Source organism: Ursus americanus, chromosome 12 (genome assembly GCF_024610735.1).
Source record: "Ursus americanus isolate L20-20 chromosome 12, mUrsAme1.1.p, whole genome shotgun sequence".
In the NCBI taxonomy this organism is placed as follows: domain Eukaryota; kingdom Metazoa; phylum Chordata; class Mammalia; order Carnivora; family Ursidae; genus Ursus; species Ursus americanus.
The window spans coordinates 39,124,766-39,413,123 of NC_142138.1; the positions used below are offsets into that span (position 1 = coordinate 39,124,766).

General features: G+C 39.3%; 2 protein-coding genes across 3 annotated transcripts; one reads left to right on the forward strand and one right to left on the reverse strand.

The window, feature by feature from the left end:
• Positions 1-2,278: 2,278 nt before the first annotated feature.
• On the reverse strand, positions 2,279-52,544 carry SELENOF (selenoprotein F). Its single transcript, XM_045801857.2, has 5 exons — positions 52,339-52,544; positions 43,227-43,394; positions 22,786-22,849; positions 4,710-4,759; positions 2,279-3,132 (listed from the first exon to the last, which is right to left on the reverse strand). The coding sequence occupies exons 1-5, from the start codon at positions 52,420-52,422 to the stop codon at positions 3,001-3,003; spliced, it is 498 nt and encodes a 165-aa protein (XP_045657813.1). The 5' UTR covers positions 52,423-52,544; the 3' UTR covers positions 2,279-3,000.
• A 471-nt stretch (positions 52,545-53,015) lies between these two features.
• On the forward strand, positions 53,016-219,981 carry HS2ST1 (heparan sulfate 2-O-sulfotransferase 1). Of its 2 annotated transcripts, none has more exons than XM_045801855.2 (7): positions 53,016-53,497; positions 183,866-184,104; positions 193,262-193,347; positions 202,470-202,608; positions 213,219-213,316; positions 214,951-215,108; positions 216,072-219,981. In XM_045801855.2, the coding sequence occupies exons 1-7, from the start codon at positions 53,374-53,376 to the stop codon at positions 216,299-216,301; spliced, it is 1,074 nt and encodes a 357-aa protein (XP_045657811.1). In that variant the 5' UTR covers positions 53,016-53,373; the 3' UTR covers positions 216,302-219,981. The 2 variants fall into 2 exon arrangements, with proteins under 2 accessions (XP_045657811.1, XP_045657812.1); XM_045801856.2 differs by having other exon boundaries at positions 53,019-53,497; positions 216,075-219,981.
• The last annotated feature ends 68,377 nt before the right edge of the window (positions 219,982-288,358 follow it).

Below are 288,358 nucleotides of genomic sequence, written 5' to 3' on the forward strand. Positions count from 1 at the left end.
TCACGGTAGCTCTATGAAGTTGCTGCCAACACTGAACTTACAACAGACCGCTGCTCTCAGGGGACATACACGCTGGGTATTTTTAAAAGGCTAAATCACCAAAAACACAAAAAACTAATAGACTATGAAAGGATATTTGTTTACAGCATGAGAGCTGAAAAAGGTAGTGCCCCCTTGTTTGACTTCAGCTGGGAATGTCTGCACCAAGAGACTCCAATCTTTCTGTGCCCATTCGTCAATGACTTCAAAAGTACCCTGGGTATTATGATTGTGGGGTTACAGATAATTTTAATGAGTAGGTGTATTTGTAAATATGGAATTCACGAATAATAAGGATCAACTGTAGCTTAGCTTAGTCTGTCTACCGATTTTTTTTTTTTTTTTTTTAGGGCTAAACTTCAATCTTTTCATAATGCTGGATAAAATGGCTGTATTTGTAAAAGACGTTTAATGAGTGGCTGACAGGAAAGGACTACTTATAGAGGCTGCACACAATTATTCTTATTTAGAAATGCAGAGGAAATAAAACTAACCATGTCTCATGTTACTGATTTCTGGCAAAGGGGCAGTTTGAAGGTAAGACATGCAGTAAGTCTACTCTGAATTTTTGATCACAAATGCAGGCCTTTCCCAGGGCAAGTCCTCTGTCACCACAGAATGTAGTTAAAAGGCATTTTAATTTTCAAGTAAAAGAAATATTTACCTCGTTGTGCTCATATCTGGAATCTGTACTCCTCCTTCCCGTGTATTTGCTTTCACATATAAGGGAAGGCAAATTTTAATTTCCAAAGTTTTGCAGTATTTGCTTTCACAAGTTTTTTTTTTTTTTTTTTGCATTTTATCTTTAATTTTAGATTAGGTTTTAAGCCTCAAATCCTCTTAAAACAGGAAATGTCAGTTTTTGTTCATAGTTCCTTTTAGAAGAGGCTTTTGCCAAATTCAGGAATTTAGAGATAAATTAACTGTTTTAGGTTATAAGTAACATTTTGGCAGGGGGAACAAATTTATAAATACCAAGCATTACATATCCATATTTGTGAACCAGAAGCAGCTTAATCAAGTTTCAGAACTGGGCTATAAAATGGCACTTTTTGGATCAGAAGTTCTCTCTCCTGGTAATCATTTGTCTTTTTTTTTTTTAAAAAAGAGCTTTTAGCTGTTCTTTGATTGGAATTGGTGAAAAATAGTTGGAACTAATTTGAACCTCCCAATTAAAATAGTAGAGCTTGGTGGGTACACGGTTATTCATCAGCTCAGGAACTTCAAGCTCTAAGATTACTATGGGGTTCTTCAGCCTCTTTTGATCTCTTATAACAACTTGAATATAGTTTTTAAGCGTCTCTTCACTTTTCTTTTTAAACTGATGCCAGCACTCATTTAACTGGCTCTTCCTGCCCAGATAGCAGTCCAATTAGGTTCCCGTGCCAATCCCAGAAGTTTTGAAGTTTCATCCCTTCTGTCCTACTGTTCATCTGCGTGTGGTGGCACCATCTCATGCTACTTCTCCTACTGTCCTGACTGGCTGCACATCCCTCTTGTTCTGAAGTAATAACAGCCATGGGATTTGTGCCACACCGTCCAGGGTGTCGTACTATCAAAACCATGGCTCTCCCCACTACTCTAAATGATCAAAAATAAATAGAACTTAGTCTGTTTGCCAAGACTCTCATAGTATTTTATTTTGATTAACCAACTTGCCTAGGGTTTATTCTCTTCATGGCTTTACAAATATACTTAATTTAAAATATGACATAATACAAAATGCTAGTAATAATAACCAATCTCTTAAAAATATTCCATTAGCATTTCCTGGTAGCGTCTCTAAAGACTTCAAATATCCTTCATTAACATGGCTTAATTCTTAATTTTTTATTTTTAAAGTTTCTAGAATATAAGAATTTACCCTGAGATTAAGCTGACACAAGATTAGACCAATTCGATAAGAGGTTTAAATGACCTAAATTCATTGGATGAATGTTGTTCTTAGTGAACCACCAGACAGAAGGTCAAGCAAGAAAAATCATTTTTAATGGCTCATAAAAATTCTGCATTTTAGGAGCTATTCCTTAAAGGAGATATCAATAAAAAAATGTATTCACAGCTAAAAGCACTTTGAGAAACTGCTAGACAAGTATAAAGCAATGTTACCCACAACAACTTTGAAACACTGTAGCCATTTTAACATTTTGGATGAAATAGGGCTTCTATGAAAAAATAAAAATGCACTAAGAAATGTGATATTTTTAAACATGAGAGGACAAATCAGAAGGATTTCAAATTCTCGATTTTTTTTGAAACTTTATTTATATTTTGGTCTTAAACAAATGATCAGTTTTTGTTTTTCTGTAAGGGTGTGAAGCACAAAAATTTGCTAAATATCAGATCCACACAAATCCTCCTGAAGGTTTTCTGTGTAGTCTTCATTAATGCGAATCTCTGTGAATGTTTCACTCTTACTGTAGATCTTGAATCTGTTTTACAATAACGAAGCATAAAGTTTTAATGCAACACATTCATTATGAACTATAACATTTCTAGTAAAAGGAAAGCTGGGAGAATGAGAAGCAGGCAATCTGTTGAGGCTCCGCGGCTCTTGTTTGCTTTGTAGTTCTGCTGTTGCTTTCAAAGAGCACACGGCACATGCATGAGGCCCAGTAGGCATCTCCGCTATTAACCTCCCTCATCTAAAAATCTGCTGTTCGTAAAACTGGACCAATTATTACACACTATCATTTGCATAATTAGCCAACTCTATTACAAAGCATTTTGGTAGTGGTATCAACAAATGTGGAAGGATGGAAATTTATGAAAACTGGGTTGTGTTAAGCTTGCCAACTCCTTAGATACCATGGGCTGTGCTGCCCCTTCAATTGTTAATGAGATGTTTAATGCCTCACAGAGAGTGATCAAAGGAAGGAAGCAAAACTAGAATATTCTCTAGGTACTGGAGTATTTCATTTGATAAAGTAACAAAAGGATAGGACAAAATTGAAGCAAGATTTATATGCGTTCCAACTTTTCACTCAGGAATTCTTCTACACTGTCTGTGTTCCATTTGAGGATGCTTAATTCTTCAGCAATGTTCCCGTTGTCATCCAAAAGCTTTAATACAGGATCTGAACCACGAACATACTACAAAAAGAAAAGCACATCATTTTTATCTGCTTAGAAGAGCCTTCTCAGCCTCAACCAAAAACCAAATAATTCAATCCAGCTTTATCCAATTTAATAGTAACAAAAAAGGCTTGTAGATAGAACATCATAATAGGTCCTACAGGATTTCAAAAAACTAAATAATTACGTTTACCTCTGAAAAGAAAAATACCTGTTGGTATCAAGATTGTCAATTAATATCCCCACCAATAGGCTAAATAAGAAAAATATTATATCAAGAGATGGAGAAAAAGCATGCCGCCCGCCACGTGCTTCAAGGTGGATGAACCCTGGCAACCTCATGCTAAGTGAAATAAGCCAGCCATGAAAGGACGAATACTGTAGGATTCAACTCCTATGAAGAATCTAAAATAATGAGTCACAGAAACAAAGCAGAAGGGTAGCTGGTCAAAGGGCTGCAAGGTGGGGAGAGGGGGAATTAGTGTTTAATAGGTATAGGGTTTCAGTTTTGGAAGATGAAGAAATTCCAGAGATCCACTGCCCAACAGTGAATATATTTAATAGCACTGAACTGTATGTTTAAAAAGATGGTAAATTTAATATTATGTATTTATCACAATTAAAAACTTAAAAAGTGGGCTAAAGAGCTGAACAGATACCCAAAAGAAGATCCACAGATGGCAAAGAGGCTTATGAAAAGATGCTCAATTAGGGAATTGCAAAATAAAACAATGAGATAATACCATGTACTTCTTCAAATGGCTAAAATGCCAGGCACGGACAGTACTTAGTGCTAGTGAAGATGGGGAACCACAGACACTCTCATAACTGGTGGGAATGCAACACAATACAGCCAATTTAGAAGCCCGATTGGGAATTTCTTACAAAGCTAAACAATCTTACTATATGATCTAGCAATTGTGCTTCTAGGTAATACGTTGAAAACTTATGCCTACACAAAAACGTGTACGGCAGCTTTACTCATAAATGCCCAGAACTGGAAACACTCAAGATGTCCTTCCAAAGGTGAATATAAAAGCCATGGTACAACAGACTATTCATACTATTTAGTGTTAAGAAATGCGCTATCTAGCTATAAGGAAGATATGGGAAGAACCTTAATTGCATATCGCTCAGTCTGAGAAGCCGTACATACTGTATGATTTCAACCATATGACCTTCTGCAAAAGGTAAACTACAGACAGTAAGATCTAGTGGTTGCCAGGGGTTTGGGGGAGGAAGAGGTATGAATAGGTAGCACAGGAGATTTTTAGGGCAAGTAAGATCCCGTAAGGGTGTATACACGGTATTATATACATTTGTCAAACCTAGACTACACAATACAAAAAAATCCTAAAGCAAACTAGGGAATTTAGTTAATGTATCAATATTGGTTCATCAATTGTACCACATAAATACAAGATGTTAATAAGGGAAACTGGGAGGATACGAAGAGGGAGGAGGTAGATATGGGAACAGTGTACTTCTGAATCAATTTTTCTGCATATCTAAAATGACTCTAAGGTATTAAAAAAACTTAAAATATTTTAATTAAAAAAATACTGGAAAAAGGAATTCCATTAAGATCCTCTTACCTTGATTTGTAGTCCTCTGAATAGTTTGGGTTTATCACTCCTGACAAAAGCTTAAGAAAAAAAAATTCCAATTATTCACTTCAAAACTCTAGCTACAAAGATTAATACAAAAAGTACAAATACACTCAATAAAACATTAGATCCTATAGAATAAAACTAAGGAAATTCAAACATAAATAAACGGAAAGGCATATCATACATACTATTCAATGAGAAGAATAAATATTTTAAGATGTTAATTGTTTCAAACGTAATCAAAATCCCAAATCCTAATGGCATTCTGAGGGCTTGGTAGTAAAGCTCTGTGATAAAAGTAAATGTGTAAGAAGTCTGGGTGTTTAGAAAAAGTGAAATATGGGAGGAGAACTTGTTCCATTGTTAATAGATGATGTGATACCGATACCAGAATAGATAAAACAGATTAGGAAATCTTTATAGATTCAAATATCTCCATACATTGTTCAATATGGTAAAACTATCAAATCAGAGAGGGAAGGAGAATATGATTATGTGTGTGCGTCTGGGGGCTGTAGGTGTGAATTTTTTAACACGTTGGAGAAAACTTGTCAAACTATTTGGGGAAAAATAGGATATAGGTACCTGTTTTTCTATCTTGTATCAAAATGAATTCCTGATGGATTTAGATTTTCAATTCAATTCAACAAATACTTATTGCAGACCTATCCGTATGCCAGGCGACAGCGATAAAGCTACACAAAACATGATTCCTGCTCTTACGGAACTTACAGTCTGGTGAGGAAGAAAGATGCTAACCCAGTGATCACACTAATGATTTCAGCTGTGGTTAAGTATCACACGGAAGTTAACATACACAACTTCAATACAGAATACAAACTCCTCTTCCTAACTATGACCATAGAGGAAATGCTTTATTGATATGCCTATACAATAAATGAAAACTTCAGGACAGTTAAACACCACTAGAGACAAAATTAAAAGTAAAAATGATATACTGGGGAAAATCTCTAACAATGTATAAAAGTTCTCATAAATTATTAAATATATGCTAGGTGGACAAATGGACTAAGGACAGGAGCATATAATGTATAAATATACAAATGGTCAAAAAACATTTGAAATAAATGTTCATCCTCCCTAAAAATCAAATGTCAAAACAATGACGTACCCTCAGAGTGCCAAAAGCTAAAAGAATTTTTAAGGTTAGAGGGGGTGGAAAGAGGGATTTTCCTGGGGGTTACTTGAGGGAGAAATATAAATAGAGACGTATTTCCAGAGAGGTATTTAGCAAAATGAACCCAAAGTCTTAAAATGTACATGTTCTTTAAATCTGAAAGTCCCCTGCTGGGCATTTCTTTATTCTGAGGAAATTATATAAGGTCCTGCTAACCACACCTAGAAATTTGGAAAAAATTTAAATGTGTAAGAAGCATAAAACCAGTTAATGGGGTAAAAATCTATTTGTAGTCAAAATGCCTGGATGTTTTTATATATTTTCAGAAGCAGTTTTACTAAGTATAGTAGATTAATTATAGTTTGGAAAATATTCACTCTTCCATTCTCTATCCATTGACTTTCCCACTCCGTTGACCTTGGGCTTGGTCAAAAGTCTTCCATTGGCAGATTCAATATGGTAGAAGTGACAGCATGCCAGTTACAAGTACAAGTTAAGAGATGTCATGATTTCTGTTTTTCCCTTTGTGCTCCTACCATCTTCCATGTTCTATGTAATCATTGGCCATTTAGCCCAAATTCTAGAAGGAGAAGATATGTGAAGCACAACTGATCCCAACCCTTAGCCTGGAGCCATGTCCAGCTAACTTAGCCAAATGTAACTGAACCAGAACTGACCTGTAGACCTGAGAGTAAAATATAAATGTTGATTATTAAAAGCCAAAATAAAAGAAGCTACAGGTTAAATAAATTAATGTGGACCACACCACAGAATGCATCCAATCATTAAAAATTAATCTATTTAGTGACATAGAAGCAAACTCACATATAAAAAGCAAGTTTGAGATCAGTTTGTTTCCTCTGGTTTTTACAAAAAAATACTTTATTTATTCAAAATCTTAAAAAAATTGAGCTAGCAAATACAAAATGCCTGGCACAAATACACATAACCTTTAAAAAATGTTAACTATTATTTCAATAGGGGGTTATATCTGGAGCACAGGGTTTGGGGGAGTTTTATTTAAAAAAAAATTTTTTTTAAAAGATTTTATTTGACAGAGAAAGAGTGAGAGAGAGAGCACAAGCAGGGGGAGCAGCAGAGGGAAAGGGAGAAGCAGGCTGTCCTCTGAGCAGGGAGCCCAATGGGGGCTTGATCCTAGGACTCTGGGATCATGACCTGAGCCGAAGGCAGACACTTTACCAACTGAGCCACCGAGGTACCCCTTGGGGAAGTTTTAAATCAATGTTTTTCCTTTTTTGGATTGTTGATCTAACATTTTACCAATTTTTTAGTAATGATAATATGAAACTGTTCAAGTTAAATTTAGAACACATTTTTCTAAAATACAAGTAGATATTTCATATATATACTTGATAGTTCTTAGATTTTATGGTGACATACATGCTTCTGAGAACTTATTTCTTAAACTTACAATTAACTAGCAATAGCATTATAGACATTTCATTACGAAGGTCTTTATTTAAAGATTAAGAACTTGTTGGAAGAGACGCAGATATCCTATCTACACTTCCCCTACAAAATTTAGTTCAAAATAAAGCTGATTGTTAGTCTATTAGAATTTCTTCTCTATTAACTCCTTCCTTTAGGATTTGATACTCTGCAGCCTCCTGAATCCCCAAAAACAATCTCATGATATCCTGTTGCATTTTATACCATCCTTTCTGCAAATGCTATATGTACACCTGTGCAAAACATGACCTAACACTACGTGTGTTGTCTACTGTGTAAGAAACTTCTCTAGGGGAAAAGAACTGTTCTTATGTCTTTTTTGCATCCATTAATAGAGCCTAGCACATTTAATAATTTTCATTTATTCAAAAGATTTTTAATAGGCTGAAATGAATAAATTAAAATGAGTCACTAATGACTATTTTCATCAGTTCTTTGCTCTGCTAAGCATAGATCTACAATACCTCCTAATGTTGAATGAGGGGAATATCTGTTAAACACCCTGTGGTAGCCACTCACATTTTACAAGCCGTGAATTAATCTTTTAATACTTGAGTGCTTTTATGTACACGTGGCACTAGGATAGGCTATATGAGAGTATAAAACTTGTAGAAAGACTCACAGGAACTTCTTTTCTAGTTTACTTTCTGCTATTTTAAAAATAGCTCAATAACATCAGTTTGAAGATTCCTAAAGAAATCCAGTCATTGTGATGCCTGGTGGCTGTTGGTTAAGCATCTGCTTTTGGCTCAGGTCATGATCCCTGGGTCCTGGGATGGAGTCCCACAATGGGCTCCTTGCTCAGCAGGGAGACTGCTGCTCTCTCTGCTTGCTCTGACAAGTAAATAAATTAAATCTAAAAAAAAAAAAAACCAAAAAAACCAAAACGGTTATTGCATTTCCAGAAAATGTTCTTATGCCAACTAATAAAGGCCGTTTTGTGAGTAGTACTTTAAAGTGATCAAATATACAGAAGTGATTAGAAAAACACATGAAATGTTTCAGCTTTTCATTCTGGATTCTTACCAGCAGGTCATTTGCACAGCTCCCCTGAAGAGGAGCTTAGTTTTGCTCTACGTATTACTGAGAAACTTGTAGAACTCTTCTAATTCAGACTCTTCAGAGGTAGCTATAAACAATATTAAAAAAAAAAAAAACAACAAAAAACTATCCTCCTCATTCCAAAAAGAGGATAAAATTAGGGATGATGAGATAATAGGAAGGATATGTCTTGAGGTTAAAGAAAAATGTCTGAATTAATTTACTTTCAAAATAAGTGAAAATATAAATAAAAAAGATGAAATACTTGGCTAGATGTAATGATATACCTTTGATCACATTACAAGTAGTTAATACAATGCACTCTACTGGTTTTAAGATTTAATTTGATTTTAAGGGCTTATAGAAAGTATGGTTAAGACTTGTGAACTATCACATAAAATTATAAGGAATGACAGATGTTTTTCCGTTGAGAAAAATAACCAGTTGAATCAGAATATGTTCTAAAAAAAAATGTCAAATGAGAATGGCCAACAACAAACAATAGAAATGAATTCTCAACTATGCTCAAGGAAGCTTCTGGGTGCCTAAAAGAGTATCTCTAAAATAAGAAAATTTACTATTGTATACAAACCATCTGGAGTATAGAATTATGAGTCATTTGGGTCTTCCCAACAAGACAATTTAGAAGCACATGAAAACATTCACAGAAGAGCAACTTAACTAACTGAAAGAATCTGAGGAGACTGGAGGTACAACAACGAAGACAAGACAAACTAAAGATACGATTACTTAGTATGGAAAGATAGTCAGAAAAAGAATGTTTGAAGATTATAAATTCATCAGGGATATATTAACCAATGTAAACACAGGCTTTTCACCTAATTCCCATTTGTCGAAAGTGGGGGCACCCTTGAATTAGATAAATTTTGTAAATCCATTCATCCATTCAATAAATACTTGAATCCTTCTTAATGTGAGGAGCAGTGTTAGATAGATTCTGGGTATATTAATGACAAAAAAAAATAATAATGGGCTTTAAGAGTTCCTAATTTGGTAGAGGCAAAAGTCAAGTCAAATAAATACATTATAATATTACGTGGCAACTGTGGAATATAAAAGCTAAAGTGAAAAATTCTAAAGGCCACAAAAAATGTTTGGACTGAGTTTTGAATAGCAGTCTGCCACAAGAACTGAAAGGGGCATAAGTCAGGAGGAACATGCAGTGTATGCGAAGCCTTAGAGGTCAGCATTCAGAGAAATGCAGATAGTTGTGCATGTGAACTACAGGTGTGAACGACAGTCAAGAAAAGCATGTTGTGATGGGTCTTGAATTGTGAAGCTACTGAGTTTGACATTTATTCTGTATGTGATGGGGAACTACAGAGGGCCACAGAAATCAAATCTGTCTACTGGAAAAGGTCTTTTTGGTAGTTGTGTAGAGGACACAACTAAAGTAAGAAAAGGGAACAGAGATACCTAGACCAGATAACAAGTAAGTAATCCTTCTGGAGAAAGATGCCAAAGGCTTGATTAAAATCACAGAGAAGGCCAAAGGAGTAGGATTTGAAAGTTCTTAAGGAGGGGAAGAGATACCATTTGGTGACTAACTGGGTATAAAGTGTGAAATAAAGGTTAGTCACGATTCTTGTGTTTTATGCTTTTGCTTGGTGATATTGCCATTTGTGGAAACAGGAAAAGAAGATGGTATACTTTTATAAGAGAAGAGTATTAATTCAGTTTTTGGATATGTTGGGTTTAAGGCCTCTCTACCAAAAATGTGGGCCACAGCCTGGAGGATTACTAGAAATGCAGAATCTCAGGATCCAGCCCAAATTTACAGAATTTACTCTACATTGAACAAGATTTTCAGATGATTCATATGTACATAGGCTTAAGGTATCTATCAGATCATACAAACGAAAATGTCCGCTTGCAGTCAGAAATATGATTTCTAACAGGTGTGACCTAGAAATATAGATTAGGAGTCATCAGGTAAATACTATAATTGGAACTGAGGGAGTGGGACATTCAAGAGAGTAAGAAAAGAAGAAAATATAAAGATAGACCCTGACTACAACTAACATTTGAAAGGTGGGTGGCAGATGAGATGCGAGGAAAGGATAAGGGAAAGCTTGTTAGATGGAGGAAAAACTAGGAGGTATCAAATTCACAGAAGTGAAGGGAAGAGAGTTTCAAATGCTAGAGTCAAGTAAGATTTAACCACCAGGAGGTAAAATGGTAGAAACAGAAATCAGAATGTCATAGGCAGAAGAACAGCTGGCAGCAAATAAACAAACCCCTGCATATTATGAGAAGACAGGCTGCAGCTATAACTGATATACTGATTTGAGCGGCTTTTATTTTTTTAAAGATGGCAAATAAAGGAGTAAAGAAATGCCTGATGGTTACTGATGGAAATTTATTACCTAAAAAGAGTATGTTACAAAAATAATACCCAACATTTAATATCCTCCGTACTGAAATAGTGCTTGACATACAGTAAAGCATTCAAGTATTCATAGAACTAGTGAATGGTCTACTCTGTATTTGTTGGTGCCACACACAAACTAAGTGATTTAGGTGTGTTATTTAATCCTCAAAACAGTCTTATAAGGTGGGTTTTTACTAATTTCAAACCGCTACCTATTTTATAAATGAGAAAAACTGATGAAGTGAATACTAATGAATGATACTACCTCTAGTAAAACTTTAATGTAGCCTCATAATCCTAGGCATTACTGGCATGAGAAGTTGGTATGAGAAGTGCAATCATAGTTGGTTTGAGAAGTAAGAAGTAAAAACCTATTTGCTATCTAAGTTCTACACTATTTTAAAATTTGTCTACCTTCAAAGGTATATGATCCTAATAAGGAATTGGCAAACTATAGTCTGAGGTCCACAGTTTAGGCTGCTGCTTTAGTAAGTATAGTTTTACTGGCACGAAGCCACACTTATTTAAATATTGTTTATGGCTGCTTCTATACTACAAAAGTAGAGTTCAATAGTTGTAGCATAGACCTTTGCTACCTGTCAAGCTGAAAAATTTTATAATTAGGGAAACTTTTTTTTGAGACACACAAATATGCTTAACATTATAAGACTCATGCTTAAGAAGGAATTGTCATCATTACTTTTCATGCTACTACGAACGATAAAACATTAGGCCCACAGGGCCACTCAGAGTGACTCCTGCCCTGGGGAGGGGAAGAGATAACCCCTCACCCCAGCATGACTGCACTTCATGAAGCTGAGCCTCTTAGCTGGTTGAACAGGGAGGAAGCCCTGTGTGGCTGCAGCTGTGGCAGAGAGGCTAACTGTGGACAGCTAGGATGACTGCTGGCTCCACCTGCCAATGAGCCCCCATCAGCCACAGGTGGGCCTCTCAACAGCACGGGGAGCAAACCCTGCCCCCACAGGAGGCAGAGTGGGTGACTGCAATCAGCTAAGCTGAGGGCAATCACAGCTCAACCATAAAAGGAGGGCACACGCAGTCCACAGAGGGGATAACCCTGGAGCACTTGGTTCTGGTGAAAAGAATGGATTGTGATTCTAGAGCACCAAAGACCACTTCTTCACAAGGTAACTACTTTTTTTATTTTTAAAGATTTTATTTGTCAGAGCACGTGCACACAAACGGGGGGAAGGAGAAGCAGGCTCCCCTGCTGAGTAGGCAGACTGATGCAGGACTCAATCCCAGGACCCTAGGATCATGACCTGAGGCAAAGGCAGATGCTTAAATGAGCCACCCAGGCAGCCCACAAGGAAACTACTTTCAAGACCAAAAGGTATAGCTGACCTAATACACACACACACACACACAAAGACAAAATGAGGAGACAGAGGCATATGTCCCAAATGAAAGAATAGGACGAAAATCACAGTGAAAGAGCTAAATGAAACAGATAAGCAATATGCCTGAAGAAACTTTAATAATCATAAAGCTGCTCAGTGGACTTGAGAAGAGTAGACGAACAGTGACAACTTTAACAAAGAGACAAGATATAAAAAAGAACCAGGAAGAGTTGAAGAATTCAATAACTAAAATGAAAACTACACTAGAAGGAATCAACAGCACATGACCATGCAGAATGGATCAGCAATCTAGAAGACAAGGTAATGGAAAGTAACCAAGCCAAACATCAAAAAGAAAAAAAAATGACAACAGGTTATGGGAAATATGCAATATCATCCAGTGTAACACATTCACATTATAGGGATACCAGAAAGAAAAGAGAAAAACAAGGGGTCAGAAAACTCATTTAAAAAATTATTAAAATATAAAATATTAAATAGTTGAAAACTTCCTTAATCTGGGAAAGGAAACCCTAACAAAATAAACCAAAGGAGGTCCACACCAAGACACATAATAATGAAAATATCAAAGATTAAAGACAAAGGGAGAATCTTAAAAGCAAAGCAAGAGAAAAGTTACTATCAGGGAAACCCCATTTTTCACTAGAAATTTTGATGCCAGAAGGGAATGGCATGATAAATTCAAAGTGCTGAAAGGAAAAAACCTTCAACCAAGAATACTCAGTGAGGTTATCATTAAGAACAGAAGGAGAAAAAAAAGTTTCCCAGAAAAACAAAAGTTAAAGTCATTCATCACCCCTTAACTAGCGTTACAAGAAATGATAAAGGGAATTCTTAAGTAGAAAGAAAAGGCCATAATGAGAAGAAAATTAGGAAAAAGAAAAATTCTCAAAGGTAAAAGCAAACATAGTAAAGGTGGTAGATTAAGCCAATGTGGAGATTAAAACAATAGTAAAATCAATTACATCTACAAAAATTAGTCAAGGGATACACAAAGAGGTAAAATATGAAATCACACATAAAATGTAAGAGGCCATCAATTTTATACAGACTGCTATACACACAGAATGTTATATATGAACCCAGCGATACCCAAAAATAAATCTGTGATACACACAAAAAACAAAAAGGGATCCAAGCACAAGGTTAAAGCCATCAAACCAAAAGAGAACAAAAGACAGAGAACTACAAAAAACCCCACAAAAAACAAAAAGCCCCCAAACCACAAAGCAGTTAACAAAAATGACAATAAGGACACACCCATGAATACTTAATTTAAATGTAAATGGAATATGGGGGCACCTAGCTCAGTGGGTTAAGTGTCTGACTCTTGATTTCAGGATCCTGAGATAGCGCCCTGCTTAAGATTCTCTCTCCCTCTGAGGCTGCCTGCCTGTGCGTGCACCTGGTTCGCTCATTCTCTCTCTCAAAAAAAAAGGTAAATGAACTATAGGCTCCAATCAAAAGACACAGAGTGACTGGGTAAACAACAACAGAGAAGACCCATCTACTATAACTTGTTTACAAGAGATTTGCTTCAGACTTAAAGACACATACAGAGTGAAAAGTGAAGGTATGGATAAAGATATTCCATGCAAATGGAAGAGAGAGAAGAGTTCGTAGGAATACTTTTATCAAAGACTGTAGCAAGAGACAAAGGGCATTACAGAATGATAAAGTGATGACTTTGACAAGAGGATTTCACAATTATAAATATCTCTGCACCCAAAATAGTATCACCTAAATACATAAAGCAGTAATAAAAGTCATAAAGTAAGAAATTAGCAGTAATACAATAGTAGGTGACTTAAACACTCCACTTACAGTGGATGCATATTGTGGACAGAAAATCAACAAGGAAAAAGTTGCTTTGAATGACACATTAGACCAGACAGAACAGATACACACAGAATATTCAATCCAAAAACTGAATACACATTCAAATGCACATGGTACATTCTCCAGGACAGATCCTATCTTAGGTCACAAGTCTAAATAATTGTAAAAGTCTGAAATCATATCATGTATCTTTTCTGACCATAAAGGTATGAAACACGAAGTAAATTACAAGAAAAAACTCAAGCAAAAACATATGAAGTTTAAAAAAACACACTACTAAACACCAATGGGTCAACAACAACAAAAAAATCAAAGAGGAAATAAAAAAATACATGGAGAGAAATAAAACGCACTGGTCCAAAATCTTTGGGACATAGCTAAAGCAGTTCTAAGAGGGAAATTTATTGAGATACAGGCCTACTCAAGAAATAAGAAAAACCTCAAAAAACCTAACCTTACACCTAAAGGAACTAGAAAAAGAACAAAGCCAGTGGAAAGGAGGGGAATAATAAAAGACTAGAGCAGAAATAAATGAAATAGCAACTAAAAAAAAAAAAAACAAAAAAAAAAACACAATAGAAAAGTTCAATGAAACCAAGAGCTGGTTCTCTGAAAAGATAAATAAAATTGATAAGCCTTTAGCTAGACTCATCAAGAAAAAGAGGACTTGGGGTGCCTGGGTGGCTCAGTTGGTTGTCTGCCTTCGGCTTAGGTCATAGTCCTGAGACCGAGCCCCACATCGGCCTCCCTGTTCAGCGGGGAGCCTGTTTCTCCCTCTGCCTGCTGCTCCTCCTACTTGCTCTCTCTCTCTTACTGTTGAATAAATAAAATCTTAAAGTCAAATAAAATCAGAAATAGAGAATAACTGACACTACAGAATAAAATGAATTGTAAGAAAATATTATGAAAAATGAGTAACTTCCCACAACAATCTTCCAAAACAGAATCAGAAAGAAACAGAATATCTGAACTGACCAATCATGTGTAATGAGATTGAATCAATAATTTAAAACCACCCAATGAACAAAATAAAGTCCAGGACCAGATGGATTCACGGGTGAATTCTATCAAACATGTAAGGAAGATGTAACTTATCAAACTATTCCAAAAAATAGAAGAGAAGAGAAAGGAAATCTTCCAAATACACTCTATGAGGCCAGCATACCCTCACGTGAAACACGAAAACTACAGGCCCATATCCCTGATGAACACAGACACAAATATCCTCAACAAAATATTAACATGCAGCAAGACATTAAAAGGATCACTCACCATGATCAAGTGGGATTTGTTCCAAGGATGCAAGAGTGGTTCAATATTCGCAAATCAATGTGATACACATAAATAAGACGAAGGATACAAACCATATGATCATCTCAATGGATGCAGAAAAGGCATCTGACAAAATTCTACCTCTGCTTATGATACAAACTCAAAATGAGGTGGGTTAGGAGGGAATATACCTCAACATAACAAAGGCCATATATGAAAAAGCCACAGCTAACAACACGTTCAATGGTGAAAACTGAAAGCTTTTCTTCTGAGATCAGGAGCAAGACGGCTGCCCACACTTACCACTTCTACTCAACATAGTACTGGAAGTCCTAGCTGCAGCAGAGAAGAAAAAGAAAGGCAACCAAATTTGTAAAGAAGTAAAACTGTTAAATTTGCAGATGACAAGATACTTTATACAGAAAACACAACCCGTATCTATTGCAGCTTTCACCGTCCTCTCAGGGCACGCTGGGCACAGAGAGCTCCAGGACCACCTTGCCCCAAGCCCACTTTGGCTACAGATGTTCTACCAAAATGCCCCCTACAGAGAGTATCCTAGGATGCCCAGGCCCATGCCCCATCTTGAATCAAGCGACCCTATCACAGGGTGCCCTCCACATGGAGAGCCCCAGGACACCCTAGCATGCACAAAACCATTCCTCCAAGTTTAGAAGTAGCTGTTCTGCCTAATTCATAGAAACAAGCACAGAAAGTAAAGTAGACTGGACAGACAGAAGAATATGCTACCAAAGAAAGAGTTAAGACAGAACTGCAGGAAAAGAACTAAATGAAACATAGATGAGCAATGGTCTGATAAAGAATTTAAAAGTAATGATTATAAAGATGCTCAGTGGACTGGAGATAAGAGTGGGATAACTCTTTCAACAAAGAGAAAATACAAAAAAAGAACCAATCAGAGTTGAAGAATACAATAACTGAAATGCAAAATAAACCGGGGGAATCAATAGTAGGTTAGTGGATGCAGAACAATGGATCATCGATCTTGAAGACAGGCTATGGAATGCAACCAAGCTGAACAGCAAAATGAAAAAAAGCATTTTTACAAGTGAGTAGAGAGGTGCCGGGTGGGCTCAGTCTGGATCGTGTGACTTTTGATTTTGGGGTCATGAGTTCAAACCCCATGCTGGGTGTAGAGATTACTTAAATAAATAAAACTTGAAAAAAGAAAAAAAAAAAGATGAGTAGAGGGGCTCAGTTGCTGGAGCTTGCAACTCTTGATGTCAGGATCAGGAGTTTAAGCCCCATGTTGGACATGGAGCCTACTTAATTAAAAAAAAATGAGTAGAGATTAAGGAATCTCTTTGACAATATCAACTGAGCAAGCATTTGCATTTAGGGGTCTCAGGCGGAGAGAAAAAGGGGCAGAAAACTTATCTGAAGAAACAAGAGCTGAAAACTTCCCTAACCTGGGGAAGGAAACAGACATCCAGGTTCAGAAAGCAGAGTTCAAAAGAAGATGAACCTAAGGAGAGCCACACCACTACATAAAATAATTAAAATGTCAAGGGTTTAAGATAAGGGAAAAATTTTAAAGCGGCAAGAAGAGAAGCAAAAAGTTGTATACAAGGGAAACTCCATAAAGCTATCGGCTGCATTTTGAGCAAAAATGCTGCAGGCCAGAAAGCAGTGGCATGATATATTCAAAGTCCTGAAAAGGAAAATGAACCCCCCTGCAACCCCATAACCTACCACCAAGAGTACTCTAAGGTAAGATTATCATTCAGTATTGAAGCAGAGACAAAGAGCTTCCCAGATAAAATTAAAGGACTTCATCACCACTACACCAGCCTTATAAGACATGCTTCCAAACAACCAATGGGGTCAACAAAGAAATCAAAGAGGAAATAAAAATACATGAAGACGAATGAAAATGGAAACGCCAGTGGTTCAAAATCTATGGGCTGCAGCAAAAGCAATTCTAAGAGGGAAATTTATAGCAACACAGGCTGACCTGTAAATAAGGCAAGAAAAATCTCAAACAATCTTACACTTAAACTGAACAAGAATAACAAAACCCGCGGTTAGTCGAAGAAAAAAAAAAAAGTATTAGAGCAGGAATAAAGAGAGACTAAAAATACAGCACAAAAGATCCAACCAAGAGTTGGATCTCTGGAAAGATAATCAAAATTGAGAAAGCTTAGCCATACTCATCAAGAAAAAGAGAGGACTTCAAATCAGAATTGAGAGAAGTAACAACAGAAAGAAACAACAAAGAACAACAAAGAAACAGAAACAACAAAGAAAAACAAAAGATTTTAAGAGAAGACTATGAAAAATTATATGCCAACAAACAGAACAACCTAGAAGAAATGGATAATATTCTAGAAACATATATCTTTCAAAACTGAATCAGGAAAAAAAAACAGAAAACCTGAACAGACGAATTAACTCTTAAAGGAATTGAACTGGTCATCAAAAAACTTCCAACAAACAAGATTCAAGGAGCAGATGGCTTCACAGGTGAATTCTAAAACTATTCCAAAAAAATACAGGAAGAAGAAAACCTTCCAAATACATTCCATTAGGCCAGTATTACCCTGATACCGCAAAAAAGTAAATTATAGGCCAATATCTCTTATTAATATAGATGCAAAAATCCTCAACAAATTATTCAGTCAATCAACAATACATTAAAGGGATCATTCACCACAGTCAAGTGGGGTTTATTTTAGGGATGTAAGGAAGGTTCAATATTCACCTATCAGTCACTTTGATACACTACATTACTGAGAGAAAGGATAAAAACCAAATGATCATCTCAATGGATACAGAAAAAGCCTCTGACAAAATACAACATTATTCATGATAAAAACTCTCAACAAAGTGGGTTTAGAGGGAACACACCTCAGCATAATAAAGGCCACATATAAAAAAAACCCCAAAACCAACATCATACACAATCGTAAAACAGTGAGAGCTTTTCCTCTAAGATCCAAAACAAGACAAGGATGTACACTGCTGTCTTGCCACTTTTATTCCACATACTACTGGAGGTCCTAGTTGTAGCAAGAACAAGAGATAAAAGACATAGAAATTGTTAAGAAGTAAAACTGCCACTATTTGCAGATGAGATATTATATATAGAAAAACCTAAAGACTCCACCAAAAAACTATTAGAATTGATAAGTGACGTCAGTAAAATTTCAGGATATACAATATACAGAAATTGATTATAGTTTTAAACATTAACAATGAAGTAGCAGAAAGAGAAATAAAGAAAACAATCCCATTTACCACTGCACCAAAAAGAATGAAATACTTAGGAATAAACTTAACCAAGGACACGAAAGACCTGTACTCTGGAAAGTATAAAACATTTGTAATAGAAATTGAAGATGACATTTAAAAAAATGGAAAGTCATACCATGCTAATGGACTGGGAGAACTGCTATTGTGAAATGTCCATACTACCCAAAGCAATCTACAGAGTCGACAAAACCCTATCAAAACACCAATAGCATTTTCACTGAACTAGAACAAATCATCCTAAAATCTGTATGGAACCACAGAAGACCCTGAACAGCCAAAGCAATCTTGAGAACAAAGCTGGCTGTATCAAAATCCTAGATTTCAAAATATAAGCTATACTAACCAAGAGTATGGTGCTGGCATAAAAACAGACACATAGATCAATAGACCAGAAGAGAAAGTTAAGAAAAAAAACCCCATGCTTATATGGTCAATTAATCTATAACAAAGGAGGCAAAATATACAATGAAGACAGTCTCTTCAACAAATAGTACTGGGAAAACTAGACAGCTACACATAGAAGAATAAAACTAGGCCACTTTCTTACACCACATAGAAAAATAAACTCAAAATGACTCAAAACCTAAATGGGATACCCGAAACCATTAAAGTCCTAGAAGAACACACAGGAAGCAATCTGTTTGACATCAGTCTTAGCAAGGTGTCTTCTCAGGCAAGGGAAACAAAAGCAAAAATAAACTATTGGGACTATACCAAAACAAAAAGCTTATGTACAGCAAAGGAAACCATCAACAAAATGAGAAGGCAACCTACTGAATGGGAGAAGATATTTGCAAATGATATGTCTGATAAGGAGTTAATATCTAAAATATATAAAGAACTTATATAGAACTCAATACCAAATAAACAATCCGATTATAAACTGGGTAGAGGGCCTAAAAAGACATTTTTACAAAACAACAAACAGATGGCAAACAGACATACGAAATGATGATGAACATCACAAATCATTAGGGAAATGGAAATCAAAATCACAATGATGAATCACCTTATCCTATCAGGATGGTTAGAATCAAAAGGAAATAAAAAGCGATGGTGAGGATGTAGATAAAAAGAAACTCTCATGCACTGCTGGTGAGAATGTAAATTGGTGCAGCCATTGTGAAAACAGCATGGAGGTTCCTCAAAAAATTAAAAACAAATACCATTTTTCCAATAATTTCACTATTGGGTATTTACCCAAAGAAAACAAAAACACTAATATATGTTTACTGCAGTATTATTTGCAATAGCCAAGATAGGGAAGCAACCCAAGTGTCCACTGATAAATGAATGGATAAAGAAGATGTGTATACACACACACACACACACACACACACACACACACACACACACACTGAAATATTACTCAGCCATAAAAATGGATGAGACATTGCCATTGGCACAACACGAATGGACCTGAGGGTATTATGGTAAGTAAAATAAGTCAGAGAAAACAATCATATGATTTCACTTATAAGGGGAATCTAAAAAACAAAACAAATTAATAAATCCATGCAGAAACAGACAATAGAGAATTGATGGTTGCTAGAAGAGGTATGGTGGGGGGATGGGCAAAATGGATGAATGGGAATGGAAGATATGAGTTTCCAGTTACGGAAAGAGTAAGTCATGGGGAAGGTTAATCAATGGTATTGTAATAGCACTGTAATGACAACTCACCCACGGTGAGTATAGCATAAGGTACAGACTTGTCAAATTACTATGTTGTATACCTGAAACTAACATAAAATTCTGTGTCAGCTATATTTTAATTAAAAAAAAAAGTGTGGGATACACAATGGAATATTATTCAGCTGTAGAAAAGAATGAGACCTTTCCATCTGTGACAACATGGATGGATCTAGAGGGATTAAGCTAAGTGAGATAAGCTAGACAGAGACAGACAAATACCATATCATTTCACATATATGTGGAATCTAAAAAAATAAGTGAAATGACTGAAAAACAAACAGATTCTTAAATACATAGAGCCGGTGGTTGCCACAGAGGAAGTGGATGGAGGGGTTGGGTGATTAAGGGGATTAACAGATACCAGCTTCCACTTATAAAATAAATATTAAGTCATAGAGACATTGTACGGCATCACATGATGACTACACACTTAATATGGTTAGCACTGTTAACATATAAATTATCGAATCAGCATACTGTACACGGGAAACACTGTATGTCAATTACACTTCAGTAATTAAAAATATTAAGGATTATAAGAAAGTATTCATACTTATACAACCAAAACATGGAAATTAGAAGAATCTTAGGAGCTGGACCTGGAACTGGTTTTGGAATATAATCTGGGACTTTTTTCCCCACAAACACTGAGTGGTTTAAGTTCAATAAAATGTTTCAAAATTTGGTTCTCTCTTCTGGAATTATTTAACATTAATTTCCTTTTCTGTTTTATGACATGGGTATTTTAAATTAAGTGAATTAAAAAAATTACAATTATTTTAAGATAATGTATAATGAAAGTTATGATAATCCCAGAGGCTACTGGATGTTGATGACAAAGACTGTAATGCAATGATGACATAAAAATTGGCTTGGTATTTGTAATCACTATAAAAATTGACAATTGTCCTTCATGCCCTATTCCAGAATATCTTTAAGATAGTGAGTCTGAAAGGAGGAACATAATAATGGTTATATTAAAATATACCAGCTTCTCATGGACTCAGAAAACATTGGCATTATATATAATTATATCGAATATGGTTATGCATTACAGAAATAATCACTTGCATTTAAAAAAAACCCCTCTGTATTAAATATTTATACACAAAATTAAAATCCATTGTTTTCAAAAAGAAAAGACAGTATGACTACATGTACTCAGAGTATGATAATTTAACTATAAGAAATATACAGAATTAAGTTCCACTACAAGGACTGATAAACTCCACTTAAATTTTTAAAGACTGAACTTCCAACTATAGAAATTATTACCAAAGACATAATAAAATCTGATATCACAAATAAGGCTAATTGTGGTATCAAAGCTACTCCTAACCTCATGAAAATCTAAATCACAAAAGATTATTTATAAAACAAGTCAGTAAATATGAGTAATATAATTAAAAAGCAATTTCTAGGAATAAGGGTGATCAAACTATCATTTAGAGAAGTGATATAAAAACCAAAACCAACTGTGGTACAATTCTGAGTGTGAAGGCAAAAAAAATCAGCATAAGGAATTTTTTCCCTAACAGAAGTAGATATATTCTGTGCTATATTAGAATGTGTTTATTCTGACAAAGAATGTATTTACTTAGATGTGTATCTGCTTTGGGCCTCATATAAACTGTCCCCAAGCCAAACTATTATTCTATTACATTTCTGTGCCAAAAAGAACAATATGTTATTATAAATAATTCTAGGTCAGCAATAAAGGGCATGTGTGAATACAGGTAATTTAAAAGATAGTTAAGTCCAAAAAATTCTCTTGCCATTAAGTAAACAAGGTGAGAAGCCATGAGACAGTCAGCAGAAATAAAAACAAGGTATATAAAACAAGCACTTATGTATTTCAGTTACAAAAAACAAAACAAAATAAAAAAACCACTTCTTTACCTTTATACAGTTTCAGTTTTATAAAACTGATTTTCAAATGACATGCCAGGACAGAATAGAAAAGTGTTAGTTCAAGTCCTTCTGGAGATACAAAGCTCCATTCTTATTTGATGTCAACCAAAAGAATACATTTTCACTATTATCCTTTCATGTATTTATCCTTAAAATTTCCTGTGAGGACGTACATGGATGACTGCCTCTCCTCCACACCTCAAGTCCTACGGTAATTAATTCTCTTAACGATCTGTCGCTTGCACAGGTCTATGCTCACTTACTCCAACTGTTCCTTATAAGCATTTTATATAAATCAATTTACATTTAAGATATATTAGAAGGTATGTTATTTAAAGGGATTACATTTGTATCTGATAAAACAAAGGCTCTTGTATAATTTATACTTAAGGAAAGGAAAGGCTCTCCTAAGAAAATAACTACTTCATCATGTGCTGTATCATATATTATGCTTACTTAAAGTAACCTTGTATTCAACAATTACTATAAAACTCTATCTCCATGAAAACAAAATGTGGAAAAAAAAATACACTGTTGAGAAAGTATAATTCTAAAAATTCTTATTCTTGGGAATATTTAATGAAAGTATTTTTGTAAAATGTTGATTTTAAATTAAAGTGAAAATTTACTAGAGATAATTTTACATACCTTGGACTTGAGGGAACCTCCCCAATTTTCATCCACAAACTTCAAGAATAGCACCTGCATAAAGCTGCAAAAAGAAAAACAAGAATTTAAAAACACTGGTACAGTTTTTAAGATTTTATTTATTTTGGAAAGAGAGAGAGAAAGAGAGACAGCACGAGTGGGGGTGGGAGGGCAGAGAGGGAGGGTGAGAGTCTTCCAAGCAGACTCTGCACTGGGAGCCTCATGCGGGCTCAATCTCACGACTCCGCGATCATGACCTGAGCTGAAATCATGAGTTGGAAGCTTAACCAACTGAGCCACTCAGGCGCCCCCTGTTACAATTTTTAGAATGTAGCTATTTCAGTTAAAATAAATATGACAGTTAAACAGATAAAGAGAATCAAATGTTCAGAGCTGGGAGAACTATGTAGTTCTGACGGTTCTATGGAGTCTGACAGAAGAGGAAATAGAGGCCCATGGACATTAACTGATTGAGGCATTTAAGCCCAACTTGGATAAAGATTGAAGGAGATGTGGAGAATTGACAATGAATTTGAATAGGTAAGATGTCCTCGTAAGTTCTTCACAAAGTTCTAAAGATTTCCTGTAGTTTTTTAGAATGCTAAATTGAACATAGGTTTGTATTCATCTATCCAACATAGATAATTAAGGAGAATTCTTTTCGGTTGGTTACAATTAAGCAATCAATGTTTTAAATTAAAACAAAACCTCAACACCTTTAAAATTTAATTATAGTATATACTATGTTAAGGTATTAGAAAACCAGTAAAATACCATTAGAAAGAACTTTTGTTAAAGATTTATTTATTTGAGAGAGAGCGATTGTGCACACATCTGTGGGGGGGGAGGGAGGGAGCCTGAGGTGGGTGGGGCTCTCACGAACCATGAGATCATGACATCACAACCTGAGCCAAGACCAAGAATGGACACTTAACTGACTGAGGCCCTCAGGAATCCCTCATTAGAAACAACTTAAATGCAAGTATTTTCCCTTAATGAAATTCACTTGAAATGAATTAAATGGTAAATACTGCTTTTCTAGCTATACAGAACCTGCACAATTTCTTTATAGTAAAAGCTTGTTATAAAAAAACTCTAATGCAAAAATTTTATTGCAATGAATTCAGCTGAAATGGATTCGATGGATTCACTTTTTTTTCAGCTGTAGAGCCTGCCCATTCTTTTTGTCGGGACACGGGGACGCTAGGGCTCTAGGAGAAGGCAGGCAATTGTAAAAACATACCATAGCCATTTTATTTCTCGTTAGCTTTTACACTTTACTGTAGGTCTAAGAACTAAAGATGGATTTTACTTTTTAAGTTCTAAAATAGAACTTCTAGGCAGAAGTTAGAAGGAACCCAAATGACTACCGACAAATGAATGGATAAACAAAATGTGGTATATACATATGAAATATTATCTTAAAAAGAGAAAATTAAGACACATGCTATAACATGAGTCTTGCAGATAGTAAGCTAAGTTAAAGCAATTACAAAAGGATAAACACTGTATGATTCCACTTTTATGAGGAACTTAGGGCAGACAGAAAGTAGAATGGTGATTGCCAGGGGCTAGAGGAGGGAAGACTAGGAGCTACTGTATATTGAGAATGGAGTTCCAGTTTCGGAAGATGAGAGAGTTCTAGAGATACATGTACACTTAAAGACAGCTAAAATGGTGAAGTTTATTTTATCTATCTATCTCACCAGAATTAATAAAGTTAAAAAAGTCGTAAGGCCATATTAAAATTTGGTTATTAGATTTAGCTTTTATTTGTAAGCTTGTGATCCCTTGGAAACTCTAGTGGAGATTCCATTACCTTACATAATGGCATTTCTCTACACCACTGTTTCCCAACATTCTCCATATCATGACACGTGGAAAATGGTTAACAACTTCATGGAGCACTGGGGTAAGAGGAGGCTGCTTATAACTGGAGATAACTAGCTTGGTGGGCCCTGTGCTCCCCAGTCCCCTTTTGGCTGTCACAAGGACTGAAGGATTCCGTATCCCAGCAGACTTGTAAGGCATTCATGGAAAGCACGTCTCTGTACCACAAAACAACTGGTTAAAAATACCAGAAACACGTTCTTTAATGAACAGGCAGTCAGATGTGACTTTGTCCAGGAAAACTTTTGTTGATCTCCTATCCTGCAGGCCCTTTCGGCAGGTTTTTTTGTTTTTTTTAAAGATTTTATTTGACAGAGAGAAAGCACATGCATGCACCCTCAAGCTGGGGGAGCGGCAGAGGGAGAGGGCTCTCCGCTAGGCAAGGAGCCCGATGTGGGGCTCGATCCCAGGACCCCAGGATCATGACCTTAGCCGAAGGCAGATGCTTAACTGACTGAGCCACCCAGGCACCACAGAATTCTGTTCTTATAATGTACTATCAATATTCTATAACTTAGCTGTGGAAAGGAAATGTCTTATTTATCATAACTACCCCCAGAACTAGACGCAAAGCTTCTCAATGTATGTGTGTTGAATGGAGAGAATTATTCATTTAACAGAATTAAATACCTTTATTTTCATTACATAACTAAAAATATTTAGGGTTCCTTTGACATACTTGTAGAGTACATTGTGCCTAGTTTCAGTTTAGGGTAAACAAAAAGAAAATTTATCTCAGAGTTGCCTAACACTGTTAATATCAAATTCTAAAAGCATGAAATTAAAAAAAAATTAAATCTGATAGAGCAAGAGCATGCATGCACACACAAGCAGGGGAGCAGCAGGCGGAGGGAGAGGGAGAAGCAGGCTCCCCGCCAAGCAAGGAGCCCCGATGCGGGACTGGATCCCAGGACCCTGGGATCGTGACCTGAGCTGAAGGCAGATACTCAACAGACTGAGCCACCCAGCTTCCCCCAAAAGCAATGATTTGTCATGCTAGTTGGCATTTTACTTATGAATTTGTGGTATTCATAGAATAAGACTGGTTTTTCATGATGAATAAGTAATTTAAATCAACTACAAATTATGATAAAATTTTCAGTGACATAATCATCAACATCTTTGGCATCATACAAATTCACGTAAGAAAATGTGTGCTACTTATAAGAGGAATTGTCTAGGGCATAAAGTATGAAAGGATTTAGAAAGGTTAAACCTGTAATTCCTTTACTTTCCCCCTTAGCATCTGGACTTTTTAAAGTAACATCACTGGCATAGAAAAAATGCTGACCTTCAACATTTGTGGAAAACTACCCAATGAAGGGGAAATCAAAAAGTTATGTAACTTTTATACAGCAAACTTATTTTTTATGTACAAGTTGGTAGGCCTCTTTTTTTGTATTCCTCAAGAAGCTCATTTGTATAGACAATCTCTCTCTAGACAATAGAAGTTCCTTATTCCATTATATGATACTAACCCAAATAATTAAATGGAAACACATGGACACCTTTAGAAAAATATAAAAATGATATGCAAAACTGCATTTTTTCCCTTGGGAGTCCACACCTATTTCCATACAAGTTATGATTAACAGGTTTTCCTAAACTTTCTAAACCATCCTCCTGATGGAAAGCAAAAATATCAAACTATTTCAGCTTCATAACTGATTTACCTTATTAGTAACATGACTTTTCAATCCCCTATTTCCACCTCATTTAAAAATAAGTGGTTTTTAAAACAAAAGTATAATTAACATAGTGTTGTATTAGTTTCAGGTGTTCAATTCTATACATTAGTGCTCATCAAGATAAGTGTACTGTTAATCCCCTTTATCTATTTCAGCCAACCCCCTACCCACCTCCATCCTCTGACAACCACCAGTCTGTTCTCTGTATTTGGGTCTGTTTTTTTTTTCTTTGTTCATTCATTTTCTTTCTTAAATTCCACATGAGTGAAATAATATGGTATTTGTGTTTCTCTAACTTATTTCACTTAGTATTATATCCTCTAGATCCATCCATGTTGGAGTGAGTGGCCAGATTTCATTTTTTATGGTTGAGTAATATTGCACTGTGTGTGCGTGTGCAAGTATGTGTGTGTATACATACACCACATCTTTATCCATTCACCTATCGACGGACACTTGGCTTCCATATCTGGGCTATTGTAGATAATGCTGCAATAAACACAGGGGTGCATATATCTCTTTGAGTTAGTGTTTTCATTTTCTTTGGGTAAACACCCAGTAGTGGAATTACTGGATCATATGGTGATTCTATTTTTAAAGTTTGGAGAAAACTTCATATTGTTTTCCGCAGTGGCTACACCAATTTGCATTCCTACAAACAGTGCATGAGGGTTCCTTTTTCTCCATATATTTGTCAACACTTGTTATTTCCAACAAGAGGGTATAAAAATTGTAAATATCTATGCACCCAACACAGGAGCACCTAAGTCCATAAAGCAATTATTAACATAAAGGAAGAAATTTACAGTAATACAATAGTAAAGGACTTTAACCCTCCACTTACATCAATGTACAGATCATCCAGACAGAAAATCAATGAGGAATCAGTGGCTACAAATGATACATTAGACCACATGGGCCTAACAGATGTATTCAGAACATTCCATCCAAACAGAGAAATATGCTTTTTTTTTAGTTACAGATTTTATTTGAGCGAAAGCATGAGCAAGGGGGAGGGGCAGAGGGAGAAGGAGAGAATTCCAAGCAGATTCCGTGCTAAGTGCTGACCCCTATGTGGGGCTGATTACCATGAACTCAAGATCACTACCTGAGTCAAAATCAAGAGTCAGACGCTTAACCAACTGAGCCATCCAGGAGCCCCTACACATTCTTTTCATGTGCACATGGAGCATTCTCCAGAAAAGATCACGTTAGGCCACAAACAAGTCCAAATGAATTCGAAAAGACTGAAATCATATCACGCATCTTTTCTGACCACAACTGTATGAAAATCACTCAAGAAAAAATCTGGAAAGAACACAAATACATGGAGGCAAATAACATGCTACTAAAAACTAACGGGTCCACTAAGAATCAAAGAAGATATCGAAAGATACATGGAGACAAGTGAAAATGAAAACACAATGATTCAAAATTTTAGGGATATGGCAAAAATTGTTTTAAGAGGGAGGACTACAGCAATATAGGCCTACCTCAAGAAACAAGAAAAATCTCAAACAACCTAACCTTAAACCTAAAGGAGACAGGAAAAGAAGAAACAAAGCCCAAAGACAGTAGGAGGGAGGAAATAATACAGATTAGAGCAGAAATAAATACATGGAGACTAAAAACCCAATAGGACAGATCACTGAAACCAGGAGCTTGTTCTTTGAAAACATGAACAAAATTGATAAAACTTTAGCCAGACTCATTAAAAAAAAAAAGAGAGAGAACTCAAAATCAGAAATGAAGGAGAAGTTAACACCATACACATACAAAGGATTATAGGAGATTATTATGAAAAATTATATGCCAACAAATTGGACAATCACGAAATGGCTAAGTTTCTAGAAACATACAACCTTTCAAAACTGATCAATAAGAAATAGAAAATTTGAACAGACCAATTGCTAGTAATGAACTTGAATCAGTATTCAAAAAACTCCCAACAAACAAGTCCAGGACCAGATGGCTTTACAGATGTATTTTACCAAACATTTAAAGAATTAATACCTATTCCTCTCAAACTATTCCAAAAAATAGAAGAGGAAGGAAACCTTCCAAATTTGTTCAACGAGACTAGCATTACCCTGATACCAAAAACCAGATAAAGACAAAAAAGGAAAACTACAGGCCAATATCTCTGATGACCATGGATGCAAAAATCCTCAAGATATTAGCAAACTGAATCCAACAGTACCTTAAAAAAATTATTCACCATGATCAAGAGGGATGTATTCCAGGAACGCAAAGGTGATTTGATATTCAAAAATCAATGTGATCCGCCACATTCACAAAATGAAGGATAAAAACCAAATTATTTTCTCAATATGCAAAAACAGCATTTGACAAAGTACAACATCCATTTGTGATAAAAACTCTAACAATCAGATTCAGAGGAAACATACCTTAGGCCATGTATAATAATTTTTTCTCCTCTCACACAAATCTGACCAACCTCTTGTTTTAAAATTTTAGGGCTAATAATGAGGTTTTTATATATAGTCAACAGCCAAAAATCTTAATATTGTGGTGTTAACTTTGCTGTAATTAAAGTAAAATCATGTGGCTACAAAATGGTTCCGATTAACAGGTAAGACAAAACAAAACAGGTCTATGCAGTTTCTTACCAGATAACCAGATTACAAAATAGGTTAATTTAGAACATTGAACAAAGGTGACACTTCTTTTTTTTTTTTTAAAGATTTTATTTATTTATTTGACAGAGATAGAGATAGCCAGCGAGAGAGGGAACACAAGCAGGGGGAGTGGGAGAGGAAGAAGCAGGCTCACAGCGGAGGAGCCTGATGTGGGGCTCGATCCCATAACGCCGGGATCACGCCCTGAGCCGAAGGCAGACGCCCAACCGCTATGCCACCCAGGCGCCCCAAAGGTGACACTTCTGAGTTACATAAATTTTCTGAATTAAAAAAAAAAAAAAAGGCATTGCATTTAACTTTTACTGCTTTCATACCACCACCACAAATCTGTAAACTTGCTCCATGTCAGACCAATTAAATTAGGATACTTGGGGATAAGATGCAGTATCAGTACTTTAATTACTATTACTACTTTTAAAGGTACCCAAGTGATTGTAATGAACAGGCAGGGATGAGAATCACTGCCTTGGACTATACTCGAGTATTAATAAGGCAAAAATTGCAAAACGAACAAACAGTACATAGGCTTTTTGCTCAAGAGACTAACCAATTCTAAAAGATAAACCAAGTAAGCATTGACCAGAGCGAGACAAATGCTGTAATATTGTTTACTTCCCTTATGAAACACTGCTTACAAACCACACACTCTTATTTTTGAAATCCTCTTTTATTTAAAGGCAAAACTTGAGCATTAATAAACTGTACTACTATCAGAAAAAATTGAAAAAACTTTGAATATTAAGTAGCAATATGAGGATAATGCTCTAATGTTAGGTGAACAAAGGAAAAATTTTAACTGCTGAAGAGAATTCAGATATGGGGAGTAACTATTTTCTAGGTCTACTGACGGCTTGCCCTTAAATGCAGGGATTTTAAAAATAAGGAAGTACGGCTAGAACACGACAAAAGCAGAGTATTACAGTATTTAGAGCTCTTAAACAAAAACAATTATGCACTCAAATATATAAGTGAGCCATTCTTCCAACCATTAATTGCATCCAGTATACTTTCTTAAAACCCAATTTTATTCCCTTTTATAGTGAAAAAATAAATCACACGGAAGCTATTTTTAGCAAAATTTGGCCAGTTAATTCTTAGGGAAATGTTTTCAACCAAAACTATATGTTTGGTAATCTGCTGATGTCTTAAAATTTTAATTCATTATTCATCATCAAATCATTCCCATGTTTTTTGGGGCGGCTGGGTGGCTCAGTTGGTTAACCGTCTGCCTTCAGCTCAGGTCATGATCTTAGGGTTCTGGGATCTAGTCCTGCGTCAGGCTCCCTGATCAGGCGGTAACCTGGTTCTCCCTCTCCAGCTCCCCCCAACTTGTGTTCCTTCTCTCGCTGTCTCTGTCAAATAAATAAATAAAATCTTTAAAAAAATCATTCCCATATTTTAAGATATTTTTCAAAATGCACAGAGTGCTAGAAGCAGCAAGCCACAACTACACATGGACAATTAGTGCACTAAATTTTTTGAGATCTAGTAGTAAAGATTCTGTCAAGATTTCATTTCAAGTCACTGAAGTAGCAGATGTGTAAGACAGTTGGTTTATCTGTTGACACTTGCATACACTTTGACTAATGGCATTCTTACAAAGGAACAATGAATGAAATATGGAGGATTAGGGAAGTTTAGCTTTCCAATTTTAGCAAATGAAGTTGGTTAATACAATTCTCTAATATTATATCCTTGAGATTACACTATTTTTAGGTGCTTTCTAATGAACTCTGAAAAAACAAAGCAATGACTATGTCTAAGGAAGCTAAGTTTAAAGCTTATTGTACTACACTATTAAAGTGCTATTTATTTTTGTATCTTTAGTTTCTGCCTTGAGATTGAGAAAGGTTCGAAACAAGCAAGGTAACATCTACCTTAATTTAAGTTCTGAGAAAGTAAGAATACACTGGAGGAATCTTTCATTAAGATACGATCACTGTTCCATTAAAAAGCTCATTGAAAATGTATTAAAGTACAATAAAAGGAAACAAAAACCAAGAAATAAAATGTTTCTTTGACATCACCACATTCTAAATTAGACCATTCCAACTATGAAATGTGAGGGAGAACAGAAGGTTTATTCCAATATTGTGATAACAGAATTTGTTCACGTACCTAAAACAAAGAGAATTTCATAACGAAGAGTTAGGACTGTAATGATTAGACTTTCACCTGAAAACAAATACACCCACAGAAACACCCCCCTCCCCATCTAGAGTTACTGGTATGAATAATCCAGGGTCATTACCTGGGAACAATGCATACAATTCTAATATTTAGGAAATATCATAGAATGAAGGGAAATAACCTGACACACCACCACTGTACTTCCTGAGGTCAAAACATCCAAAGAACTGGTAAAAATGACCCCGAGCTTGAATATCTTTTTTTTTCCCCTGAAGATTTTATCTATTTCACGGAGTGAGAGTGAGAGGGAGAGAAAGAGAGAGAGAAATCACAAGTAGGCATAGTGGTAGGCAGAGGGAGAAGCTCCCCACTGAGCAAGGAGCGCGATGCTGGCTCGATCCCAGGACCCTGAGATCATGACCTGAGCCGAAGGGAGACGCTCAACTGACTGAGCCACCCAGGCATCCCGAGCTTGAGTATCTTAGTAAGTAGTTTAAAAATAAAACCAACTAGCCCCTTGGTAATAAGTAAAAATATTTTAGAAAATGGCAAAGTATTTAGTATACAGTACTCAATAAAAATTCAATGCTTTTTGCTCCTAAATGTTTGAAAAATACAACCCATTTTCCTCTTAATTTGAAAAACTGAGATCCAGACAAAATATGGGTCAACACCCAAATACTCAATAGCTTCAAAAACAGACCACAGGGGTGCTATCATATGGCAGCAAAAGCTGCTTTTCAAAAGAGAATTCAATTCTGTTAGTGTTATTACCATACCAATATTGAACATCATTATCTGCCACAAAATGGGCAATTGTGATCATCTTTAAGAAAGGCGCAAATATCTGAAACAAAGCAACTGGCACAAATTACATTATGGTTGCTCTCTATAAAACTAAAGAGGGGAATCACCTAATAAATACTAAGATGCAAAAATAAAGCTATAATAATCCAAAAGCTTAAATATTAAGAGTGTCAATATGAAAGTAGAACAAAAGACACTAGGCTGTTCCACACATTTTTATTTTTTGCCCACTTTTTGACAAGCACACTAATCAATTTTAGAATTCATTACCGTACCCAGATAAGCTTTTAACACTTATTTCTCCAACAAGAAGACTGAAAAGGCAGTTTGTACTTAAGGGGTATGCTTTTATGAAGAGTTATTCTCCTTACTGTCCCTTCTCCCATCCCCCACATTGCATTAAGGGGCTACCTTGTAACTAGTTGAAGTCTACTGTAGCCTTCTTTTGTTGAGACTACCAGTTTCTCAAGTATCTTTACTCACCCCTTCCAATCCAGTAAATTGATAAATCCTGAAGGTTTCATTGGCCAAATCTGTTTCAGATCTGTCCCTTCTCCATTTTTACTACCAATATGTTGGCTTAAGCCCTTCTACCTTGCCTCTGGAAAACGGCAATATAAGTTTTTCTTCCGGCAACAGAAAAATAAAATTAACTGTCCTATCACTATTCTTCACACAGACAACAAAATTCATTGAAATACAAATCTGATGCCAGTTCACTGTTTATATCTTTTAATTTTGTTCCCTGACTACAGGACAGAGTCCAAACTTCTTATCAAAACACAAAGGCCCTACCTTCCTAACCAGCATCATCTCTCATAACCAAGCTATCTTGATTTATCTAACACAGCCATCTTTTTCATGACTTTGCCTTTTCACTAACTTTTTCGTCTGAGAGGACTTTCTCCTAATTATTTTCCAAGTTAGCATATAACAGCAACTTCTGTATAAGCAAGTGGTACTATTTACCTCAACGGTCAAAAGGTTGTATGTCCCTCCTTCTGTGTGCTTTCATAGCACCTGAGTATATTTTGTTTACAGCATACTTCTCACTGAATTTTTAAAAGAAACCAATGCATCTGGAAATAATAAAGAAACTGTACAGAAGGGTATAAAAGAAGTAGTAAACAATTTTCCTCTTGCCTCCCACCTGCCAGTCAATAACTTTTGAACAGTTTTTAGTTCTTCTGTTGATCACTTCCATAGTGATTAACGTGGCTATAAATAGAGTTCTGAATATATCAACTTTACAAAATTTATTGATTCTATCCTCTTTCCAACTTTTATTTCTAATTCTTTTAGTGGTTACCTAACACTGGATATTATGTCTTAGCCTAAAAAAATATCCTGCCAACTGCATTCTATTTCCATGCCTATTTCTTCTACTTGACTCCTTGAGGACAGTGACTATTGTCTTACTTTCACATTCTCGAAGACTACACCAAAAAGAAATATTTAATGTATAAACAAAGTTTATTTTGACTCTGAGGTAGGTATGTCTAGGAAATGTAGTTGCAAGGCAGCCTGGACACAGATCATGAATTACTTTAAGGGTTTATTTCCTTTTTAAATATTGTAATCTGCAAATGTGATAAAATGTTTTAATATGCTTAGATAGAACCTTGATCCTAATCTGTAAATACCTAAAAAAACTGACATTTTTAAATTAAAGATAGATGAAATGTCACATTTAGAGAATACCAAAAATTAAATATTTTCAGTTCAGTTAAATTACACAAAATATTTTAAAATTTCTGTTACATAGATATGATACATATATTTATAACCATATACTAGCTGAATAACTTTAGGTAAGATCTCTATGCCTTAGGCTCAACTATGAAATGGGGATAATAATGGTACTTACCTCAGAGCTGTTGTGAAGATTATATAAATTAATTCAGATAAAGGACGTGGAACAGCACCCTCATATAATAACTTAACAAATGTTAGTGGCCATTATTAAGTAAGTATTTGTGTTGCTATGCAGGAGTCTTAGTGATTCTTTCAGTGAACTAGGACTGCTGCCAAACATTATTCACATCTTTAAAAAAAGCTTCTTAGTGAATAATGTTTTTATATTCTAATTAGAATAATCTGTTGAAGACTTCTATTTGTTTCCTTTGAAGAATCAGTTCATGTATTGATGCTACATACACACTACAAAAGTGAAGCTATTTTAAGCAACTGTGAAATTCCTTTAGTGACTACAATTTCACGCACAGTTAGCTTCACCTCCATTTCATCCTTCTATGTTTTACACACCAGTAGCATCTCTACCAGTAGTAGATAGGCTAAAGCTTAATACATGCCATTTTCTTGAATAATGCTGCTTAAGCTGCCTTCAAAATTACTCTGAAACTGGCTACAGATTTTCCATGTAAATTGAATAGAACTAAATGTTTTGATGTTCTTTTACCTGAATTATGAAATACTATGTGATTTATTTAAAATGTTTGTTTGGGCCTTAAATAAGCCAAACTTGTTAATATATCCTCGAAAAACACCGAGTAATGGGAGTCATTAAAGTCTATGGTATACTGAAAAATAAAGATTTAATAATTTTTTTTTAAAAGATTTTATTTATTTATTTGACAGAGAGAGCGAGAGAGCACAAGCAGGGGGAAGAGCAGAGGGAGAGGGAGAAGCCGCCCCCCTGCTGAGCAGGGAGCCCCGATGCCTGGCTGGATTCCAGGACCCTGGGATCACGATCTGAGCCGAAGACCTGAGCCGAAGACAGACGCTTAAGCATCTGAGCCACACAGGTGCCCCAAGATTTATTAATTTAAAATAAAAACTAGTGATGGAATTGTGTTAACTATAAATTCAAAAGGGACCTTCAAGAAGTCAGTCTGCTGTTTTATATTTAACTCATTCATTTTCTTCCAGTAAGTCTGTGAAGCAGGTATTCACATTTTCAAGAAGAGAGACAAAATAGAATAGAGGTTTAAAAACTTGGGGCTCTAGGGTGCTTGGGTTGGCTCAGTTGGTTACGCATCTGCCTTTGGCTCAGCTCATGATCCCAGGGTCCTGGGATTGAGCCCTGCTTTTGGCTCCCTGCTCAGTGTGTGTGTGTGGGGGGAGCTGCTTCTCCTTCTCCCTCTGCCCATCCCACTTACTGTGCTCTCTCTCAAATAAATAAAATCTTTAAAAAAATAAAATAAAAATAAAAACTTGGGAATCTGGAGCCAAACAGACTTGAGATGAAGCCAGGTTATGGCACCTAATTGCTTGGGTAACTCTGGATAGATAACACCCTCGTTTCCTTTTCTGTAAATATGGATAGTAGTATTACATTATATACAGTTATGAGAATTAAATAATGTAGGAAGACACTTTAGCATATAATCAAGGTACAATAAATACTTAAAGGTGAGCCAGTGTAATTACTACAACAAAACTGAAGATTTCAGGGTAATGTGCTAACTCAAAGTCACAAAACTAGTAGCTAAGATAATAATTTAACTCTCGCACAAAATTTTACAAACACAGAAAAGAGGATAAACTTCTAATAAACTATACATATATTCATATTTCCTCTCTATGGTCTCTGACTTGCTGGGAGTGCATATAAATGTGAAGGAAGGGTATTATACACAGAAAATGGGCATGCTACTATATGCTATGTAAAGTGGGTCAATTAGCAGTAGTCTAACTCCCATTAGGTAATGGAGTGAGAAGTAGAAGGGATCTAACTATATTCTTAAAATTATTTTATGCACTACTTACATCCATTTATTCAAATCTAGTATAATACAATCATTACCAAAGATCAATATTTTTAATTTTTTAATATTATCTTAGTATATTTTTAAGTGAAAATAAAAGCCCCTTATCAAATACCTCACCTGTTGAGCTATTTAACAGAACCAGTAATGGTGTAATTTGGTGATCTGTAGCCTAGGCTTCTACTTGCATTCTGTGAATGAGACCAAGATGTTTCAAAATTCAAATAAAAAAAATCTGTAGAGTTAAAAAAAAATCACTTTTAAGCTTTTCTCTTTCAAAATTTTCTTAAACCTCTGAAATCTGTTATGTATTAGATTCAAAAGATAAGCAGCAGAGGAATGTTAGTAGGAAAAGAATTGTAATTAGTCTAACTTGCTTTTTTCACAAAGTGATCATTTTTATATTACAAACATATAGTTTAATTTACTTTGTTATTTCTGCTTTTAAAGAATATCATTGCTTCCAACTGATTTGTCATCCGAAAAAATCTGAAAACCAATTATACATTTTATTCTAAATTGACATTTTATTCTAAATTGACCACCCAGTTACCCCCTAAACTGACTTTAAAAAAGGGTCTCATTCAATTTCTGGAATAGGTTTGTCCTAAGAAGCAGCTCCACTTTATCAATTTTTTTTTTGAGAGCCAGTGAGCATGTGGGAGGGGGGTGGGGGGGTGGTTGGGAGGGGGTAGAGGGAGAGAGAATTTTAAAGGCTCCATGCCCAGCACGAATCCAATGAGGGGCTCAATCTCACAACCCTAATATCAAGATCTGAGCCGAAATCAAGAGTTGGATGCTTAACTGACCGAGCCACCCAGGCACTCTGGTTTTGAAATTTTTTTTAGTAAAATCCCTTCTCTCCAAATGTAATTTTCATATGCATTTAAAAATGATCAGAATGGTCATATTTTTAAAATTCATTGTCATATTTTTTTATTAAAATATGTCAATCAGGAAGACTCAAAAATTTGAAATCGGGTTATGTCTGGCATAATTAATTTCTGTATTTTGTTCCACATAAATAAGTAGTTGCGAATGGTGAAAAGTTTCCATACTACTAATTCTGTTGTCACATTTCTTCTTATTTTTCTTGATTCACCTAATTCAGAAGCTCGAAAGTGGAGTAACAGAACATTTTTTGTTCCAAATTTTTAAGACTGGCAAGTGTAATACTTCATGTTGTATCTCTTATTTTTTTTAATTCTACTTTGCCAACAGCAATTATTGTTATTCTGAGTCCTCCAAATATTTTGTGCTTTTAATTAGCAAATCAGATACCACCACCAGCCCCAACTATTTACCTAGGATTTATTATACATCAGGGACTATTCTAAGTAGTGTACATATATATTAGCTTGTTTAATCCTCATAACCACCCTATGAGATAGTAACTATTATTATTGCCAATTCATAAATAAGGAAATAGACATGGAGTGATCAAGTAATACGTCCAAGACTGTCAGCTGAGTACAAGACTTTTTTTTTTTTTTTTAAGATTTCTTCATTTAACAGAAAGAGAGCGCAAGCACATTAGTGAGGGGGGAAAGGCACAGGGAGAAGCCGACTCCCCACTGAGCATGGAGCCCAACGTGGGGCTTGATCCCAGGACCATGACTTGCGCCAAAGGAAGTCACTTAACCATTTGAGCCACCGAGGTGCCCCAAGACTTTCTGACCCTAGTTTGGTTCCAGAGCCTGTGCTCTTAACCACTACTCTAAATTTACTCCTGATACAATCAAGACTGAATGAGCAGCAAATTAAGTTGAAATCATTTGTTTATTGGTTCATATTTTTGACTAATTCAGCTAAGTCAATTCTTTTCCTCTCTGAAGGTACTCTGGTTTCATCACTAGCCAAACCTTCAGAATGACAGCTCACAGATAAGGTAGGTATAAATGCGAAAGAAGAGGAAGTACTAAAAACCAACTAAATAATTGATAATTATTTAATTAAATAATTAAATAAAAATATTTCAAAAGGAAAGCAGTGGCACTACAAGGATCTTGATGAACCAAGATCTTAAAGAGAACAGGTGCTAGCTAAGGAAACAGGGGCATACAGTTAAGGAAAAATATAAAAGTCTGATAATAACTATGTCCGGAAGAAGCTGAAATCATTAAGATATGAAAACCTTAAATGAATGAGGAGACAGGAGAAAAGGACCAAGCTGCCTTAATCAAGTTCGAATTCACAGAACTGGAAAAATTATAAAAAAGATGAGAAAAATAACCCATCTATTGAAATACTACATTTAATCTTATAAATCTTAGATAATAGAAGTTAAAATTCTTAATAGAAAAAATATTTGATTTATGCTTATCCCCAGGAAAATCCCAGGAAACCTTTAATCTGATAGTCGTGTACTGTTTGAAAAAATACATATTAAGGTTAACAGTCAGACTGCAATTTCAAAATCTGTGTTAGAAAATTAACTTCTCTTTTTATATTTATTTGGGATGCTTGCAATATCTTTATAAATAAAATATACAAATGAGAGATCTACATTTAGGTGAACAGTTATAATGAAAATGTTATTAATCGATAACTTTCAATATAAAGACAAATCTTATTTTTTATATTCAGCATAAGTGAAATATATGAAAAAAGTCTTTCACAAGTGTCTACAAAGTTCAAGTATATTTTCAACATATATACATATATATTTTTAAATCACCTTTTCTATGTCTACCAGTAGTTGATCAAGTTACTCCCTGGTCTACAAACTTCCACTGGCTCCCACTCCCTCAAGATAAAGTCCAGACCTCCTAGCATGGCTTGTGAGACTCATGATGTCCTGGTTCCTGCTTGTATCTCTGGACTCATCACTTGCCACCCTGTACTCTGGGTCCCAGTCTCCTGTATCCAGAAGATGCCATTTTGATTCCCTTTTCCTCTGCTCACCGGGTACATTTTCTGTCAATTTTCAACTTAGATCTTACCTCTTCCAAGTTTTGTTCCCTTTTCCCCTAGCACACCACACCATTAACTTGCCTGCTTACTGGTCTATCTCCCCTCTAGACTGTAAGCTCCTTGAGGGTAGGGACTGCCCTTCAAATTTTTAAAAAGATTTTAATTAACTAATTTAGAGTGAGCAGGGAGAGGGGGAGAGGCAGAGTAAGGATCTCAAGCCAACTCTGCACTGAGCATGGAGCCCAATGCAGGGCTCGATCTCACAACCCTGAGATCATGAGCCATCCAGGTGCCCAATGCCCTTCAATTTTTGTATCAGCAATGCCTAGGTTGGTGCCTGGTATATAGAAAGGACTTAATAAATGTTTAATGAAAAAAAAAAGATCATCTTTCCCAACTTCTTCTTAGTAAAAACAGCCTCATTCACAGACAAAAACTTATGAAATACTATATGCTAGAGGCCAGGGATTCAGCAAGAAACTGTCCTAGACTTCAAAGACCATAATTTTATGGGAAGAGAAAGAAAAGCAAAACAATAGATACAGTATAGTGAAGGTAAGTGCATATCAAGATATCCTCAGTGCTTTGGGAATACAGAGGTGTAGCTAACATAACCTGGGAGTGCTAGTGGTGGAGAGGTTAAGGGAGTTGAAATGAGGGAAGCCTTAGCTCAAGTCAGTAGACACTTGAGCTAAATCTTTAAAGACAGCTCAAGTAGAAGCTGTTTCCTTTAGTCATTGAGGGGGAATAAAGTAACCTTGCTTGCCTAATACCTGCTCTTTAGTGCTTCATCTCTCTGTACCCCAGTGCAACATTTCACATGGCTGCTGTGGCAGCCAATTGGTCTTACATTATTCTCTACTTAGCTAACAACTGGTTAGTGATCTAACTTGAGCTAGTAACAATCCCTGCCTAAAATATTTAAAGAATAGCCAATGAGGAAGAATTAATCCTTCTCTTGTGGGAAAAGCTAAAAGAACAACACTCAGCAACTGGCAGTTACTATGCTGTCCCACCACAAAGAAAAAGTTAGTCAGTAGTGGGGGGGAAAAAAGGTCCCTTCTCTTCCATCTTAAGAGTCTATATATTAAGCGGAAGTTACTCATGCTAACTGTATAAAATACTAACTGTATAAATATAGCACCATGATTTAAATATTTAAATTTAAATATTTTCTTTCATTAGTTTACATTTTTTCTTCAAACTAAAAATTAGTATGCTCTTTACAATTAAGCCAACATCCTAATATTTATAAATGGTACCTAGATACATAGTTATGAGCAAAACTAGCAGTAAAATAACTTATCAAAAAATATCATTCTAGCTAGTATTTGTGATGCTTACTAGTAGGTCCTTTATGATCAGAATGGATGGGAGAGAATGAGACCCAATAAAACTGATAGAGTACCTACTTACAGAATAAGAGATTTCAAAGATATTTTCTGCTACTTTTTTTTAAAGCAAATTTTATGCTTCTGGCTATCAAAGACTAAATTCAGCCTGTTGAATGAGTAAGCATTACTAAAAGTGATTAGCCTCATCTCTGGAAAAGGCTATAAACCATATGACCAAGCAAGACCCAAAATGAGTGATTCTGGTTACACTTCTTTATTATATATAAATTGCTAAAACATTCCTGTAATTTTCTCTTCTGAAGAATTTACATTCACAATGATCTAAACACACACATACACACACACAGACATGTTAAAGTATTTTTAATGTTTTTAATGTAAGGCACTAGTCTACATATTGCAGATTTTCACTTTTATTAAACTAAGACTAAATTAAACTATGATTTCAAAATTAAGTCTTAACCCAGGGCTGAGACAGAAAAAAATACTGTATATAATGTTACATATGATCATGTACCAACAACCTAGAGAGCAGTACTGGACACATTAAATCAAGTATTACTTCTATACTTCAATGTGGTTTGCATCTAAATGGAGGCTTGTCCAACATGCCATACTTTGTATGTCCAGCAATATTTCTAAGTGTTCCTGACATGTTTTGATTCCACCATTCACTGATTTTGTACAAAGTCTGCTAGCAAATTCTTAACGAGAAATAAGTACATTGTAGAGATGAGGGGCAAGGAGTAAAGAAAAAACAGTGGGTACAGCATAAAGTTATATTAGGATACAGACTCACTTGTATTTATAATTATTTCAGTTTATAATTAGTTAGGTGTATATTAACTGGTAGACTACTTGCTGCTGGGTATTGCTGAACTGTAAGTGCTGAGAAGTGTCAAGATACACACAGAGCTTAATTAAAAGTGAACGGGAATATAATCTGAGAAGTGTGTGATTCAAGATTGGTTCTAGTAAAAGTATCACAAAAATGGTATGCTATGAAGGATTACTGAGAATGGGCAGTAAGTAAAAAAAGCTTTTATATGTATTTGGTTTGCAATTAGGAATATTTGATACCACTTAAAGGACAGAACCCCTCAATTTATCCTAATTACAAGACACTGCGTGTGATAAACATCGTTTATTATAAAACACCCCTTGTTATTCAATTCTTTTAAGTTTGAATAAACTTAAAAGTTTAAGTTTATTCAGGAAATAATTATTGTTGGCTAAGTAGTAGTATGGACCATAGAATAATAGCGTTATGATTAGAGGATGATATACAGATTCAATCCTTTGGCAATTTGTCTCAGACGAATATCTCAAAAAAAAAAAAAAAATCAAAAACAAACCCCAAAAATCAAGAGGGAAGGGTCTTACTAAACAAGTTAAGTCCTACATCTTAAATCTATTTAAAATCAAGTTTTTATTTTATTTTTTTTAAAGATTTTATTTATTTATTTGATAGAGAGCCAGCCAGCAAGAGAGGGAACACAAGCAGGGGGAGCAGGAGAGGAAGAAGCAGGCTCCCAGCACAGAAGCCTGATTTGGGGCTCGATCCCAGAATGCTAGGATCACGCCCTGAGCCAAACGCAGACGCTTAACCGCTGTGCCACCCATGCGCCCCTAAAATCAAGTTTTTAAAACTTGTTTAGATATGACCTTACATGCAATGAAGACTCATAGGTATAGAAATCTTTTAAGATTTTATTTATTTCTTTGACAGAGACTGAGAGAACACAAGCAGAGGGAGAGGGAGAGGGAGAAGCAGGCTCCCTGCTGAGCAGGGAGCCCGACATGGGGCTCGATCCTAGGACCCTGGGATCATGACCTGAGCCGAAGGCAGATGCTCAACTGACTGGCCACCCAGATGCCCCTGGAAATCTTCTAAACATGAAAATATAACAATGGTATATAGGAACCAGGAAAATGAAAACACAGACTTGCAAGCTACTTTGGGGACAGCAGGAATTTCAGGTTCACAACTGAGAAATCAAATATTAAATTCTGTTAAATATTAACATTTTTAGGGGTGCCTGGGGGGCTCAGTCGTGACGCGTCTGCCTTCGGCTCAGGTCATGATCCCAGGGTCCTGGGATCGAGTTCTGCATCAGGCTCCCTGCTCAGCAGGAAGCCTGCTTCTCCCTCTCCCACTCCACCTGCTGTGTTCCCTCTCTCACTGTACCTCTCTCTGTCAAATAAATAAAATCTAAAAAAAAAAAAAATCATATTTAAAATTTTGCTTATTTTTCTTTTAGAATGATAAAAGTATACTTGGTGTTAGAAATAAACCTTTACTACCTAGTAACATACAATTATGTAAAGCTTTACAAACTGTAACACTCCAAAACAGAATTCAGTATGTTCAGTATGAAAAGGAAGCATAACAGAGATGCTTTTTTTGGTCTCACTCCAAACACAGGGAACTCACTGATTTAGTTTTATTTGCCTTATATAAATGATCTTTCCATCTTTTCTTCTTAATTTTAAAAAGTATAGGGGCTTTTATGAAAAGATTTAAAAATTGGGCAACTATTAATTTGAACGGGACAAAACAGATTTTATTGGATAGTTAGAACTACTTATCCTTGGCTGTTTTCAGGTGTTAAAGATGAGGTTAGGTGTCTGTAAATATTAGTAACAGCCATGTAAATTAACAGACCATATTCTTTGTTAACCAGATAAAAAGTTTATCACCTACAATTATGTGCCAGGTAGTAGGTGCTACACTTTTTTTTTTTTAAAGAATTTATTTATTTGAGAGAGAGCAAAAAAGCACAAGTGGGATGAGGGGCATAGGGAGAAGCAGACTCCTTGCTGATGCAGGGCTTGATCCCAGAACCCTAGGATCATGACCTGAGCTGAAGGCAGCCACTTAACCGACTGAGCCACCCAGGCGCCCTAGGTGCTGCTATACTTTCATATCGAATTTCATTGTAAGACTGAGTTCTTACTGCAAATGAATATAAGCATCTTCATGTGGCCAGAAGTTAGGAAGACTGGAGAACTTCAGGATCCAAGCATGCTATAATAATTTTGCAACCCCTCTGCTAAACAACCATGGTAGAATGGGGTCCTGGTATATAAACCTTGACTGTCCTCCTAGTTGCTTCAATTGATCTAGTGGGCCAGAAAGAAATCAGTTGACTTTCTAAAACTACAAAATGTAAAAGCTAGAGATTTTATATTTAAGTTGATGAGGCAATTTAACATTTCACCTTATCTCAACTACACCAACTAATGGAAGAGAGATACTAGAAAAAATACCTTTTTTGTTTCAAATTGTGCTTCTTCCTGACAGCATCCTCTACAGTCAGGATCCAGCTGAAGCAGGTTAAACTGTCCAAGAAGATCACAAGAGCTGCAGAGCAAGTTGCTGGAGAAGCCTAACTCTCTGCAAGCCTCTGATGAAAACTCGGCCCCAAATGCAGACACCTGAAAATAAACAAATTGGGAAATAAAACACTATTCCATATTTATATTGGAAAGCTTCCAAGAAAGGAAAACCTAGGGTCATCAAAATCTAACACAGTGGAGATGAATTACTGAAATGCCTCATCTGGGGACAAATTCTTAATTATTTTTAAGCGAGTCTTTGGTTCTTCCCAATTCCCTGACAATCTTTTTTCTGAAAAATTTGCCATCTTTCAGCTTAGCTGAAATATGATTAACAAAAAAACAATATATATTGTTTCTTTTGGCATATATATATATATTACATATAAAAACCTTTTTTAAACATTCGGAAGTTTAACAAAAATTTTTTTTTAAGATTTTATTTATTTGAGAGAGCACACAAGTGCTCCCGCATGAGCCAGAGGAAGGGCAGAGGGAGAGAGAAGCAGACTCCCCATTGAGCTGGGAGCCTAACATGGGGCTCAATCCCAGAACCCTGGGTTCAGGACTTGAGCCAAAGCCAGACACTTAACTGAGCCACCCAGGTGGCCCCCATAAGTTTTTTAAAAAGGAATTTCCTTAGAAGAAAAACCAAATTCCCTCTTCATTTTAAGAACTTAGCGCTTGTTGATATGGGTCTATGAAGTAACATTAACTTCTAGGTCTCTACCACACCCTACAAACTTATCTTCATTCACATCTAGCAGGGGAAGGGGAAGGAAGAAGATGGAGTGAGGAGAGCAGGAACCGAAATAAAGCTTTGGGGTTTAGGTACCAGCTCCATCACTTATAAGCTGCGTGATCCTGGACAAGATAACCTCCCTCAGCTTTAACTTCTTCACCAATAAAGGAGCAATAATTCTTACATAAAATAGATTGAGATAAGATGAATGAAATGACTTATGCAACCAATCAGAACAACCAGCAAAAGCAGGCTTTCAAAAATATCTGTTCTCTTCCCTTATCCATTCTCTCATGCATGTCTCAGTGAATATGGTATACCTTCATCTAAGGTCAATCCCTCTGCCCGTGCTATGGAGCCTATCTTCTGCCATTTCCACAGGGATTTAATTTAATTGGTAACTCAATTCTTCAGTGTATTCAAACCTTAAGGTTCTAATTGCTCTCCCCACATTCTGTCATTTCTGAATTGTTACTACAGTCTAGCTTCTGATCCTACCATTCAACTAAACTTGCCAAAAATCACTAAATGCAAAGGCATTCAAAACTGTTCTGGCTCCAGCTGTTCTTTCTATGGGCTTGTCCTCCTTCTTAAGTGCTGCTCTTTTTCATATTCTATTTCTGGTTCTCTCTTTGCTTTACATATTTTCTGTAGATGACTGCATCTTTCCCAAGGCTTCAAATACCCATTACTGAAAACTCCTGAGTCTTTTACTTGAGTTCAAACCTCCAAAACCAACAGCCTAACTGACCTCATTTATATGTTCCACTGACATTGCAAATTCAAAATCTCCAACAGTGAAACTTACCTTTTCTGCTTAAATCTACTCCTCTCACTGTGCCCAATATATTAGTAAAATGGCACCATTTTCCCTGACCAGTGGTTGCTCAGGTCAGTCACCCTAGATTCTACATTCTCTGCCATTCTTACAAGCAATTAATTAACAAGTTTTGACAATTCTGTTTCTCAAAGAGCTTTCAAATCATTTCTTGCATCAGTGGCTTAAATGGTCACTCCCAGTACTACCCTTCTTTACTTCTTCAATCTCTTTCTATTTTTCAGCTATAATGAATTCCCGGAAGAATAAAATTCCTACTTATACATTTGCTCATATTTTTCCTACATCTAAGGCTCCCTTTTCACCTTTTTAATCTCAACTTAATTCCAAAAACCTGATCAGTATCAGTCTTTCAGGAAACCTTCTCTGGGGGGAGGGGGGGGAATCAGATACTAATCTTTAGCCATAGTGCTTTTCAGAGAAATAAATTTGTGCACAGTTCTAAGACAGCACCACTCCTGACACCGTACTCCGTAAATGTAGAGTTGTCTGATTCCCTAGTACTGTGAACTCTTTTGAGGGCAAGCATTAAACTATTATTACTCTGTGTTTAAAGCTAGTTCTTATCTGTGAACAAATGAATTGGTGAAAACTACAGCCTCAAGTAGGGGGAATTTCAGATTGTTTGACTGCAACTGGTTCATCTTCTAGACCAAGGGTATGCAAACTTTATGTAGAGGGCCAGATAGTAACTGTGTTGGTGGCTAAATAGTTTCTGTTTCAACTACCCAACTCAGGTATGGCAGCACAAAAGCAGCACAGACAAAAATAAATGAGTGGGTGTCTTCCAATAAAACTTCATATAAACAGGGCCAGCTGGATTTGGCCCACCAGCTATAGTTTGTCAAACCTTCTTCTAGACAAATCAGGTAGATAAAAACCCAAGGGCATTTGCCAATGTAAAAAACTAAGGAGTGCTGGCATACTCGCCCAAAATGTTGATCATCCAATTGGTCTTCTGCCAGTCAATACCCTAATTTGATACCTTACACATCTTTCATCTTACCTCAGTAATAATGTGGAATGTATGTAATATTCGAAATAGATCCCAGTCTTGTGGGAGGCACCTAAGACACGTGCTGCTGTACTAGTACTTGGGAGTAATTTCTTGATTAGTAAAGTGATATGCTTGATCTATTTCACAGGTTAATTTGTATTTTCCAAAGATGGCCACACCAGTATGTACACATCATCCCACGTGGTAGTCTTACAATGTGACTGGCAGTCCTCTACTGAGAAATAGGAGTCTATTTTCCCTCCCCTTGAATCTGGGCAGGGGCTTGTGACTGATTCTGACCAACAGAGTACAAAAGAAGGGATACTATGTGGTTTTGAGGGTAGGTCATAAAAAAGGAAACAGCATCTTAGTGGCTAGTGCTCCTACATGCTGTGTCTTTGCCTCTCTCAGAACACTCTACTTTGGAACTTAGCCACCATGCTGTAAGGTAACCTAAATTAGGGGTACAACATGGACAGTCCCATGTAGAGAGCCACTGAAGCCCCCAGCTGACAACCATCATCAATTAGTAGACATATAAATAAAGAACTTCATATTTCAGACCTGTCTTTCAGCTGAGACCCCATGGAACACACAGCTCACCCTGCTGTATGACCTGTCTGAATTGCTGACCCACATATCTAAAAGCAAAATGGTGATTTGTTTTGCAGCCATGGTAACTAAAATAGGTAATAAAAGTGAAATCACTTTCAAAACATGAACTGCTTAACAAATATAAGAAACTGTTATTGCCAAAGCATGTTTTACAAAACAAAAATTTCAAATGAATGACCATGCAATCATATTATTTGATTTTATTCTGGCATTTATTAAGCACCTACTGACAGGTGGCATAAATATGCAAAACACGTGCTTTGCAGTCTGATGACATCTTGATTCCAATGCCAGCACAGAGCAACCTTCTGAATTTCTGAATAGGAGTAATTACCATTTATCTCACAGAGTTTTGAGGATTAAAGGAGAAAAAGTACAGGAAGCATCTAGTTTTCTACCCAGGACACAGTGGGTACCTGATAGATGTCTGCATTATTCACTTTCCAGTACTCTTAAAAACCTCTTAAATACAAAACACTACTTATGTTTTAATTATTAGGAATGGGATAGAGGATAAGTGGAGTGGAGATGCAAGGTTAACTTGAGTTTCATGAATGAACTACTTCTTTCTAGCTCTTCTATCATTAGTTTTGCAGACTCAAGGCTTTGTTTTTTGGGGGGGAGGGGTGGAGGGGCAGAGAGAGAGGGAGCCAGAGAAACTTAAGCAGCCTCCGTGCCCAGCACAAGCCCAATGTGGGGCTCCATCTCACAACCCTGAGATCATGACCTGAGCCGAAATTAAGAGTAGGATGCTTAACCGACTGAGCCACCCAGGTGTCCCTTAAGGCTTTGAATCTAAGGATATCAGAACATATTTTAAAGTACTTCACTAATAAACATCAAATGTTAAATAATATAGGAGTTCAAAGTTATAAGTTATGCCTGTTCATTCTTTATTACTAAAAATCGAAGAACATTTAAATGTGCACATTAGGGGCGCCTGGGTGGCACAGCGGTTAAGCGTCTGCCTTCGGCTCAGGGCGTGATCCCGGCGATCTGGGATCGAGCCCCACATCAGGCTCTTCTGCTATGAGCCTGCTTCTTCCTCTCCCACTCCCCCTGCTTGTGTTCCCTCTCTCGCTGGCTGTCTCTATCTTTGTCGAATAAATAAATAAAATCTTTTAAAAAAAATGTGCACATTAAGGTTAAACATTAAAATTTAAAATACAGCTACACTTGTAAGAAAGACACAGAGTCTAGGGACAGGGTGTGATAACCCTGACTGGGATAACCATTTAAGTTTAATTTCCCCAGTTCAAAGTAGGAGTGACAAGCTAAGAGACTCCAATTCTTTTCTCCATGCATTACTCACTGATTTACTTGAGAGGGTTGTTGGCAGGGAAACTGGATTAACCATATTGTAACATTACCTTTTCAGGCAAACATCTGGTATAGATATACATTTTATTATACATACATAAGATTAGTTTTCTCTTAACTGGTCCTTAATCTCAGAAAACTCATAGATTTCTCATGTAATTGTGAACAGATTTCAAATCTGAGACTAAACCAAATAGATGGGTTTACAGATGAACTCCATGAAAAATGAATACCAGAAACATTGCCATGACAGCAGGCTCTCACAAAGCACCAGATATTTCACTAAGCACTTTATATCATTATTCCATTTAATCATAACAACTCTAAAATAGGTTTTATCCCCATTTTACAGAGAGAAAAAGAGGCTTAATTAGGATAATTAAGGTAATCTAAGACAACACAGCATAATAGATGGCAGTATCAAGATTCTAATCCTGACCAGTCCTCAAAACCCTTATTAACTACTATATCTCACAGAATCCTTGATGCACCACTATCATACGTACTACTTAGGATAATAAAAATGGCAGCAATTGTAATTGTGCAGCCCATTGTAATAAGATGGATGGAGGTTAACCTGTGAAGAAGAGGAGAATAAGGTGTTATGTCTCAGATACGTAGTATCATTCTATACCGCTTTCAGTACAGTGCCTCTTTTTTTTCTAAGATTTTATTTGTCAGAGAGTGAGAGCACAAGCAGGAGGAGCAGCAGGCAGAGGGAGAAGCAGGCTCCCTAGTGAGCAAGGAGCCCGACGAGGGACTAGATCCTAGGACCCTGGGCAGACACTTAACTGACTGGGCCACCCAGGTGTCCCAATATAGTGTTTTGAATGAAGAAATATTATGTATGAGCTGAATGAAGCCTTGAATACCACTTAGTTCTGGGGTGCTCCAGAGAAAGCTCCCACAGGCCATACTAAAATATTACTTTTCTAATGCTAAAGCATACTCAGAATGTATTTTCAGATTAAATTACTTTGTATCTTCCCAGCTGTCACCTCATTGGAATTCTGAGAACTATGCATTGCTATTAACTTTAAATTAGGGCTACACAGTAGCACAGTGATAAAAACTTGTCTAGTCTAAGGACTCAGAGGTGTAAATTAACAAAGTAGGAACTAAGTCCTCTATTCATCTTGGTAGCTCAACCTCAAGGTGCCAAGAAGTTCTTCCCTCATTCCCTTTTTATTCATCTGTCAGGTTCCAAAGATTTGGCTTTTTTTTTTTTTTTTTTTTTTTTAAACCACTGCCAACAACTTCTTCCACCTGGTCACTACCCCCCCCTTCAGACTATGAAATGCAGTTTTCTAACTCTTTAGTGTTTTTCCAACAATCCTCCATACTTCCCCTTTCATTCTCAAAGAATTTATTGCCTTATTTTCTTCAAAACACTACTCATTACCCAAGAGATACAAATAAACGTTGGGGAAGTTAAAATAGTTCAACAAGAGTGAACTGCTCAGGACTGTCTATTTTTGGAGTCATTTTGTATTTGTGGGAGCGAGTGGGGTTCATCACCAATTTACACAAACTACAGATATCCTGAGGATTCTGATAGCAAGAACAAACATGTGAACTAAGTGGCCATTCACACCTCTGAGGGATTTTATTTTTTAAAGATTTTATTTATTTTTGTGTGCATGCATGAGCACAAGCTTGGGGGGGGGGCAGAGAGAGAAGCAGACTCCCTTTCAAACAGGGAGCTGGATGTAGGACTCCATCCCAGGACCCTGGGATCATGACCTGAACCGAAGGCAGACACTTAACTGGCTGAGCCACCCAGGTGCCCTCCTCTGAGGGATTTCAATGAACAAATACATATGAGCCACAATAAAAAAAAAACAAACAAAAAACCAAACCCCAAATAAGGTCTCTGTATTCCCTTTACCTACATTCTTGACACAGGAGTTGGGGGCGGGGGGTGGAGGGTTACATACACAGAGGTATGGTGCAGTTAAGATTGTGGATCTGTGTAATACAGTGTAAGATATGATGATAGAATACGAAAGGGAGAGAGTATATCTGACTTTGCATATCTGGAGATGGTATTAAATTAAGCTTTGCATTTTATCTAAACATTTTACATTAGGCCTGGTGAGGGAGAACATGGTATGTGAGAGATATGCTAGAACAAATGACCCCAATTCTTCACCTTACCTTCTGGCTCTTGCAGTAGAGGTAAGTTCTGGGAATTAAGCCTGGCTAAACAAATAAGTATCAGGTGAAACAGGCCTTGTTAAGGAATGTTCAGGAAAATAGACTTCACCTTAAAAACAACAGGGAACCACTGAAAAATTTCAATAATAAAGTTTTAAAAAGATGACTGTGGATGCATTGTAGAGATTGGATTAGAAAGAGAGAAAATGAGATATGGAACCCAGTTTAAGGAAGCTGTTGTGGGAATTCCAGGCAAGCAAAAATGGTGGCCTGAATTTAGGTACTGCCTGTGGACACAGAATTAAGTGGACTGGCTTGGAGATTTTCAAGGGTTTAACGACTAATCGGATTCAGAGAGTGAAAAAAAATTTAAAATGACTACCTGCTGGCTTGGGCAATTGGGACGCTGACAAAGCCAAGCATTTAGGTTCTGACAGTTAGAAGAGTGAACCAGGAGGCTATCAGTGCTAATGACAGAGATGCTGATGGTCTGAGCGAGGGATTAACATTAAGTGCATGGATCTGAGAGATATTTAGGTACTAAAATCAACAAGACTTGGCAATTGCCTGATATGAGGTATGTAAAAGTCGAAGATGATACCCAACTTTCCGACTTATGTAGATGGTCATGGTGGTAGATTATTTAATAGCCAGAAATTCCTCCTATCCTGGTATGTACATTTCTTTGTCGAGTTTGTCACTCCTCCCATGCAGAGATGGAGTCTGTTTCTCCATCCCTGATGTCTAGACTGGTCTATGATTTGCTTTGACAAATATCATGAGGTGGAAGTGATATAGGAGATTTCCAAGGCTAGGCTTCAGGAGGCACTGCAGCTTTTGCTTTTTAAAAAGGAGTGCTGCTCCAAGACTGGCATGAGAAGAAGTTGGGCTGGCCTATTGGAGGATGAGAGGTCACAAGGAGGAGAACCAAGTCAACCTTGCTGACAGCACCAACTAAGAAAGAAACCATCTTGGACTTTTCAGTTCAGCTGACCTAGTAGCTCAAAACAGCTACATTCATGAGCCAGAGGACATCAACAGAGGAGCTGCACAGCGGACCCACAAAATTATGAGAAATTGTTATTTTAAGCCGCCAAATTTTGGGGTGGTTACACAACATTGATAATTAGAGAAATTAGGAGAAGTCAATGTGAAATGTTATTCCTTATCTTTGCACGGTAGTGGACTCTAATTATCTAAGATTGGCACACACAAAAAAATCTCCAGTCGAAAATTTACAGAGGGGTCTTTCAGTAATTTCTAAGGGGCACCAAATGCCTGAATAACAGAGTACTATGATACTAATTAGAGAAGTTAAAAATCCACCTTTGAGGTATGGTTGCAAAAACAAACAGGCAGGAACTTCAAACTCTTTGAGGAAAGAAAAGCGGGGGCTGTTTATGGAAGTCTTCGGGATAGGCCCTAACTCCCCCAAACCCTGCCTAAGTCAATGATACCAGGTCTCCTAGGAGAAAACTTTTCAGCAGGCTCAGTAATGAAAATACCTCAAGAATTAAGCTGATTAATGAAACGTGTAAAAGTTCCCGCAGTGCCCGGAAATAAAGAAGTTATTCACATAGCAAAATATGGATCGCAAGCTTCTTAGGAGGAATCAACCAATATTAAGTTGCACATGAATGAATAGAAAAATAAGACAAAATTACCCCTTCTCTAGTCAAAGATTAAGAACGCGTCTGTTAAGAACTTATTTAAAAAGCTGATTAACACTGCCCGATTTTAAACGAGATGAAGGCTATCATTTTAGAAAATCGATTTCAAAAATAAATTATGCTTTAGTATAGAGTAGCTCCTTTCATCCCAACAACGTTGTTTAAAACCACAAGGCACTGAAATGCACCCAGCAACATGTGAATAACAGAGATCAGAGATAAAAGGCTAATAGTGAATTAGAGACCACTAACAATTGAGAGAAAAAGTAAACAGGAAGTGTACCCTCGACCAGACTTGGGGGCTTTTTTCTAAGATTTAGGGAGCCTTATCACAAAGAACGGTAGTCCCTCGTATTCTGCCCGTTTAAAAACAATCTTCATTCCTTTCTAAGATTCATTGTCTTCCCCCCCCCCCAACGTGTCGTTTACAGGTTGTTTTTAGCTGGAACTCTGCAAAAGAAGATAACTGCTACTCAAGATATTCTGAAGTCAGGAGAAAGAACCGCTAGAAATCCGGGGCGGGAAAGGAAAAGCATCAGACGAGGAATGAAGCCACGTAGCATTCCGGGCGCAGCGGTCGCTAAGGAAGCCCAGTCCTCCCACACTCTCCAAGTGTGGCTACCACACAGGACCGACTGTTTAGTATCCCTCATCGCAACATTCCCTACTCGCCCTGGGCTTCCGCGGACATGATCTTCACTTACCGCTTGAAGTACAGCAGCCAAGAGCAACCGCAACCCAAACGCCGGCCGGAGCAATCCATCCGGCCCAGCCGCCATAGCTACCATTTTCCGTAGGTTTCCGACTGTCCGGAGGACCCCTTAGCTAGGGGCGTCCACTCCGGAGCCTGATCCAAAACTGGCTGCTAAAGGCCTTTGCCATCAATCCTCTTACTCTGCAGAGACAGGTATTACCTAAGGTTATACTGGAACCTAAAGGTGGTCAAATATCTTTATATTTGATATAAATATGAAGTCGCTGGGTCCTTTCGAAAACCCCTATCAGGCATTTTCCTAAACTCCCCAAATCTGTGCAGCTCCGAGCTCCTTCCTTTTATTCACGACATTTAGTCAAGCAGCCAAGAAGCCCCGCCTTCGCCGGTTTCAGCCTGCCTCCTTCTCCAAGTTTACCCAATCGAATGCCGCTTTTGTTGACACCCACGGCAAAGGAAACCAACCGTAACACGAACCAAGAGTGAGGCTCCGGGTTTCTTCAGTCCAATAGGCACAACTGAACGGAGCAGAGGGTGGAGCCTCTGGTTGCCGAGCAGCGTACGTGGATGCGTGCGCGTGGTGGTGGAGAAGGATGGGCAGGGGGCGGAGCCGAGGGCGGCGCAGCCGCAGCCGCAGCGCTGGCGGAGGAGCGCGCGGCCGCGGGCAAAGGAGGGAGGGAAGGAAGGAAGAGAAGGAGGCGGGCAGGCAGGCGGGCGCGGGGGTCGAGTATTGAGGCAGTAGAGAGGCGAGAGCCCGGCAGCCGCTTCGCGCTGTTTGCTGCGCGGGCTTTTGGAGGGGGCGACTGTTGAGTCGGTCCCGGAGAAGCGGGCACCGGCGGCGTTGGTGCTGGCGCCTGGGGGCGGGGGACTGGGGAGGCGAGAAGGGGGGTCGCTGCGGTGGTTCTCTCGCTGTCGCGCTCTCCTTGCCTTTCTCCCGGCTCGGTGGGCTCCCCCCGGCGTCTCACTCGCCTCCGGGGCCCCGCTCCCCGCCCCCCGCGGTATGTCTTGATCCCGAGCAGCGGGTTTCATGGGGCTCCTTAGGATTATGATGCCGCCCAAGTTGCAGCTGCTGGCGGTGGTGGCCTTCGCAGTGGCGATGCTCTTCTTGGAGAACCAAATCCAGAAACTGGAGGAGTCCCGATCGAAGCTAGGTAAGGAGCAGAGCCACTCCGGGGTGAGTGGTGTGGAAGGGGCCGGGCCAGGGAGGCATTGCGACCGGAGTAAGTGGGCTTTCGTCTAACCTGCGGTCTGGCTCGGGGGCAAGCGGGTGAAAGAGCTTGCAACGAGAGCTGGGACTGGGGGCATCGAAAACACAAGCTCCAAGCATGGTGTGAATTAAGCTTGAGTGGTGTGCTGGGCTGGCGAGGTCACGGGGCAGAGGTTGCTAAGGTGGGCTTTCCCGTGCCTAAGGGTTATCAGAAGTAGGCATTCCACGGTGGACACGGCAAGGGAAGACCGAACTCAGTAGGAAGCGGGAACTGCTGGAGGAGGCAGGAACGCTCAGCCTTACGTGTTTTCTTGAGTCTCCTGAAAGCCCCGGCAGTGTCAATCGAGGGGTATTCTAATTTGAGGTGTGGGCACCTGGATACAGATCTTTTGGGGACGGGGAGGTTCACGAAGGGATAGATGCCCGGAAATGGAGGGAGATACTGGGAATGATGGTGAGTAAAAGAAATACACTGTAGTGAGTTGCACTCTTGTGCTGGTGGCAGCAAGGGACCACACAACTGACGGGAGAAATAGGCTGCCAAGGTAGGACAGGAAAGCAAATAAAAAGCTTCGTGGTCTGAAAGGAGGCATCCAAGTGCTTTTTTTTAGTGGAGCTAAATTTTATTAATATTTTGGGTTTAAGAATGTTTATGTATGTGGCCCCCGGCAATGTTGATGTAGTGCATTTAGGAGAGAAGAGAACGCTGAAGGGGACATAACAGTGAAATTTAAGTTGGTGAAAGGAAAAGTAAGATTATGCAATAAATAAACCGTGTGCTTAAGTACCTTAAGGAATTCACAGTGCTTACTTTAATGAGAGAAGGGGTCTGAAGTATATAATGTTGGAGTATGAAGTTGTAAGAGACCAGAAAAAATGCACAGGTAATAGGTACTTTCAGATTAGTAGGGAACTTTGGCGTTTGGGAGTTTGGGATGGGGAAGGGAGTGTTAATGCGATACATTTTGATTTAAAAATGTACATGGCATTTAAAAACCAGCTCAAGAGGCTGTAGTTTGAATATGGAAAAGTAATGTGAAGTGTTTTTATGTACATACTTTCACCTCAGCATTGTTGTAAATACTTTTGAGAAGCAAGCAATAAAATACCAGCAGCAAAATCATTTAGACTAACAGCTAGGTGCTGCTGTGGGTGATTAACATCAAGGAAAAATGTATTAGTAAATAATTGTAATATTAGAAGTATAGCTGCCTGTTTGCAGTTTTGGCAGACTTTGCGAAAAACCTTGGAAACATGTTAAAGAGCAGTCTGTCAAAGAGTATCGAATAAATCTGATTGAAGTGCAACTAAAGTTGGAGGAGCTAAGGATAATTCCATTCCTCAGCTCTAGGGTAAAACTCACCCTGTATAGTTTTGAATTTATTTACCATGATTTTATTAATTATGTGTCTTGTGTGATGGAAAAATTATTCACCTTAAACATTGAATGTTAGCCAATACACTTTTCCTTTTTGTTTGGATCCACTTAGCTTTCCGGGTCATTTTCTGGCCTCAGTGATCCAGCTTTACAGAAAAAAATGACTCCTCTTAGAGAAATTTGAAAGTTATATTAAAATTAAGACTTGTATTTTTTCTTTGTTGTATTGCTATTTATATTTCTTGAGCACATTACAGTAGCTAGGATAACTTCAATTTTTTATTTTCTTTTTTTTGCCTCAGATTTTTTTTTTCATAACTCTGGAAAGTGGTTTCCATAGACACAACTTAATTGATTTTAAAAAGAGGATTATCTTAACATGTAGAAAGCCACAGGTAGAAAATAATGTGCTTTTTTTGCCCATGATTTTTTACAAAAAACCTTTAAATTCCACCAGAAATAGTAAATATAGATCAAATCACATACTCGAAAATGAGCCAAGGAAAGGAGCTCAAATACAAAACACTTGAAGGAACTAATAATGCTCTGGAGCTGCAAAAATATGGAAAGTAAAATGTATAACTTTATGTCAGCAGTCTTGATTTCTTAAAAAGAAAAGTCTTACAAAAGACAGTACTAAAACAGATGTTACCAGTTTGTGATCTTCCTTAGGGAAGGAAGGCAGAAGAACGCATAGTTCGACAATCAGACTCTGTTCTAGGCACTTCCATATGTGATATTCTTATGTAATCATCCAAGAACACCATAGAAAGCTATTTTTACAAATGCAGGAATAGGCTCAAAGGTTACATAACTTGACCACATAACTAATAGTGGCTCAGTCAGGATTGGAACCCAGGTACGTGTGATTCCAAATCCAGTGCTTCTTTAATTATACCGGGCTGCTTGGGACTTTATATTGACATTACACTAAGATTTAGCAGTTTGAATAGAATTTTTAAACGGTAATATCAATGTTTAATTGCATTTATTGCTAAGAATGAATATAATTCTGGGAAAATCTAATTTCTGACACAAAGAAATTGGTTTAGTGTAATGTCTGCTCCTTGTTTATATCCAAATAATGAACATAATTATATTACCCAATGAAACGACTGAAATAGGTTATTTCTGTTGTAGGAAAAAAAAAGTCTGCAGTTGTTTTCTGAAAGTGTAAAGCTTTCTGTAAGCTTATGCATAAGTTACAAAATTTACACAGTCAAATCTATCAATTTAGGCAAGTAGGTTTCTTCTGTTACTTGAGAAGACTGTCCCCAACCAAGATTATGTACATTCTCTATATTTTGTTATAGTATCTTATAATTTTTATTTTTTACATTTAGTTCAGTAAAGTGTTCATATATTTAAAAAGGTTTATTATAATTTCTCTCAATGAATAGCAACTTATGGCAAATAATACACTAATAAATAATTCATATTCCACTGTATGTTACAGTTCTTTTTTCATATATTACAATTCATTTTTTCATGTATCAAATTGTCCTATGTTTTTGGATTGATTTTGGACTCCATTTTTTCTACTAATTACAGATTCTCTAAACTTGCAGGATCTATATATAGGCTTCACGGCATCCATGAATTCCCTGAAATTATATGCATAGCTTTCATCAGATTTGCAAAGACATATGTGATCCCTTTATTTATTTATTTATTTATTTATTTTTTATTTTTATTTTTTTTTAAGATTTTATTTATTTATTTGACAGAGATAGAGACAGCCAGCGAGAGAGGCAACACAAGCAGGGGGAGTGGGAGAGGAAGAAGCAGGCTCACAGCAGAGGAGCCTGATGTGGGGCTCGATCCCATAACGCCGGGATCACGCCCTGAGCCGAAGGCAGATGCTTAACCACTGTGCCACCCAGGCGCCCCTATGTGATCCCTTTAATAGTAGGAAACACTGACTTGCAGTAGATGGTTTGTATTTAATGAAGCATGTTTTTTGTTTGTTTGTTTTTAATACTAATATAACATGCAGCTTGTGAGTTACATTTAGGATACAAACACATTAATTAAAAAGTTCTCTGGGGTGTTATGTTGAAAAACTTCATTTTATTAAAATGTATGCTTAATTTTTCTAATGAGATATGGAAGATGACATGGAGTCAATGAAAACTGTTACTTAGCTTACTACTTACTTAGCTGTTGGAATTGTATATCAGAACTTGTTGCTTTTACAAAGTAGTTTTTTTCTGAATCTCAGGAGACACCTGTTGCTAATGTTGTCTGATGGAGTAGTGCAATGAAACCTTTGTTACATAAATGTTAGAATTAATATGCTTATTTTATTTTGTATAGGGTCTAAGGATTTAAAATAATATTTGCTGTTCAAATGCTTCTAACACCACTACGTGAGTTTGTGAATACCTTAGGACATACTCTTTTAAATGAGGACAGTAACTCAGAGTGGACTATTTAGTTCCCTTCACTGGTGAAAATTATGTTACTTTCTGCGTTCTTAAAATACTCCTAAACTAATGAACTAACTCCAGGACTAAGGTTGAGACTGCTGTTTGGAATTTAGTAGTATTTAAAGTGCCTGAAGTAAGATGCAACAGTATCTGTAATGTTGCCAAGAATGGTAGATTTCTCTACTTCTGAAATTGTTTGAAAAATTCACAGGAGCTACTGCTTGGAAGACTTTGGATTAATTGGAATGCAGGTATTCTAGAATTACTAATTAGTGCCTCACTTATGAGTCCTGAATAGGATGTCTAATGCCATGGAGTAATCACTAGAAAGAATTGGTCTCAATTAAGGTAATCCCAGGATGTCTGTCTACCACTCTGTTAAGACTTCTAATAGCTTTTTGGCACCTAGTGGAGTTGGAATAAGAACGATTATTCAAACACTGCTCTCCAGAAGACCACTTTTGAGGGATGTTCTAGCTACCTGGACTTGACAGTCATGGTTCACTATAGCCTAATTGTTTATAATTATCTACCCACCTACTAGTAACTGTGTTTATGTACTCCACCTTTCTGCCTGTTAACTATAGATTATCAGGCTGTTGGACCACTTGTGTACCTGATCCAATTTCCTAACCTACAAGGTTCCAGAAGTTTTCCTTCATTCTCCTATAATCATTCCTTCTCTTTCTGCTTGAATGTTCTCATCAGCATATGAACATGCTATTATTTCTCCCACCCCAAAATCAAAGCAATACTTTCTCTTGACTACCCTTTACTCAGCCAACCTCTGTTCCATATTTTTTTAAATTTTTTTAATTTTTACATTTTTTTAAAGATTTTATTTATTTATTTGACAGAGATAGAGACAGCCAGCAAGAGAGGGAACACAAGCAGGGGGAGTGGGAGAGGAAGAAGCAGGCTCATAGCGGAGGAGCCTGATGTGGGGCTTGATCCCATAACGCCGGGATCACACCCTGAGCCGAAGGCAGACGCTTAACCTTAACCGCTGTGCCAACCAGGCGCCCCTCTGTTCCATATTTTGGCTTTCCTTTGCAGTAAAACTAAAAACTTGTCCTGTCTTATTGACTCTAATTGTGAGACTCAACAGTAATTTCCCTAAATCCTATGGTCAGCTTTTTGTCTTTATTTTACTTGACCTATCAGCGGAATTTGACACAATTGATCACTTCCTCTTTTTTTGGTAGGTTTTCTTTACCTTGCTTCCAAGATAACCATGCTCTTGGTTTTCTTACCACCTCATTGGTGGTTACTTCTCCAAATCCCGCGTTAGGTTCTCCTTTTCTCCTCAACCTCTTAGCATAAGCATAACCCAGGGCTCAGTTCTTGGAACTCTTCTCAGTTTACTCTCTTTAGTGGGTGACTTATATGCTCACCGCTTCCAAATATGTATTTCTAATTCAGGCCTATTTCCTGGGAATTTGGCTGCCCACTTGAGTGTGTCTTTGAGTAATTAATAGACATCTCAAGCTCATGGTGTCCAAATGGATCTTCTGATATCTTTGTCCACTGCCTCATCCATCCTGAATGCATTTTATCTTTGACCTTCCCTATTTCAGTTGATGGCAGCTCTATCCTTTCAGTAGCCAGGGTTTTACTTGACTTTTCTTTTTTCACACTCTGCATCTAATCTGTCAGAAAAATCTTGTTAGCTTTGCCTTCAAATATTTCTTCAATATGACTACTACTCAACACTTGCACTGTTATCACCCTAATTCAAGATACCGTCATCTTTTCCCTGGATTACTGCCATGTCTTAACTAGTCTGTCTGCTTCCACATTTGCCTTTCTACAGACTATTCTTAATATAACAGCTAGAGTGATCCTTTTAAGATGTAAATCAAATCATGTCACTCTGCAAAAACTCTAGAAGCTTCCTGAGTTAGGGCCCCAATTTTATTGGCTAAACATGGCAAATGACTTTTTTTTTCCATTCACTTACTGGGTGATCATTTTGGTGGATGGTTTTCTTTACATGGGTGATTGATTCAGGGTCTTGGGTACCTTCTGCCATCTAGGACATTAAAGGGTGAGGAGGCCCTCCTTTCTAAACTTTTTTGGCCTCTTATTCTCAGTATTGATGAAGACTGTTCACTATATGCAAGGTGGGAGGTTGGTAAATAGGATTTTTAGCTGGCTGTTACTTATCAGTTACAACTGTGTATTATGGAAGGGGGCAGCATACATTTGAATTTTTTGAATCTCTTTGCATAAATCATAAAATTTATTTAGATTTGTTTTATGCCTCAGCATATAAACTGTTTCAGTAAGTGTTCTGTGTGAACATGAAAAATGTATATTCTGTTGTTATAGGATGGAGTATGCAGTACATGTCAATTAGGTCTAGTTGGTTGGTATAGCTGTTCTTCTATATCCTTGATTTTCTTCCTGCCTACTTGTTCCATCAATTATAGAGAGGGGGTTTTGAAATCTCTGATAATAATTGTGACTTTGTCTATATTTGCTTGATGCTCTGTTACTTTTTGCTTCATGTATTTTGAAGTACTATGATTAGGTGCATAAATGTGTAGGAATGTCATGTCTTCTTGACTAATTAACCCCTTTTTCATTATGAAATGACCTTTTTTATCCTTGGTAATATTCTTTGCTCTGAAACCTACTTGTCTGATTAGCCACTTCAGTTTTCTTTTGATTAGTGTTAGCATGATAGATCTTTTCCCACTTTTTGATGTTAACCTGTTTGCCTTTTTATTTAAAGTGGATTTCTTGTAGGCAGCAAACAGTTGGGGCTTGCATCCAATTTCATAATCCCTCTTGTAAATGGTGGTGTTTGAAACATTTACTGTTAATGTAATTATTGATATGGTTGGGTTTAAATATCTGCATTACTACTTGTTTTCTATTTGTTCCATCTGGTCCTTGTTTCCCCTTTTCTCTCTTTCTGGCTTCTTTAGGATTAAGTATTTTGTTATTCTGTTTTATCTCATTTGTTGACTTAATAGGGGTGCACTTTTTTGTGATTATTTTAGTGATTGCTTTAAGGTTAATGGTATACATTATACTATGTCATGTGTAAGAACCTTAATTATACATCACCATTTCCTCTTGCCTGGCTTTTTGCTATTATTATATATCTTATTTTTACATATAGGTTCTATAACACAGTGTTATTTTAAACAGTCAGTTATCTTTTAAAGAGATTAAAAATGCCTGTTTTATATTTACTCATCCATTTTACATTCCCCGTGCTCTTCATACCTTTGTGTAGATGCAGGTTTTCATCTGGTACTATTTTCCTTAATCCTGAACGATTCCTTTTAAAATTAGTTATACTGGGGTACCCGGGTGGCTCAGTCTGTTAAGCATCTGCCTTCAGCTCAAGGCATGATCCCAGGGTCTTGGGATGGAGCCCTGTATTGGGCTCCCAGCCCAATGGGGATCCTGCTTCTTCTTCCTCTGCCTTTTCCCACTGCTCGTTGTCTCTCTCTCAAATAAATAGAATCATTAAAAAAATAAAATTAGCTATACTGAATGTTTACTGGTGATGATTCTTTTTTTCCACTATTGCATGTTTGAAAAAGTCCCTGGTTACCTTAGATATTTTTGCTGGGTATAGAATTCTAGGTTAATGTATATATTTTTTCTTTCAGTGCTTTACAGATGTTGCTCCATTGTCTTTTGGCTTATGTTTTTTCTTATGAGGCTGCATCATTATTATCTTTGTTCAGCTGTACTTAATGCCCTTTTTTCTTTTGACTGCTTTTAAGATTTTCACTAGGTTTTAAGTTAATTAAAATGGGCCTTGCTATAGTTTTCTTCATGTTTTATTGTGTATGTTATTTTAGTTAATATTATTGATACAGTATATGTGTTATTTTGATTACTAGTAACTTTTAAAAAATATGAATTAAAAAAATTTAGTGGCACAGTGTAAACACAGTGTAAACATTTCAGTGTAACTGAAGTCCTGCAAAAAATAATTTTTATTTGGTCTTCAGTAAAGAGAGTTGTAAACTCGACCCTATTTTCGTCAGAAAAGAGCTTAGTGATGAATGAGGGCTGTCTATGTTTCTTTCATTTTCTAAGGTGTGATGTAAAAGGACAATATCTTAAGTAGAGTGATAAATATAATATTTTGAATATAGGGAGGAATGTTGGAACTTTGAGTAAATTGAGTTGTTGAATTACAATCGATAATCCTCCTTCAGCCTTGTGTTTGACTTAGTTCTTTTAGCTTTGTCCATATCATACTGAAACTAGTTCAGCAGTCGGTTTTGACGTGGAGATTGATGATCAAATACAACTGAGAAGTTTGTGATTATTTTGTATTTAGATTTTAGGAAGCTGCCTCTAATTGCCAGCATTTTTTATTTCACCATAGTACTTTTTTAAATAAAATACAATCATCTCCAATAAAGTGTTGCATGTTCCCTGTGTGTTATACACCGGTGGCAGAAAGCTAGTTTAGCTCAATTGTTTCCTCCATAGAAGAGCTGATTAGAAAAACTGGCTTGACATGATCTTAAGGTATATTTTAGTGGACAGCTTTTTTTTTGTTTTGTTTTTTGTTTTGTTAAATGGGATAGGATAAAAACCATTCACCATTGTCCTTTAGAACATAAACTTCTTATCTCCCCTTCATGTTTTGAAGATTAAAACAAAAGAAACACACTTCTGATGGTATTTTAGTGTCTCAAAATAGATTTCTGAGCAAGGAAAATTAGGGGTATGTGTGAGTTTTTTGCTTCTGAACCTGGGAATTGTTAGTGATAGTCCCTTTGATTTGGAATGAACCCATCCAGGAATGTCTGATTGTTGAGATGCCATTACGCTTCCTTTCTGTTTTGTCCCAGGTTAGAACTCTGACTAATTAAGCCTGTGACTAGCTACAGCTAGTCTTCCTCATGACCACTCTGACCACTCTGACTTCCTTTTGATCTTTTTTTTTTTTTCTTACTTGATTTGAATCTCTTCCTTCTTTGCCACTGGGCCCATGTTTCTTCAGTGGTTTTCTGCTTTTTCCACCAGTGGCAAGCCATCATGACTCCTGAACCTTCATCTATAACAGACAATAATAACTAACATTTGTTGAATACTTACTGTAAACTAGGCATATTTTAAGTGTTATATATTTATAACTTCATTTAATATAAATGTTGCTTATTTCTGCTGTCCTCAGAGAGTGGGAAGATAAAATGATCCTCAAATGATGTAATGAATGTGAAAATGTTTGTAAACTATAAAAACTACAATAAAAAAACCTACAATTATAAGTTATTATTAATAGTGATGATAATATATTTATTGTCTTTTTGTTGCTGTTGTCTTTTTAGTTTAACGTAGTGTTGAGTTTATGTGTTTTTTTGCTGCCGTGGCTTTGCCCAATGCCCTATGTCATAAGATTACACTTGTCTTACGACTGTTCAGATAAATCAAATGATGATGTTACATGAGTTAAAGGTTTGACATTCAGATTAACTATTTCTTTCCTCTCTTAGGAAGGAGTAAAAATCACTGGCAGTTCATATTATTATTTGCTCCTAAAGATAAACATCTGTTTACTTTCATAAAAATTACAGAAAAGTCCTGGCTCTTTACCATGACTGAAGTTCCTTCACTCTTGCCTACTAATCTTTGCTAACTTGGCAGTTTAAGGATAGATTTTTATAAAATGCACATTAAATTTGAATTATGAACAAGGGAATTTCTGTGTGTGTGTGTGTAAAATAATTCCTTAGCTTCTAAGTAATTTTTTTTAATGGGTTGATAGTCAAATTAGTGGAGGAAGAAAGAACCCAGCCTGTTTCTCCATTATGGAAAAAGCTTTATGTGATAGTTCCTTTATTGTCAGTTTTCCCACAGTGATTCATTGTCATATTCTCAAATACAGGGGAAAAAAATGTGTTCTGTATCCTTTATTTTAATTGAGGAATTTCAACGTTTTCTTACTTTTTTATTTGAATATGGAATAGGTTGTATTATAGGTTTAATGCTGAGATTATGAGAATCCTAAAGAACAGAATTCTTGAATCTTACACAGCATCAGAGACTTTTCAACTTTCAACTACAATTAAATATGATGCTTACTTCAGTCTCTGAGGTAATTTTGGAGAAATAGCATCACTGCTGCCTTTTAGCTAAGGAGTCAGTAAAAATTCCATACTTGCATTTGGTTTACACAATAAAAGTGAAGTGAAAAGGTCTTATTATTTAGTAATAACAGTTTGGGAAAATCAGGCATCTAATTATAAGAATTGACATTATCTAACGTAGCATAAACGCTTTATGATACTGCTCTTCTTGCTGTGATACTACAGGCTCTGACTGTGATTTAAGGTTTTCACTGTAAAACCCATTAAGCATAGAGCCTTTTATTTTGGTTATTAAGTGCATTTTGACAGGGAATTTAAGACCACATTGTTGATTATTTTTCTAAATAATCTATTTGGTGTTTAATTTAAGAAAATCTGATAAAATAGTTTATAACTTATTCATATAGCCATGATAGCTAAGAAAAATTGGACTAAGTTGACATTTCTAAGCTACAGTTTTCAAATATGATTTAAAATAAGTATTGTTAGATTAACATTAAAGGCTAAAAATAAATTGCCAAAGCTTAAATTAAAGATAGTTTTGAGGAGAGCTGTTGCCTTAATTTAAATTTTTTTAACCATTCCTCTGGTTGTTCATAGTATAGTACACACAGTTTCACATAATTGATGTAATATTCTGATTCATTTTATACTCCAAGCAGTAGCAACCTAATTATCTTGTCTGGGGATGCAAATATTCCTGAATAAATAAAGTGATGCACAAAAGTCCTATAATGTTTTGTTTTAGGCTCGGGTCATGATCAAATATATTAACTTATGATTTATAAAATTAAAATTACTGATACAATAAGTAGTAATGTCTAATGGTGATAGTCTGCTTTCTATATTAGAACAGTATTAATAATAGGAGATAAATAAGATCTGCTTACTAAAAGCACATGCACTATCAGACATAAGAAGTGGGAGCTCTTTTCAAGGGAGGAGGGAGAAGAAGACAGGAAAAGTGCAACAATCTATGTTAAGTTAGTGTGGTGAACCTGTCTTCCTTAAAAGCTTCTGAGCACGCTTCTGAAGAAAGTAATGCAGTTATGGTATGCTTATAAGATAATAGGACACAAAATAATACTATTTTTCAAAATAGTCACCTTGAGAAAGTTGTACATTAAAAATAATGTAATTGCTAAAAATATTTTGGTTTCTTTCACGTAGTAGATAAAAGTGATTATAATATTTTATCTTTTCATTTAACATCAGATCATAAACATGCTCCTAGGTTGTTATCACAATCGCTAACATAACAGTTGGCATAATAAGCCCCTTTTTTGGTGTGGGGAAATAGTGTTTTAATAGGGTTTCAGCCTTTCATTATGGTAAACTATAAAGTAACCACTTGTACTGATTTTGTTTCATTTAGCTGTAAATATTCTAAATATAATAACATATGAGTTTCAGAATCTCCTTAATTGGATTGAAATTTAAAATCCCAATCTAGAATGCATTTGACTTTATTCTACTTTCCCTTGTGGATTTCATCCAGGGCTGATCCACGTGTTGTGAAGACTTTAGCTTTTACAATTTCGAGGGTCCTTTTTAAGGAAAAAAAAAAAAGGTACAAAATTATGAATGTAAAATCATGCCTATGCTTTTTGGAAGGGGCCCACGCCAAGTGTATGAACCGAAAGTTTAAACTGTATTCGCTGTGCAGTGTAAATCCATCCTTCTGATGCCTCATGATACTCAAAGTCCAAGAAGGAAAGTGCTGTCTGATATACTAAAGAACTGTTTTTTTTTAAAGCAAATTATGTATCTTTCCATCTGTGTATTTCTGTCTTTATACCTTGTAAATAACTTGGTTTGTGAAACATTTAGATGAAGTTACATAACATGGTTGATGTGGAGATAACTGCGGGTCTGGGGAGCAGATAATTAATCCACCAACCTCCCCATTGGAATTTTGTACCAGTTGAGCAAATACATAAGGGAATCAGATGGAGATCAGAAATTTGTGGGTGGAGATCAGAATTTTGGTTGGATAAAGCTGGATTGGAAGGTTTGGCTTAGAAGTGTCACCAGAGTGGCCTTCTCATTACTCTTCATCTCTGATTACGATTATCCAGCCTTTTACTGCACTAAACAATTGTAGGCCTCTTGACAGGGGCCAGAATGTAGGCTTTCCTTAAGTCTACAGCATAGAACAGCAAAAACTGTGCACGTCTTCGGATAAAGACTGGCTCTAAATGAAAAAGAACTTATGCGACACTGCACAAAGGATGCCTAGTTCCATCTCCCAAATTCAGCAGAGAAGTCCATCTTTTACTCTTTCCCTCCTCACACTATGAATGCTTTTTTTTTTTTTTTAAGGTATTAAGACTATTAACTTCACAATTTTCCCTAGATAGTAGTTGGCCTTTCAGTTTGGTTCATGGTATTTTTATGTATACCATAGATTTTGATTTTGATATAATTAAAATTATTCATCCTTTAGGGTTTTTGCCTTTGGCTTTTTAATATATATATATATATATATATGTATATGTATATATGTGTGTATATATATGTATTTAAGTAAAGATGTAATTATATATGATTTTTAATTGAGTATGTGCTTAATGGTATTCTGGTTTAATCTTCATTTATTTAAGTGTTTTCATTTCTTTATATAAACTTAGTTTTTAACATCTATAATTTTTTATTTGTGAAGAACTTTTCTTGCAGGCAAGTCTACTGGTAACAAATTCCCTCAATTTTTGTCTCTTAGAAAATCTTGATAATGTCCTTTACCTTTGAAGAATCATTTTGCTGGATGCAGAATTCTAGCTTGATGTGTTTGGTTTTTTTTCCTTTCAACACTTTAAAACATTTTACTTCAGTCTTTGCTTGCATGGTTTCTGAAGAGAATTCTGATATAATTCTTAATGTTGTTCCTCTTAGATAAGGTGTTATTTCTTCTGGCTTCCTTCAGGATTTTCTCTGTCTTTGCTTTTCTGTAGTTTGAATATGATGTGCCTAAGTGTAGATTTCTTCAGTATTCTGTTTGATGGTCTCTGAGCTTTATGGTGTATGATTTGGTATCTGTCATCTATTTTAGAAAATTTTCAACCATTATTCAGATTTCATCTGGTTTTTTTTCTCTTCTGATATTTCTATTGTGCATATGTTACACATTTTGTAATTGTCCCATAGTTCTTGGATATTCTGGTTTTTTGTTTTTTTTTTTTTTTCCCTCTTAGTTTTTCAGTTTGGGAATTCATATTGATACATCTTCAAGCTTACTGATTGCTTTCTTGGCTGTGTCCTGTTAACCCATGAAAGGCATTCATTTCTGTTACAATGTTAACTGATTTCTGTTATTTCCTTTTGATTCTTTCTTAGGGTTCCATAGCTCTGCTTACATTGCTTGCATTATCTACCTGTTCCTTCATGGTGTCCACTTTTTCCACTGAAGCCCTTAGTCTGTTAGTCATAGATATTAAATTCTTAGATGTGGTAATTCTAAAAATACCTGTTATATCCAAGTCTGATTCTGATGCTTGTTTTGCCTCTTCACATGTTTTTTTGTCTTTTAGCATGCCTTGTGATTTCTTGATAGCTGGACATGATCTATTGAGTAAAAGGAACTCAGGTATAATAGGCCTCAGTGTGAGGTTTTCTGTTATCTGGCTAGGAGGCTGTATTTACTGATTATTTTAATCAATGGTGTCAGAGGTTAAAATTTCCTCTAATGCCCTTGTTGTCTTTGGGTTTTTCTAGTAACTCCTGAGGCTTGTTTTTCTTTCGGCTATTAGAGATCTTAAGATATGAGCCTTATTGTTGGTAGGTAAGTATGGGGGGAAGGGAACTGTTCTATTATTATATAATTAGGTCTAAGTCTTTTTTAATTTATACATTTATTGTTTAATCCACAAGCTTTATATAGCTTTAGTTAAAAACAAAAGCAGTGAAAACAAGACACTATTTCAAAGTCTGGGCCCTTTCAGCCTTCCAAATACGAGAATTCTGTAAGTTAAATATATATACTGATTGGAAGAACAAGACAAAATTATGGAGTCATGACATTTCATAAAACAAACTTTTATATAACTGAAGGATCCTTCCTGGTCTGAGTCTTTTAGTGAGCCTGGCCTCTTGGTAGTGACTTTGTGGAGTGCTTGTTAGTTCCCCTCCCCTTCTCCCCTCAACGCTTAGGTGAGACAAGTCTAGAGAGGATTGAAGTTAGGTAATTCCTTTACTCAGGGTTAGTTAGGCTTTGGTAAAGTAGTTTTTGAGGGCCGGACTTTGTTATGGAGAACAGAGAGCCCTGGGCTATTTCAAATGGCTGCTTCTCCCCAACCCTCTTTGGATGTATGAGGGAGTTTTTCTCAGATCTTCATAATGCGAACCTGCTGGTGCACCTGGAAGCACCACTTAGGAAAGTCCTCCTCCCCAAGTCTGCCCATTCCCTGATTTGTTGTTGTTGTTGTTCTCAAGTTAGTCCACACTGAACTTTCAGTAATTCATCAATTGTAGTTTTTGTTCCCAGGGATACTGACCCCACCTGTGGGCTTCACAGTTTCTGTAAGCTGGGATTCTCTGTATTCACCTCTCTCTCCAATTTTCAGGGCAGCAATTTGCTCTGGTCCTCAGTTCTTTGATGGATCTAACAAGGGTTGTTGATTTTCAGTTTGTTCAGCTTTTTTCTTACTGTGAGGATGGTAGTAATGACTTCTAAGCTCTTTTCATATCTAACCAAAAACACCCTTGGTGGTATTTTGTAAGTAGTCGTGCAGTTTTATTCTGTTACTTTTATTTTTTGACTTTTATGTTTTTAGTCCGTCTAGAATTTAGGTTTGTAGGGATATAGGGAATAGGGTATGTATCTGGGCCATTTGTGCGTAGTACTTTGCTTAACAATTCTTGGGTATTAGGGTTTTCTGCTTTCAATTCTTATAGCCTAATTATTTTCTTTAGTACCTGGTAGGGGTAATCTTTCCGACATGATTTTTGCTTTACTTGTTCATTATTCCAGTTGAACCTCAGAATCATTTTGTTAAAAAAGAAAAAAGACATTAGGATTATTATGGCAGAATCATTTTGTTTAAAAAAAAAAGGCATAGGATAATTGAAATGCTTCAGATAAATAATATGATTAGTACGATAGTGTTATGTTTGGACTTCCCCATCTGGAAATATTTATCTTTGTTTATTTAGGTTTTCTTTTACATATGGAAGTTTATAATTTGTTTTCAGTTATACAAGTTTCTTGTGAGATGTATTTTGTGCATTTTTAAAAACTTCTTGTTTCGAAATAATTTTAGATGCATATGGAAGTTGCACAAATAAGAGTACACAGAATTCCTGTGTACTGTTTAATGTTATATCGCTCCCCCAATGATGGCATCTTATAAAACTATAGTTATCAAAGCCAGGAAATTGACATTGGTATGATACTATTAACTATGGACTTTATTTGGATTTCATAATTTTATACATGCATTCTTAAATATATATGTATGTACATATATGTATACATATATACACATACAAAAGTATGTATGTATATATATCTGCTGTTTTTGAAATGACCTTTTACTACACACCTCCTCCTTGCCCTCTCATCCTTCCTTAACCCCTCCTCCCCCTCCCTCTCTACTGGAGAGTGAGAATGATAATAATTTTCAGGAAGCTGCTTTGCTAACAGATTTGAAATTCTAAAAGCTTTTCAGTTGCTTTCATTGAGGTTTTTAGGAATATAATCTTCTCATTTGCTAATAGTGTTATTTTTGTTTCTGTATCCTGTCATATTGCACTGGCTAGATTTCTAAGTTATACTTATTTTGTTCTGATTTTTATGCAGTTGTCCTTGGGTTTCACTTTAAAAAAAATTTTTTTTTTAAAGATTTTATTTATTTATTTGACAGAGAAGACAGCCAGTGAGAGAGAGAACACAAGCAGGGGGAGTGGGAGAGGAAGAAGCAGACTCCTAGTGGGGAAGCCTGATGTGGGGCTCGATCCCAGAACGCCAGGATCACGCCCCAGGATCACGCCCTGAGCTGAAGGCAGATGCTTAATGACTGAGCCACCCAGGCGCCCCTTAGGTTTCACATTTAAGAGGAAAATTAGCTATAGATGTATATTATTAGTTGATTTCTCTAGTATTTGGTATTAAAATTAATCATTGACATGTAATAAGTACTTTGCCATGTTTCTGGAATTCTAATCCCATTATGTGAATTATCTCATTTAATCTTCACAACCTCCTAAAACAGGTGTCAGTATTGTTTCTTTACAGGTGAGTAGTAAATTGGTTTAGATTAAATAATTAAAGTTACATAGTTTGGCTCAAGTTTTAAAAATTTTTATTCAGTTTGTGTTTAACATTTTTCTTTGTTATCTCCTATAGCGATACAAAAGATGCATTTTAAGTTATTCAGATGAATTTGATTCTGGGGCATGTGTTTATTCCATGGAAGTGGTATTCTAGAATTAAATTAGTTTTATAAAACTCAGAGTAAACACTTTGCAAACTGCTATTCCAGTGTTTAATTATACTTACAAAAAAGCATGTTCTTTAAAGGATAGACGTACTAAGCCTGTTCCTCCCTCCCTTTCTTCTGCAGGTATTCGTTTAGAGGTGTAGCCATTTTGAGTATTTAAATATGTCAAGATTACTTTAGGTGGATGGATATGGAATTAATTGTGGGAGTACAAAGAAATTAATATTTTATACTTAATTATAGAGAGCATAATCTTTTTCAGGAACATCAAATGTTAACTCCCCTGCAGTTTAAGTTTAGTATGCATTTTTATTTCCGATGACTTTAAGATGATGTCAGAGTTTTACTGTGACTTAGCATTAATGAATCACAAAATAATGGACTGTCTTATTTCAAATGAGCCTTGAAGGACATTTTACTCAGTTTCCTTCCCATCGTAGGAATGCTTTTTTCTCTGACTTTAGTATGTTATTTGTGGGGAAAGGGTTAATTTTTTATTCTAGCTGCAGTCTTTAATAATTTTTAAAATCCTCTGCCTTTCCTCCTATCTTGTGTGTATATATATCTCTTTCAAATTTGAGCCAGTTTTAGTGTATCTATATTGTTTTCTTTAGGCATCTTTAAATTTTGCATGGACATTCATTGGTTCCTTCTCTTCCACCTGTCTTATACTTATTTCAGTAACTTAGTGAGGTAAAAACTATAAAACCATACTTGTGCTTATATATCATAATGATGTAATAAATTAATCCTTTAAAATGAATTTTATTTTGTCATTGACTTTGGTTACACGTGTACTCAACAGTTTTTCGCTAATCTCTAACAGATCACTTGTTAGATGTTCTTAGCTTGCATTCCTTTCGCTGAGCTGTTACTGTAACATGAATTCTCTGAAATCCTCTGGAAGAAAAGGATTGTTGATTTCTTCTGGTCAAAGGAAAGCTGCATTGATAGAACAGGGTGCATAAAGTTAATGAGAAGGTGGGTGGGCTTATTAGGGGTAAACAGCTTGAAATTTTGAAATTAAAGTGTACATAGACTTTTCTGTTTGGCATTAGGGGTATTTTCTAGCACCTTTGCTTAATTTTTTTTAAATTAAAATCTTCTTTCCTAATACAGGTATCAATCACTTTCAGTTAGGTTGCTGTGAATAATTCCTCCTGGCCATTTCTCTTTTAAGCTTTTTCATTCTCTTCCCAGTTGAGTTCTTTATACTCAGTCTTTTAGACAGCAGTTTTGTGTTTTGGTTTTTGGTTTTTTTGGAAGGCAGGGACTCCCTACGTAGCTTTTGTGATAGCCCAGTTATGAAAAACAGTGGGATAAATGTTCACATTATAACTTCCTTTTATTGGCTGAGTTGGTGCGGATTAGTAGAAAAGCAAAAACAAAAAATAGTGAATGTTGGCAAGTGTTCAGGTATTTCTTCTTTTGTATCATTCACCTTTGGCTCAGATCAGTAACTGCTTATGAGTAGGTTTTTCTCAGCCTTAGAAATAAGGAGTTGGAAAAAAAAAATGAGTTGAGAATAATGTCTGGAAAACTGATTAGTATCCACCTCAGAGAGGTGTTGGGTGGATTAATTGATTCTTAGCCTAAGAAATGTCAAAGCAGTATAAATGCAAACTACTATTATGGTACAGTAAAAGCTGTTTTGAAAAAAAAAAGTAATTGAACTGGTGGAAGAATCTTTAAGGGAGAGATTGGATTTGAGTTTCTGTATGGTCTTTCATTCTGAATACTAATTAGTCCTTGAGCATATGTAAAACTGAAGTGTTGTTTTTTTTTTAAAAAGTTGTTAAGTGTTTATGCAAATAGGTTCAATTTAAATTTCTTGCCATATAAAGTGTGTAGGAGGGCTCCTTGAGGTTTGCTTTCAGACTGGGTGATTTCTCATCGATAGGGCTAAGCCATTTTCATCATTAACCTTTTGGACTCTCATTTTTGTTAAGAACAAGAGTTAAATGTAAGTCCTTAGGAAAGATAAATGTTTCATCTCACACCTATTTCAGGGTACAGACTAATTGCAGCCCTGTGTAATAATCAGTTGTAAAAGGTGTTTCCATTCCTCCCAGATCTGTGGATTATCTCTTATCTGACCCATTGCTGAGTTTATTTTTGTGATGGAAAAATTAATTCGTTTGTATGTCAGGATCACTTAGAAAAAAGTTACTGTGTTGTACCACAGATAAAGACTACTTAGTTTTTTTACTTCATATCATATATGTGTGTGCATTTTCCATTTGTGGAGTAGTGAATTAAGTTTATACTGTTAGAATCTTAGAGTGGTGGTTCTCAGTTTCAGTCACTTGTTGGAGTCACCCCAGAAGCTTGAACAAACAAAGCAACAGACAAACAAAGGGTGCTGGCTGGGTCTCACTCTCCAAAGATTGATTTGATTTGATTGGTTTGGGGTGTGGCCTGATTCTCACGTGCTGCTAAGGTTGAAAGCCTGTGTTCTAGAGACTCAGACTGAATCAACTCATTTAGAGCACACGCTGTGTTTTTTAGAATTAGCTCCTAAAAATTTTTGTCATAGTTACAAGGCTATTATGAATATTTTAAATAATGTTTTTGAATTTACCATGGTTACCTTAAAAAGAGCATGGTTGATGCTACCTGTATTTTGCAGGTTTACCAGATTTGGCCAAAAGATTAAAAGGCTTAACAGTTAAACTGCCTTTCATAGTGAGCTATTATTTCCTTCAAAATATAAGAAAAAGAAAAGTAGAGAAATACTGTTTTTTTGGTTGTTTCATAACTTACATAATTCAGGGGGATGAATAAAATCCCAGTTAGTACATTTCCTGTTAGCCGTATGTTTTCACAAGGTGTTTTATAAATCCACCATGTGCGTTTTAGTCCTTTTTCTCTCATTTTCAAATTTGGAACAGATTGTTGAAGTTGTATATGCGAACGTTATTAAAATAGATTCATCGTTCTAATAATAGTTAATTACTGTTTATACTAAAACTGCAAGTTTAAGAGCTTGTTTAGGTGACTTCATATAGGTTTTCCAAATTCTATAGGCTATAGTAAGAAGTCCAATTAGATTTAAACTGATATTTAATGTTCTTGTTCAGAGTAGCTGACGTCACTTGGGGAAAGGTGACCATCTTATTTCAGCATGCTTGGGTATGGGAAAATTAATTAAACCAGCATTCTCATATGACTTTGGGAAATGATGACTGTTAACACATTGGGAGGTAGATAAGCTGTTCACACACCCGTCAAAGGTGTGTGACCCAAACATCTGTAATCTGCTGTAGAACTGGAAAAAGAAGATATTAAGGATAATTTTAGAAATATCTCCATGGACAGTTACAGATAGAGGCTGATTGATTCTTGGCAAAATTATATCATTGTTCGTATTTGGTGCTTGCCTGTTTTCTGGAGTCTTTTCTACTCTGTCTCTTGTGTTTTGATACTATTCTTCTCAGTTACTTTTTATAAACTGTCTGGATTTGTCTTCCTTTGAAATGTATAATAGTCCCCAAATTTCTTCTCTCCTTTTGACCAAAATTTCTCTTACCTGTAGAGTTTTTACTGGAGGTGGGGCATGGGAATGGTGGGTTGAGAGACAGAAAAAGCAGTGCATAAAATTTTCCTCCCGACCATGCGCTTATCGTATAGCCTGTGTACCCACCACTTGGCTTTATTAAGTATTAATATATTTTCCACATTTATACTAAAATATTACAGATATGTCAAAGTCTCCGGTACTTCTAACTGAACCCATTTCCCTCTTTTCCTCTGCACAGGTAACCACTGTGTGGAGTTTATGTTTTTCAGAAGTATTTTCATAAACCAAATCAGTGTCTTAAGTAATAAATCAAAATGAGTGAAATTTGGGAGGGAGATGTTTATGAGCAAAAATCACCCCACATAGAGGTAATTAATAACCAAATCTGCATCTAGATTTTTTTTTCATCCTGAATCTCAGTGTTCTATACTGATTGTTCAAAGACTTTCCTGTTAAAAACTTGTAAAAGCTTGTGAACTTAGTCTATAAGGGGACACAAAGGATTAATTCTACTTTGTTAAAATCTAGTAGTGTGTGTCAAAATGTGATTATGGCTTGTTGACAAGGAACCATTGGATGAACAGAATCAGTGTTTATGGGACTGGGTTGTTGGCAGGCACAATTAACAGTGCTAGCATCACCAAAACCAGCCAACTCTTTTATCTCTGTCATATAAGAGATCAATGCCTTTAAATTTTAGATAGTGAATAGAATTCATTCAGACTGTAATTTACAGTGCATTGCTGAAACAGGTTATTGTTGATTAGATTATCCTGATTCTGGGGCGCCTGGGTGGCACAGCGGTTAAGCGTCTGCCTTTGGCTCAGGGCGTGATCCCAGCGTTATGGGATCGAGCCCCACATCAGGCTCCTCCGCTATGAGCCTGCTTCTTCCTCTCCCACTCCCCCTGCTTGTGTTCCCTCTCTCGCTGGCTGTCTCTATCTCTGTCGAATAAATAAATAAAATCTTTAAAAAAAAAAAAAAAAAAAAGATTATCCTGATTCTTTATGCTATTCTGTTTGGTTCACATGAAAAGGGCTGAAGTAATTCAGAAGAGAGTAAAACAAAGGTTATAAACCTTTTTAGACTTCTAAAATGTAAGTAAAATTATTTCAGAAATAATGGAAATATTTTGTATTATTTCTAAGAAAATCAACTTTTTGGAGGACTTTTCCTGGGGCACTAATTTAGCTATTTGTGGGAAATGAAAAAGGATCTATGTATGTGTTAGAGACAGATTTTCTTCTCTACCCTCTGCCCCCATCCATCTCTCTATAAAGAAATATACTTCTCTTCATTGATAAGGTTAGTGTCGTACTCCGTTAATTTAAAACAACCTTTCTTGCATTCCGCTCCTCCTGCCCCAATTAGTTTCCCTTTTGATTCTGCCTTGGTTAGTGATTCCTTAATATTTCTATATCTCTTAGACTTGAAAACCAGGAGTGATCCTTGACTCTTTTTCCCTTTATGTATAGTCAATTACCAAACTTCCTGGACTCTATTCTTTTCTTCTAGGCTTACTATAAGGTTTTCATTTCATAACAAGCATGAGATGTTTGAGGTTTCTTCCAGCTTTAACATACTATGATGACCATTACAATGTAAAATTAAACGTTAGAATGTCATATTAAAGGCTTGTTGAAGGAATATTAATAATAAATTTTGAACAAAAAGTACTGATTTTAGATCAGATTGATCTAACTAAAAGGATCCTAGAAATTGAGAATAAGACATTTAGAACTTTGTACTTAGAGTGAAGTCTTAGTATTATTACAAAGGAATCACTGAATATTAATAAGGCTTAAATGTCTGATACTGAGCTTTGTATCTAACTTTTTATGAAGAAAAAACTTTGAGTGCTTGTTGAAGAAAGGAGAGTAATTTTACTCTGATCTTGTATTTATCAGCATCTGGGCAAGTGGGAGAACCTGGTCCCCAAAGAAAAAGTTTTAATTCAAAAGTTTTATTTCTGAAGTCTTCTTACAAAGGATTTCAGAATCACTTTGAAAGATTTAGTGTATTGTGTGTGCATTTCCTTCGGGGATCATACATTGTGAAAAGAGGCTATTGGTTGATCTTATGAAAATACTAAATAATTATGAAAAAATTTATTTGATAGTGGAAGATGTCTGCGAAAGTGGATAGGAAGCCTAAACAAAGTTTTGAGGACAGGTAGCTGCTTTTGAGGATTTGATTTTTGAGGTAGAATGGGAAGTAAATTTGAGTATAATCAGAAAATGTTAAGTGTCAGAACGACATAAAATTTTTTGAACTTAAGGATTGAAAAAATGAAGCATCAGTGAAAATTGACATTTTTCTCAGTGGTATCTTGATATTTAGGATTTTTTTTTAAATGGTAGAAAGCATATTTGCTTAAAGGCTATAATGACTGTGGTGGGCCCTTTCTCTAACATAGGTATCCTAGTTCCTGAATCTGCAGAGAAGTGTGAAAAATAATATTTTTAATTTTCCAGGCTTTTCCCCTTATGTTCATTAACTCAAATAGTTGTGAAGCAACCCCTGTGTATACTGGACATTCTGCTGTCTTTGCCCCACTTTTGCTGTAAGTTTAGCTTCAAAGTGATCTATTCCTTCGGCTTATTTCTAATGTTCAGGCTGCTAGTTTCTTCCTTCTACAAAGCCAGCACCTGTTATCTCTTAGAGCCTTCTAAATTTTCTTGGGGATTAATAATTTGTTTCCCTTTGAGCACCAGCTGCAAGCACCAGCATTCTGACTGACTTTCTGAAAGGAGTAGGTATTTGAAGTTCCTTTGAAGGAGAATGGAATTTGATCAAGGATTTTAAGAATGCATAAGAATTTGACAGGAAAATGCAGGCAGAGAGTATAGCATGATCAAAGGTATGAAAATGGAAAAAAAAGGTATGAAAATGGAGGAACGTACGGTATATTCAACATATGAGATGTGATGTGGTATAGTAAAAATATATGGTATTGTTAGGTTATAGGAGGGGAGACCGTTGGGAAGATAGGTAAAAGATCGTGGAACTCAGTGAATTCCAAGTCATTTAGTAATATTATCTATCAATTATTTACCACCTACTATGTATCCAAGTCTCTGTTAAGCCCTTTATGAAATAATCTCATTTAATTTTTACATAACAACATTCCTATGTAGCTCATAATATCCTCTGAAGAAACTGGGACTTAGGTTGAATAGGTTGATAAGACTCAAAGAGCTAAGTTACATTTGAATCCACATCTCTCTTAAGATATGTGGCCATCATAGGCCTCTCTAGCTAATTAAAATTGCTTTGTACTGACCTGTAGATTTTATACAAGAAATTTGTAGCGGTCTTGAACTTTGTTCCCATAGACTAGGAAATTACTGTCATATTGGACTGAGTGAGGAGCCATGATTATTCGTGTGCCAAGCTATGTTCTGAAAGAACTTCAAATATAAATCCGCTAGTACAGGATCATGAACTGATGGCCCCAAAAAGAATACTGTTTATTTTGCATAACAAAGTAACCTCTCAATATCCAAGGCTCTTTAAAATAATAGAAGGTCTCTGGGACAGATGCTTCAACCTGTACATTCATGGAGACACTCATCACTCTAAGTATTTGACAGTTTAGGTCTGGGCCAGAAAGCATCTGGTTTTACTAATAATGTGGCTGCTTACCGTTTGACTCCTTGAATCTAGAAGCTGATTCATATGTGTTTAATTTTTTTCTGACCCAGAAGTGGCATTCTTTATATTTTAAAGGAATGCCAAACAGAAGTATTTTTGTTATTGTTGTAGTAGGTGAATGTCTTCCATTGAACCACAGTAATTTTTGTAACTGATAGCATGAGAATTAGAGAACTTTGGAGTTGAAGGGATCTAGTAACTGTCCACTAAAGTCTGCTCGTACAGGTAAGGCGGATGAAGCAAGGAATTAATTAGATGATGTGGCTGCAGCTACTTACTTATTTAAGGCTGTTAGAGCTAGAACTCTTTTCACCAAATGACACTACCCCAGTGCAGCTACCGTCTTAATATATGTAGACCACTGCTGTAACTGTCAGTCTCTTCATGGTTATGAGGCAGGACTCCCAGAGCGGTGGTCTTAGCTGGATGAGATATATGTGGTTTCTGGGAATCTTTCACAAAATACATGTACTGACCCCTCTTTGAAAACCACTTGGCAAAAGAGCCCATCATATTAAGAGCATCTTTAATCAGGAAGCATAGGCCCTTTCTCTAGAAAGCATGCAAAATATTCTTGTTTTGGAAATAGGTGTCTGAAAACATGTAGCTTAATAATCTAGTGATACCATAAAGTTACCCTTTCCAGTGTTCACAAAAGATATCCCTATATGTTCTGAAAAACTATAAGTAAAAAAATAAGATTTGTGAGACCTCTGATTCTTCCATATGATTACTTTTATGGATATGTAAATTCTGAGATTTTGTTTTAAACTGGTAAATTAGACTGCCATAGTTTCATGGATGCTGGTAAGAAGACTTGAGGATCAGCGTTTTGTACCAGTTTCCTGAGTGGCACTTAGCATATGATGGGCCAAGAAGCCCTGTGAAGTGGGCTGGATGACAGCTGCACACCCAGTGAGGTGCATTACTGGAGAGCATCCCTGAGTTGAGGGAGCCCAGATTTTTGCTCCAGGAGACATTATCCTCATCTTCTAAGGCTATTTCCTTACAGCCACCTTTGAAAAAGCATTCTGGACCGAAGAGCAATCCCTGCGTCTGCTCACAGAGCATGCAGACATATGATAGAGCAGTGGAAAACTGTCTCCCAATAGGCATCGTATTATTTTAGACAAACTAGGCCATTGTTTATTCTCAATCTGAGTGAAATATGTTAAAAAATAGGGTGTCAGGAGTGTGACCTCTGCACACTTTTTTATTTCGAGAAAAAGTTCTATTTGCATATTACATACCCCTGCAAGTATAGTAACGTGAAAATTAACTTGCTTAGTTTTGTTGAAGGGTGTTCTAACTGAATTTTCTCTTAAGAGATTCAAATTCCTGTGTGCTGAAAGAGCATACCCTATCCCTTTAATTCCCTTTGCTCTTTTTACCTCAAAACATTTGCCCTCTGAGTTGTTTTATTTCAGCAGATCGAGTGTGCCTGTCATGGACTAGGTACTGTGTGCTAGCTGTATGTATAGATAGGAAAGATTGCCCTGTATTCAGAGTTGATATATGCCGGACATTTTAATTTTTATTTAATCCCCCTACACCAATATATGCAAATTAAGGGAAGGAGAGAGGGTAGGCTAAAGGTTAAAAGGGTATTCCTGGGAGAGTGAACAGCATATACACAGAGTTTGGAGAAGATAGGGGATCACTCCGCAAAGGGCGTCCCAAGAAGCAGAGCACTCACTATATGTTGAAGGTCCAGAAGAGAGAAAGAATATAAAATTGTGAGTACTTTATGGTACTGATATTAAACAGTTTGTTAAGCTGAAGTTCCAAATGTAAACTGTTGAGGTTTTTGCAAATTGTACTCTATCAGGGACTGAAGTTCTGATTTTATGGATCTCTGTGGTTGCCTTTATCATATATGGAACCTTCCAAGCAGACTTCTCACATCTCTTTTTGGAGGGGGGAAGGGGACAGGGGAAATATTTCACTATATATCTTAAAGGTATAAAAGTCATCAGTGTTGGGAAGAGACCGCTTGTGATTTTGCTGTTTAAAGCATAGTTTTCTTTCCTCTGTCAGTAATGAAATTTTCAAAATAGCTTCCTTTAACCAGACCTCTGTATTTGCTTATTGACTGGATCGTGGGTTTGTTTTATATGTGAAAAACGTATCAGTTCCTCCAGGCACAATATGGTTCATATTCTTAAGCTATCTATGACATTAGAAATAAATTTTCCCCTCTGCCATTTTTTTAACATCAGAATAGTAAAGGTGTTGTTTTTTAAAAAGTCTAGCAATTAGAGTTGATTTCCTCCAACTAATGCTTTTATTGTTGTATTAAAATTTTTAGCGTATTAAAATACAGATCCAATTAACAGTTTAACGGACCCTAGACTTACTAAATGCATTTTGTTCGAGAGAACCATGCTCTAATTATATGGATAATTTCATTATGAAACATTTCTCAAAATGGTATACTCTTTTTTTTTTTTTTTTAGTCAAAATGGTGTAGTCTTGATTAGAGGGTCATAATGAGGATTAAATGAGAATACCTGTAAAGCACCTTATGTAAAATGTGGCATTTAGAAAGTTCTCAAATAATAGTTACTCCTCCTCCTACCATATTATTATTTTTTAAAGCTGCTTTTTTATGTTATGTATATTTGCATTTAAGTGGTAAGTTATGCCAGAAAATGATACAGATTTTAAAGTGGAGTTTCTCTAAGCCTGTGTTGTTCAATACAGTAGCACTAAGCCACATGTAGTTAGTTAAATTTAAATTAAAAATTCTCTTCCTTGGTCTTACCAGCCACATTTCAAGTGCTCAGTGGTTCCATGTGCAGTAGCCACTGTAGATGGTGTAGGACATTTTCATCATTGCAGAAAGTTGAATTGGACGGTGCTATTCTAAGTTTGTGGTTTTTAGTATTTTTCTCCCGATTAGTAGAACCTTTTAATCATGAAAATTTAAACAAAATCCCATATAAAAGGTTGTAAGATGCAGAAATGCTCTTCAGGAGCCCCCAAAATCACTTCATTTAACCCCCCCCTTGGCTGTCAGAACACAAGATCTTTAGGTCCATAGTTGGAAAGTGGCCATTTGGTCTTTTTTTAAACCAACCACTAAATGTAGAAAGAATTACAGAAATAGAAAAATTTGTAAGTAGAATAAGCACCACAGAAATATTTGGTTGTGATAAAATGCTGGAAGGATTAATGGGACAGGGTATGGAGAAATCTTGGTAGTTTTTATATAGGTGATCAAACAACATTATAGGATGAACTGATACTAAATGTTTATTGATGTGATACACCAAGAATGCAACTTCACTTATGTAGTACTTATGCTGTCTTTTTAAAAGAGACTACAGAGACATGACAATTAACTGTGTGCTGGATCCTTCATTGGGTCTTGGATTAGAGGGTCAAACACATATAAAGGATATTTTTGGAGTGATTAGAGAAATCTGAGAATGAATAGTAAATCATCATCATCATCATCGATTTTTCTGAGTGTGATAATTATATTGATTTTAGAGGAAAATACTCATGTTCTGAGGGTACATACTGACATATTTAGGAGTGAAATGTCATGATGCTGCAGGTAACTTTCAAATGGTTCAACCAAAAAAAAAAAAATGTGTGTGTGTGCATAAAGAGAGAAAGCAAATGTGGCAAAATTTAACAATTGGTCAGTCTAGGTTTCACAACCTTCTTGTCTGAGATTTTTTTATCCTCCTCAGGAACCAGTTTTGCCCCCATTAGAACTTTATCAGATAAAGAACATAAGGGTGTTCATTGTACTTTCTTACAACTTATTTTAGGTTTGAATTTTTCTTTTTTCTTTCTTTTTTTTTTTTTTAAAGATTATTTTTTATTTGAGAGAGAGTGAGCCAGCGAGGGAGAGCACAAGCAGTGGGGAGAGGCAGAGGGAGAAGCAGACTCCTGCAGAGCAGGGAGCCCAACGCGGGGCTGGATCCCAGGACCCTGGGATCATGACTTGAGCCGAAGGCAGATGCTTAACTGACTGAGCCACCCAGGCGTCCAGTTTGAATTTTTTCAAATTAATAAGTCGGAGTAAGCGAAAGTCTTCTTGTTTTGTTTGCTTAGCAGACAAATCCAGGAAATGCCCCTCCATCTTTCCTGCTATATGATTGCAATGAAATAGATCTGTCAAGTTTGTATAGTCTTTTCAAGAGAAAAGGTGCAACATGCAAGCGATAAATAGGAGGAGGTATTGAGCTGAACCTCTGATCAAGAGTTGTTAGTTGGTTCAACCATGTAATAGGAAGATAGGCATTTCAGGCAAGGAAACAACACAAGTTAAAGCATTTTTTAGAAGTTTATATGTTTCTTTTCTTTTTTTAAAGATTTTATTTTTAAGTAATCTCTGCATGCAACATGGGGCTCAAACTCACAATCCTGAGATCAAGAGTTGCATGCTGCACAGACCGAGCCAGCCAGGCACCCCAGTAGTTTATATGTTTCAGTATTTGTTTCAGCTAGAATTTATTGACAGATTATTCAGATTTGTTCTTTCCTTTTATGGCAAATTGGAATGCATATGAGAAGTATTTGCGTCTAAATCCTCTCTTTAAATATTTATTTATTTATTTATTTACTTACTTACTTACTTGTTTGTTTAGAGAGGGCAGGGGCAGGGGCGGGAGGGGGGTGGGGAGAGAGAGAATCCCAAGCAGACACTGCCTTGAGTTTGGAGCCCGATGTGGGGCTCGATTTCACAACCCTGAGATCATGACCTGAGCTGAAATCAAGAGTTGGTCGTTTAACCGCTTGAGCCACCCAGGCACCTCCTGCATGTAAATTCTCTTAATAGCACTAATTGCTAACATGCTGTTGGTGTCTCAACTTTTTAGCATTGTCCACCTCGATTCAGATATTTCATATAAATAATACCTGCTTGAGATTCTTGGATTTGGATTTTAAGATAAAAAACATTTATTTGAGAATAACATGGTATTAATAGATTTAATATGTAATATTAATAGATTTACCAAATTGTTTAATTATACACTATTGAACTAATTATAAATAGCCTGTATGTTATAAGCAATCAGTATGAATTTTATTCCTCTTCTCTTGGAGATTGATAATTCACTGGTCAGGCTTGGCTGTGTCACAGCTCCAGTCTGTTCTGTTCTGCTTTCTTCTCATGTAAGTTGTAGGACCTTTCCAGGTTACCTCTGTATCAGTGGAAAATGAAATTAATGGAAAAGGAATAAAGTTTTAGGATCGGGGTAAAATATAAATTAGAATAGAAAGTCAAAACTACAGAAACAGAACACATATGTGGTCTTAGAGTCCTTAATCATTTCTTAGTTTGATGTGAAAAAATTTGGGGGGTTATAATTTATAGTACAATGTATAAATCTGAGTGTATGGCTTAATGAATTTGATCTGAGAATTTGGTTCTGAGAGTTTCTTCTCCTGTCTAAAGTCAAAACTAAAACATACTACTTGGAAGGGGCAAAAACTTTCCTAGTGCATATTTCTAAAAGAAAGTTCTTGAATGGGGGTTTATGTAAGGAGTATTGAATGATGTAGTGGGTTTCACAAAGCTGTTTTCCTACAGTGTCCTAAGTGAAAGCTGACGTCATGATGCTGAGGTGTAATTTTTATTGGAGGTGGGGGTAGGGAATCTAAATAAGTAATCTTTATCCAAAAAATAAAACCCAGATTATATCAAGGTTAATGAGTATATCCTTCAGATAAAAGTACTCTCTTTCTCTCTTTCTCTATGTATGTATGTATATACACACACATTTATAAATTATATAAATGTTTGTATACATATCTATATGTAAATGTATTATATAATTAAATCTCTCATTTTGATAAGAATTGGGCAAGGAAAGGGCTTGAATGACAGTTGTTTTGGGTTATCAACTAGGTGTGTATATATTGCTTTAAGGAATAAATTTGCAAGTAATGATTTATGTAAAGGAAAATCTCACTTTCCACGTTCTGTGTAGAGAAAAAACTCAGGTCTTCCCTATCAGGTCTTTCTTCCCTCTGAGTCTTTTTACTACTTACACGGAATTCATACTTCTGGTCACCAAATGTGTGGAGGTTTTTTCCCCCACAACAGGAAATTCTCTGTGACACCAGCTGGATCTCCTACAATTTAACTCAGTTCTGACACTATCTGCCTGGAGATAGCATCCAGGGCAATCCCTCAAGAATGCCCCTGTTGCCTTCAGAGGACAGTCACAAGCCCAGTTACATCTGTATTTTATCCAGCAGCCCGCCCACAGCCACCTCATTAGAACAAAAGACGCTTTTATCACCCAGGAAGTTATAAGGAATTTAGGAGCTCTGTGCCAGGAACTAGGGGCAGAGACAGGTATATATTTTCTGTTATCTCACAATTTCCTTTTCTGAAAATTCAGGATTTAAAAAAATTTCTTTTTGACTCCAAGGTTGTCCCACATTCAGAGGAAAGTAGGCCAATAGAGAACCTGCAGGTAAAGCCAGGATTTTTCTGAAGGAATAATTCTGTGTCTGATACAGTGCTGAAAGGAATCAGTCAAGTCCTTAAAATTCTTTCAAACATAGCATGGCCTAGATACTTTTAGCTGGAAGATAGCTTCTAACAGTATTCCCACTTGGCCACCACAGAAAATGTCAATAGTACTCCCATGAAAATCTGGTTTTGGGCAATGTGAACCTGCCCAGAAGGAACTAATGGTAGAAGAAACTTTTTTTTTTCTTTTTCTTCAGATTATCTCATTGTGATGCATTTACTTCCAGTTTGTAAGATGTGACTTTTTGCTCTGCTGTCTTGACTTGTGATTTCTTACAGGAAAACCTACAGTCTGTGTAGGAAGGATTGGCTTCTTATAGGGTGCCACTAAAAAGATTTCCCCTGCAGGAAAAATACCACCTTACTCTATGGTGTTTGATACATCTCTATTGTAAATTATCCTGCATTTAGAGAGGTTTATATTGCTGCATGATTTTCTCTGTTTAGACTTTGAGTATCATTGTCTTATTAGTTTCATACGGATTCTTGCTAGTTGAATTTAAGGAATTAGGGAATATATTCAGTAACTGTAAAATAGGGCTCCTCATCCCTGAATCTTTGGACTATAAAAATGCATTTTATTTAACATTGAAATGTCTAAAAAGTCATCTCCAAACCCATGGTCATCTAGATTTTCTCCTATGTTATCTTCTAGGAGTTTTATAGTTTTGTATGTGTATGTGTGTTTTAAGTTTTATTTATTCAGATAATCTCTACACCCAAGGTGGGGCTTGAACTCATGACCCCGAGATCAAGAGTGCCATGCTTTTCTGACTCAGCCAGCCAGGCACCCTGAGTTTTATAAGTTTGTGTTTTACATTTAGGTCTGTGATCAACTTTAAGGTAATTTTTGTAAAAGATATAAAAATCTGTGTTTAAATTCCTTTTTTTTTTTTGGTATGAAAATATCCTGTTGTTCCAGCACCATTTGTTGAAAAAGACTATGCTTTTCCCATTGTGGCTCCTTTATCAGAGATCAGTTTACTGTATTTATGTGGGACTATTTCTGGGCTATTTTGTTTCATTGATCTCCTTGTCTGTTCTCTTACCAGTACTATACTGACTTGATTACTGTAGCTTTATCTGGAAGTCCAGTACTGTCTATCCTCCAATCCCCTTGTAATCTTGAATCTGATTTTTGTCTCCATGCATTTGCCCATACTGAATATGTTATGTGAAGAAATCATACAGTATGTGACCTTTTTTGTCTCACTTCTTTCACTTAGCATAATGTTTTTGAGATTTATCCAAATTGTGGTATGTATAATAATATTCCATTATATGTATATATCATGACTTGTTCATTTATTTGTCCTTTGAGGAACATCTGGGTTTCTACCATTTGGGAATTATTAATAATTCTGCTATAATTATTCTGTACGTTTAGTTTCATGCAGTATAATGTATGTAAGATATATATGTAATAATGAAAAAGTAAGAGAAGGAAAAGATCTCATTGGGACCCTATTTACTGTTATCAGTAGCATTGTGCTAAATATTGAGAGGAACAAAGATGAATTAAGCGTGGTTCTTATTCCCAAGAAATTTAAACATAATTCAACTTGTGTAATTGTACTGTGTCACTTAAAAGCAGTAAATGAGCAGTACACATTTTAAAGAGCCACAGCATAGAGCTGAGGCTACCCATGAAGTAATTTAAGATAATATAGATTGAGTTAATATAATTATAAAATATGAAATTTGCACACAGATGATTGGTTAGGATATTAAGCTCATCTGGATGCTGTGGTCAGCTAAGCATTTGTGATTACAAGTGAAAATCGATAACTGATTTTTCTTCCAAGGTTACGATTCTCCTCTGCTCCCCAGCCCCTGGCTAATGATGGCAGTATAGGAACCAGTGGTTTTGCTGTATTTATTTTTGAATAAAGGGTAGAGAGGCCAAAGTTTTAGCTTAAAGGGCCCCAAGAAATTTCGAATACCTTGCTGTCTTATTTTCTGTCAAAAGGTGAGAAAAACTCAAAAATTTAAACCTTAAAGCTAAAATACCTTTCAAAATACTCTTCACTAATTTTATTTGTATTTTTAAAATAATGAACAAGTAACAGTTGGTTCAGTGCCAGTCTTTGAATGTTACAGGCATAATTCTTTAGTTCAATTTATTATGTTTAGTAGGCAGGGATATTGGTAGCAGTAGATACATTGTCTTCATTTATAAAGAATGACAATCTCCCCTATGCTTAGGGCAGTTTTTCTGATTGTCAAGATGAATTTATACTGGTGAACTCACACCTGGACTCCTTCTGAGTATCATATTTGTAGTATTCCTGACAGTGCTTATAAAGTGCGAAGTGATCCAATAGCAAAGGTTACATGAGTCTGGATCAGATTTCAATTGATTCCCTTCATTTCAGGCTCATTTCAAAAAGGATTGTATTCATTTTTCACCGATACAATAAGATAGAGTAAATAGCTAAGGAAATGAGGATGACCAGAAAGTGAGCACCAGGAAGATAATAGTTCTAAGGATAATGCTAATACCCAAAAATGTATGCCAGAACGTGCAACCGTAAAAGAATCAGAGAAAAGGTTCTTAAAAGCTCTGAGTTTCCTAATGGCCAATGAAAAGAAAGATTAGTTTGTAAAATAAGAGATGTGGTTTTTTTCTTTTGCCAAAATAGATTCAGGTTATAAATAGTTGTAGGTAAGTGTCTGAATTGGAACATCTAGTTTTTGGCTTTTTTCCCCCCAAGCATCCTATAGAAGAGGGATATGAAGTCTTATACTCAGTGCTAAAGGTTCTGTAGTTTCGATTTTAAAATGAGTGTATGTTCTTTATTATGGAATACACCGACATCTCATATTAGTCCTTTATATTATGTTGTCCAAGATTTTTAAAAGCTACCTGTTTTATGCTAAAGTTATTTTACTTTTGTGAATTCCAAAACGACCTCTCAAGAGTCACACTATTTTTCTAGTTTATCTCGGACTGTTATTGTTGAAGATGGAGGCTTCAAAAAACTGTTCTAGCCTCTGTCTTCTTATTTTGGAGAATTATCTTCTGCTTTCTAGTGAATCTAAACTTTTACTCTCCATCCATCAAGTGGTCTTTTTTGTGTCAGGCATTTGTTTGACATTTCTTGTGCCTTCAGCTCCTTCTGTTTGCTGGCTTGCCTCTTGGTTCCTTACCATTCCTTAGTTCCCAGTTGAGGTGTGGCATTCTCCCAAAGCACTTGAATTTCCATGTAGTCTTTCCCTGAGGACAGCTGCTTACTTAGTACCTTATTTTTCCTAGTGTGACTTTCCATAATAGCTCCTTGCTGCCCTCTTCTGGCTGTGACAGTAGGGTGCCCTTGAGTATATTTTGGTTTTTGATCCTTAGAATTTTAGCAATATCTTGTATAGCCTAGTGGTTCTCAAGTCTAGCTGCACATTCAAATCACTTTAGGAAGTTTTAAAGAAACTGCCAGTGTCTGGGCTCCACTTTTGGAGATTCTGATCTAATTGGTCTGGGGACAAGTTTGGCGGGGGTGGGGGGTTGGGGGGGTTGGCATTTTAGTTTTGTTTTTTAACTACTTCGGTGATTAAGATATCAAGCCAGTGATTGAAATCTAACTACTGGGGTGGATGACCCTTGAAATACTGTAGGGCTTGAACTACTTAGAAATAATCCTTGGGATTTTTAGAAATCATAATGAATTTTTAAAAATAGCATTAAAGTGAGGCATATAGGACTATTTTTCTATCCTCTTTAGGAGAAGGTGTAGTTTAGACAAGGACATGGTATGAATAAGTGATAAAATGTAAGGTCTGTATGATATCTACTAATACCAGAAGAGATTTTTGGGTGTATTTTGTGTTATCATTTGCCTTTTAGCTTTTAGATTTCTGAATTTTCCCTTCTATCTCAGGGGCTGATCCCATAGGTTTCTGCCCGGATTTAGCCACTGGGAGATAATTCATACTAATGAGTATAGGGGGAAAATTCTTACTAATGTTATTTCTCAGTTGGATTAGAAACCTGATGGGAAGTATATCTTTATAATGGACTTTTTAAATAAAACTTATTGTTAAATACATTTGTAATCATCTTTTAAGTAATACTTCCTGCCCATTAACTGTTTTGTTAAGAATACTGTTGGTACTGCTTTTGGTTTTTACATTTTAACCCATGGTATAAATCTCTCTTACTAAACTTTAATTTGGATTATTTTAAAAAAATAATAGAATGTATTCCATTCTTTAGGGATTTAAGAGCAGCACTCTAGTGTACAAGGGAGTTATTTCAACAAGGACCTTTATTTTCTTTCTGAAAGGAAGAGTGTAGTAAATTATATTGCCATATTTGTTAGAGCATATTACTGAGAATTTGTCTAATTGATTCTCTTAATTTTTTTTTTAAGCCATTAGGGATCTTGGGAACACAATATAAAAGCAGCTAACACTTGAGATACGTGCTAAGTTTATCAATATAATTCTTTATATAGTGTTTGAACAAGTTTTAGGATATTTAGTTTAAGTGTCCTATTAACTAGTTCACTAATAGGTGGCCACTTCACTGTATTTCTTACTCTGGAGATTTATTTATTCAGATATAGGCTTTGCATGATATCCAAAGCGTATATGTGTATTTGGTGGCAATGTTCCTGAAGTCCTGGCAAAAACGTAATGAATGGTTTTGGCTTAGGTCACCTTTGGATTACTTACCTCTTTAATCTTTGAAACATAAGTGGTTCCTCTAACCTTTATTTCTGTGGATTGTTTAAGTATCTTTGGTTTGCTTAAAAAACAGAACGAAACTTCATGCTGCTGGATTTTAAGATTTAAGATGTTAAAAATCATATATTTGGAAATTTAATTTCAACTCTGTTGAAAATAAGAGTTATAAACTAATTTTATTCTCTTTTATGTTGAGACAGGAATATGAAATCATTAGTACCATCCAGCTGAGTAGTGTAGAAAATCAGATTTTTTTGCTGAAAGGGTGGAGTAAAGACACTTTCATCAAATTCTTTGTACTAATTTCATGTAAGTAAGATTGTTCCAAAAATATGATTTTTTTTGACATGTGTATCCTTTAGGTAGGAACATGTATTTCTCACTTCATTTTGGAAAAACCATACAACTTACTTTTTCAACTTTTCCTCCTCATTTACCCCATGACCTCATCATTTCACTCCCCTTCATGATTGTAGACTTCTGTTCTCCAACTGCTTAATTATGTCTTACTCCAAAAGCAGGAAACACTTCCTGGGTACTACCAGTACCTACCAGTACCATTCTATCCCCATTCCCTAGACCGGGTGTTAGGGTTTCTGATGCTATATAAGCATGTGAGATAAGGAAAAGGAGAAAAAATACTGTCTTGGTACCTGACAACTGAGGAAGAGGTTTTCTGACCGAAATTCTCAAACATTTTCTCTTAGACTTAAAAAAAAAAAAAAAAAAAAAAAAGACTTTGTCATTGCAGCCTATAATTCTCATGCAAAGTGTGTTTTTTATGAATTGCCTGGGATTCCGATTGATAAAATGTGTTTTAAGATCTAAACAAGTTTCCAGATGAACTTTTTAAAATGTTTTCTTTGAAGATGAATTATGTTTGTTTTCAGATTTTTATCAAAAATACTGTGGTGCTAGGGTTGAGGGTGAAGATTTAGGGACCATAGGTCCATAGATCCTTGTACCATATCTTATGTGTTTTGGGGGGTTTGGTTTAATTTGGGATTTTTAATTCTTTTTTCTTTCTTATGTAATTGTCTTGAATCAAGATGATGGAACTTAAGATTTTTTTCATTTCTAGAAACGATACAGATTTCTCTACTTACCCCTAATCTCCCCTCCCCTCCCTTCTTTTCTTCTCTTCCTTTTCTGCATTCGTATACCCCAGCCTGATTTCTTTGCATTCCATAGATGCCCCAGGACGGTCCATTTTTATTTGGTCTTACTTTCTACTTTTACTACTTCTGGGGTATTTTTTTCTTTTGCCTGAAAAAATCTTTTACTTTTTTTCTTAAATGTATGTCTTTTATTTTGCTTTCTAATTTATTGGGCTCCTGGGATATGTGGAATGATTTCTTATTACTTATGGAGTATACATAGCCATGATCTCTTCAAATACTGTCTCTGCCACATATTTTCTTTTTATTCCTCTGAACTCCTCTTAAATGTATATTATTAGACTATCTCATTGTTTTCTCTGTATCTTTTCTGTACTTTGTTACTTTCTCTCTCTGCTTCTTTAAGGATAATTTCTTTTGACCTTTTAGTTCAGTAAAGCTCTTCAAATGTATCTAATTTTCTGTTCAATTCATCTGTTGACTTCTTTATTTACTCTTTTTTTCCACTGTAGAATTTTTGGTTGTTTCTTTTTGAAATCTGCTTAGTTGCTCTTTAGAGTTTTCTAGTTCCCTGCCAAGTTTTTCTACTCTTTTTAAAAAACTCCTTGAACATAAGCATAGTTGGTTCGTAATCATTGACAGACAGTTCTATTTGGAGTCCTGGTAGGTTGTGTTTTGGTGCTAATTTTCATCCCCTATTGGCTCTTATAGCGTGGTCTCATCTCTATGTTGGGCTTTGTACTTAAGAAATTATTTATAGAGATAATTTGAAGCCTTCGACGTTGTTACTTTCCTCCAGGGAGGATTTTCCTGTGTTTACCTGGGTCAGGTACCTTGGGCATATTAGCAATCAGAATCACCTTCAGTCTGGGGACTTGAGATTTTCTAGGCCAGGGAGATGACGTGAAGTCAGGGTGCTGCATGCTGTACAAGGGCTGTTTTATTTCTCATTCACATGATTGCTCCTCAGGTGCGGCCTTTTAGAGTCCTAGCCCAAAGCAGTGCCCCCTTTTCTAAAGCTTTCTTTCACATAATTTGAGTTTTTCTTACGTCAGGCTGAGGGGCATTACGCTTTTACATTGCTACCAGTGATCAGCCAGTATCTCAAAAAGGAACCCTGGCATCTCACCTTGCCCTTATCCACAGGGTAGAGCATCTATCATTGACTTCAGAAGTAGTTGCTTCATGGACCTTCCTTTTTTTTGCTCCTTTTAATCTCATGGCCTTGGTTAGTTCTGATTCTTGATTCCAGAGGTGTTTTTTTTTTTTGGTTTTCGTTTTTGTTTTGGCTTTTTTGGCCAGTGTTTCCTTTATCTAATGTTTGCCAGTGTGATTCTTGATTGTTGATAGGAACTGCTGAAAACTCATGTAAATATCTCCTCCCCTCAAGACACTATTTAAAGCTGTGGATCTCAACCTTGTCTCCACCAAGAATTACTGAGGAATTAAAAAAAAACATTATGCTTGAGCCCCATTCTCAGAGATTCTGATTTAATTGGACCATGATAAGGGTGACTCTTAAACTAGAAGTCTGGTGGTGGGACCTGGGTATTGGTATGTTTTCAAAATGTCCAAATGATTTTCAATATTTAGCCAAGATTAAGAGCCACTGACTTAAGGATTGTTAAACCTTTATCGGCCATATCAAAGTTCTGTGAAAAACATCTGTATACTCTCTTTCTTTGCTTTGAGTGAACATTTGGAATAGATATAAAGCAGAGATTAAAAACAAAACAAAAGCTCTCCACAGGTACAGTTGACCCTTGAGCAACACATGTTTGAATTGCATGGGTCCACTTACATACAGATTTTTTTCTGATAAGTATAGTACAGTAAATGTATTTTCTCTTCCATATGATTTTCTTAATAACATTTTCTTTTCTCTTGCTTTATTGTAAGAATACAATATATGACACATATACAATATATGTGGTGATCAGCTGTTGTTATAGATAAGGCTTCTGGTCAACAGTAGGCTATTTGTAGTTAAGTTTTAGGCTGACCTAACTATAGTTAAGTTATATGTGGATGTTTGTGTGGTGGGGGAGGAGGACTGGGGCTATGTCACCACCCTTAACCCCTCTGTTGTTCAGGGATCATCTGTACTGAACATATAGCCCAATCCGATCAAGATAGTAACCTAAGTTTTTGCAATGTTAGTTTCATAGCCCATGGTTAGGAGCATTGGTATTGGAACTGCATGGGCTTAAGTCTTCGTCTCTAGTCATTTGATTTAGGGTAGGATATTTTATCATTTCATCCCTAAAATGTAGGGAAAAAAATCTATCTTATAGAGTTGTGGATTAAGTGTATTCGTATATGCTAAGCACTTAGAACGGTGCCTGGAATTTAGTAAATAAAGCATTATGAAAATTGTTAGCCGTGGTGGTGATATTCATTTGTGTTGATTATTATTTTAACTGGTCCTCTATTATTAGACATTTGTATTTCTAGTTTTTCAATGTTACAAGTAATGCTATGACAAAGAACCATTTACATAAATTTTTATAAATCTCTTCAATTACTAGAATTAGTTCATGGATCTTATTTGAAAAATTTAGGGTGGGATTAAGTGTTAAAAGGAGCTTCTTAGAACCATCCCTCATGAGAATTATTTTGTTAGGTTGGTGTGGTTAATCCAAGGTTGAGCTTTAAATGAGAACAACTAATTGGTCCTTAGAAAAATGCCACAACAGTGTCTTTATGTAATGTAAAAAATTTCCCTTACTTTATCTAATGATTTTCTGAAAATTATTAGCCTATATTGAGCTCTCTGTGCCAAACACAGTTCCAGGTGTTTTGCGTGTAATACTGCATTGATATTTATAAACCTATGAGGTGTTTACAAGTCAGGAAATTGAAACATAGAGAAGGTAAAGAATTTACGCTAAGTTATACAGCTGATACAAGGTCAACCAGGATCGAAGGTAATCTGATTTCACACGTTGTGGTCCAAGATCCTAAGTATACTTTTCTTACTTGACTTACAGCACCTTTACTTTGATCTGCCTATAGAGATTCTTTCTTAAAAGCCTTTTCATAAACAAAGTTACATTAATCTTTCAGGTTTAAAATTGCCTTTCAGGTTTAAAATTCTCTTCCCAGTTACAAATATCTAGTTAGGTTCTTCAAAACCTCAATTAGGTTTTCTTTTAAGGATAAATTTGCCTTCTGTGCCTTCTCTTTCTGAAGCAAACATTTTAATTTGTCTAATGGAGCCCATTTCGCTAATTCTAACTTGCTAAAGTAGCTTTATGAACAATTGTGCATGCGTACGAAATGTTGAGGGGTGGAGGGGTTGCAGCTGCAAGTCATTCTTTCTAGCTAATTTCAGATAATTCTTCTCAATTTGAAGGTTGGAGTGATTTAATGGTCTTCTTTCCAAAGGCTAGACTTTATAATAATGTTACATTTTAAAACACATATTATAAACAAATAGGTATTTGTATAGGTACTCTGAAATTTAGAATTATGATCATATGAAGTGGAGGAGGTAATATTATAAATTTATAAATATGATTTGATAATCTTTGTTCAGTTGGCTTTTGCTTTTGAGCTATAACAATTAGATTAAACCTGTTTACTGACAAGACTGAGTCACATAAAAATCTTTTTAAAAATGTTTTTTAAATTAAGAGTATTCAGTAAAAGAGATAACTTTAACATTTCATAACAGAATGATTAAACCTTGTTTAGGTTATTCATTCTACCAGTGCACATTTTACAAATAATAATATATTAATGTAAATAAACATGATTAAGATAATTTTCTGTGTTAGTAATTTAACAGTACTGAGAAGAATCTGAAAGAAATATAGATCAGTTATGAATCAAAAACGGAATGAATAAATCTGCTTAATGAATCCAAGTTAAAAAACTTTAAGCCTAATTTTAACATTTGTGCTTTTTACTCAGTTTGCCAGTGGCGTGGGTGACTGTCCATGTTTAAAGTTTGATTCGCACATTGTTTTTGAGAAAAAACATAAGAAAATTAAGGAATGATGCAAATCTAGAGGCCTTTAAATGTACATAAAAATGCTTTTCTCTGATGTGATAGAATAATTTACAGTCTATGTTTTAACATTTATATATCTAATAGGTACCCATTGGCATCATTTATAAGTGTCTCATTTATGGAAAAGGCCCCAAAATGGCATCACCTTATCTAAGATCAAGGGGTAGATTCCAGAAATAAACTGGGCCAATGGCATTTTCTTACCCAGGAATTACTTTGGCTAATTTTGTCAGTTCATTCAGCAAATGTTTGTTGAGGGGCTGTTAAATGATAGATATTGTTTTAATTGCTAGAGATACAGTGGTGGAAAAGACAGATAAAATTCTTTCCCTCCTGGGCGGCGCCTGGGTGGCTCAGTTGTTAAGCGTCTGCCTTCGGCTCAGGTCATGATCCCAGCATTCTGGGATCGAGCCCCGCATCGGGCTCCCTGCTTGGCGGGAAGCCTGCTTCTTCTTCTCCCATTCCCCCTGCTTGTGTTCCTTCTCTCTGTCAAATAAATAAATAAGATCTTTTTTTTTTTTTTTTTAATTCTTTCCCTCCTGAAACAGGTTAAATTGTGGCTTGACATAGAAATGGTGGCATTCAAGGGGAAGGCCCATAAATAAATACTATTAAGGTCTGCAGAACTCCTCTGGTTCTGTGATCCTGATGATTTCTTCTTCAGTTCTGTCAGCTAACCCCAGTATTCTTCCAATCTTTCCAATTAAGCTGACTGCTTCCCTTTCTTATATATAATTTCTTCAATTTGTTTTAAACCAAAAGAGCTTAACTAAAATATAATTGGACCATAATTTTATGATGGACTCTGCTTAGGTCAGATGTCTACTGCGAGATTGGACAGACAGCTTGCCCATGAAGGTGTGGGATTTGCATATAAATGGTAGCGTCTTAACGATTTCAATCTTAAGAATAGGAAAATGAGCATTTTACAGTAGAAGTTTGTTCTGTTTTGTTCACTGCATATGAAAGAATGTCCCTACGGCATATACCTATCATATATATTGTGTTTTGTTAGGATTTTCAAGTTATGTACTATAGTATCTCATGTTTTTGTTAAGAATGTATAGGAATTTTCTGGAAGTTATAATCTAGTACTTATCTTTAATAGTCTGTCTGAAGTTGAATATTCCAGTCTCCGAAGATATGAAAACTATTACTTTTCAGAATAAGTGGTTTTGTGTTTTGGACTAATGCTTTCAAGATTTTGACCTTCAACATTTTGTATTTCTCTTTTTTTAAAACTATTTATTTGAGAGAAAGAGAGAGCAGAAATGAGGGGCAGGGACAGAGGGAGAGGGAGAGGGAAAAGCAGACTCACTCCTGAGCAAGGAGCCCAACCCGGGGCTTGATCCCAGGACCTGAGATCATGACCTGAGCCAAAGGCAGACGCTTAACCAACTGAGCCACCCATGAGCCCCTCTCATAGGTTACTTATTAAATCATAAGTGGCTTGAAGGCAGTCGCCATCTCACTACATTCTATACCATCTTACATAGAGATGATGTTCAATAAATTTTGGCATATTTTGAATTTATCAAAAATTGACCATACATAGTTTTATCACAGGTTTGGTTTAAATGCATTCATTATTATAAGATTATGAAGTATTTTTAGGTTGCAGAAAAATATTCAAGGTCCTCCCTTTTCTTAACTTTTCATTTTGAGCTAACTTCAGACTTTACAGAAAGGTTGTAAAAATAGGACCGAGTTTCTGTATATCCCTTACCAGCTTCTTCTAATGTTAATGTCTTGCGTAGCCATTGGACAGTTATCATAACTAGGAGATTAACATTGGTGCAATACTATTAAGTAAACGGTAGACTTTATTTGAATTTTACCTGTTTTTCCACTAATGCTCTTTTTCTGGTCAGGATCCAATCCAGGATCCACATTGGATTTAGTTGTTATTTCATCTCTTTATTCTTCTGTAGTTTGTAATAGTTCTTCAGACTTTCTTTGTCTTTCATGACCTCAGTTCAGTTGTTCAGTGTTTTCTCATGATTATATTGTTGGATCATTGTGCACTACAGTCAAGAAAGAATTCCTGGGGCGCCTGGGTGGCTCAGTTACATGTCGGACTCTTGATTTCGGCTCAGATCATGATCTCAGAGTCATGAGATTGAGCCCTGAGTTGGGCTCCATGCTCAGCGCAGAGTCAGCTCGTTGCTCTCCCTCTACTCCTCCTTGCACTCACTTGCTTTCTCTCTCTCTCTCAAATGAATAAAAATCTTAAAAAAAAAAATTCTTGAGGTGTTTCATGGCTCAACTTAGTAAATTTATTCAAATAGCATGGGGACAGGACCCTTAAGTAGAAAGAGCTGCACTTCTGCTGTGTGAAGCTGGTGGTTATATGCTTAGTGCTTAAGGGGTGGGAATGTGCAGGCAGTCTTAGATAATAAATGTTTTCCTCTAATTTCTACTCATAAAACTACTTCCCCAAGATTTCTCTGGTGCTTATCATTCAGCATGATACTATTGGTGAGAGGTATAGGCAGTCACAAGACCTTTAAGAATATAGAAACCAGCACTTATTTGATTCTCATGGAAACTATACAGGCTATAAGTCAGCCTTCTGGGCTAAAGGTGAGCATTTTTCTGCTTCTGTCCCTCATCAATTAGACTAAAGCTATACAGGTTTGACAAAAATATCACAGAAATGATATGGGTTCATGAAGTCAGTATGTTTTATTTACTAGTGATGTTGATTTCGTTCACTTGGTTAACGTGGTTTCTGTTGGTTTCTCTACTGTAAAGCTACTATCATTCCCTTTGTAGTTAATAAATTTCTTGGGGGTTACTTTGAGACTTTGCAAATAATAGTCAGGGACACTTTATCTTTCTTTTTTCCCTTTCCCAGGACCTCTGATTTATCATTCAAAATGGATCTTTCTTTTCCTTGGGTCCCACCCAGTTCAGGTCCGTTCCTTAAATTCAGTTCTTTGTTCAAAGGGTCAGGTATGCAAAATGCTAAGAATGTAAAAATGAACAAGACCCGAATCCTGTAGTATCACTTAATAGTATGCTTTGGCATCAGAGGCACCTGATTTCACATCCTCATTTTGACTCTTGGAATTGTGTGAAATCATGCAGTTTGCTTAATTTCACTGAGTCAAACATTAATCTCACAGAATTATTAATGAGGAATAAATATGAAATTCTAGAAAAGGCAAAACTAATCTGTAATGATACTGCATCATTAGTTGTCTGGGGCCAGGGATGGGAAGTTGAGTTCAAAGGGGGCTGAGGAAGCTTTTTGAGATGAAGGAAATTCCTAAATCTTAATTATTTTCCCAAAACTTATCATACCGTACATTTGAAATTAGCATATTTTATTGTGTGTAAATTGTATGTCAATGAAGTTAATTTAAAAAACAAAGCTGTTCTTTTTGAACATAGTTTTCCATTTAACAATGCAAGATATGAGTACTTGGAATCCATAAAGGTCTTCGGTTTTCAAAATCATCTAGCTCTCACCGAGTTCAGAGGAGCCTTGTGACTCCTAGGCATTTGCAGAGTAATGTAAGAGTTCATTCAGGTCTATAGTCTTTGTATTTTAGTATGCCTTAGATCTAAGACTCTTAAGTCACTTTTAAGTGGATTCCAAACCCTTAGGACCTTTGGTGTGCTTAAAATCCAGAGCCTTTAGTCTTCTTAGAACTTTTTAAATGAATTATCTCGGAGGGGTTTAGGTTAATTATCCAGGAGGTCTAGTTGATTAAAATCAACTTCAGACACTTCGAGTACAGAATTTTGTCTTTCCTTTGCAACTCCAGAACTTGCAGGGCCCTGACGAGCCTCTAGAAGTTTTTACTTGGTAATCTGTAGTTTTTAAGATTGATTTTTGTCAGTGTACTCATGTGTGCATATACATATGAGCCTTAAATTTAATTTATTCTTAAGTGCTTAAGGACTTTGTTAGAGAAATAACTTTTATATGTGTATTTCATATTTTTTAAAGATTTATTTGTTTTATTTTATTTTTTTAAGATTTTATTTATTTGTCAGAGAGAGAGAGACAGAGGCAGACAGAGGGAGAAGCAGGCTCCTTGCCGAGCAAAGGAGCCTGATGCAGGACTCCGTCCCAGAACCCTGAGTTGAAGGCAGACGCTTAAGTGACTGAGCCACCCAGGTGTCCCTATTTATCTGTTTTAGAGAGAGAGTGCACGCGTGCATGTGAGAGTGAGGGAAGGGACAGAGGGAGAGGGAGAAGGAGAGAGAGAATCTCAAGCAGACTCCCCACTGAGTAGAGAGCCTAACGCAGGGCTCAATCTCAAGACCCTGAGATCATGATCTGAGCTGAAATCATGAGTCTGAGGCTTAACCACCTGAGCCACCCAGGTGCCCCTTACATGTGTATTTTCAAATCTTGTTCCTTTCTGTGTAATTTAAGAGTCATATTCTATAGAAAGTAGATCAGTATTTTACAATTCTGGCTTCTCTTATTTTGATGTTAGGCAAAGGCAGCCATGCATTTGGAACTTGTAGTGCTCCAAATGCTAATTGGCAGCGTATCAAAGGCCGTTTAATTTTGTTTTTCTCTGAAGTAAATTCATTTGGTGGCTCTCCCCCTGGAAGGATCAAAGGCCAAAAGGATTAAGTACAAACAATGACGTATAGTTTTTTTTTTAGATAGTAATATATTTAAATAGAAATTCTGAATCTACAGAGAAACTACTAAATGATAGGCTGTGTAAAGGCAAAGGCAGAGCTTTTAACTCATGTAGTTGGTGCTTAATATAATTTTGTTGGTGGTATCAAGACAACTTTGAACTGTGCTGATGAATTACAATTACATGTTGTATTTACATCTGAAGTAAAAAATCAGGGTTGGATTTTTACCTCAAATTTAGGTTCATTTTAAGATACTGTATATTTTATACCTTCTGCCAAATTTATGTTGTTTTAAATGTAACTGATGGCATTTGTTAATCTTTATATGTGTCATATTAATACTATATATGTTATATAGATAAGCATGATTAATACTATATATGTTATATAAGCATTATTAATAGAGAAATTTAATAAGTTTTATTTTCACATTATATTCCCGTGAGAACCTATTTTAGGGTGTGGTACAAGGGCTAATAACTAAGAATATTGTCTTTCTACTAGCTATTTCTATAGGCTATACATTTTGACAAATACTTTGGAAGATTTAAATAGCTCTCGTGAGATCCAGTTTTACAACCCCCAACTTAAAAAACCACGGCAAATGTGTATTTGGGATATTTATTTGTCTTAATTTTCTAGAATAAAACCAAAGAACACTTTTATTAAACACATGATTAAGATTAGTCTCAAATGCTGCAATTTAGATATCTATAGTTGAAACATAGTTTGGAATGATACATTTTAAGCTTCTGTATCTGTTCAGTAGTGGATATTGTTACACATCCTAAGTTGGAAACTCTCATGGTAATAGATTTTGATTGAGAACTTGTCAGTCACTTGTAGCAGCTGCTTTAGATTGCATTTATATTTAAATAGGAGAAAGTGATCTGTTTAGAATTTTAAAAGTTGTTGCCATGGCAAAGTAACTTGCTATCTCATCTTTTATCTTTGCCATTGAAGTGATCTATCTGGCTGCTTATTCCCATGAGTAGGAAGGATGAACTGTTCTGTTAGAAAGCTTTCATTGGGACAATGCTGAATGCTTCCTAATGGGATGTAAGTTAGAAAGACTAAAGCTTAACAAAACCGTTGGCTTTGGTTAGATATGATTAGAATGGATTCTGTTCTCAATTAAAAGCAGGCAAGATAAAGCTAGACATTTTTAAAGAAGAAAAATAGGAACCTAATATAATATTACTTTTGACTAATTCAATGAAACATATCCAAATTGTATGTTATGAAAGGGTTTACTTTTGAGTAATATTTCCAGACCATGAGACAAGTGCAAATTGATCTTTTCTTTGTAAAATTGTATATCCATGTTTTTAAAAGAAAGTAACATCACAGCACCTCTTGTTCCCCATAGCCCCTCATTTTTCCACTTGTTCTTTTGAAAACCATGACATTTTAATCTGGTTGGTATAAGTGATTTTTGAAGACTAACTGAATATTTTGTTTTACATTACCTTATTTATAGAAGAATGGTAGTTCAACTCTTGCCAGACTGATAATTATCTGTGTAATGGGTATTAACCCTCAACTAAAAATCTAGTCTTTTTCTTTATGCATTTTTTGTCATCAGACAATGTAGAAATACTGGAGAGAATCTTCTCACTCCATTGTGTGTATCTTGAAAAATCATGTTTTTTTTATTTGGGAGAGAGGCCTTTATCGGTAAATGACTATTTCTGTTTGCATTACCCTCAATTTCTGTGATTTTGGTTCTTAATATACACACTGAGCTATGTGCAGTGTCTTAGTGTATTGTAAGACTAACAAACGTGTCTTTGATTAATTTGATGTATTTTTGTATCATATTGGATTGGCAGCTTTAAGGCACATTACATATATGTAATGTCACGTCCTGAGATAGTGCAGCTGTTGTGGTGACATTTACTGAATATACTGATTTACTACAGAATTATGATTCTTTGGTCTGAGCATGTGAAAGACCATCTAATAAAGTACTTAAAGTTTTGTATTTAAATGAGGGTGCCACCTAATATTTAACCTTTCAAATAGGAAAGGCTTTTAATCTGAAGCACAAAATAAAGCAAGACAGTGTCACCAATTTATTGGAGTCTTGTTTTTCTGTTCTTTTGGCTATTTGGTAGTGTTTTTAAGGCTAAGTTCTTGAGGGAATGAATATAATCGCTAAAGGCAACACCTGTTGTTTTTGCTCTTGAGATATGCGGGAATATAAACGTGGACGTCATGGAAATTTAAAAGTAAAAAGAAAAGGTCAGAGCATTGTTTTATGTGTTGTTCATATACATATAAAATTTAATAAAAATCTTAGAGAACTATTTTTTAGAATTTTAAGAATTTATCAACTATTATGTACCTTGCATGTTTTAATCAATAAATAATATTGGGTGGCATCAAAAGGTGGAGCAAATTCAAATGTATCTGTACTAGACAAGTTTTACTCTAAAAGGTAGGAATATGTAATATTAAAAGGTGGTTTTCTATCCTGTTTTTAAGGTGTAGAATATCAATTTAAAATTCCTTGAGAAGTGTTCTTTTTTTTTTTTTTAAGAAGATTTTATTTATTCGACAGAGAGAGAGGAGCAAGCAAGAGAGAGAGCACAAGCAGGGGGAGCAGCAGAGGGAGAGGGAGAAGCAGGTTCCCCGCTGAGCAGGGAGCCTGATGCAGGGCTCGATCCCAGGACCTTGGAATCATCACCTGAGCTGAAGGCAGATGCTTAACCAGCTGACCCACCCAGGCGCCCCAGAAAAATGTTCTTTTTCTTGTACCCTATATTCATATGACCAAGGGGTCAGACTGAATATTTAAATAATAGCAACTAAATCATCAGGTGATATTATAGTTGAATGTTTAATAACTCTCTGGTTGTATAATTTGGCATGTTGCAGGAGATCTGAACATTGAGAATATGTAATTCATCATAATTACATTCCTAATTGAACAATTATACATGCGTAATAATAGAGATGGAATTATTTGTGATTGAGAATATACTGATAATGGTAAAATATAATATTTAATAAGTTAATATTGTATGTTTCAGGTTTATAAAAACAATATGCACTGGTTTTTATCTCTGTGAATTTGTCTATTTCAGGTATCTCATTGAAATGGAATCATGCAGTATTTACCTTTTTATGCTTTTTTTTTTTTTTAAAGATTTTATTTATTTATTTGACAGAGATAGACAGCCAGCAAGAGAGGGAACACAAGCAGGGGGAGTGGGAGAGGAAGAAGCAGGCTCATAGCGGATGAGCCTGATGTGGGGCTAGGTCCCACAATGCCGGGATCACGCCCTGAGCCGAAGGCAGACACTTAACAACTGCGCCACCCAGGCGCCCCAGTATTTACCTTTTTATGCTTAACTTCACTTAACATAATGTCTTCAAGGTTCATCCTTATGTGTCAGAATTTCATTGCTTTTTAAGGCTAAATAATACTGCATTGTATATGTATATTGCATTTGGTTTTTCCATTCATCAGTGGATACTTGGATTGCTTCCACCTTTTGGGTATTGTAAATACTGCTGCTATGAACACGGTGTACAAATATATCTGTTGGATTCCCTGCTTTCACTTCTTTTGGGTGTGCACCCATACGTGGGCTTGCTGGATCATACTGTAATTCTGTGTGGAACTTTTGAGAAATCACCAGACCATTTTTCCACAGCAGCTGCACCATTTTACATCCCACTAGCAATGCACAAGGCTTACAGTTTTTCTACATCCTGCTAATACCTGCTTTTTTGTTTTGTGTTTTGTTTTGTTCGATCCATCCTAATGTGAGTGAAGTGTATCTTCTTTGTTTTTACTTCTACTTAGGATTATCCCTCTCTTCACTGGATTTATTATGTTTTCCTTAGAAAATGTCAATCCGTATAAAAGATCACTATGCTGCATAAGCTGTTGCTTTAAGGGCAAAGAATTATTTCACAGTAAGAGAATGGCTAAGTGCGCTCCTCATTCATTTATTCACAAATATGTATCAAACACCTGCTTCATGCCTGGCACTGTACTAAGCAGTGAGCATGCAGTGATGAATAAGAAAATCAGAGCCCTAACCTGAGGTGACTTGTGATTCAATGGGAGAGATGGACAATAAACTCAAAAGTAAAACATACTAACTGTTGTGGAATTTGTTTATAAAACATTGTGGCTTCAAAGACGATGTATACAATATTAAGGGAAAATGGTTAACATATAGAATCATACGTATTTCAGTGTTTTATGTTGTATATATTCCAATTACAATCTCATTTTTAAAAATGCTTGTGAAAAGAGACTGTTAGATAATATCAAGAAATGCTAACAGTGGTTCTAGAATGATGAGCCGCTTCATTTTTTTTCTAAATTACCTGAAATTTCTACAGTGTGCACATATTATTGCTTTAGAAATTACAAATAATTACATATACAATAAAGGAAAGGAATTTAGGGATGCTGTTTAATTCTACTTTCTCTTATGTTGCTCAGTATTAATGAACATTTTTGTCTACCTTGAATTCATGCCAAGTAAATCCAGAGTTTATCATGATCAAAGAAGAATGTTAATTTTAGCTAGGAAGGTACTTTTTAGTTTTGGTCTATTTCTATCCAGCAGTATCCGAGTATCCTAGCATGAATAAGGAGTATTACTTAAAAAACACCTTAATTTTTATTAAGGGGAACTTGTCATTTTAATCAAAAAGAAGAAATAGTGGAAAATTCACTATAGTACATTCTTTATGGCTAAAAGAAATATGCACTGGTAATATATAAGACCATAAAATATTACTGAATTTTGAATAACTTTCTTATACTAAATTGATGTCACATTCTGATTTGAAGAGTACCCCTCAGCATAGCAAGCACCGTATATTACCTAGTAATAGAACAGTGTTTCAGAAAAGGGCTCTGGGGAGGAAGCTGTGTGTTGCTATGGCAGAGGGGCAGAGATGGAAGCTATGGCAGGAATTGAAGCTTCAGATGCCTTTGAAGGAGGAAAGAAAGAGAGCCCGTCAGTCGGCCTTGACCCTTGACTTCTCACTTCCTTTAATCCTGGACTCTGGCGTTCTGACTGTTGAAGACCACCAGTGCTAGAGAACTGTTCAGTGAACCCTTCCTCTTGCCTGTTCCTGACCAGTACAGAAAATACCCCTTCTAAAGAAATAAAGAAATTTCAAATGAGTAATAGGCACTTACTAGATGCCTGATATTTACCAGGCCTTATGCAGAGCATGCAATGTCTCTAACCCTATTAAAATAGACATTATAGAAGAGAAAGTTGGGGCCTAGCAATGTTACTTAATTTTTCCAAAGTCATAAGTTAATATTGTATGTTTCAGGTTTATAAAAACAATAACTAAGAAACTAGATAACATGTCCAATAAGGCCTAGAAATGGATGTATTCATAGATTTCTGATGTCTGATTCAAAATTCTAGCTACATATTGTAGCTGCCTAGTTCACATGATATCTAGCTTTGAATCCATTTTGTCATCTCAGCTCTCTAGGAAGAAGTTTTTCTCGAAAGTCTTTGTCACCCTGTTGTCATTCCCAGCCTCCACCCCGCCTTGAAATTAGAGAAAATGGAGGTAAGGTGATTAATTAGGATTTGAAAAGGAAGGAAAATGAGAGATTTAAGATATACTCAGCTTAATCCTATTTTCTTGTGGGATTTTCAAAGCTTCATTTGAGTTAAATGTTTAAAAGAAATAAATTATGCAACTTCTTACAGATAACAGTTTAATCCAGTTGAATACAATAAACTATTAAGTATCCTGTTAGCGTTTGCAAGAAATAATGAGACGTATAAATCTCCCTCAATTCCCTAGGTGTTGATATCCATTTATTCTGTTTTATTCCTTAATCATCAATATTCATTAATTACTAATTAAATATATATATATATTTGTATGGAGATGTTTATTGAATGGCTATTGACAAAAAGGGATAGAGACTCCCATGTCTTAGTTTTGTCTCTTAATTAATACTATAAATTGGCATTTTGGTTTATAAATCAAAGTCTTTTTGAATGTGAATTAGTTCCTCAAAGTTATTTATGAGTTTTTATAAAGTCAGTTCTTGGCTAATTTTAAGCCAGTTTGTTTTGATCCAATGCTCTTTAGGTAAAGGTGTTGGAAGTTGTTAATTTAAACCTATTCTACAGTGTGGTTTCTGGAATTTGTGGTCAAATAGTTTTTAAAAGTATATACCTTTCTAACAGAATAATCCCATTTCCAATCTTGGTACACATCTACAATTGATTTTTTGAAAGTGTTTGAGTTTAAATTTCCTCCAAAAAAAAAATCCTAAATTGTTTACTTGACAAAATATCTGACACCCTAAGTCTTGTTAGTTTTGGGAGATTTTATCGGTAAAAAGAACATATTTTCAAAGGCCAGAGCTTCCAGTCTTTTACAGTATTTTACTGCATGCTTGTCCTCCTTACTTCTACCTTAATTCATACTACTACTAATTTTTTTTAACATCCCTTACCACACATGATGATACATTGTTTTTTCTTGTGATAACTTCTAATCTATTGTTTTAGCAACTTTCAAATATAAAATACAGTATTACTGTATCCACATGCTGTGCGTTACATATCCAGGGCTTATTTATTTTATGACTGCAAGTTTGTACCTTTAGACTACTTCTACCCATTTTGCTTACCCCCCGCCTAATAATTTTGATCTCTAGCAACTATATGAAGGAAATCAACCGTTTCTATTAACCTAGAAAATAGGAATTGGCACCTGGTTTTTAGAAAGTAACACAAATTATTTTCCTTTTATAAAATCCTCTTAAGTTTATGGACTTTGCATGTTTATGGTATGTTAGTTAAGATGTTCATTATGTTTGTAATGAATTAATGAGCTTGGCTTTAATTCTTCAGAAATTGAAAAAGCCTCCCAGATTTTCAGAATAGCCCTAATTTCATACAATTAAGGATTATTTTCTCTGACACATTTGGTAAATATTGTTTTACTTCTAAAGTTATTAAAAGTGATTGATTAAATATGTGGTTTAAGGTTTGTATCATGTAGTGAGTTTTTAAAATAACTTTTTATGTAAATATTTATATATGTAAATCCACAAAGCAAAAACCCTTTCCTGGCCCATGTTTGTTACAGTTACCTTGGCTACGTACTTGTCAACTTCAGGGTTGAATTAGTTCCACTAGGTTGGTCTCTTACTGCTAAACAGTTTTTCCATCCTGAGGACCCTATTACCCAGCCAGTCTTTTGATTCTCTTGCCTATGGTAGGTATGATAATGGGCCACCATGACATCTATGTCCTAATATCTGGAATTTATGAATATATTTCTTTACATGGTAAAGGAGAATTAAGGTGGCAGATGAAATTAAGGTTGGTATCAGCTGACTTTAAAAATAAAGATTGTCCCGGATCATCCAGCTGTTCCCAGTGTAAACACAAGGATCCTTAAATGTGGAAGAAGAAAGCAAGAGTGTCACTGTCAGAATGATGCCATGTAAGAAAGACTTGACTGGCATTGTTGGCTGTGAAGATGAAAGGGGCAGAAACCAGGGAATAAGGATTCTAGAAAGTGGAAAAGAAAGGGAAACAGATTCTCCCCTAGAGACTCTGGGAAGAAATGCAGTCCTGTTGACGCCTTGAGTTTTGCCTAGTGAGATCTATCTGGGACTTATCTCCAGAATTTAAGAAAATAAATTTGTGTTGTTTTGAGCCACTAAACATATGGTATTTTGTTATGGTGTTCATAGAAATAACACACTACCTAACTCCTATGACCTCTGCTTTTTGTTAGTCACTCTATAGACCTAGATGATGCTCCCTGATCGGCCTGGGAGGGCTTTTTCCCTTGCTGACTTCAGAGCTACAGTCATTAGGCTCTCCTTTATCACGGGTGGATTTGACAGGATACTTAGTCACAGGTAAAGGGGCGCCTGGGTAGCGCAGTCGTTAAAGAGTCTGCCTTCGGCTCAGGGCGTGATCCCGGCGTTCCGGGATCGAGTCCCACATCAGGCTCCTCCGCTATGAGCCTGCTTCTTCCTCTCCCACTCCCCCTGCTGTGTTCCCTCTCTCGCTGGCTGTCTCTCTGTCGAATAAATAAATAAAATCTTTAAAAAAAAAAAAAAAGCACTGTAGCTAAGTTTTAACACGGATTTTTAAAAAGTTTTATATGATGGGTGATTGTTGGGAGGACTTAGAGGAACAGGTTGAGCTTCCAGGAAGGGCTCTCAAAACTGTACTGCGAAAGTGGATAGACTAAAGTTGCTACTCCTTTGCTTTGCTCTGGAACCACTGAATCTGGAGCCCGCTACCACAGCTGCTTGCTCCAGGTCATTTTGCCTCGGCCATGACCTAAGTCTTACTGTGGTCCACATTGCCATGAACTATCTGACCCTATCATTACCTTTCTGACCGAATCTCCTATTCCTTTATCCCATTCACTTTAGTCTAGGAACATTGTCTTCTTGCTCTTTCTAGACTGTATCATGCTTATGCTACAGGGCATTTGCATTTGCTTTGCTATTCTTTCCACCTGGCACCCTTGCCTCTGAAACCTGCATGATTTATTTCCTCACCTTTAGCTTTTCCATTAAATACACCATTGCAGTAAGACTTTCCCTGCCTATTCTGTTTAAAATTACAGTTCTAACCCATCTCACTGTAGCTAATCCTTCTAGCTTTATTTTTCTCCTTACTATTTATCACCTTTTAATATGCTATGTAATCTCATTTTTTTTTTTGTATTTTTAAAGATTATTTATTTGACAGAGAGAGAGACAGCCAGCAAGAGAGGGAACACAAACAGGGGGAGTGGGAGAGGAAGAAGCAGGCTCCCAGCGGTGCAGGGAGCCCCATGCGGGGCTTGATCCCAGCACTACAGGATCATGCCCCGAGCCAAAGGCAGACGCTTAACAACTGAGCCACTCAGGCACCCCTACTCATTTGGTTTTTTTAAAAAATTAATGTTTCATTCCACTAGAGTAATTATTTTTCTTTGTTGATATATCTCTGGTACCTATAACAGTGCCAAAATATTATGGGTTTTCAGTAAATATTTCTTGAAGAATTAAATGCACATTTCTGAAAGTTGTTTTGGTTTTTTCAAGAATTGGAAAGGCTATACAACCCATTATATATTTTTCAGTCTCTTCAGATTTTTTTTTTTTTTTAAAGATTTTATTTATTTATTTGACAGAGATAGAGACAGCCAGGGAGAGAGGGAACACAAGCAGGGGGAGTGGGAGAGGAAGAAGCAGGCTCATAGCGGAGGAGCCTGATGTGGGGCTCGATCCCAGAACGCCGTGATCACGCCCTGAGCCGAAGGCAGACGCTTAACCGCTGTGCCACCCAGGCGCCCCTCTTCAGATTTTTGATTCGACTTTCATTGAATGTGGCTTTATCATTTAATCTCCAGATTAAATGATTATTGTGAAATGTAAGTACCTTACTAGAGGAATTATTTTTAATTTCATTTCTACTACTGTATTTACTGCCATATGCATGTGTCATGCACATCTAAATCTTTAACAGACTGGGATCACTTCTCAGTCTTTCCTCACAGCTCTTCACTAGTATTGTGTAAATTCTAGTGTTCATCTATGGTAGAGTAAGAAACTTTTTACTGACACAATTTATCCAAAAATAATATGGTAGAGCATTTGAACATAAATTTCAAAAGGTATCTTAGAGGAAAAAATAGGAAAAAATAGATAATACTGACACTCATTTCAGAGTAGACATATGAAGTGAACTCACTGTTCATTCAAAGAGTGGTTATCCAAATTATAGATTTTTTTTTCAACAGAACCTCTCATTTCTATTACCTGTCTTTATATGTTCTTTAGCATTTCAGAGGTTAGCAGTGAATGATAGTAAAGGTTGAATCAGTCTCATGACTTCTTAGCAACTTAGCAAAAGAAAAGTTTTTGATTGCTAAGTTAGACGATAATGGTCAGAATTAGAGGGTTTTGTTTATCTGTATTTTAATTTGTCAATTATATTTACCCTATTATGGATAACTGAGTAGGTTGCAAGAAATCCGTATTATGTTCTCTCCTTAGCTATGTATTAAAATTCTCTCAGTTCTTTGCCCTTTATGTGTTCTCTAGTAGGAGGAACACTGCTTTTTCCTATTCGTTTTGGTAAATGTTGCTTGCCCTGTAAGTGATCTTGATCTGTATAAACTAGAGAAATTAATGATAAGGAGCAGGTTCATTTCAGATCTCCCTAAACCATCCACATGGATCAAATAATTAAGCATTCAACATGAAAAGCTATTTATTTTCCAAACTAGTCGGAAGAGGAAAGAGCACCGACTATTCTTCCCTTGTTTCCATCAGTTTTCAAGGCTAGATAATATCAACTTCAAGATTATTACCGTTCAAAGATGTGACTGACGGTGGATACGGTGTCAAGAAAGCTTGCACCATGATTTGACTGTATCAAGGCTCCTGTGAGGGATCGTGGTGGATCTCAGGCATTACTCATACAATAAATGTTCAAAATTAATAGAACTACTTCACATTATTTGCAGTCCATACTCTGACCATACTCTCCTTACTTTATTTTCCCAGAAAAATTTCCCAGAATCCTCAAACAGAATTCTGAGAAATTCCATAGTACAGCTGTTATTATTTTTTAAGAACAGACGTTGTTTACACTTAACTTCTGCGTGTACCTGTTGGCATCTATCTATAGTCTTTCCTCTTCTCCTCTGAGACTGTACAGGTCATTCTTACTCTCTGGAATATTTTCATGCTACTCAGATTACTCTTCTGCTTAAGTCTTAAGATTGTGCTTAAGAGTATATGCACATCTCTGCTGCATAGGAACAACCCATTTGCTCAGCGTATAAGAGAAGTTACCCTTAGCCAAGCACACACACCTTCTTCCTTTAAATTTATAGCATTATTCCTCTCCATTTGCTAATTTCTACCATCTCCATTTTTGCCTTTTGAGTCTGTGGCCACTGGGTTGCCATCCTCCCCTTCCCCAATTACAATTCAAATTTCCAGGATGAGAGACTCACTTCTCCTGCTGATCCAAATAAGAGTTGCTGGTCTCTTTCACTTCTGCTTATTTGCAATGGGGATGAAGGCCTGGGTGAAGATCAAAGGCTGTCGGTCCTTCTGAGGTCACATCAAGAAGATGGAAATAAGATGAAAAAAAAAATAGTCTCCTAAATCTTCTAATGACGTGATTAGAAGCAAAGGTGATGAGGATGGTGGCAGGATTGGTAAGAGATGTCACTATGACTGTCGTTCAGGACTTTTTCCTGCCTTACCCACTCCTGTGGGAAGAGGAAACTGCAGGTCACAATAGGACATTGCAGAACACAAATGCCAGTATAACAGATCTCAACAAGTATTTAGACTCTGGTCTCCTCGCTATGTTGTATTTACTCTACAGTATCTCTATTGCCTAAACTTCCCAGGTGTTTATTTCCTGTAGTAAGAGCCTCCCTGTCCTATGTTATTTGTGTTTTTTTTTTTTTAAATAGCACTTCCAAAGTCATCTTTTTAAGAAATACAATTCATTTTGCTACTCCTTTGATTTTTTCCATCTCTTTTTACTTTTATCTCTGAATTTGTTTTCCCCTCCTATCTCTTCACCCCAGTCTACCTAAATATGCATTATTCTTAGTTTTTCATTTTGTTCTTTAAGTCAGTTAATAGATCGATCCCAATCCTCTTGGGGTGAGGGATTCAGAAGGATGTGGGCCCATTGTCTTAAAGACACTTGCAGTTTAATTTATATTACAAATATATTTTACCTTTTGTTTACACTAAGAAATGTAAGGAAATAGAATATAACATAACCTGTATTTTCCACATTTTTCGAGATTTTGGCTCTTAATATATAGTATGCCTACCTTTGCTATTGAAGCTGTATTTATGTCAGATTAAAAAAATAATGAAGATCTGTGTATATTCATGTCAGGTAAAAATTATGGTGATAGTTTTTTTTAATTGGGCGAACAGCGAGAGAGGGAACACAAGCAGAGGGAGTGGGATAGGGAGAAGCAGGCTTCCCACTGAGCAGGGAGCCCGATGAGGGGCTCAATCCCAGGACCCTGGGATTATGACCTGAGCCGAAGGCAGATGCTTAACGACTGAGCCACCCAGGCACCCTGAACGCTTATTTTGAAAAGAGCTTGTATGTGGAGTAAAAAAACAAAAACAAAAAACATGCTTAAAGGCAAATCCCAAGCATGCCATTTCCTCCGACAAGAAATGTTTCCAAGGCTTTATTTTCTCATCTGCAAAATGGAAATGATAAGACTTGTCTCATGGAGCTGTTTTATGGATTAAATGAGAAAATGTATAAAAATGTCCAGCATAGTTTGGCCCTTTGATACCCACATTAATGTATTGTAGGCTAGGAAAAATAATTTAACTTCTATCCATGGGAGTTCTCAGTTGAGGCCTGTAATAAAAGATGGATTAATAAGAGAAGAACAAACAGAAGTTTATTCACATGTATGCCTCATGTATATATGAGATACCCGGGGAAAAAGGAGTAACTCCCTGAAGTGTTTTAGACTTAGTTACCATCTTAATAGGGGAAGGGGCATGGAGGCATTTTAGGGGAGAGTAAAGGGCTTTTAGGAAAGCTAAGTGGGTCCCTGCAGAATAGATGTGAGGTATGTTAACTTGTGACATAGTTTGTCAGGCTGTGGTATTGGCTTCTAGTCTCCTCCCCTGTGATAGGAATCCGTACTCTGGTTGATGAAGCTGGGGAGGGGATTCGTGACAGTGGAGTTCCTTTTAGAGGATCTGTCTTCAGGCAGATAAAGCTTCTCCCTGCGTTTGCTGTTTCTCAAGTTCTTACAGCTCAAAATAATCAATAACCAAGGCAGCATATATTAGGGTGGCATGTCCTAAGGTTCTAGTCCTATTTTGGCGTGGCATATTCTGCTAACCGTCAGTGTCAAGAGGGTGAAGTACATCCGGAACACTCTAAGAAGGAAGATACGTTTTAGTAACCAAAATTATTAAATATTCTTTGAGTCTCAAGGAGATTAGATTTCAGCTATCTGGAAAACTATTCCATTTTGAGTAACTGATACTCAAAGTTAGTTGGAGATTTGTAATACTTTAATTTTCTGTTGCTTTATATATACTGGCTTTCATTTCAAAAGCTTTTGAATCCTCTGTGATTAAAAAGTCCTGCTGGTAATTTGTACAACCATACTTAGAGATCTAAAACCTCATAAGGGTATGGGGAGGTGGTGCCCCTAATTCTACACGTGCTTATCTGGTACTTAGATCAAAATTGTTTTCTCTTTGCAAAAATACAGCAGTATTTTTTGTCTCCTGTTTTCATGTCTGCAAGAACATGGTATTTTAAAGTTTTGTTGTCTTGGGGCACCTGGGTGGCTCAGTTGGTTAAGCCTCTGCCTTCCACTCAGGTCATGACCTCGGGGTCCTGGGGTCCTGGGATTGAGCCCCAGGTCAGTCTCCTTGCTCAGTGGGGACTCTGCTTCTCCCTCTCCCTTTGCCCCTCCCCCTGATTGTGCTCTCCCTCCCTCTCTGAAGTAAATAGTTTTGTTGTCATTATTTCTAGATAATTTAAATCTGATTACATACTATACAACTATATTGATACTTAGAGTTTATAAATGTAGTGTTTTAAGAAGTATGTGAAAGAGGGACCTTAGTCCCATTTTTGTATGAATTATATTACATATAAATTATCATTGCACATTTACATAAATTAACATTTGCCAAATTACACCGAGGGAAAACTTAATATAATCATTTCATAATCATATAATCTATTCAATATGATTGCATTCTCTCTTGATGCAATTTGATATACTGGTGTTTGTACAGATACAAACTAATGTTCCACAGAATATGCAGTTTTATACATTTTGCTTTTCAGTGCTCTTCAGTGGATGTGTTGATGTGGTGTGTAGAGAAATTGTATGGGGTACATGTTTTCTCTTAATTATGGACAGCAAAAGTGTTTTGTTACAGCTTACTAGGTCTCATAGTGAAAACAACTCTAAGTTGACTGTTAGTTAATTCTAGAATACAAAAATATTTGTGATAAGAGCTGTAATGTGAGATTGGAATTTTTAACACAAAGATGCCCTTCCCTGCTTTTGGAAGATCCAGTTTCTTTAAAAAAAATTTTTTTTATAATACTGGTGGTTTCAGAAGGAGAGTGTGAGAATGTCCTGTAATCTTTGGAAGATGTGAGACTTTGTAGTGGGATTGCAGTGGTTGAACCTAATGATGGATAAGTGGAACTAATGCTTTAGGCTCTTTTAGTCCAAAATGGAAGCTGTATTGTTTCTTGAGGAATTAGTAGACTAAAAATGCATGCTTTATTGCTTAAAACTCTAATTTGCAGTATCTTGCCCGCAGACCTTCAGACAATAGAAAGTACATATTTGTAGTTTTCTGGGGTTCTGTTAACTGAATAAAGGTACTTTAGAATAGGAATGTGAATATTTCAAGTTTCTAGTTCTTTTCCATTGACAAAACTTTTTATGTAGCATTAATTATACTAACTCAGAATAAAGAATAAAGTTGGTTATTGTTTAAAATATTTTTAATATGAAAGGTGCTATATATGTTAAAAATTAGAAATTCTCAGGGGCGCCTGGGTGGCTCAGTTGGTTAAGCATCCCACTCTTGATTTCAGCTCAGGTCATGCATGATCTCCAGTCCTGAGGTTGGGTCCTGCATTGGTCTCTGTGCTCAGTGGGGAGTCTGCTTGGGATTTTCTTTCCCTCTGCCCCCTCCCTTGCCCCCCATTCATGCATTCTTGTATTTTCCCTTTCTCTCCCTCTCTCCCTCAAATAAATGAATCTTTAAAACAATTAGAAAATTTCAACTTAGGAAGTTTCTCTCTCTTACCTAACTCTCATCTTATTAATACACTTGGAGATGAAAGAGTCCAAACCTGTATGGTTATTTAACTGTTGGATTTCTTGTTTCTCAATTGGGAAATTAAAACAAACATTTACAGTTAGTTTTATGATTGACCTGTTTGTTTTCAGAATTATATATTTAAATGTAAAAATTTAAATATCTTGTAAACAGTTTACCCTAAGCATTAACATCTCTATGTAAAACTAGCTACTGGTAATGCATGTTATGATTACCTTAGTGTTTAAGAGTTCTGATGAGTATTAATCTGTCTACCAGGATATGATCCACAGTCATTTTCACAGTCTGATACTTGAAAGCTCTTAAAAACACCAAGATTATATTTTTCTTCTTTCTTTACTAGCAGTTCCTTGGCAACATAGAAATGTGATGAAGAGTTAGATAGAAGGGATTAGATTTGGTCACTTGGGACTGAGCTGTTAGAAACTGGAGGTTTGTCTAAAGAGAGAAATGAAATGAAAGGTATTCTCCACCCCGTCCCCTGCCTTGTCTCCCTTGGCCTTACTACTTTATCTGGAAATTTCAGATTTGTAACCTAGTTTATTGTTTTAACATATTCCTTTAATATGTATTGGAACAACTATACCATGTCAGTAACTGTGCTAGGTAAATTCTGGGGATATGTTTTTATACAGGATATACGATAGACTTCCTGCTTCACTGGAGCTTATGTTGTACTCAGGGATAACAAAAAATAAGTAAACAAGATAATTTCATAGAGCTGTAAGTGCCACGAAGGAAACAATAGAGGATAGAGTGATAAAGAGTGATTGGGGGAGCTATTTTAGATTCAGTGCTCACGGAAGGTCTCTCTGAAAGGGTGATAATTAAGATGATGAGAGAGTACCAGTGGTGTCTGGTTTCTTAAAATGGTAAGCTAAATTATTCAGATCAGCTTTTTCACTGAGAGTAAATATACTGGATAAAATATATTTTTAAATGCTTTAAAAATACTGAAGCTCTGAAAAAAATAGCCACTTTTTACATAACAGCCTGTAACCAGATAGGAATATTTGAATGCTGAGCAGAATAGAGAATTAAATGGAAAGATATTTTTAAAAGAAATAACTGGGAAGTATGGCCACCAACTGCCTTTCATACATATTTTTGTTGCAGATTCATATAGCCCAACTTGGCTGGAGCTGGTCTGATCTGGTAGTGTCTCCCAAAAGCAAATGTAAACTTCTGTAGATGAAATACAAATACACTTTTGAGCAGGTGGTCAAAGATCACAAGGCAATTGAACTAATCAGAACCAGTCGGAATGAACAGAATCAAAACTGCATGCACTTCAGATGCTGAAATTATTAGATGCAGATTTAAAATAACTGCTGGGGCACCCGGCTGGCCCAGTCAGTGGAGTGTCCGATTTGTCATTTTGGCTCAGGTCCTGATCTTATGGGTCATGGGCTCTGTAGGGCCTTGCATGGGGAGGGGGGTCTGCATGAAGAGTTTGTCCCTCTGCCCCTCCCCCTACTCTCTCTCTGTCTCTGATAAATAAATCTTTTTCTAAAACCTGTGCTTACAAATTGTGACACACATGAAAATATCTGTAAGGAAACCATAAAAAGCAACATAGATTCGAAAAGAAACCAGACTTGGAAATGAAAAACACAGTAAGTGATGAGCCTCCTAGTTCAGGCTGTGTTGGTTAGCTTATATCAGATGAACGCTCCTACTGAAAGCAGTTTTAACATTTGGGCCATGTATGTAAAACAACTAGTTGAACGCCTTGGACAGCAACCACCGTAAGCTGAACTTGGGGGACTATGCTTCTTTGGAAAAGGAAAGCTCATGAATGATCTCCATATTTATTCTGGTTTTTCCTTTGAGGAAATTTTCCACTTCTCAGTACCCAGTAGAGCTCAGGCAGAAAGAAACATTTTTTTTTGGGTGAAGGGTCCAAAGAAATGGAACTGAGGCCAAATCCCTGAGGCAAGAAAACTGTAGGGAATTGAATATTCTACATATAATACCTGCATGTAAACTCTTCCTCAAATGTGGTAGATTAATAACTACCAGACCCACAGCAGGACTTTGAAAACCCATCAGACAACATTCACCCTGAGGATAAAGAGCTGAACAAAAATTTCAGCAACCCCGGGGATACAGATTAGAGTTCAAGTCCATCAAAACTAGTAAGTGGTGCACTTAAGCCATTATCTAAAAAATATACACCTGCAGGGGTATATTCACCTGTGTATAGTCACTGTTTTTAAGAGCTAAAGATGAAAGAGAATTTCTTTAAAGAAATAAAATAGACCAGACATTGTGATCTTTTGTCTTATAAAATAGAGAAGAGTTAGGCTATGTCCCAGATGCAATTATTGCTTGAGTTTTTAGAGGTTAAAATATGAAATTAATACATATTTGGGTCATAACTGCACATTTTCTGAAAAGGCAGTATATGATTCTTACTTTACATTTGCTGCACCTGATTGTTACAGGAGGTAAGTACTTAGAGGTCATGAATATTCTTGTGTTGGTCTCTATGTAATTCTTTAAGTCATTTTTTTGTTTGTTTTTATTTTGCTAAAAGTTTACAATTTGTCTTTGCTCTCCTATACAACCAACTTTTAAATGGTTCGGGAAACTTGATGTAAGTGCTAAAGTGTCCTCAGGATTGACCAACACACTTAATGCATGACCAGATGCGTTCAGCATCCACAGGAGCTGCACTCAGGAGCACGTTTTCTTACAGGTCAATGAATTTTCTACAGGGCTATTGCTGAGAATTATTTTAAAACTACCTTCTCAATGCTTGTCTAAGGCAGTAAGTCTAGTGCACTAGAAAGTTTTCGAGCAATACGTAAAGAAAAACACTAAACAAATTTGTTCTCTCAAGTGACATAATTTTTCTATTAATGTTCCTAGTGGTTATACTACAAAAGTACAAAAGTCATTCCTGTTTTCTCCTTAATGGGAATTATTAATTTGCTGGGTTTTTTGTTTTTTAGATTGATTTGTTAGGTCTTGAGGAGGTCTTCAGTTCTCTTAGGTTTCTTTTCCTATACATGTATGCACGCACATACACACAACACAGCTTTTTAAAAAGTTAGTGTTCTTTTGATCACAATGTATGTTTGTTGTTGCCATGTGTCAAGCATCTTCAATTGAACTTTTCAATAAAGTTCACAGGTGTGTGAGATATTGTTACTTCTTTCCCAAAATCTAATCTCCTGGCCCATTTTTAGAAATTCATGTAAAACCTTGCTACTCAAACTTTGGTCCTTGGAATCAAATTCTATGGCCATCACCTGGGAGCTTATTAGAAACAGAGAATCTTGGGTTGCATTCCAGATTTATTGAATCATAATCTGCATTTTATTTTATTTATTTATTTAAAGATTTTATTTATTTGACAGAGAGCCTGGGGGTGGGGTGGGGAAGAGCAGAGGGACAGAATAAGTAGGCTCCCCACTGAGGAGGGAGCCAGATGATGCTGATTCCTGGCTAGATCCCAGGACTCTGGGATTATGACCTGCACCGAAGACAGACCCTTAACTGACTGAGCCTTACAGGCGCCCCAATAATCTGCATTTTAATATGCTCCAGTGATATTTATACACATTAAAGTTTGAGGAGCACTGATCTAACAGCCTGTTTCCTAGCGTTCGTATTAAATCTATTTAACCCTTAAAGGGAAAGGGCCCCGTACTTTAAAAAATATTCAAAGCACAAAGGTCAGCATTTTTTAAAAGCTTTCAAGGAATATCTCAGAGACTGATGAAATCTGTACTTTTAAGAAAATATGTAAAATACTTACTTTGTTCCTAGTGGTTTTACCATGCGTTTTGTTATATCCCCTTCCTTTCTTTTTGCTAATCTAATCCAGTCACATCTTTAGTTCTCAGGTCTTTGCTGTAGACTTTTTAAACCATTATCAGCCTTAAGTTCCCTGTCTTGGTTCTTATCTTACATTTCTGACATTCACGGTGACCCAGATAGAATAAATTACCATCCTTTTCAAACAGTGCCTTCATTCCTAACTTCCTTTAATTATGTATCTGTTGTAGGCTTAGTAAAGCCTCAAATTCTCTGAATCTTTTTACAACTCTTCTTGTATACAGATATTTCCCCTTTCTTTAGTTCTGTAACCTCCTTTCATCCCTTCTGGAAGATATAGAATTGGAATTCATGTCTTCAACATAACCTCCTATTTTCATTTTACTTCTATAAATAAAGTTTCTGACAGAAAACGGTCTTTGAAATGCATCTTTTTAAGTTAAAAAATTACTGTAAATCATTAAGTTGAAAACAGTATGCCAGCAAGTACACTTCGCCAATTGGTTGATTATGCATATTGATTTTTAAGTTTGTGTTTTACGGTGAATGCGGTTTCCATGTTATGCGGTAACCAACGCTTACCAAATTTGACTTGTCCAAAACTAAATGAAAATCTCCAACAATAGAGTGGTTCCTATAGAGCAGATATACCTCAATGCATTCACCCTTAGGTACCTAAAAAGAGGACTTAATATTTCCATTTGACTGCTTAGTATAAAATGGACAGGTAGTTATTTCTTAAGGGTAAATTAAATCATACAAATGGAAATTAATTTAACACTAACTTAAACACAATTTTAGAATGGAAGAACATTAAAGATCATAGCCCCCTTATTTTATAGTAAAGGAAACAGCAAATGTTTATTTCTATTTCACGCCAGAAAATATGCAGGACACATCTCTCATCTTTTGATTTTTAGCCTCAAGTCCAGAAGCTTGAAGGTGTAAAATTTCCAAATTATGTGTGCTTCTAATTTGGAATAAAAGGTTAGCACTTGGATTAAATGACAACATTTGGCATCAGACTGTGCATGTGAGTTGTTTTAAACACAAAAACTTCATGTCTAAAAAAAGATCGAAAGAGTAGGATGTGCTTTGGTAAGTTCGTGGTTAATGGATTGTTGGGGACATCTCCAATTGTGTGTTTAAAAGCCTATAAGATTTTGCCAAGTTTCATTCTTTGCATTTTGTTTTTCCAACGGTTTTTTTCTTTATAAGGCGTGGCAAGCATTTTCTAGCTTTTCTAGCTTTTGTATGCTTCAGCTATGTAGCACAGTGGGAATGCATTTAGTTTTACGCTTAGGAAAATAACTCCCTTGTTTTCTGGGTTATAACTGCTGAAAGAGTTTTAACAATTTTGCTCTCAGTTTTTTTTGAAGAGTAGCTAAAGATTCCTACTATTTTAAAGATATTTAAGATACCAGTCAATCAGAATCAGAATGAATGTCTGCAGTATATTGGTTTCCAGAGTTTATTTCCTTTTTGATGTTGTTTTGACGAGGTGGGTCAGTCTTTATTGGTGAGTGCTTTGGTGGGTGTGTTGAGGTTTCCCAGATAAGCCTGGGACTCTGTGAAGAGTAAGAGAAGCCTCATCCCCAGTTGGGGAGGGGTTTTCTGCAGTTGGCATGAGTACACATGTGAAATGGGCCAGAGTCACAGTAACTTCTGCTCACCGATGGTTACCTAGACATACACCCCCTCCCCCAGGTGTGGGGAGGGCTGGGCGGTGAGGGGTACCCCCTGAGCAGTCACGTGGCTGCTCGGCTCAAGTATAATGGGGGAAGATTTTTATGTTTATTGAAGTGAGCATATCCCTGATAATTTCACTGTATTAGTTTGGAGAATTGGAAAAAGAGACAGATGAATAGCTAGAGCAAAAATATTCTTTAAAAATATTTTCCTTAAATGCTTAAATGTCTGGTGAGGATGGTCAGGGTAGAGAGGCACTGTAGGTTTACTGTACTCATAATCTGTTGTTTATCTTTTTTTTTTTAAGATTTTATTTATTTATTTGACAGAGAGAGAGACAGCCAGCAAGAGAGGGAACACAAGCAGGGGGAGTGGGAGAGGAAGAAGCAGGCTCCCAGTGGAGCAGGGAGCCTGATGTGGGGCTCGATCCCAGGACTCTGGGATCATGCTCTGAGCAGAAGGCAGACACTTAACGACTGAGCTACCCAGGCGCCTCTGTTTATCTTTTTGAACCAAGTTCCTGTCTCCAAAATATATCCATATAGTTTCTGGGTTAAATTTTGTTAGTATCAAAGATTCAAATCTTTATTGCTGTTTGAAAAGTAAAGTCTGTTTTAGTGGTTGTTTTAGAAATCTTCCTTGCCCCATCCTTTTCTTTATGGGCTGTCTGCAAAGAGGATATTTGAGATCTAAATTTAATGTAGCTTTAAATATTCACTTTTAAGTGATTTTTAAAGATTCACAACAGTTATGCTCTGAAATTTAAGTGAAAGAGCCTTTCAGAACTTTAGAGCTTAGAATAAAGAACTTTAAAGTATAATTTTAAAAAGACTAAGAGAAGCTTTTATTGTAGCCAGTTTCTGTTGTATTTTTTTTACTAAAAAAATCTTCCAAATCTTTGTTTGATAGATGACAACTTTGTATGTTGCCACTATTTAGACTTAAATGGTAAGCCTGTGTATCTCGCTTTTCTCAGTGTAGTTTTTAGATTATTATTATTATTATTATTATTATTATTATTATTATATAGAATTCTTATTCTTTTACATGCTTTTTCAACAAAATACCGATTTCTTCTCTTTTTTCCACTGAATACTTTGTATGGTCCACTTTTTGGTCACTAACAATTCTGAAAATCCTTGTTTTACCACTACTTGGACCTTTTGGGGATCATTGGAGGCCTTTTGGGAATCATCGATCAGTCTAGTCTATAGACTAGGGCAATTGTTCCTCAAACTTTTTAGCAGTGGAACTCTTTAAAATCTTTCATAGAAGCTTAACATGTGTAAATGTAAGACACATTAATGTATTGTTGTTCTTTTGAAGCAGTATGTGCAGAGGTGGGGTTTGAACTCCATGTACTGTGTGAGCTAGGGAACCCTGAGGGTCCCAGGATCCCAGTCCAGACTAAGAATAGTTCTTTAATAAGTGATGGGCCAGATGAAGAAGGATCTTTCAAAAGAGAAAGCAGAGTGTCTTGTCTCAAACATTTGAGTAACGGTTGGTTGGTTATGGTTGATTTCCTTGAAGTAGGTCATAGGATTAAATCAACAGCTGTTTAAGATGCTTTACATCTGTTTTGTGTTAGATATGAAATTAGTCGAGCCTAAGGTTCAGGAGAAAAAAAAATAATGTTTACACAGTCTTAGGGTTGGGTAGGAAATTATCATGCTATATGGGATTTTATATACAGTTAACCAAAGTTAAAAAATAAACTTTGGGTGCATAGTGTTCACAAACAAAAAAAGCTGTTAAGGTGTTCTTTGTTTTTTTTTCTTTTTCTCTTTTCATGAAGTGGCATTATAGAGTTAAATGTTTACATTACCATTGACCCATTAAATTACATGTGCTTAGGGGTGTGTATTCTGGGTTTGTGTTAGAACAAAAAGAGTCACTTTTATAATTTTGTGCTTGTCTTGAATTTTGGTTGATGCTGTTGCCTTTATAGGCACTGTCAGATATGTAATTGTGTGGGTTTTAGTCAGCAGCTCAGTGTATTTTATGTTTCTTAGCAGTAGGATTCTTAGTATGTGGCTAAGGAAAATGTTTGCTTATGACACCAAACATAGTTTCCAAATACTTTTTATTATTTACTTACTGATTCAAAAAAATATTGACTGCTAGCCATACATCTCAAACATTTAACTTCATTATCTGAACTGTTCTTATATGTCATTATGTACTAAGGAGATGCTTCTCTACCAGAGGAGTGCATCATATAGCAAATATTGTTTATAAGCTTTTATAAAATAAATATTTACTTCTGTATTGAGTCACTGTCATCTGAAGAATGGCCAAATAAAAATTTATGCACCAATTTGATGTGTCCCCTGAACTCATTGGTACGTAGTTTGATATGAGACTATAAAAGAAAAATATCCTATCTTAGCAATATTGACAGTGGATTCATGGTGAGCACTAAGCTAAAAAGCTTCATGTATTTCAAAGAATATTAAGCATAGAATGAGAGTTAGAAGCTACATAGTTCACTCTCTCAATCAATATAGAAATCTCCATATTATTTTTGATAGGCCAGCATAAGTCATCTACTTAAAATTTCTAGAAACAGTAACATTAGTAAAGGATGATCAGTTTCATTTTTAAGTAGCTGTCATTACTGGAAAATTACTTGTTAGTTAAAGTAAAGGTGCCTCTTATTTTCCATTCTGTGGTCGCAGTTTTGACTGGAGTTAATAGGTTTGTTGTTGTTGTTGTTGTTGTTTTTTGGAGTGAATGGTTTAAGCCTAATCATATCTAGAGTTCCACATGATGGCAGTTTACCTGTTTTAAGATACTTATCATGTTCCTCCAGTAATTTTTTAAAAATACCTAGTGTATATCTTTTGCTATAACATTCAAATTCAGAAAGATCCTTTATCACGTATCAATTCCCTTTTGCCCACTTACAGGCAGAGTCTCTTCTATGTATGTTGGCTTTGTCATTTTTCTTGAACCTTTCGTGTTTTATGCCTTGATAGTTGGAGAAACTTTGCTGAGGGAGGGCACCTGATCCTGTAATTTTCTAGCTGTTTAGATGAATCCCAGTAACTTCTTAGGCAAAGAAAATATTTTAATCTTGTTTCATGTATTTAAAAAATTGACTCTTAAGAATCACTGTATTTAATGATACAGTGAATAGTAATATATAGTCTTTAAAAAACGACGATAAAAACCAAAATTGAGTGATATTAAAAGTTTTGTGTTTAAATAGATGTCAGTGATTTACACCAGTTGAAAGAATAGTTAACACTTATACATGATCTCCTGTAAGCAGTCTTGGTTTCAATAATTAAAGGTTAAATGAATGTGTGTTTTAGTTAGCCTCCACTAATGGAGAAAACTAGGGAGAAAAAAATTTTTAGGAAGATGCAGAGTAGCTATAAAGAGAAGACTCTTAAGAAAATTATAGAAACAAAATTAAGCAGAGACATTAATGGCAAAATTCTGTACATTTGCCTTTTATGTTTTTTCAGCCCACTCAGTCATGGAATGTACAACAGGAATGGAATAAATATTTTTAAAACTCTTCCATTACAAATCATTACTTGTTGGATAGGAGTATTTAGATTGCTTTTGTGGTGTGTTTAAGGGATTCTCTGTTGTTAGAAGAACCGAGATGCTTCTGAAATGAAATTAGTGAAAGACATCACATGCCAATCTTTGTTCTCTTCCAATCACATTACCAAAACTTAGTGTATTTGGAAGAATTCTCTTCTAGTGAAATAACCTTTCAGTCCAGTTTTTAAGGATGGGTATACTTGCAGAGAAGAGTGGATTTCTATTAGCAGTTTTGCAAGCAGTGGAAGATTACATTACCTTTGCCTCTACTTTCATGTAAAGAAAATATTGATAGAGCCATATTATTTTTGTATAAAAGTAGGGGTTTTCATAATATTTTAAATACCAGATAGAACAGGAAAAATTCTTTTCTGTTATGAAAACAAAAATTTAGATGAATATTTTTATGAAATTCTTAAAACATGCTGGCAAGTTTTGTAATAGGCATCCCCGTGAGATTTGAGAGAGAGAGAGATTTTGTAATAGCATCCCCGTGAGATTTGAGAAGTACTTACTGTTTTCCTTGTAATGTTTTCCATTACCTTAAAATGCACCACTAATGCCTAAGGACAGTAGTGAATTAATGACAATTTTAGCATTGACATTACCCACTCAGCTTAGTTTTTTGTTGTCAAACTATCCAGGAGAAGACATTCAGTAATGCCAGGAGCCATAGGAGTTGTTGAGTTAGTTCGCTGTTACAGCACTACCGAAATATGCAGGGACTCCTTAAATAAAGGGTATCAAAGTAAATAATGCACACAGAGCACTTCGCAGTCAGCAGGGGCTGGTTTGCATATATAAGCAATGCCTGCCTACTGATTGATGAGGCCTATTACCATGAGATTGTATTTATTAAAGGTAACAATTCAGTAATTCTGTGCACAAATGATTCATAGCCAAATGATTATAGATTTTAATTAATTAAAATGGTCAAGGTGAAAATTCTGATTGGAACAGATTGAATCATTTTATTATATTGACTCATTCTACTTGAAATTATTGAAGTTTAAAATTGCTACTTAAAGGTCACTCGTGCTGTGAGTATTTTGGGTAAAGTTTGAATGATTTTAGTTAATTTTTCTAATGTTAACATATTATGATCTGAAATAAATCTTCAAATATTTGCTAAAGTAAGATGTTGGCTTAATCCCTTTATTAGCAATAATTTTTGTTCACTAGCAGCTGCTGAGTTAGCGTTAAAAACAAATCATTATTAACATTCTGTTGTATAATTTTTCTAGTCCCTTCATTATGTGGTTAATAGTATTTTTTTTTAAAGATTTTTATTTTTTGAAGTAATCTCTAGTGTAGGGCTCAAACTCACAACCCCCGACTCACAAGAGCCAGTTGCATCCTCCACTCACTGAGCCACCCAGGTGACCTGGTTTTATTTATTTATTTTTTAAAGTAATCTCTGCACCCAACATGGGGCTTGAACTCACAACCTTGAGATCAAGAGTTGTATGCTCAACCGACTGAACCAGTGAGGCGCCCCTGTGGTTACTGGTATTATTTTTAACTTGAAACTTTTTTTCCCTCTGTTATGTAGATTGATTGAAAAAGCAATCTTATGAAAGGGAAAGCTTTTTAAAATGGTGCTATTCAACTAGGTGGATAAGGATATCCATTGCATAGGAAGAAGGTTAAATTCTTTTCTAACAATACCATAAAAGTTTGTTGGTTAACAAATTCTGTATGGATTGTACCTAAATATCCCCTTCCTCTTCTTCAGGCCTATGGCCACACACTGATGGATCTCAGCCATTTAGGAACTCCAGTTCATCAGAGGTTATGAGACTATTTGCTATAGCATAAAAAAAAAAAAAAGTTATATTCTCAAATACACTTTCATATACATACCCTCACATACATACATTCATATAAAATCCTAAGAGATACACATATATGTACTGCATCTTTCTCCTTTAGCTTTGTGGTCCTTGACTTCCTAGCACACGAATACAAATGTTTAATTTGTAGATCCTGCCAAGATTCCCACAGTGATTGGCACAGGCCTCTGGGTATCAGAGAACACACAGAAGGATTGGGAACTGAAGCACTATGAGACAGTTACACTGGTACCCATGCACTGCAGCGTTGGTTAAAATGTGGTAGAGGAGCCATCTCTTCTGTTTAACTTCTCATCTGTTATTCTCCATTTAGAGGGTGGTTGTTGTTGTTGTTGTTGTTTTTCCACTTCAAAATATGTGACACTCCTCTGACATCTCCAGTGTTACACACAGCTGATAGAGTATTTTTTTAATTCTGAGCTTACTCCACGATACATAGCTTCTCAGTATTTTTTAAGTAGTATGTTACTATCTCTATCACTTAAACACAGTGGCATAGAAATCTCCTTTACATGCTATACTTAGGATTTTCTTGTGTACTTCTGTGCATCCAGTTTTAAAACTGTCCATCTCAATTATGTTATCTTTATTTTCAGTAAAATAAAATGGTACAAATCCTTCTAACGTTATTTGCAAAATTAATCTGAAAGTAAAAATCCTTCTTTAAATCATAGCCTGTAATGGCTAAAAGAGGTGTTCATACTTCTGAATTGTGGAGAAAAGAAAACAATACTGTATCAGAAAATTACTTAAATCAAGCATTCTTGATCACTGTTTTAGGTCTAGGCTTCCTGACAAGTGGTTTAAATCAAATAGCTCCTGTATTAAATCTCAGAGGCAACTTATATACAACCTTCCCTAAATAGTCAGCGTATATGGGGGGACTAAATAATTATAAGACAAGTTCAACAAGTCTTACATGGAAATCTGTCTCATTTTTCTTTCCACAACTCATGTTCTCAGAGTAAAATAATGTATGAAACGTTGAAGGACGTATATACCATTAGTTAATGGTTCATATTTGACATTTGATAATTAAATTATATCGAGCACTCAAGCAAAAAATGAAGACTGATTGCTTGTGCCATGTTTTGACAAAGCATTTATATACCGTGGTATTTTGAAATATAATTGCTGAGCAAAAATGACATGTGAATGCCTTATTCAGTATCATTTATTCCACTATCAGTTATCTAAAAGCTTCAACACATTTCTCCAGTGAACTTTCTAAACTCAGCAGTATGTAACCTTTTAGCCCAGCACATGAATTAATGTTTTGACAAGCCTTTTAAAATGCCAAGTAGGTGAATTTATTACGAAACAATGCACAATAGAATTAAAAAGACTTTGAATAGATGTAATGACTGTTTATATTTGGCTAGCTGTATCCTAAGAAGGTTAGGTAAGCCCAGTTATATTCAAAATCCCTCACACTAATATTAAATAGCTAATTCTGTAGCTACCCAAATGCAAAATTGAGAAGGAGTTTGAAATCAGAAAATTCCTGTGTCCATGATTGTTAATGTCTAACTGGTTGCTACCACCTCTTTATGTCCAATATACATTATGTTTTTACCTTTCCCCATGTCTTTACCCTGTGTGTAGTATAAGAAGTGTGATTATTGACCTTCCATAATCTTTGGAGAGTGGTAGAAAGAAAAGTTAAGTAGGCTCAAATTAAATGCAATCACAGACATCAGAGGGGGACACCCAAGAAAGTGGGAACAGCTGGCCTTGTTATGCAGTCTCCTGACATTTAACTAGGCTTGTACTTAGGAATACAGAAATGGGCTTTCTATTGAATGGTTGTCATGGATGTGTACCATTTGATGCTTAACGTCGGTGTTTATAACATTGGGTACCTCTGTCACTTGCCCTGGATAACGGTGTATTATTGAGCTTTTGCTATGTTGCGATACTACACAACTCGAAAGCTCTGAGGCTGACTTATTCTCGTGTAATGTATACTTTGTGGATCTGCTGTGGCTCTCTGCTAGATGCCCTCCGCATTCTGAGACCTGAAGGAGAAGGAAAAAGTGATGGAACCTTATGATGGGTCTTAAACTGGTGCTTGTCACTTTCACATTTCATTGATAAAAGCAGGTCAAACAGAAGCAGGAAATATAACTCTCCTATAGAGATAGACCCAGGAAAGAGGGGCAGCTAATATTAGGACAGTAATAAAATCTATGATGTAGGTCTTAAAATTTCTATCTCCCCACCCTTACCAACCAGCCCTTACCCCTACTGTTTATTATAGAGAAGTACAGACATTTTTTTAGCTTTTATATGATTCTTGACTTTTTTCTTAATTACTATTTACATATTACTAAACAGGAATTAGGAAGTAACAGTAAAATCATTGACACTGGTGAGTATAGAGAGATTAGTTTACAGAGCATGTGGTGTCATTTATATCCATACTGGTGACCTCCTCTGAGTTATTATTAAGAAAAAGTTGTCAGTAATGTAGAAAAAAAAAAGATCTTTTCCTCCTCTTATATTTTTGATAGTGTACCTTTTAGGGAATTAAGGAACCAATAGAGAAATTTAGAATAACAAATTACTTTGTATTATACATTATTATATCTCATATTAGGAATTTTCATAAGTAGACCAAAGTAGATGTTCTGCTCTTGTATTCATATGGATATAAATTAGAGATATTATAAAGTACCAATGCTTTTAAAGTAAGGTTTCTTACTATTTAAAATTCAATAAAAGCACATAAAAATCAAAATATACTTCTTTGCTTTCACTTTGATAAAAGCAATATACATTTTCTAATTTTTACTGTTAGGTATTTGTTTATTGCATTGCCTTCCGTAAGCCAACCTGGATTCTGCTTAGTACTTAGTTATTACGGTAGAAATGTTATTGTGGTAATATGAACTGACTTCTGTGTATTGTGTGCATATCTTAATGAAATATTCTGCCTGGTTCTGATCAGAAAGGGGGTATATTTACATAATGTTAATAATGCATTTGTTGTTAGCATTTGGAAAAGAGAAGTACTGTAATTTTAGTGGGTTGCAAGGATCTGTCACACAAATTTAGCAACCAACTCCTTAAAATACATATCACTCCACCCTGAAAATTGTCAAAGTTAATTATAAGCTGTATTGTCTTTTTTAAAAAGCATACTTTTTGGTGTATCTCAATATATTTTGGGTATTACTTCATTTGTAGATTGTGGAGTTTGTTTTTACTATACCAGAATAGTTCTCTGCATACTTTGTTCCATCATTTGCTGCTTCTGATTGGGATACCTAGACTTTACTTTTAATTAAAAAATTATTTTAAAATTTTGCTTGGTTTGTATTTATTTGACTTAAAACCAACTAGTATATTTTAGAAGGTAGACTCTTTCAAAGTGCCTTAAAAAGCAAAACATTCGTTTAGCAAACTAGTGACTGATTATAATCTTTTAGGTCCTGGGTGTTCTGAGAAAGACTGATAATAAACATACAATATAAATGCTGTAATGAAGGTTTGCCCTAGGGGTTTTATTTTGTTTTTTTTTTAATTTAATTTAATTTCTTAAATTTTACTTAAATTATCCTACTGATTTTATATATTATAAAGCTGTGTTCCATTTCGGTTATTAAACTGTTTTGAGGTTTTTGGTAACGTTATAGTTATAATGATCTTACACTTCTGCATAAGCTGCTTAAGACCCACTCCTTAAAAAGCAACCAACCAACCAACCACTCCTTAGAGACTACCTCATTAGGAATTTAACCAACACCAGATCTGAAATAGTATTCTCAAGTTTTCAGTTTATTTCTCTCCCGTGGTAAATGGAAAAAGTGCTCCTCTAATCCTGTCAGATTAATGGGATTGTTGAGCTGAAGTCATCCCATTCGAACCAAGTCCAACAAAACTTGAAGGGTGCTCCTTGATTATGTTTCTTAGTCTTTAAGGCAGCTTCCTAGGATTACAGAAGAAAATTAGTCTTAAGATAGTTAAGTATAGACAAAGTTGGAGTAGTCAGAATAAACTTTAATAAGCCACGTTTAAAATAGCTTTTTTCCCCCTTTTTTTCCTTCAAATCCTTGATGGTTTTGGTTAAAAACTTGTCTACACATTTCAGATATTATGATTGTAATAATAAATGCTGTGTTTAGTTGCTAGAGTAATTGAAACAGAATTCTTGGTTTACTTGATGCAATCCTCTCTAAAATTAAATCACTAAATTCTAACTGTAATTCTGCATCATTGCAGAATATCATCCATTCAACCCAAAATATTTGTGGAAATAAAAAAAAAAGTTTCTGAGCAATTGCATTTGTTTTACTTTTAAGTGTTATTTTAAACATTTTTAAAATAACTTTTATGAATACACAGAGAATTTGAGGCAACTTATGGGGAAGGGAGAAGCAATCTAGACTAGAAAAAATAGGAGATAAAGATGAAAGGAAAAGACTAAATGTGTATATAAGCCTTCAAGTCTACACTGTCTATTATAAATAGTTTTTAAGAGAATAAAAAGGAGTCTAGATTTTTAAAAAATGGCTTTTGTGTTAACATGTTAAGTGTTAATGTATGATATTGTTAACAGTGCTGGATTTTCTGCTTAGAATTAGAAACATCGTTAAATAAACGTTTGCCACTTAATGCAAGGGACTTTGGATTTTAGGATATGGAGTTGTGATACTAGATAATGACAGAATTTTTTAGTGCCCATCTGCTGTCATATGCCTAGTGTTAGCAACTTTGTGTGAGGAGGATTGGTACAGAAGATTGGCTATGTAAGGAAAAGTAATAAAATGCTAGATAAAATAAATAAAATAAAAGTAATATTTTAATAAAAATGTTATTTCAGCTAGAACATAATATACCAAACACTGGTTAAGTTTCACCTTTATGATTACGTAAACAGAAAATAACTATAATTGAATTAATATTTTTTTGTGTGATACTAAAGCTATCCAGATGCCTGCAATTATCTGTATCATGAAATAATGTAGCTAATAGATCATACTAGAAATTAGCAATATATAAATATTGCTATGTATTACTAAACTGTTAATATGTAACTATATAAACCTATATAATTATAAATAACACATCCAACTTTATAGTTTACCACTGCACTTTTATATGCATTGTCTTATTTAAGAGAATTTTGGATTTAGGGTGGGGTTTGATAGTTTCTGTATGGTCCCAAATTATTTTTTTCTCTTAATGAGAACCCGTGCCAGTGCTTAAGAGTTGATACCCTCAAGCTTGATATGATAGGTTTCACTGCTCTCAATAAATCAAATTCCTTAGTAATTCTTGGCTTAGATGCTGAAGTAATGTTTGTTTCTAAGAATTCCGTTGAGGACTTTGACTCTTCTCACTTAAATACCATCCAGAATCTGGAATATCAGTTCTCATCTCCTGCCTCCTACCCTCCCCTCACCCCTATGTTATGTGCATGCGTGCGTGCCTGTGTGTGTTCATAAAGATTTATTTATTTATTTTAAAGAGGGAAAGTGAGAGAGGGAGGGAGAGGGAAAGAGAGTGGAGGAGAGGAAGGAGAGAACATGCACACAGGAGTGGATGGGGGAGAGAGATTCCCAAGAAGACTGAACTGAGCATGGAGCCAGACGCGGGTTTGATCTTACAACCCTGAGGTCACGGCCTGAGTTGAAACCAAGAGTCAGACACACTCAGCCCACTGCACCACCCAGATGCCACGTCCCCTTTTTAAAAATTTATGGTTACCACAGAGCGAAAGTGATCCCCAGGCTCCTCTCAAGGGTACAACCCTATCCATCAGAATAGATTTGCCTTCCCAGTTTCTTTCTGTTCAGATTTAGGTATGCTTCCTTGTGTTTACGTATCCTAATTTACGCTTATTAGTAACTTGACACGGTCTCCATTCTGATTAGTATTGCCACTTAGAAAGTTGTGTCTGCTTAAAATTTTTCTCTTTGTAAAATTACATATTTCAGTCCTAGCAACCTGAACCACGCGTTACTGGCCGACCTTTATAACAAGCTCTTTGCTCTTTACCAACATAGTCTGTAATACTCCCAAAGACATGTCATCAACATTGTAGTGCTTTCGTTTTTTGTTTGTTTGGGTTTTTTTGGTGATAAAAAGCACAAACACATAACATGAGAACTACTCTCTTAACAAACTTTTAAGTGTAAAGTACAGCACTTACAACTATAAAGCACAGTGTTGTAGAGCAGCTCGTTAGAACTTTTTCATCTAGTATAACTGAAACTATAGCCAGTTGCACAGCAACTCCTCATTTCCTCCCACCACCCCCATCCTCTGGCCACCACCATTCTACTTTCTGATTCTGTGAGTTTGACTACTTTGGATACACAGAAGTGGAATCGTGCAGCATTTGACCTTCTGTGACTAGCTTATTTAGCAGAACGTCCTCCAAGTTACATATATTTTGTTACATATGACAGGATTTCCTTCTTTTTTAAAAAATTTTTATTTTAAAGATTTTTATTTATTTGGCAGAGAGAGAGAGAGCACAGGCAGGGGGAGCAGGAGAGGGAGAAGCAGGCTTCCCGTTGAGCAGGGAGCGCGATGTGGGTCTTGATCCCACGATCCTGGGATCACGACCTGAGTCAAAGGCAGGTGCCTCTCTTTTTTTTTTTTTTTAAAGACTAAATAATATTCCATTGTATGTATTCCATTTTCTTTTTTCATACGTCGAGGGGCCTTTAAGTTGTTTCCATCTCTTGGCTATTATGAATCATGCTGTAATGAACATGGGAGTGCAAGTATCTCTTCAAGATCCTGATTTAAATTCTTTTGGATAAAAACCCAGAAGTAGAATTGCTAGATCATATGGTACTTCTATATTTAATTTTCTAAGGAACCTTAGTACTGTTTTCCACACAACATTTTACATTCTTACCAGCAGTGTACCAGGGTTCCAATTTCTTCATATTTTTGCCAGCATTTTGGGGGGGGGGGTTAATAGCCATCCTAACAAGTATGAGGTAATACATTGTTGTGGTTTTGATTCACATTTCTCTGATGATGAGTGGTGTCTTTTCCAATATACAGATGTATTTCGTATGCCATTTGTATGTCTTTTTAGAGAAGTGTGTATTTAATCAAGTCCTTTGCCCTTTTTTTAAAATTCAGATGTATTTTTGCTTTTGAGTTATAGGAGACCCTTATGTATTTTGGATATTAATTCTTTATCAGATATATGGTTTGCAAGTATTTTCTTCTATTCCGTAGGTTGCCTTTTCGTTTTGTTAATTGATTCATTAACAGGAAGAGTTATTAACAGAAGATTTTAGTTTGATGTAGTCCTGCTTGTCTATTTTTGCCTTTTGTTGCCCGTGCTTTTGGTATCCTGTCCAAGAAATCATTTCCAAGACCAATATCATGAAATGTTGCCCCAATGTGATTTCTAAGAGCTTTATAGTTTCAGGTCTCACATTTAAGTCTTTAATCCATTTTCAGTTGATTTTTATGTATGGTTTAAGATAAGGGTCTGGTTTCATTCTTTTGCCTGTGGATATCCAGTTTCCCAGCATGATTTGTTAGAGACCATGCTTTCCCCATTGTATAGTCCTGGAACCTTTGTAGAGGATGATTTGGCTGTGTATATGTGGGTTTGTTTCTGGGCTCTGTTGTGTTTTATTGGTGTATGGTATGCCAATACCATACTCTTCTAATTACTGTAGTTTTGTAATATATTTTGAAATCAGGAAGTGTGAGGCCTTCAGCTTTGTTCTTTATTCTCAGGACTGTTTTGGCTCTTTAGGGTCCTTTGTAGTTCCATGTGAATTTTAGGATTTTTTTTTTCTATATCTAAAAAAAAGTCATTGGGATTATGATAGGGATTGCATTGAAATCTACAGATCATTTTCAGTAGTATGGATGTTTCAGCAATATTAGGGTTTCTAATTGATGAACATGGGATGTCTTTCGATTTATGCTGTCTTTAATTTCTTGCAACAGTGGTTTGAAGTTTTCACTGTGCAAGTGTTTTGTTTCTTTGGTTAAGAGTTGGGTGTGACAGAAACTAGTTCCTCAGGTGTTCCTTCCAAAAATCCAGAATCTTGGATGCATACTGTATTTTTCTCTCCCTCGACCCCCAGGGAGAAGTTCCAAGCCAGGGCTGTCACCCAGTGCTGCTCTGTCCCGGCTTGGTGAAGGGATTGATGTGGGGATAGTGAGGTTTTCTTTTTACCCATTTCAGCACAGCTCTTTTGGGCCTTGTGCTTGCCTGGGGTACTGCAAGTTTTTAACGGGACTCTGGAAATCCTGTAAAGTATTTTGGTCTTTACGTTGTTAAATTGATGTTTCCGTGGGGAGATAAGGGCTGGGACTTCTTATTCTACAGTCTTGCTAGTGTCACTCCAATATGGTACTCTTAATTACTTGAATAATGAACACTAATCAAGTACCTACTGTATGCCAGGCTTTGGATTAGAAGTTTGGGTTATAAAGATGAACTAGACATCTGGGGTGGAAGACAGACATACTATTTGTATGAATAACTATAAATGAATAGTGAATAACTATAAAATGTGTTCTTGCTGTATTCTATTTTTTTTTAAGATTTATTTTATTTATTTGACAGAGAGACAGCCAGCGAGAGAGGGAACACAAGCAGGGGGAGTGAGAGAGGAAGAAGCAGGCTCCCAGCAGAAGAGCCTGACGTGAGGCTTGATTCCAGAACTCCGGGATCATGCCCTGAGCCGAAGGCAGATGCTTAACGACTGAGCCACCCAGGCGCCCCTCTTGCTGTATTCTAGATGGAAGCAAATTATTGTTACTTAATGTCTGGAGTCCTTCCTCTGATGTTTTCAAGGAAAATGGGATTTTAGCTGGGCCTTTTAGACTGAGTAGGAGGTTTAGAGTGACATCCCTGGGAGAACGAACAGTAGATAGAGTGAAGGAACTGTACAAGACTGTGTTAAACAGAGAATAGGGAGAAATCCACCGTGGAGAAGGAAATGGGGATAGATAGAGTGCAAGTGCTTGTTTGGGGCTTGATTACTGCAAGTTTGGTTTGCCGGCCGAAGGAGTTTGGATTTATGGTATCAAGAATTTTGTTTTACATAGGATAAAATAATAACCTCCCTCCAATCATAAAATCCTATCTCCTTTGTGGAACATGAATAACAATGAAGAATTACTGCATTTAGGGGAATCAGTTGTTAACATTCATGGTAGAGATTTTAAAAAAGTAAGTCTGACAGTGGCCTTGTAGATGGAAAAGATAGGATTTGACAAAGATTTCTGGGATAAAGCCAAGAATTACAAACCAAATAAAAGTAGGAGGCAAGAGAAATGTTAAAAAAAAAAAAAAGTACCCTGTAGGGCTATAGGAGTTACTCGAGGCAGGAAAATGGAGGATAAAGTAACAAATGGCGATTTTAACACATCAGACACAGAAACATTAGACAAAACTCCCATTTGTGTTTTACTCTAATTCTTGAGTTTTGTGAAGTCTTCAAAATAAAACAGGTTGAAGGGATGGCCTGGGTGGCTCAGTCGGTTAAGCCTCTGCCTTCAGCTCAGGTCATGATTCTGGGGTTCCAGCCCCATGGCGGGCTCCCTGCTCCGCGGGGAGTCTGCTTCTTCTTCTCTCTCTGTCCCCAGTCGTTCTCTCTGTCTCTCTCTCTCAAATAAATAAAATCTTAAAACAGGATGAACTCTGAATTCGTATTTCAATCCAACTGGGTTGAACTATATGCTTGCTAAGCTCAAAAGCTGGTGTTATTCTGTAATGCCACCCCGCCTGGCTCTGCCCTTCCAGGCTCCTGCCAGGCACCGACGCATGCTTTACTCCCCACAGCACTGTTGCCTCCCAGCTGCTAGGGCTGATAAAATACAGGAAGAGGTCCCAAGTTACAGAAAAGGTCTTTTCTGTAATGCTCGTTCTTTATTTGTAACTCAATTTGGTTTCCCTGTGGAAATTGCATTTAACTAACAATACCAAGTCACCTAGCAAACTATCAGGAAAGTGGGAGGGATGGAAACCAGAAACTTTTCTCTTCTCTTAGGCTTTCCGTCTCAGCTCTGTTCCTTACCAGCTTTGCCACCTTGAACAAGTTCCTAAATCTCTCCACGGTACAACTTCTCATCTATAAGAATAGTACCTATCTTGTAGCATTGTTAAGATTTTTGAGGAAATTTTTAGGCAGAATAGTGTCCTGGTAATAACCAAGTGAGATTAAAAAAAAAAAAAAGATTACCCTGAATAAAAATATATTAGGGTGTGTAGGAATAGTGGCAGTCCTGTAACCTAAGTTATTTTTGAGGCCTCTTCACATCTGTTACAGAGAAATTCTCTTATTAATGAACAGCAAATCATGCCGAACATAAAATAGGGATTCTGAACTTTTTTCTACACCGGTTTCATTATGTTTTTGTTCGGTAGTTCTTAACTTTTTGCCAAAATTGTATCCCCAGTTTTCTTCAGTCTAACGTCCTCCCAAATGAGCTATTTCCCCAGTACTCTTAATACCATTTGAAAGGTTTAATTCTAGAAACTTATTCTCTTTCCTTTTCATTCCTCAATTCACTCATTAATAATAGAATTAGGGCGTTGTGTGTTGTTACTTTATAGGACAGCCATCTGTCTTACCTAGCAAAATCAGCATAATTTAAATCTTAATATCATATTGAGCACCTCTATCAGGGGCAAGAATTTTTCTTATTTGGTAGCAGTACAGTCCAAAGCTAAAGGTAATTTGTCAAAATGACAGATTTAGGTCTCAGGTATGTACTTTGAGGAATCGATGCTGTAACTTTCTTCTTTATACATGATTTTGGAGATGCAAGTAGAATACCTAGCACATATTAATTTATATATTTTTAATGGCTAGGAAGGTTAACTTGAATTCTTGCTCAGTTCATTTCTTTGTATCTGGGTAGTAACATAATCATCGAAGTTTTCCTTTAGTATATGGACAATGCATTTATTCATAACTCATTCATTCACACCTCTCCATAATACTGTCTTGCAGTGCTTTCAGAGAATAGAAACCGCCAGTAATGTTTGGAAGTTGTCCACATTTTTTTTTTCTTCGCCTGAGAATTACTTCTCCATCAGTATTTTTACCTTTTTATAGGTACTTGTATCCAAATCATAGATATTTTTTTAATATTATTTATTTATTTATTTATTTATTTGACAGAGATAGAGACAGCCAGCGAAAGAGGGAACACAAGCAGGGGGAGTGGGAGAGGAAGAAGCAGGCTCATAGCAGAGGAGCCTGATGTGGGGCTCGATCCCTTAACGCCGGGATCACGCCCTGAGCCGAAGGCAGACGCTTAACCGCTGTGCCACCCAGGCGCCCCCAAATCATAGATATTTCTATCACTGTCAACATTCATTTGACAAACTGAAATTTCAAAATGCCTATGGTATATGCCTGTTCTCAGCAGCACCTTTCTTTGGTATCAAGTTTTAGGTTAGGTGTTTTCTAGAAGGGCATTTGGAAGGAAATACCTTAAGATGGCCTATTCTACTCTAGGTTAAACTTCATGGTTTGGAGTGATACGGTTTTGGATTTATATCACAGAGTTGAAAATTACCACCAATGAAAAATAATTTAGCTCTTTTTCTCAAGGCAAATGAAGGCTTTTCTAGGTATTATACTTCATTTTTTTTTAAAGATTTTATTTATTTATTCGACAGAGATAGAGACAGCCAGCGAGAGAGGGAACACAAGCAGGGGGAGTGGGAGAGGAAGAAGCAGGCTCCCAGTGGAGGAGCCTGATGCGGGGCTCGATCCCAGAACGCTGGGATCACGCCCTGAGCCGAAGGCAGATGCTTAACAACTGAGCCACCCAGGCGCCCCGTATTATGTACTTCATTTAACTCAGATTTTAAAGCCAAATGTGTCAACCCACTCTGCATAGACCCAGTTAAAAACAGAGTAGCATAGCTTCTGGAAATCTTCGTGTATCATCAGCGACATTTAATCTTCAGGTCATTCATTACCTCTTCACCTCCCATTAGAAACCTGGATGGGAGAAGCCAGTTTTAGGAAAGATAATGTAGTACAGTGGTTTTCCAAATTAGTAAATTAATTACTCCCTCTGTTTTTCCCCTTTCCTCTCTCTCCTTTCCTTTTTCTTTCTCCTCCCATACTTCCCTCTTCCCTTCTTTCAGTATAATTCTTTTTCAGATAAAATGTTGGACAAATGCAGTGTAGTCCGTTGTGTTACTCTTTCATTTGGTGTGTGCACGGTTGGTACAGAGGGAACGGTGTCAGTGTCATACGGAAGTAGGCTTGGTTTATGGCGGTTGTTTCTCAGCATCTCCAAGTTGTAGCAGTTGAATGAAAACTTCTTAAACTGAATCCTGAAACTGCCCGCAGCTCATTCACCCCACATTCTACCTTTTGATTTTGTTTGACGACATGCTGTATCTTAAAAGATTTGTTCTCTGTGCTCCACAGTTTTCATTCATTTTGTCCTTTCTCATAATTCAACTGTTTCTTACATCCTCTTCTGTCAAGATCTCTTCAATTTTATTTTTAGAGTAATGCCCTATATTTACTATAGTAATTATTTATAATTATTCATTAGGCCCTTACCATGTCTTTTTATTTGAGTAGTGATTATGCCTTTTAGTTCTCTGGTTCGAATTGCACAGCATTTGAATGGCTTTTACTAACGCTGTTTTTCCTTCTAAGGCCAACTATCAATAGTGTGTGACTTTGTAGAAGACAAAGGTTTTTTCCTAGGACTCAGATAATACCTTATGGCTTGGATGCCTGTATACAGACATAGAAGTAGAGTGGCACTGATTCACTACCTGACTTACTACACCTTGTTCTCTCTACTTTGTGCCCTGGATCAGCCTGCCCTTTTTGGGATTCTCGTGGAACTACTTGGGATCTAAAGAATAAGATGTAGAAACATTTTGTCCAAAGAACAGGCAATCCATCCTTTCCTTAGGCACTCTAAATCATTTCCTTGGATCCATTTGGGTTCCTAGGAGAATGTGCACTTGGACCAAATACCCTGGTGTTCTGTGAAATTATTGAGCTGTACCTCAGTTTTATACTTTCCTTTTTTTTTTTTTTTTTTTTTAAGTCTTTAGAAAAACCAGCTTTGTGAATTCTCTTTCTTTACTGGAAAACTATTGTTGAAGACACTGTTCATTGTATTATATAATTTCACACATGACAAGTTTCTTTCTTTCTTTTCTTTTCTTTTTTCTTTTTTTTTTAAGATTTTATGCATTTATTTGACAGAGTACAAGCAGTGGGAGCGGCAGGGAGAGGCAGAGGGAGAAGCAGTCTCCCCACTGAGCAGAGAGCCTGACATGGGGCTCGATCACAGGACCCTGGGAGCATGACCTGAGCTGAAGGCAGATGCTTAACCAATTGAGCCACCCAGGCGCCCCCCCGCCCCATGACAAATTTCTAAGAGAGCTTATTTTGGGGTAAATCTTATAGGAAAGGGCATGTTGCCTCATTTTTGGTAATGAAGATTTCTGTGAAAGATTGGATTTTCTTTTTTGCCTTGAGTGCTTGCAAGCTTCACAGTTAATGGCATGTATGTTGACCCTTAAGGTTGACATAGTTGTTTTCTTTTTCTCAGCTCTTTTTTTTTTTTTTCCTTTTTATCAATCATGTTGCAGATGTCTTTTTAAAATAAGCTTTCTGTTTTGGAAGAGAGCATGTATATAAAAACATTCAGTACCTAACAGTAAAGGAGCTGGAGGCAGAGAGACTCACTAGTAGACTCTTAATAATCTGGGCATGAGATGGTGAGGGTCTGTCTGGGGGCAAAGAATCAAGTAGAGTTGTTGTATTTCTATTTTAGTAACCAAGGTGCTCTGGAGGTATGATCAGGAGGAATTCTGGGGATGTAATGTATAGCATGGTGACTACAGTTACTGTATTGTGTATTTGAAAGTTGCTATGTCAGTAAATCTTAAGTTCTCATCACCAGGAAAAAAGAATTTTAACTATGTGAGTGACAGATGTGTTAACTTGAACTTATTGTAGTGATTTCACAATATATCCATACATCAATTCATGCTGTATACCTTAAACTAATATAATGTCATATGTCTGCCAGTTACATCTCAGTAAAACTGGAAAAAGGCTAAGAATGGCTTATCCTAGAAATGATAGGATGGTTTATTAATTGAAAAACTCAGTATAACTTATTATGTTAATAAATTAATGGAAAAATTACCGTTTCAGTGCATACCGTGGTTTTATGTAAAACCAAAATTAGTAGCTTTGGCTTTAATTGTATTCTTCCTTCTGTGTTGTAGGTAATCAGATATACACATGTGAACTTTCATATAGTTCTTTGTGTACTTTTCCCTCTTCCTCTCTCTTCTCTCATCCAGTTCCTCTTGTACCTTATAAGGTGCATGTTTTTGTTTTTTCACAAGTGTGTTTTTCCCCCCTGGCTTAGCCTGAGTTTCAGAGGCAAAACAGGCCCCAAATAAGAATCTTCAGTTCTATATTTTATCAATCTATCCCCCTCGAAAGAGTCTTAAATGTGAATGAATGTTATTTTGTTAGTAAATTAGGGATTCAAGGAATGAATTTTATCTAAGATTCTTTTGTCCTTGACTCATGCACTTATATCTTTTTAGTTTTGAAGGTAAAATAGCAGTTTAGAATTCTAGCTGAGTGTCCCACTCATCAACTTATTTCCTCTCACCTCCAGATTCACCTTTCCCTGGCGGCTCTGGAAAAGCTGAGGCGAACCTTTTAAATGTTTTTCCGTTTCCAGTCGGCACAGCGTCAGGTTTGTCAGTTGAGGGTGCTGGCACGGTCCCACTGAAAGAGGAAGGGAGCTGCGCTTATGGTTCTGGAGGGCTCGCAGCTTCCTTGGCTCCTGCAGTGCACAGTGGTCAGCAGCTCGCACCAACCCGTAGCTTCCTCCGTGGAGTCCGTGAGCACCTGCACCCACCACGCAGTCTTGTAGCGGAGGACTCCTGTTGCCCATAGTGCCTGCAGCCACAGTGCCCACCTCCGCAGTTTCTGGGTGGTTTCACAAACCGTGGATGGTTTCCTTTAACGTTCTCAAGGATAGATTTCCAGTAGGTCCTGCTGGTGCAGTACCACAGTCATGTCTCTACCATCCAGTGAACTGTAGCTGTGACCTTTCCAGCAATACCTGGATCTGAGCCAGGCATGGGATGTGGGATTCTGTCTTGTTCCCTCTTTCAGCCCTGTGGGTAGTGGTTGCTACTTTTATATCTACTGCTTTTACTCTTCAGAGTTCTCATCTTAGTAGCTAATCTTTTATTACTCCAATACCCTGCTTAGTTAATTCTTTATATTAAACTTTCTTTTGGAGCGCCTGAGTGGCTCAGTTGGTTAAGCGTCTGACTCTTGATTTCAGCCCAGGTCTTGATCTCAGGGTCGTGAGTTCAAGCCCCATCTTGGGCTCTACACTGGGTGTGGAGCCTACTTTAAAACAAAAACAAACAAAAAAACGAAAACACTTGCTCTGTTCAAATTGCTGGGTGGTTTTTAATTCCTAGTTGGACCTTGACTGAAATATTGTATGTTTGTAAAATGCATGAAGTCTAATACATATAAATTTCTCACTAAGATGTTTCTTTAGATTGCTGTTCTTGAGCAGGAGACTGGAATGTATTTCATCATAATGTTAATTTTGATGACTGTTGATTTTTTTTAAACTGTAAGTTCGGAACTCAGAATTTTAGATATATGCATCAGCAATATGACCTTATGTCACATGGTGAATAGATTAGACATCATATACTGAGTTTAAAAAAAAAAACCCTCTATGCAGTTTATAGTATGCTATATAAATTTATTAGTTTCCTTAGTAATTTTATGAACTAGGTTGCAAGTATCATCACCCCATTTTCTGTAAAAAGAAGTTAAGACTCTGAAGTTCAAAGGGTATTCCCTTATTACTCTTGGATATTTCTTAACCATCAAATGGTAAGTTCACTGGAACATGTATTGCTTTGCAGTTAAAACTATTATGCACAAGGCCAGGCAAGTCTATTGTAGATATCTTACATATTGCCCCTTCCCCACCTCTGCCCCCACAAATCACCATCTTGACTAACTTCATGAGGTATCATTTTAGTATTTTCTTTTCCCTGGATGCTACAGTACATTAAATTGAAGGCATTTATATTCCTGTGTCACATTAGCATCACTTTAGCTTACTAGATAGTATTTTGCTTTTAGTTGATTGCAAATGTTGATTTCTCCTTTTTCAGTTTGCAAAACTATATGACAGGAAATCTGTAGCTAAATATCACTTTATGATTTCCATCTGTTCAAGTACAATAGTGTTTATGGCATAGTCCAGATTGTAGGGTGATGGAAATGTCCTATTGCAGCAGATAGAATTTAAAATGATCATTGTACATTCTAATGAGAAAACATTTTTTAAACAAGTACTTCACTTAATTTCAAAGCAGAGTAACTGAATACTACGATTTGATGACAGCATCTGCTCTGCAGTGTGTTTGTGCTGTCAACAATAAAAACTTTTTCTGACTTCCGTAGAAATTGATCAGTTTGCTCATATGTATACTAATAATGGAAGCCGGGCAGGCAGGGAGAATAGTGTAAGTCAATTTGAATATCCTTGAGAAATACTTTTTTCTATTACCACAGAGAATATCTTCCATTATTTTGTGTGGTTTAACTACAGGAGTGGGTGGGGTGTTGAGTTTTTAATTACGTGCTGGTATAATTTTTGCTAAATTTTATTTTGGGAATGTTTTCGCATGTACTGAATAAAAGCAGTTCCTCATCATATGGAACTCTAACCATTTCACATCTCTTTGGCTCTATAGTTGAGAGGAGAAGAAAGGAGATAAAAATGATGGTCCCTGGAGTACATGAAGTGTTGAGTAATTCCAACTGATTTTAGTTCCCACGGTGTCTGCTGCCTCTGTTACACTACTGCACGTGTACCTCTCACTCTGAGGTCTCATGCACTGCTCTCCAGTCCTTTTCTTATCTGTTTTCTGTGCCAGCAGATGCAGTGCTTCAGCAAGTGAGGAAAACTCTACTTCCGGCCCTCGATGCTCCACTGCACTCTTTCTTTTTCTTTTTTTTCCTTTTTTTTGGATTATTTATTTATTTATTTGAGACAGAGAAAGAGAGAGCTCACATGAGCATGAGTTGGGGGGGGCGGGGGAGGAACAGAGGGAGAGGGAGAAGCAGACTCCCCGTTGAGCAGGGAGCCCAATGCAGGGCTCGATCCCAGGACTCTGGGATCATGACCTGAGCCGAAGGCAGACACCTAACGACTGAGCCCCCCAGGTGCCCCTCCACTGCACTCTTAATTATCAAGTAGCACTATGTTTCCTGAGCTTCAAACACAGTTTAGTGACTCTTCTTACTTGGATTAATCGTTTTCATTGTCCCTTTTCTTTAAGTCCGTATTAGTTTGTTAGGGCTGCCATTGTAAATTACCTCGGACTCGGTGGTTTAAACAACAGCAGTTTATTTTCTTACAGTCCTGTGTGCTAGAAGTCAGATCAAGGTGTGTTAGCAGGGTTGATTTTTTTTTCCCCCCTGAGGCTACTCTTCTTTAGTCACACACACATAAAGCAATCCAATAAAAATTTTAACACAGTGTTCTACGCGTTAAATGGTTAGACTGTGATAAATATGGCTTTTTACCCTGAAAAAGACCTGAAGTTTTCTTGTGGACGTGGATGTTGGAAGAGTAGCACCTTGTGAGTTATTGTGAAGTGGCAGAAGGAAGGTTATCTGAAATGGGTTGGAAACTTGTAATATCAGATGTGAACGGGTGTGGCTCATGACACAAGCAGTAAACTGAGGTAGTATGTGTGACTTGTGTTTTCCTACGCTGCTCGATTCTGCTGGGTGCATTTTTCTGCATTTATCAAGAGCTTCATAGGGATCAAATCAGTCCACAAACAAACACAAAATTTGTGTTGTGCTCACGTTGTACACTAGTATATCAGTTGTGTTGGGACAAATTCACATCTCAAAGTGAGTGTTACAGCAGAATTCATGAAATTGGCATAACTTTTATAGATAGTAATTTGGGAGTATGTATCAAAATTTGAATGTATATACCCATTTACCCACAAATTCTCATTATCCTAGAGATAATAAGTACTTATGCAAAATTACATATTTACACAGATATTATCACAATAGTTGTTTGTAACAAAAGATATTACAAACATTTTAAATGTCTATGAACAGATCAGTGGTTAAGTAAGTTATGGTTCATGCAGTCTGAGGAATACTGGGCCTCTGTTAAGGATAACCACTTACACAAGCTGGTATGTAATGTTCCTCAAGATACGTTTAAAAACCAGAGTTTAGGGGCGCCTGGGTGGCACAGCGGTTAAGCGTCTGCCTTCGGCTCAGGGCGTGATCCCGGCGTTATGGGATCGAGCCCCACATCAGGCTCCTCCGCTATGAGCCTGCTTCTTCCTCTCCCACTCCCCCTGCTTGTGTTCCCTCTCTCGCTGGCTGTCTCTATCTCTGTCGAATAAATAAATAAAAAATCTTAAAAAAAAAAAAACCCAGAGTTTAGAACAGTATGTATAATATACTATCACTGGCATAAAAAGTATTATTATTTTTTGTTTATACGAACAGAATAAAACTGAGGCCCATGCTAATATCTTGATAATACCAGACTTTGAGTTCCTTCAAGACAGGAACTATGTTCAGTAATGTTTCTTTCCTCAACTGGGTGCATAGTACCTAGCTCTTACCAGTCACACAAATAAGGATATGTTGAACGAGAAAACGGACATGTCTCTTAACATTCATATCTGTAAGAAAATTTGATACACAGGATACGGGATGTAAAACAGATTGACGATGATTGAGTTACTAAGGTATTCATTTATCTTACTGGGTATTGTTTTGTTTTGTTTTGTTTTGTTTTCAAGCAGTGAGCTTTTCCCTATTCTTAGAACATGATTCTGCTCTCAAGATTTTGGTTTAAATGTATGTTTTAGGATCATGCTACTGCAACATAATCCATTGTAGAGAAACTAAGTGATGAAAAGCCATTGAAGAAATTGGAGGAAGAGGAAAACAGGTTGAAGGGCACGCATGTTAAGTTTTTAATATTTGAAGAGCTGTCATCAGGAAGCTTTATTTAAGTTAGTTCTGTGTTTTCCAAAGGCCAAAAACAGGGCTATAAAAGATATGGAAAGTACAGGGAGAGGACTTTCAGTCTAATGTGAGAGCGTGCTAACAGCTATTAACAATTGAAAGAGCATTTTTACAAAGCCTTTTGGTAGCAATTGTTTGTACAGAGATTCCTGTCAGGATTACTGGTAAAATGGAGAGATTTGTAGTCCTTTTTTAGAACCAAGCATATTAGGGTTTGAATGCTGTGCCACTTAGGAACTATTGTGACCTTGGGCAAGAAACTTAGCTTTTTATATTTCCTTAACTATGAGACAAGTACAATAAAATGTATCTCATGCGATTGCTGTCAGGATTAAGAAAAGGCAAAGTACCCAATACCATGTTATATTATGCCCTCAATAAGTGGTCACTGTTGCTGTTGAAATAGGAATGCTTTTGGGTACAAGGTAATATTGTTTGGTTTCTAGGGTCCATTCTAAAGCTGATATTTTCAAAAGTTTTATTTTATGTACTTTGTGATTGAATTTGTATATGTCTGTGAATGAATTTTCATAGCAAAGATAAAATTTTGAACTGGGAGAATTTAGTAAATGCCCCTATAGTGTGCTAACCATGCTTAATGTATATTTTAATAATTATAAGATACGTTTTGCAGTTAAGGTGACACCTAAGGTTACATAGGTACAAGTATCACTGTAGAGACTGTATCAGTCAGGGTTTAAAACAGAAATGCACTATGCATTTCCATAGAGGTAACTTCATACAGGGAACTGGTTAAGTAAGTGTTGGGGGGTTAAATGAGCGTAAGTTCACACATCGCTAACTCCAGGATCACTTAGCAGAGTATAGAAGAATAAATTTGGAATTAAGAGACAATAGGTGTTAAGAATGGCTGAGAGAGGGGCGCCTGGGTGGCACAGCGGTTAAGCGTCTGCCTTCGGCTCAGGGCGTGATCCCAGTGTTATGGGATCGAGCCCCACATCAGGCTCCTCTGCTATGAGCCTGTTTCTTCCTCTCCCACTCCCCCTGCCTGTGTTCCCTCTCTCGCTGGCTGTCTCTATCTCTGTCAAATAAATAAATAAAATCTTTAAAAAAAAAAAAAAAAAAAGAATGGCTGAGAGAGGGACACCTGGGTGGCTCAGTCGGTTAAGCGTCTATCTTCAGCTCAGGTTATGATCCCGGAGTCTTGGGATCGAGCCCCATTTTGGGCTCCCTGCTGGGCAGGGAGTCTGCTTCTCCCTCTGCCCCTCACCCCACTCGTGCTCTTTCTCTCTGTGTCTCTTAAATAAATAAATAAAATCTTTAAAAAAAAAAGTGGCTCAGAGACCTCTCAGTGGAATATCTCTGTTATCATATTTTTAATACCACATTTGTGTATTTTTTCATGTTGAAAACTTGCATTTTGAAATCCTTTTTTCTCTAGAAGGGACTTACCTGTACACACACTTTTCATCAACGATTTGAAATGTGTTCATTCCAGAAAGGATGACTAAGTTCACCAAGAATTCCAAACAAATTACTTCCCCCTCAACTCTTTGTTAAGAATTTGGTCTAAAATTTCCTGAGTCTCTAGAAAACCTTTCCCTTCTTTATTGTATGTGATTCTTCCAGGAAATAAGATTGCAGGATGTAACATGAAAATTATAAAATTATAACCTAAGGTATGACTTCATTTTTGCAGTCACAGATTTTATCATTTGAGTAAAATTACTAGTGTGGGGTTTTTGTTGTTGTTTGCTTCTTTCAGTTAGAGCGGGTTGGGCTTACAGGGATAAGGCTGATGAGGCTGTCTCTATGATTTGGAGCATATGTTCTTTGCGAAAGTGAACCAGTAGATCACAGTTATATTTTGTATTAAGAATAGTTTGGTATTTTTGAAGAAAGTAAATTTTTTCCCTAGATGCTGGAATCCATAGCAGACGTGCTGATACAATAAAGACATGTTTCAACTAGACACGTCCACTACATTTCAGTTAGCTATACAGTCCCCAGTGAGGCCACAGTTGTCTGTTGACCCTTGCTGTCACTGAGCTATGGTCCTGTTGTCTAATGAGCAGTCTCATAGTTGCTGTGAAGCATGCTTTAGCATGCATCTCTTGTAAAAATATGGTGTGACCATACTTTTGAAACACCTTTTCTTTTGCCTGAGGGAACGCTTTGGGTAAATTGTGTGACTATGTCACACACGACATTGTAGTGACTTATATAAGTTACATAAATGTTATTAGTTAATAGTCTTACTGCCTTTAAAATACCTCTGTACCTTTATTTGAGGAAGGTAGGTTTTAATATTTACAAATATTCTAAGCATTTAACAAAATTATTCAAAATTTATAGTTTGGTTGAAATTGTTAAGTAAGGAATATCTGATTAAGTGAAAAGCAGAAAACAAATTGGCAAAGTTTCTTAGAAGTTCTTTTTGATGTCTTCTTTCCATGTCATCAATTATGAGCTTTAAATTGTACGCCTAACTTTTATGGCATTCTGGGGGGAGTTTAGGGGCTATTGGCAGCTTTAGATGTGTGAAGCCTGTACCACAGCCTCTGGATGAATGGCAGCATAAAACTAGACTCTTCAATTACCAGCTTAGAAGAAAAGAAAAGATATTAGGTACAGAGATCAGGGAATTCTGGATTAAAGTAATCCTAAAATTTAATGGAAACTATTATTAGTAAGTTGATTTTAATAGATTTAAAATCAATTTGTTTTTCTGATTTAATCAAAACCCTCCACAGCACTGTTATCTATGTTGTTAATAGTCTAAAACAGACTGAAAAGTTTTTACCAGCCATGAAGATGAGGAAGGTCAATTAGTTAATACTAGTTAAGTGGCATCTGGGTGATGCAGTCGGTTAAGCATCTGACTCTTCGGTTCAGGTCTGATCTCAGGGTCATGACATCGAGTCCAGGGCTTGGTTTCTCTCTCCTCCTGCTGCCCCTTCCCCCCCCTCAAATAAATAAGTAGATATTTAAAAAAAATACTAGTTGAGAACAGTGCAGATTTTTGATGATGGAATACCATTAGAATGCCAGTGTCAATTTTCAGTACTGTATGCAGCTCCATGTGTTAGCCCTTTTCCTCCAACTGGAATTCTGTCTAACCGGTATTCTCGTGAGCTGCTTCCACAGCCTTTCTTAGGGTCCACTTTCTTTTATCAAATAAGGACAATTATTGTGGTTTTTTTTCTTTTTCAGATTTTATTTATTTATTTGACAGAGAGACAGCCAGGAAGAGAGGGAACACAAGCAGGGGGAGTGGGAGAGGAAGAAGCAGGCTCCCAGCGGAGGAGCCTGATGCGGGGCTCGATCCCAGAACGCCGGGATCATGCCCTGAGCCGAAGGCAGACACTTAACAACTGAGCCACCCAGGTGCCCCTAAATTATTGTGGTTTTATGCCCTGAATTACTCCATATCTTGGGGATTTGTAAAATAAGCACTGTAATTAAATCACTTTACTACTGATCAGTGGAAGAGAAGCATACAGTAGACAGCATGTTTGAAAATTGTTGGAAAGAGGCATGATTTTAAAAAGAAGAAGTCAGCATATAGCACTTAGAGAAAGAAATTAGTCTTTCTCAACTAGAATCATATCCTAGTGCATATGCATCTAAGTTCATGCAGCACTTAAAAGAATGAATCGTTCTTTCTCAACTAGAATCATATGCTAGAGATAGATCAGAATAGGTGGTGATACGGCTTGAAAAGCATATTTAATATGATAGCATGATTTTATGCTAGGAAAATGGAAATTAAGAATTTAGTGTTTTATGATACAACCCACAGGAGTAAAATTCAGTAGCTGGTGGGGATGAAAAGTTACAGATCCTCAACTGAGAAGAATGGGGGAAAAATCTTGTTATCAGAATGGGACAGAAATTTTGAAAATATTAAGAAATACTGCCTTAGATTTTATCTGGGTGTCTTCTGGCGTTAACGTACCTCCCTCCTACTTCCGCCGGGTCTAATAAGATTCCTTTGAAGGGCCAAACAATACAGGATAACACTAGAGAATAACCAAAACTTTAAGTAGACCGTTCAGATATCTCTACCTGTCAGGTGATTTTCATGTCAGAAGTCCAAATTGAAACTCTCAGCTGAGATAAATCTGAGCAGTGATTTCTAGGTCGTGTACCAGGTAACCTGACGGTCCTACAAATGTCTCTCCTCCAGCCCTGAGAGCCAGGGTGGAAGCCTGTTGGGCTTTGAGTCACCCTTCAAATCAGAACACTTCCACATTTTCCTGTTTTTTATTTATTTGGTTTACTTGCAAAAGACTTTACTTAGAAGTATGAAAATAATTTAGTGGAATTCTAAAAAGAAAATTTGAATAACCATGGAAGAGCCTTCCCACAAATAACACCATTTACCCTTTGTGGTTGGAACACTCAGTTTGGGGAATTTTTCTAAAAAGATTTTGCTCTCTGTTCTTAAACATGAAACTGACAACGTTGTTTTGTTTACCACCCTATAAATAAATGGTGGAAAGATGAGAAGGTGAATTAAAACTTCCCTTTTGGATATTTTTAACAGTGGGAAATACACTATATATTGGATACATATACACACCTTGCAGAGCCTAATTTTGGGAGGATAGCAACATATTTTAAGGGATTTCCTAAAGAGCATATACTGTATTTGAGTGGACCATTCTACAGACTGAAATATTGTTGCTCTTTCCAGGGCTAAAGGTAATATTGGCCCATCATTTTTAAGACTCCATGGTTGAAAAGGATTATATGAAAAGAAAAACTACTGTAAAAACAGGAAAGCTTATATTTCTGAAGTTTACTGCCACCATTCTTTTATTATTTTTCTACTAAAAAATAAGTTTCAGCTAAAAAGCATAGTTGGTGGGGTTTTTGGGGTTTTTTTTTAACCTCTACAGAAATAAGAAGCTGTTTTCCACAAAGGTAACAAAACAAAATTTGCTCTAGTGTTCTATTTCTGGTTGAAATAACTGGGTTATCCTCCCTTCGGACATGAGAACAACCTTTCCAAGTGTTTTCTTTTATATTAAATTCATTGTGATGGTGGGCGGGGTACTTGGTTGTTTTTTTTGTTTTTTTTGTTTTCTTTTGATGGTGATAGGATGAGGATGATGATGTTTGAGAGAAGTCAATCAAAAACAGTGATTGTGAAACAAAGAAATATCCAAGGAGTCCTTATCCAGATTTTCAACTTTGAGGTTGTTCTATAACTTACTTAATATCTGATACAAAATTACAGGTTACAGTGTGTTTTACATTTCAATTCATACCTATCCCTGGGCCACCTCAACTCCTGAGTCTCTAGGGCCCCTGTGTACTGAGTTAACTATGGGCACATGTTGGTTTAAAGTTGTTTGGGGTATTTTTTGTAACTCTTATTGCAAGCCAAGCTTCAGTTTTGCCATGCTAGTCTTAAAATGTTTTCCTTTTGTCACTGCTTTGCTCTGTAATATTTGATGTCTCCTTATTTCTAGCATAGTCAAATCTTAAGCTAGCTTTCTAGATCTTCTATAATCTGATCCCGTTCTTTATATCCCTTGAATTTTTTGGAATTTATTCTATCCTAAGGTTCACTGGATCTAAAAGAATCAGGTCTCTGCCTCATTCCATTAACATGCGGTATTCATTATCTCCTCATTTCTTTCACTAGTGTTGTTCTTCTCTGATGGAATACTGTGCTATGGACTGAATTGTGCCCCTCCAAAATTCGTATTCTGAAGCGCTAACCCCCTGAGTGATTATATGTAGAGATGGGGCCTTTGGGAGATGATTAGTTTTATATGAGGTCATGAGGGTAAGCCCTCATGATAGGATTTAGTGCCCTCTTAAAAGTAGAAAAATACACCAGAGAACTATTTCTACCAGCAAGAAGATGGCCATCTTCAAGCCAGAAAAAGAGCTTTCACCAGGAACCAAATCAACAGCACCTTGAACTTGGACTTCCCAGCTGCCAGAACCATCAGAAATAAATGGATGTTGTTAAAGCCACACAGTCTGGTATTTTGTTATAGCAGTCCTAGCAGACTAATACTCCTTGCTCCATTGCTTTCCTCCACATTAAAATTCTACCCATTTTTCAAAGCCCAGGTCAGAACCCATCTCAAGTACAAAGCAGTCCTAGTTCTTGTTTGTCCCTCTTTCTTCTGAAATGTGTAGCATTTACTCTCTGAACCATACAGTTGAATACTTGGTTATATACTACCTTATATTCTTTAAGGGTTCCATGTAGCCTTATTAGAATGAGATAGCTGTCTGCATATTGGAGGCTAAAATAAAAAAGAGAGAGGTACCCAGTTAATCTAGGGCAGAAAGATGATGTTAGTTTCGAAAAGTGGCTAGAAGATTTATCCAGATTAGGAAGCTGAAGCTCTGAAAGGTGAAGAAACATTTTTGAAGGACACTTGCAGATAGATAAAGACCAGGTTTAAATATACTGATCTTATAAGTAGAATTCTGTTTCATTTATAATATATACACTACTTTTTGGTTTCATGCCCCAAAAGAAAAGTAGTTCAGTAAAAATGAAAACAAATCAGTGTACAGTTTTATTTTCAAATGCAGAGGAAACAAAACATTCCAGCAGTTACAAATGTTTGTTCTAGCTTGCTCCCATGTATGCTTTTGCTGGTTTTTATAGGCCCTATAGAAAGAGTTACAAAGCCCTGGGGTCCTTATTTAACGCATCCTCATCAGTAACCAGAATGAGCTGGTTGGCTCTTCACAGTGAGCATTAAATCAGGAGAGAAAGAAAAAAAGTCCATTTGCCTTTGATGCTCGTAGGATCTTTTCAAATTAGAAAAAAATGTATGTCTTTCCACTTGACATTAAAACAAGTTAATTTGCTAATAGCTTTTTGCTCAAAAATTAATGTCAGTATTTTAAAGAAAAGCCTAGAGTAATTAATTTAGTAGTACCCCCTTTTGGATTTTTCTCTGCTAACAGAAATTTATTTGTGTCTTAAAGCAGATAATCCAAATTTAACTTAAATTTAGATAGCCTAAATTTAACCCCGTTATGCTTCCCTTATACTTTATTATCCCTTATTTCAATAGTAAGAAAAAAAAATTCACAAACGTTACCATTCTTACAAAATCCTGAATGTAAAATGGTGTTATAATAATTGTAACTAATCTTATGTTTGGGATGTAGTGGAAAGTATATTGTAATGAATGTTAATTCTTTGTTTCTCAGGTCTCATGAACTGGGAATAAGTTGTTTGGTTTTCTAAGCCTCAGTGTTCTCATGTGCAGAATGGGATGAGCCTAGACCAGCAAAAATAATAATGCCCCGGGCAATACCAATTATATCAGAATCTCTGCAACAAAGCCCAGATGTTCATATTTTCTAGCACTTCCTGGTTGGTTCTCCTGCGGGTTCAGGATGGAGAACCACTGAAGAGATGATCCCTAAGACAGTGCAACTCAGTTTGGTCCACGGATTGCCAGCCAGTCTACAAATGTTTATTACCAGTCCACGAGGACGTGTGGGACTTGTGCCAGAATGTAAATCAGCTAGAGCACTAGTGCACTATTGAATTAGGCTGAAAAAAAAATTTTTTTTTGGTAGTGAGTTTGTTGATTAGGAAATAGCGAATTTAATTTACCCTCAGGCACAGAGTTCTTCTCTGCCCTCCTTATCTGCTCCCAAATGAGCTCTTAAGTAGCACTTTCTCGATGATCGATCTTTCCTAGTTCTTAAATTGTGACTGAATATTCGCTATATAGTTGTCTAAAATTTGCTGATTAAATTGCTGTTGCAACATTAATTAAAATCTTAATAAACAGAAGAATGTTATTTAGATAATGGAAATGGTAAAGTTTGAAAGGTTAAAAATTTGGGGTGACAGTTTTTTAAAGGACAAATGAAAAAGTTTAGTTGTCCTCTAAAGTGGAAAATGTTCCACTGTGCAACCATGATATTATAATTCTAATATTTTATGGCATAATCTGCTTCAATGCACCATTCTTTCTTCATTGTCACAAGAGATAATTGAATTACACATGGTTAATTATTAAAAATGATTGCAGGTCAGTTTTAAAATGTAAAAAATTCTGTGATCTATTGAATAGGACTCCAGTAATGATCACTGAAGAGAATTAAGAAAATAGTTGCTCTTAAATGTATTAGTTAATCAGTAAACATTATTCTGCAAATAACTCATACCAAAAGGGTTGTTCATGAGTGGACTGAGAATACCAGGCTCATGAGACAATTTTGAGCATTACAGAAAAACTGAAATTGATTTATGACATGAAACTTATAAATGTGTAAACTTCTTTATATTTGAGTAAGATATTAGTACTATAAACAGTATTGGAAAAAATTCATCTATTTTAGAGTAACTGTGGTATGTTAGTTCTCTTTCCCAACTCTGCATAATTTTATATGTTAAAGGTCAAAAATGGAGCTGAATATTAAAGTGCTAATTTAATTGAAGCTCTTATTTGAACTACTTCTTTTTTTTTTTTGAGATTTTATTTATTTATTTGACAGAGAGAGGGAGCATGAGCAGCGAGCACAAGCAGGGGCAGCGGCAGGCAGAGGGAGAGAGAGAAGTAGGCTCCCCGCTGAGCAGGGAGCCCCATGTAGGGCTTGATCCCAGGACCCTGGGATCATGAGCTGAGCTGAAGGCAGACGCTTAACGAACTGAGCCACCCAAGCGCCTCTGAACTACTAACTTTTAAGACACAGAGTGAAGGTCATCTCTATTTCTGTTACTGATAATTTGAAACCTTGTTACTTTGATTCACTTATACATATTTATGGGAAATTATTTGCTTTATCTCAGAGCAAATATAGATTGTTGTAGGTTATTCTAGATTGGCTAGGATAGCTCTCTACTATCAGGGGTTAATTTCCAAAGTAGTCAGGATTCTTTTTATTTGTGGTCCTGCTTACTGTGTATCTATTCTGAGTTCTTATTTTTTTTTTTTTTAAAGATTTTATTTATTTATTCGACAGAGATAGAGACAGCCAGCGAGAGAGGGAACACAAGCAGGGGGAGTGGGAGAGGAAGAAGCAGGCTCATAGCGGAAGAGCCTGATGTGGAACTCGATCCTGCAACGCCGGGATCACGCCCTGAGCCGAAGGCAGACGATTAACCGCTGTGCCACCCAGGCGCCCCTCTGAGTTCTTATTTTGAAGAATGCATTTTCCTTTTCCTTTGTTTCGTTGCTTTTTTTTCCCCGATTATTTTGATAACAAAGGTAGTCCCAATAACACATATTCTTGGCCTAAAAAGCTATGAAATGTATATATTGGAAGACCAGTGTAATTAAAAGTTTTGAATAGGCTCCAGATTAACTCCCACAGATTTCATGGATGAGCAGCTGCTTCCATTTGACCATCTGTGATGACTGCCCTTTATAAAAATAATTTTCTCCCTTTCATCTGACTCATTCTCAGTCTTTGGTTTTCCTGATCCATTTAGTGTATTGTAAACCCAGTCTTCTAATTATGATGAGCCTCTAGATTGAAAAATAATGATAAATGCCATTGTTTAAATGTTTTTAATAAATTATGAAAGCTGAGATTATATATATTTTTGAATCATTTTCAAGATACATAACTAGAATAGTAAAATGAATCCCTTCGTACTTATCATCAAGCTATAGCAATATGAGCTCACGTACAATCTTACTTCATTTATACCTCCCCCCGTAGCATATCTCATGGTGTCATTTTATTCATAAATATTCCTCAAGGGGGTTATTGACACATATTTGGCAAACCAGAATGAATGAACTACAAGAACCCCATCAGGTGTTCAGAAGTAATAAGTAATGAAGAATCTTTGCTAAGGGGGAATATGAATTTTCTGCTGGAGTTAGATGACTGAGTCATATGGTAACTACAGTACTAAGACCCTGCAGTATGAGTATGAAGTAACCTTATGTACTCATTGCCATGGCGTCAGTTGTTTTCTAGTTGTTTTTGTAGTTCTCCATTTCTTTTTTCTTCTCTTGCTCTCCTCCCGCTTTGATTTGGTGACTTATCCTTGATGTTTGTATTCCGTTCTCTTTATTTTTTGTGGATCTGTTACAGGTGTTTGATTTGTGGTTACCAAGAGGTTCATATATAACATCCTGTGTATTTAGCAGTCTGTTTTAAGTTGGTAGTCTCTTAATTTCAAGCACATTCTCAAAGCATTACATTTTTACTCCCCTTCCCTTCCAAATTTATGTTTTTGATATCATATTTTACACTTTATTTTCTGTATTCCTTGACTAATTACTGTAGATGTAGAAATTTTTGCTACTTTTGTCTTATAACCTCCATACTGGCGATATAGGTGGTTAATCTACCTTTACTATATGTTTACCTTTGTCAGTGAGACATTTTCTTTATTTTTCCATTTTTATTTATAGCCCCCCACCCCCATTTTAAAAAGTCCCTTTAACATTTTTGTAAGGCTAGTTGGATGTTGAATTCTTTTAGCTTTTGCTTGTCTGGGAAACTCCTTATCTCTCTTTCAATTCTTAGTGATAACATTGCTGGGTTGAGTATTCTTGGTTGTGTTTTTTCTTTCAGCATTTTGAATATATTTTGCCCCTTGCTTCTGGCCTGTGAAGTTTCTGCTGAAGGATCAGCTAGTAGTGTTATGGGGATTTCCTTGTTCGTAACTAGTTGTTTTTCTCTTGCTCCTTTTAAGAGGGAAGTCGTTCTTAATCTTGATTAAATCTAAAAAATGAGTAGACCATCTACCTTTTAATTTGCTTCAAGGTGTTAACAATGGGATTTGTTGTAAGAGTGACGTAATGAGATACCAGTGAAGACAGTCCTAGTAAGTTATTATTCCATGACAAATGAATATGTAAACTCTTTGAGATTGGAAATATTAGTATTACAGGAAAATAACCAGTATATATTATACACTTGGAAATCATTATTCTAGAACATTTAGGGTTTTTTTTTTTTTTCCTTTAATTTCTGTGATCTGTGGCTTCCAGGGTAACTATTATGTATGGTTTTCTCAGCTTCCAAGGGGGAGAAAATAAATTAATAATGGATTGATAATTTTATTCTTCAAGCAACTGTAATTCTTTTCATTACGGGATTTTAAATTATTCACTAAAATTATCGTCAAGTTGTAAATGTGCCAGTAAGTGTGACCACTTAATGAACTACATTTTCAAAAATGCAAATGTAGTGTGTCAGGCTAGTAGAGTAAGGCTTTAAGAAATCAAAATCCTTTGTAAGAATATTGAACTTTCAAAAACCTTTTGAATTCTATCAGATGAGAAACTATTACAGTTTTACCAAGTATTTGTAGTAAGCTTTTCCTTTTAAAAGATTATTTAAAATTGGATCAAAGAATTAAAGTGTCAGTAATCTTTATAAAAATAAAGAGATAAAAATATCCATTGTGGTAGGTTGACTAATAGGCCCCAGAACCTGTGACTATGTTACTTTACATGACAAAAGAGACCTACAGGCATGATTAAATCAAGCATTTTGAGATCTGGAGATTATCCTGGATTATCTAGGTGATCTCTGTAATTCCAAGGATCCTTTTAAGAGGGAGGCAGGAGTGTCATAGAAAAGGAGATGAGAAGATAGATTCAGGGGTCATAATCAGATATTTGAAGTTGCCATGATGCTAGCTTGGAAGGTAGAGATAGAGGCAGAAACCATGAGCCTAGGAATGAATAGAGAGAGCTCTTAGAAGCTGGAAGAAGCTTCTAGGGAGTGGATTTTACCTTAGAGCCTCCAGAAGGAATATAACCTTGCTAACACCTTGATTTTAGGACTTCTTATGTCCAGAATTATAAGATACTAAATTTCTGTTCTTCTGAGCCACTAAATTTGTGGTAATTTGTTACAGCAGCAAGAGGAACAATGTTCAACAGCGGCACAGACCTATTTGTATTTTAAGCATTACTTCTAAACATTTTTTAAAAATAAGTTTTTTTCTTGAAAAACTTATTCTCCTTTAGTATTCAGACTCTCCATGTACTCAGATAAATGAGTGAGCCCCTGTTGCAAATTACTTTTTTCTCTTAGCCATATCACATAGTGGAGTTCCATGGCTTAGATTTTCTAATGGTCCTACATGCCTGTGAAACAATGATATTGTCATGATAATTTGGCAAGTAGTTTCTCAACTTGGTTTTCCATTTGTAGTGTAGATTATATTTATCAATTTTTCATGCATCTGTTATATAACCATCATTGCTATAGAGGCTATGTATATATATTACAAGTTCTATAATAACTTTTCAAGTTTGACATTATATATATTTTATAAGTGAGGATCCTGAGTGTGACCCGGTGACTAATTAGTTTGAAATAAGTTAATATTTGTTGTGTAAATCTTTTCTCCCAGAAAAATTTAAAATTCAACTTTCCGGGGCACTTGGTTGGCTCAGTCGGTTAAGTGTCTCTTGATTTTGGTTCAGGTCATGATCTCAGAGTTGTGAGATGGAACCTATGTTCGGCTTGCGCTGGGTGTGGAGCCTGCTTAAGATTCCCTTTCTCGGGGCGCCTGGGTGGCGCAGTCGTTGGGCGTCTGCCTTCGGCTCGGCGTGATCCCGGCGTTCTGGGATCGAGCCCCACATCGGGCTTCTCTGCTGGGAGCCGGCATCTTCCTCTACCGCTCCCCCTGCTTGTGTTCCCTCTCTCGCTGGCTGTCTCTCTCTGTCAAATAAATAAATAAAATCTTTAAAAAAAAAAAAAAAGATTCCCTTTCTCTCTCTCCATCCCCTCCCTCTCTCCTTTTCTCCCTCTCTCCGCCCCTCCTCCCCTCTAAAAAAAAGTAAAATAATAAATACAATTCAACTTCTAGTACTGTTATTTAGGAAGTAAAACAAGTTGTTGAGGAAAGTGAGTATCTTTGATTTTTAGCACTTTTTTTTTTTTAAGATTTTATTTATTTATTTGACAGAGATAGAGACAGCCAGCGAGAGAGGGAAGACAAGCAGGGGGAGTGGGAGAGAAAGAAGCAGGCTCATAGCAGAGGAGCCTGATGTGGGGCTCGATCCCATAACGCCGAGATCACGCCCTGAGCCGAAGGCAGACGCTTAACCGCTGTGCCACCCAGGTGCCCCGATTTTTAGCACTGTTCATTTAATTGGGAAATTCAGAAATACCATCATAGTATAATTGGAATTTGAGATGGGCTTTGAAGGATGAGTAGGTTCTTGACAGCAGTTGGTGGGACAATATTCCAAGTGGAGTGAATATTGAGCAAAGGCTCAAAGATATGAAAACATGAACTAGGTTGTGGGGACGTAACAATTTGGCTAGAAGGGAAAGAGTGGGAATACTGAATACTCTTTAGGGAAAGAGTGGCATACTGAAATGAAGTGAACGTGCTTAAAAATTTCTATTTTGTAGAATTTTATTTTTAATTAAGTTGATCAATAATAAAATTACCTTAATCAGACTATTTAATATTAAGATGAGAGTATCTAGAATGCAAGCTCTATGAAGACAGATCTAATTTACTAAATGAGTGAATGAATGAATGCTGACCTGTAGTTTTCAAGGAAAACTTTGGTTATGTTCAATATATGTGTTTTAAACCACAGGGAGGAATGTAATTTTTGAATGGTTTAATTGAAAGGTTTTGATTTAAAAGGATAAGTTCTAGTTATCTGGAAAATTCACTTGTGTATGTCCCATCATTTCCCAACAATATTTGTTAAATGACACATGATACGTTTTGGCAATTGAAGTGGGTTTTTTCCTCTTCTAATGAAAGGAATAATATAAATTGACTTAATTCTTTGATTATTTAATTTATCACATTGACAGATACTGACATTTTCTTTACCTGTTCACAGCTTCTTCTTTTTTTGTCATTTGAATGTGCTCATTTTCTGGTAGAAGAGGTACCTGAATGTTTACTAATTATATAATATTTTGAATATGGTAATAGTTTGCTTTTGGTCCCAAAGCGAAAAAATGTCTCCCTGTGATGTGAGACAGCCATTGGAGGTTGCTAAGGTGGTTTGTGAGTTGGATAACTGTTGTGATTATTCAACATATCTTGCTGTTGAAAATCACGTTAAAATGTTTTCTAGTCATTCTATTTGTTCTGCATGTTTGTAATTGTAAAATAAAATTATCTGGCCTAATAAATCTGTATGTAAGTTGTACTCAATTTTTCTTTTAAAAACATTTTAAAAATTAAAAGAATACAGAAAAGTATGAATTAATATATTCATTAATGTATCCTATTCTCTCAGAATTCTGAAATATTAACACTTTGACATACTTACTTCCAGACTTTTAGCCATAGCTACATTTTTAAAATTACTTAAATTATTTCTTAAATATAGAAATTTCAAATAAAGTTCCTTTTGATGACCATCTCTAAATCTGATCCCCATCTCTCTTTTGGAAGTAATTATATATTGGATGTGTATTTATCTACTGTTTTTTGGTGAATATTCTCACTCACATGTATGTAACCATAGAAAAACTGTTTTTTATTTGCAGAGGTGTTTATCATACTTTATGCATCATTCTGTAAACAGCTTGCATTTTTACTCCATTCTGATAGCTAGCTGTGTTGATATTTCTAAATCTAGTTCTGTTAGCTATGATGTAGCTTATATGTACTGTCTTTCGTTTATTCTTTTGCTGCTGGACTTTAGGCTGTATCTTTTTTTTTCTTATACCAGTTATAAGCAATTCAGCTGTCAGCATTATTGTTCGTGTTTTTTTGTACACACGAGCAAATGCTTTTCTAGTCGATGCCTAGAAATAAAATTGCTCAGCGCAGGAGGTACATCTTTATATTGCGAAGTTGCCCTCAGTGTGATTTGTACCAGTTTGTACTCACGATGTATTGTGTGTGTGTTTGTGTGTATAAAAATTGAGATTCTACTGTCTATATATTTTTGTGGCCTCTTTTCTCATTTAACATTTTATTGGGAGCTTGTTTCTTTTTTTTTTTTTTTTAAATGATTTTTTATTATATTATGTTAGTCACCATACAGTACATCCCCGGTTTCCGATGTAAGGCTCGATGATTCATTAGTTGTGTATAACACCCAGTGCACCATGCAATACGTGCCCTCCTTACTACCCATCACCGGTCTATGGGAGCTTGTTTCTTGGTCAGTGTTCAATTCATCTAGTAGAATTTGATTTTGGATGCCCTTATGGGAGAAGAATGATAGGCAAAAAGCTTTGTAGCTTTAGTGATCAATATACTTTATTTTAACCAATGGTGTTTTAGTTATAAATAGACATAAACTTTATTCTCTCTTAATAGTATGGTTTAAAAAGTTATCAAATTATGTTTGGTTTTGTCCTGATCGTTCTTTCGATCAGGATGTCCTTGGTCTGTTCTATGACAATATGCTGTGCTGTTAACACCCAGCAATTATTAATAAGTCTTTTATGACTGAGGGAAATAGTGAAATGTATTGAATATACAGATGTGTATATCCATCACTACCACTAAAATAATTATCTTAAGCACATACCATAATTAATAGTCCATGCATTTTATTTTGGGTTTGGACATGCCATCCTGGAAACTCAATCTACATGTAAGTAATTGAACTACTCTTGTGTATTATTCTAACATTTACTTTTAAGGTTATTGTCATGAAAAAATTCAAAATTAAGTGTCAAATGAAAACATAAGTTCAAGAAAATTAATTGAAGTTTATAAAACTAAAGCTAGAAATACTATATGTGACAGATGTTATGTAAAGTCCGGTAAAAATTATAGAGACCATAGAGCTATAATGCAGCCCCAACCCTCCATTTTATAGATAAGAGAAAAAAATGTATTGAAGGGTTGTCAGCCAAACCTGTTGAAAAAAGGGTTTCTGTACCCAAAGCTTTCGACACTCTTACTATTGTTAAGGGTCTGAAAAGTTCCATAACTTGAAGTATATGCCAGATTATACCAAGATATTTTTATTATAACTAAAGAACAGAAACCAGCCAAACGCCCATCAGTAGGATTGGTTGAATAAATTATGGTGCATCTACATAGTGAAGTGCTGTGCTGCTTTCCAATTAAAAAGGGGGGGGCACCTAGGTGGCTCAGTCGTTGAGCGTCTGCCTTCGGCTCAGGTCATGATCCTCAGGGTCATGGGATCGAGCCCCACGTTGGGCTCCCTGCTCAGTGGGAAGCCTGCTTCTCCCTCTCCCGCTCCCCCTGCTTGTGTTCCCTCGCTCGCTGTCTCTCTCTGTGTCAAATAAATAAAATCTTTAAAAAAAAATTTATTAAAAAAAAAAGAACAAGGAAGGTCTTTATGTTTTGATATGGAAAGATCCTTGATATGTATTTAAGTTAAAAAGAAATAAAGGCAAGGTGAAGTATATATTATCCTAATATTTGTGTCAAAAAGAGGTATTTGTTTTTGGGTCGTATTTATATAAAATGATCTCTGGAGGGATAACTAGTAATAGTGCTTACATATTGTCAAGAATGGAAATTAGGCAGATGGAACAAGACCACTCAAGACTTGTTGTTGCATATCCTTTTAAAAATACTTCTTAATATTTGAACCCTGTGAATAAATAGCCTTTTTTCCTGTAAAAGTAATCTAATTTTAATAAAATTCCTTTTGTACACAATTGTAAATTGTTTTTAAATTTCCAATGGAAAAACTAAATTGGCCAAAATAATCATGAGCCTTTTTTTTAACCCTCATAACAAACTTTTGGGTGTATGGTACATTATTGTTATCTGTAAGCATGATTATTGTGTACCTGATCTCTAGAACATTTTTTATCTTGCATAACTGAACCTGTGTAACCACTGAACAAAAACGACCCATTTTCCCATCTCCCAGCCCCAGGCAGCCACCATTCTACTTTGTGTTTTTGACAGTTTGGCCACTTAGATACTTGATGTAAGTGGGAATCATGCAGTATTTGTCCTTCTGTGACAGGTTCATTTCATTCAGCATAACATCCTCCAGGGTCATCCATATTGTTGTATGTGACAGGATTTCCTTTTTCATCAAGACTAAATAGTATTCCATTGTATGTATATACCACATTTTCTTTATTCATTCATCCACTGATGGATATGTAGGTTGTTTCTACCTCTTGGCTGTTATGAACCATGGTATAGTGAACACGTGAGTACAGTACCTCTTGAAGAGCTTGATTTCAGTTCTTTTGGATAAATACCCAAAAGCAGGATTGCTGGATCATGTGGTACTTCTCTGTTCAATTTTCTGAGGAACCTCAGTACTGTTTTTACACCATTGTATATTCCCACCAACAGTGTATAAAAATTCCAATTTCTCCACACTCTCGTTAACACTAATTATTTTCTGGGGTTTTTTTTAAATTGTCTTCACTCTAACAGGTGCGAGGTGATACGTCTCTGTGGTTTTGACTCGCATTTCCCTGTTGATGAGTGATGTTGAGCATCTCTTCCTATATCTCTGGTCTTTTTGTATGTTTTGGAGAAGTGTTTATTCAAGTCTTTTGTCTATTTTTTAATTGGGCTTTTACATTTTTGCTACTGAGTTATAGGAGTTCCTTCAGATATATGGTGTGCCAAGTAATCTCTTCCATGCCATAGGTTGCCTTTTTGCTCTGTTGTTTCCTTGGCTGTGCAGAAGAATTTTAGTTGATGTAGTCTGGCATGTCTGTTTTTGCTTTTCTCCTCCTCCCCCTCTCCCTCCTCCTCCTCCTCCCCCTCTCCCTCCTCCTCCTCCTCCTCCTCCTCCTCCTCCTCCTTCTCCTTCTTCTCCTCCTCCTCCTCCTCCTCCTTCTCCTTCTCCTTCTCCTCCTCCTCGGAGAGCACTAGCTCGCACGTGTGCGAGTGGTGGGGGGAGAGGCACAGGGAAAAGGAGAGAGAGAATCTCAAGTCGGCTTCATGCCCATCACTGAGCCCAGTGCGGGGCTCAGTCTCACAACCCTGAAATCATGACCTGAGCTGAAGTCAAGAGTCAGACACTTAACCGACTGAGCCACCAAGGTGCCCCCGTATTTTTGTTTTTATTGCCTGTGCTTTCGATATTGTAGCTAAGAAATCATTGCCAAGACCAGTGTCATGGATCTTTTCCCCCGTGTTTTCTTCTTATAGTTTCAAGTCTTACATTTAAGTCTTTAATCTATTTTGAGTTGCATTTGCTTTTTACAGCAGTTACTATTTTTAAAATAAGAACGTAAAGCCCATTTTCTTTTTATCTGTGCCTCCTTTTAGTATTTTTGGACAGATAGGCATTAGCTGTGTTAAATAGAGAAAAAGTGCTCTCTTGCATTGCCCACCAAACATGCCTAAACATATAAGCCTTTTTCCTTCAAAACAAATTAACTTCCTGATGAAGAGAGCTTATGTATTACTTAGTTCTCCTAGAGCATCAACGTGTTACATACAGCATTCGTTGGACATTATGTGTTTCCATAGTCATCGTTGAATAGATTATAATTGGCTGTATTTTATAATAGCGTATGTTAGGGAATATGTTAAATGAAATACTGTGTGAAAAAGTCTATGATTTATAGGCATTTCCTTACCAGACTTTTTTTCAGCTTTATGCCACAAGAAAGAAATTAAATGAGTGCATCCTTGCTAATAGTATGTCTAAAACCCAGCTATTTTCATGGTGGCCATTTAAAATGAAAGTGAAAAGGAGCCATGTTACTGTTTATTCTCCCTTTTTTTCACCCTTCAAGATTAGATTTTGTGTGTGGAAAACAACATATTTGTGTAAGTGGATGTGTATAACAGATCCTTCCATAGAGAGAACAGTTCTGTTAATTGTGCCTTCTAACTCAAGATGCTGCGAGGCAAAGAAATTATACTAGGGAGGATTTCATGATAATTTAAACACTGTTTTCTGTGGAGCGGGACTGATGGGAAGGGATAATAACCTAGATCTATATCCTTAGAATTAATCCTATTTCTGGATATAATGTAAAAATTTTTTTAAATTCAAGACCTGTTAAACTTGTAAGATGAGCATTCTAAAGACTAGTCTTTAGTGTTACTTTATCTGGGCTGGCTGTAAGTTAAGCCTGTAGATTGGATCATTTTACGAAGGCCAAGTAAACCTCTTTAAAGTGCCTTTTACTTTAAGTAACCGTTTTAGTAATCAACAACAAAAAAATTTATTCTAAATTTATTGTAAAGCGAAACTGTTACTGGATTTTTTTTTCCTTTCTTGAAACAGGTGATGGGGATTTGTTGTTTATTACATTCTAATGTAGTCAGAAGTGAAAGTAAAGATTTTATTGTTACAGTCCTGCCTTATATTCTGCATGGTTAGTCCGTGCCCTGCTGTGAGTATGCTCATTTGGAAGTAAAAGACATCTTTCTTACTGAAAACGTAGGGATGTTTATGTTCTGAAGTACATAAAAATGCTTCTAAAATAGGACTTTACTAAGTGCATCGTCTCTGATTCTATATATCAGCTTTAGTGTTTATCAACAAAAGTGTATATGTGGCCACAAAATGCATGTGTAGAAATACATAGTAGTTTGTATCTTAGCTGAGTGACTCTATTTGTGCCATAATATATTCTATGAGAATACATTTTCTTTGGATTCCAAAAGTAATGCTTATTTTAGACAATTTGGGAAATAACAGGAAAATACTCTTCCTTGTATTTTAAGTCTCAGAGCAGTTAAACTTTGAAATTTATGTAGAATCATGAAAGTTGAGCTTAGAACAAATTTTTGGTAATCAACAGGCTAAACCACTTGGTAGGAGAAGGGTTTTGTGGTATTGAATACTAGCATTATTCAGTCATATAATTTTGAAATGTGGCATTACTCTTGTTACATGGAACTAGAACATAAGAAAATGAAGGCCATTAAATAAATAGCAATTACGGGCAGTACCCACATTTTTGGACATTTCAGCTGTACTTGTTCTTTGCTTCCTAGTTGACATCATGAACCATTCCTGTCATCTTTATCATATTTATTTCATTGATTCCCTGGAATGCAAACATAGGAAAGTGGCACTTAGACATCAGGCATGAGATGTCAGAATATATTTCTGTCTTGACACATAAATGAGAGTGTTTTAGAAACTCCACATAGGTAATTGTTTTTACTGTTCCCCTTTGAAGTGGTAAGTGCTTTGATAATGCCACAGGTGGTTATTTGAATCAGCAGCGATTTTCTGGTTGTCTCAGTCTGAGAAGCTGCTTTTATAGATTTAAATAAACTGAGATAATAAATGAGAATAAAGGGGAGAAGTAATAGGGCAGGCCTTATTTTTAAAGTAGCAATTAATCATTGCCTAGGATGTCTGTTTCAGGAATCTAGTTTTTAGCTTTTCTTAATCCATGTTATCTTTAATTTCTAATTTTCAATTCGGGAAGAGAAATGAATGGCTCTCTTTGTACCTCAGTATAGATAGACATTAGTGTGTACATGTGTGTCTTCTGTAATTTTAAAAGCCTGGGCCAGATGCAAATCTTTGAAATAGCAATTTTTTTCCAGTGATATGGGAGAACTAACATGTTCGTAAAGTTAAGGAGAAGAGGCAGATACAAAAGTGTTTATGTGTTATGACTACTGTTTAATAAAGGCATAGGGAAAAAAAAACAGTGAAGAAATGTTCCTAGATATTTACAAGGGTTATATTTGGATGGCGAGCTCATATGTTAGTTTCTTCTTCTTTCTGGTTTTGTGAATCCATCTTTTTCAGGAGTGTATCAGCTTTTACAGTAGGAAACAAGTAAACTCAAAAGACCCTAGAAACCCTTCTTATTCAGTGGGGCTAAGCGCCTCTTTTGTTGTTTGATGCATCTGGGAATTGTACCTTAAATATTTTAAGTCAGAATATATATATTCATTCATGCACATATAAAAAATATAAAAAAAATTTTTCTTTGACTATGAATCTACTTAGGGGAGTTCCACATTAGTTTTGTTTTATAAAGCACACTTACAATACTTAGTCTTTTTCCACTTCGGGCTGCTTTTAATATGTAACCAAAAAACCGTAATACCTTTGCAAAGCAGCCTAGATCTCCAGATTTTTTTCTTAAGTTTTTTGCAGTTGTCTTGTCAATACCTGATTCAAGAGCAGTTTTTACTTGGTCTTCCCAAAGTGTTCAATTTGATTTTCATGGAAGCAACAGCCCTCTTACTTTTTGCACTCATGTAGCATTGATTTATACAATTAAAATATTAAATATAACTGGTTGTAAACTAGTTTGGGGATGAACAGTTGACCAAAAAGTGAACTTAATGAAACTAGCAACCTTGTTCTTAGTAGTATGTATTCTTTTGGGAGGAGGTGGGGGTCTGGCTTCTTTAACTTAGCATAATATTTTGAGGTTTCATTCATGGTGCATATATCAGTAGGTCTTTCCTTTTAATGAATAGTAGTTCATTGTGTGGATATACTAGCATTTGTTGAGTCATTTATTTGATGAACATATTGATGTTTTCTGTTTGCAACTATTAAAAATAAAGGTGAACATTTGGTCACAAGACTTTGGATATATGTTTTCATTTTTCTTGGGTAAATACCTAGGTATGGAATGGCTGGGTTCTATGGTCAGAAGTATGTTTGACTTTGTAAGAAACTCTCAAACTGTTTTCCAGAGTAGTTGTCCAATTTTATATTCCTACCACTTGTTCATGAGAATTCCAGTTTCCTCACATTCTTGTGAAGACTTGGTATGGTATGGTCATTCTTTAGTTTTAGCCATTTTAATAAGTAATGTGTGGTATCTCATTGTGCTTTTAATTTTCTTTTCCCTAATGAGTAGGAATTTTGAACATCTCTTCACATTCTTATCTGTTATCTGTATCTCCTTTGGGGAAGTGTCCAAATCTTTGTCCATTCAAAAAACTTAGGTTGGTTGTTTTCTGCATATACTAGATGCAGATCTTTTGTTAGTTATATATTTTGTTAACATTACCTCCTCTTCTGTGGCTTTCCTTTTAATTTTCATGTCTTTTCATTTCAGTGAAATTGAATATATTGATTTTTGCTTTTGTAGTTCTTGCTTGTGATATATTTAAGAAATATTTGCAAACCCAAAGTTACTAGGATTGTATTTTTTCTAGAAGTTTTTATAATTTTAGTTCCTGTGTTTAGGTCTATGATCCATTTTGATTTTAGTTTTCTATGTAGTGTGCAGTAAGAATTCTGTGTAGTGTGAAGTATGTTTTTAAACATATGGCTGTCCAGTTGTTCCTATATCATTTATTGAAAAAGTGATCAGTTTTCCCATTGAACTGCCTTGCTAACTTTGTCAAAAATCAATTGATCATATATGTCTGGTTATATTTTTAGATTAATTTTCTCTTCCTTTGATCTCAATCTGTCCTTACACCAATACCACACTGTCTTGATTACTGTAACTTGATAATATTCTTGAGATAAAGTAGTGTAAATTCTCTAATTCTGATCTTTTTCAAAATTGTTTTAGCTATTCTAGGTCCTTTGCATTTCCATATAAGTTTTCGAATTGTATTATACCAAATATTTATACCAAAAAGCCTGCTAGAATTTTGATTAGAAGTACATGGCATCTATATATAAATTTGGGAGAGAATTGACAATAGTCTTTCAACCATGAACGTGGTATATCTCTCTGTTTAGGTCTTAATTTTTCTCAGCAGTGTTTTATAATTTTTACTGTATGTCTTATATAACTTTTTCAAAATTTTTCCATATTCCTATGCTATTTTAAATGGTAGTTTTGAAATTTTCGATATTTGATTGTTATTGGTATATAGAAATAAATTGACATGTGTTACTGATTTTTGTATCCCGTAATCTTGCTAAAAAACTCATGAACTCTCCCAGGTCTTTTATAGGTTCCCTAGGAATTTCTGCAGAGACCACTGTGTTTTCTGTAACAAAATGCAGTTTTACTTTTTGCTCTTTAATTTGTGTGCCTTTATTTCATTTTCTTACCTTACTGCACTGGCTAGAGCCTCTAGTACAGTGTTGCATCAAAGTGGTGAGAATGAACATTCTTGCTATATTACTCATCTTAGGGTAAAAACATCCAGTATTTCAATAATGATGTTAGCTATAGTATCCTTTTATCATTTTGAGGAAATTTCCCTCTATTCCTGCTGTGCTGAGATTTTTATCATGAATGGATGTTGAATTTTGTCAAATGCTTTCTCTGCATGTATTAAGATGATCATATGGTTTTTCTTTTTTAGCTTGTTAATATGATGAATTGCACTGACTTTTCAATGTTAAACCAACTTTGAATTCCCACATGGGTTTGATGATTATCCTTTTATGTATTGTACTCACTTAACTAAATTTGTTAATTTTTGCCTCTGTGTTCCTGTGGGATTTGGTCTGTAGTGGTTTTTTTGGTGGGAAGGGGGTATATGATCTTTATTGAGCTTATCCACTGGATTGGAAATAATATTTGTATGGAACCAAACGTTTGTTACTATAACTTCTGCCTCACAATTAAAATCCAAACAATTTTTTAAAAACAGTCAACTCAATCAAAATGCACTACTTAAGAATCAGTAGCTTCTTTGAAGCCACAGTAACACTTAAACATGGTTGAGGTGCGAATGCAGAAATTTGGTTGGTTGGAAAGCTAAACTTCCAGCTTGCTCAAATAGAATTACAAAAAGGCAAAATTGTGTTTTTCACAGCGATACAGTCCCCTGGAATCACAACACTGGACAGCTGTTAAGAGTATTTAGAGTCCTGAGATAATAAGGAATCCAGGCATCCTTTCAACAGGTTGCCACCGGAGCTTCTAAGTCTAAGGGTTTTTATGGGCTTCTTGGTGGGCTGTTTTAATCTGATTAACCCTCCATGCACCTGTCACCCACCCAGATTTTTGTCTACTGGCTCATCTACATATCAGGTAGTTGTTTGTGTGGGAAAGGGTGGAGGGCTCCTTCCATGGTGGTGCAAAATCCTTTTAAGGGTGGTTTCCTCTTAGGGCGGGGTCCCTGCCAGCCTTTCTTCCTACTGTCCTTCATTATTAATATGGACACTCCAGCTTTCTTTTGATTTATGTTAACATGATAAATGTTTCATTCTGTCCTTTTCCTTCTAAATCATTTGTTTCTTTTATTTAGGGTGGGTTGCTTGTAGGGAATATAGTTGAATCTTGCTTTTTTATCCAGTTTGACAATCTCTGCCTTTTCATTACAGTTTATTTATTATTAACTCTTAGTATGCAAATATCAACTTTCCAAAGATATGAAACTATAAAATATAAAAATTAATACCAAAACTCTTTATTAAAATATAAAAATTAATGACAATAGGTAATATCTGTTTTGCGTCTAAGACTGGAAACTATAATCTGATTAGAATTTCTTCATTTTTAGGGGCACCTGGGTGGCTCAGTTGGTTAAGCATCTGCCTTCAACTCAGGTCATGATTTCAGGGTTCTGGGATCCAGCCCTGTGTTGGGCTCCCTGCTCAGGAGGGAGCCTGCTTCTCCCTCTCCCTTTGCCCCTCCCCCCTGCTTGTGTGCTCTTTCTCTCTCTAAAATAAATAAAATATTAAAAAAAAAGAATTTCTTCATATATAATAGAATCCTGCAAAATGAAGAATACCTTTAACATGGTTCTTGAATTAGCGGTTATATCCAAAAATTATTATTTCAGACTAAAATGATGGGAACAGCAAAGGTCAGTTAGAATGTATAAATACTCCATTTAAATGGGTTTGTTAACAGTTGACCATTTTAAGTATTTCATGTATGCCTCCCATAATGATGGTTATAGAATCCTTGAAGGAGGAATTGCCTAGCCTTTGGAGACCTACTGGTTGGTGGGGAGCAGGGAGAGAGATGGGGCACACACCTATCTCAGAAGAATCAGTACCATAAATGGATGTCTTGACTAGAACACCCTTTCAACTGGTTTATACCATGAAGTTGAATAGTGTTATTTTTCACAGATTTAAACGGTTTCAAAAATTACTGTGAATTCCAAATTAATGGGGATACCAATGAACTATTTACATACAAGAGAGACTATTCTACAACTGTCCTCTTAATAAACCAAAAGAAATACTCTATACAACTTGAATTCTCAGTTCCTAGACCATCATTTCAGCATCACCTGGGAACTTGATAAAAATGTAAATTCCTTGGGCCCTGAATTAGTTAGCTGGAGAAGGTGGGAAGGCAGGAATCTATATTTTACAAATCCTGCAAGTCATTCTGTTACATGTTCAAATTGAAAACCTTTGCTTTACAGAATGATATATATCAAGCTCTAGTGAAGTAATGGCAAGTTTTCAGCATCACAAATTCTAATTCTCAAACAGCTGTTGAATTAGGTTTTAGTTAATGATCTCCAAACCCAGCTGGAGTTGAGTCCTAGTTACTCCTTCTTTTTACTTACTAGTCAATGGAGCATCAGGTGCAGTTGTTGGAAGTGTGAAAATAATTCAGCTTTGTAGACAGTATTGGCATTTCTGTCTTGATTTTGAAAATGCTTTGATTTTCTTGGTATGGTATTTATTTCAATAATCAGAGCACATCTATTATAATGGCAGTTTGGGGGGGCGCCTGGGGGGCGCAGTCATTGGGCGTCTCTGCCTTCGGCTCAGGGAGTGATCCCGGCGTTATGGGATCGAGCCCCACATCAGGCTCCTCTGCTGGGAGCCTGCTTCTTCCTCTCCCACTCCCCCTGCTTGTGTTCCCTCTCTCGCTGGCTGTCTATCTCTGTCAAATAAATAAATAAAATCTTTAAAAAAAAAAAATAATGGCAGTTTGGACTTAACACTAAAATTTGAGGAGATTTCTGAATCTTCTTGCTAGTTTAATATTAAAATTTATGTTTTAGGTGGATTACAAAGCTTACATATAATTGAGTCCCTCATTGTATTTTTCCTCCAGTGTTTACATTTACGCTTTAGGAACAATTTTTGTCTTCCCCAAATAACTTACTTTCTACCTTCAAATCTTTCATTTTATCGCATCTTTATTTTACTTTAAAAAAGAATGCTAGAGATGTATTTTAATAACATGCATTCTATAGTAATAAGGCCCAAATGTATGCTTTCTGAATTAGAAAACTCATCAGGCCCTCAAAAAGCATTCCAAAGGTATATCAGTAAGATGTGAAGCCAAGGGTGTAGGTCTTAACAACTGCTTTACTTGTTGAAGTGCACCAAATATGGGTATTTAAAAGTGGACAGTGTGGCCAGAAGCACTTAAAGTGTTTATGAGTAGGTAAACACATGATCGTGCAGTAATACTCTAAGGTTGGTTTTGGTTGTATTGCACATACAGGTAGTGTTAGTGATTGGAATCTTTAGATTGAAGGCTGGTGGTCTTATATTCTATTTTGATGTTTTTTATTTTTAACTTCTCTACTTTTCCTTCATGATCCCATTCACTCCCTTGACATCAGTATCTGCCTTTGGTTGTGACTCCTAAAGTTCTGTCTCTAATTCAGAAATTTCTCCTGAGTTTTATGTCTTCAGCAACCTACACATTATTGCCTGGACGTTCCATAGGCACCTAAAACTGTGTCTAAAACTGGTAATCCAGGTTTTCCTCACACTAGCCCTGTGAATGTTTATGGAATCAGTTACGTAATAGCCTATTTTTCACAGGTTTTGACTGCAGATGTTTGTGCAGGACCTTATTCTCCATTAAAAGGTCATTCTGATACTTCTGGAAATCTTCCAGAGGTGTCTCAATTGTGTTTAAAAAAAAAAAAAAAAAAGTAGCATTCCCTCTACCTCCAAGCATCTGCCCTATCTCCTTTTTGTCAGCTGAGCCATCTCCGATCAGGCATCATTGTCTCTGCTGCTTCCCCAAGAGAAAATGTCAGAAAGTACTAGAGGCTCGTGGTGCTGAGGTTGATACTAAGTTCCATGTAGAAATAGAGAAATTTCTTACATCCGCCCCCATCTGTGTCATACTGTATCACTTGTGAATCTGATTTGTGTGCCCATGTAGGGAAAGGGCTAACTATATAACAACTATTCATGCTTTCCCTCTCATGGTATATCTTTATTGCTAAAAAGCAACTGCCCACCCAAGGCTAAATTTTTTTTACCACCACCCCTGCAGCTAGGTGTAGCCTAGCTATGACTAATGTTTGCCAAGATAGTTGAGATGTAATAGTGTTTTCTCCGCCCTGTCTTGCCACATCTGCTAACTGGCTGCAAAATACTTCGAGTTCCTGGAGGAATGTCAAAGTTATAAGAAGGAAGAAAGCGGATTCCTGAATCATTGTATTACAGGCCATCTACCAGTCTGGAACACTCACATTGGTACTTGAATAAGAACTAAAATTCTGTTATGGTAAATGATCGGAATTTTATGTGTTCAAGTACTTGATGTTTCCCTAACTAGAATAGTACCCCTGTGTATTACAGAGCCCTTCATTAAAAACAGCTCCTTTATCATTGTCCTGCATTTCCTTTCTCCAACAGCTCAAACACATGGGTGTATGGCTATCCATGGGGCTGGGAGAAAACAGATGCTGTATTTTACCCTGCAGTCCAGAGCTTTTCTGCTGTTGTGCTTTCTCTACCCTGTCTTCCAGACCTCTTGGACTTGGTGGTAGTGTTCTTATACAAGCTCAGAAAGCCCTTGTGAAATAGACTCTTCAACATACCACCTCCATATTTCTCAGTTGGAACTTCAGTGTAGATTCCCAAATGCATTGAATTCCTTTTTTTCTCCTACCCCAGTTGCTTTTCTTCCTGTTCCTAATGCTCAAACTCGGGGAATGGCACCATGCTCCTTCTCAGCACAGAAGCTTAGAGAAACGCCTTAACCTCTTCCAGCTTCCCATCTACTTTTTTCACCTAAGCTTTTAGTAACCTGTCTCCTACCAGTTCCCAAACTTCATCCTTATTGCAACTACCTTCCTTCAGGTCTTTATCTCCATTATGTCTTCAGAAGATTTATAGTCAGTTCCAGGGGTATCAGTCTATAAAGTGATGCCTCATGGAACCCTGTATTGTGGAGGTCTTGTATGGGCTGTTAACTTAAAACTCTTCAAGAATGTGTCTACATTGCTTACAAAGAAGTTGTTCTCAGAGTATGGTCCATGGATATCAGGGGTTCTCAAGATCCTTCCAGGATGTTCAGAGTACTCCACAACTATTTCCATAATAATTCTGAGTTGTTGCCTTTTTCACTAGTTACCATTTGTACTCATGGTACAAAGGAATTGTGTTGTCAGATTGTACCAGTAATCTTTGTATTCTTTACCACATTGATTCATACTTACAAAACGAGGCCATTTTCAGTAAGAATGTCCTTTATAAAGCAGTCAAAACCATTGACTTTATTAAATCTTGACAATTTAGTATATGTCTTTGTAATATTCTGTGACGAAATGGAAAGTACACCAAGCACTTCTGCATACCAAAGTACAATTGTCGTCTTGAGGGAAAGTACTTGTGTTGATTGTTTGAGTTGTAAGTTCAACTTTTCCATAGAATACTGTTTTTACTTGAAAGAAAAATCAACAGATAAACAATGTTTATTCAGATTTGGATAGACATTTTCTGGGAAACAAAGCGAACTTGTCAGTTCAAGGAAAACCAACTGACTGACAGTATTTATTGCTGTAATAAAATTTGACAAACTTGTGGCTGCCACTACAAACATTACAGCTTCCCAATACGTAAGGACTTTTCTCATGAGAATGGTGGTGATATAATGCTTGTGATTTTTTTTTTGGGTGGAGGGTGGGATTGTATCGTTAAATGTGTTAACATTTGGAGGATCTGTATAACACCAGGAACCAGTATTTTTCAAGTGGCAGTATAAGGTAGATCAATATAACAGTGTATGAAAAGTTTATTAATATGGCTTTATATCCTGTTGTAATTAACCTCTAAGAAACTAACACTTGTTAGTTTTGCAGTTGTTTGCCAAAGCTATTAAAATATTCCTTTTCAGCTGTGTATTTGTATGAGTCTGATTTTCTTCATAGACTCCAATCCAAGGAATATATGTTTTCATTTTGAATGGAGAAACAGGTATGAGAATCTAGTTTTCTTTCATTAAATTTTCTTTCATTAAAAAGATATGTAAAAACTCTCTACTAAAATTTTTTTTTGGAAAAACACAAAAATATGTCATTAATTCTAACATGTTTTATTATTTTCAAATGAATTAATATTTTTTAAGTTTTACAGTTTTTATTTCTACTAGGATAATGGTAGATATAATCCACATGAACAAAAACTCTTTGAAGTCCTCAATTTTTAGGCATATAAAGAGGTCCCAAGATTAGTTAAGGTTGAGAACTACTGACTTAAAGTTCATATTCCCAGAATGGTGATTAAGACGCTGTGATCTGGCCTCTGCCACTTGTTTGTCTCAGGTTTTACCTTGCCCTTACCCCTTCTCCCATATTCTAAGCTTATCAGGAACCACCTTTAGGGCCTTACACACACCATTCAGTATGGTGCCTCTAAACCCTTTTCCATCGTCACACCATTTTACATTCCCACTAGCAGTGCGTGAAGTTTCCAGTTCCTCCACATCCTTATTGTTTGTTTGGTTTGGTGTGGTTTGGTTTAATTATAGCCTAATAGGTGTGACTGGTTTTGATTTATATTTTCCTAATGACTAATGATGTTGAGCATTTTTTCATATGTTTGTTGGTCATTTATGTACATCTGTGGAGAAATACCTATTCAGGTGCTTTGCCCGTGTGAGTATTTTCTTCACAATCAGTATGTGTCCATATGAGTAAGTTTAAATTTCCCCTTGCATGTATAAGAGAACAGAAATTTTAAACTTAGGGGAAAAAAATACCTCTTTGGAGGTTAAAAGTTAAAATGAGGGCTTAGATAGAAAGTTTACATATAAACATTCCTCTTAAGTTTTCACTGTCAGCTCATTTTTTGGGTATGGATGAGTATTTGTTGCTGTGGCATTGCAATACTGCATAATGAAATATCCAGAAGAGGTAAATCCGTGGAGACGGATACCAATTGGTAGTTGCCAGGGGTCAGGGGAGGAGGAAATGGGGGGGGGGGAGCACTTGCTTCCTGGGTATCGAATTTCCTTCAGGGTGAAGAAAGTGTTCAGAACTAGATAGAAATGGTGGTTGCCCACATTGTGAATGTGCTAACTGCCACTGAATTGTTTACTTTAAAATGATTAATTTTATGAGAACTTTACTTATAAAAATTATCAAAAATAAAAAAGTACTCACAAGATCTTATTATATGAGTTCGTTAATATTAAAAACAAAAGCATTTATGAAATGCTCAACAGTGTATAAAGCACTCATTTATTTTTAATTTAACAAATACTTATTGAGTGCCTCTACATGCAGTGACTTCTAGGCCTTGTAATACGTGTTTTACATATGCATTATGCTTATGCATTAATTGTACATTAATTCTTAACATTAATGAAAGTACATTATAAAAATCAAATTTTCTTTCCAAACTGCATCTCACTGATGAACTGCCACTAAAAATATATTGGTTAATGCTCTTGAGATGATTAGATAAGAATATTAAAGTAGCTGTTAAATATCTCATCAATCCAGTAACCACCAAAATAATTCTTTTTGTTGTTAGGTTACTAAGTTAAAGGCATATGAGTTATAGTTTACTTAATATACTTGCTAAGCTTGATTATAGTTTTTTACAGTTATTACACAAATTAAAAAATGTGAAATTCTTCTAAGTTACAACCTTCTTTCATTATCAATCTAAGAAATACACTAATCACCTGTATGAAATAATAACATTGGTAGCAGCTAACATGGAGTTCTCACGATGTATTTTAAATTTATATGCATCATCTGTTACATGCATGCTTGATGGTAAGTTTTTATATGCAGTCTCATGTTTTGATTTTTTAGAACAGCCCAAAGAGGCACCGTTGTTATCGCCATCTAGGTCAGGAAAGTGATCCCCCTTGAATACTGATATCAGGATACCGTTTCCATGTTAATCTGACTCCAGAGCCTGAGCTCCACATTTAACTAGTTGTCTAAGATTTAGTCTGTTTCTATGTTAGGATACAGTTGAACCACACAGTTCAATACAGAATGATAATATTATAGAAGTACTTTCGGGGGGGTACCAGTTTTTTAAGTATAAAATATTATAGTTAAAAATCATAGGTAAACCAACTTCCAGACTGCATTCTTTATGCATCTCAATCACTTGGAAAGAATACTTTGATAGAAAATGGGGACTCAGTCTATTCCTATTTTTTATTTCCATCAGTGAACAGAAAGAACATTTAAAATTATAGTCAGGGGAGTGAAAAGAAAAACGAGTGAGGAAAGGGAACAGAGCCTTAGGAAGCTAGGGGACATGATCAAGTGGACCAACACATACTGTTAATCTTACTGCAGATCCTTTGTATGTAATCAGTGGCGCTTTTTTTTTTTTTTTTGCTGCTTTCAAGATTCTTGCTTTGGCCTTGGCTTTTAGCATTTAATTTGTCACTGTGGATCTCTTTGAGTTTATCCTTCTTATAGTTCATTGAGCCTGAATGTGTAGATTCATGTCTTATAACAAGTTTTGGAGGTTTTCAACCTCTTTTTCTGCCCTTAAATCCTGCATATGTTTTGTTAGATTTACAAGTGGGTATTTTGTGTGTGTGTGATTGTAAATGATATTGTAATATTCATTTTTCCATCTATGTGTTTATTTTTAGTATAGAAATATAGTTATATTTTGTATTTTTTAAATTTTTTTTCTTTTGAGAGAGAGAGTGTGTGTGGCGGGGAGAGGGGCAGAGGGAAAAGGAGAAAGAGAATCTTAAGCAGGCTCCATGCCCAGCCTGATTCAGGGCTTGAACTCATGACCCTGAGATCATGACCTGAGCTGAAATTAAGAGTTGGACACTTAACCTACTGAGTCACCCAGGCACCCCTGGATTTTTTTTTTTTTTTAAGATTTTATTTATTTATTTGACAGAGATAGAGACAGCCAGCGAGAAAGGGAACACAAGCAGGGAGAGTGGGAGAGGAAGAAGCAGGCTCCTAGCGGAAGAGCCTGATGTGGGGCTCGATCCCATAACGCCAGGATCACGCCCTGAGTCGAAGGCAGGCGCTTAACCACTGTGCCACCCAGGCGCCCCTGGATTTTGTATTTTTATTTTATATCCTGGAACTTTGCTGAACTGACTTATTCTAGGATTCTTTTGTTTTTGTAGATTCCTTGTGATTTTCTTTGTAGAAAATTATATCATCTTCAAATAGAGTTATTTTATTTCTTTTTCTGTCTGTATGCTGCTGCTTCTGTCGCTGTTGTTTTTATTATTATTTTGCTTTAATGCACTAGCTAGAATTTCCCAACACTGTTAAATAAGAGCAATGAAACTGTACAGTAGCCCTTGTTCCTGATCTTAGAAGGAAAGCATTCAATTTCAGTTTTTCACTATTAAATATAATGGTAGCTGTAGGACTTTGTAGAGGAACTTTTTCTGTATTCCTATTTTTCTGAGAGTTGTTACCATGAACAGAAATTCAGTTTTGCCAAATCCCTGGATATTTCATTTTCAGGAGTTTCAAAATTATGAATTCAATTTCCTTAATAGTTATAGAACAGTTCAAATTATAAATTTCATACTGAATGAGTTCTCACAGTTTGTTTTTCAAGGAAGTTGTCCATTGTATCAGGCTGTCAAATTTATATGTGTAAAGTTGTTTGTAGTATTCTTCTATCCTTTTGATGTCCACAGAATCTCTAGTTGATGTCTTGTTTGTTCCTAATATTAAGAATTTGTTTTTGCTTATATTCATCTTGCTACAATTTTATCAATTTAATTGATTTTTTTCAAAGAACCAGCTATTTTATGCATTCTTTCCCTCCATATTGTTGTTCTGTTTTCAGTTTCATTGGTTTTTATTCTTTATTATTCCATTCCTTCTTGCTTTGAGTTTATCTAGCTCTTTTTCTGGTTTTTGAGGTAGGAGCTTAGGTGATTGGTTGGAGACTATTCTTTTTTGATGGATGCAGGTAGTGTTGTAAATTTCCCCCTCGGTTCTGCATTAGCTGTATCCCACAAATTTTCTCTTAATTCGCTTCAATGTCTTCTTAAAATTTCCCTTGATACTTTTATTTTTTGTTTGTTGTCTCTGGTTTTGTTGTTTCTGTTTTCTTCTTTCTGCATTCCTGTAGGTTTTATATTTTTTTTAGAATTGTGATTTATCTAGTGTTTTTGAGTTTAAAGTCTTCATACAGCTTTTTTCATGGTTGCTTTATCTATTATATCTTTATCACTTGTCACAGTCTACTGGTGTCATAATTTTACCAATTCAAGTGAAGTATAGAAACCTTACTGCCATTTACATCCCTTTACTATCTGCCATTTACAATATAATTGTCCTCTATATATTCAGATCCACGTCACACAATGTTTAGATAACTTTCTTTAGCCAACCTTTAAGGTAGATCTACTGGTGGTAAATTTGCTTAGTTTTCTTTCAGGTGAGAATATCTCATTTATCTTTGTCATTCCTGAAGATTATTTTCTCTGGGTATAGGATTTTTTTTTTGTTTCAGCACTTGAGAGAAATTGTGCCACTTCATGCTGTTATTATCCTGTTATTCCAGTTTTCTCCTTTAGTTAAGGCTTCATGTGCTCTGGCTACTTTGCAGATTTTTTTCTTCGTCTTTATTTTTCAAAAGTTTAATTATGATGTGTCCTATTATGGATATCTTTGGTTTATCTTGTTTGGAGTTTGTTCAGAATTTTGTGGGGTTTTTGTTTGTTTGTTTTTGAAAGATTTCATTTTATTTATTTGACAGAGACAGCCAGCGAGAGAGGGAACACAAGCAAGGGGGAGTGGGAGAGGAAGAAGCAGGCTCCCAGCATAGGAGCCTGATGTGGGACTCGATCCCAGAACGCCGGGATCACGCCCTGAGCCGAAGGCAGACGCCTAACGACTACGCCACCCAGGCGCCCCTGGTTCAGTATTTTGAACCTTTATGTTTAGGTCTCTTGTCAGAATGCTATGAATTCTTTCAGTACTCTTATAGCCCTGCCTTCTTTCTCCTCTCCTTTCAAGACTCGGTGACAGGGGGGCACCTGGGTGACTCAGTTGGTTAAGTATCTAACTCTTGGTTTCAGCTCAGGTCATGATCTCAGGGTTGTGAGATCGTGCTCCACGTCAGGCCCCATGCTCAGCATGGAGTCTGCTTGGGATTCTCTCTCTCCCTCTGCCCCATCCGTCCACTTGCATGTGCATACTCTCTCTCTTTCTCTCTCTCAAATACATAGGTCTTTTGTTATATCCCACAGTTCCCTGAGTCTATATTATTGTTGTTGTTTGCAATATATCTTCTCAGTTACTGCTGCTGTGTAATTTCTTTTGTTCTGTCTTCCAGTTTATGAAACTTTTCTCCTTTCCTACCTACCATTCTGCTATTGATCCTATTCACAGTTTTTTATTTTGATTATTTTAATTTTGAGTTCTGAAATTTCCATCTAAGTCTTTTTTATATATTCTTTTTTATGACTGAGCCTATAGCTGAGGCTTTCTGTTCATTCATTTGGTTCAAGCTTGTTCACAATTGTTCATGAAAGCATTTTTATCATGACCAGTTTAAATCTTTAATAATTCTAACATCTCTGTCATCTGGATGTTATAATTTCTTGTTTGTCTCTGTTCATTGGGTTCGAGGTCTTCCTGGTTTTTGATACATTGAGTAGTATCTGATTGAAACTTGGACATTTTTGTATTCTGATGTGAGAGTCTGGCTCTTATGTAAATCTGTTTCAGTTGACTTTTTTTTTTTAATATTTTATTATGTTATGTTAGTCACCATACAGTACATCATTAGTTTTCGATGTGTAGTGTTCCATGATTCATTGTTTGTGTCAGTTGACTTTTTTGATGCTGCTTTGGGAAGGGAAGGGGGGTGCTCCTTTTTTACTTCCAAGTGGAAGTGGAAGTCCACGTCCTTTGTCAGCCACTGTCAGCAGCTGGTGGGCTCGATCTTACTGCCGGGCATAGGTGGGAGTGGCTTTATCACACTGGAGGAGGGTGCAAGTCCTGACTCTCCACCTGTCTCCTCCAGCACTACCAAGAAGGTACACTGCCATGTGGAAGCAGGTGTGTTTGCATGGTCTCCCTGACACTGTAGAGGGGGCTTGATACCTGCTGCCTGTGATGAAAGTCCTGGCTCCCTGCTTCGTCTTCTCTGACCCCACCCTATCAGGGACATTGAGTACCTCATTATTGCCTTGTGAGGGTAGAAGTCTGGGCTATCTACCTGCCCTGTGAGGGTGGAGATGAGACCAGTTTTTTCTTTAGGGTTTGACTAAAGTAGAGTAGTTATGTCTGAGAGTTTTCAGTCTTGCTTTGCTGTCCCTCCCTTGGTCCTTTGGCTAGAGAAAATAGGCTATTGTTTGGGTTCTTCTGTGTGGGCCCATTTCTGGGCTGCCGGCCTCTGCTGCTCCAAACCTGGGCTGTATGAAGGGAACTCGCCACTTTGTCATTCCTGAGTCCCAAGAACCCTAACTAGTGTGCTGCCTTCTCTCTCTACCTTTTAGAGTCTTGTGCTTGTCTTATATATTACGTCCAGGGTTTTTAGTTGTACGTAGTGGAAAGAAGAGCAAAAAATAGGTCTACTCCATCTCCCTTAAAGTGAAAGGTGCTATCAGCTCTTTTTTTTTTTTTTTTTGTAGGATGATCCACTTAAACGTATAACTTTTAATGATATCTCAAGCATCCCTTGTTGACTGCCTGGAACCACACAAGAAAGCACTGGCAGTGTTCAGCATCCAGACTTCAGCCTCTTTATAGAAATTTATTTTGTCAGTCCCCTTGGTGATTGAATTCAAGGAGACTGATCCAGGCTAAAAATATTCTTAAGAAAATGACGTATACAATGAGACAACCAATTTATTTAATTTATAGTGATTGCCAAGTACTATGTCCATCAGGATGGGTGGTGTTTGGTTAGATAGTAACATTCACAGCGAGTGGTGCTGAAGAAAGGATCAGTTAAATAGCTTCATAATAATTTTCTTTGGGCGCAACTTTGTCGGTTCCTACTTTACATAGTGTATGCATATTTTGGGGAACAAATTAGACTTCATAAAAGGTTGGGGTTTATACAATACAGGGTTTTGTCCCTAGAGAATGCTGAGGATCCACTTTAATTCAGGTATTTGATAGCACGCAACTGTTAGAACCCAGTTTATCTAGCTGTGCAACAGGCTTACTTGCCGTGGGGTCTGGACAGGTCAAGTTTTGTGCCAGGGCATCCTTACCCATAGACATTTCTCAGATGGACACTGCCAATTTCCTCAGTGATTTCTCTTCGCCTACAGTCTTTACTTAGGAGTAACCTATTTTTTTTTCTATATATATACTACTGCCTTAAGGCAGTTTACCATTAGGCTTGCTGACCTTGGAGGTTGGTTTGTTTGCTTGTTTGTTTGTTTGTTTGTTTTAAGTAGTTAATCTGCGGTCTTAGAGCCCCCTTCCTGAAATGCACAAGTCAGTTTTTCTGGAGAGAGGGTCCATAGTTTTCATCATGTTCTTAAAGGATTCCGTGACCCAGAAAGTCATAATGCCACTAATACTTTTGCTCTGCCCTGTCATGCATACATGGTTTAAATCTCTTATAAGCTACCTTAGCTTATTATCTCCTGAAGTATTAATAGTGTCATTGCTCATTTCTGTGTTTTTTCTTAAAATTGTAAATATTAAAATTTGGTAATTTTTTCTTAGTATTCTTTGCCTTTTGACTTAGTTATTTACTTGTGTTCTAACTGTATATTTTTTTACTTTAAGATGCAGAAGTTTCAGTATTTGAAGACAAGGCAATGTATTGCTCCTTCCTTCTGTTATTTCTTTTCTCCCTCAAGTCCTAATCTGTTATCCACAATACAGAGATACTACACATTTTGGACATTTGTGAAGTATTTATTTCCTGCTGAGACCATTTTAAAATTGAGCTGTGGCAGGGGGAGAGAATTATATATATGCATAGGTCCTTTAATTTGTATAAAACACAAAACTTATCTCTCTAATTTCTCTTATTTCTCTATAAATATATTAGTTGAATTATTTAGTACATCGAACATTTAATAACATGTTCAAAGAGAAAAGGTGTTCCCCAAAACAACAATCGTAATGTTAAAAAAAAAAAAATTGTCATTGAAAGATGTGTTGCGATTTAAAAAAAACAATTCACTTCTGTTTTCTTCTGTTTTCCTGTAGACATATACATACATCTTTGTGACTTTAATGCTGTGTAGGATCTGGTTTGGTGTATTTAGTGCAGTGTTTTACATTTAGCTTGATCATTACATTCTTGCACTTAAGTAAGGCCTTTAATGCCCTGCCAGTGCAGAAGTAGGTAATTCTTACTGTTATGAATGGTCTTTTAAAAGACTTGAGTTTGTTGATAATCTGCTGCAAGGAAAGGTTCCTTGAGCTGAGATACATGCCACCTTGCACAGGAGCCTAGAAGAACCAGACCCGCCACGGAGTTCAGTGTCTGCCTTCGGTGTTGGGCACATTAGTGCCAGTGGTGCCTGGCTGTAATTTCATGACTCTCGGATTGCACCGCATGCTGTTTGCAGGCTATACATTTTGTGGTGGTTCTGAAATAGCTTGTGTAGCAGATTCTTTATAATTCATTACTCAAACATGAAAAAAAAAACATTACTTCAGAAAGCATCATAAGTAGTTTAAATTACTGCCTACATTCTCTAAGTGCACTACAAATGTGCTGCAACTAATAAAGCTTCCCCATTGATTTAAGAGAGTCTGGGAAGAAGCTGTACTAACTCGATGCAGAGCATCATTGATAAAAAAGACCTGGAACTGTCGAGTACCTAGTGAGTGAAGAATGGCTATATTGCAAACACCCGTTCTGATTTTACATTGATCATGGGTAGAAAGAGAGAGTATTTTACCATCAACAGTTATTACCATTATTCATCTCAGTGAGATTTGATTTTTTTAAAAAGATTGATTGATTGATTGAAGAGAAAGAGAAAGCATGAGCAGGGGGAGGGGCAGAGCGAGAGGGAGAGAGAGAGAATCTCAAACAGACTCCCCGCTGAACATGGAGCCCAATGCGGGGCTCCACCTCAGGACCCTGAGATCATGACCCGAGCCGAAATCAAGAGTTGGACGCTTAACCGACTGAGCCACCCAGGTGCCCCCAGATTTGACTTTATAAACAAATATTACTAAAAAAAATGCACTTGATGTTCCACACTATTTTTATCTTTTTATGTAGTTTTAAGCATAACACTATGTTAATAATGATCCTGTTTGTTAAAGCAAAGTAAAAACACTTGAAAAATAGAAAATACATATAAATATGTTATTTGAATGAGGAAAGTAGTGACTCCTATATTTGCACCTTTGCATAGAAGTCTTTTTAAATTGTATTAATATACAGTGCATATAATTTAATACACATGATGAACCAAGAACAATGATTAATTTTACAACATGTGACATGGTCTGGCTAGAGTTTTATCACTTTTAAAAAATAAAAAAATCCACAGACTAAATGATCACTTTGTTTTAAAAATATTTTTAAGGGGTGCCTGGGTGGCTCAGTTGGTTAAGCATCTGCCTTCGGCTCAGGTCATGATCCCAGGGTCCTGGGATCGAGCCAAGCATCAGGCTGGCTCCCTGCTCAACGGAGAGCCTGCTGCTCCCCCTGCTTATTCTCTCTCTCTCTCTCTCTCTCTCTCTCTGTCAAATAAATAAAATCTTTAAAAAATAAAATAAAAATATTTTTAATTTAGTAGCTAATTTTCCCAACAGTTGTTGGGCATGTAAAATTTATTAAGTAGATGGAGTAATTATAAAAACTATTAATATTGCAGATTTTCTTTAGTCATTAAGTATTCTGTAGGTAAAATGGGCACCCGTATATGAAATAACACATAAAATCTTCTGTTCCAAGTACTTGATTTCAGAAAAACCAGTTAAAGTAAATTCAGCATTGTTCCTTCTAGGTGAATCTTTTAAAGACAATTTTATGCATGTCTGGGCTGCTAAAGGAGACCTCTCTCGCTTGTGTAGGCACTTGAATGACAGCAGCACTGTTTTATTTACCTTTGTGGAAAGAGGACAGAGGGTGTATGTAACAGTATCATAATAGTTTTGATCTGATGACAGTTTGAGGCTGTTTGGGAGATAAGAGTCCTTAAAAATTATTGAATAATAATGTGTGTTGGTTCTCAATAAATACTTGTTGAATTTTACCTGAGATAGCTTCCAAATCTTATGTAGATGCTTGTAGCCTCATATATTATCTTGATTTATACGTCCATTTGGAAAGCACTGTCAATTTGAAAAGTATTATGCTTTCTATCATGTGGCATGTGATTCTTTAAAGTCTGCCCTGCTTCCTTTTTCTTTAGAAAGGAAGACTTTTTTCTTTGGAAAGGAAGACTTTCCTTTTTTCTTAGCCTCCTTCTATAGATTGTCTCTACTTTCTCCTTAAGTGTTGGTATTTCCCAAGATTCTGTCCTAGAGTCTCTTTCCCATGCTGTGTATTCTAGATTATCTAGGCAGTTGCATTCATTCCCATGGTTTTCCCAGATGTCTTCTACTTGAATGTTTATTCTCAACTCTTGACCTGTGTACCCAATTATCCACGTAACATCTCCTGGATATCCCAGGCAATCTAACAGTATGTTCAGCATTAAGCTCATTTCCTTCTCTGCACATTCCCGTCCAACTCTCCCAAGGGGGACGAAAAAAAAAAAAAAGGAAACATACATGCATATACATATAGAATATATGCACTTCTCCTCCTGTTTTGGAAAGCCCACAGCTAATAAGTAGCAGGCCTGGAACTTGTATTCAAGTCTTGTGAATGTGAATCCTCAGCTCAGAGTATACTTCCTATAATGCGGTGACCGTATCTTCTGAGCCAAAATATAAGATGAATGGTTTGACAGTATTTGAAGCCTGCACTTGTTACTGTAATTGTACCTCATTGCTTTTTTCATGTCACTGTATTAAGTCATGCTTTATGGTAGACAGATACCAATAACAGAATATTTAAAAATTGCTATTATGAAACATGTGGTATGTGAGACATACGTATGCATTGTGTGTGTGATTGTAGCTAGTTAGGGAGATTGGATAATACTTCCCCTTTGAGCAATGATGACATTCCATGAAGAGGTTGAGGAATTCACCAGGCAGCATTAGGGCACAGGGGAAATGGAAGAGGGTTCCAAGCAGGTGAGACAGCTTGCACAAAGATCTGGTGGTAGGAGGGTGCATGGTATGTGTGGGCAGCTATCTCTGTGCAAGGTAACTTGTGATCTTGTTAAAGGTTTTTATCCCCTCATTTCTCTCTTCCCCTCACTTGCTTCCTTATTCTAAAAAACGTTCAAAGCTGAAGTTTATATTAAACAGAGAATAATAGTAAAAGGATGCAAAATGCTAACTGCTTTTCAAACTGTATGGTAGTGATTTGAATTAGATGAACCATAGAATTTAAGGAGTAAACATAACCAGGACTGGGACACCTGGGTGGCTCAGCTGGTTAAGTGTCTGCCTTCGGCTCAGGTCATGATCCTACAGTCCTGGAATTGAGTCCCGCATCGGGACTCTCCCTCTGCCTGCCACTCCCCCTGCTTGTGCTCTTTCTCTCTCTGACAAATAAATAAAATACTAAAAACAAAACAAAACAAAACATAGCCAGGACTTAGAATGTAATGCAACACCAAAAAGAAAAAGGATTTGTAATGGTATAGTTTCTACTCGTTACCTAAAATCACTGCAGCATTTATAACCATTGCTCTGCTACCTTTTGATAAACCAGGAAATAATTAAATCCTAAGTATAAATTTCAAAATCTTTGCTTAAATGCTGAGTGACTTATTTTCTAAGCCATGATCTCTAGGTCCTGGCATTGAGCCCCACGTCAGGCTCTCTGCTCCTCGGGGAGTCTGCTTCTCCCTCTCCCTCTGCCTGCTGCTCTTCCTGCTTATGCTCTCTCTCTGTCAAATAAATAATAAAATAAAATCTTTAAAAAAATCTTTGGGGGAAAAAAAAAAAGCATAGTGTGACTTTTGAACTACACCGGTCTCGGATCCGTGGTATTCTAAACTTGATGACTGTTTATTCTGTATACGCATGTGTATTATCCTTGGAAGAAGTCTGAATGTTCGGTCTCCAGAACATCTCTTCAAGTGCCCTTACTCCTTTCTTGAATAGGAAAATTATGTTCGAGGAATGGGAGATTATTTTCATTATTTTTAAAAAGTGAGCTCACAACTGTTTTTCTTTTCAGAACGGGCTATTGCAAGACATGAAGTTCGAGAAATTGAGCAGCGACATACGATGGATGGCCCTCGGCAAGAGGCGGTGCTGGATGAGGAAGAGGACATGGTGATCATTTATAACAGAGTCCCCAAAACTGCAAGCACCTCTTTTACCAATATTGCCTATGACCTGTGTGCAAAGAATAAATACCACGTTCTTCACATCAACACTACCAAAAATAATCCAGTGATGTCACTACAAGACCAGGTAAACACATAGGGGATGAGTAAATGTTTTCTGACACTTCCTCACTCATATTTTGTATCTCAAGAGGAAAAAGCATTTTATGGGGTATGTGTACTGACCCCAGTGAATTGTCAGTCTCTTGGGGGACAGGACCAAGAGTGCGAGCATGAGTGGGGGGAGGGGCAGAGGGAGAAGCAGACTCCCCCTCGAGCAGGAAGCCAGATGTGGGGCTCGATTCCAGGGCCCTGGGATCACGACCTGAGCCACCCAGGTACCCCCCCAACAAACTTTTCTTTAATTTTACATTTTTCACAGTATTTGGTATATTTCCTTGCATATTTTTTGTATTTAAATATCTGTAAAATTAATGAATTTATTAAAATCTTGAATTTTTGAAAACAAAATGATGCTGTTTAGTATGGTATCCTTTTAAAAATATGAAATATTTTTAGCAAGATACCTTGCAATAAAAATCATTGTTGTCTCATTTTATGATAGAGAAATCTTTAATGAATACCTGTGTTGTGTATCACTCAGCTTTGTGACTAGCCTCCTAAACTTCTTCTTATCTTTACTAATAATTTATATAATATTAGCTACAAACTCCTGGATAATGGGCTTTGTTGCTTATATTTTTAACATAACCTTGCCTTTTAAATTGTCGAGAAACTTTAGATAAACAAATGGATAGATTCGAAATAGTCTTGAGAAAAGTGGAGGAAATTATCTCATGAAATAAAATCACTTATCTCTTTAACAATAGTAGCACACATTTTCTCCACACCTGGAGTTCTGACTATAATTATAAATAAGTAGAATTCTCTATAAATATTGAAGGGAATGGGAATTGGGCCCTATGAGGAGAAAAGATAATATTTGAAAATACTAAGATTAAATACCATGTTAAGATAGCCTTATTACAAAGGTTTTGTGATAGTCATACAGTTAAGAATGTATTTATCTGTTTTGAAAACAGCTGAATTGTTTGTTACAGAATTGACTCTTACCCTACTCTTAAGCATACTTACAATCCTTACACTGAAGCAAGAGAGTAACACTGATACTTAAGGTTTGCTTTCTTAGAGAGCTGTTTGTAAAGGCTAATAGTATAGGGCATATCATCTGCCCATATAATTAATTCCTGGCTCTCTGTGGTATCCTCAGTTACTTTTTTATAAAACCAAAAATCTACATCCATCAGCCAAACTAAATAACTCTTCTGTAAATGAGAAGAAACATGAGCTTGTTTAGCTAAGTGCGTCATAAAAACTATTCATTATGTAATATTGTGTATCTGAAGGGCAAGTATCCTAAATAATCCATTTTTATATAGTGTGTGGTAGATGTTAAATTTCTTTGCTTGATTGCTTTTTTAAATACATCTTGGTTTAAAGGGAACATCTCTTAATACTCACATATGAATTTTAGATTTATTCAGTAGTATTTTTTAGAAAAATAAAGTTACCTTGCTTATTTTGTGTCCAGTACTACAAAGTGTATGGCAGCTATAAGATGTCTTACAGTGATACTGACCATTTTTTGCATGAAATAAGGATCTCTGGAAGCTCTCCACATATGACATTTACAGCCATCATGTAGTGATACATTTTTCCAATTGCATTTGGATGAGATAAAACTTCTGTTTTTCTTTCAATAGCTTGTTAGTTATATATGGGGGGGGGAACATTAGAAGAGAAGCATAAACACTATCCTAAAAGCAGCTGGATTATATAATGAGCAGCACTTAAAACATGTTGGTGTGGGGCAGAGTAGAGAAATAGTCTTTAGCTCCAGCTCTTTCCTGGCTGTCTTTTGTACAGACTGTACTAGGCACTGTGCTAAACTGTTCACATGCTTAATTATTTCTCAGATTTTAGAGGCAAAGTCCAAATATTTTGAGTCAGGTATGAAACTGTTGAGTGGGTTACCAATAGCTATCTCTGCGTATTCTGCCATCCTTAGAAACAGTTGTCAACTCTGCTCTCAAGTTTTCCTTTATTTATTATGTAATGTATACAGAGATGGTGCTAGATTCTTGAATAAAAAGCAAAGCCACATCTTTCAAGAAGCTTATTTGTAATTTACTTGGAATGTAAAACATAGATACAGGAACTATGAAGATTATTTAAAGAACACATCATTTTATGATATTCTCACCAAATTATTTAACCCAAAATGTTTCTCACCAGAATGTCTAATCCAGACCTACTCTTGTACAAACAGGCAAATCCATCTTGTTAGAACATTCTCCAGCATAATTGTCCTGAACTCTTGTAAAGTATCAACATCATGACAACTGAACAAGGTGTGGTTGGGGGTGAGGCGGGACAGTCCTCTCTAGGGGTGAGGAGACTAAGACATATGAAAACTAAACGTAATGTGTGATTTGTAATTGGATCCTTGATCAAAAATGTCTACTACTTGTTTTCAAATGGTTCAGAAAAAATTAAGCATGTATGTGCATATGGAGAGAACAAAGAGAGAAGCAAAAATGGCACATGTGAAGTTAGTGAATCTTAGTGAATGAGTATACAGATGTTGACTGTATTATTCTTTCAACTTTTCTGTAGTTCAGTGATCTTTCACAATTAAGAAATTGGAATAAAATAAGAGGGAAAGTTAGAACGAGGAAATGAAAAGACAAACACTTGAGAATATGAGGCATGGGAAGAGTAAGCAATAGGAGGGAGACGGACTCAGTCATGGGAGTTATATCTGTGAGGCGTGCTTTACTCAGTGAATAGGCAGGGATTGGCGGGAGACAGGTGATTAGTTAGCTCTTGTAGTTAGAAAATGAAGTTTACTCTGCTATCATGACAATATCTGTGCTTTAGAGAACATCTTTAAAGTAGCTGTCAGGTGTTAAGTGGCAGCATCTTTTAGGGTCTTTCTTAATTCTTTTCTGCTCTCATCTGTTTAGGTTTGTGATCATATTTAACCCCTTTCTAACCATTGGAAATATCCAGAATTTGTATTCTCTGTAGGATAACATAGTGATTTTTTTCTTTTAATTCATTATTCAGGCGCCTTCTGGTCTTCTGCATTAGAGCCCATGATTTGATGTTAGTTGCAGATCCTGGTATTTCAGAGCATCACTTTAGATGAGTGCTTCTTAACTTGTCATGTGTGTATCAATCACCAGTTAAAATATAGATTCTGATTCAGAAGGATTAAGATGGAACCTGATGCCAAAACTGATTCTTCTGGTCCTTGAACTACAGTGTGAGTAGCAAAGATCTAGAACATAGTTCTCAGTGGGTTATGAGAAGATGCATATTGTAGTCTTCCCAGGATGGTGAAATACTTTGTCTTTAAGTTCGCTTTCCAACCTCCCCATCAAAATCCATATTCCTTACCTTGGCTAACAGGCCCTTTTAAATCTAGCCCTTTTCCATTACTCCATCCTCTTGTTTACTAGCCACACTGGCCTTTTGGTTCATTGACGGTACCAAGCCTTTCCCATTTCAAGGCCTCTGCACTTAACATTCTGTCTTAGAATACACTTCTCCTGGTTTCTCACCATTGACTTCATGTTATCCTTTTAACATCCTGTAAATGACATCCTCTCAGAAAAACCTTACTTGGCCATCCTATATATTAAATACTTCTTCCAAGTTACTTCTTATAAGTTCTTCCAAGTTGCACGATCATCTTTCTTTCTGTATCTTTCCTATTATTTATTCATTTGTTTCCAATTGGTCTTTTCCTCTGTATAAGCTCCTAAAACACAGGAACCTTGTTCATCTTATTCACCACTATATTCCTTGTGTTTAGAATGGTGTCTGAGGCAGTACATATGCTCCATAAAATTTTTGTTAAATGAATGAATGAGAGAACAAATGAATAGACTTAGGTTCTGAAAGTAGTTCTTAGTTGAGCACAGCACCTGCGATGATAATTACTGGCAGAATGAGCCCCTCTGATTGATGGTAATATGTTCTCCCCTTACCTCAGTGATTTGGGACACACCCACCCTTCTCCTGCAGAAAGGACTGAAAATACATTTCTGGACTTTGGCGAAATATTATGTTCTATTGCTGCTGAACCTTTCTTATATTTTATCCAATTATTCAATTTTCCTTTTTGTGTAGAAAACTTCCTCTCTAGTTTAGTCTCATAAAACTACCCACAGCTGTACAGTGGATGTTTAAGTATGGGCATGAGTAGGAGTTTGGTATATAGTAATTACCCAAGTTAATAGTAGTATTCATTCACTAGGTAGTAATTACAAAGTTGGAATTTGGCCAGGATTGTCAGGATGACATTCCTACTTACAGATAGTGAAAACAAGTTCTTTCAGATAATTAATGTTGAGATGAATCTTATTAAGAAGTAGGTCTAGATATACTGTTATGAGATGGTGCTTTCTTAGCTTTTTCCTGTTGCACTGGTTCAGGTCTGAGTCCACTAGCAGATAAATCACAGCACCACTCCCTATGTCGCTCGTGTTTTCCCTAAAGGTCTCCTCTGATGACTTGCTAGCCTGACTCTGCTTGAGTTATAAAATCTGACAGAAATCACAGTTTCGGATCTGCTCCAGGCTGGCTATAAAAACATCTCTATTCATGTAGTATATCTAACAACTACTTCTGAAACTTCCTTCTCGATAGCCTCTTTCAGTCAGACTGTGGAAATAACTCTTCGAATAAATTCACTATGGTGACTTCATTTCTTCTCCCCAAGCCACTGTGTACAGTCTCTTCACTCTTCTGTCTCCTTAAATCCATTTGCCACTATTATGCTTTGCTCCTCTCACCTACCACTTTCCCTTTCACTAGTGCCAGATGGAGTCGGCGAGAGTCCATACAGTGAAGCGCGTGGAAGTTTGCTCACCTAACCTCCACTTCCACTCATTCCTCTCTGTTCCAGAGCCTTATCTCCAGGTCTTGCGCAGGATGCCCCGCTACAGAGGAAAACCAGAAGAAAAACTGAAGGACTAGGCGAGTGGTGCAGGAGAGGTTGAGAGAGCAGAAAATGGTAGAGCGGGAACTGCAGTGAGGCTGACTGATGAAAGGGCGATGGCAGGAGGAGAGGCAGGGAAAATTCTGCAGGGGGCACTTTGGGGAGAACCAGCTAACATGGCTAAAAGGAAAAGTGGCTAAATTCAGACTTTGAAAAGGAAACTTTTTTTTTTTTTTTTAAGATTTATTTATTTTACGGGGGGTGTGGCAGAGGGAGGGGGAGGGGAAACAGACTGCCTGCCTGCTGAGCATGGAGCCAGACCCGGGGCTTCAACTCCCGACCCTGAGATCATGACCCTGAGATTGTGACCTGAGCTGAAATCAAGAGTCAGCCGCTTAACCAACTAAGCAACCCAGGCACCCTGAAAAGGAAACTTCTTAAAAAGGTTGCTCTTCAAAGGGCCGGAGTGGGGGGGGGGGTGGTCCAAGGATGGTTATAGAATTTCAGCAATATGTAAATGACACTTCTAAATGCTCTGCCTATTCTCCAGATTAGTCTGAACCACCACTTGAACCTTATTGACATCATTTGTTTGCTTAGCACTTTTTTCTTTTCTGTAAAGGGAAGGTCAGTCTCAGCTCAGCATCTTTTGATTTATTGCAAATTGTAAATGAGCCACAGCTTTATTAATGAGACTTTAACACATTGCCTTAAATGTTGATGAAAGAAAAAAACATATGCACATATGTATTAAATATGGAACCTTCAGTATTCTCATAGTTGGAGATTAAAGGATTCTGTGTGTTTTGCTAGACTTTAATGTGATAATGTAGAGATTTTGGTTTTTTTTTATTTTTTTTAAAGATTTTATTTATTTATTTGACAGAGAGAGAGAGAGAGACAGCCAGCAAGAGAGGGAACACAAGCAGGGGGAGTGGGAGAGGAAGAAGCAGGCTCCCAGTGGAGTAGGGAGCCTGATGCGGGGCTCTATCCCAGGACCCTGGGGTCACTCCCTGGGCTGAAGGCAGACGCTTAACGACTGAGCCACCCAGGCACCCCTATAGTGTAGAGATTTTAAAAGCAATAATAACCCATGTGAATTTACCTAGAATGAATTCAGAAAATAAAATGCAAAGTCCTATATAGACATTTAAGCCAGGTTTCTTAGTTTTGACTAGCAGTGTTCAGCAACCCCTGAGGTTACCCAAGACAGTAAAACGACAAGAATAAGTCAGCGGTCATCGTTGCAAAAATGGTTGTTCAACATGAGAGTAGTGACCAGGATGGATTGGACATGGAGGTTATAATGAATGTGATGAGGAAAATAAATAGTTTTGAGAGCTGTATGAACAGAGCTTTGAGATCTTTGGGTTGAGGAGTTCTGAATGACTGAATCTGAGGGGTTTCCTCAGCAGTGGATAAAACCTAAAATTCTCAGTGCCCAAGGTTGTTGATCAAAATCATGATACAAATGCTACTCGCTTCTTTTCACATCCTTCTGGGTTTTTTCCTCTTTGCTTAAATTGAACAATAATAAATTAAGGGAAATTAGTTTGTGGTATAGAAGGATGATTGGACCAAAATCTAAGGTGTGTGGTTCTTGAACTTCTGTATTTTAATCTATACATTAAAGAGTACAGGATATCCTAAGTCCCTTCCAACTCAACAATGCTGATTCTGGAAACAAGAGAGTTTGAGGTTGGTGACAACAGTGGAAGATTCATGCCTCGTTCTGTTCTCCATCATCACTCAACTCTTGCCTGAGTCCTAACTGGAAGCACAACCTTCTTTCTCATTTCATTCGTTTTTAAACTGTGTTTCTTGGCATGCTTTGGTTCCAGTATGCTTCAGGCATCACTGTGTGCGGGGAGAAGGAGACTGAGTAGGCAGGGTTCATTCTGCTCCTTTCCTCACTTCTGTTTTATATATTGTGGTGGCTTACAAGGTGATCTTTAAAAATCTGTTCTATTTCAGTACACTTTTTTTACTTTATCATAAAAGCAGTGAATATGAGAGTATATCTTTGCTAAAGAACTTTTATAGACCTCAGGGCCTCCTTTGCAAGCACTACAAAAACAAGCTTCACGTAAATCACGCCCAGCAGTAGCTCCTGGGCCTAGCAATGCAGAAGCCTTGCTCCTCCGTGTGGTCCACTCACCTGCCATCCTTGGAGACTTGTTGGAAGTGCAGAATCTTGGGCCCCACTCCAGACCTACTGACTCAAAATCTGCATTTGGACCAGAATCCCAGATGATTCATTTGCACATTGAGTTTGAGAAGCCCTGCAGCAGTCCAGACATTATCCCGCTTCCTGGGTTCTACACCTGACATTGAAGGACACATGTTGCATGAAGTATGTCCTTAGGAGGGTTCAGTTTAATCCTGACTCTCCTTAGTAAAGGTGGAAGAAAGAAGGATCCTTGTAGTTTATATTCATACCTAACTCCTATTTCCACCTGAGTCTTTCCCACAGTGTACTCTAAGTTGGTCCTATTGATCCTCTCTAACATGTGGTTCTCGAACACCGTTTTCCCAGATTTCAATCTGCCATCTCCTTTCATTTCTCTCCCACACCATCACATCCACATTAAATCTGGGCTTCTGGAAAATAGAGCTGAGTCGCTAATGTGCCTGAAGTACCCTTAAACCACCACCTCCCATTCTTATTCTCTTTTCCTTCTCTCTCCCTCTCATTTTCGGCTGAAATAATGGAACTGATTTTCACAGAACTAAATTATATGAAATAATTTACCAGTAAGTGGCAGTTTATAAGGACTTTTCATATTCAACATGTGAAATTTTTTAAGGATTCGGTTTTTGGGTTATTAATTTTAATTTTTCTGTTTCTTTTTCATTTGCCATTTGATATTTTCATTCTGTTTGGAACCTTCCTTAAAGAACAGATAGGAAAGAACATGAGAACCTCAAATCATACATTCATTTGGCTCTTTTTTTTGGTGGGGAAAAATCGTAAATATCTGCTGAAATATAATTGTTTATTTTCTAATGCAACATAATTTTATCATCTATGTTCAATTTTCCGATTTAAGTGTGTGTGTGTGTAAGATAATAAGGTTATAACTTCCCTTCTAAGAACTTCATTATTTCCCTTAGTGTATGAATTAGTAATGCTTCCCCTAAAAAATAAATTTCGCCAGAACCTTCTATTTTTCCCTAGTTCACATTCTCTGACATGTGGCTGCTTCTGCACTGTTTTGTACTCTGCGCTACAATAGGCCTTTTCTAGGAGGCAGCCATCATCATTCATTGCCATATTTATCGACTAATCTGATAGAAGTGGTCCAGAATATCTCCATGTGACTAACTCTATAATAAAATGTAAATGCTAGATTGATAAATTGTCAGAAGTGTGCAGTCGACAGGCAGCAGGCCTGTGCTCTAGAGGCTGAGGTCACAGCTTGCAGAAGCTTTCAGTGCACTTTAAGGTGGTGGGCCCCCTACCCTTTAGCCCTTCTCCACCACTGTATCGAGTCCCCAGAGGGCATTCTTAACCACTTGCTGTTTATCATGCGGAAATTTGCTAGTCAAAAATATATAACATTTTTCTTTGAGAAATAGAGTATCACTGCTTTGCCACTACTGATACTTGGGCTTATCAAATGCTATATTAGTCAGCTCTTAAAAATTTTTTTAAGCATAATTACACTAAAAGAATTTTTCCATTAACTGATCTTTTGAGTACTTTTAATTCCAGCAAATTAAGATAGTAATAGCTATTCAAATTTTTAAAAATTCTACCTATATTACCTCTGTAATTTTATTTGTCTTTTTTTTTTAACAAGCTTACGATAACCTGCTCTTTGTTCTTTAAAGTCGTCTGATAATCATAATCTTTTCTTTAATCATTTTGGTTTAAGGATTACTTTTTGTTTTATTTGTTGAACTGTTAATGAGTTTTTATGAATAACGAGTCTCTGGGAGTAAAAAACAGACTTGGGCGTGTGTTGGTACCCACCCTCCCCTCACCCATGTGAATTACTCACCGTGCAGCATTGTAAATGATTGCACTGTGTGGGTTTTTCCTTCAGGATTCTCTCACTCTTTTCTGAGTGTGGTGATAATAGCTCTCTCTGTGATGAATTGGTAATTACAGATCACACTGTGCTCTCCTTAGTTGAAACCTGTGTTTCAAGCTCTGTAATTGTCAAACTGGTGTGATTTGTCTTAAATGTCTAAATGGAAAGTATTTTGCTATCATCAGATTTCATTTTCCTTTATATTGAACTTCAGTAACGAATGTGTTCTCCTGTTTTAGGTACGCTTTGTAAAGAATATAACTTCCTGGAAAGAGATGAAACCAGGGTTTTATCATGGACATGTTTCTTATTTGGATTTTGCAAAGTAAGTTGTACCAAAATGACACACTAAAGAATGCTTTGTGGTTTGGCAACCTAAAAAGAAACACATTTATTAAATTGTTACGATTTTGATTCCAAAAAAAAATGTACTGGTTTGCCTTTGCCACTTTTAGAGATATAATTTAAATGCACCTTCTGGTGTTTTACTGCCCTCTAGTGTTCATAAGCTGATTATTGTCACATTAATTTTAGAAATTCAAAGTAGACTGAATGCAGGTAATACTCTAAAGTTATTTATCATTATTCTGTTTATGTGTTTGTATAAGCAAGTAATGCTATTTTAGGAGAGCGCCACGTTTTAACCTAGAGGCCAGTCAGATTCGGACTTACCGCATCATTGACAGAGGACTGAGAAAGCCAAGAACCCCATCACCTAGTTATTGGTTACCCAATGCCTCTGCTTTTCAGCCAAGAGACAGTGAAGTGTACACTTTCTTTTGGGCTACCTTGTTTTCACTTTAAAGTTGTGATATATTCAAAAGAGACTTCTTAAAAAATAGCGATTTTTCTTTATAGTGATTTGCCTGAAACTGGAAATAAATAACTCTGATTTTCCATATTTTGGGGGGGTGAAGTGGGTTCTATCATAATTCTCTCAAGAAAAGTTCATAAAACTGCAGGCCACGCCTGGTATCCAAACACTGTGTGGCTCCCCCTAGAGACTGTGCCACATTAAAGTGCTATTCAGAAAACTGGGCAAAAGGAATATTCTAAACATAGGTTATTTTGTGAATCCATTTGAATGTTTTTTTGTAGCACGTAGAGTAGCCTTATGGTGAAACCTCAAATCCAAATCTTTCCTCCAATAACCTGTACTACTAACTTCAAAGACATATTTAAAATGTATTTTTAAAATGATTTAAGCTCAGACATGTTCCCTCAGTCATTTCATTAGCAGTCATGACTTCAAAGTGATATACTCTCATGTTTTTGTCAACTCTGGAGAGTATTCTGTGTCAAATTTGAAAATTAAATTGATATCCCCAGTCATTTTAACTTCCTAAATTTGAAAAGAAACAGTTGAATGAATTATAACTGATTTAGATACTAGCCCTTAACTTTTTGAAGAGCATGTAATTAAAAGGGAATCTCCCTGATATTACATACATGAAATAATGTATTTTTATTTCTAGTTCCACAGTACTCAAGATGTTTCAGTAAAGTGGTAGCTTTAAAGTTAGATGTACATTTTTCTGTAAATAATTCATACTGCAATATTGAAAACATTTTATAGGCAGCTTTAAAATAAACTAATTATTTTTTCCTTGCAGAGGCAGTGAACCAATTTCATAAACTCCATTCATATGCATATTTTCCCTCAGGGCTGCATTATCCTTCAATTGAATGTTTGTTACCCTTTCACCTAAATGATTTCTTTTTTCCACACGCAGCTTGGTTTCTAAGACTTGAGGTTTCCATTATTAAAATAATATATTGAGTGCTTTTGCTTTTGGCAAAAGTCTTGTACTCAAAGCTCTGGTGTACGCTGGGGTTCTTGCAGTTGAAAAAGTATAAAGTTTCTTGAAAAGATTAATCTCATTTATTAAATACTAACATGAACGTTTAAGGTTTTGAATATTTTCATAATGTGTCTCATGTTATTGGAAGTGAAAAGTATTGTGAAAAATTTCAATAGACTTTTACAAGATTTTAAACAAACGCCTGAAAGAAATCACCTAGAGAGAATGTATTTTGATGTATGTAGTCAAGAACTATTATAGATGTAACTAGTATATTTTAAAATAAATTTTAGCTTGACAGGCATACTGACCGTGAATGAGTAAGGAAGAGGAAAGAAACCTCACCTTACCAATTTTTAGGATATTTTTATTCTTCAAAACATTTTCTTGACTGCCATAGTACCTTGTGGAGTCCATTAAAATACTTGCCTTCAGGAGAAAACAGTCGAATTTAGTGGTAGAGATGTTTAATCACTTAGCTTTTCAGTTGCCTTAAAAGAGTCCCTAAAAAGCATATAAACTCAGTATATCCCGGGAAAACCAGGAAGCAAGATAAAGAAAAAGAAAATGAGAAGTGATTTCCGGTTTAGACCGATCACTAAGCAGCACACATTTTATTTGTCAGCCTGTATATGTTCAAGCCATGTTTTGGCTGTATTTTTCTGGTTTTATTCAGAACTTTAGCATAATAACAAAAACATCTCCTTGTTCCAAGTTTGTATTCCTGTCCTGTCTTGCTTTTTGTCTTAGTCTTATTCTCAATTTTTTTTAGGACATTTCCTAGTTCCTTTTTCCATTTTTCTCTTTAGTGTTCAGTTACTTCTTGTTTTCGTTTCAGTTGGTGGACAGCACAATTTTTAAAATAATACAGATATGATCATTAATGTCATAAATTCTAGGACATTCTCAAAATGTCCTGGAGTGCAGGCTATAATATAAAGTTGAATAAATAAGTTATAGTTGTTGTCCTCAGTGCGTTCACTGAAACCCCATTTTTTCCTCCAATTATCAGTTCTTATGTTTCATTATAAACAGTGAAAATTTTACAGATCATCCTCCCTTTTAAATTCATACTTCTTCTTTACCAGCAGCATCTATTAACTCTGCTTTGACTTTCTTCAAGTTTTGCAAAATAAAAACAGAACACCTCTTTCATTTATTTCAGTGACATTTTCCTTTATCGTGAATAATACTCAGCTGAAAGAAAACTGTGTGAATGCTGGTTTCGATCAGAGTCTGCTGAGATTTTCTATGGTCTAGCTACCTATGGGTGGCATGGCAGCATCTGTCTTAGATATTTGGAAATTACTTTTGATACAGCAGTCTTATGCAGGCATATGTCAGGTGTGTACCTTTGTGGTTGTCCCCAGAAATGAGTAATGGGTCTTTGTCTCTGTCATTCTGGTTTCTCCGTATCACCCCTGTTGTCTTTCTCAGAACGATTGAGATAAATCAGGAAAGAGCAGATATGTCAGGACAGGAAACACATAATTGAATGCTTCGCTAGGTCTGAAATATCCTAGAGAGTAATAAAGCGACAATATTTTAGGCCTAATATAGTTTCTTAGTCCATAGATTATGTGAGATTGTCCTTTTTACCTTGTACTTCTCTGCTGAACCAGTTGAAAGTTGCACCATTTTCTCTTGCTTTCAGCAAATATGTCACAACATTAGAGAAACATTTCTTAAGTTATTGTAATCATTAGAGGCAATATGCAAGAGTTGCCTTTGTATTGACCTTGTACCCCCAGCCCTTTCTACAGCACTGATCCTGTAGACTGCTTAGGAGCAGTCTCCCAAGCCAGACGCACCTGCAGTTGAGTCATCCCCATTCCTTACGGGCTCTGCGGTTTCAGCCACATCACTTCAGATCTGCGTTTTCCCCATTTGCGAAGTGAAGATAATTAAAGTAACTACTTCTGGTGGTTGTGAGGATTGTGAAGCAGTAGGCTCCATGTCTCACCCAAAGCAGTGTTATGTTCTTTTATAATTCTGTCTTCTCTCAGTTACTATGTTGTCTTACTGGTGTTTTTCTTCCCCCTGTCTCAATCCATGCTGGCCCTTCTTATTCCCAACTCTTAATAAGGCATTGCTCAAGACTGTCTTTGCCTCCATTATTCCCTTTGGGGAAGTTTGCCCATTTTTTCTTTATCAAGACATCAAAGCCACAGGGTGCCTGGGTGGCTCAGTCAGTTAGGCATCTTCCTTCGGCTCAGGTCATGATCCCGGGGTCCTTGGATCCAGTCCCACATTGGGCTCCCTGCTCAGCGGGGAGCCTGCTTCTCCCTCTCCCTGTGCTGCTCCCCCTGCTTGTGCTCACTCACTCTCTCTCTTTCCATCAAATAAATAAATAAAATCTTAAAAAAAAAAAAAAGACATCAAAGCCAGAAACTAGAGTCATCTTGGACAACCCCTTTCTTCACCGCATACATTTAATCAGTCACCAGGTCTTTTGCGTTTGGCTTCTTTCACTTAACATAAGGCTTTTGACGTTCATCCAATGTATGCATCTATCAGTAGTTAGTTCTTGGATGAGTAGTAGTCCATTGTGTGGATACACCACAGTCTTCGTCCATTCACCACTTTCTGGATACTTGGATTGTTTCCAGCTTCTGATTATGAGTAAAGCTCCTAAAACATTTGCATGTAGATTTTATGTGGACATGTGTCTTCATTTCTCTTGGCTAAATAAGAGCGGGATTGCTGGATTGTATAGTAACTCTATAAGACACCGCAAAACTGTTTTCAGAAAGTGGCTCTGTTATTTGCAGTCTCCCAGCAGTGTATGAGAGTTCCAGGTGCTCTGCGTTCTTGCCAGCATTTGGTATTGTTAGACGTTTCTCTTTTTTTAAAATTTGGGCCATTCTAATAGATGCATAGAGATTGAATGCCCTTTTTAAGAGGTAAATAATTACTACAAAAATCATAACATCACCAGTGGGACCAACAAATACCAACAGGTCATTCTCTATTTTTGAAACAAGACCATGGCAATCTACCACATGGGAAAGGATTTAAAAGTTTCTATGAACCCTTTAGGGCTAAGAGAGTCCAGAATAAATATATATAAGGTATCAGTGTCCCCAGTGAGACCGCTGCTTCCCTAGAGAGGTTAAATCTGGTATGAAGAGGAAATTACAAAGCATCGTGCTTACCGATGGCTAGTCAGCCCTCTTGCAGCTTCATCATGTTCCAGCTAGACGACAAGGTTCCTTTCAGATGTTCTGGGTATGCACTTGTTCTTTTAACCATTCTTGACGTTTACTTGTTTATCCAAACTATATAAAGTGTAGTTGTAAAGACATCAGCCTAGTTCGTGTTCCTTGCTTTGTCATACCACATATGCTGATGTAGCAAGAATAAGGTTTCTAAAATGTCTTCTTACCAACCTGCTGCTCAGATTGTATTTTTTGCCTTTTGATCTTTATAGAACATCGCAGATTCCTACCAGTTATGCTGTTCTCTTCCAAGGAAGATCATATTCTAATAGGTCAATAATAGTTTATATTTCTGGAATGAAGATGGGTTGTCTTTTCTTCACCTGAGCCCTCCTGAGGAACAGCTCAGATGCCCAGCCAGGGTTAAAGGTGGAGTTCGCGACCATAGAACACATTTTCCCCCTGTATAAAACTACCTGGTTGGCAAAAGAATTCAACCTACAAACCGAAAAGGATAAGTGTTTCCTAATCAGCTGAGCTGAATGGCCCAGGTGCTGTTTCTATCATGCCCGTTTTCTGTTAGAATCTCTTACCTCCATGTCGATATAACCGTACCCTAATGTATAAATAATAGTCTTATCCATCTTCAGAATGAATTCATACATGTTATCTCATTAAAATCACACCTCATACATGTAAATGCCACCAGAGCCATGCCCCAGAAAGTCGTTTTCCAGACAGCAAGAAGAATTGTGTAAAGTGCCATATCCCCTTTTCAGTGCCACTTGGTAAGAATTGCTGTCTGTCCCACATGTGAGGGACTTGGGGAGGGGGGAAAGGAAGCAGTGGTGGGAGGTGAGATGGGAAGGAGGTAATTCCCGAGCGAATGACTCAGGGTGGTCACTGGCTAATGAGATGGTAAGGTGGTTCCCAGGGAATCCCACAGTTTTAGGATTGAAGTCATTGCCCCATCATCCTGTGCTTTTCCCTCCTTGTAGCCTCCTGTTACAGATTCTCCACTCTGTCAGTTAAGGTAGCGATTGTGTTTTTCCTTTCCTTTCCTTTCCTTTCCTTTCCTTTCCTTTCCTTTCCTTTCCTTTCCTTTCCTTCTTTCTTTTTCCTTTCCTCTTTTCCTTTTTCTTTTCCTTTCCTTTCCAAGATTGATTGATTGATTGATTTGAGAGAGAGAGAGCGTGAGTGGGAAGGGCAGAGGGAGAGGGAGACAGAGAATCTGAAGCAGACTCCACACTGAGCACGGAGCCTGACTCAGCACTTGATCTCATGACCCCGAGATCACAACGCAACCTGAAACCAAGAGTCCAACACTCAGTGGACTGAGCCACCCGCACCTGTGTATTTCTGATGCCTCCCCCAAGCTCTTCTCCTTGCTGAGTTCACTGTCCCACAGGAAGGCTTCCCGAGTGGTTCCTTCACAGCAGTCTGTTCAAGCTGATTCTATAATATTTGACCCTGTGTGTCTGGCACTGTGCTGAACACTAGTGGTAAAGCCATGACCAAGAGCAAACAGTGGCTGCCTCATGGAGCTTCTGCTTAATGCCTGATGTGACATGCCATATATTTGGCAATGATACTGTTTCCTTTTTTTAATACCTGTGAAAAAATTGTTTACTGTATTATTGGTTTTATGGTTTTATGAGTTGAGTGAGAAAAATGCATAGCAATTCTGATCAACCAACTCACAACTCTGATGTTATGATAATGTTTGCCAAAAGGATTCTCTGTAGTTTGCAGTATTTCAGTATGTACACAGCATTTTAGTGACTTTGAGTCACTTAATGGTGAGAAAAGAACTAGAAGTCAAGATAGCTGACCCCTTCTCACACACAAAGTGGTTCTTGGAGAATACAACCTGTTTGTAAATTAAGAACTTCCTGGTTTGTTAATTTTCAATAATTCAGAGGCTGAAAGAATCGAATTATCCAGGCACCTTGCTTTTTTTCCTCTTCTATAGTCTCTTTTCACTACCCATTTGCTTAAGAACTAAGTAGAAAGCATTTATAGAATGTCTGCTGAGCCTAAGACATTGATTGCAATAGGCAGAAGTAACAGGGAAATGTGAAATTGGTTATTTTAGCTATATGCTTTTTAATGCCTTTGGAAAAAGATTTTAGTAAGAAGGGAAATTTAAGTTACAAGCTATGAACTAAAATTGAAGGTTTCTGTAGACAGATGAGTGAATATATCAAGAGTGGTTAAAAGAATAAGCAACTTTCACTGTCTCTTATCAGAGTCACACAACCTAAGCTTAGGCCTATCATTTCTCATTGTGATTTGTATTTTAGGAAAGATTGCTATTAATCTTTCAAATTAGTACTAATCAGTGGGCAAGTATTTATGTATACTCGGCCCTGTGAAATATATATAAGAAATGTACAGTACTATGCCTATCTCAAGTGGCTTATAATGGTTCTGGAGAGAGAAGACTTAGAAGAAGAACACTAGTAGGACAACCAGTGAGTGGAATGGCCTGAGAGCAGTAGCTCCTGGGTGCAGGTGTCCGTGAAAACAGGTAACACCTTGTGCCCTTGGCTTTCTAGGCTTTACAAGATTGCTTTATTTCCCCTCTGCATTGTATTCCCAAACAGCAGCCAATGGTTGTTTTTTTCCTCTCCTGCTTTAATGAGATATATTGACATATACATTGTGTAAGTTTAAGGTGTACAATGTGATGATTTGATACACATGTATTGTAAAGTGTTTACCACAATAAAGCTAGTTAACACATTCTTCACCTCACACAGTTACCATCTTACTGTTGCTGTCCTTTTGGTGAGGACATTTAAAATCTCTCCATAGCAACTTCAAGTTTACAATACAGTGTTGGCAGCTGTAGTCACCCTTTTGTACATTACAACCCATATCATGACACTTCTCTGCTGACTCAGGCTTCCCTCCTATTGCTTATAAAGCTACTCTGTAGGGCTCATCTCATCTGCACTCCCTCCACCCCACCCCCTGCTCTGTACTCACTTTATGATTCTGTTGCGGCCACGCTGATCTCCTTGCTGTTCCTTGAAAATGCCTGGCACTTAGCTGCTTGGGAAAACTACTCCTGGAGTTTCCTCTTCCTGGAACATTTTCCTCCAGAGGCCTGCCTGGAAATCCCTATTTTGAATTGTACTCTCCCCACTTCTGGCAGTCCCTATTCTCTTTCACTGCTTTGTTTTTTTCCTTTTTACCATCTCACATATTTACTTAATTTGTTTATATTCTGTCTCCCCCAAATAGAACGTTGGCTCTACTAGGACAAGGAATTTTGTCTTTTTTTCTCTCACCACTGCACTCCTAGTATTAGAATAGTGCCAGCATGTATTGGGTACACAAAAAAGTATTTTTAAATGAATTATTGTAATAGAAAGAATAGAAAAATGAGAATGACATTCTAGTTAAGGAAGACAGAATGAGCAGAGGCACGTAAGGAGAAATAGGAACAAGTGTTATACGCTGGGGGAGGTAGAAACAGATGGTTTCTTCTTTGAGGACAGTTAAAAATAAAGTTAGGTCAATAAGGTGGTACCTGAGACCTGTGAGACATAGGCCAGCAGGCATTAGCAACCAGGCAAAGGAGCTTGGGTTTGATGTCAACATAAAGAGTAGAGTTATTCCAGGTTCCTAAGAAGAAGGATCTGATAAATGGTGTTTTAGTAATATCAGTTGGGAATTGGTCTGGAAGGTAGATTGAAAAGGAGAGACACCGATGCAAGAAAACCAGCGAGGTTATTGCAGTGATGCAAACAAGAGGCCTTGGGAGAGGGCGGGGGTGCAAAGGAAGGGGGTGCATGAGAGCGGGTCAGATCTGTGGGGAAGCCAACAGCAGAAGATTCAAAAGGACTTGGTAACTGTACTACATGAAGAATGAGGGAAGGTGGAGGTGAAGATCACACGAAAGTTTCAGGACTGGGACAAGTGAGGGTATTAGAACAGGAGCCAGCTAGATGATGCTAGGGGCTGCACGCATTGCTAAAGTAAAAGCCTTCTCTGTCTCCTCTATTCCTTCAGCTCCTTCTCATTCCCCAAAGAAACAGTGCGGGAAACCATGTCTTTCCCTCTTGTCTTTAAAATCAGCAACAGCAGAAGGTAGACTCCAGTGGTCACACTTGCTTGGATTTAACGGTGTATCTGTTGATAACGTGTGTCTGGTTTGGTGGGCCAGAAATAAGAAATCATGGCTACATAAAATTAAAATGTTTTATGTAATTCTTTCCAGTGAAATTTAAAATTGTCTTTCATTCGAATTTCCCTTCTCTTCTTTACTTCAGCAGTAATTTTTAAATTCTAATTTCCTGTTTACTGTATTGTAACATAAATAATCAAACTATTTCCTAATCTCCACATACTCTATTTTATTTAAATAAACTCATGTTCTTCTTTCCATATAGAATTTATACCTCAAACTTACAATTTCAGGACACCCCGAAACAGAATGCAAATACAGATTTCACCTTTTACGTTTCGTTCTTTTTCAGATTTGGTGTGAAGAAGAAGCCAATTTACATTAACGTCATAAGGGATCCTATCGAGAGGCTAGTTTCTTACTATTACTTCCTGAGATTCGGAGATGATTATAGACCAGGGTTAAGAAGACGAAAACAAGGAGACAAAAAGGTAATACTTTAGTTTTAAGATGTTTATAAAGATAATTGTTTATCAACTGCAATGAACAGTGTGCTTTTAAAACTGTTTATTAATTATAAATGTACTACTTGCTTATTGTGGAAATTTTGAAAAGAACCCAAAAGTATAAAGAGGCAAAAGTAAAACTTATAGTTGATATTTTGGTGTACACATAATTTTTTGTTACTTAAAAAAGATATTTTACTTTAGTTCCAGGGCCGAATATTTCTCTTATTATGGTCCTAACAGTTTGCTGTGAGACCATTATAATTATTCATTCATATGATGGTTTTGTGTATGTACTTTGGTTCTTTTAGTCTCAGTGGTGGCAGTTTATATTGATTTGTGATCATCGGTTTGGGAACACTGTTTTGCTACAGCAGCTGTTTTTTTCAGACAAGACAAGAATAGTAACAGAGTTCTTACTTACTTACTAGCAGGTTCAGATTTGGGTTGTCTTCTATTTAAGGGCATCCTCCGGAATAGCACCAGTGTTATTTTTCTGAGAAACCAAACTGATTTGTCACTTTTCTGGTGGGACACCTTTACTGGGACCCCCGTTGCTCACGAGTTTGCCCAAGGCACAAGAGACACAATCTGACGTAATCTGAGACTTACTTCTCCTGCCTCATTTTCCCTCAGGTGCCCAGTGCTTCAGCCACGTGAAGTGTTACTCTCCTCTAGACTTACTATCGCCTCGTACTTTGGGCATGTGTGTTGTTCCCCATGTTGGAATGTCTCTCCTTCACTCCGGAAAACTGTCCACTTTGTAGGTCCAGCTCAAATGGTAGCTCTTCGATGAAGTCTTTTCTGGTGCCCCATAGGCAGTTAGTTATGTCACTTTTAAGGCTCCCAGAGCACTCCATTCAACCCCCCTTTTTTCAGCATTTATTTGTGGTATTTGAGTTGTTTCCATATATGTCTTCTCCAAAAGGTCGTGAACTTCCTGAAGGGGGCGCTATATTTCATTCTTCCTTGTTTCCCTAGTGTTTAGCGCAGCTGCCTAGTTCATCTGTTAAGTGCTTAGCAAATGAGTTGAATGAGTAATTCTGCACCTTTTGAACCTGAAGTGTTGTGTAATCATGATGCTAGATACCTGCTATAATAATTAACATACAACAATTAATTTTCCACTTAAGTTACATGTGCCTTCTGTGTCACATGAGGAGGTGATTTTTTTTTTTGTTTACTTTTTTTCTCTTTTCTAGAAATTGCTGTTTCTTTCCTTAGTCTTAAAGCTTTAGGCAGAAGGTACTGATCCAAACACAGATAACAGACCAGACCTTTTTCTTTTTAATGTCCACTGAGCTCTTAGTATTAGTTAATCTTCTTAAAATATATATACTTAGGTTATTATGGTGATTCTATGACATTTTATAAAATCTAATAATATAACTCTTTTGTGACCTAGTACTTTAGAATTTGTTGATAGTTATTTCTAAATTCACTCCAAAACTTCTTCCTCCCTCCCTTCCTTCTTTCCTTCCTTCCTTTTTAAAAAAATTTTAGTCCTTTCATTTACACTGTTTTTACTCAGTAAATATTAATATCCATCTCCCTTCTTCGAGCAAAGGAATATTAATGTGGGAAAGGAAAAGACTTGCAGTCACATCGGTTCCTACGTGCACCATCTGTCACTGTCAGCCCTGGATACCATGGTTTAGTGGTTGCTGCCCTATGTAGTTTGGGGAATTAGGTAATAATAATTCTTAATATAACACTAATAGTTCATATCTATTGAGTGCTTTTTGTGTACCAAGCACTGTTTTAAGATATATATATCTGTATTTTTTTCAGGTAGTCTACACAACAGTTCTACAGGGTAGCTACTGTTCTTGTCTCTATTTTACAGATAAGGAAACTGAGGCACAGAAAGTGCTTGCCTAGTGTTAAGTACCTTGCCTAGTGTTATACTACCAGTAAATGGTAGAGCTAGAATTTAAACCCAAGTACTCTGATTCCAGAGCTCACTGTCTTAAGCCCTGTATTCCCTTTAAAAAGGAGGGAGGGAATGCAACATGCTACCCAACATTTGTATATGAGAGAGGTTCCCCAGTTGCATTCTCAATACCCACAGAAAAATTCAGGCAGATATTTTAACATCATTTTCCTTTCATATTTGAAAGATATAGGTAGATATGCCCTCCAAGCCTGAAGACTTAACCATTCTTCACCCTGATAATGATAGGGCTTGGTTTGTTTTTGGTTTTGTCTTTTTATGTCATTATAAAATACATATTAATACACCTGGTAATTTAGATGTAATATTAGTAACATCAACAGAATATTTTTGTATTACCTTAATTCTCATGAAGACAGCGCCATCTACAAATGCTTTATTAAAATGAATAATTGCTTTATGATTAGCAAAATGGACCTTTTGGTCTTGAAACTTATTGAAACATACACATTTTTAATAATTTGGCTTGTTTGTCATGACACGAGTATTGGCAACATTCTGGGACCTAATTAGTTAAATGATGTCGTTGTATTGCAAATAACTCCATATCTTTAACTGGAAAGAGCTTTCATTCATTAATAAGCTCATATCTATTGAGTTGATAAGACTGCGTGGCATATAACATTTTTTGAATGGCAGGGTATTTGAAGATAAGGGGGATTGAAAGGTGGCTATGATGACGTAGGAAATACCTGGCAAAGTTGGAAATACCTTGCATTGGTCTCGTTTCCATTAAATTGTATATTGATTACACCTCAAGTGATACTTGGAAGCATATTAGATAATATTCAGTTCAGCACTCATGGCAACTATTGTGTTTTAAACTGCAGTACCTCATAATGCAAACTGCTTCCTCCTAACATTGCCAAACAGTAATTTCAAACACATTTCAGGTATATGTATACCTATGATAGCTTTCAGTTGATTTTGCAAGGAACAAAAGATTTGTTTTATTTGGGAGATTTCAAATACTCTGTTCTTTATATTTGTAATTGGACGTTTACTTAGTATAATCTCTGCCCAGAACCTGGAAAATAGGGATATTAAATAATACGGAGGACAGCATTAAAGAACTATATAGAGAAATCAGTGATTCTCAGGCTTGATAGTCTTAGAACTCCGTTTACTCTTAAGTTATTGAGGACCCCCAATGAGCTTTTGTTTGTGTGATAATTACCAATATCAAGAAATATACCAATTTACTGGGAACCTTTAAAAATACTAATTTAAAAGTAACAGTAGGAAACCCACCATTTGGTAACATAAATAATATATTTTAGTGCAAATAACCACTTTTCAAAAAAGTATAAAGAATTGCTTTTTATATTTTTGCAATTTTTTAAAAATATCTGGCTTAATAGAGATGGTTGGATTTTCATATCTGCTATTGAATTCATCTGTTCAATATGTTCTTTCGGTTGAAGTGTATAAAAAAATCCATGTTTACACAGATATGTAATTAGAAAAGGGAGGATTTTAAGAGTCTTTTTAGAAGATTGTGGATGTTCTTCTTTAATATTACACTAAAACTTGACAAGTAGTAGTTTCTGTAGAATCTGAAACCACAGCAGTGAACTTTTTAATGCTGTGCTACATTAAAATCCATTCATGTATTTTACACTTTGAATGGATTTTTTAACTGAGCTTAGTTGTATAACATCATGTATTGGTCATTGGAAACATACTCATACATTAAGTTATGTGGACCTTCCAAATGTTGACACATTTTATTATACAGTATCAGAAATTCACATTCACTAATATCACCACTGATCTCATTAGAGAAGTCTTTGAGTATTGGGAAACTGCCACACTTACGGTGGCAGATCGAGTTTTCCAAAATTTTATATTTTTGCTTGAAAGCTTAACTTTTGTCACTGGCTGCCGCAGGATTTCTCAGCCTCAACACTGTTGTTGTTTGGGGCCAGAAAACTCCTTGTCATGAGGGGCTGCCTATACACGTAGGATGTTAACCAGTATCTCTGACCTCTAACTAGTAGCATCCCCCCAAGACCCCCAGTTCTGAGAACCAAAAATGTCTGTAGACATTGCCAGATGTCACCTGCTGGGTCAAAAGAGCTCCATTTGGGAACCACTGGGCTACTAACAGTGTCAGTTGTTTTCTGCCGTGGGGCAGGTACACTGTTCATTTTGAGAAAATAATCTACCAAATACTCAAGTTTGAATAACCATAGTTTGTCTCTCAGTCCCTTCAATATAGGGCTTCTTATGGCTTCTAAGTAATAGTAACTGCACCTATAATTCTCATCACTCACATTTTCTAGATATTATAAATACTTTGGCTTTGAACTGCCCTATAGATTATTAAACATTTTTTATTAACTGTTGTTTTGTTAGCAGAACACCAAAGGGGGGTCATATTTCTAGAAAGTGTAAATCGTTACATGCTCTAAATAACAATCTAAAGGAGAATCAGTTTGTGTTTGTTAAGAAGTACTCATTGGTCCCAGGGATTATAATTCCTGCCCCAGATTGTATTCTTTTTATTTCTTGCTCTAAATTAACTAGACTTACAGCTATAAGTATTTTAGTGAGTTTAGAATATTCTACCTAAAAATATGTATTAGTTTATGAAAGGTAGTAATGAGATTAGAAGAAATCCATACTCAGTGCTGCCTGATTCTGTCATTAACTTACAAAATACTGCCTCCACACTTCTTAGCAATTCACAGTCCCCTGACCCTGGTTTGTTTATGGAACATGAATTTTACAGTTCTGTCTCACAAAGGCATGTGAAAAAATTCTTGTCTGCATAGCTAGTATTTTATATGTAAAAAGCAAAGCATCGCAGGAAAGCAGTATAATTCTTTACAGTTCATATTTATTTGAAAGCTTCATATAGACCAGTATTCTCGATCTCAGTAAAAGGTGCACAACCCAGAGTCAGCCTTGACTTGTCTTCTTCCCAGGTTTCTGATGGGACCATAGGTGTTTCCTTTCATCAAAAGAGAGAAAACAGCAGAGTCAGTTATCATGGAGTTGAAGAAAGAGAGGATGAATTCAAAGTGGATATTATTTTTTAATCATGTGTAAATAAGTGGAGGTATCCACTAGAAATTGTATTTGTATCTCAAGAAATAGTTCTGAACTAAATTATGGATTTGGGAGTCATCAACATCAGGTGGGAGTTGAAACAGGGGATTGAATGAAATTGCACTTGGAAGACCTAGAATATGGAAAGAAGACCAAATGAAAAAGGAAGAAGAAAAAGAAGGGGAGCCAGTGTGTAGGTCTGGGGCGTACTAGCATTTCAGGAGTAAGCAGAGAAAGAGGGGCATGGCAAGGAAGCCTGAGGTCAGAGAATCAGAAGGCAAACCCGATGAGTCCAAATAGATGGGAAAATAATTTCAATTGCAAAGGAGTTAGCGAATTGAGGATTTAAAACTGTCCCTTAGATTTGTCACTGGGGAGGTCATTAGGGATGATTTAGAAAGTAATATAAGTAGAATCCAGAGGGTCGAGGAATAACTGAGAAATGAAGTTAAGACCCAGAGAAAAGACCACTCTCAAGATAGAAGTTTGGCTTTAGAAGGAGCAAAAAACATCAGGAAATGTTTCTTTAAGATGATAGACACTTGGGCATATTATATATCTAAAGAGATCAGGGGTGATGGCTGATACAAGAGACTTAGAGAAAAATTGATGGAGCAGGGTCTCAGAAGGGGGGAGGATGGTATTCAAAGATAGGAGAAGGAAATACGTCTTTAAAGATGAGGGCAGCAGGGGGCTACAGATACAGGTAAGCTTTTGTCTAAGCAGATAGACCAGGGAGCTTTCTCGTAGCTTCGGTTTTCTGCATAAAGTGTGAAGCAAGTTCCTTTGCAGAAAAGGATTTGCATGTAAATATAATTGCCTCACTATCAAGCATCACAAATTTTGATTACTTTTTTTAAACTTCAGTTTTAGGAATTAAATATCTAAACTAATAATCTAAGTAGTCTAAAGAACATTTCGATATTTCATGCTTTTAAAAATATCTGTATCTTGCTCACAATGAGTTGTTCTTTCTAAACATAGATGATTTTTAAGTGAAAAAACTGGTCATAATTTTTTGTTTCTGTGGTGTACTGAACTGGGTTTTGTGGGAGAGGAAGAGAGTCTGGAGTGTTTTTATTTGTTTTTGCCTTGTATTTGGAGGACTTCAAATTTTAGAAGAGAAAAATATTTACTTATAGAAAATCCTATTTCTGAAATATGACCAAAATGTGTAGGAGAAGGCTAATAGAAGGTGGCACATCAGCAGGAGACTGTTGATGACCGTGCATCTGTGCGACAGTCTTCAGTGTTCTGAGTACAGAAGCCCCAGTGCTGATGTCGCTGTCGGGGAGCCCGTGCAGCAGCTCTTGATTAAAATCTTAGTGGACTGAGTCATCAAGGTGTGTGTGGTAAAGATGGTATTGAGTTGCCTTCATCTGGCTTCTCTCACTAGGAACTACTTGGTTTACTTTATTCAGCAAGTATTTATGTAGAAATGGGAGAGTTTCTGTTATGCTAAGCTCTGGCACATTCGTGTATCTTCACCAGTGTTTGATTTTTCATGGTCTGTTGTTTTCTCCATGTCTTCCTTACTCCTGGCCATGTTCGGATTGTTCTTTTAGTTGATAGGGACAAAATTCCTTCCCCAAATGATAAAGGAAGCAAAACCCAATCTATTTTTCTACTTTTATATTGTCTAATAAAATATTTGTTAGGTGAATTAAAGTAGATGCTAAACTTCTAAAAGAAGCCCAAATAATTTAAATAAGATTATTTTTTTAAAAGATTTTATTTACTTGAAAGAGGGTCAGAAGGAGAGGGAGTGGGAGAAGCAGACTCCCCGCCGAGCGTGGAGTGCGAGGGACACAGGGCTCCACATGGGGCTCCATCCCAGAACCCTGAGATCATTACCGGAGCTGGAGTCAGTGGCTTAACCTACTGAGCCACCCGGGCGCCCCTAAATAAGATGATTTTTATCATACTTAAAAGCCTAAAAGTGAGAGGTCCAGACTCTTAGAGCAACTTTGCTTCACGCTGTTACTCAGGGACCTAATTTCCTTCCATATTCTTATTCTGCTGTTCTTTAGGAAGTTGTCCTTAGGTGGTTGGTTGAATTTAGGTCACAACTACTTCTGCCTTCTGGCCTGAACTTAGTCACGTGGCTATACCTAACTGCAAGAGAGGCTAAAACTCTATGACTCTGGAAGAATGGAAGAGTGAATTTTGTACACTGCCAGAGTGGGCTAGCAGATTTAAAACTACTGGCCAGAAGTAGACTTGAAGGTTAGCTACACATTGTTTTATTTGAAATACTAAAATACTCCAAGAACACAGGAATTAGGAGCTGGCTAACTTGAGAATTTAATGCATGCTTAGTCATTAATCAGTTTTTATTCCAGTAGTGGATATTTAAATTCCCAAAGTTGACCAACTGTATGGAAATTTTTAATACTGCAGCATTTTAATATCCTAGTTTCTTATATTTAAGCAAAAGCTTTTCGGTGTCTTTGACTCTTACACAAAGTGGTAGCAGAGATTGTGCATTCACCCACAGTCACCGTAATAATTCATTTATTTTCTGTCGGGACTCTAATCAGATAGAGGCGTAAGGAAGCAGAGCACTTCTGAGCTTCAGAGGCACCTCGCTATGATCTGGGATCATTCTTAAATTGGATAGGCATGGAATCAGAAACCTTCCAGTATATCATCACTCAGGTCACTGAGCCAAAGGTTTCTTAGAAATTGGAACATGGTAGACATAGATACATACATCGGTTGTTTTATTTTTATGAGCTACAAGTTGGTGTAAATGATAATAAAACTTCTTTTTAGAGAGTGACTTAGGCCAGCACATCGAAGTCAGACCATCTTGTAAAATTCAGAAATAATGTCATGGCCACTGAAACGGGGTTTATTGAGTCTTAAGAGTAAACTGAGGTGTTTTCACTTTACGTGTGTGTGTGTGTGTGTGTGTGTAGAATTTGTGTATGTGTATCTAGCTGCAGAGAGAGCCTAAGAGAATTTGAGAGAACTCTAAGGCTGTCAAAATGCTTCCTGAAAAAATGTTCCTGCCCCTCTCTTCTTCATCTTCACTGGAACTGTGCCTTTACTTAAATTCCTGTAAATCCCTGAAATGCAGCCTTCCCAGTTACTTTCAACTACCGATCGTGCAGACAGTTTGTATGGCAATAGATTGTGTGCTGTGGAGGACACAGACGCACACTGCACGATCCCTCAAAGAAGCTTGCATTGCAGCTGAGAGAGAACATAATACACATTTTTTAAAAAATGTACATGAAGCACGTTCTTCAGATAAAGATGTACATACAGATATACATGCCTGGGTCCTAAGAGCTGGCTATTACAGGGCAGTATACAATTAATTTATACGAATCCAAAGAAGAAGTAACTTTGGGCCAGAGTCATTGGAAAGATAGTCTTCATGTAAATAAGACTGGTAGAAGGAAGGTACTTTTAGAGGAAGAAAATGTAATCAGCAAAGGTATATAGATTTAAGGTACGTACCACATGCTTGAGAAACTTATACAACAGGCTAATCTGATAAACATGGAAGTTGCACATAGAGATAAGGCTAGCCTAGGGTTTTGAGGTCAGAGTATGAAGCATTTCTTAAAGCCAGGATAAAAAGTTTGAATTCTTTTTCTTGAGACATTGGAAACCATTGATGGTTTCTGAGTAGAGGATGTTAGAAGTGACTCCTTAGACGAATCTGGTAACTGTACAGAGCGGGTTGAAGGAATTGAAGGAAGGAGGGAAGGGAGCCCATTAGAAAGTGATTATAAGAATGGAGACATGGCGTTGTGGGACCCTGATAGAAGCGAGATTGACAAAAGAAAAGATGGATTGGAAAGACATTACCTCAACGATGTTAGGTGAGGGAGAAGAAAAATTCGGAAATGTTCTGAGATCTTCAGTTTGAATTACACGGGCAATGTAATCCTTTTGCCAGAAGTATTGAGCATGAGGTAATATTGGAAATTCAAACGAAAATGCACACTAGGTATTGGAAGATGAGAAGCGATGGATCTGGAGGTCCAGATTTCAAAGTCTTTTGCCTAGAAATTATAAATGAAGCCAAGGAGGTTGGAAGTGTGAAAAAGCTAAGGAAGGGAGCAGGCAAAGAGAAGATCACGGAGATGAATTTCCATACCTGGTGGAAGGACCAAACATGCTTCAAAGAAGATAATGATAGTACATTCAGAAAGGCCCAGAGAACCAACAAAGCCAGAAAGGGGAGTGTCCAAAGAAATAGACAAGGATCCATTAGGGGCAGAGAAACCAAGAGATTTTCAGAAAGGAGAGGGTGGTCAAATGCTGTGAAGGTCAAGGAGAACAAGAACCAACAAAACATTGTATTTGACTCTTGGGGAGTTGGGGTGGGGAGAGAGACAGGCACAGACATAGACAAATTCCCTTTATCGAATGCCTACAGTGGATAGTCACTGTGGTAGATTCTCTTACATCCATGATTTTATTTCTTCCTCAAAATAAGATCATGTCCTTTTTTAGGTAAGGAAACAAACACAAAAACAAAACAAAAGGAAAAAAATTTTTCTGGATTCAGGATTCAAACCCAAGTCATAGACGTTTTTGCTATATCATGGAGAAGGTCATCTGTAAAAGGAATGGGTAACTTATGGGCTGTGATCTGCTGTTGTCTGTTGAATGTTGCCAGAATAAAGAGAATCATTCCACTCTAGCTCCGCCCAACACCAGGTGTAAGGATTTTTTGGCTCCATTCTCATAGATTTTTGGTTGAAACGGCCCTTTGAATCTATCTAATTGTATAGATTAGAAACTGAGGTTTGGAGTCCTTAGAGACTTAAAATAAGGTCAAACCTGGTTCCAGAAACTCAAGAGCCTTGACTCAGCTCTCATGCTCTTTCTATTCTTTCACACTTTCTCTTCTCAGAAATAATAGGTGGCATTTGTAGATGTCTTACCACGACAACCAGAGCTCCCAAGTTTGTTCTCTGGGATCTCAGTATCATATCGAATAGATAGTGCCTACTGTTAAAATGCCTGTGACAGACAATAAGTACTCAAGGAAGTGAAGCGGATTAATTTTAGATTCATAACCTGTCAGTCTCTTTCCCTTTTAAATAATTCAGTCAGGTGCCTTGGACAGGAGGGCACACAAGTCATCAGTATCTGAGGTCATTTCTGCTTTGTACAATGAGTTGTTTTATCGAGAAAAGGAGAGAAGACTTAAGTGTAGTCCTCCTTTATATTCTTTTCAAATAATTATTTCACATAGAGTATCTTTAGCCTTGTTTTTATTTAATTTCCTTTGGAAGGGGGCTAGAAAGTACAAAGACACAAATTCAACATAAACCAGTACTTACTCTCAAGGACAAATTATTATCTGAGTGGGGGAGGGTTTAATTCGTACAGGAAAAAACAAAACAACTCCTGTATACATCGGCATTAAACAAAGACGGGAGAAAAATCTGTTTAACTTTCTTTAATATCTCAAGTATGTTTTCCTAACCTGCCTATCTTTTTAATTTGCTAGCTCATCGCACCTGCTGCTGCCTGTGTGTTTAATAACTTACCTGTTAAGGTATTTGATAGGTGAGACCTGCGTTTATGGCTCACACCTGCTGCTTTGTGTCTGTTCCAGACCTTTGATGAATGTGTAGCCGAGGGCGGCTCAGACTGTGCTCCGGAGAAGCTCTGGCTTCAAATCCCATTCTTCTGTGGCCACAGCTCGGAATGCTGGTAGGGACACAAAGCTTTATCAATTTGATAATCTTCTTTATAATCTGTTTCACAAGTGTGAACCTACTAGTCAAGGGCTAGGTATAGGGAAATTAATGAAAGACCAGACTAAAAATAATATATAATTAAGTAATATCTAGTTTTATAGTTACATTTAAGTGCATTGAAAAGATTCTTCATACATCATATCCTTGCAATGTTTTCTCAGATGCTGGTTTTTAATTTTGGGTTTTTTTTTTTGTTGTTGTTTTTTGTTTTTTTATTTTATTTGAGAGAGTGAGCGAGAGCACAAGCAAGGGGGAGGGGCAGAGGCAGAGGAAAAGGCAGGCACTTAACCAACTGAGCCACCCAGGCGCCCCATAATTTTTTGGTTTTGGTGTTAACAGGTTTTGCTGTATTTCAGCAGAGCTCTTAAATAGAGGCCAGGAATCATTTCATAAACCTCATTTTCTCCTAAGCTTATCGTTTTAGCCATTCATTTTAAATCAAGAACAGGCTTAGTGAGTAAATTATTCACCTGGTTTTACTGTTAACTGATTTTTTTTACTTTGAGAGAAGCCAAGGTTATGATTGCAGTTTAGTCTGTTAATAAATGTGAGGTGGAAAATAAAGATATTTTATCTTCAGTAAAGAGTTATTTCCTCAAATGTGCGGAGTTTTCAGTTTTTAAAAAGGTACATTTTTATACGTATTTAGTCTAATTGTTTTAATAGGAAAAGTAGAAACAGGAACACATTCAAAGTTCGCATCTTCCTAAAAAAATGATGAGAAATGCAAGGAACGCCTTCATTCTTTTTCTCATTGTGTGAGACATGTTGTTGGATCACTGTGAACCTTAAGGGTCCTACTCAGTAGATTATAACAAAGCATAATAACAGCATAAGAACTAGAAGCTTAGGAAGAACATCTCGATTTTTAATCATATCCTTAGAACAGGGATTGGCAAATTACAACCTGCAGACCAAACCTGGCCCATCACCTGTTTTTATAAATAAAGTTTTTTTTTTTTTAAAGATTTTATTTATTTATTTGACAGAGATAGAGACAGCCAGCGAGAGCGGGAACACAAGCAGGGGGAGTGGGAGAGGAAGAAGCAGGCTCATAGCGGAGGAGCCTGATGTGGGGCTCGATCCCATAACGCCGGGATCACGCCCTGAGCCGAAGGCAGGCGCTTAACCGCTGTGCCACCCAGGCGCCCTATAAATAAAGTTTTATTGGAACACAGCCATCTCCATTTATTTACTTACTGTCTATGACTGTTTTCATGCTGCAAGAGCAAAGTTAAGTATTTGTAACCAAGAACATATGGCCTGCAAAGCCCAAGATATTTACTCCCTGGCACTTTACAGAAGAAGTTTGCCAACCCCTGCCTTAGAACAATAAAAGGGTATTGCTCTTTTGAGCTTTAGTGAGGAGATTTTAATTGAACTTCAGTATGTTTCATAGATTTGTAGAACTGGGAGGGAACTTCGACATCAAGTGATTTACCCCCCTCCCCACTGAAGACATTAATAAAAGGGTATTAATGCTTTGGATGGATGCGTGTTTATTTTCTCCATAATATACAGTGTCAGAGCCATCAAAACCTGGCAGATTTCACAGCCAGGTTTTTAATTCCTTTTCTTTGGTTTTAGGAATGTGGGAAGCAGGTGGGCTATGGATCAAGCCAAGTATAACCTAATTAATGAATACTTTCTGGTGGGAGTTACTGAAGAGCTTGAAGATTTTATCATGTTGCTGGAGGCAGCTTTGCCCCGGTTCTTCAGGGGCGCTACAGAACTCTACCGTACAGGTATATAAAGGACGGGTTTCTTTTTAAAGCTGTCCTTAACTTTATTTGCAACTTGAAAAATACGTGTGATTTGAGTAAAGCACAAGAAATAACTCCAGAAAGGCGGGTGTATTGCTTGTTTCCTCTTACATTTTCATTACAAAAACAGGGCCTGGCACACAGCTGGTGTTCGTTCAGTATTTTTTGAGCACATAAACATGCATTAGATGATAATTAGAAGGCATTGTAGGGATAGTGGAAAGATACGATCGGCAGAACCAGCCTTCATTAGAAATGTGTAATATTAACTAATGCCAGACACCAAACACTATGACCGTATTGCACCTGAGACCTGCCTAATGCTGTTTAGAGTAGGGGTGGGATGGTGAGACTGAGTCCCAGCCGTGATAATCAGCGTGTGCCGTGTCTGTCATGGTCAAGTGTGCTTCAGCAGCCTGGACCGTATGACACTGAAAAGCTGAGAGTGACGGGGCTCTGATCCAATCTAATGCGGAGTTTCCCCCTGTTCTTCGGTAAGATACAACATTGCGACTCTTCCTAGAGTATGCATGTGCCCTAGCTTCTCACAGGTAGAGAATGTGGGTTATGGTAAATTTGTATTAAGTTTGCAAATAGATATTTTATCATGTTTAAAAAATAAACTAGTCAGAGCACCAAGCATTTGAGATTAGAACAGCATGTAAGGCGACAGCCTACACTTTACCGAGTGCTGATCCATACTTTCCTATTTGACATCTCATTAAGTCTTTAACAGATTAAGGATTTACATTATAAAGGAATAAATGACAGTTCTAGTATGATTAGGGCACGAGCTATGCCTGAATGATACAGTGTTGTGAATGCACAAGTTAGGTTACCGTCCTTCAACGTGCCGCATTAACTTAAGCCATCTCTCCACGTAAGAAGCATAGCTCTTTTGTGTGTTCTCAAAATTATTCACCTTTTCTTTTTCTCCTTCGTAAGTAGGAAAGAAATCTCATCTTAGGAAAACCACGGAGAAGAAACTCCCCACTAAACAAACCATTGCAAAGCTGCAGCAGTCTGACATTTGGAAAATGGAGAATGAGTTCTATGAATTTGCTCTGGAGCAGTTCCAGTTCATCAGAGCCCACGCCGTACGGGAAAAAGACGGAGACCTCTACATCCTCGCACAGAACTTTTTCTATGAAAAGATTTACCCGAAATCGAACTGAGTACAGGTGTGACTGTTAGGTTCTTGAACTAAAACTTTGACCCTGTCTTCACCTTAGTTCTCGGCCCCACAAGTCGGGCTGCTGGTCGGTGTGAAAGGCAGTGTGTCTCGAGCCAAGTTAGGGAACAGTAACACCGAGGAAGTAGATGCTGGCTGGTAAGTTTCAGTGGCCTGAGAGGCTTCAGTTTCAGCCTTTTCTTCTTTTTCTTTTCTTTTTTTTTTTTCCCTCTTTTCCTGGTTAAATTTTGGTGGGAGTTATAGCCTCCTGCCTGGAAAAAGCCTACATCTCACCTACAATAAACACATAGCGGGTCTAATTGGAGGCTAAATACAAACACAAGTTCTGATACTGTCTTTTTGATAAAGCGTTTTTTTTCCAGCTGACCACGAATGAAGAGGAATCCATTTGCTAGCCCCGCCTTCACCTGGAGGTTTATACACCTCTACTGAGTAGTGTTAGCTGTTGGGCGGTGTGTGCTTTGTTTTTGTGAATCATGTCTCATGAAATTTATTGGAATGTTTGATCCTGTTTGCTAAGAATGTTTCTGCTATAGTTGGAATTGCCCACATTTATGTAGGTCGTTTTAATATTCTTTAAAAAAAAACTGATCATTAGTGTTAAAAACCAATTTTAAAAGAGTGAGCAGTATTTCTCATTCCTGTCTCCCCAGTATCTAAGATTGGCGAGACACTTCAAAGAATGTTGATGTTGTCTGGAGTTTTAGTTAAGGCTTCCACACATTATATCAAAAAAATAAGTTTAGTATTTGTTCCTCCATGGTTATCTGTAGAGCGGTACACTGACATTGGTGATTCCATATTATAACTCCATTAGTGGGCTGTGGTGTGGGTAGGATTTTCCTACTTCTTCTGTACTTTTACTTGTAGACTATTTTTACTAAGGTGCTTTATAATGTGTTTTAAAGCATTGCATTTACAAAAAAAAGAAAGGAAAATGCTGTAAATATTGCATATTTTATGTATTTGGACCAAAAGGTTATAAGTAATTAGGTAAAAGTGGTTTTGCACCAGTTTTATTATGTCAAGTAAAATCATCAGACCTCCTGTTCTTGTAGTTCTCAAGTAACTTTACTGTTAATACATCACTGAAATGAACTTCGGTAACCTTTCAATTTTGATACACAGAACATTGTTCATAATTGGGGGCAGTAATTAGAGTGGAAAGAGTACTGGCCAAGGAGTCAGAAAATCTGATTTCTGGCTCTGCCACTCATCAGCTGTGTGATCTTGGGCAAGTCACTTAACCTCTCTTTGCCTCAATTTCCTCGTCTTGAAATGAGACTAATACCTGCTGTACCTACCTCACAGGGGTGTTGTGAGGAATAAACGAGACGGCACGTGAAAGCACTTTGGAAACTGTTAACGCGCTGTGGAGACATAAGGGGTGATGGAAACATCTTTCACGTACAGTTCCGTACCTTTCATTTTTTAACAAAGGGAAAAGTCCACTTCTAAGCTGGTTGAAAAAAAAGGTTAATCTTGATATAAATTTGTGTTTGATAAATATCTTCTCTGTTTTATCTTCCCTGTTTCAACAACTATGGAAATAGGAAACACCTGTGAACTCTTAAAGATTCATGAACCGCTGCTCGAGTTCAGGAAGTTCCCTGTGTGAGACAGACTCGTTAGCCGGCTCGGGGCAGGGGAAAATGTGCTCTTCAAATTTGGGAGATTTGTCTGTTGTTATTTTACGTTACCATTCAGAAATGGTAGCTATTTTGTACCTCTGATTGTTAAGGTATATTTTGTAGAGTTTAATTTCCCTGTACCATCTTACCCTTCTTAGAGTACCAGACAGAATTTTAGGAACATTTTCTAAAAGAATAATCTTTACTATGTTTGGTTTAAATAAATACTATTCCTGAACAAGCCCTCACCAAACTAGGTAAATAAACATTTTAGGCAGGCTGCTTTAAAGGTTATTAATTGTATGGGAAGTGAGGAGGGTGCACGATTTATCAAAAAAAAAAAAAATTTTTTTTTTAAAGAAAAGCTGAAGGAAGTTGGCAGAAAGAATCATTTAATAATACCCCCCCCCCCAGTAATAGGAAGACATCAAGGAACATCGACAGGCATACTTTCCTTATTTGGCTTGCTTTCTTTTTCGTGTATTTATTAACTTTTACAGATATTCATTGAAAATCTACACAAATGATTCCCTTGCCCAAAAGGAAAGCAGCACCTCAAGGGCAGGGTGTTTGACATGTAATCTGCTAAGGACCCCCCAGTATGCAGGGTGTTCTTGGAGGACATGCTGAAATCTTGAGGTGCATTAACTCTTAGGAAACTAGGGTAGCACATGGTGCCCTACGTCATGGGTTCAGTAGACTCTTCCTACAAAGGTCCAGAGGGTAACTGTTTCAGGCTTTGCAGTCTCTACAGGCTCTGTCAAAACTACTCGGCTCTGTCAGTTGAACACAAAAGCAGCTACAGACAACACATACATGAGTGAGCATGGCTGTGTTCCAGTAATACTTTATTACCAAGACAGGTGACATGCCAGATAGGGACCATGGGCTGCAGTTTACCAACCCCGTAATAGATCATTATTTATGGAGAAATAATTTTTTAAATCTGTATTCTAGTGACCTAAAAGAGTTTATATACTTCCAAAAGCTCCTAACTTATATCCAAAGAGTAGCTTTCTTATTCAGGCGGTCTCTCCCACAGATTCATGAACTTTTATGACTTAGATTGCTTCCAAGTGGGCATGTGTTCTTTCCCAGGTTAACAGTTCAGAAGAGAGGTATGTATTCTGTCCTCTTGTAAGATGGGTTAGGGAGTATCCTTCCTGGAGACAGAAAGGGTTAGATTGAATTCTGTCTGGTCCAGTACAGTCCTGGGAGTCTGACGAGTGCAGAGTCCTCGTAATACCTACCTTTATAATAAAAAAAAATAGAACCACTGAGACAATAATGTATTTTTTAAAAGTGGCAAATGTGGTTTTCTTTTTTCAGCCTTTGTGCTTTTTCAGTATTTTGACCATAGGGAATTTTTTTTTTTATAATACAAAAGCGAATTAACCACTCTGAATTTTAAAAGATGATGTTATGTGTGTATGTGTGTGTATATATATATATATATACATGTTTATTTCCTAAAAGAGGAAAAAGTACTTTTTTTGTTCAACTTGTATCAACTCCTGTTTTCTAATTGCTGTGAAATGGCAACTGTTGATAAATTATTGTGACTGTTTTAAAATGTAATGGGGAGGATATATTTTGATTTTACGGAGCTTTAATCTGTAAAGTATCACTCAAATATATCGGATAGCAACACTTAAAGTATTGCATGGGGATTACTTTTCTATCATCCATACCCATTTGTGAAACTTTGAACATATTGGGTGCTTCTGAATTCTTGATGATTGGGTTTAGATTATTGAAAATCGGAGAACTTAAACTTACTGACTTTTAAACTTTAAATTTTATTTTCTATTCTTAAAATTCCATTAATGCCTATAATTTGAAATCTGTTGTTGCTCTTTCTCAATATTATGTCCCATTGGAAATTCCTAAAATTGTTAGTGCCACCAGTGATTTACAAACAGTATTTTGATATTGCAGATGATTTGCTCATTGTGTTTGCATAGTTAGAAAGAAAATAGTTTGTAGACAATTATTCTCTTTTTCTAATAAAATGAAATAAAAATTCTTAAAAGCACTAGAGAATTTAACTAAAGGCTGGTTCCCAAGTGCATAGCTGGTATTTTAATTTATATTCCAATTCCACATAGAGAACATCTGTGTAAGCCCTCTATCTGGCTTTTCCCATTGATCATTCTCCAAACACACCTATGGTCCTAGAAGCCTTTATTAGGAGAAGTACCATGCTGTACGGTACTGTAACCTTTTGTGAAGTTTGTCTGTAAGAGGCCCAGGTGCTTCTACTTTATGATTTGAAAATTTGCCTCTTCATAAATTAGTGCCATTTACTTTGAGAGGAAGCAGGGCAATCGCTGTGAAATTTCTGCATCCATTTACCCTATGCAGAATTGCTGTACCATGCCAACTAAACTGCTGCTCAGGCAGCCTTTTGAGGGAAAAGCATCCCTGTTTCAAATGCACTGCCAATTCAGCTCCTCTGGAGTGGAGCTTACTTTCCGATTTCCTGCAGTGGGAATTTTAGAGATTGAAATGGGCGATCAGTTAGTCAGATTTATCCTATAATTTAAGTTCACGCAGCTTTGTGACCTTTGCAGTACTATTTATGGAAGGACCCTGATGGCGATGATCTCTTGCAAACACATTACTGGTGAGCCTATGATTTCGACCCACTGGTGCTGTCTATCTGGTTTTTGGACAGCTCCCCAGCTTTCTGTTGACAGCCAGGTGTGTGAGCACCTCTAAAGCAGTGTTGAATGTAAGTTTGAGAAACATGGGTTGTCTATTTTGACTTTTATGAATACTACAAACAGCTAAACAGTGCCTTGTTCCCCCTCACAATCCATGTTGGAAGATGCTCACTCCTTCCTCTGTCTCGGCTCTCCCCTCCTTCTCTCTCCTCCCCCATTCAGTTGATTCATTTATGCAATACTGTTTCCAACTTGAAACCATTTTGTCACATCTGTTGGAGAGATAATCACTCCTTTTCCTTAACATTCTGCCAGCTTTCTGTTGTCGAAGTGTTTCAGTTGATTACCTGATGCAAAAGCTATAAAATAAACACTCAGTGGGAAGGGGAGAAATGGTTTGGTGTCCTGTTTTAATATTTTCTTCCGTAGCCTTGACACTGATGGACACTTTCCAAGCGGACTCGGTGTTGAATGGCTCAGCTGTCACCGCCACCAGAAACGTATGCAGCATCGTTGGTCCGTAATGATTTTCTGGCTTATTTGTGACATGCAGACAGACTGACATGCCCCTGCCGCTTTTTGCTTGGTACTTCATCGTTAGTATTGAAATTTCAGATGGAAAATTTACAAGGTATACTTGGGATATACACTTTAATTAGAAGAATAAAGGAAATAAGAGAAGGACTATCAACTTAGAATAAAAAGGAAATGGGGGCGTAGTTAACCTGATTAACACTTACTACGCAGTGCAGACATGCCCATGATGTTTTTACAGAATACACATTTTTAATAGTTGTTTTTTCATCCTTAACAGAGAAACTCCCGATTGCATAGATTGCCACTTCCCAGCCACTGGCTCACTGTTCTGAGCAAGTAATTGGTTCTTTTTATATTCTGTAGTATTGTGGTGAGTAACATACCAGTTCAGTGATGAACTTTCTTAACAGGGGATTTGGTCTGTACCCACACAGCATGGATTGAGAGTCAGAAGGGCCTGCTTTTGGCAGTGTGACTTTAGTAAATGGAGAGAGCAGTGTTGTGAAGGTTGGACATCATGGATACAAAGTGCTGGCCTGGGGCAGACTAATGACTAATAGCTTTTCTACGCTCTGTTAGAATATTGTTGGGAAGCTGGCCTGCCCTTCTGACCCTGCAGAGCGCTAGTTATATCCCTTTGTAGAAGATCTTTCTATAAATACTTTCGAATACCACTGAATTTTACTTCTTACCAACAAGTTATTATTGTAATGCCTCCTTGTGTGCCAATAACATAGATATTCTTGGTTCTGATACCTGCTCTTGTCTCCATCTACAGATTTCCTCTGAGAAAAGTGGGAGGTGGGAGGTGCTACTTGTGCTAAAGGAGACCAGCTTGCATATTCCAGAAGTGGCTGTGTCCACACTCTCTGAACAGTGTGCGCTGCCGAGAAGTACTTGTATAAAGCTCAGGATACCTGGACTACAATGATTGGCCCTCTTTCAACCGGGGGGATAAAAAAAAGCTATACTCTGTAGGAAAAGAGAACGTTTGCCTTAGAGTTATGAACCAGGTGATCATGTTGGATTTCCAGGGCTTGAGGACATCTGAAAAACAAACTTACCATGAAATGATTGTGGCCTAAACCCGCACATTTTCACTGTACTCTCATCATTCCTATTTTTTTTTTAAATAAAACAAGCCAGTGAGCTTTATTATTTTTTTTAAGTAATCTCCACACCTAAATTGGGGCTCGAACTCATGACCCCAAGGTCAAGAGTCCCATGGTCTGCCGACTGAGCCAGGCACCCTGTCACTAGCTATTTTTAAAAGCACAAACGTTAAGCTTTTGGAACCTTCTCTTGGTAGTAACAAGTACCGAAATGCACATCCCAAGCCACTGTTTTCTTCGAAGGCATCTCGCCACGCACTGCCTTACCTTGTCTGCCTTACGCCCTGTCTCAGCTGTGTTAGCACAGAGCACAGGTGTGCACTGCGTGAGCAGACAATGGCACCACCAACAAAATGGACCCAGTGTGCAAGTTTGCCCCCTTTCTGCTCCAGGAATGAGCGAACAAGGAAAAATTTTATAAAGGCTATTCTCTTTGTGGTTTGCTATATTTCTTCTAGTAGCATGAAACTAAACAGAAACTTTAAAAATACTCCGAGGGCATATATTATAAGGTATAATGGACTTCTCAGTAATGTAGTTACCACTTAAGACCTGTGAAGGGAAACAACAGGAAAAATGTTGAGTTTGTTGTTGCTGCTGCCTTTTATCTGTGTCATTTTAGGGGAGAGAATAAAGTCCCTTGAATAGATGATTTTTCGGTTTGAAAACGATGACTGTGGGTATTCACGAGAAGATAATCCCTAAGAGTTATCCCTTTCTTCCCACTTTTTGGCCCCGTTTTTTTTCAATACCACATGACGAGCCTGGTGAGATTACCATACCCCTTTTTTTGAAAAACTTGATATCCTTGCTATTCACCTTGAAAACAGGTTGCAGACTTCACTTGACCTCTCCTATTCCGGTAAGATCCAGCGCCTCCCTCCTTTCCCACACAGCCCTTCACCATGCGTACATTTCTGCGGATTCTCAGAGCTGGACGACTGAACGTCGCTTTTGAAAGACACAGTTACAAAATAGTTCTATGATTGGTCGAGAAAAAGAGGCCGTTTTACAGGAGTTAGAAAATGGGCTCTGCAGCACCGCCGCTTACTAGCGATCACATCTCGGACAGATCACAGTCCCTGAGGCTGTTTCCTCATCTGTAAAATGCATGGTTCGAAGATTGAGATAGTACGTGTGTGAACTTACTTAGTACTTACTAGTTCCTGTGACATAGCACGCACTGAAGAAGTGCTCACGTTATCTTCTGTGGCGAAGATGAAAGACGCGGAGGAATCATGTATTGGGCCATACTGTGTGGAGGTGTGTACGTGCTCATTCCTTAACATGTGCTGGGCGTGAGGAATAGGAAGGACGGACAAAAGAGGTATGGCCTCTCTGTGTTGAGAAGAAAGGAGGCCAAGAAGAAATACAGAGCCTGGAGCAAAAAATCTCTTTCTTACCTTCCTGGTAATCACCTATTTTGTTATTATTAAAGATTCCTAAACCCACCTCTCAGACCTTTTAATTTCATACACCTAACAGCTCATCTCTTTGTTTTAACCTTGCAATAGCAGAAGCACCAACCTAGCCCAGGTAATCAAGTTCTAGATACCAAGGACCCATTAGTTTGCTGAAAATGTAAACCTCCATATTCATCCATATGATAGGCTTAATTTCATGACAAATGAATCTGTCCTCCCACTTCTTTAGACACCTAATTGGGTTCATAGGTTAAAATGATAAGCTTTTACTGTGAGAGGCATTGCTAACATTCAGATGTAATTTTTAATATATTTCAATTCCAAAGTCAGTAAAACAATAAGAAACACAAGTAAAGCGATACAACTCATCCCCATCTTATCATTGGGCTGTGGTCTCAGAATTCGTTAGAAACTGGTTGTTTGAAACCCACATAGATCCAATATACATGTGGGCCCAACCCACAAAAGTTCGTTGGATCTAAGCATTCAAGGATTTATCCCTTCATTAGAGCGGCGGATGCTAAGGGCTCTGTCCTTCCTCTTTTTCTGCTGTTTCCCCCAAGGAGATTTTTTTTTTTAGTATTGAATCCTAAAGCTGAGCAGTTTATATTTTAACCCGTGGGTGATGGGGGTTCTAAGTAGAGGATTGTCACGTTTGAGTTTTTAAAAGCTACATGCAGCGGCGTGGAGCGTGGGCTCTCGGGCTGAAAGGTGGGGGACACGAAAACCTGAGGTTTCTGCCGTAGTCACGGGAAGCAGTTGTATCTCAGCGTCACAAACCAACGTCTGGTGACAGGACGTGATCAGTAAATGGAGAGTGGGAAGCAATATTGGGGGTTGCAAAACACTGCATCTGTACAAATGTTCAACATCTCTTGCCTTTGCCCCAATTATGCAATGATGACTATTTTCCAAGTGAAAGTTTATAAAACAGGCTAGTGTTTGCCCAAAACACTAGGATCACAGAGACAGAATTCACAGTCTTGCTCTCAAATATTTGACTCCTATGCCTGTTTTTGCTCACCCTGACCTGAGTGAGGGTGTGGCAAAAACCTCCCCCAAACTTTGCTACTGCCCTGTGGGCGTCCAGTGTAACACACCAGTCGATTTTAGCCTCTGCCTTATCTGTGATTTTCCTCAATTCAAAACCTCAAAATTACAGTCATGCCTGGAAATGTTTCACATCATTAGTACTGAGAATTTAAAGGAAAAGAGAAAAAGCACAGTTGGATCAATTTTCATTTTAGAGCTGCAGTCAAACATTGGGCAACCGGATTACTAGACCTGTCCGCCTATCCATGATGCTGGGAAAGGAACACAGTGAGCTCCAGGTGTGGTAACTGACCCTGTGTTCAGGTTTTATTGCTAAACACTCCCGCCCTCCCAGCAAACAGGCAACATACAACAAGGATTTGGGATGTAAGAATGTTACAAAATTTCCTCCCGCTGTGCAATCCTCTGTGAGGCTGAGAGTCAGGCAGAGCCACGGGTGATTATCCCGGGATTGGAGAATCGCAGTTTGGTTCTTTCTTTCTCCCCCTCCCTCTCTTCCTTCTTTCCAGTGTAAATCATTCAATCTCTTAGTAGAAACCTGACACCAAAGAAACTCTGACATTTGAACACTTAATCTGATTTTTTTCAAAAAAGATTGTGCCTTCTTAAAGTAGCAAATTAAAGCTTTAGCCTACATCTAATTGAGTGTTAATATCTGTCGAAGGGTAGACCTCCCGTCCCCAGGTGATCTGGCTTCTGAACTTTGGTTTTTCTCTCCCAAATGGGAACTCTTTTGACTTAAATCGGGGTGTTTCACAGCCTCCCTAGAGATTCGCTTAAAATGTTTGTAGCAGTAACATTTAATTTGCATCCTCTTACTGATTCTGGGGGCCCCTTACTAACACAGCTGGGTTGAGAGGTAGAAACCTTGTAGAGAGAGTGTTGTGTGTTAGAAACTAGTGTTTTTTAAGCTTCTCTCAAACTGATTGTCTGAAGTTACACCTTTTCCGAGGAACACTCACCAGTAATGCCATTTGAAGTGGGGAGAGCCTTTCTGAAAATGGCTGACTGGAAGTAAGTGATATTTTATTCCACCAAGAGTAACCAGAGACTTTTTTCCCCCTTTAAAAGTAATTTAAATTCTCTGGTGGATCTGTAATTAGGTCTCTTGGCACAGCATGGTATCTGATCAGACCGTCATGCCCATAAACAGTAAACATTCAGGATTTTGATTCATTCATTCATATGTGTTTTTAGAGGAGGCGATGGGCTTTAAACTCTCTTGCTCTTTCTAGCTCGTGCTGTTTCTGTCTTTGTCTCGTATGGGGGCTTTTCAAATAGAACCTTCGACAAGAACAATGTTTAAAACGTGGGCCAGTTCTATTTTGCTTCTGTTTCTACCATGCTAATGGCTCCCTTCTTGATCACTTAAACACTGATCCAAATCCAGATGGAATTAGAGGCCCCGTCCTGCCGTCACACAGTCTGTAATGTTTGACACGGATCTTCCGAGTGGACAAGATGAGATTAGATTGGTCTCTCTGGGAGCCAGCACTATTCATTTTGTAAGAAAGTTATCCTGGAGGCCTGAGGACTGCCAAGAGCAAAGTGGAAACAGAGCCCAGCCTTTTCTTCTTATCAAGATCCATAGCTGGTTCCACATTAAGCGGTGGAGTGCTCTGTGGTAAAAGGATTTGAATAATGAATTGGATCAGAAGCCAAGAAGGAGGTCCCTGCCACCCACGATTGAAATATGAATTTCATGTGTTGTAACTTTATTACCATTTTTTTTGTTTTAATATATGACAGAGACCAAAATCTGTGGCATGGAGTCAGTGGCTATTTTTAGATGTTTTTTTTTCATTTAATTAATATTTAATGAGCCGTGCTATGTGCCAGGCGCTGCACAACAGACCCCCCTCTGCACTATAAACTTTAACCCTTAGGATAATCCCCATATTGAATCCAATCCTATAGGACGGGATACTTTACAAGGCACGGTCACATTCATCTCCTATATTGTCGCCCAAAGGGGGGCTGGCATTAGCCTCATTTACTGTTGAGGGAGGTGAACAGCTAGCAAGAGGGAGCTGGGCTAGCCAGCCCTCAGGATCCCCGGCCCGCCGAACTTTCCCGTCTCTCTGAGAGCGGAGGCTCTATTTCAGATGAGCTGTGGCGGTGGGGGTCTTGAAGTGCAGTCCCGTCTCTGCAATCAGTAGCAGTCCCAGCAGCTGGGAACTTGTTGAAAAGCAGCTTCCTCAGGCCCCAGACCTTCTGAGTAGAGCCAGCAAGCTCTGTGGCAGCAAGCCTTCCATGAGGTTCTGACGCAGACAGGTTCACGAGCCATGAGGCGGGAGCACCAGTCTACCGAGGCAATGACAAAGGCCTCTCGGGACAAAGACGCTGTGAGCTAGGATTCGAACCCAGGTCCCCCAGCTCTCTCCGCCGTGTGTTTCCGTGTGGGCTCCTTGCTCTCATCTCTCAGATTTTCCACTTGGGTAAATTCCTTTCTGAACTATCCCTTGGGGAAGGGGAGAAAAGGTCAAGAAGAAAAACACATCTCTGTATATAAGGCACAAATTCTGCCCCATCTAGTGAGTTTCTGCTTTCTGGGTGAGAGGAACTTGGGGCCCCGGGGGGTGGGCCTCAAAATCACCACCAGAATCCCCAAGGCCAGGAAATCCAGCAGTTTAGCAGGGGTCCCAAATGGCTACCCAGAAGAAACACATTTCACCCAGAGCTTTCCAGGCCCAGTGTTGTTGTTCACTCCTGATACTTGACTGTGATGGGTTTAATAGCAAGAGGGCTCTTTGCTCCCTGCCTGACGGTACCTGTGGTGGTCTGGGTAGGGGCCACATGGGAAATCCCTGGTGCTATCCTCACTGGCAGTATCTTCCCAGCACAGAGCCATGGCCCGTGGTCGCATGTGGACCTGTCAGCTGGGTGATGTAAACAAGTGCCCACCTGGTTCTCATGAATTTCACCTGCGTTTTCTTTCTCCTTGAAGCAAGAGCCCAAACTGAGGCTTCATCCATAGCTCAAAGGATTTCCAGGGAAACCAGAACTGACCTCCCCTCCCTGCACGGCAAGGCCTTTCTCCCACGGGCTCTGGAGATCAGCAAAGGAGGGGACTGAGCCTTTCTTTTGGAAAGAGGAAAACTGTTGCCCATACAGAGAGCCGGTGTACGTGCTGGCACCGCGCGAGGTGCTTTGTTTTTCTTACCTCACTCAGCGCTCTGAGGAAGGTACTACCATTAGCCCCATTTTACAGATGAGGAGTTTGAGGCTCACAGAGGTCCAGATACTTCCCCACAGTCATGCAGCTAGGAAGTGGTGGAGACAGAAAGCAAATCTATGTCTGACTGCAAATTTCCGGCTGTTACGCATGGTGTGACATAGACTGGGACAGCTGTGGCAGGCGGGGGAAAGGTTTTGTCCTCACAGTGTTGCCACATGGCCCCACAGGGCTTGGTAGCAGGAGACATGGGACCCTGGAGCAGTGGTTCTCTCCCCTGTGGCCTACGGCGGTGGTTGGAACTCAGCAAAGGCCTCCAACAGGCTGTCCTGCAGCTGGGAGTTGGGAAGGGCACGCTTAGGCCATTTTGCTTTGAAACTGCCTCCTCCTAGTCTTTATTTCTTCATGTGTCATTCCCAGGTCAGTAAGTGGCAGTTTGTTGATGTTACTGTCTAAAGAGTAACCAGATTTCCCAATTCGGGGCCTTGGGTCTGCAGCTCAATGTGCCTGGTCGGGAGTGTAGACTGAGGGTGAGTCCTTGATTCCCCAGGGCCAGCTGCGGCATCTTGGAAATTCTGCCAGGGCTCCCTGGTGCTAGCAGGGTCTCCAGATGCAAACCGCACCTTTGCACGCCAGCCACCAGGGCAGGAGATTGTCCAGGCTGCTAAACCTGGGGGTGGGGGGAGGGTGCTAAGCTGCCTCCTGGGTGCCACGTGAAGCAGACTTGGCCCAGACAAAGCCTGATTGTCTCCCGGTGGGGTCCTGCCCCTCCCAGTCAGCCCCTCACTCCTCTCTGCCGCTTTCTGCTCACGCACTCCCTCCCTCTACACGCCCGGGGACTTTCTGCAAAGAGGGGTTTGGAGATACCAGTGCCTCCATGCCTCGTCAGGCTAACCTTCCCAGGGTGGGACGGCAGAGCTGAAATCTTGCAGTGTGTACAATGCCTGAAGCCAAAGGCGTAACCTCCCTGCTTGTGGAAGTCCAGGACCCTTAAGCAACGAGGGGTGGCGCAGTAACAAGTGAGTAGGAGGGCCTCCTGCCCCCAGAGATGTCACTTCAAGGGCGGCACCTGCTCCGAACTCTCCAGAGCCCCCAGAGTCTGGTTACACCCGCTGTGGAACTCCCTGCCCCCAGCCCCACCCTTCCGTCTGTCTCCGCGAGGTTTCCCAGCACCATCCTGGCTGACAGACCAGACCCATCTGAGTCAGACTGAGCCTCTCATTTAGTCACTTAGGCCTCTGGTATCCGGGTGGCCCAGGCCTCCTGCCAAACCCACCACTGCTAATAGCAATACGCTCATAATCACTTTTATACTTAAATTTCCTTTCTTCCAGGAGCCCCAGTTTCTTTAATAAATGCAAGACTCATGCTGCAGGACAAAAACCAGAAACTGAGGGGAAGTAGCCACAGTACTCCAATCCTACCCCTCCTTCACGGCCCGGCACGGTCGCTCGGAAAGGTGGATATTAGAGATTGGGAAACGAGGGTGGGTGGTTTGGATCTTCAAAGGAGACCTGAGGCTTCATGCTGCCCCACGCCCCCACAGCTTCCACCATCTTCTCTTTCTTGGTTTTGCAGCTCAAAGACCTTGGAACTCATTTAGGTGAATCTAATAAACTTGCATTTTAGAAGAAGAGATAAAGTTCAATGTGATTACATTTGCCTCTTGTGCCCCTGGAGGCGCTCACCAGGCCCCGCTTGGCTTGTTGTTTTGTGCCTTAGGACAGATGCCTTGAAGGAGAGAGTCAGCTTAAAGGGCAAGAGTCAGATTTTGGCCACACACCCGCGTTCTTCACCCCGTGAAGATCTCCGAGGGGGAAGAGAAGTAGAGACCGTGGCCTACTCCTCTGCGCCTGCCCCGCGGGGTGCACAGGAACGGAGGTAAGCCAGTGGTGGCTTTGGCCAGGAAATGCCTCGCCCTTCTTTCTTTATTCAAAGGTCCAGCCATTTTGTTTGATAAGAGGAAAAAAGGATTAACTATCTAACTTTATCAAGATTTCATCTTCTGGCTCAAACTCCTTCTTCACACTGGTGACAAAATTGTCTTAAAGAGAGAATTTGCTTCCTCCCTCGAAAAAGTCTCAGTGGCTTCCCTCCGCTGTGGGAAGGAGTTTCAACTCCTTTAAGAAACCATTCAGACCTTCTCTGATATGTCCCTTATTCCCCTTTCAAGCTTGTTTACCTCTGTGGCCCCATCTCATAACATGGGCACAACAGACCACTCATGTACACTTTCATGCCTCTGTCCATTTTTCTTCTCTCGATTGTCTGTGGAAATCCTTAACCATTCAAGGCCTGGTTCAAGGCCTGGTTCAAATAGCATCTTTCTGGGACGGTTTCTTTGATTCTGAGAGAATCTATTATTCCTGCCACTACACCCACAAAGCCCATTGTGTCTGTCTGTGCTCAGTAACAGTGACATGTGAAGTGCATGCTTTTGGCACGAAACAGACTTGGGTTTCGGTCTTGGCTCTGTCACTTATCTGCCATGTGCCTTTTGGAAAATCACGAATCTCTAAGTTACTGTGTGCTACAAAAAGTAAAACCAAAGCCTACCTTACCGAATAGTGCTGTGAGGATTGAATGAGTTCATGTCTCTCAAACCCTTGGGAGAGGAAAATTGGGGGTAAGCTCAAGGTGTCTGTGTTTCCTAATGCTGCATTCTAGGTATGTCAACCTGCCTGTGTCCCCTGCTAGGTGGCCAGCTCTAGGTCAGGGCCACGCTGGCCATCTGGACACTTGCTCCCTGCCCCCACCCCCAACTCCGACACCACACCTCATACACAGTGGGCATTCGGTGAACATTTAAAACACTTGCAAGCACGTAATTTCTCTGTTCTTCAGTTTCTCTCTCTGGACGGTAGTGACAAAGAGTAGCAGAAAAGAACATTCTGGGGTCTAAAGAAAACCTTCCCAAGCACTCCTCCCAGGACAGAGAGCCCGTCGTTAATTGGAAAATCAATAGCTCTCAGCGGAGCATGCTTTCTCCTTTCATGGGGCCCCCTGCAAGCAGTGGCTGCTGGGGAGACAGTTACACCTCCTTTGAGGATAATAATGACTGCCCCAAACTCCTTTGGAAGAATGTGGAGAAGATAAATGAGATAATCCACCTGACAGCTCTTTGAGCTCTTATGAAAAAGATACCCTTGAAATATAGGATACAGGTGTGCCTTGTTTTGGTTTGTGAATTTGGGGGATTTTATGAAAATCTGCACCTACAAAACAGACAAATTAAGGGGTGAAAATTAGCATCACAAACAGCCTCTTGGCTTGACAAAAAGATTCACAGCAGGATGCCTTTAAATAGCCAGCTCCCCTAGTGCATTTAAAATATGACTCAATTTATAAAGAATTTGATTTACATACACCCGGTCAGGAACACGTCTACTACAGGAGGGGAGGCGCATATGGTTTTCATAATAAAGATGGATAACTGTGGGATTTTAAAATATAAAATATGTCTCTCTTCTCATGATCTTTAATCACGCAGTTAACACTTCCACTACTAGGAAGCAGCCCTGCAAACGCGCAGATGTGGCCGTGGAGCCCGACCCCCCTGAGCACAGGTCGGGGAGTGTGCAGGCAGGAAGGGGCTCGGCTCAGCTGAAGCCCGACGGAAATAAATAAGTCACTGCCTTGAGATCACATCCACCAGCCGCCCGCCGTTCCTAACTGGGTTAAAGCATTTCTAACTTAATGTCAGATTCAAAATCAGCAAGCAGTGAGTCTCTGATGTCTGGAAAAGTAAAAATCGGCCTCATGTAGAAGAGGGGGCATCTATCACAGATGCAGAAGCCGCCAGATACGAGAGACCTCCTTGTTCAGATTTGTTCTCTGGGAGAATGTAGGTATGTCGTGTGTGTGTGTGTGTGTGTGTGTGTGTGTGTGTGTGTGTGTGTATGCACCAGCCGATGCGCGGTAGGGTTCAGGGGAGTGCGTTGGTCAGAAGAATGACCTCCCAAAGATGTCCACATCCTAATTTCCAGAACCTGAGAATGTGCTACATTACAGAGCAAGGGAGAATTCAGGATGCAGATGGGATGGAGTGTGCTGGTCAGCTGACCTTACAGCAGGCACGGCATCCTGGCTTATCCAGCTGGACCCCGTGTTGTGTCCCGGGGCCCTTGGAAGTTGGAAGAGGAAGAGAAATCAGTGACAGGGGGTGTGAAGTGTAAGGACTCAGCTGGTCATGGTTGGCAGTGAAGACGGAAGGGGTCCAAGAGCCAAGGAATAGGAGCAGCTTCTAGAAGATGGAAAAGGCGAGAAAGCAGATTCCAGAAAGGAACCCAGCTCTGACGACACCTTAGTTTTAGCCTAGTGAGACCCGTTTCGGACTTCTGACATCAAGACGTGTAAGAGAACAGGTCAGCGTGGCCCGCGCACTAAGTGGGCAGTGAGTCGCGCCCGCAGCCGTGCGCAGCTAATGAAGGGGCCGGCGGGCTGGCTCTTGCAGCTTTGCTGGATCCTGCATGCTGGTGAGGCCCGGGGCCAATCTCCGGTGCTTGCATGAGCGCGGATGCGAGCTCACGTTTGACTGCTACAAGCCCGTACGTCTGGTGCCCCGTTCTGAGCAGGAGGCCACGGGCAGGGGGCAATAGGAACACTGTGGGCTGGCCTTCGAACCATCCTCTGTGCCACCGAAGCCAGGGAAAGACCTGGCATTTCCTCTAGGACAATGCGTCCTCTCTTTGGGCTAACTGCCCACTTGTAGGCCAGCCCCTCAGAGCCAATGGCACGTATCTATCTGAACAATTCCAAGCTGCTGCCTTCCCAAAGTTCCTGTGCCTCCAGGCCCCGCTGCACTCAGCACCTTCCTCTCCAAGCAGAGCCCCGGTTCTAGCACACTAGCCGGTTATACCTCTCCCTTTGTCTCCCCAGCAGGTGGATGGGGCCGGTTGGCCTGACATGGAGCATGATTTCGTTCGGAGGGGCACTGGAACACCGTTCTGCCTTTGAGAGCGCCTCAAATGAGCCCCAGGGGATTTTGTGCCCTTTCTCCCCTCTCTGCAGGGCGCCCCTGTGGCTAGTGCGCTTGGGCAGGGCTACTCCCAGATGCGGGGCGTGGGCGGCAGGGGGTAAGGTCAACTCATCAGAACACGTGCCCTCCTTAATACCCATCACCCGAAGAGGTCAAGGATCTAGAAATTACAGAACACTTATGAAAGAAATGGAGCAGGAATTTTTTAAGTGAGAGAAAAAAAATTCTTTATATCATCTGTAATTTTTATTACTATTATTTGTGTTTCCTCTGCATGGAAACCAGCCTTCCGTCCTGTTCGGTGAAATACCGGGCACCCTCTTCCCTACGGAGGCACCCGCCTGGCCTCCTTGCTCCCTTGGCCCTGCGCCCCTGCCCAGTCTTAGCCCTGAGGGCCTCTGAAGGCAGGAGGATTCCAGCCCCACTGGAGTGACAGAACAGGAGAGGCTCTGCTTCCCAGTGAGGCCTGCTTTACTGCAGAATGTTCTCTGGGGTCTTCTGGGCCTTCTCTGGGTGGCAGAGGGTGGGAAGAGGTCATCTACGGATCCCACCTCCCTAATCAGTCCCTCAGAGGTTTGAGATTCCATGAGGAAACAATGAAAGGGGGTTGTCCACGCGCACCAGGTCCCTTCACGATCCCCTTGTTCCTTCCACTGCAATCTGTACCCTCCCCCAGCCCCTCCCAGCGCCTCAGCCCTTCCATGATGACCCAGATCAACTCTCCTTTCTTCCTTGGGCTGGAGTGAGGTGGGGAAGTTTTGACTGCCTCCTAGTGGTCAGGGTTCTAAAGGGCGTGCTGCCTCGGCCCAACTCTGTGACCTCATCCACGAGAGGGGGAGGCAAAAATCTGACCACAGCTCAAGGGGGCAAGAAAGGTTCCTTTTTGTTTCCATCAGTGTCATTTCCATTTCAAATCCCATTCTGCTTGGTGGCTGGCAATTCCAGTCACCGCTGGGTAGTCCTTCTGTCCGTGGGGATAGTGGCCCCATTCTGAAAGGCCCCATTCATGATTGCCACCGCAGCATGGAGAGCTGGGGGTGGTGGCGAGTGGAGAGAGGTGGCCTCTGACCGAGGTGCTCCGTCCATGCCCGTCTCCCAAGGCTGTCCCACCCTTTCCACCCTTGGTCATGCACCCTAACGACTTCCATGCCCCCTTTGAAGTGGGCCTGCAGGAAATTCTGCTGTTGTCCTACGCCTGCTCCTGGACTAAGGACACTCTGGGGCTGTCACAGTCCTCTCCACCTGGGCACACGTGCCAGCATGCTCCTGCCAGCTGGCTCTCGCAGCACAGAAAGAAGGGCAGAGGGGACCTTTCTCCAATTTTCCTGCCTCTTTGGTGGCCCCCCCTTCTCCTCCAGCCTCCCAGAGGCAGGGCAGAGCTGGGCTTTATCAGGGATCCCACCAGAGTCTTCTCTTTCCCTTCTGATTTCACTTTCTCCAAGCCAGCATGGGGCTTGACCTCCTGCCAGGGTAAGGTCTGCCATATCTTTTGTCTTCACTCTGGACTCTCAACACCTAAACATATGGGTGTCAGGTGCCCTATTTCCACCGGGACAACCTTCCTCTGAGACAGAAATGGTCATGGCCCGCTGCCAAATGTGGGCGACTCACCGTGCACAGAGACTCGCAGGAATGTATCACCATATTGTCCCCACACCGGGACACGTACCACCAGTCGTGCAGAGACAGAAAGCGTGGGCCAGGGAAGAGCACAGCCAGGGCTCCATGCATAGACAATTACAGGCTTCAAAGCTTAGAATATTTCATTTCGTTGCAAGTTTAAGCATGTAGGTGTATCTCCTTGGCCCGACGCAAAAGGTAGATGTTTCCTCCCTGTAAGAGCAGACACTTGGCAGTCTCAGCTTTCTCTGAACGCTCGTCTGGAAAGGAATCTCAGCTTGTTGTGAGTACTTAGGTTTATTCAACATATAAAGCTCTTAAAACCCATGCACTGAAATGCTTGTGGTTGTGTGGGATATTATCAGTGTCAGGCATGGGCAAAGTTGAAGGCATTTTGGGTCAGTCGACTTTCTTTAAATCTTCTCCAAACATTTTAGGTTTGGCAAAACCTGAATTGCATTTTGCCAAACCCCTGTGCCTGTAATTTGTAAACCCCTGTGTATTTTCAGGGAAATGTAGTCCATATGTTTCCGATTGATTTACACTTAACTCATCTAAACGTTGTTTCACTAGTGTTTGATGTCCAAAGGGCCTCAGAGCCTGTTTACGTCTGTCTAAGCTGCTCTCCCCCCACCCCTTCCCTGAGACTCGGGAAGATCTGCTTTGCCAAGAGTAGACTAAGTTGAACACCGCACTCCCCCTCCTTGCCCCCACTTCCCACGTTTGGATCAGACTTGGGTTAAGTCTAAACTGAAACACAGAAGAAGTTGCGTGGGGCTTTGAAGTTGACCGAACACTCTAGACCACAACACTTCACGAAGGGAAATCAGCCCAAAGCCTCCCACTGGGGACTGTGACCAATACCACTCACACAGAGACCAGGCCCCAGGCCAGGCCAACTTTCCAGCCTGGACTCGTCCCTAATGGTGCCGGCACTCAGCTGCCAGCAGCCAACAGCCCTACTTCGACCGTCCCTTCTGTTAGGACGCGTTCATCCACACTTATGAAGAGGAGTCGCGCGGACGTTGAGTGAAAGCAGCCAGCCCTCGTGCTGGGGCTGTGATAATGACCTTGTAGAGCAAGCCTGTGGTTTGAGAACAAAACAAACAAAAGAAATCCTCCGCTAGGGCCCCACTCACTGAACCTTAATTTTAGATAGTCTGCATTTGCCTTGCAAATGAGTCCAAAAATTACCAACCCACAAACATTTAAAGCAATCTTCCCCGCTGCCAGAAGGAGTGCGCCGGGCAGAAGGAGCGAGCCCGGCCCCCTTCTGCTCTGTTCAGTGGGATAAGGGTGTTGTTGGAACCTAGATGGTGCCCCGCAATTTTGGAAACACGATAACTAGAAATGGCGATGTGCTCATCGCAACTTTATGATTCATCCTTGAGAGAAATGGTGCTTTATTTTGGAGGAACCACTTTAATGGGCCCTCAGTCATGCTCAGCTGAAGTCCACTCGGAATGGAGATGCTTGAGACAGAGAGGAGCTAGTGGCTTGTAAAGTAAGGTAATGCGTGTCTTCTCTGTATGCAGAGCTGTGTTGACTTGGAGACCAGCCTGGATGCTTCTATCTCCTCTTGGACCCTGCAAGGAACGGACGGCCTAGGTTCTCGCAAAGGGACAAGGTCAAAGCACCAGCCTTGGAGGTGTTTCTATCTCCTCTTGGACCCTGCAAGGAACGGACGGCCTAGGTTCTAGCAAAGGGACGAGGTCAAAGCACTTAATTGGGGGAAAGTAGGCCGGTCTCTGAAACGTGGGGCAAATTAGAGGTTAAGAACAAAGATAGCTCAGACTCCCCATCTCTGGGGTTTAAGCTTTTTGTCTCTATGTTGTAATTCCCTTCTGCTATCTTGAAGCTTTCAGAAAATCTTGATATTATAGGCCGGTCTCGATTGTGTTGTGGGGGAGTAGGCGTTTTGGGGGAGACTGTGGGGACTGAGAGAGAGTGGAGCATTGTGACACATGACAAATAGGCCTGACCTCTGCAACATGGTCACATTCCTTGGGGATTTTCAAAAATACCTGGGCTGAGATGCACACACTGAAGACTGGCTTTCCTGAAGCTTCCTGGCGTGAGAGCTGAGTCAGGGAAGAGGTTTTAGTCTCGAGGGCTGGAGAACTTACGGACATTAGCGTCGTACCAGTGTGGACTCTGGTGGGTGGTCAGGTTCACATTGGGTACCGGCGGTGCCGTCACCAGCTCCCCCACAGCGGGGCCTGCGCAGGCTGCTGTCCCACAGCCCCATGAGCCATCAGTGTGCTTAGCTGGACTGCGTGCTGTCCCCCTTGCCCCACCTTACATACGGTTTCACTGGACTGCATCTTAGCGGCAAGCCATCAAGCTGCACCGAGGGCTGAGAAATGCGCGTACCGTAAGCATGTTGTGAGGCCCTAATTTACAACCTGGCAAAGTCTCTGGGGGGGAGGGGGTGCTCCAGGGAGAAACCCAGCCCCCTGCTCAGCGGCAGCGTGGCTTTGGGCCAGTCACTGCGCTTCTCTGAGAGGCCGTCTCCTCCTTTGCAAGCTGAGATGATAATCTCCTTCTTTCTGGACCAGTGTCAGACGAAGGGGGTAGCCGCATGCTTAATAACATGTTGTTAGTACAGCAAGTCTCACAGAGAACAACGGATGATCACACGCTATCACCCAAACCCACGGCTGATGCCCAGTTCTTCGGCGCCAACTTCCTCTCTTGTCCTCATTTGTTAAATCTCAGAGAGTTAGGGCCAATCCTCGGCAGGGCATCCGGACCTCCGGTTCTCAGACCGGGTTGCACCTGAGTCGCCTGCAGAGCGTTACGGGGCATTTAAAGTGGACGCTAAGGATCTGTATTTCTAAGATGCTTTCCTAGTAGCTTGGCTTGGTCCACACACAGGGGACTGAGTTACCCCTTCCCTAGATCCTTTCTCTGCCACTAGGCAAGAATTCCGTTCTTTTTCTATTCCAGGCAGGTGGACACCTGCCCCGTGCTGGACTTTAACAAGCAGGGTTCCATACCCCGCTTCCACACCCCTGGGGGAGCACTTCCAGGGTCTGATATCCTTTCATGGCACCATTTTTCCTGTTACATTCTCTGCTTATTCCTCCAACGATCTTGAATGGCTTGTGGTTTACCATCCAGCCATTGTCTTTGTCTCCTAATCTGATTACTCTCCCTGTCCCCTCCTTGGGAGGTGGGTTCAGACATTTGTCTCTCCTTGTTATTTTCCGAGGCTAGAGTTTTGCTAGACCCTTAGCTCCAGCTCTTGGTTCCTTCCCCACACTTTCTCCCGTCTGGAGTTTGGGTTTATTTTTCTTCCTGCCTAACTACTTCTAATATACTAAGTCAATAAACAGATTCTCTGTGGTTACATATGGCAAACAGCTGAAATTTACAGTTGAGAGTAAAATTACCCCATTTGGGAAAAAAAAATCATTTCACAGATTTAGAAAGTGGTCATTCTGATCTCCAGGGCAAATAAAAGTATTTTATAACCTTCCACAAAAGCTTATGCCTTGATTAAATTTTATTATGAATTATTAATTAAACCAAGAAAACACAGAGGCCTAAACCTTTGCTTAAATTTGCTCCAGATTGAGACACAAACCAAAGGCGACAAGAAACCCTGAAGGGGAGGTTTAATGATGAGCAACACATATAAAACTATCTGTACACTTTCACCTGCCAAAGGCTCCAAACCAGCCATGCAAATGAGCCCCGGTGCCAGGCCGGAATGGAGGCCGGCAACGAACCTGCAAGAAATGGGACCTCTTTAGCCTCTCTCTCTTGGGTCCTGTGGCTTGGGTTTCATGGGGCCCTGTGACTTTGGAGACAGATCAGCTATGTACTTCACAAGAGGCTGTGGTTAGGTGGGGAGTGGTAGGAAGCAGGGTAGGAAAGCAGCCTGATGTCTTGGAAGCTGAACCAGAGGTCAGGAGAAGTGGGCCACTATGCTCATGACCGAGTGACCGACTCAACCTGAGCCACCCAGGACAGTCGTGCAGGTTGCACAGAAATCCAGCTCATGCACTCCTGGCTAAGCCTTGCTGCTTGCTGTGGGCTGCAGCCACTAGGAGAAGAGAGCATCTTTTCCCGACTTGAACAAGAGAGTCATACACTGGTCAAGTCTTGCTTGGAGGCCGATTGTGTATGTATGGGGTGTGTAGGAGAAATGGGCCTGCATGCTTCCAGAAGGAACATCTTTTTCTTAGAATACAGAGGGGTTGTTTGGGCAAACGGTAGCCTAGAATTCAATTTCATATGCAAATATGAAAAGACCCTGCCTTCAAAGAGCTCCCAGGGACTTGGGGGAGCAGACAGTTCAGCAGAGAACTATACCACAGTGGTGACAAATGAGATACAAGCTGTCTGTGCATCTGGGTGCCCACCCAGAAGGAATCGAACGGGAGAGAAGTAGGGATGCTTTCTTGAGGATGATGGCTACAGGAGTCACGAGGAGTGGAAGGGGGTCAGGAATGAGGGAGTAGAGAGTGGGAAGGTTCTGACAGCCAAGGAAACTGCATGATCAAGTAATGGAGGCCGAGAGAGGGTCTACCCGCCTAAAAGGAAGATGGTGCTCTTAGGGAAGACATGGAGACCCTGTGTTGGCTCCCCGCTATGTCTGATTGTGGTTCAAGCCATTGTCAAATATGTGCATTTATTTAGACATAAAAGAAGAGATGACCATTCCCTGTCCCCACTGGCCAAGATCGGAGGGCTTAAGCCCTCACCAACTTCCAAACACAGTGCTTGGCGCTTGACGTGCTCCAAGGCTCGCTCTTCTCCTTCCCCACTTCTTCTGCCCATTCATTCTCAATATGGAGACAGGGGTAAAAGACATATATCTATGCATCTTTTGCAACATCCAAAAAAATAACTAACAGAAATATGAAGGGAAGGGTAGGGACTTGGCCCTTTGTCCATGGGCAGCACCCAGAACTTTGCGTCTGCACTTCTGAGCTGGTTTGAAGAGCACACTGCAGTTGTCCTCCAGCAGGAAGCTGGCTTCCCTGGAGTAATCACTGGAGAAGAGGAAAGGGGAGCTCTTCAACTGCCCGGTAAGCAAAGTTTCCACTGTCTGATTATCTTTAGGGGTTCACCACCTCTCTCTGTGGACATCCAGGCTCCCCGTCCTGCCTAGAGAAGATTCTGCCTGGAGACAGTGTGGCATTTATTTGGCTCTCGTTTGTATTGAATTCAGTGCTCATGGAAAGTGGCATGTTGACAACACTGCTTCCTAGCATGACATCCCATAAATAAGTTTGAAGATACTGCTTAATAAGAACCCTGTGATGATAAGAGAAATGGTAGGAAGAATTGCAGGATGTTGTTTCCTCCCTAACATCTGCCATGAATCACTGCTCAGAGGGAAGGCTGAGAACAGAGGCACGGAGGGACAGCACTCTGGCCTGGCCGTCAGAAGAGGGCCTTCCTTACAGGGCAGATCTGACTTTTCTCCCCTTGCTTTGGTCTGAGGCTGGCAGAGACGGAAGTGGCCGCGGGGCTGTCCAATGAGCAGGAGGGAACAGTCAGCCTTTGCTGGCACCTAGTTTTATCATCTGTTCTGCTGAAGAAATCCATCAGAACATGGCCTCCGCTCAATTTACCAGCACCCAGTAAAAGCTTCTGGTGGGGCCAGCTCTGAAAGAAGTAGACCATTCTGTTTTCACAAAGGATTTACCACAACCCTCTGGGACTTCCCTTTCCAGAAAAAGGCAGTTTTCTTTCCTTGCCCTCTTCTACAGTCGAAAGGAAAATAAGGTGCAAGATTCTTAGTTAATTTTGAGCTTCTCGAGAAACAAAAGGTTCTTGGAAAAACAATGCTTTATTCCTTTCTTTAAAAAATTCTTTCCTGGAATACAGCTCAATGATGAGGCCCCCAAAGGCCCCTGAAGTCTTCCTTCCTTCCTTCCTTCCTTCCTTCCTTCCTTCCTTCCTTCCTTCCTTCCTTCCTTCCTTCCTTCCTTTCTTTCTTCCTTTCCTTTCTTTCCTTTCTTTCCTTTCTTTCCTTTCTTTCTTTCTCTTTTTTAAAGAGATGGTGCCGGGCTGGGGCTTTGGGCAGTCGGAGCAGACTTCTGGGGGCTGCCCTCCTGAGCCCATTGCTCTCCTAATGGAGCTCCTTCTGGGGCGGAGTGTGAGGAGGGGTGGGGCTGAGGAGAGGCGGGCTCAGTATCCGACCCCACGTGACCTTGTTTAAAGCTGTCCTGCTGTCCCCCAGCAGAATATTATGAAAGCCGAAGAGTCGGCCCCTTGGAAGGTAGAAGAAAAAGGAGCAGGGAGCAAACAACAGGGGGCTTCCTTCCCAAAAATGAATAGACAACAATAGCTTCGCCGCACCCCAGGCAAAGTGCTCAGAGGTCCTTCCCAGGGGGCTGCTTTCTGAGGTGATGCTCTTCCAGTGCCACTTGGCCACCTAGTAGAGCCACCTGCTAGCAGAAGGAAGGAGTCTGAGGATGGAGGGAAGTGACCAGGCAATGGGAGGAGTATACCCCCCGGGAATGAGAGGAGATTAGGCTGGGAGGGGAGGGAGGAAGATTGTGAGTCAGGGAGATGGTACTTCAGTGAAACTGGCGGCCTCATTGAAACCCCAAAGGGTACCTGCTTATTTGATGCAAGTCCATGAAATGGCTCAGTGGGGTCTCAGAGATTACTTCGCTTCAACCCCTGATATTAGAGTTGAGGAAACTGAGGTCCGGGGGAGGTTTTAACTAGCCTTTGGTCACATGGTGAGTGTGTGGCTCAGCAGGGTCCAAGATCTGAGCTGCAGTTCCTGGTCTTATCTCTGCTGGTGACAGTTGGGGTTCCTTTAGCTTCTCCCTCTGAGATAGAGGAATAGCCATGAGAAAACCATTGACCTTGGGGTCAGGTGACCTTGGCTTTAGGGTCTAATTGCCCAGTTCCCACTGTGACAACATACTTCCCCAGGCTTTCCAGATGAGGGCAGAATACCACCCCCTCGCTCTCGAGCTGGTGACCTGTAAGGATTAGCAGGAAGAGAAGGCTCGAGGCCGATCTGGAGCCCTTTGGTGCGTCTCCCCTTTCATTCTTTTAGAGGCGGCAGTTACTGGGCAACATGACCCTTGAGGAGAAGATAAACTGCTTCAGATAGGAAGGGTTTATCTTTGAGGTTATTGCAAATGTGCCTGACTCCTTAATCTAGTTCTCTCCAGATCTGAACTGGTAGCCAGATAAACTGCTGGCTGCCTGATTTCTTGTATTTATCAAGTCAAACAATTATCAGAAGGCAATTATCCCCTGGGAGGCCAGTGGCTCAAGAGATAAGCAGCGCCCTGAGGGTCTGGTTTCTGCCCCAGATCCATAAGCTGTCACTCAATGCCCTGTGTGGATTTTCTCCTCTTTCCCACAGCCCTATATTTTAAAGGAGGCTTGATGTTCCAGCACGTCTGTGTTGGTGTTTTCTTGCCCATAGCGGAAAATAAAATCCAATGGTTCTTATAAGGGGATAAATCTTTTTTAAAGGCCCTTTTGTTATCACTGTGGGCTCTGTGAGCACTAGAAGTGAGTTTTCAGGGACCAGTGAGAACTTAGATCAAAGTTTGCTATACCTGGAAGGGACCAAGGGTCCCTTCAGACTGTAGGTGAGGAAGCCAGAACAGAGAGGCATCTACGTGCTGTGAAAGGAGTGTGCTCTTTAGAGTTAAGCAGAGGTGGGTCTGAAGCTTGCCTTTGGCACTGGCCAGCTGTCTGACCTTGGGTAACCTTCCGGAGCCCCTCTTTCCTCATCTATCATGTGGAAATAACAATCTGAACCTCCCAGCATTGTTGTGAGAGGTAAAATCTGTTTGCCCCTGGTCAAGGTCACACATATAATTGGGGGCAGAGCCAATGTCAGAGCCCTAGTATCCTGGCTCCCAGATCTCTGTTCTTTCCATTACATGGTGGAATCTTCTCTGGAGGTCCGCAATTTACCATTAAATAAAAAGTAAAGCTGCTTCTTTGTCCCACCCAAAATTCTAATTCAGTGTTTCTCAGAAGGCTCCTCCAGATGGTCTGAGGCTCAGTTCTGCTTAAGACTCATGTTTGTACGATGACAGCATCTATATTTTTTCTGGATGAATTAATAATCGACTTGCCATTGTATTTAGGAAAAACCAGACATCACCTCATGGACGTCTCATTGAAAGGGAGAGTCATTTATTCCACTTGTTCTGGCAGATTTTCTGTTTAGGTTTGGTGGCAGCAGGAACAGGGGTCTTGGGAGGCTTTTTGTGCAGCCAAAGGGTGTTTACTGGTCCACAGGATGACAGGCCCAGTCCAAGGTTGGGGCCTCAGTCTGAGGTCCTTGCCGCTCTCGCCAGGGCGTTGTCTCCACTTTGGACACTAGGTGGCGACACAGGAACATCCTCGCGGCCCGAGGCGCGGTCGCAGGCGAGGAGGACTCACTGTGAGCCGCGGAATTCTCGGGCTTTCCACGCAGGGCTAGGGTTCCGGCTGGCCACCTCTGGCCTCCCTGTCCGTCCATCAAAAGCACGGTTTCTCTCAGGAGAAAGCCCTGCTGTTGTCCTGCCCGGCGATGGGAGTCGTACCCCATTTGTTTTTAGGATTCGCCAATTCAGCATTTTAAACCCCAAAGGACTAAGCGTGTTTGTTCCTCATCGGTCGCCGCCCCCGCCCCCTGTGTCAGTAAGGATTCATTGGCTTTGAGTGGCATCGTTACAAGGGTTTGGGGTGCTAAATAGATCTCCCTTTTCCCCTCTTTTGCAAGGCTGCAGCCGTGATACACTTATCTTGCCCGATGGGCGCCTCGGAGCCGGCCTAGAGCGGTTGCCGTGGGGGCTGCGGGCGCCGTGGGGCCGGAGGGCGTTTAGGTGCCGGGCTCAGGTGTCACGACGCTATTCCGCCAGGTGCGAGCCCCACGGGCGGCTCCTGCGGGCCCGCGGCGCGAGCGCCCCCTGGAGGCGGGCCGGGGAGCGGGGCACGCGCGCAGCCCGCAGCCCGGGGGTCGCCTCCCCTTTTCGGTTCCCCTCAGGATCCCGCAGAGACTCCCAGCTGCCTCTCAAATGGCAATGAAGTTTCCTTACTTCGAAGTCGGTTGCTGTTCTCTCGCGTTGCATCACCATTTACACCTGGCCCGTGTCCTCTGCCCCAGCCAGCCACACGGCTTCTCCGGGCCCCGCCGGGTTGTCCCCCTCGCTGCACCCGCCGGCGCGCCCCTCCTTTCACCCAGGTCTCTCGGGTGGTCTGAAGCCTCGGGCTCGGGCTGAGGCCGGATCCGGGGTCCCTCCCCACACCAGGGCTTCCCGCCACGTCCCCAGTCTGGAGAGTCAAGAACGAAGCCAAGTTCGCTTCCTTTCCTTCCTTAGTGCGGTGCGCACGCTGCAGGCGGCCTTCCTTTCCCGTTCGCCCGGGCTGTCCGATCTGGAAGGGGCTTGAGAATGAGGGCAGTTTCTTTTTCTGCCCCAGAAGCTGCCTTTTGACTAGGAAGCACCATGTCCTAGGAGTGCAGGCCTGGGAAGTTGGTGGAAATTTCAACTACATGAGCCTCAGCTGTGGGGACAAAGAGACACTAGGAGTCGGGGAAGGAGAAGGGAGGGGGAGGACCAGGAACGTTACAAGAGCTAGGGGCCCCATGACTGCAGGCCTGGGGAGTCTGAATCCTGCCTCTGACGTCCGCGAGCTCTGGGTCTGTGGGCAGGTCGCTTCACTTCTTGAGCCTCAGTCCCCTGTTCCGTAAAATGGGAATACTACTACTTACCTCACAGGGTTGTGGTGAAGATTATTCACGACTGTGTTTATGAAGTGCCCTCTTGGCAAACAGCAAAGGCCAATATACGCTAGCTGTTCGATGATCCAGCCTAAGCCACTGCTCCCATCTTTCACCGGGCTGATTATACAGACGTCTGAAAGTACCAGCTTTCCTCACTGTGTTTGGGATTAGGAGAAAGGTTCCCTGATACTAGTGTTTTCCTCCATTTATATAAAAAAGATTTTATTTATTTATTTGAGAGAGAGAGCACAAGGCGGGGAGGGGCAGAGGGAGCAGGAGAAGCAGACTCCCGGCTGAGCGGGGAGCCCAAAGCAGGGCTCGACCCCAGGACGCTGAGATCATGACCTGAACTGAAGGCAGGTACTTAACCAACTGAGCCACCCAGGTGTCCCTGTTTTCCCTCATTTTGTGGGTCACAATGTCCTCTCCTCTCCTTATTAGAAAGGAAGAGAGGGTAAACGGCTTATTTTCGTGTCCCAGGCCTCTTGAGGAGAGAGATTCATATGTAGCCATGCCACTGGGGATAAACAGTATAACATGGGTGGTGGCAGCTCCCTCCCCTACTCCAGGGGGATTTCACACAGGCCCCTTCACTTCTGGAAGTATTGCTGTACCACCTCGTCGGAATGGACCTCTGCATGGCAGCATGTCCATTTCTTTGGTTTTGGTGGAAGTGAGTAGGTTTGTGAAGATTTCTTAACATGAGACTGTGTAAACCATCCCTTTAACTAAAACCCAAGCCAGGGGCACCTGGGTGGCTCAGTCGTTGAGTGTCTGCCTTCCGCTCAGGGCGTGATCCCGGAGTCCTTGGATCGAGCCCCGTATCGGGCTCCTCTGCTGGGAGCCTGCTTCTCCCTCTCCCACTCCCCCTGCTTGTGTTCCCTCTCTTGCTGGCTGTCTCTCTCTCTGTCAAATAAATAAAATCTTAAACCCAAAAAACAAAAAAACCAAGCCAGACACTCCTTTGCCTCTAAATACTTCCTGCTACCAAAAATATAAAGAAAAGTCTTCTCTCAATGCCTGGTTTTGTTGTGTAGAGGTCATCATGTGCTGTTAAAGAATGACTACCCTTATTTTTTTCTTCCAATTTTACTGAGATACAATTGACACACACAGCATTGTATTATTTTAAGGCGTGTACTATCCTTGCTTTAAGAGTTTGCAGTATTAAACCTGTCGAAACCTCACATTTGAATAATGCTGTCTATGTTTTTATCTTATTGATATTAGCAGGTTGACAAACACATATCTTTCACTCTGTAGACGAGGAAACGGGGACCCTTTTTTTTTAAAGATTATTTATTTATTTGAGAGAGCGAGAGAGAGTGAGCACAAACAGTGGGAAGGAGCAGAGGAAGAGGGAGAAACAGACTCTCCACTGAGTAGGGAGCCCAATGCGGGGCTTGATCCCAGGACCCTAAGATCATGACCTGAGCTGAAGCAGACGGTCAACCAAGTGAGCCACCCAGGCGCCCCTGAAACAGGAACACTTCTGATCATCCATTTATCCCATTCCCAGTCCTGGTCCAGTGTGCCCGTAGGTGATACAGGGACCTCTGAAAGTCCCGCCAGCCTCTGTGGTCAGTCCCCTTGTCCTTCCATGGGCAGAGCAAATGGACTTGGATTCCTGCTGTGATCCTGTCTGGAAGGAGGCAAACCCTTCTTCCAGCTCAGGACCCACAGTGCGCGCAGCTCTGAGGACTGTTGGAGACAGTGAACAGGAAAGACGTGGGCTCGCTGCTCTTGCCTCGCTGCCCCGACCCAAGGGTCCTGGGCCTGCAAGGGAGAACTGAGCTTGTTGGGTAGTAAGTACTGTGAATTGGCAGATACAGCTAGCCGTCCTCTAGTACGAATGACTCAGTTTATCAGTGCTCTGCAAAAGACGGCTCTTCACTTGCCAGCAGCCTGAAGCAATTTTTCATTAAAACTGGCTTAATTATTTTTAAAAGACGGCCCAATTAAAAGCTATACATACTTTCTATGTGTGTGTTTATATATAGAGCTGTATATATAATACATATTCCTAACTGTGTATATGTGTTATACATATATATACTTAACGATTTAATTATATGGTATAAATTGTTGGAAAAATACCCAGGAGCTGGCCCCCTTTCTGTTGCTAGATTCAGACTAGAGGCCACCCTGTGAGGGGGTGGCGTTGGTGGCTTCTCCATGACTCCACGATGGAAGTGCCCCCTGCACAGAGCCCTGCCCCAGTGTCAGGGCCCAGCCGCTCTGGGAGAGGCAGATGCCTCTTGGGATGCCTCCTTCCTGTCCCAACAGCGTCAAGGTGCTTGAGCTGGGGAAGGTTGGGGGAAGGTGTCCTCGCCAAAAGAGACATGGGACTTGGGGCTTTTGTTTCTGGAGCTGGCTGTCGAGCTTTCCTAATGAGCAAATATGTTCTCTTTAAGGAAACAAACAAACAAAGCAAAACCACTAATTCATCTGGATTTTATTCATTTGTTTTAAATACAAACAAACAAAAGGAGAGGGAGAAGTGGTTATTTCTGCACCAACTATTTCCAATGCAAGTTACTCCATCGCTCGGGGCGTTTGGATGGTTCTTGTCACCATAGGACCCACAGGCCTAGTTCCAACCGTTATTCGGTAGGGCTTTTTTTCTTTCCAAAATTCCCAGCGTTCCTTTAAGGCCCATTTAGCTGCGGGTTTTGTTTATTCTCCCGGCAATCAGCATTTAAAATAAGACAAACAAGCATTTTTCCTGGTCTGTGAATCCCCGCTGGCCAGCCTCCACCTGCACACCTGAAGCCGACGTGTCCAATTGAATTTCTTTGTAACCCATCTCCCCTTCGGAGACCTGCCCCCTCCGTATACCAACCTGGAAAGAGAGAACTTAAGCAGGGCAAATGTAATTTTAAGAATTGCTAATGATGCTAGAAATCTGCAATGCAATTAGCATCATTGGATTTGGCGCTCCTCGCTCCTCAGAAGGCACAGAGCTCGTGTCGGACCGCAGTGGCAGCAGCGGCAAGCACCTCCACGCGTGCCTGGGCGCCCCGGGTAGGCTGGCAGCGCGCGGCACCAACATATGAGCCTTTCGTTCGGCTTCCTCTCTTTCTCTCTCTCAGCAACTGACTTCTTTGTCTCTTTTCCCGGTTGCAGGGGGGTGGATTTTTTCCATTGGTTCTATCCTTAGCATTCAGTCCTCCAGAGGAGTCACTCTGTTTTCCAAATGCGAGGGACCCCCACTTTGTGACCTCATTTTGTTTGCCTTTTTGGATTTTAGTGCTTCTGTTCACCAATGTTCCCCCTTTCCTGGACCCCCAGGAATTCTCGGTGCCCCGGCAATTGTGAAAGCCCCCCACCCCCCGCACCATTACCCCCCATAAGACAGACGTTCCTCTCTCTCCTCCTTTTACTTCCCTAACTTCCATTTCCCTGCCACTCTCCATGGCTTGGAAGTAGTATGAAGAGTTAAAAATAGGGAGATGGAGGGAGCCAGAGGGAGAGAGAGAGAGTGAGAAAGCAAAAAAGAGAAAATGAATTATTGGATTCAAAATAAAGCTTTACTTTTTCATAGGAGAATTATTTTTGCTCTCTGAAAAAAAATAGCCTGGGCCAGGCATGGAAAACCGTGCTAGCCGGCTGAGAGGTTGCAAAATCCAGAAGACGATCTTGATGTGTCTGCTCAATTTAGCGAAGGTTTCTACTCTGGGGATCCTCTTTCAGATACAGAGGCCCAAATCAGAAGCTTGTAGAGGGGAGCTATTCTTCCAAGATTCCAGATGTGTCTGTGAGACAACACGTTATGGGGCAAATTGATTTCACCCTTGGGAAACTGGAGATTTTTCAAAGTTATGTCTGCAAAGCCGGCTAATGCATTTCCCCATTAGTGCATTAAAGTGTGCCCTTATTAATTCAAACATAAAGGCAACAAAATAAGCTGTTAAATTTAAAATATAATACATATATAATGAGGAGAATGTGTGAAAGCCTTATTCAAATGAAAATACAGGAGTGTTTGAACTACTGAGGTATCTTTTGTATTGAATTATGAGCATATGTAATAGATTTAATTATTAATTTCCCCATTGTTCTATGCACACAGACAGGGTTCAAGGCACAGTCATTCTCTGGCTTTCATAGATCTAATTTGTATAATTATTGCCTGAATAAAGAATTGCTCCAATTCCTCGCTCTCTTTCTTTTTTTCCCCCTTCTAAATACTATTTCAATGCTGCATTCCAAAAGGGGAACACCTGCCACTTCTTCAAAGTCAGCTGATCATTTGGAATGATGGACGGCGCTGCTGCCGATGACGTCCCCTTTCAAGTCTCTTTGTCTAAGTGAATTATCGTGCATCCTTTTAATTTTATTGAACAAATTACATTTGTCAAGGTCTATCTTTGTAAATAAATGATAACTAGAGACACATGGATGCGTATTTCTGCTGTTCAAGGGCTCTTGTTCCATTTCTGGAAGCCAGATGAACATGGAACAAAGGAGAAACTTTCCTCTAAAAGCAATTATCTTTCTGCATTCCCATCAGTATAATTATATTGCAGGGAATTTTAAGAAGCTGTAGAAGTAGAATTGAATGCTTAAAACTGTGTTTGCTGAATTGCTATGCAAAAGTTGAGCAGGCTGTATTGCATCACACTAAACAGTCTAACTCTCTCCCGGCCACGTTTCTCCGCGCTTAGAGCGTGCCTGCAGGATGGAACCAGTGCGGGAGGGGCGGGGCGGACGAGGGCCACATTTAGGGGTTCCTGTGTTTCTTGAAAGGAATATTTAACGACATTTCTGAAGCCCGAGGCTGTTAGCAAGGTGACTAGGGATGAGTACAATAAAACTACCCATTTCCAGACTGTTTGGAAAGCTTCTGAGTTGCATATTGCTCTCTGCCTGGAACAGAAACTTACTAGCTTATTAACTAATCCATGAATGGCGGTGGAATAACGAGGGGATCGTTCATGAAATCATGGTGGCAGCAACTGCGCTGCTCCCAAAAGCAAGGAGGCAGCTGGTTGAGGGAGATAATGAGTGTGGTTTCTGTGGCTACTGTGTCAATATTGCATGTCAACAAGGATCATTTCTTTATCATCGGTTCTCCCCCACTTTAGTGAACTATAGTGTCTCATCACTGATGGCTATCGATAGTCTCCTCCTTCCTCCTTCCCAATTTTTACAAAACCACCTGAGGGACATTTGGGGGTGGAAGGAGGGAAGCACCGATGCGAAATGACAATAGAAAATGCCAGACTCCTGGTTCATTTAGTACTGACTGATGGGTTTTGATTTACTAGACAGTTGACGGGATTACACTATGGTCTAGAGAAGCTGAAGAAAAGAAACCCAGAAGCAAGATGACTTTATATCTTCAAAGAGAGATGGGCAAAGAGAGCATTAAAAGCCTGGTTCACAAGAGCCCATATGGAGCAGTGGAGGGAGCAAGGGCTCGGAATCAGGGGCAGCCACTTGGCCTCCTGCAACTATCAAATAAGGACCAAATGATCAAATAGCTTATGTTAAGATTCTGGGTCCAAGATCATGCTTCCTAGTATATGGGGCATTAATCTCCATAGGAAAGTGGTAGAGGGAGGATCCAACGTCTGGGGTTGACTTGCTAGAGCTTTATGAATGTGCCGAAGAGAACAAATGATTTATTCTCATAAGAAAATGCTTTCTATCTCCAATTTCTGTGGCTGAGGCTTGGTGATAAGCAAGGGCTGAAACCCAAGGGGTCATTGAAGTTTGCCAGGTCAGAAAGGGGTAGGTCTGTAAAATAGGTTGAAAATGCTACCTTGGGCGTCTTTGTTACTGACAAGACTCATCTCTGGAGAAAGTGGCTGCTGTGATTTGTTCAATTCAGATCACCTCACTCAGTAGGCAGAGAAGGGAATGAGCAGAGAGGGCCAGCATGTCCAGCTTAGTACTGAATTTAGTTCTCCCCAAAAGTGGCAGCACTATGCCTGGTGCTAGGAATAGAAATTCATGTAAGACAGGATCCCTGTTATCAGGACCAGGCTGCATGAGTCTGGTGGAGAGGCCAGGTAGGAACTTCAGGGATTATAGGACAGAGTGATAAGAGTCATGACAATTTTCTCCTGTGGGGGTGGGGGGGAGTGCAGGAGCACAGCAAGGAGCACCTGACTCAGCCTGGGGGTCTGGGGACAGTCAGGGAAGGCCATGAGAGGAAGTGAGGCTTGAGTGGACTTGGATAAAAGTGGGGGTAGGGGAATGGTAAGAATATGAGGACCAATGACAAGAACATTCAGGAAGCTACTAATATTTCAAGATGGCCAAGGAGAATGGTAAGCGTGGATGAGTGGAAAGGAAGGAGGAAGTTACCACGTGCCAGATGAGGAAGGGTCTGGGGCCCTAACCAGGAAGCTTGAACTTTAGGGCCCACATTATGGATAAGTAATGAAGGAGTCTCACAGGTGAGTGACGCATTCAGGGCAAGCTTTAGAAGGGTCATACTGGGAGCTACAATCAGCTCCTGGGGCCCAGTACAAAATAAAAAGTGGGGCCCTCTATTCAAAAACAAGAAAAAATTACTGTTAATGCTACTAAAATAAAGAGCTTTTCCCCCTTTATTCTGTAGTCTCTCAACTGGTCATGGTATTTTTTAAAATTTGCTATTTAATGTTATCTCTTTCAGGCACAGGGATACCTATGGGGCAAGTGGAGACATTCAAAGAATCTTGGGGCCCTACTCCAAGACTTGGGACATGTGTGATCCATGAGCTGCTGCTTCCCACTCTCAGTATCTGCCGGACCAATGGGCTGTGCCCCAGCTCCAGAGGGAGCCAGGCATCTCCCCTTCCCAGAGGCCTGATGCCCTCACCCTCGGCAGGCAGATGCCCCCACAAGGGTATTACAACGTGTGTGTCAGGATGCACTAGGTGTCTGGGTCTGGGGTGGTTGCAAGGCTTGCCTGCACAAAGTCACCTGCCAAATGCATGGTGGCACTGTCAGCCCAGGGTGGAGAGAGCCATCACCATGCCCATCCCCCCAGACATGGAGAGGGATGCTCGCCCAACCCTGACCCTCCCACACCTGTGCCCAGGCCTCTGCTGCTGGTGGAGCTGGCAGTGGTCACTGGAAGGCGTTATGGAGAAGGGATCCTGGGCATGGTGCCAGAATGCAGGTAAGTGGATGGCTGAGAAGCCGTCCCAGGAGGTAGAAGGTGGTGGAAGGTGTGGCACACATGAGCCAAGGCCCTAAGTCCCCAGCACGTAGTTCATTGTCTCATGAACTTCACTTCCCAAACACTAAATTATTAAGAATTTCAAGATGGCAACCACAGTGTATGAAACCTCAAGGAGGGGTTCCTTCTGAGAATGGGGCCCCATTCAGTCGCACTGGTCACTTACCCATGAAGCTTACTGGCAGCAGGAAGCCGTAGAGGAGCTAGGCTCAAGGCAGGGAATCCATTAGGAAGAGACAAGAGCTATCTGGGTGATGAATCCTGTAGCTAAGGCAGTGGTGTGGGAATGGGGAGGAAGCGGAGACGGCAGATACTTGGAGCAGGGGAGCAAGTGGGCCAGTGGAATATAAGGGAACTTCCCAAGTGCTAGTGTGGACAACTGCTACTTTATGAAATACCTTCACAGGAATTTTATCATTCATTCTGCAAATAGCCCTGTGGAATATATATTTTTGTTACTTCCATTTTATGGCGAGGAAATGGCTCAGAGAAGTGAGGTAATTTATTCAAGTTCACTCCAGTCAGAAGACTCGGGATTCAACCCAAGGTGTTTGATTTCAGTTGCCTACGCTATGCACTCTCACATTTGGCCCCTCTGCTGCTCTTGACGACTGTAGTCTGGTTCGTTCATTCATTCATTCATTCATTCATTCATTCATTCATTCATTCCTTGCTTCACTGAGCAGACACCTGCTACATGATCTCACTGCGCCAGGTGCTCAGGTAGGTGCCAGGCAGGCATCTGTAAGCCGGCCGGCCGGGCCTCTGCTCTCGTGGAGCGTACGTTCTAGCAGGGCCCAGGTGCCACATTTAATCAGAGATTCCCGTAGGGCTGTAAAGGCCGGTAGAAGCCATTATTTCGTTTTCTCTTTTGTTTCTTGTCCCAGTTTTTAATGAATTAGAGTTTGTTTAGCTGCAACAGAGCAATCATGACTACGGGGAGAGGAATAAAGTATCCTTTCGACCACCCCGATCCAAAAGCTGTGTGTAATTAGAAAAATCAAACCCTAGTTCTCATCATCTCTACCTGGGCTGGCAGAGGTCTGTTTATTCTGTAGACAAATAATTATGTTGTTTTGTTCTTACATTTAAAAAACACATATATATTATCTGTTCAAAGAATGTTATGAATCTCAGGCTAAAAGACTGGGTCCTTCTGACGAAGAATAAATTTGAGAGTATTAAGTTGTTGCTGAGCCAACAGCAACGGTTCTGAATACTGTTCAGATGACTCAACAGTATGGGTCAGGAAGGCACTTGGCTGGCTGATAACTCAGCCCCTCCCAGTGCCTCGAATCATAGAAGACTGTCAGGAAGGCATTTGTCAAATGGTGTTAGGATGAACCAGTTCTCCCCCTTGATGCACAGCCCCGGAACTAAAATGGCTGCCAGAGGGCATGCTGCTAGAACGCGAGCGCTCAGGGTATGATGCCATCACAGGAAGTCTGGAGACTGCAATCCTTTCAAAGGCAACGGATGCTATGTTTGATAGGAAACAACGTTATAAAAAGACGAATCACCAAGTGAGTAGTCACGGAGAGCTCAAATCACCATTCTTGCCGGAGAACCTCCTGGGTCTGATGATGTTTCTATGGCGTGGCTGGTGTCAGAGACTCTGGAGGAGCGGAACATGAAAACGTGTGATGCCAGCAGGCCCCAGCCAGGCTATACATGTCAGCATGGTCCTCGGCTCTGAGCAAATGGACAAGAGGGGTTGGAAGAATCGGCATAGGTCCTGGAAGGTCTGGTCCATAGAAGGCCTGGGCACAGTAGTGACTCAAGGAGCCTGGTTCAAACCAAGAGGCATCAAGGGATCGGAGACCATCCTGGTACCGCCCGCTGTGTACAGGAGGCCCTCTTGTTCTGTGTTTGCTGTGTGAGGCGTGACTGCTCCTGATGGCCTTCCCTTCCCGGCCCCGTGGCAGTGCGTTGCCCTGTTCTCACAGTCCCTCTCCATAGTAACAGACGCTTCCACTGAGTTAACACCTTAACCCATTAAGCTTAAGTGCTTTTCAAAACATTTTATTATTGGCTGAGTGTTTGTGAAGCAGCTTACCTTGGACTCCCAGCGGCTTCAAGAGGTTTCGTGCCCGTCTTGTATTCCGGAGGCGCCGTGCCGCAAAGCCGGCCCAGTCTGGCCGCGTGACTACACCCTCCCTTCCCTGTCTCCCCAAAGAGCATGACGACACTCATGGGAAGGCCATGAAGAATTCTGATTTCGTCCTTTATACCACTGCCTGGCCAATTTAAACAGAGACATCATCCCCTTTAAAAAGATGTTTTAAATTGTATGTTCCATGGATGGAATCTGGCCCCCAGACTCAGGCGCTAAGCACATGACGAGCTGAGTGGAGCTTTCCACGCTGCTCTATCGAGTGAGAAATCTAATGGGCCACGTTCTGGGTCCTTTCTGAGACCCTTCCTGACATCAAATTCTTTAACTTCTGTTGGCAGCCGGGCACCTCTGTCTGCCTTCCTGTTGCCATCATGGTTCGATAGTTGGGCTGTCCCAAGGAAATGATATTCATTTATTAACATCTTGCTAAGATGACTTAAGTAGGCACCCCAGTGTTTAACCGTAGTATTACGTAAGACCCACGCGTCTCGAACAAAGTTGGTCCATTCATGATGCATCTGCAGAGACCCGCTTGGATTCGTGCGCGTGGGCAAGGGGCAGGGGTAATAGACATCCCAAGGTCATGATCAGCAGTAGATACAACCAATAAGGTACCGATGTAGCAGAAACACACATGTTCTGTTGTAATTTTCTTTCTGCACCTAACATACGATGTGCAATATAATTTGCATTTCATAAATCAGATAGGTAGATTAAGCAAAGACTTGAAAAAAGAGCTCTCTGATAAGAAGCCACGGTACATATGCACAGATAAATTCCATTCAAGAGGAGATTTCGATTTCAGGCCCTTCGGAGAGGGTTGTAAGATAGGGCAGCATCTAATCTTGAGGCAGGTAGATAGTGGTGAGATGGCTAATCGCGAATCATTTCAAAGCAAACTGTGGCTGAGTGTGGTGAGGGGCAAATCACCCCTGGGCTTGGGCCGCAGGGGGAGCGGAAGCTGTCTCGGCGATGTGGAGTAGAACACAGAAGCTGCAAAGCTCTCCACATTCCTTCCTCCAGTCCCATTCTGGCTCTTCAATTGCTCTGAGACTTAAGATGTCTTTTCCGGAAGTTTCCTGAAGTCACGGAGAGCCCCAGATCTCCCCGAGCGGAGGATGCCCCTGTCACCAGAGCGGGAGGCAAGCCGGGGAGGAGCCGGCTTGCTGCCCTTCTAGGCATCCTGGCCGCTGCGCGGTCCCGCGACAGTGACACCTGGCTAGAGGGCCGATGTTGTCTTGGCAGCTGGGCTTCCCCGAGCCCCGCGGCTTTGGAGACACCGCAGCAAAGAAGAGTAGGTTTCTGGAGGGGCCTTGAACTGGAGCATGATGAGAAAACCCAGGTCAGGAGGAGCTGGCAAGGAGGGAAGAGTGGTCCCAGCCACGGGAGTCGAGGAGAGATGCTGGGCCACAGATGTGCCTCCATGTGGCTGGAGTGCGGGGTTCGCGGTGGGAGCTGGTGGGCCGGGCGGTGTTTGCATTTTGCACATCAGACCCTCTCCTGAAAACCCTCTCCCATAGCCCCCTGCCCCTCAAGTGTGGCCTTGATTGTGTGACCCTAAAATATCCCAACAGTATATCAATGATGGCTAAATCGTCACGGCACAGTTTCATGTTTATTTTGAGCGCTGCCTTTCAGCGTCCCCACAGAGTCTCTGTAATCGCCACACGATGTTTTGCTGCGAGCACAGGGCTACACACCTGTTTTCACACTCGAGTCTTCTTTGTGTCATGTCTGTACTCTCAGGTGATGTTCCTGCTGATGACAATAGCACTAACATTGACATAATTCTGGGGGCTTCTCAAACATTTAATCTTCACGAAACCCCTCGGAGGTCGGTACTACTGCTACTATTATTATTCCCGTTTTACAGGTGAGGAGAAAGAGGCACAGAAGTTAAGTCACAAAAGATCACATTCTGTTATGTGGTGGAGCCAGGATTCACGTCCATTCTCTCTGGCTTTGCTGTCTGTGCTCTTAACCACTTGGTTATTGGTCCATCATCTTCTCAAATGGTGTAGGAGTATGAGTCAACGCTATCATTTAGAGCGTCCAAAGGTTGTGGAAATGTGTGTCAGCCATAAAGTATTCCCACCCTTGCATGGATGGATACATTCGGGCATTTATCGTCCACTTACCCCTGCCACAGCACCGTGCTGGGGAGAAGACCAAGACTGACACGAGCTTACTGTCTTTTTGAAAAGTCAACAAATTAAATAAGAATCACAGTGATAGGGGCGCCTGGGTGGCACAGCGGTTGAGTGTCTGCCTTCGGCTCAGGGCGTGATTCTGGCGTTACGGGATCGAGCCCCACATCAGGCTCTTCTGCTATGAGCCTGCTTCTTCCTCTCCCAGTCCCCCTGCTTGTGTTCCCTCTCTCGCTGGCTGTCTCTATCTGTGTCAAATAAATAAATAAAATCTTAAAAAAAAAAAAAAAAAAGAATCACAGTGATAGGTAATGGAGCTTATGCTAGATGAAGTTTAAAATAACAGTAGCTAATTTTTACTGAGCATTTTGCTATGTATTGCTAGGCACTCTTCTCAGGGCTTTTTGTGGATTCTCTCATTTAATCCTGGCTGTGACCCTATGAGGTAAGTACTATTTTATCCCCATTTTACAGATGAAGAAATGCGAGTGAGGCAGGTGAAGCGAGGTTGTGTGACTGCTGAGTGATACAGCTACGTAGCGGTGGAGCCCAGACCATGGGAGGACATGCGGCAGGTGAACCTACCTTAAGAATTAGGGAGTCTAGTTCCAATCAAATGGCAAGCAGTGCTCATTGAGATAACCAAATGTGGGAGGTGCTTCCTTCACGTAGTCATTCAGAAGCATATGTCAAGCATCTTGGACATGCAACGCACCAAGGGAGGGTGGTGGTCTGTGGTGGGTGGGTGCAGATAGGGGTAAGGCAGAGTGCGTGCACTCGCAATCAAGAAAACGCAGTTCAGTAGCCAATGCGATGTTCAGTATCTAAGGGTATAAAGATAAGAATTGCTCCTTGGTCTCAAATTGATTAGCATTCTAACAGAGTGGGGGCAGGCAAGCCTGCTCATGCTTACACGCCACAGCAGGATGGAATGAAGAATGTGGACTAAGAAGGGAGGGATCTGCACCTCTGGCCCAGAATTCAGTACTGGAACTCCAACTCTGCGACGTGAAGCAAGCTGCCGATTTCTAGAGCCGTAGAAACAAAGGCCCAGAACCTTCACATGACAGACGAAAGTTGTCAGAAGCTAGAGAAATGTTTCAAAAACTGACAAATTCTGCTTCAAGTGCCCCTTCCAGCCCCGAAGATTGTATGAATCTTAATGTGTAAATAATTGTTGAATGTTTCAATCACACACAGCGTGCATGTCAAGGCTTTGGCAATCTGCGGTTCTGGGAATACGGTACTACGAAGTCTTCCCGGACTCAGGGAGAGGAACTTCAAAGGAAAATGGAAAAGCACAGAAAACATGAAGGAGATGCTCCCAGCGCTTGGGGGTATCTTAGGCAGATGCTTGGAGATGCCGGGAAGGAGAAGGGGGGGACCGTCAGAAGCCACGGTTGGCGGGAATGAAGGAAGGCTGGCTTCAAGAAATAGTGCAGGGCCAAATGGTAGCATTTGGGAGGTCAGGGAAAGGAGCAAAGGAGGAAGAGGAGGAATGTTTTCCCAGGTTTAAACTGTTTTCCTATTCATTAACATAATGCCTGTGTCCATTATCTGCGTAAGAGTGCCTTGGGTATTCTGTACTATGCTTGGCTGGCTGCTTTGGGTAAATGGATAGGGAGGGTCTAATACCAAGTTCCGGAAACTATGGTAGAGGACAAGGCCTCCGAAGCTTCCTACACGGAGCAGAGTTTTTATAATCTACTTGCACAACTAACCTTTAAGATTCATCTGGAGCTTTTCTCCACAAGGACCCTCTTTAAGCTGGGCCCTGCTCACCAGCCAAAGCTGGGGGCGAGCATGCAGAGAGGAGGGAGTTTCCTATTGTCTGTAGAAAGCGCCTTTGAGCAGAGCATCATCAATAGGGAGACGGAGAAACAGAGGAAGAAGTGGGGGGAGGAAGGCAGAGGCGCAGACGGAGGGCACCGCCTGGTAACTCCGCTCCAGGTCCTTTGGGCTGTTTCCCTGGTTGACGCTGCTTTAAAAGCCATGCAGTTTCATTATTATGGTCCTTTCATCTGTCATTCAAGTCTTTGCATGATTTGTTTTCTTATGTTCTTCTTTTACCACAAAAGGAACTATGGCTCTGAGTCCAAGCACAGTCACCAAGCAGCCCCCAAGGAGGTGGGCAGGGAGTGTCCTAGAAATCATCTGTCTTAAGGATGTCATCTTGGCAAGACTGTCCTGTCTGTACCAGCCAGGGAGGAAAAAAGGCAGACGGCCCATCAGATACACTTTGATTTAGACACATTCTGAGGGAAGTTAGGAGAGGATGGGCTCTTCTGGAGAACTTTGCCTCAAGCCCTGCATACGTTCTCTCGAGAGCAGAACACGGATATTTCCTCAGACTGCCAGAGCATTTTTGTGTTATCTTAATAGTACATAAAAGCTATTTGCTGTAATAAAAAATGACACCAGGCTGGGAATCTGAAGACTCAGGTCTGAGATCTGCTCTTTCACTTCCTAGCTACGGCCGCGTTGCCTCCTTTGTAGCACGGTAATGACGGGCAAATGAGAAACGTTATGACAACACCTTGTAAACTGTGAAGTTGTGCAAATATTAGTTAGTTTGTTACTGTTACCTAGCAATACTCAGGGATTGTCCTTGTCTCCGTTCCAGGTAGGTAGCTAGGGTCTGCGTAACTGAGGGCTTGGCAGGTTCAATTACAACAGCAAGGCCACATTAGATGAGGGAGACTAATGAGGGTTTCATTTTGAAGACCTAGAAGAATGCTACAGGTGAACCCTGTGCCATTCTCCTGAACAGTTGCTTTGGGGGGGGGGGACTACTGATCCCCGCTCACCAGGGATTAGGGGGGAGAAGGACTGTATTTAACACCAGGGATTGTACTGAACACCCGCAGGCCCCTGCCCCAGCATTTTGTCTTGGGTGTCCCGGAAGACTTGGCACCCTTACCAGCTCCTTCTCCTCCTACGGGCTCAGCCGTAGCTGCTTCTCAAGTGTCTCCTCTCCTTAGTGATCTTTCTGGCCCCTGGATTCCAAACCCAGTCCCACTGTCGGCCTGGGCTCAGTGGCTGACCCTTTGCTTCCGTTCCAGTTCTCAGGGTCTGTCTCCTCCCTTGGACGTGATGCTTCAGCGTCCCCCTTGCTTCCTGGGGCCCTCTCGTCTCACATGTTCATCCCCTGAGAGGGGAGCGAGGAGACTCGGGTTCCATACCCCATCGGGGAGTGGGCGGCATTGTGTCGGAGGCTGTATTTAGAAGGGCTCGGACCAAAGGGTCTTTCTATGCTCCCTAGCATTTACCAGAGTGCGCCCCTGATGTACAGATATTCAGAGGTGCTCCTTTATGTGGCTGTTCTCCTGCTCCTGTGACTTTTCCAGTTTACCAGGCAGTCTCTCGGAAGCTCCCATAATTCCTTACTGCACTCTGCTGTGCACAGGGAGTCCCTTCTTTCTGTCTGGGAGGACACCGCTGAGTCTCAGGGGGCCCTGGGAGCTTTTCCTATGCTGCACTCCCGGCCAGGCCCTGCTAACCTCCACTACTTTCTTACTGGTGATTTTTTTTTGCCTGGACAGATCTTCCCCGGACAGATTTTCCTATGACCACGTGTGCCTAAGCTTCCAGATCCTTCCAGCAACTCATCTTGGCCTCGAGGATAACTTTCTTACACGCTGGCTACATCAACTTCCTGGTCTTGCCTCCATTTTGATACCTTTGGTCTCTGCTGAGGCTTGGGGCGAATGGCCTCCCCCCTCCGTGTCAGGGCTCACCTCACCAGTGCTCATGGTCCCCTCCCCTCCCAGCACCGGGACTGGTCTGCCTATCCTGTCTCCAGTCCCCACCGTTGGAGCTGTGAAGAAAGAGCTTCTGGGCAAGATGCCACTGGCAAGCCTGTCTCCCGAAGAACAGACCCCTTTTCTCTCTAGTAGAAACCTACCCCTTCTCTCACAGCTGTGTGAAAAGAAGCCAAATGCCCATTCTTAACGTGTAACAACTGAGGCTCACATGCAAACTGCTGTTATCTCAGCAGGAGAGCAATTTGCAACCATTTAAAATCCTTTCACTCTTCCCTTCTCCTCAGTGTATGGTTATACACACACCAGTCCATATTTATTAGTGCAGATGGTGAGAAACTCGTCGTTGAAAGGGCTTAGAGCACAGAAGGAAGTGGATTTTTGGCCTCACTCTGGCCTTATAAACAAGAAGGCTTGAATGATTTTAGGTTCCTGATTCTCGCCTCAGAAGAGCACAGTTTGCTTCTCTCCAAACACAAGAGGTTGTAAATTGGTAATTCATCTCAACCAAAGGCCACATGATGAGCGATTGTAGAAGTGTTTTTTTCCTTGTTGTGTAAAGGAGGAACCCGACATCTGAGTGTGGGTTCCAGCTGGTATTTGCCTTTTCACCATTTGCAGCCCAAAGGCACAGTCTTGGCCGGCCCTGGGCTCACAGTATACACCTCGGCCTTTCACCTGCATCATGGCCAAGGCCATCCGGGCCATCTCGAAGGGGAGAAGTCAGTTCAGCATTTCAATGTGGCTTCTTCTTCTTCTTCTTCTTTTTTTTTTTGCAGCTAAAAAATAAATCAGTTCTAATAAAAACATTTATACTATATTCTTTATTGTCAGCTAATTCTGCCCGAACTCATTAAATGGCAGTGTGTGGGTTATTTGCTGTCAGTGAAATTATCAAAGGCATTTTTCAGCTGGGGCACCAGGAAAACATATGCTTCAATGCCAACTAAAACAATAATGAGGAAATGTTATGATCAGTCTTGACCAGATGACCCTGCCCATTTTAGATTAGTTCTTAATTTCAGCACAAGGGTCATCCTGTGAATTCTTACAATAAGTCACTGCTCACCACTCACATGAAAAAGATGTGACTTATTAGAAAACTCACTGTACTCATTGCAGTTAATGAGATGTGGAAAGCTTTGTAATTTGATTTGCTGGGCCATATGCTGTAAAGGGATACTGCTGATTTCATTCCCCCGTATTTAATTTAAGCAGTATGCAATACCTTCTTCATATGGCTACTTATATAATAAAAATTAACTTGGGGTATAAAAAATACACCATTGTGGGGTTTATTACTTGGTGTGGTTCAGTTTCAAGTGTTTTTCATGGAAACATCTGTAAGTAATGTGTGTGGGTCTAATTTTAAATCCCGCCAAATATTTTCCATTTAACATTTGGTTTAACTGACAAGCTTGCAGAGGTGGTTTTCAGAGTTGTTGGTAACAGATATGTACAGTATTCCCAAGGCAATAGCCTTTTTGTTTTTTTTTAATGGCCGACAGATAACAGTAATGCAAAACTGGGTTTTTGACCTTTTTCACATTTCAGTGGATATGAACAGCAGTTCAGAGTATAGGCACTTCTATCTCTTAAAGACCCAGCTGCGGTTTAATCTGGTACCCCCTAAAAATAGTTACCTTGGTTGTGACTTTTGTTTCAACATCTGTGGGCAAGGACACGGGTTGCAGATTCTCTGGAAGGCTGACTGTGAGAAAGGGACCCTCTTCAGGACAGGGGCCTACCTCCCCTCTGGAAAGATGGGGAGGGAGGAGAGGAGGAATAGGGCTAACAGTCTGAGAAATGGGCCAATGCCTGGGGAGGTCTGATCCTCAGAAGAAGCTAACAGGACCACAGTCTATTTTCCTACTGTTGAAAGGCTGTATTTATAGATAAGAATATAAATATAAACATATGTGTATACATTCTTCCCTAACTCTTAGGGGGCACCCAGGCCCCCTGGACCATCCAAGGGTCCGGTCAGCAGCTGGTCTGTAAAACCACAAAACGAGGTGAGGTTGCCGGATAAGAGAACCCCGAGTTGAATTTGAACTTCAGATAAACAACAAGTATTTTTCAGTATAACCACGACCCGCGGCGTGCTGCACTTTTACTTGCTCAGTCGGGCACCCCTACCACCGGCCGGCCCGGCCGTGGGGCTGACTCCGCTCCGCGTTCCACTCCCCCGCCCTCCAGCCTGAGCCAGGTGGTGCGCTGCCGGCGGCTCAGGGCGGACAGGAGCCACAAGCGCCCCCTCCGGGCTGGGGGCCGGCGCCGCGCTCCGCTCGGAAACGCGCCGGTTCCCACCGAGGCGTCGCGGAAACGCCGACTCAGCACCGGGGCGGGCACGAGGCGGGGACCCCCAGAAACATACCGAAACCGTCTCCATGGCTGCCTCTGAAGTAGAGTGGTGTGTGTGGGAAGAGAAACTCGAGGGGGAAGTTCAGCAACCAACGCAGAGGTGTGGAGTGAAACCACAGGGAAAACCGTCGGTTTTGCTTCAAGGGAATTGTCTTGTGAAACTCGCGTTGCGAAATTCCACTCGGTCGGATTCTGTGAGAACCGAAGTTTGCTCTAATTGCCAAACAAAGCGAACGGGCCCGGGGGCCGGGATCCGCGGGAGTGGGAACCGGCGCGGGTCCGATGACGGGGCCGGCCCCTGGGGGTCAGGATGCGCTCGCCGAGTGGCCCTGCGGCGGGCTGGACTTCCCGGGGAGGAGAGCCCCGGCGGCCCCGAGAAACCAGGGCCCGCCGGAGAAGTTGCTGGAAGAGGCACCTTCGGTGTCCCCGGAGCCGGCCGTCCTCCCTGGAGTCCCCCGGCAGCCCTGATTTGCGAGGCAAATCTAGGCCCGCGCCGTCAGGTGCTCAATTGCCTATATGAGAGCCACGCAGGCTTGCCGATGACAACACTCCGATAACAAAAGAAGTGTGGCCTTGTCGAAGATTTTATGTAAAAGGAAATGGTTCATTTGAATTCAGAAGGAATATTAAAACAGGGTTGGGAGATCCAAGCCTTGGATTTTCTGCCTGATGACTTGCTTCTTAGAACTCGTTTAAGAAAAAAGACGGGGGGGGGGGAATGAAAAGGAAACACTCCCCCAAATATCCAACCACGGCTTAATTTTTGTTTGCTGCTGTTTTCTTCAGCGCAAGGTTGCCTTCGTGTTCACCCTGGACCACAGCGGCAGAAAATGAGATTCCCCTCACTGAGGGATTAAGCAGAGTGAGGGGATGTGGAAGCCTTGAGAGACTGGGAATTGGCGAGTTTGAAATGTTTGAAAGAAAAAAAATCTTCAGTGGTTTAAGAGCTTCACTAAGACACTTTAAAGAAAGAATCAAAATTGGCCCTTATTTAAGAGCGTTGGAGATCCAAATACAAGTCCCTTTTCTTGCACCAAGAAGGCCACTTACTCATTCTATGTGTCTTTAATGCTTAACAGAAATGCCGGGATTCCTGTTCAATCACCCAACAGGAGTCTTACACCAGCTCGATGATTTTTTTTTTTCTTGCAAAGACTAAGTTTTTGTTAAAGCCTCACAATTCTGTTCCTTTTGGTGATGGTCCCCGGAAGAAAGGACTGGCGCCTTTCTCAGGACCTGAATGAGAGAGAGAAATGTGTCCTGTCTTTCGACTGGGCCCAAGTGTTTTTCAGTGGCCGAGCTGGTTGGTCGGGGAGGGAGGTTCAACACTCTTTGACAAGCTGCTGCTTGGTTTAGAGATGTTCTGTTTTGCACATTCGTTCATTCGCTTATCCAGCCAGCCTTTACCGAGCGCTCAGTGTCAGGTGCAGAGCCTACTATCCCTGAGTCATGGTCTCATCTTCCAGGAGCTTGGGGTCTGGTGGGGAAGCGGCCAATGTGAAGAGAGGCAGAGGTTATTCTACTGTTCTGGAAGAGGCACCCATCTTGCCCTCTTGGCCATGTGAAAGATGAGAAAAACCCAGGTTGCTCCGAATGGTTTAATAAACAAGCGGTATATCAGCAATAACAACCGAAGTTCATTTTAGCTTGACAGTGGCAGGTACCCATCCCTCACTGGCCAACCCCTTCCTTTTTGTGGGGGTCCATCTTCTCACCCAGTGACCGGAAGTGCCCTGTGAAGCCACACCCCCTGCCTGCAAACCCATAGGAGGAAATGGGGATGGGGCGTGGAGCGAGCCCACCACTTGTACTGACTTTATAACCTGCTGTCGCATGGTGTGAAATGGCCCTACTGTGAGAATGGGGAAACCGTTCTTTTCCTTCTGGAAGGAGGAGAAGGCAGAAGTTTATTTAATCTTTTCTAGGCAACTTATTTTATTGCATTTTTAATTTCCTCTCTTGCATTAACATGACCCTTTTCACTGGCTTCCCACGCCTGGTGCTTAATTACTTATCATTAGCAATGTACACGGGGGCCTTGCTGCATATTTATAAATGTGATCATTAGTACATGGAAAGACAAAGGCTTCTTTAAGACTGTCATTAGTTATTCTGTTTTCATGGAAATGTTCATTAGGAGAAACTACCCACCTGGTTAAATAATTATAATTAAGAATTGGTAATCTCCTTTGCATTTTTAACTTGATCTTCCGTCTGTTTGTATAAAGCTAAACAAGCCTTATTTGGCCAGTATTCTATCTTTCCTTTTCACAAGAATTGTCAACAAATACAGACTCTTTGTCTTTAACCTCTAGGTGGTGACCGGTGTGCCTGACAGATCGAATTTGTGTCACAGGGCAGTTCTCTCCAGACCCATTAGCCAGCCATGGCATGGCGAGTCCGGGAACGGAGTTAAGGATCTCTGCTTGCTTGTCTTTTCTGGACTTCTGTCCATGGTGCAAACTGAACTCCAGGCTTCTAACCAAACTTTGCCAACGGGTCTCCTTTCCCTTCTCCGCCGCAGAGACACCAGGCTGGGTGGCCACTGGCCACACTGTTCCTTTGGGTGTGCCAGCCAAGACAAGTGGCAGTTGAATGGCGGGCGTGTTTGTGCGTCAGCCTCCAAGTCTTTCTGTGTTTTCGACTAGGGGTAACCACAGCAGCGTTCTGGCCGCGGCCCTGCCAACGCCCAGGAGAAGGGAATCCACAAGGAGTCTTCGAACTGCTAGCGAGTGGCCCTGAGGCCCATACATGGTTACGTGTCAGCTGAGCCCAAACAAATGAGGTGACAGAAACACAAGGAGAGGAAGCGCAGTTCCGCTGCTGCCCGTTCCCCTCTGCCCGGACTGGGCCTCGGCGAGCCCCCACCCTGGACTGATGAGACTGCGCCAGTGATAAACCACAGTGTGGGAAACACTGGGTGGGGGCACCAATATCATCTGTAAACAATTAGGCTGCCACTGTTCATTCAGTGCCGTTTTGAGAAGCTAAGGAAGTCTGCAATCAGTTATATCTCCAATTACCATAAAAATATATTAGCCATTCATTCATTTATTAATGATTCATCAGTTAACCACACATAATGAGCAAATAATTAGCAGTGCTGTACGGTTGCCAAAATTGAAGAAGTGTTGGCATTTTAAAGATGAAAGGTTGCATTTATGCAAAAGTCTGGTGATGATAAAGTTAATATGGAAGATAATTATAAAAGTGGCTGTCCTATATTACAGACGGAGGTACCACAAAACTTGCCTAATTGAACTGAAATTAATATTCTTCCAAAGTCTGTGTGTTACCACACACAAACTGCTGAATTTCTCCCGAAGATCTCCCTTCAGTAAGGTGCACCGCACAATACAAGTTAATAAAATGCCAGACAGCTAGACTGTGTTCTTTGTTTGCTTGGTTCAGGGCCTCGTGGAAAACAATAAATTGCATTCATGTCAGCTGAGGCCCATCCCTTTGCTAATTACCGTTTGGTGCTGAAATGACTTCTGTGAAATTGGGAGCATGAGGAAACATACAGCCATACAAGGGAGGCTTTTCAGAGTTTTGCAGTAAATGTGAGATAGGCCTCAGGCACACAGATGTTAAAACAGTGAATTCCCCCACAGATTACACTAATGGAAACCCTGTCAGGGTAAGTCAAATCCGGGTCTGTGGTCAAAATCTAATTAAGGTTTCTGTACTTAAAAAGAATATGAATGCCTGGGGGTGGCGATGAATGTATAAGAAACTCACTTGTTTGTAAAACTGTTAGCATGAATAGTAAGTACCGTGGGGCTGTTACCTGCGATGTAACACCTGTTTTCCGAGTCGCTCTCTGTGTCGCTGCCTGGATCGGGGCGGGTTATTTGGGAGGTCAGCGAACTCGGCTGGGGCCACCGTGGCCTCCCGTCTTTGGGGCCTGGTACGGGCCATGATTTGAGGTCACGGATGAAAATGGATCCTTAGAAGTCTCTCTGGAATCCCAGAGGATGCTTTGCTTTGCCACATGAAAACCACCCCAGATGATTCTGCCCAACTGCCTGGCGCCACTGAGGAAATAGTTCTTGCTGAGGGTGTGGGGCCGGCCAAATCTCCCCTCGTGGGGAAACAAAGGGTCGTCTGCTCCGCGGGGCGTCCTCCAGCCTGTCGGGACTGCCTCCCGGAACAGCTGCAGCGTGCAGGCGCGGCCCGGCTTCTAATAGAGGAAATGAATTTATAATGCTGCAGTCTCTTCATTTTCACCACGCACAAATTTCCCCTTAAATACTTAAAAACAACACCCAGAGCTGGATATACCTTAAATTTCGAATAAATGAAATCTTAATCCAGTCTGTTGCTGAGTCTGAGTTGTTATTAAAGAAATAAATTTGAAACAGCAAGTGGTTTGAGAATTTTTGAATTTAATTATTTAAATCTACTTAGGGTAACTCTCACGCGCTATTTCAGTTTCCCATTGAGAACATGAATTCTGGGAAAGGTATCCCACGCAGGGCCCTGGAAATATTAACTTGCATGTACAACTGTGGGCTCAGCCGTCGACAGACTGTGCCACCCTCCTCCCCCGACGAGCAGAAGAAAGAAACTCCGAGATTCTTTTTTTTTTTTCTATGTAAATTTCAGCCAGGGATACAGGACAGATTTCTCAAAGAACGAGGGAAGCAAGTCCTCTTCTTTCTTTCAACTTCTCCGGCCCTCTCCAGATGTACTCTGCTTAAGTGCCATCATCTGCCCCTCTTTAGAGAGCAGCAGTGGGGGGTACCCCGGCATTCACTGAGCGAAGTCAGGAGGCTAAAGGTAAAGAGAAGCGATAACCTGGATCATCGAAACCACCAGTGACTTATTTAGGGTGTCTTTTGGCCAATTTTTGTGTGTCTGGGGCCTGATTTTTGACATTCGAGAAAATGCGTCTTCTGCCGTGACTGTCCCCAGGGCAATAGCTCCAGGCTGGGGGTGGGACATCTGGACCTTTTGGTACCACTTGGCTCTTCAGGCTCGGAGACATTCTGCTTCCTGATTAGGCCCAGTGGTGCTGTTACCTTCGTTCTGAGAGCGAAGGCTACCTTCCTGCTATGAGCAGTCCAGCTTTTTAAGGGCCTCCACGTTGGGATGTGGGAGGGGGAAAGGGCACAAACCCGTGACTTTACCTTTCTCTCCATTTCACCAGGATTTGGGTATGACACACGATAGGTTTGTTTTGGACCCTGTGAGCAGGGGTTAAGTTTACCAGACACCTTGTGAATAATCTTGCTGGAGATTCAGACCTGAGTCAAAGAGAAGCCCATTGTCCAAATTATTCCTGTTTTCTGCTGGCCATTTGATAGTCGTCGGGACCTCGTTATTAATCAGAACTGCCAAACGGAACTTTCCCACACCCAACCCGAGCTAACAAGAGGATATTGACTTGGAGTGATTTCTAGATCCAGAATTCTATTTTTCCGCTCTGTATAAAAATCTTCAGAGAAGCCAAAATCTTTCAGAAAAAAGCAAATCTCAGTGTGCGGCCCAGCCTTAGCCTCCACCTCTTCCCCAGTAAATGCAGAGGGCTGCAGAAATTGCATGTTTCACAACGTTCAGAGGACGAGCGGATGTTTTACCGTGTGAAAGAGCAGAAGAGCACTAGATGAGGGGTTTCTACAGGAAGTAAGGTCCAGTGGCTAGCAATGGCTCAGAGGTCAAAAGTTACTGGGTTTATGTTTTTAATAACAGTAGCATAGACTTTTAGCTAATTTCGGGTATTTAATTTTTTAAAGATCTACCCACATTGATGAAATGACTCTCCTTTTCCAGGTGCAGTGCCGGGCCCTAGGACTGCAGAGAGGAAACGTTATGGTTCCTGCTCTAGGGAGGCTCTCATTTCTGTTCGGGGAGCAGGCACTCAAACTTCATGTGGCCAAATTTCTGCATCATTACAATGCCTAGCATGTAGGAGCCCAATAAATGTTTGTTCTGTGAATGGATCTCTTAAAAGGGGAGTGTCATGTTTCCTGTCTTTCTAAGGAGTTATTGTGAGCTAGAGAGTTAACATTTATAACTCATTTTATGCCCCTACATGCTTTATAAGTACAAATTATTCAATATCATCATAATAAACTAGGGTCCTAAACAGCCAGTTACATTTTCTTATGAAGTTGGTGACATTTAGATTCTTTGCTGGGCAGATGGTGTCATATTGCACCTGTTGGAAAAGTAGGCATTTTGGGAAGGGACATTAATTTAGAACTATTTATAATAGAGCCAAAACACTGGGCCTCTTAATAAGTGTATTTGTATTGTATTGCTTCCCGAGGAAGCAACACAGCTGACCTAGCTCTAAATTATTATTACTATTTTTTCTACAACACTAATTCTTTGTATTGGAGCTTCTGAAATTGAAAGACCATCATTTCTTAAAGCACTAGCCCATATTTCTTCATTTCTGGTGTTCTCTTTCCCTCTCTGGGTTGGCTTTTTTTTTTTTTTTAAAGATTTTTTATTTATTTATTCAACGGAGATAGAGACAGCCAGCGAGAGAGGGAACACAAGCAGGGGGAGTGGGAGAGAGAGAAAGAAGCAGGCTCATAGTGGAAGAGCCTGACGTGGGGCTCGATCCCATAACGCCGGGACCACGCCCTGAGCCGAAGGCAGACGCTCAACCGCTGTGCCACCCAGGCGCCCCTGGGTTGGCTTTTAATCCCAATTTGTTCTCGGCCTTCTCTCTCCTTGGCATGTTTCTCTCCTTTGTGTCTGTCTCTCCTCGTCCTTCTTTCTTCCCCATCTCCATCCTCCTCCCTTTGCCTCTCCTGCCCAAGATGTGTCATTCCCTAGGGATGGATGCCGCTCACCCCGCTTCTGAGCCCAACTGCACTATGGTCTGTTGGGGTCTCAGGAGCAGCCGTTTCTCCCTGGATTTCTAAGCTTCCATAACCTACCCTCCTCTCAGCCAGCGTCTGGGCAGGAAGCACCATAGCAGCCATGGAAGGACGACTTCTTCACTGCCCTGCAAACGCCACGTTTGCTTCTTGGCCCTTTGCTCTTGTTAATATGTCACCGGGACGCTGTCCCCTTCTAAATTTCATGTATCTGTTGACTGTGTCCTCTTTGAAACTGTTCTTTGTTCCCCTGATCTTACCTCTTCTAAGCTCCCACTGACCCTAGGTAGTACCCACCTCTTTCTGCTGTAACCTATAGTTTGGTCTTTGCATTCCCATATAAACCCTAAGTTACAAAAAGATATAGTGTTGATTATGTACCAGGCCATGTGTGAAGGTATGTCACATTATTATTTCATTTCATCTTCATGATAACCCTATGATATAGGCATTATTGTTATTTCTACTTTACAGATCAGGAGACTAAGGCCCAGAGGGCATGGCTAACTTACCCAAGGTCATACAGTTAATAAGAGCTAGAACTGTTGTACCCCTAGATCTCCCTCAGGAGTGAAGGCCTTACTCGTCCAGCTGCTGGGTGTGCTGCTGCCTGATAGCCCTCAGCTGTCAGCTCTCTCTCTGCTAATTGCCTCTGCTTAAGTGCGCCTCTTCACCCAAGTCATGCCTCTTCGCTGGGGCAGCCTGTATCCAAAGATTGGCTTTCAGGGGTCAAAGGTCTATCTACCTCACCCCAACTTGGGACAACTTCTATGTGCAAATCAGCTTCCAAGCACTCTGTGAGATTGGCTGAGACCTTTGTTGCGACTACATAGTAGCCCAGCTTCTCCCTTGACCCAACCCTCTTTCCTTCCCTTTGCTTTCCCTTCTACAAATGGTGATCTCCCAGAGTGTGCACTAATAAATTTCCTGTAAATAATTTTTTGATTCAAAGTCTAATTCTCAGAGAACACAACCCTAACAGTTCCTACCAGTAGTGGTCTGAGAAAGGAGATGGAATTCTGGAATGTGATTACCTGATAGCCCTTGGTAAGGAGGACCCCCATCTCTAGAGGTAGGTGGAGCAATGAGGGATCCTGGCACGAGGTAGCAGTGGTGGGTGCTGATGGTGGAAGGGAACACTCTAGCGGGTAAAGGTATTGGACATTTGAGAAATATGGGGAACTGGTCATTATAAGAACGGTGGTATTGGATGGCTATATTGCTGGGGGCATTTAATGTTTTGGAAAAAGAGAGGAATTAACTAGCAATTAAAGGCTCGGTGTGAAAGCCACAAGGCTTCACTGATTGGATATAAAGTAAGCCTCATCTCCTGTAGTTAGAGGGCAGAAAAAATTGAAGATCGGGGCTAGAACTTAATCATAAGGTTAGTGGAGTTCCAGGGAAGGTTGAATGTTCAACCTAGGTAGGGGTGCTATGCCAGGCCAGGGTTCTGATTGGGAAAGAGCAGGACCTTGAGATAAGAGTTGATGCATTTGAACATCTGGAGTCTCCAGATTCCCTTAATCCCTCCGGGCCTAAGAAGTGGCTTATTCCTCTCTGTTAAGGACTGGTACTACACTCCTCTCTTGCTTGAGGAAGACGCAGAGGCCTCAGTCTTGCAAGACAAATATGTTCCCTTCCCTTCAAGATCTGTCCCCACATCTCCTCTCTTGGCAGCCAGAGCAATAAATAGGATTACATCACAACATCGCCCAGCTGGGGAAGTGCTGGTTCTGCTAGCAAAGGAAAGGTGCTACGTCTTGAAGGAACTGCAGGATCTGGCCAGCAAGTACTGGCAGGACCCAGGTCATTATTTGAGGGACTAGGTCTGGGAGTACTGGATCTAGGTGGGTGGAATATAAAATTATATAGGGGAGAATTTATTGATATGGGAGCATTCTCCTAGGATACAGGATGTCTGGTAAGGATCCTAGCATGCTGCTAATATTCTGCTAGGGTGGTGCTCAGAAACTTGGAGAAAGTACTAGTCCACATAAAATGAAGTAGAAATGAATTACCATGACAGTTGGTGGGAGAAAGGATGAAAAGTCTCAAGGAAATGGGCACAACAGAGTGGAAAGACCACAGAAGGTCAGAAATGCCACCAAATGACCAAGTTCAGTGGGAGAGCCCAGAGAACAGACTGTACACATTACAAAATGCAGCTCCTGGGCTGCTTTGATTTCTGCCTATTAGTCATCAAATGTTCTAAGGCTAGAATTGTCCATCATAAACTGTTTTTTGTCATACCCAACAGGTCATAACATGAAGTGGGTGAACCCGGAAGTAATCCATCGCAAGATGGAAGGGATGCGCTTGGAATTGGATGTCAGCAGCGCCAGAGGGCCCAAGTAGATTGTGTGCTCAGACCCCATGTCATCATCCGCCACCATGGCACTGCCTCTCCCTCCGTGCACACCGGTGGCCGCATAGTGCTGGCGCGGTACGTGCATAGACGCAGCCATGGTGGAGGTTGGAGGCGAGACCTGGGTCCCACCCACCAAACTAATGTAGCTCTTGCTGCTACCAAATGTCCAAGCTGTCAGCGACGGAAAACAATCTCGTCTATGTATTATCCTTTGGGATCGCCTACCATCCACTTGGTTACTAGTTAGGTACATTGGTAGGAGGGGCAAAATTCATTTTAACTTTGAAAAAATTATATTCCAAGGTGTGCCTTTTCTGCCTGCGTAGCCTCAGCTGGCACCACCATTTGCATCTGAGGGCTTAGAGTATTTGATCTAACAACAGGGATCCTGCGTCACATCATGTCACACAGGGGACCTACTTCATGGCAAGGGAGGTACAGCAGAGGGCACGCGGCAGTGGCATATACTCATCCTATCTCATACAGCATTGCCTAGATGAAGCTGGCCTGCCAGAGTGATGGAATGGCCTGTTGAAGGTGACACTGAGCTACAGGCTGGGGGATGACGGTATCTCTGCTTATCATGACCCCCAGTCACCCACTTGAAGACTTTGTACTTCCCTTCCCCACAGCTCTGGGCTCTGCAGGCTTAGAGGTCTTGATTTCCAAAAGCAGGAAGCTCCCATCAGGGGACATAGCCAAAGTCTCATTGAACTCTAAATTACGGCTACTGGCAGGACACCTGGAACTCCACGTGCTAAGGGACCACCATTTTAGCAGCAGGATTTGACCCCGACAAGGAAGAGGGGGGACTCCTCTTCCACGACAGGGGCAGGGAGGCCTGCGTTTACCACCCAGGTGAGCCACTTAGGCGTCTTTAGGTATTCTCTTACCCAGTGTTGATGGTGAATGGAAAATACATCAACCTAAGTGGCCTAAGAAGAGGCTCAGGGGCTCAGACCCCTCAAGGATGAGAATCTGGAACACTCCATGAGGTAAGCCACCCAGACCAGAAGAGGAGCTAGCTGAGGATGAAGGGAATCTAAAAGGGTCATTAGAAGAGGGAGATAAGGGTATCAGTTGTAATTGCAACCAATTGTAGACATCATTGGCCCCCGATACAGCAGTGCGGGCTGTGTCTGCAGGGCTGGGGCTGGTGGGGATAGACAGTTGCTCCTATGAGCTCAGCTTCTCTGTCTGTCAGGCTGCCTGACCATTTGGCTCAAAGTTAGTGCTTCCGTTTCTGATATACCAGGTTAGGCTTCTGGATGGCCTTTATCATCTCTCCATAGGCTTTTCCTATTATTTAAAGCCTATTATTCATCCATTGAACATTTATTACCCTTCTACTATGTCTTAGGCTTTGTTCTTGGTACAGAGAATAAGAAAATGAATAAGAGAAATAAGACATGGCTCTTGCCTTTGAGAAAATCACAGTCAGATGGAGGAAAAAGATACTTAACTATTATAAGTATTATGGTAAATAGAGTGATAGAGAGGAGCGTAGAGGAAGGGTGCCTTATCCCATCTGCTGGTCAGAAAGAAAAGACAGTAATGCAGTTTCCAGGAGAAGTTGATGCCTGAGCTTAGTCTGATCGAATAAGAAAAAAAACACCAGGGTGCAGTGGAAGAATATTCCAGGCAGATCAAAGATACAGGACAAGGTCAGGGAAAGCAAGGGTCAAAAAATGGAACCTCTTATATTCTGTGCGGAGGAGTATCCTGTTTATCCTGTGGACGATGTGGAGCCCATGGACAGGTTTCAGTGGGGAACGGGGTTCGAATGTGTCTTTCTATCTTCTCTCTTCTCGTCTCCTGCTGGCAGCTGCCTCTCGGTTCACTGAAATGCAGCTGCTCGAGTGTCTTTTGGTCACCGTACGTGACACTTTACAAAAGCATCTTACACCAGAAGGTCTCAGTTTGGGCAGGTACTAGTGAAGCTGGCTGCTAAAAAGACATCTTTGAGGTCACTATCTGTTGGTAGGGTCTGTAGCACTGAAGTTGCTGGTGCCTTTTCAGCCTTTCCTTATTGCAGAACATTGCCTCATCTCCCCCGCCCCGGCCTCCAGCTATTTGAAACAGCAATAGCCAAAGGCATGGCAGGGAAAGTCAGTGATTGAGAATGGGCCAGAGTTCCAGGAGAATATTGGTTCTTGAGATAGCCATCCAGAAGCTTCTGCACATTAGTGATGCTTGGAGAGTCTACATGGGTGGGGGCTACTTTGCTGAGTCATTTAAACTCACTGATGATCATTCTGAAGACAGAGAATCCACATGAGACTATCACTCAATTCGAGTCCCCGAACCCAAGATTTCAGCATCCCAAGGGAGCTTACAGAAGGCAATGAGCTTTCGTGATCAGACAAGATTATATCCAACAATGAACTGATAGGTGAAGAAGGAAAAATGTCAAGACAGATCATCATATATTAGCAAACAAGGAGACAGGTGAACTACTTTGCCAAAAAGCTCCTGACCAAGTTAAAAGCAACACTGAATTCCAGGTAGAATTCAGAGTTCTGTGTCCGTGAACTCAGTAAGAGGTAGAGGTCATCTTCGGTTTCTTGGTTGTTTTATTCACTAATAACCATACAGAACACAAAATGATGGAATCATCAACAATGAGATTAAGAGCTAAGGTCAGTCTACCCAGCAGGAAAACGCTGCTTGTTTGCAGAAGTGTGGTATTATTGAAAAATTATGTCACCAAGATGTCCCCCTTGGGCCAGCTGCTCCAAAGGAGGGATCCATAAAAACCTCTAAGAATGGAACAGTTTGTATCCTGGGGCAGCACTTGGTTTTTCCTCATTTCCCATCTAGTCTACATAGCTCAAACGCCAAATGCATCCCAGCATAGCCCAAGGTATCACCTACATACTACAGAGGGACACTCGGGGCCGAGTGGCTCTGATGGTCTGCTAGTGAAATCAGGTCTGAAATCAGGCGTCGTAATTGAGAGATACAGGGTACCCTTTAGAAACTAGACAAACACTTAATACAGCTAAGACCATGTATGAAACAACAAAAATCAAGTGCTATAATCAACCCTGTGGGACCATCCTTTCGTGAGTAGCTTTTTGTAAGCAAAAAACACCTGGTAGAAATTGAATGTAGGAGAGGCTTTAAAAATGGGTTTCTTTTTAACCGATTAAAACTACTATTAAATTTACTTCAAATGTAGATCTGTCTAGAAACGGCTAGATTTCCAAACGGCTGGAGGAACTGAAAGTCGAAAGTCCTCTAGGTTCCTGATCTCGTCTCTGTCCCCTCCTTCACCCAGTTGCTGCTCTCTTCCCTGCAAAAGCCCCTTTCAGTCCCTAGTGAATTGGGCCCTTTAGCCCAGAATAATTGCCATCCTGTTTCTATTAGAAGCTGGGTGGTTCCCACAGTGATTCACTCGGTCGCCCTGCCCAGAAGGGACTGACGTACAGACATCAGCTGCCATAGATTCTTGTCGAGCTGGGCTCATGGATGGACCCACAAGGGAAGTGAGTGCTGCTTGGTTCCCAGAAGATGTTAGAATAGAAGCCCGCCTGCCTTCTTGGGGGGAAGAAGGGCACTTGAAACAAAGTGATCACATTGGACACACATGGACTTTTAGGCCCCGCATCTGATGGATCCGTTTTATCTATTTCAAGTTATGGAAAAAGGAGAGAGGTGGCGTTTCCAGACCCAGTTCTGCTACCAACCGTAGGACCTAAGTTTCTTACCTCAAGCGTGGTAGGATGAGGTCATGATCTCTGAGTTTCCTTTTACCTTGAACATTTCATGAAAAAGAATCACATATGGCCACCCTGGGTGCAATATTGCTACTGTATGTTTTCTTTAAACTGAGCCTCAAATCCATTCAATATGAAGTAGATTAGTAATGGGAACCAGAAACTCTGAAGAGGCCACCCTCATATACCGGGAATTTACTGTCTTGCCCTGAGTATTTGTGTTTATTTCTGTTGACTTCCAGGTGGGGGTTGATTCTAGGGAAGTAACATTTATATGAGTCCAAGTGGAGGGAGAAGTTTTCTCCCTCACCTCCCCTTCCCAAACAATCCAGCTTAGTTCATCATCTTGTGTTGACATTACTTATGAGTGCTAATGAGCTCATAAATGCTAATTAATAACTCCATGTGCTTCTATTTACTGGCAAATATAGGGATCCAGGTGCGGTGTAGACCTGGCCCCGAACACAGTACCTCTCTCCATCTCTGAGCCGAAAACATGGGTGGGATGTCTCTTGTAGTCCTGCCAAAGTCGGGGGCCTTACACTCCTTTTAATATACACAGGAGCTATAATTAAACTCTTACAAAGCACCCTCTTCTGATTTCCCACTGAGAAGAGAAACCAGGGTCAAATCCGGCAAGTAGCAAGGTTAGGTTGAACGACTTGCAGTCTTTGGGGGGAAGGGCAGTGGTGGACAGGGAGCCCTCCCCGGCCTGGCCTGGAGACATTGTCGCCTTTGCACAGAGCAGGGCACACCCCTTCAAAGAGGCAGCATGGAGAACTCCGTAAACCTGGACGGAAAGGTCAACGGGGCTTTGAGGAGCGTGGCACCCCAGCGCCTCTAGTCTGCCTCCTCCCCCCGGTGGTGGGCTCTATCCAGCCAGGAGCTCAGGCTGCCAGAAGCCAGGCCTCTCGAGAAGGGTGCTGCGTTGATGCTGTTGGCTGTACTTGTGCTTGTCTTTGGGAGACCCTGAACTTTCCTCAGCAAACAAGATGAGGCCTGACCTTGGTTCTGGTGATACTATTGCTTAGAACCTTAGCAAACCTTACTACGCGGCAGCTTTCGGACTGAATTCCTCACAACACCACTCCTGTGCAGTTACTATTTATTACTGCCCCCATTTGAGCATTTGGTAAACTGAGGCAGAAGGGTTCTATAACTTAGCCACGGTTGTACAGTAGGAATGTAGCAAAGCTGGGATCTTCACGAGGCTGTCACCCCGAAAGATGCCCCTCTCTGGACTGCTGCCTCAGACCCCGGCCCAGGGCGGTCCTGCTCGGGTGGCTATGTGATGACAACAGCCCTCTCCCTAGAGGTCCTCCATTCCCTCCTTTTTCAGGACCAGTTTCCTCTCGGCCTAGAGAGCTGGGGCTTGGATCCAATTCCTCTTCCCAGCTGCAACGAGTCCCTCCTGACTTGGAAATCCACCTTTCCCCCATCAGGGCTCTCCATTCTTCTCCCCGGCTCCTCTCGGGGCCCAGCTCCACCTCTTAAAGCACTAGCCTGGCCCTGTTTGGAAAGTCACTGTTCAAGCAAGGGAGGCTTGCTCGCCTCCGCAAGAGAGCTGAGCTTCCAGGGGAGCCGAGCCGAAGGTGAACACTCACACCCGTGTGAGACCCAGGCTGGGAGCGGTGCAAGCTATTGCTTTTGGATGAGTTTCCCAGGAGGGCAGGAACTTTTCTTTGTAAAGAAAGAGGAGCTTTATTAATGCTGTGCTCTTTTCAAAGAGGCTTTACGGGTGGCGAGGCACAGCGCTGTGCTGAGGATAAAGCTGGAGGGGCAGAAGAGGAGCTACTAACTGTATGCCAGTGCAACATGCTTTTTAAGGGTGGGGTGTGGGAGGCGGGAGGGAGATTCCCCTCAGTCCCCATCTCCTTGGGTGCGAGGAACACACGGGCCTTTGACACCTCCGCGGCTGCTCTCTTGGGCAGCCTGACTCCCCCCGTCCCTCTCGCTCCTCGCCCCGGGGGGTGCTGGAGGGAGAAGGGGCCCAGGGTGGTGTCTGGCAGCCCCATGCCAGCAGCCGCACAGCCCTGGGCTAATTGCTTCTGTTTCTTCTCGCTTCCACGCCCGGGAGAGTGTTCCAGGAATGGACTTTCCTCAGTGTGATAACCTGCAAAGGCGGGCCTTCCGTTTCCATTTCAAACTCCAAGTCAGCTGTGTCAAAGTTTGAACCAGGGCTGCCGAGGATAATGGGTCAAAGGCAATTAGCAGCCCAGAGAGTTGCACGTTGCAGTCTGATTTATTTTTTTGCCCATCAGATTCCAAGAATCCTAGTGCTTAAAAGCAACTAAACAATCGCTCTATTGTACTGAAATAAAGCTCAGTTAATTCAAAAATCAATTGCACCACCAGGTGGGGCACACTCTGGCCTCAAACAGATGGGGTTGAAAACTCCCCCAAAATGCAGTCTTGTTAAATTAAAAACTTGATCCAGGAGTGGAACAAATAGGGAGCCATGAATGGAATGGAGTCAGGTCCAATCAGACAAATTCTTTCTTCTCCCACTCCTTTCCCTTCCTTTAAAAAGAAAAATTCGCCATGCCGCTTTCATCTGCATTAGCGTCTACGCGGAGAGGCGGCCACGCACCCTTGGCAGTTCAGCGTGTTACTTTCATTAGTTTGAAAATTAAAGGGGCCCCGGAGTTGTCCGGGCCAATGTGAGTGATTTTGAAAATACATGTGCATCCCATGCAATCGTCTCATTTAATTAATAGTCTTATAAACTCTATGGCTCACTTGAAGGCGGTCTCGAGGTATAACAAGTCCATTTAAATATCCACTTAATACTTAACAGGATGTGGGGGACACACTGTAGCATACAGGCCCTTCTCAAGTTTCACTGGCTGAAATTTTTCAAAGCTGACCCAAGTCAACCCAAAAAGTGTTTAACACCCTGGGCTTGAACACAAGAAACTCTGTGATGAACAGACATTCAATTACATTTTTTAAAAGTGAGAAGCATTTTTGTAAAATAGCGACTCTGGAAACTAATTGGCAGCCGCGGAACTTGTGAGCGAAGGCCAAATCTTGTGGGGAACTTTTACTACAGTAACACGACTCAAAGAGAATGTGAATAAAAGGCATCTTTGTTTCCCAGTCAAATTAGCTGATTAAGAAATAAAACATCTTAACGTGTTTTTAAATGTAGAATTAATTATTTATATGAAAAAAAAAATGAAAGCCAGGCTGTGTGAATTCTGCTCTGCGTGTGAATCGAAGGGGCCAGAAACAGGGATCCTTGTGGATCCGTGGCTTGGGTCATGAAGCAACACTACTAAGAGCTCCGGTTATTGAAGAGAAAAATTGCATTCAGATCACATGTCGTGCTTTCCATTTGATTTGCAAAGTCCAGATTCGTTATGGTACACACGAAAAATGGGATTCAGAGCAAGAAAACTGCTTTGTCAAAGCTGAGTACCGACAATTTACCGGAAGAAGGAAACACGCCCGTACAGAGGGCAAAGCCAGCCCCTGGGAGAACACAGGCCTTTTGCTCCTAAGGAACCCAGGAAGGAGTCACAGGAAGAATCTGAACAGACTGCTCTTTATTTTGCTAATGGGTGAGTTTGGAACTCAGGAAAACAAGAGAAGCGAAGTTGCTCCTTCCACTCAGAAGAGAGGTGGGCTGGTGACCTTTGACATCTCGGACTCCCTGGGTCAGCCCAGGCCCTTTGGCCCTGACCTCTTAACATTCCAGGGTCCTGAAGCCAGGCCCTGCCTGGGCCAAGGCTGTAAATTACCTTCGAGATGTGGATAAACAGCCACCGGATCAGTGTTTTTCAAGGTGGGGTCCAGGGACCACCTGCATCAGGATTACTTGGAGAGCTTTCAAAAATGCCGACTCCTGGGCTGGCTAGGGATGGGGCCCCGGATTCCGTGCGGATACTGAACTTCGAGAGCCCCCCTTACCGGTGTCTGCTTAACAGACCGCTGGAGTAGATTTACTAAACGTCTTTAATGGGTTCCCTTTAGTGAAAGGCGTTTACTAAAATGTGAAAAGCCTGTCCACAGATCCTTCCCGAAACAAAAAAAGTCCTCCAGTCATTTTCTTCATTTCTCATGGCACCTCTTCACAGAGGGAGTATAGGAATGCTTTGTCCTTTAAAATAAGTTCAGTGAGTACTTGAAAAGTCATTTGGCAAGCGATGAGGGATGAGACAAAGGGGGAAGATTAATGACGAACAGAATCAGAGTCCTTGCTAAAATAAAAATGGATTCACACCCAACTTCTTATGAAGGGTAAGACATATGGCAGCTCATGTGGGAAGCGAGTGTGTTTAGTAGAAAGAGGTCCTGCTGCAGAGCTGTGTGATATAGGGTGCAGCTTTCTCAGCCAAAAACAGAACGTCACATGCTCTGGGAGATGTACCATCTCTCCGAGGTGAAGAGAGGCTGACTTTCCAAAACTTGAGCAAACTCTGAATGGCTTTCATCAGTTCCGTAAGTTTCTCAGAGTTAAGAGGATCAGGTTTGGGGGTTTAGATCTTGGCTTTGCTGTTATCTCTGGGTGTGGCCTGACAGCCCATCATTTTCTGTGACTGGTTCTGGGAGCTGCTGGTAGTTTCAGGTTCCTCATTTGCGAAATGGAAGCCACAGCCCTCCATCATTTCTCAGCACCGAGGGGAGGAAAGTGCCCGCCACTGGAAGTTGTGTCTGTGTGTTAGCTACAAACTGCGAAGAGATGCATGATTCTTCTACATCCTCTTTTGGGCTTTTTAGAATTTTCACCAGGAAAATGCCGAGACATACTTGGAAGCTGGTTTTGTCTTGTTCGGTTTGGGGAAGAAGGACAATCAGTTTTACTTTGTCCAGTTGTGCACGGACCTTAAAGAAGCAAGTGCCCAGTAGACGTCGGGGTTCCATTCTAGGACTCATTCAGAATTACACATGCATAGATATGCAGAGGATATTTCCAAATGTGGCTCTTATTATGCTTACGGTAGCAGCGACAAGAGTTCAGTGTTAGTCCGTGGAAAATTGCTGCTTAATAAGAACTTTCCCAAACCCATGTCCCTTTGAGATAAAAATTTCCACCCCAAGTTTCATCGCCCTACTAGAATTTCCTTTGGAATGTTTGTGCTAAATTCCTTTCCCCCTGATTGAAGCATACAGCACAAAATCTAGCTTCAAGACTGAAAAAGTAATGCACTGAAACGCACGGCTCTGTAGGGTAACTTTGGGAGAGGCAGCAGGCAGGAGGGAGGCAGAGGAGAGTTGGGGAAATGAATTAAACTCCCCAATAATTAAGAAGTGATTTACTTGGCACATTCAGAATTTGAACTGCTTGAATAGTAGGCAGTGTATAACTTCATTCCATGCCATGGGCAACACCAGCAACTCAGTCGTGCTGCAAGAAGGCCTTTGTCTTTCTTCTTGCCCCTCTCCTTTCTTTCTTCCTTCCTCTCCCTCTTCCTTTCTTCCTCTCTTTCTTTGTCTTTCTTTCTTTCTCTTTCTCTTTCTCTCTTTCTTTCTTTCCTCCTTTGCTTCTGCTTCTTCTCTTCTCTCCTCCTCCTCTCTCCTCTTCCTCGTCCTCCTTCTCCTCCCCCTTCTTTGGGTATTTCCTGACTTGGTATGTACAGTTGTGAATTTAATTAACACACTAGTGATTCTGTACCCTCAGGGAAAAATGGTCAATTTTGTAAAATGTAAATAGAGGAAAAAAATAAAGCTCCTTTCCTTCCTGTTCATAGCAGTCTTTATTTCCTGTCTTGTGCTATGCATCGGGAAGGCATGAAAGCCACATGAAGCTTTATAGAGCCCAACCCTCACACCCCACTAAGGTGCAATACACAGGGACTCCCCTAAATCACTCTTGTATCATATAGACCATCCTAACTGATTTTATGTGAGAGAGCAAGGTTAATAGGTAGCAAAAGTTAGCTCTTTAGGTGATAGCATTACATCTAACGTGCCTTTTTAAAAATTATATTGCTCTCATTTGGAAGTAGCTGAACAATTCCCTTTTGAATCAAGCCCTATAAATTTGATCAATATCATGATTTTCATGAGGCAAGTTTAAACCAATAAAGTTGTCTTGCTTCGTCCCTCTTCTCTCTCACCCACCCTCTTAAAAAAACTAAGGAGAGTCACAACTTTGGCGTGTAGCTTGAGCGTGAAGCTCTGGTATGGAAAAGTCTCTGAAAAGATGACATTTATAGGTGGGTACAGATATATTTAATTTCTCGCGTGTCAGTGTGCATGTATATATATTTCTGCTTCTGTTCGTCGAGGATGCAACATTATAACTAAGGACATTTTACTTTATCCAATGAAGAGTTTTTTCAGTTCTCTTTAATTGGTAATCTAATTACAGAGCTAATTAGGAACAGAGTGGGTGTGGGGATTACAATGATTGTCTTTAACTGGAAATTCTTACCACTTTCCAAGCAAGGAAGTTTTTAAATTATGGAACACTTCAATATGGATTAATAAGGCGGTGATTACAGCTGCATAAAGGTGGATCGTTCACTCACGTGCCTTTCCATGGGCAACACTGAGTTCTCTGATCTGAGCCACTAAGTAATTCTCACTCTGCATTTCCAGCTTCCTGGGGGGTCTTTGCCGTGGTCCTGGGGAATTTATGTGGTAAATTCCGGGGCTGGAATTCGTGGGCCAGAGCTTCTGCTAAAAGCTCTCTGAGGTGGAGTATGGTCCAATACTTAGAGCAAAGGAGAATTCTGTTCCTAGCCTCTGCCACTCACTGATACATGGAGAAAGCAAAGGAATATTTCTGTCTGTGCCTCAGTTTCCGTACACCCCTGCCCACTGCAGCTGACACCCACGCTCCGGGGTGACAGAGGAGCAATTGCAGTGGTGGAAGGATGGCCTTGGGGACCAGTGTCTTAGCACTTGCTGAGGGGCCCTATGGGCCTTGGGTTCCCTAGACAGGGAGGGCTGCATCTGTGTGAGAGCAAATCCATCCCCTGTGTGTCCCACCCATGGAAAGAGGGCCCCCTGGGGCTAAGTTTGGTCTGGGTGCAGAGGGTGGGAACTAATAACTGAACTGGAACACAGCCCCTGTGTTTTGAGAAGACTTGCAACTGATCTCTTTAGGGAGAACAATCATTTTTTTCATTCACCAAACATTGAGGAGTAGGTGTGTGTGGGGGGACCATCATGGGTAACATGCTCACAAAAGACCAAAAACACCCAATGAAAATATGTTGTCTCGTTGAATACAAATCACAGAGAATTCCCTAGAGATGGAGTTTTCCAAGGGCCTGAAAAAGGCCTAGAGCAGAATCCCATCTTCTGCGCCTCTTTCTCAGGACAGATCCTCCTGGGAAGGTGGGACTCCAGAAGGGCCAGCAGTGTGTAATGGGAAATGCTCAAGGCCATCCAGTCCCAAAGGATACATTTGGGGAAGTATAGATTCTCAGTTCTCCATGGTGACTACAGAGGGAGGTGTGTGTGTGGGGGGAGTGGGGTGAAGTGAAGTCCACAGATAGTCCCTCAAGCCTAGTTTTAGCTAGAAGCCTTACTCAAGCCAATTCTCCCTCAAACCCCACATAATCACTGTCCATGAACTGAGCTGACGAGTTTCACTGGTTTCTTTCGCTGCCCCTAGTGTGGCTGAGAAAGGCCTCACTGGGCTACGTTGTGGAGAGACACATACCCCAAGCTAAGTGTTCTGACCGGTTTGCAAGCCAGCCGTGACCCCCGCTATGTCCCCCCAAAAGAGCAGCTTGAAAATGAAGGCAAAAAGGAATGGTTAGCCTTCTCCCAAAACAGAGAGTTACTTGCCAAAGGGGTCCTTTCATAAGCCCAAAGGCTTAGAACCAGTGTCTCCTTATTTACCAAAAGAAAGAATTTTCTGTTTTTTTTACACTCTCACCAGGAAAAACTCATTTTTTCCCCTAAATAACTCATTTTTTTGCCAATGCTTCCACATCTTGAGAATGTTAGGTCCCTTATATTTTATTTTATTTGTTTGTTCTCCGCCTTGCTTCAAAAATGACTTGAGCTGAGATCCCTCACACTCTCCACCCCAAGGGAAAGGAGGCTGTGACCACCCAAATGCGCGGGGCTTGAAAGAAATCAGTGAAAAAAAAAGTTCTGCCCATAGATACTGCCTTTTCATCATAGAAGTTACATTTCCATCAAAACATTCTTTCATTGATTTAATAAATCCACAGATATCTGTTGAGGGTAAGGGGCATATAATTTGACTCTATACCCTGCCCTCTAGGAGCTTCCGGTTAGATTGGAGAGATGGCGTGTGCGCAAATACTATGTTACCTGTGTGAATGGCAGAGTCAGGAGAGAGAAAGCCATTTTGCCGCTGGACTAATCAGGAAAGGCTTCATGGAAGGGGGGGTTGGGGCTCCAGGTGGGGCTTTGGTTGGGGAGCCGTTTCACAGGCACAGCTAAGGGCAGAGTGGTCCGGGGAGGGGGCTTACATTCACTGAAAACGTCTTGCCAAGAACTATTGCAAGCACTTTATATGCATCCAAATCATTGAATTTTCGCCAGGTCCCAATGAGGAGCGATTATTTTCCTCAAAGTATGAACCATAACAACAATTAACCCTTATTAAGCATTTATTGTGTGTCAGGCACTATCCTAAAGGCTTTACGTGGACTGTCTCTGATTGTCAAAGCAGCTCCGAGGAAGGTACTATTATTGTTGTTATCATTGCCATTTTACAGATGAGGAAACCAAGGCACAGAGAAGCATGTAACTTTCTCAAGTTTACCCAGAGAGCCAGAGGCAGAGCTGGGATTAGAACCTAGAATTGTTGCTCCAAGAACACTCCCTCGCTTTTAATTCTGTTCTCCCGCCTCCCGTGGCAAAAGCTGCAGAAGCCGGAAGGGTGGGTGAACATGTCTACGGACACACTGTGGGTGTTCCTTTGGAACGTGTTTGCAAAAGTCACGCCAACTGGAACGTTTTTAATGATGACCGACCCAAGAAAATGTTTAAGTTTTATGTTTAATAAATGGTGTTATGACAGAGGTGAAAAGATCATTTTAAACTCCTGCTTTCTCATCTCTGCTGACTCTCAGAGCTGTGGAGAGCGGTGGGGACGCGGGGGAGGTGAGAAGGGTTTCGTGTGGGGGAGGTGTTCGAGCAGCGCCTCCCTAGCAATGGTCCACGTAATTGTCTTTCCCCAGAGAACAAACCTCTTTCAGGCGAGGAGGGTGGGAGTGGATTATTTAAGGAAGTCATTTTGTTGGATTTAGTGATGCAGGAGCGGAACTAGGTACTCCGCCGATGTGTCTGGGCCTGGCTTCTCCAGCAGGCAGCTTGTGGTGTCTAAGGCCATTTGGGTGCAGGCACCCAGGCAGCGGGCCTAAGGAGAGGTGCTAGGCTCCGGTAATGAGACACTGTCGGTCTGCCGCTCAGTTTTCAGTCGTGTAAGAATGACCTCGATAGATGATGTGGTCTAAGGGTCACTTGAGCAGTGAAGGGTTCAAAGAGCACCAGGAAAGGGTAAGTGTAATTTGGTCTTCAGATCCTCGTTACAGTAGTTTCCCTGGTGATCTGTCCCTGGGTCCCAGAGATTCAGCAGGGAGAGCGGGGCATTTTACAGATGAGGGAATGAGGCTGGAAGGGTCGAAGGCGCTGGACGAAAGGCACGAGTCTCAGGATCAGGCCTGGTGCTCCGCCTGCCGGGACCTGCTCTGTTAGTGACGCTGCACATGTTACAGACGCCCTTTCCTTGCTCCCACAAGCAGAACCTGGGTGCCTGAGAAGGGGGCACGTGGGGAGTTTAAACTTGATAGGGTCTGAGCCTCTGGAGGAGACATGACTCACCCCTCCAGGTGTGGCTGGAGAGCGTGGAGAGAACAAGTGAGGAAAGAATTCAGGACAGGAGGTTCGGGCTTCATTTTTAAAATTTTATTTTATTATTTATTTGAGAGAGAGAGAGCACAATCAGGGGGAGGGGCAGAGGGAGAGAGAAGCAGACTTCCTGCTGAGCAGGGAGCCTGACTCGGGGCTCCATCCCAGGACCTCGGGATCATGACCTGAGCAGAAGGCAGACGCTTCACTGACTGAGTCACCCAGGTCTCCCAGGCTTCATTTTTTAAATTAGGAAATATCATGCTCAAATCCTGGAAATAAAACCCTCAAGACGGAATTCCTGAAGACAAGATCTTAACCACCCGTGAGGGAAGTAAACTAAGAGGGTAACAACGAATCTTTACCAAGCACCTGCTCTGCCCCGTTGGCACTGGGGACACCAAGAGCAATTGAGGTCTTAGTCTTTCTAGAACTGGTGGTAAGTGTGGGAGTGGGTAGAGAGACAAGTCAACGAGTAATAACACAGGGTGAACTGGAGGAATGCCGCGAGTAAGCTTTGGGAGCACAGAGGATGGGCACGAAATACTCAAGTGGGCCAACTCTGTGCCAGAACTTTCTAGAGGCTTTCATGTATGATGCCTCAGCGTAATCTCACATCATGGGATGTAGGCATCATTACCCAATTTTCAGAAGGGAAACTGAGACTCCATGAGGTCGAGAAACTTGTTCAGGGTGCCATGGTATTAGGAGGTAGGAGGAAGACTGGACCACACATGTGCTGGGCTCCAAAGCTGAGGCTGTTTGAGGTGTCGGCGTTCTGAGTGACCAAGGGCCATGTCACTTTTTCTGTTCCACCTATCAGGACCATTCCCTGTTTTCTTCCTTGGAGGCGGAGGAGGGGAAAGGGGAAGAGGGATGGGCTCTGGGTGAAAGGTGAACAGACGCAGTGCAGAATGGAGTTTACCTTGCATTCCGACAACTAGTAAACTTGGCTGATCCTTGAGCCCACATCTCCGAGGGACAAGCGAGGGGTCCCAGAGAAGCAAGCTTACCGACCGGTGTGTGCTGACTTGTGGCGTTGACGGCACGATCTGAGGTTTTACGTGCATTCCCTTTGACCTTAGGCTTAGGAAGAAACAGAATTGAAGGCATGGATTCCCAAGGTCATTAGGTCTGTCCCGCCCGCCCCTGTTTCACCTCTTAACAACTCCTTGAAGGGGGTCTGTTGGCTTGAATATATTAAGAAAAAAAAGGGCTTGTTGGTTCAGCAACGTTCATGGACAAGACATGAGCAATTGTAGCCCAGCTGTTTTCTGGGGAGGAGGCCTGTGTTGGACAAGCTTTGGGAGCACAAGACGCTTTCTTGACTTAGCCCTGCCCCCAGCATCCTGAGGCCCACGGCTGGGGTGGGGGTGTGCAGAACCACGGCTAATAGACACCTGGCCACCTGAGCAGGGGCACTCTGGGGGTTAACTCCAAAATAGTTTCCCACCCTTGGATCATTATTTTGTCAGAAATGAGACCTCTGCCGTTCCCTGGCCTCATTTTGATACCTGCCATCCTTCCTTTCCCTCTTTGGAGTCCTATAGTAATGTCATTAAAGTCCCTAGAAAATGTCAGCCGAAACCAAGGTTTCTGTCGGTTATAACCTATGAAAAATGTATTGGATTTAATATGTTTGGTTTGGGAAATCAGTTTTTGTCCACTATAACCAATTGTCCATAATAACCATGTCTGTTGTAAGTGGTGTGCACTGTAATAACCCTCATATAAAGGGTAAAATGAAAGACAAACCATTTCAGATGGTAGCTGGAGCCGTATCAATATAGATCACTGGCTACGTATATCAAATGATTGATGGCCATTTTTAAGGCTTTTTCAATTCAATGCCGTGCCGTCTAACGGCAGTAAAGCACACAGTATTTGCTGATACCCTTCCTGATAAACCGTCTGGTTGCAAGTGAGAACAGCTTAAGGAATGAAAAGGCACCAGGAGCCATTTCTTTCAAATGATCCATCCCCAGTGTCCTGGTGGGAGGACAGTCCTCGTTACAGGAGAGGGGAACACGCTGCAAGCAGGCAGCTGATCTGCGGCCGGATATACACCCCCCACCCTGGTCGGGGAACGGGGGCGACTCGGCGCAGCTGCAGGCCCCATCAGGCTAACCGCCACTGGCTGGTGGGCTTGGAGGGAGAGATGATTCTGGTGCCCCTCTCATACTGACAGCAAATACTCGTAATTGTTAATTCATGTAATCCGCAGAGAAAGCCCTTGAGGTCTGTATTCCTCCTGGTCCCATTTTTCCATTTGGGGAAGTGGAGGCCCACAGAGGTTAAGGACCTTGCCCAAATCACAGGTCGTGAGGGCCCAAGCTAGGGCTTGAGTGCACCAGATGCTCTGGTATCAAGGCCGAGCCTTGAGCTTCTAGCTTATTCTACCTCGCAGGTCAGGGAAGTGTGTTTGATCTCACTTACAGATGGGATCTCTGATAGTCCAGCTCACAGAAGCGGGAAGTAGAATGGCGGTTACCAGGGGCTGGGGGAGGAGGGAATCAGGACAGCCGGCGGTACTGAGTCTCTGTTAGGCGAGATGAGTAAGCCCTGGACACCAGCTGCACGGCACAGTGCCCGCGGCGAGCACCCCCTACTGTACACTCAAGATCTGCTCGGAGGGGAGAGCTTCCATCAGGTCTTCTTGCCACGCACACACAAAGCAATAATAATAACGGAGGGGGGAAGCTTTGGGAGGCACGTCCGTGGCCTTGTTGGTGGTGATAGTTTCACAGGTGAACTTCTTTCCTGAAACTCATCATGTTGTATTCATTACATACGTAAACTCTTAAAATGTCAATAAAATGTTTTTCTTTTTTTAAGTGTGTGGATATTTAACTGTCATTTCTGGCTGTTTCTTGCCGACATCTGCACACACAAGCACCTGCTAATAGCCTTGGCTTGGTGAGGATGCCTTCATTTTTATTCCAAGCCCTGACTCATCACCGTGATGCTAACCGACCATCCCGCCCCTCCCCCGGGAACACGCACCAAAATGTGGTCCTTCGGACCAGGCTGGCTCTCCTCACACACGTTCACACAGGCACCCCCACCTCTCCTGCACAGTGCGTTCACCTTTTACTTTCAACAATTATTTGCATAAGTATTTTGGAATAGAAGTTCCTCAGAATAGACTATAAACTCCTAGGGGCAGAGGTCATTTGTCTTAGTCATTGCTGCTCCCCCTTCCCCCATGACAGCCCAAGGACGAGGCTGGAACACAGTAGGGTCCAAGAACTGTTGAAGAATAAGTAAAACGAAGGCAAGTCTTCAATACTGAAAGGAAAGAAGGTATTTTATCTGTCCTTCCTGGCCTTTATCCAGGATGAGAAATGTGATAAATCCTTTTCAAAAGGATTACTTTCCTTAAAATATCCATGTCACTGTTAAGGAAATGAAATTTCACAAAAGCCAGGACCCTCCAATACGAAACCAGTGTAACTTTCAAATTGCACTCGATTCCAGACACACTTGCACATGCATGTACACCCACACCCCCCCACACATCCCCAGCGTTCACCCCATTAAACCCACCATGCCCACACTGCCGTTCTCGCGTCGAGAGGCGTCCCTCCTCCCGGGGAGCACGCATCAAAGGGGTGAGCGCACCGTCTCGGTGGGGCCCCCTGACGCTCACTCGCTCTGGGAGCACATGCAGATACTCACAGTTCAGCACGTGGGCCCTGCCTTTTCAGCTGTCTTTTCATCTTTGGTAAATTGAACAAGCGTGGAGAACTTGCAGGTGACAACCAGCCCGGCTGAGACGCAGGGATGAAAACCATGTCAGTGGAGTCCCTAAAAGTCCTCCAATGTGCTTGAAGCATATAAAGAAAACCCTTGATCCCGGCT

Coding starts and splice junctions, on each gene's coding strand:
- HS2ST1 (XM_045801855.2), top strand. CDS start 53,374: ATGGGGCTCCTTAGGATTATGATGCCGCCCAAGTTGCAGCTGCTGGCG. Junction 193,348..202,469: donor TCTTATTTGGATTTTGCAAA/GTAAGTTGTACC, acceptor GTTCTTTTTCAG/ATTTGGTGTGAAGAAGAAGC. Junction 202,609..213,218: donor GAAAACAAGGAGACAAAAAG/GTAATACTTTAG, acceptor TGTCTGTTCCAG/ACCTTTGATGAATGTGTAGC.